This window comes from Mauremys reevesii, linkage group 1 (genome assembly GCF_016161935.1).
Source record: "Mauremys reevesii isolate NIE-2019 linkage group 1, ASM1616193v1, whole genome shotgun sequence".
Classification (NCBI taxonomy): domain Eukaryota; kingdom Metazoa; phylum Chordata; order Testudines; family Geoemydidae; genus Mauremys; species Mauremys reevesii.
In genome coordinates, this window is record NC_052623.1 from 288,389,137 (window position 1) to 288,597,174 (window position 208,038).

General features: G+C 39.8%; 1 protein-coding gene across 8 annotated transcripts; it reads right to left on the minus strand.

The window, feature by feature from the left end:
- Positions 1 to 618: 618 nt before the first annotated feature.
- PTPRQ (protein tyrosine phosphatase receptor type Q) lies at positions 619 to 204,565 on the minus strand. Of its 8 annotated transcripts, none has more exons than XM_039521013.1 (64): positions 204,542 to 204,565; positions 202,007 to 202,114; positions 197,869 to 198,006; positions 197,038 to 197,173; positions 194,128 to 194,382; positions 191,559 to 191,776; positions 184,146 to 184,332; positions 183,722 to 184,006; positions 182,008 to 182,292; positions 179,892 to 180,161; positions 176,667 to 176,927; positions 171,249 to 171,379; positions 170,919 to 171,048; positions 168,765 to 168,915; positions 167,996 to 168,102; positions 167,311 to 167,408; positions 163,204 to 163,369; positions 161,201 to 161,461; positions 151,098 to 151,258; positions 150,060 to 150,171; positions 149,072 to 149,298; positions 146,355 to 146,424; positions 142,858 to 143,057; positions 140,523 to 140,772; positions 136,230 to 136,358; positions 127,766 to 127,912; positions 124,431 to 124,603; positions 122,981 to 123,191; positions 121,072 to 121,221; positions 120,777 to 120,956; positions 119,429 to 119,536; positions 117,545 to 117,826; positions 112,128 to 112,310; positions 111,172 to 111,273; positions 108,629 to 108,749; positions 106,142 to 106,302; positions 104,819 to 104,964; positions 89,938 to 90,106; positions 88,822 to 89,115; positions 88,198 to 88,473; positions 86,058 to 86,209; positions 83,128 to 83,269; positions 74,440 to 74,709; positions 58,468 to 58,800; positions 51,014 to 51,135; positions 47,471 to 47,657; positions 40,769 to 41,013; positions 39,189 to 39,255; positions 38,360 to 38,518; positions 37,377 to 37,599; positions 36,770 to 36,843; positions 34,193 to 34,292; positions 33,170 to 33,298; positions 31,820 to 31,864; positions 24,251 to 24,277; positions 23,489 to 23,570; positions 17,679 to 17,769; positions 16,156 to 16,232; positions 13,008 to 13,142; positions 12,771 to 12,896; positions 10,777 to 10,925; positions 8,256 to 8,391; positions 1,693 to 1,816; positions 619 to 1,416 (listed from the first exon to the last, which is right to left on the minus strand). In XM_039521013.1, the coding sequence occupies exons 2-64, from the start codon at positions 202,058 to 202,060 to the stop codon at positions 1,379 to 1,381; spliced, it is 10,218 nt and encodes a 3,405-aa protein (XP_039376947.1). In that variant the 5' UTR covers positions 202,061 to 202,114; positions 204,542 to 204,565; the 3' UTR covers positions 619 to 1,378. The 8 variants fall into 8 exon arrangements, with proteins under 8 accessions (XP_039376947.1, XP_039376943.1, XP_039376942.1 ...); XM_039521009.1 differs by lacking the exon at positions 204,542 to 204,565 and adding an exon at positions 204,217 to 204,389 and having other exon boundaries at positions 146,358 to 146,424; XM_039521008.1 differs by lacking the exon at positions 204,542 to 204,565 and adding an exon at positions 204,217 to 204,389.
- Positions 204,566 to 208,038: the final 3,473 nt, after the last annotated feature.

Genomic DNA, 208,038 nt, shown 5'->3' on the forward strand with positions numbered 1-208,038 from the left:
GTAGAACATTTATGTTTCCTCACATAATATTAAAAAATGTATCAGTGCAAAGCTATGAGAATGTCAATAAATCACTGAGAACAGGAGTACTTGTGGCACCTTAGAGACTAACAAATTTTTGCGAATACAGACTAACACGGCTGCTACTCTGAAACCTGTAATAAAGCACCGGGCTTCCTAGTAAAATCCAAGTGCATGGTAAGATTATTTTCCTATGGCCCTCTATTTATCAATCTATGCTTTGCTACTCAACTGAGAGCCTCCTGACTCTTCCATTCACTCTTTGGATCTACCCTTGATGATGCAGCAATAGGAGCTGAGGATTTGGGGTTTATTAATCAGTGCTCTCTGGAATTGTGCCAACACAAAATATTGTCAGCCATGTGTTTCAAAGGCTTCAGTGACTTATTTCATGCCAATGTGAAGGCAACAAAGTTTGATTTTATACACCTGAACAATAAAATATTTTAATATTGAATTTCTGAGTATTCCTTATGAAGATAGTGTATAAGATTGTATTCAGGTCATTTGAATGAAGGTATACAGTACATTACTCAAATCAATCTACCATACGTTATAATATGTAATAAATTTAAAACTTTATTTTTTTTTCCCTTTCAGTTTTACAAAAGTAGCAGGAATGTGAGATCCTTTCTTCATTATCAAACATGTGCAATCACTAGCAACATTTAAAAACAACAACCGGGTGATCACAAGTTAGCTTAAATAGCCCCAACTATCCCTGAAGAGCTACTGTGTGCTGTGCAAAAGCTGAATAATCCTCGCAGTGTCAGGGGGTGACTCTTCAGCTGTTCAGGATCATGAGATGATATCCTAGCACTCATAAAACAGCAGTTTTAAAACACAAGAACATACATTTAGGTAAAGATCATTGTGACAGTATTGGAAGTAATCCACAAGAATTGTCAACACCCTAGAGGCCAAACTAACATGACTGAGTCAAAGAATTCAAGCTTTTACTCAAAACCAAACAAAAGAATACATCAAATTCACACTGAATTATGCACGTTAGGAATATGAACATTTTCCTTCACATTTGGCTCATTTTTAATCTTTTACAAGATAACTGGGGAAAAGGGGCATTTGTTGAGAACACACTTTCAATTTAAATACATACTGAGTTATTTATATAACAACAGAACTGCAATATGGGCAAAAGTATTGCTGATCTTCATTGCCTAGTGATTTGCATAAAATAATTTATCACATTTATGAAGGCACATTGATAGAAAAGGAACCATTTCAACATTTAAAAAAATGATTGTTTTTAATTCATTATAAGGGGATTTGTTTTGGCCCCTGCATTTAGAAAAATACTATTTGGTTTTCAAGACCTAATAATCTTTGCTTTAAATATTTACATGGTAGTTTCTTCCCATTCAAGTTCCACATCACCTATAACAGAAACAAATACATTAAATTAAACTGCTTTTTAAATGAACATTAACCAATTACTGATAACTCTTAGTGTGTATTTGAAATAATTTCTGTTGAAAAATGTAAATAGCTTGAGCAATGACTGATACCATAATCTGGGTTAAAGGGCAGCAGAAAGCCATAACTTTGCACTTATCAAGCCTCCAAGTGCTTGTCAAAGTATGCTTATTAGTATGAACAAATCAAAGCACCTGCTAGGAAAAAATAACTTTGGAACAATCTGTATCTACTTACCTTCCATGGCATCCAAAGAGTCCATCTTTTGCAGTGCTGAATAATTTACAAAACATATGGACTGACTGCTTCCCTTGCTTGTCAATAGGTCCAAAACACACTGATGCAAAAAAATATATTGTGCCTGTATGATGTAAAAGTTAGAGGTTCCGTGAATTTATGATGAAAAATTTGCTTTTAATAACAGAATATTTTAAAGCAATTTTGAATAAAAACCTATAGATGTTCTGAAAATAATTCTAGTTTTGCAACTTGTTCCAACCCTTTGATAATGTCTTATGTCTGACCCAATTTTGATAATTATGAATGATCAATTATTAGTCTATAGGCATGTTAATTACTATGATTAGTCAAATATAGAAAATTATTTCAAACATAACTACGCCACACCATTCCCTCAAAGCTAGTTATATATGAAAAAATGTGTTCAGCTTGTTTTTCAACATTTGATTCAGACTGAAGGAGCTGAACCACGTATATCAAGCACTTAAATGAAGAAACTTTCCTCCCTCCTAGCATGCTGAAAGCCAGCAGGGTGCAGTCAAATGCAAAAAATCCACTAAATTCCATTCACTTAATACGTGGCCTGTTCATGACAGAAAAAACAAATCGCTTCTAAAGATAGACGCCTGTTGTAGAGGGCATTTTGAGAACCAGCTTAGAAATAAAAATGTTGACTTTCTTGGCTTTTGTGCATTGGGATAAAACTCTTAATCATTCAAACTGTTTCTAATACATAATGACGGTTTCATTTAGATGGGTATGTCTCTGGAATCAGTAATTCTCAAGCCACAGATAAATGAAACAATAAACTTTCAGAGCTGCTGCAGTATACAGTAGCAATACATATTTTTTGCATATATTGTTTCCTGAAATCCTTATTGACATGATAAGGTGCTTCAAAATACCCATTGTAGTAAAGCCTTTTTTGGGGAAGATATCTTGTTCTGTAATGGATCCATCAGGCAAATATGAGCTGTGACCTGACAGACTGAAGTTACTACAACATAAATTGTTTAAATAGTTTGTATTATTCAGATTTTGAACCCCAAAAGCTGTAAAGTCTGTTGTGCCAGAGCAGCGCCCACTTGTATGCACTGAACATCTTTCTGAAATTCCTATTGGGGCAGGAAAAAGGATGAAGGGGAGCACATGATGTGCCAAAAACCTTTTTGTAGGGTCTTTTCCTGGAAAAAAAAATCATTCATTAGGGACTAGACCGGGGTCAGCAATCTTTCAGATGCGGTGTGCCGAGTCGTCATTTATTCACTTTAATTTAAGGTTTCGCGTGCCAATAATACATTTTAAACCTTTTTAGAAGGTCTCTTTCTATAAGTCTATAATATATAACTAAACTATTGTTGTATCTAAAGTAAATAAAGTTTCTGAATGTTTAAGAAGCTTCATTTAAAATTAAATTAAAATGCAGAGCCCTCCCGAACCGGTGGCCAGTGTGAGTGCCACTGAAAATCAGCTCGTGTGCCGCCTTTGGCACCCGTGCCATAGGTTGCCTACCCTTGGACTAGACTGTGCATTTTACATACAGTAGAGCCTCAGAGTTAAGAACACCAGAGTTACGAACTGATTGGTCAGCCACACACCTCATTTGGAACCGGAAGTATGCAATCAGGAGGTAGCAGAGGGAAAAAAAAGTAAATACAGCACAGTGTTGTGTTAAACCTAAACTACTAAAAAAAAAGGGAAAGTTTAAAAAAAAAGATTTGACAAGGTAAGGAAACTGTTTCTGTGCTTGTTTCATTTAAATTAAATGGATAAAAGTAGAATTTTTCTTCTGAATAGTAAAGTTTCAAAGCTATATTAAGTCAATGTTCAGTTGTAAACTTTTGAAAGAACCACCAAAATGCTTTGTTCAGAGTTACAAACATTTCAGAGTTATGAACAACCTCCATTCTCCATTCGTAATTTTGAGGTTCTACTGCAGGGGTCGGCAACCTCTGGCATGCAGCTCACCAGGGCAGGCACCCTGGCAGGCCGGGCCAGTTTGTTTACCTGCCGCGTCGGAAGATTCGGTGGACCACGGCTCCCACTGGCCAATGGGGGTGGTGGAAGCCGCGGCCAGCACATCCCTCAACCGCACCGCTTCCCGGTGCCCCCATTGGCCTGGGACGGCGAACCGCGGCCAGTGGGAGCCGCGGTCCGCTGAACCTGCCGACGCAGCAGGTAAACAAACTGGCCCGGCCCACCAGGGTGCTTACCCTAGTGAGCTGCGTGCCAGAGGTTGCCAACCCCTGTTCTACTGTATAGCCCAGAGTAAGGGGCTGTGCATAGCTGAAACACCCCTGAGGGGTCCATATGGTGGCATGTAGAGTACAGACGCTGCACACGCAGCTAGCACAGGTATAGATAGCAGTGTAGATGGTGAGCCATGGCTTAGGCAGGTAGTGTAGAGTGCCCTACATTCCTGAACCTTAGGGTATATATCCTGTGCAGCTCTCTACTCACCCAAGCATGGGGACGGCAGGTCTACACTGCTACTTTTAGCAGAGCCTTTCCCTGCCACAGTGAAAGAATCATGGCCTGGTCTAGTCCCTGCCCCTCCCTGGGGACAGTGTCTCATGCACAGCTCTGCACTCTCCCGGCACCTAGAGCTAAGATTCAGGTAGATAGGCTGACAAGGAGGGAGTCCTTACTCCTCTTCCTATTTCCCTGCACAGCTATGTTAGGCTTATTCTTAATCTAGCCTTGTACCAGCGGTTCAAAATTGCAACACAATGGTCTGCAAAAGTAAAACAATTTCAGTGTTATAAATATGGAAAGAAAGGGTGATATTTATTTTATTATATTTTATTCCTACAATTTAAAGAGAGGCTGATTTTTTATTTTTATTTTTTTAATTGCAGGTGGGAGGAAATTGCTTCTGTCTTGGTACCTTCTCTATGCTGACAATTTAAAACCCAAATTAGAGATCGTTCTGAGGTGTTTTATAATGGAAATGTCAGAATAGCCTTGACTGCTAAAACTCTGCTTTGTTTAGGGAAACAATGGATAACCCTCAAAAACTAATAAGATTCATTCTGTTTCGATCAGTCTCAATGGTGACATGGAGTATTGTACCTACTGGTTCTGCAAAACTGTGCTGGAAATGACTTGGATAAGAACAAGCTCTCTGCAATATTATACCGAAGTAACAATGACAATACTTCCTGCCTTTGATCAGGTTGGAAATTAGTATCAAGAGAACAGCCTCTCATGTTACATTTTGGCACTTCCATTTTTGGCCTCTGCCAGAATCTGTAAGCACAGAGGTGAGCAAAAGTGACAAACATACATTTTTAAAATAAGCCTTGACCTTATCTATTGTCTTTTTTATTTGTAATGGTTTGGTTCTGTGAGGTCTCCACTGAATGGCCTCCCACTGAGGCCATTTAGATTATTTGATTTGCAGTGAAGGGTATAAGACTACTGGCTCCAGTGCTCCTCACCACAGTAAAATCCCAGTGATAGGAGTCCTGTTATTTTCTCACCTAGCTACATGTGCTACATTTAAACTTACCTGTGATGGTCCTCACTCTGGGGTTGGTTGGTCAGGGTTAAGGCCTGTGACCTGCAGGGGGGTTGTTGGTAGGGGAGCTTGGGCCCTCCCATTCCACTGGGCTCTGAACCAGGGCCCTGAGGGCTATCAATGATCTGACAGCCAAGGCTGCTTAAGGCTGCCTTCTCTGGGCCTCTTCCCATCTCCCCTCCTGCAACTGTCCCAAAGTCATGATCCGGATTAAGGCAGTGTGAAGGGCGCCCGCTCATCACAAGGCACCTTCTGATGGTGGCGTGCCACATGGCAGCTCTCTTTCTGAGGCACCACCTGCCTCCACCCATAATATGGCCCACCCTCCTGGGCCAGTTCAGGGCTTTCCTCTGCTGAGATAGTCCAAACAAAAAATAAAGGGGATTACCAAAGTCTAGAGTTCATATGGGCAGGGGGAGCAAATGCTTCCCTCTCCAGCTGTCTGTAGCAGGTCCTCCTTTCCCTAAGAGAGGGATCTTTGGGCAATTGTCTTAGGGAGAGATTTCTGCCTTCCCTCCACTCTCATCTGCTGGAGCTGCAGGTTGCAGGCCTGCTCTCTTCCCTGGTCTGCCACTGCCACCAAATGAGCTGTTCCCCTGCCTTTTAACTCTTCCTCCAGTAGGGAAATTTCTGACAAGTGTGGCGGGGAGGGACTGGATGGGCCCAGAGTAGTTCCTTTACCCCTTGTTGCCCAGTGTGGGGTTGTACACCCCATCATACTACCAAACTGACATTTGCTAGTGAACAAACAGAATAGAATGGATATTTTTAACCCCTTACAGCCATCTATTGTTACTAGGGAACTCTACATTTTGATGTCAACCATTAATAAACAGAATAAAGAAGGGAAAAAATCCCAACGATAAACAACCAGACCATGTTTTCCAGGTGACGTTGTACCATAGTCTCAATTTTCAACCTAAGATTCCAAAATCTCAGATTTATATGTTCAACTGCTGGAAAGGACAGACTAACTTTACACATCACCGTCATCTCACTTCTCATATTCTCTGATCCAATATGGGTAGCAGGAATGTTTCCCAAACCGAACAAGCTTCCTTTTGCAGGACATATCTACATAAACACTCACTGCATAGCAAGCTGGAAGGTAAATCTACAGTGCTCCAGCATGCTGCACGCTAACTGCCTATATGGGCTCTTCTGGTGAGCATTAAAAATTCCCTAGTGCTGTGGTCTCCAAAGTGGGGTGCGCGCACCCCAGGGGGTGCACAAGAGGATCCCTGGGGGTGTGTGGCAGGAGGAGCACTTTTTTTTTTTTTTTGCTTTGGCAGAAATGGTAGAGTCGGCACAGCAGGGTGTGCATGCTCAAAATTTTTTTACTGATAGGGGTGCGCGATCAAATAAGTTTGGAGACCACTGCCCTAGCGCACTTTGCTGTATTGCTCTTTCAAACTGTGGCAAGTCAATGGGAACACCTAGTGTACATCAGCAGAGTCCACATGGACAGTTAGTGTGTGGCACACTGGAGCTCTGTAGATTAACATCCCAGCTTGCCATGAATTAAGTATTTGTATGAACATGCCCATAAATAGCTTTGAAACCATCAGGCTGTACTCGGCAGATTGCTGCACGAGACTACATCTCAATATAAAGCATTGATAAGCTTGTAAGTCACCTGTTAGACAAAGAGGTTCAAAGTGATACCACACTCTCTGCTGGCAAGGAAGAGTATGCAATGAACTAGCAACTGGGTCAAGAGTGACTCTTCCAAAGGGTCTGAACCTGCACCCATTGAAGTCTGACCCCAACAACAAGAACACACCCCTTATTAGCTCAGTCTAAGACCTGCAGTTCTTACAGCTAAGCACCCTTAATTATAGTGGTTGAGTTAGATCAAGGATCTCAAACGTTTTCATACTGTGTACTGCATCTTAATACTGATGTTACCTCATAGCCATTTCCTTTTCCATTCGTGGGTGACATCCAGACCCTATTAACGTCAGTGGGAATTTAGCCACCTACTTCAATGGAACCAGAGTTTCACCTCATGATTATATAAGAACCCAGAGGCAACTACAGCAATTGCTTACAGTTTAACTGCTAGAAATAAGCAGGAAGAGTCAGCACTATGTTACAAGCCTGGTCTCCAGGGACTAATGGTGCTTCTCACGCCACATTTAAGAGCCTCTGAATTAGATAATACTATTAGACCTACAGGAATGAATACAAGGATTACACTGAATTGGGGCATTAAGGCCAGCTTTAAATTCCACTAAGGCTCCATGGAAAGCAGCATTAGGGTGACCAGACAGTAAGTGTGAAAAATTGGGACAGGGAGTGGGGGTAATAGGAGCCCATATAAGAAAAAGACCCAAAAATCGGGACTGTCCCTATAAAATTGAGACATCTGGTTACCCTAAGCAGCACGTACCCAGATCTCTAAGCCTAGGATAGTCCTTTTACTAGCAGTTCAATTATTTTTCTCTTAATAACTTATACTCACCTTGCATATGATTGCTAAAAATGTATCTTGTTTTAGGCCCATAGAAGGCCAAACACTTCTCTTACAAATACTGAAGAGTGCATATAACTTAATTCACTTGTGTAATCTTATTTAAGTCAATTTAAAATAAGTCAGTCAATGGGACTATTGATATGGGTAAAGTTAAGCACATGTTTACATTTTTGGAGGATGGAGCCCTATATTTATATAAATTTACTTGTCAGAAAGAGTTAATAAAGCCAAATATAATAAGATATTATTAAGTTTGGGTTTAAAAAAAATTACCTGAACCTTCACCCAAAATTTAAAATAAACCTTTTTACAAAGTCTGAGAAGGTTTGGTTTACTTTTTAAAAACACTACCTTTCATTTTTCCACTCCTTGGCTGGGAGAAGAAGTGTCAAAGACCTCAAGAAAGCCTATTGGTATAATGCTTCCAATCCAACTGGGAGGAGGAAGTACTAGAAAACTTACAATAAGGCTGATTTTCACAAGTTTTGCTGCTCATTTTTGCAGTATTTCAGAGAACAAAATGATTTCTTAACATAGGATGTATATAAATTCTGTATGTCTTACCAGGTTCTGTACCATACACATTCTCTCACTTCTCAGCTCAGCTACAAGTCCATACATGTCCACAAAATCATGATCATTTATATGTTGTGTTAAGTGATCAAGTGCAATATAAACCCCTGTTCTTCCAACTCCAGCACTGTAAAAAATATATACAAAATAAAATATAGTTTATATGCTAATTATTTTAATATATATAATTGCAAATCTTCAGTATAGCAGATCCAGTGGCTGGAAGTTGAATCTAGCCAAATTCACACTGAAAATAAGGCTTACATTTTTAATGGTGAGAGTAATTAACCATTGGAACAATTTTGCAAGGGTAGTCATGAATTCTCCATCATTGACAATTTTAAAATCAAGACTAGATGTCTTTCTAAAAAAATATGCTCTAGGAATAATTTTGGGGCAGTTCTATGACCTATGCTATACAGGAGATCAGACTAAGTGATCACCATGAATTCAAAACCTCGAAAAATAAATTTATCGTGAAAAGAAAATTGGTCGAAAACTAGAACCTTTATCCACCCTCTCACTCTGGTACCTTTATTGATTGGGATAAAATGGAATCTAGATGTGAACTGTGACCTGGCTTTGGTTTTGCAAAGCCAAAGCCTGACTCATGAGGTGCAGCTAAATCAAAACTATCCTATTTAGCAAACTGTAGGAATGGGAAGGAGCCAAAAAGCTTTATATGAATCCCAACAAACTTTGCTGGTTTGAATGCAAGAAAACTGCAATCACAAGGTTCTGCAAAACTGAACCTTGGATTTCTTGGTGCATTTCTATTAAAACTAAACAAAACAAAGAGGAGTTCTATACAGTGAATTATTATACAAGAAAAAACGTTTGAAAAAAGGTGGGAATAGATAACTAGGCTGAAGTGGCAAGTCCAACACTCTTGTGGTTATGGGGTATTCTTCTTAATTAAGGGGTTTGAAAATTAACAGGGTTACCTTAAAATCATTCCCACATTTATAAGCAAGCAGTGCAAAAAATGCTGGGTAGGAGTAGCATGATCACGTTTGCTCACCAAATGTGTGACTGCACTCTATAAAAGCTGCAACATGAGAGAAACTCTGCTAAGAGGTATTATAATAAATGAATCCTGTGGTTATGAGGACATGCGTTGCTGCTGCAAGGTCATAGTGACATAAGCAAGGGAACATCCTTAGTATGGGCTGGGGGCCAAATTCTCTGTCCCCTTTGCAACTCTCTGCAGTACAAAGGGGATGGAATCTGGCCCTATCTCCCATCTGAGGACAACCACCAGCACGGGGGAGTCCTCAGAAGCATAGAGCCAGTGTAGTTGCCTCTTCCACTAGCCTCTAGTGTAGGGGTTGCATTGGGAGCAGGGAAGAGAAGTGGTAGGAAAGCATTATGTTCCAGCAGTGGCCATTTGGTGGATGGTCCCTTAGTGACACTGACAGCTGGAGCCAGTTAGAGAAGTCCCAATGCATTATAGGCTGAACACAGATGAGGGATGGAGCAGAGAATTGAGAACTGAAACCAAATCGCTTAGTGTCCCCTCACACTGAGCACAACAGAGAATCTGGAACAGGGTTCTTAGCCTGAATCACTACTTCAGAATGTGCCCACTGAGTCAGTGGGGACACTGAGATACCATCTTTCCACTGAGAGTGGAAAGAACTGTATAAAATGCAGACCTGCTGACCACCTTACTGAAGAATTAGCCTTGTTCAGATACTGACTCTTTGAAACTATAGTGTAACGGTGTAGAGAATGAAATCAATGGGAGTGATGACAGCTGAACACATCTGAGAACCAGACCACGTATTTAGCTCCCCAACATATAGATTTGGGCATCTATTTTTAGGATCCAATTTTGAAATCTGGCCTTTGAATGTGAAAGGGATTGTAGATACAACCTTCCATTCCAAGTCTCCATTCTTTACTGGTTCCCATATAGTTTCTGTCTTCTGATAATATATCATATGTAGATTTTAAATAAACTTTTCAACACTTCTTCCTTAAAGAAAGCTATAATTATGGTAGAAATCATTAAAAAGTCAACATTTGTCAGGTGTTACCACACGCACATCTCCTATTTTAAGTAAACAGGAAATCTGAAATGAACTTTAATGTGACTGTATGGTAAGAGATATGTATCAGAGAGGTAGCCGTGTTAGCCTGGTTCTGTAAAAGCAGCAAAGAATTCTGTGGCACCTTATAGACTAACAGACGTTTTGCAGCATGAGCTTTCGTGGGTGAATGCCCACTTCGTCGAATGCAACCATGGTAAGAGAATAACTCTTTCACTGACATCATATCAGTTGGATTGCATGGGGTGGAAGGGAAAACACAAACCGGTCTTCTACCTTCAGAAAGAGTTGAGGAACATTGCTTGGAAACTTGCACTGCAGCCAGGGCTAATACTCTGAATAAAAAAGCAGCCTTTTTTCCCCACTGCTTTCAATCTGGCAACTTTTCTGCATACTAATATTTACTTAAATGGTATAACACTTTAAACTGATTTCATGTATGTACTTAATTCTCTGCTTACCTGCAGTGAACAACCATAGGTGTGTTATCATGTGCTCGACTTGCACGGATCAGCTTGACAAAATGGATTAATGGTGCTGTAGTTTCAGGGACTCCATGTTCAGGCCAGGCAGTAAAGTTACACTGACGTACCATCATACAATCCCCATGCTGGGAAGCACAAATTAGATACAAGTTCTGTATTAGAATTTTGAAACAGACCCATATTAGATCTAGAAGTGAACTGTAACACCTAAGTTTCCCTAGCACATTCTTCTCAATAACCTTACCTAAAGAGGAAAGTTTGAGACGTACACTGTTGTCAAATGTACTAGCATCAGGAGATAACTTTTTGTGCATGGGTTTAATGACTGTTGTTTACGGGAAGCTGGCAGTAGTCTGCCCATGGGAAAGTGTTAATGACCTCTGCCAGCAGGAGACTCAACTCTCCCCTTGACTTTACAAGCCAGATGGGACCTGGGTCCAATTTGCAGATTACAAGCTGAAGTGTCTCCAGGTCTTCTAGTAGCCCAATGAGCAAAGCTGGCTGAAACTCAATCAGAGAAGGTGTTCCATCTGACCTTTTCCTATACTGACTTGCTACTGTCATGGCAGTCAGCTGGTCCAAGTCCAATTACTCGTTGGCCAGAAAGCAGGTGGAAATTATATGTGAGCGACTACCCCACTATAGCAGTTATGATAATACATAAAAGCAGGAAGTGACAACCTGACTTCTTAACTACTGTATAACGCATAAGGACAATTTGGATTTATGTTAGTAAAGTAGGATGTGGTGACGGGGATTATGGATGCAAAGTGTACATGTTGACTTGCATGGAAAAAACCTTAAATAAACAAACAATAACTCCATTTGTGGGTTTAAAACAAAGAGCAAAAAAAGACAAAAATACAGGATACTTAATCGGCATATTGATAAATGGCACAATTTAAGGTGTAATGTATTTTAGTGACTGCATACGGAACACGTAGAGAGCATGAATTGTGTTTTCTGAAAGCCTCATATTGGTTAACAGATATGAATTTGTGTTTTGCCAGCGTACATTTCTGGCTGTAAAGCCCCTTTTTACTGTGGCTGCTTCTGTGTTCTAACTACAAAACAAATGTATTGTATCTCACAATCTTGATTTTAAACGTTTCATTGTTCTGTACTATGTACACAATGTATTCCTAGGAGTCTGATAATTGGGATGTTGCTTACTTGTCACCCGTTTCCACTAGTGTTTGCCAAGAAAAGATAATGCATCTTTATGTTTGGACATGGAGGATCACATCCTGGGGACTGGCAGAATTGCACACTATGTATGTCAGTGCTGGAGGTCCAAAGGAGGCATAAGATTGTCTTGGCCACTATATGCAGGACTGATTCCTGAGCCTAAGTGCTCTTCTAGTAGTTACTGGTTGCTAATGGTTCCAAAAGCCTGAAACCACAGCTGTGGATCACGAGAGCATTGGGGCCTTCACGCCACTTCTCCTATGCCAGTACAGAACGTGCCAGTGGTGTTAAGACACCGAGAGCCACTTGTATTGAGGTGAATCTCCTAGGGCTGGTTATGCCAGCTCTATAGTTCACTACTGCTGCTGATGCAGTACAAAGCAGCTGCACTGTTCCAGAGAATCTCACCCTTGGTTGCTTTATCTGGGAGGGATGCATTAGAAGGGATTTTTATCATTCCCAAATTTTTATAACTACTCCTTTCCAGAAAAGATATTGAGATAGTCAGGTAGAAACTTTGACTCCCAGGGGATTAGAGATTCAGTATCCCTGATATTCTACTTCCTATCATCTGGGTTTCACATATCAGTTCCATGCGACAGAAACTGGAGACAATTTTCAAAAAGTTAAAAATATTCAGAAAAAACAGACAATGCAATGTATGCACATTTGGGATTAAAAGAAGAACTTTTAGGGACAGCTGAGTGGGATGGAACACATTTTACATTCACTGGGGATTTAAGAGTGTATTTTTATAAAAGCATTTTTCAGTTTTCCCTTACCCTTTCAATTTTTAGATCCCTGATAGTCCAGTCTATGTGAATATCTTCCACTAATTTGGTAATCACTATATCTCCAAACACAGTCACTGGTTTGTTGTCTTCTGGCCAGTATTGGTGACATCTTACCTGCAGTCAGAGGACACTGCTTATTAACAATGAACATATATAATCCTGACAGAAAGAATATATAATTTACAGTTATTGCATGCATTGTTAACTGATATGCCGGTAACTTACCCGTCCTTTTTCAAAACATTGCGTAAGCATCACGAGCGTTTTTGCTCTAGTCTCCCACACCATTCTCCAGAAATCACCCACTGTTCCTGGTAATGGTCCCTGAGTAGCAATAAACTCATTTGGACACAAGTAGCCCTACAATGAAAACATTTAATATATATGGACATACACAAACAAAAAGTGTGTGTGTGTGTGTGTGTGTGTGTGTATGACTCATAATGATGCCTGCAGCCCTATCACCAGAGGTTGTGAATTTGTCAGATATATAAATTAAACAGGGATAGGCCAGCCAAGTTGTTGCATGGGAAACCTCCAAGGAAAGTCTAAGTGATGTGGATAATTCAGTAGATGAGATTCTTTCCATTGAGTAAGTCTGTTCTCAGCCAATGCCCAAATATGTTAGAGGCCCTGTGCTACTGGAAGTGGCATCTTTTAAAAATATGTTAAATTGAAGTCATGACCACTTACAGTCATTAAAAATATCCCAAGGTTACAGCCTATGGCTGTATTACCTTTACTGCAGAGTTTCACCCATGATCTCGGGCAGCTGTGGCTGGGGGGCTGGGGGCATGGTTGTGCAGCTCTATTAGTGCAAAACTGCTATGGATCCAGAGCTGGTAGGAGCCCACATACGTTGCCTTGTCCTCCAATTGATCAGCCCAGGTTCAGAGGGCCTTTTTCCTGCCAAAGGGTTGGGGGGGACCTCAGCCCTGAAAAGTGATGTTCTAAGTCTCTCTCTGAGAGAGGATCCCCTGAAGTCACCCTGTGGGTTTTTCCATGGAAGGGATGATCTTGGTTTTTGTTTTTGTATATAATTATAAAACGAATTAAAAGCATGAGAACAGTTTTTTCAAGCAGAGATTGCAGTACATGTGCCCCCTGGCTGTCCTTCCACAGGATGGAACCAGTTTTCTTAAAGGGGCCATTGGAGCACGAGGAGCTCTATGCATTAAAAAAATAAATGTCATATTGCAGAGCTGATAGTCCATCATGGAGTTCTGGTAATTAAACAGAACAAACAGTGCAGAAGTTTATTAGCCTCATCAAAACTCCTCAATGGAATTACAGTCCTATAATTCACAGCTGCCTGTTATTTATTTGATATATAATATACATAACAGGTGGCAGTGGGAAACTACACTAATCCTCCCTAGTTGAACAGTGAAGTGAGGAGCTATAACTCAGGGATGCAAAGCTCTGAGTTAATTATTTGCTTTCTCCCTTCATGGGTGAACCAGTAAAAATAAAAGTGGCATTCCAATTCCCACTTATTATATAGTATATATATAGTATATACAGGGTGTTTCTTTCTATATCTATCTATCTACCTACAGCTAAGAGTTCTCCAATGCATGTATTTTTGCTTGCTTCTGACTTATGCAGGCATAATGCTTTTTGTCACCATTGATAGGATATTGCAGCTGCTAAGGCCACCAATTCTCTGAGCTATAACTTTGCCCTTTATAAATCTCTCTCCCTGTCTCTCTGTGTGTGTGTACACACACACACACACACACACACACACACACACACACACACACACACCAAAGCTGTAGCTCTGAGAATTGGTGGCATTGGCAGCTGCAATATCCCATCAACGATGATAAAAGGCATTATGCCTGCATAAGTCAGAAGCAAGCAAAAATGCCTGCATGGGAGAGCTCTTCGCAGTAGCACTTTCCGCAGCCTTTTTGAAGGTGCTGTGTGAGCTTCCCGGCATCAGCTTTTGAGTACTAGCCAGTGAGGGGAAGAGTGAAGACCTGTCCATCCTCCACTCTACTCAGAACACCACCTCAGAGGCCCTGAGCATGGCAAACAGCACTACAGCTGTGTAACAGGATTTGTAACAGGGTGGAATGTCTCTTCTGTTGACCCACCCGATTAGAACACTGTATAAAGCAATGAGTAAATTTTGCTGACTAATAGAAAGGAAGGATAATGTTTAAGACAGTGGGATGGGAGTCAGGACTCAAGAGACCAGTGTTCAATATCCAGCTCTGCTACAGACTTCCTGTATGACCTTGGGCAAGTCTCAGTGCCTCAGTTTCCTGTCTGTAACATGGAGATAATACTATTTTCTTTTACCTACTCTTTGCAGTCTCGTCTATTTATGTGAGAAGACCGGCATGGCACAAATTGCCTCTTATTTTGTTTGTACTGTGTGTAGTGCAATGGGGTTTTGACCTCAGTTGGGGCCACTGTAATAAAAACAATAAATCATTATAATAATCATTGCAACAGGGATAGCTTGATCGTTTTATCAGGATGCACGAGGGGGCATTACCATGGTTCAGGCAAATAAAGGCAGAGGCAGGGAGATCCTGCAGAAAACCCTGAGAAAGAGGTAAGTGTGGGGAGAAATGTTCTGCTATTATTACTTGAGTTACCAATAAAGCCAAACTCCAGGGAAGGCATTATTTAAAGCAGGGTGGGAATGACATCTATTCTATTCTGCAGAAAGATTGGAGGAAAGAGACACTGTGCTCTCTCCCCTCCATCAACAGAGTATTTTAATAACCTATTTTGTCTATGTTCAAACACATCAGCTTATTCAATTGTATTAAAATATTTTGGTAGCAGTTATGTCATTGAACAATATCACAGCTACTGTGTTGTCAGGTGGCATATTTACATTTTTCCTCAACAAAATTAGCATGAAATAATAAGGGCCACCATAAAAAACATGTTATCTATTGTTACAGGAATATTCAGTTCACTGCTATTTATTTTTACATAGCATCTTTTATACAATACTCCAAAATCCTTAACTAAGAAATACAAAATAGCGCCGTATCCGGCACCACTGACATGAATGGGATTTTCACAATTGGCTCCAATGGGAACAGGATGAGATAATTTCCAGAAATGAATTAGCTGACTACACTTGTTTTACTATTAATAAACCCAACCCAACAATAAAACTGAACAAATCAAATTAAATGTTTTAAAGCTAATTATGTTCAATGATACACTTGGACACATGAATTCATAGTGCTAGAAGTGACAGTGTGGCCACAGCAGCTGCAGTGGATGGAAAAAACATTAGAAGCATGTTCTGATATAAAATATATTCCCTTTTAAGTCACTTTGTAAAAGAAAATAAAAATAGAAAAAATGTGATGAGCATTATGAGAGACTTCCAACTTACAGACACATAGCTGGCATTGATGTAATCAGATCCTGGAATACCAGCATCAGCTATCAGCTTTACTCTGTTGTTATTATCTATAGCAGAAATAAAGTCTATTTAATTGAGATGTTTACCTGTAAACTACAGTGACATGCATCAGATGTTGCTATGATGCTGAGAATTCAAAATTAATGTTTACATTAGTTTAGCTAATTTTATTAAATCTACCTTGGCAAAACAGTATAGTAATTGCAACTCCCAAGAACTATTTAACCATCCTGTTTGGTTGTATAATTACTCTCCTTCCTTGCTCTTTTCATTTCAATGCATTTTTCTCATGATGATTATTTCTAATGCAAACGTCTAAGGCCCCAATCCTGCAATCTGAGGTATACAGGCCTGTTGTGCCTTTGACGAGGTGGTGCAATGGTGATGCGGTCTTATGTCTGGATCGGACTACAAGCCTGGGCCTAATCATTTATATTTGTTTGTTCTGTTATATTCTGCTACCACCAGGCCATGTCCTGAGGTCCTTATTGAGCTTTAACTCATTCTTTAGCCAGGCAAACCCCTAAAACAGGAAGTCAGCGTAAGTGAGAACTGAATAAAAATTGAGGAAGGACCTCAGAATTTGGCTCATTATAAGTATATAGAAGTGATGAAAAATAGGAAAGATGTCATGTGTGAAAAAGATTCTGAATAGGTACATGCTGAAATCAGTTATCCATTTCCTGACATTTGCTTCTGCAAACCAGTAAAAAGAAAGGATATTATAAAATGAAAGATTTCTGAAGCACTTCTGACAATGTTATTGGGTAACACGAATATCAGTTCTTAGCAACTGTAAATTAGAGCACAGAATATGTGTTGAACCTGGCAGCAGATAACAGGAACAGCTGTTCTGTAAAGTTAATAGCACAGAATGTAGCTACATTAACAGAGGAATGCCATGCCCCCCATCTCACATCACAGTTAATGCTTAAAATAATAATGGCATTTCTTGTCTTATTAACTGAAAAATGAAGCAGTGTTGAGTACAGAGAGACAGACTCCTGTCTCCTGTGATAAAATCTAGCCTTGGCTTATAAGTTATCATACAGTCACTCTGATCTTCAATGGAACTCTTGCAGCATATTTGCAAGTAGCTGTAAGAAAGCATCACCAGGCTTCCAGGGAAAACAAATGCATAAACATGTGGATTTTACACTTAACTTACTTTTAACTAAGGGGAAAAGTCCAGGAAGAATGTTAAAGAGTTTGCTACTTGGGTTAAATTACAAAGCTAAGAAACTATTCGGGCTACAATTTCTTGCACCTGCATGTTAAAGCTTGTGAGAGCAAGTTGAAAGCCATTTACAAAGAACCCTTACTCAAACAAGTGAACAAAAACAGATTAGTTGATAGTAAACTGTAATATAACATGTACATTATTATAGTAACATATCAGAGAGACCCAATGAAAAATTCAGATACATTCCAAACATACACTGTACTTCTACAGTTAGAGAGTAAAAAAGAGAGACCAGTTAGTAAAGACATACATGGCTTTATGTTTGGAAAGCGATTCTTAGACCTGTTCCAAGGCAGATCAGCATCAGTTGAAGCAAGGTCTTGAAGAAACTTGGGAAGTTCCTGTAAAATAATGTATATTTGTTAGAAAGCCTTTAAATTTGCTTTGTGTTCTCTATTACAAATGGATCAGTAATATAATTTCCCCTCATATGGTCATTCCAGTAAAAGGAAGTTATATGATATGTTACACTTCTAAGGGCAGCTGGAGACACTGCAGAAGCATTTCACCTCACCGTCAACCCTAGCTACATCAACACTGTCAGATGCAGAGCTGCAGAAAACACCGTCAAGTTGAACAATTTAAGCTTACATGAACTTTCACCTTTAAAAGTCTGGATAAAGTCAGACTATCACCTTTTGTGTTTTTTCCTGTCTTTTCATGATGCCATATAATGTGGTAACAATGTCTTATGTGATTCAGCCTTACTTTTGAGTAATGCCTTTTCCTAATTCCTGTAGCTTGGGAGAGCTCTTGCCACAGCATGAGAACCAGTGAGCATTTAATCAAATAGAGACAACTGGCAATTAGTTATTGCTCACTGACCTGTTCCTGAGGGGGTTGGACAGAGTTATTTTGGGTTCAGTAGCAAGTGAATCATAGTTTCATAACTGTTCATGAATTCTATTACTCAGGGGCAAAGATAGATGAATCATTTGAAGGGAAGAACTTATTTAATGAAATTATATTATATATAAAAGCAGAGTTTCCTAGAACCTAAAAGGGTGAAGTGGAAAATATTCCATGAAGTCTGCTATGGGCCATCAAATGGAGACAAAATTTATGTGTGATTATTAATTTACCATGATGATGGGCAATACAGAAAAACCCTTAGACAGACCTAATTTACCCACTTTCTTCTGTTTGCAAATTATCCATAACCAGACTAACTTTCATATTTTTCTTCATTATTTGATTAATGGTTTATATAAGCATATTTCAACCTATGGATTGCTCACAAATGATTAGCTGTACCTATTATTTTAGCGATTTGTTATTGATAATTTGCCATTTGTGCTGTGTAACTGATCAACTCCTTCACTGAATATTATTTCTGCTCCCTGGCTGAATTATCCCCAAAGCCAGAAGAGCTTTCAAGACTGCTGTGCCAACAATCTTATGTCAATTCTTGTCAAATGCAAGTCTGCTTGAGATTTCATGATAGGTTTCCCTTCTGTGAATATTCTTGTGACAAGAATTTCATGTACAGATATTCACAAACAGCAAATAATATAAATCATAAATAATGTCAAAGTGCAATGGTGTTTGTTATTCAAATTATTTTTCACAAATACTCATTTTAAGCATTCACACAGACCTACTTGGTGTCTTCAGTTATCGAGGACAACATAATTTACTGTACTTCATTTTCTTATTAGATTTTATTAATATTTGTAATAAAATATAAGAATTGCCATAATGAAACAAGCCAGCCAACAATAAGCAAACTAGTCCATCTAGTCCAGTATCCTATGTCCAACAATTGTTAAAGTCTGATGCTCAGAGGAGGGTTCAAAACCATCACAGTGTGTCATATGGTGTGCAATTATATTCAATGGGAAATATCATCCTATTTCCAGCTAATGAGAAGTCTATGCCCTGAACCAGCAAGACTGGATGGCCTTTATCATTTTATCCTAGATAGTACAACTGCAGGTGCTGTTCTTCTAGAAAGGAAGGAGGGTCTTATGGTTAAGGCACAGGATTCAGCATTAGGAGACAGAAGTTCTATTCTTAGCAGTGTCATGTTCTTCTTGTGAAATCACACAGGAAGAAATCACTGCAAAGAGCAATTAGGTGCTCATCTTCCATTGAAAGTCAATGTGAGTTGTGTGACTTACTCCCACTTGTGCTTTTGAAAATCTCTCCTTTAATCTCCATAGGCCCATATGCCTCTATACAACTCAGCGATTTTATTCACTCTTTCCACAGAAAAGGTTAGCAATTCACCCTCTACATTTACAAATCTCCTTACATATAATAGTTGACATTACCTCAATGTATGTTAAAGACTTAAACAACATGGTTACCAGACACAAAGTTAATACAAAACTAAAGAAAATGCTGTCACACGTTACAGAACACACATGTTAAGAAAGAGAATGGATTTAGCTATGGTTTCATCCCCTAAATTAATAATGTCTGTTGTAAATCTTGCCCTGGATTAAACCTGTGGCCATTCCCAAAACTGATTCTTTCTTCATAGTCAATAGTGTTTCTCTCTTTTGTAAATAACATTTTAATTTATAAAACAGTAATGCCTTGATCTTGCAACTGGCTACACTTGGGAGGACCCCTGCACCCAGGTAGAGTCCAGTTGATTTCTAGGGGTTGAAATCAGGATGCAATAATGGCAGGAAAGTAAAGCTGGAAATGGACAAGTTATAATTTCCTGTATTCATAAAGGGTAATATTCTCCTCTCTTCACACAAAGCTTCTATAATTGGATTTTGTGTGGGAAAGTAAGCAGGGGTGTTGGGAGGAGGCATTCTCCCAAGGTCTATGGTCGTTTGCAGGAGTTTGGGCCATTATTTCCATGTTAAGTGCATATGAGCCTGACTTTAACTTGCTAATTTGACAGGTTACAGAGTAGCAGCCGTGTTAGTCTGTATCCGCAAAAAAAACCAGGAGTACTTGTTCCATTCTATGCATCCGCTCATGCTAAAATAAATTTGTTAGTCCAGCTCTGTCCACATATCCATTCAAGTGACACCATCACAGGACCTAATCACATCAGACACACCATCACATCTACCAACGTGATATATGCCATCATGTGCCAGCAATGAAGAATAAATGGACACAAATCTGACATCAGGAATCATAACATTCAAAAACCAGTGGGAGAACACTTCAACCTTTCTAACCACTCAGTGACAGACTTGAAGGTAAACAGACTCCAAAGAGAGACTGCTGAACTTGAATTAATATGCAAACTAGATACTATTAACTGTGGTCTAAACAAAGACTGGGAATGGTTGGGTCATTACACCAATTGAATCTATTTTTTTTCCTCCTGCTAAGGATAGCTCATCTCAATTGAGTAGACTCTGCCTGTTGGTATGCATACTTCCACCTTTTCATGTTCTCTGTATCTATAAATATCTCCTGTCTGTGTGTTCCATTCTATAAATAAATTTGTTAGTCTTTTTTTTGCTAATTTGAGTCTGCAGCAGAGAGCCCTCTGCAGTGCAGAGGCGTCCTGTGTTGCTGCTCTAACTATGCCCCCGTGCCTTGATCTGCCCCATCACAGCATTTAACTGGTGCTAATGGCCTTGTGCCAGCTCTCTGCACCAGGATGAATTTCACCCCAACTGATTATTTTAGCACAGGATAAAGATTATTTGGAGTCTCAAATTCAGTGATGATTTGTTACAGAAGGAATGTTTCTCTGTAGGTTTATAAACTTAACAGATAGTTCATTTATGCTGTGTATATTAGATAACTTTTATGGGAGTATGGGGACTTTTGTTGAAATGATATTTGGAGGTAGTTGGAGGTATTCATTAATTGCACTTAGAAAACATATTGTTAAATACTCACCATAACAGCATCAAATGCTACACAAGCCTGATTTTGCATAGGTCTCAGGAGACATGCCAAACCTTTAGAAAACTGAGGAATCAGAAAATGGGTGAAGCTGGCCCACCACCAGTTAGCATGCCTCCTTACAGCCTCCTTGTCTGCACAGTTGACTGATATGCCCTCCACAGGAGCACAACCTGCCCCGAGTGCTGTATGGCCTCAGATAAGCCATCTGGCAGATCTTTGCTACATTTTGGACTTGGGGAAGCTGAAGTACAGTACAAACCCAAGGGGCACATAACAATTTTGAGTATGTCTACACTGCACTCTAAGCCTGGGCTCTGGCTCAGATTTGAGCCCAAGCCTGGCTTCTGTCCACACATAAATCAGCCTGACTTGAATTAAGAAGCACTCAGGACCTGGGTCCTAGGACCATACTAGGGAGTGGATCAGAGCCCAAGTCCTGCTGGGACTTGGGTCCAATTCCTGTCATTTTGCAGTGTATTTGAGTCAGGAGATCTGCATGGTTGGCATGGCTGTGAGACTTAGGTCCAGCAACTATAAGCCCAGATTTACAATGCAGTGTGGATGCTGTGGGCTTGAAACACCGATTTCATAAGCCTAGGTCCCACTAACCTGGGTTTACAATGCAGTGCAGACATAGCCTTTGGTTAACTAAGAGTTCAGTTAATAATTTGGTTAAATTAGGTTTTTGCTACATGTATTTGTCTAAGTTTTAAAAAATGCTCATATGACTACTACTTGATAGAACATTACGGTTTATGTTAGATTTTAAGTCATTTCAATGCTGTAACCTTTAACCCTATAATTGTTGTGAAACTTTAATGCCTAAAAGGTAACATTAGAAACTTTCCAGTGATGAACTTTAAAATGTGAACATGTCATTGCTAAGAAAACTTTTCATCTGCTCAGTCATGCATAATATAATTATAATCGCTCCTGTTCTAGTGAAATAACACTTCTATTCCTGAAAAAAAAAAAGCTTCCTCTGCATTACTGCTCAGAAGAATTTTATGGTGCTTTTTTATTATTATTAAATCCAGTCCAATAAGACTTAAGGAGCATAGCCAAAAAGCTGTAGGAAATACCATTAATCTTTTCACACTTTCGTTGTTGTTCCCTGAGAAACTGAAATATTATAATCTAATAGTATAAAAGTCTATTGTTTGATCCTTCATTTTTATAAATCCAAATAGTAAGCAATTCATGACAAATCTATAAATCCAAAATGGTAAAGTCACTGGAGATTGACAAATTATTTTTGTGATGGCAAATAACTGCACGTGTTAGACATGATGATGATAAAGATTCTGAAATAACAAAAAGAGCAGATAAAGTGTAAAAAGTAATTTAAATGTGATAGCCATAAAAGAGAAGTTACTTAAGAAAACAGTGAAAAGTTTAGTTGAGGTTTAAATGTAGTTTTGAAATTGTATATTTATTATATAGATGTCATGTGGGCTTTGAAAACCAATCATTTTTCAACAGGAGTCAGACGACTTGCAGAGTTACTGGCTCAAATGCTGCTGGCCATAGCCACATGAGCAGTTCCAGTCCCACTGAGGCTCTTCATAAGAGCAAGACAAGTAGGATTTGGTCTATTATTTATAAAGAAATCAAAGTGTATGGCCCAGTAATGCTCCCATTGAAGCCAATGACAAAATTCCCATTGACTTTTATGGGAACATGATCGGGCCCTGAACCTTTTACGAAATAAATGTCAGCTATGTATACTGGGCTTTTATTCTTGGAGCAAATGATGTTGTTTAAAGTGGTTACATATATCTGAATGAAACATATCATATCCTGATCTAAGCATAAACATCTGATAAATATTTTTTTTCAAAATTGAACAATATCGTGATATGTAAAGCAAAAAAAAGAAGAAGCTGTAAACCAAATATTCTCAAACTACGTGACTATTGCTACAATTTTTTAGAATTATCACTTTAATGTCACAATCTAGCTGACTACTGAGGCTGGTGTCATGGCAGGAAGGGCTATAGAAGATCATCTTCTGCTGACATACTAGGTGAATAATTCTGTTCAGGTTGCAATGAAGACTGCACAACCTAAATCAGTGTAACATTACTTTCTAAACAATCAACCTAGTAATTGGGTATTGATTATCAAGGCCAGAATCCTTCTGGCCTTGCATGCTTAAAATGGACATGAAATGTGACACATGAAACGACTGGAGGTCTTGCAATGTTGTGACAACTGCTAGTAACATACCGAAAATTCTTCTTGAAACTTTAGGTTGTTGTCTGTGCAAAGTTCTTCAACATGTTGTAGGAAGGATTTCTTGCTTATTGGCCTAGAAGTAAAGACAGGGGTTAGACACATGTGAAAATTGGGTTTTGGTTTGTTTGTTTTTCGTTTAACTGCTAGCTTATCAAAAGAAATTGTTATCCAGTTTAAAAATAACTGATATTTACAGAGATAAAATAACATTATATAAATCACTGACAGTGTGATTATTTGATTTGTTTAGAGCATTTCAAACTAAGAGCATCTTCTCACTCAATTACTCCTCCTGTTCTAGTTTTTAGCTTTAATGTCCTGTTGAGTGGGATTGTTTATTTTAATAAATGTAGCATTCCAATGCAGAGTTTTGATATTAATGAAGTTTGTAAGATTATCATTGTAGTCTAAAGTACAATAATATCTCTTTGTCGCACAGAAAACATTTTATACATTGCAAGGTTTTAGACGTATAAAATATTGCAGTGACCTCATTCTCATAATGACATGGTTTTTAAACCCCAAGGAGTTTAAATATCCCTGTATTACTTCCCAAGCTAAAACACAGACATGCAGGCTTCACCCCAGAGAGAGAGAAAGCATTTCTCCAGTTACCATGCAATTAGTCATGCTTTTATGATTTATACGCAGCTTGGAGTTTTTTCTAATAAACATAGAAAAAGGAACCACACATTCACACTCAACAAACTAGTGAATTGATAGCCATAATATAAAAATCTTTAATCAACTTACTTGATGGATTTTCTATAACTAAGTAACCTGTAACAGAGATTGTGTTAAATGCAGTAAGTCGTGAATCAGAGAATAGAGTGCATTCTGATAAGGCTTTAGATGCAAAATTTAAATAACTAAAGAATCAGAGCAAAACTAATTTCTTCCATGGATTGGGATAATAATGTATTTTAGATGTATTGGATAACTGTGTTATTGAACTCTTACTTTATGTATTTATAAGTATAGCTGATGCAGTTTCAGCCTATTATTCTCTTCAGATCATTTTACCAATGTTCTGTTGTAAAAATGCTCACTGGCCCAAGAAATCCACACATCAGGTACACTGCTTTACTTACATTGGTCATTCCATTGTTTTGCATTAAGGATATAGTATAAAATGAAATGTGTTAATGTCATTCTTTTAGGGGCAAATTCAGAGACTCACTGTCAAGCCCAAGTAGCACAGATGAGCATTTGGGTGATAAAGGAAACTTGCCTCCCAGACCACATAGTGTCTCTGGGGATGCTCAAGAAGGCTACTCAGTGCACAAAGCCCGTTGTAGCTCCAACATAAGAATGGCTGTACCGGGTCAGACCAAAGGTCCATCTAGCCCAGTATCTGTCTACCGACAGTGGCCAATGCCAGGTGCCCCAGAGGGAGTGAACCTAACAGGCAATGATCAAGTGATCTCTCTCTCCTGCCATCCATCTCCATCCTCTGACAAACAGAGGCTAGGGACACCATTCCTTAGCCATCCTGGCTAATAGCCATTTATGGACTTCACCACCATGAACAACATGTGCCCGTCTTTCAAATCTTTGAGTTTTGTGACTATACAGAAGCTAAATGGATAAAGCCAAAAGGTTTTCAAAAACCGGTGACTAGGTTTCTAACTCCGTATTTAAGCTATATAAGTGGCCTAACTTCAATGGGAGTTTCTGAGTGCTCAGCAAATTTGAAAATCAGGCTACATATTTAGACTCCAAAGGCTGATCGTACAGGGGTATTTCATATTGAGGTACACTGAAGGATCAGGGCCTAAATGTTCTATTTTCTTCTACATAGGTTCTGATACTGCGCTTATCACCGTAGTATGTGAGCACCTTCCATTTAGGGCCCTAATTTCAAGGTACTCAGATTTGCAAATCTTGCCTAAAAATCTCTAGCAATTCAAATTCAAATTGAAAAATGTTGGTTCTTCAAAAATTTACACCTTTAACATTTTTCTCTTTAAAATTGCATATGCTTGGAAATTAAACTAATTAAAATGTATTTAACATATTTACCTCTGGAATGCTTTAAGTCGTGTAAATAATCATATGGCTTTCCTTTAATCATCTTATTAAGAATTTGTTTTTAAGAAGCTGTACTTTAACATTTTTTAGAAAATCGCTGTCTCCTATCCTTTGTAATAAATATATTTTAGAAAAAGAGAAATGGAAATATGAATGAGAAACAAAAACAATATTAAAACAATTACAGAGCCATATACTATTAAAATATCTGCATAACACTAGAGAAGTTAATGTCTAGGCTACACTATATGTGCACTGGCAACATATTTTGTGTTGATATGGTCATTTTTTCAAAACAATGTAAACTGGCTAGTGCGACCAAATTACAGGAAATCTGTATCCAAAATAAGGCTTACAAAGAACTTGATTCTGTCCCATTGAAGTTAAAGGGAAATTTGGAACTGACTTCAGTAGGAGTAGGATTACACCCAAAGTGCCCAACCAGGACTGTTAAGGCAGAGGTACAAATCCAGAATGGGCTGAAAAAGGGAGTGAAGAATGATAAAGCATTGACACCTTTTGCATGACCACAGAACTTCCCTGTGGAGTCTGTTCACAAGTTTCACTAGGTACTTATTGTATTCTGGTCTTACTCTATGGCCAAGCCTGCATTTACTTGGCACACAAACCTTGGCAGCTTCACAGAACTAAAGTTTTTTCAAGGAGAGACTAATCTTAAATAATTACGCCAATGTATTGGGCACAGATGTGCTAGCCTTTGAACATCAGGCATTCCTCTCTCTTTATAATTTTATTGGACAAAATTCTTAGCAGATTCTGCAAAAAATGCTGCTTGCTCTTCCTTTATATTTGAATTCCCCGTCTTCCCCAATGGAATAAAAGTCATGTCCCAATCAACATCCCAATAATTGCTGAGATTCTGTTGTCTTCACTCCCCTGAAACTGCTTGTGTTTAGTAACTTACTGCACTGGTAGTTCTGTCATTTGGGAATTGACATTCAATTTACACATCACATGAGCATCCAGAATATGACACTTAGTGCCTTTGTGGTCAAGATATAGTGAACCCTACAGCCAAGAACACTGAGACAGGACCATCACCAACATCCTTTGCACTCTCATTGGCAGTGCAACAAGGGAAGTCAAGCACTGAATAGGCATGGAGACAAAATGTGCGTCCTTCTAGCTCATGTATGTGTTGCTAACCAGAAGATTTCTATGTTCAGTTCTGGTCATCTGGCACCTTTCACAAGTACTAAATGTTTTTTAAGTAGTTGGGCTAATTGGGTGCCTAAAGTTTGACACTTACCTCCATAATTAGACACCTACATGAAGGGTCTGATTTTCAGAAGTACTAAGCTTTCACAGCTTCCTACAGAGCTAGTGGGGGGATACAGAGGGGCTCAGCACCTGTGAAAATCAGGCTATTTAGTACCCATATGTGGATTTTGATGCGTGATCTGAGGCTTTTGAAACCTTGTTGTATAAGGAGCTTTACAATGAGTGAACTGTGCCATGATGAGTGTTCTCATCCAAAATAGCTCAATGGAGTTTTGCATAGCACAATGATGCTTGGTTGCAAACTTTCAGGGGTTTAAAAATGCAGCTTATTTTTCTCAATATTTCTAAAATTTAACATTGTGATAAGAGGTAACAGTTTTATCTTCTTACAGTATTTTTTAATGTACAAATACTAGTCTGCCAACAGTGCAGCTTCACTCACTTTCCAGTCTTCTGTATGTAACATCATGATGCAAATATCATCAGACCATGAAAAGTACAACTCAGACTGTAAAGTGACAACTTCTCCTATTTCAACAAGATAATTTAACATTTCCATTTAAAGGGGGGAAGTAAAGCATTCTCTACACTCAGATTTTTGAGTTGCTTTAAATCAGATTTTCTTTTTAAACAGTGTATTGTTTCACATATGGGAGTTTTTGAAGTCTATCAAAAATCTGACTCCCACTCAGATTACTTCTGATTTGTGTTGGCAATGGTAACTGAAGACCATATAGTCACACAGACTCAGCTTTCTCTCTGGGTCAATCAGCTGAAATCTATAGGGAATTAAAACTTTGTCCAAATGGAAAACCACAGAAATTAATATGTAGACTAAAGGCTTAACTCATAAGCACCATTGACACTTGCTAGGAATAACTGAGGAACTAATTTTAACAAGTTAATTGAGACCTACATAGGGCTTAACCCTTCATGAGTGATCAAGGGCGATGGGGAGAGGATACCAGGCTCATTCCCTTCAACTGCACAGTGGCCAGGCAACATCTTGGTCCTTGGTACACTAAACTGAGGGAATGTAGCACTGACAGTTGCACTAGAACCTCTATAGGGGGCATGCAGGGGCAATGATAGAACCCTGCCCTCTTCCCCTCAACCCCATCCACAGAAGAGCTGGGCTGGCATGGGGAAAGGGAAAGTGTGCCCCATACCTTTTAAAGGGTATGACAGATGCTGCTGTTGTATGCATGTCCCCCGCATCACAAAGTATTGTATCTGCCTCAGGCACAATGCACCCAGGAGCTGCTGCTAATATGAAGCCCCTCCTGTCTTATGCACACATCACTACAGACAGGAACTTAAAACCATAACCTACTCCTGTCAATCTAAACTGTCTGGGTAAATGTCAGCCAGGTACTTTGTGAGTGGAGAAATGGCCTTTTGTTGCATATTTGTAGTGCCTAGATCAGTGGTCCCCAACCTTTTCGTCTGGCAGGTGCCAGACGAAGGACCGTGGCGGCGGTGGAGCATCCGCCAAATTTCTGCGGCATTTTGGCGGCAACGCCTCTCAATGACATTGCTTGTCGGCGGCAAGCGGCGTCATCGAGAGGCGTCACCGCCGAAATGCCGCAGAAATTCGGTGGCATTTCAGCGGATGCTTGACCGCCGGACAGGATGCGGGCGCATTTAGATGCCCCCACGGGCGCACCGTGTTGGGGACCCCTGGCCTAGATCATTCTGTGTGAGATGTGTGCCAATGTCAGTTGTGGCAGGGTGGCTGCCACACATAAGGTAGCTATCATATGAGGCATTGTTGGGTAGAACATCCTTTGAATGTGCAATGTTCATACAATACTTTCAGTGGATGCCTCAGCAGATCTCATAGCCCTGATGCTCACACTCATCTTACATATGGTTTGCATGGACGGTGGGTGCAGTTAAAATATTTTGTTTTTAATCTTTTTACTGGTAGATAAACAAGATTTTATTAGTTTAAGTAGGTAATCGCTACACGTATAATGGAGAATACTGCCAGAACCAGTAATATTGTATCTACTGGTCAACAAATAAAAGAATTATTTGTAGGCCAGATTCTCTGTTCCTGTGCAGAAATGGAGGAGTAAGGATGGGACAATGGTGGCTTTAAGCTACCCCTGGATCTGCTCTATTCTTGACTGTGCCTCATGGGTACTATAATTTACTCTCAGTTGTAACAGCCCCTCAGGGTCCTTCTGCAACCAAGAATAGTTACAGCACAATATTCTCAGGCCATGTCCTCTCCTTTCCTCAGAAAATGCTTGGCACACCTCTATGCCAGGAGGTGCAAGGGATGGTAGTATTCCCTAAGGCCCATTTTCAGCAGGTTTACAGCCCCTTTACATCACAGACATATGAAGGGACTGTAATAGAAGAGAGAATCTGTCCCTTTAACTGGACTGTAGATCATGACAGTGCTGATTCTGAGAAAATGCTGCATGGTCTGTGTGACAAATTGTAAATGCCATCTTGTTTGTGAAAGCCATTTTGTTCCTTGGGCTCCTCCTGAGAAGCTGGTACAGATAACTTGAACACCATCAACTCTAAATGTCGCTCCACTACAAAATCCATCCACAAGAACAATGAACTCTCTACACAGGAGTTTGGATGGGAGCTGGGGTGGAGTTTCTCAGCCAGGATAAATGACCAAAAGGGTCAGAGATTATATTTAAGTAGGACTTCAAGTGCTTCCAAGAGTAAAATGCCTGTGGTTATGAAATTCCTTTGCTAAGTCTGCATTCCTTGCTTGCCTGCCATGTTGTCCCTGAAGGGGTTAATCAAGAAGTTCAAAGCACCCACAATAAAGTGGAACACTGAGGGAGTGTGTATAAGCAACTGGGGGCTCAGGAGGACTGGGACACTCGTTTTGGGGTCTAAGGCAGCTGGAGTAGAGAGTCCCACTGCCCAAGTAGGGTGTCAGACACAGGGTCTGCTCCTGAGAGACCCAGAGCTATGAACCCATGGGGTTTAAAAGCACATAGGATCTGGAGGTTGGCTCCGCTCACAGCAGATTGGTATCCATCCAGATAAGTGGACTGGGCCAGGTTGTGAGAGGCTGTAATAAACAGGAATTGATATAATCACAGGTATACATGTGCTTGGTGAATCCATTCCATATTTCTACCTAGATAGATGGGCTGGATTTGATTTAAACAATCCTTGATCTGTTCAGTTCTTGCCTGTCTCATATCACCTAAGGGGATTAACATGTCTCCACTACTCTCTCATGTTAGTATATTAGGAATTATTCCCTTCCAGCATGTTTCAAGAATCTGGCACATATGTATCAGGTATTAGTGTGTCTGCGCTAGAGCTAGTCAGGAACTTTTCTGAGGCAACTTGTTTTGCTGAAAAATGCTTATTCGTCTAAACCTAAACTGTTTGTTGAAAAGGGTTGAGGTTTTTTTGTTTGTTATTTGTTTGAAACAACTTTGTTATGAAATGTAACTTAATTAATATTAAAATGTTTTTGAAAAGGCTGAAAATAAAATGAAATACTTTGATCGGCCAAAACCAATTTTTTTTTCAGTTTGTTGGTTCACAAATTTTTTTGAGATTTTGACTTTTTGGCCCAATTCTGGCTGGGAAAAAGTTTTGAAATCTTGGAAATTTTCACAAGATGGGAAAACCACATCCCACCCTGTCCTACTTATTATGTGGACCTGTTCTGCATGTTCTTGACAATCTGAGCCAAATAATCTTCTATGCTAAGATTTGCTGGGCATAGGAGAATGGGTGGGTATGTGGGAAGGTTTTTAGGGTTACAGCTCTCTGATTCTGTGGGCCAACTTATGCCACCCCAGCTCCAAATGATGTATGGTAAACCAGCTGACAACTGGCAGGGCACTGTGTTGTGCAACACACCCCTACACAGAAATGTCGGGGAGGGAAGAGTGGGGATAGGTGGTTGATGCAGGAACTGCTGTACATCAACTAAAATTGCCCCCATGGTGAGGGAATACTTAGCTAGCCAGTTACAGAACACTGTTTTCAGTGCTTCACATGATATAGGATAAGCAGGAAATGATACATATGGACAGATTCCTTCCCCAAACAGGCTCATTTATGCTGCTTAGATGGCGCAAATGATCTAGAATCTGGCAGTAACTTGCTAAGTATTCCCTCACTATTTGAAAAGCTATGGCTAGGCAATTGACTCTGTGCATGTGATAATTCAACCAACTCAGGACAGTGAGGAAGTGCAGAAATAGGAAGTAGTAACCATATTTTGAATGCACAATTCATTTGTGATGGTCTCAGTGTAATCATCATCATGTAGCTAACATGACACCTTTACATTCCATATCACTCTTAATATATCAGATCCAGAAAGTGAAAGTGCTTCAAAATAAAGTAATTGGTAGGGTAACTAAAACTGCGGAATTACTGCTCAGTAAAGTCCTTGCTGTTCATAAATCACTTAACAAACTGCACATAAATATGAAATATTACAATTTTGTAGCCTAACCTGCACAGTTTGATGTTGTATAAATCCAAACTGGCCATAATTTAGACAGAACAGTGGTAAAGTGGAATCCTCCCATGCAACATGGGATTTGACCCCCTGGAATTTTTGTTGAGATCTTAATGGGATGCTTTCTGGTAGCATGGACAATACAACAGCTGAAGGGAAACAAAAGGATTTCTCCTGAATATGCAAATTCTAACTCTCGAAGAAAAGTGTAAGGCCCAGTTTTGAACTCCAATTGCTATATGCACTCTAATTGTGCTGTCTACTTTTTGCATGCCTGCTGCGGTGAGCCTGACATAACTTCTGTTAAAAATTGTTCTCCTTTGTTTTAAAATAGTTGCAGAATTATAGTGTCTTAACATTAATCACTGAGATCAAAGATGACATGTTGACAAATACAATCATTTGTCATTAGCATTACCATATAATAATATATGTTGCTAATACTAATTTCATCTTTATTACCAAGAACACACTTTGGAAAATTATTTACTTTGGACAAAGATCAACAAAGTATAGTAGCACACAAGTTACACAACATTATGGAAATCACACCAGGTCTCTTCAACAGTTCAATAACTTACTGGATGACAAATATCTCCTTGCGTCTAAAGAAAAATGAGGAGTATCTGGAAGTAAAATCCATTAATAATTTAGTACACAAACAAAAATGATACTGTTCTATTTTGCTAGCAATTTTCAAATGTATACGCTGTAGGAAACTTCTCAAATTAATGGACAGGGACATTTATCTGGTTTACAGCTACAAAGGTGCAAAGGGTTGTGTCTGTCTGTTGAATGTGAACATCTCCATTACTGTTAATGGGTATTAGACTATATTATCTAAACAAAATGTGGCAAAATGTCCACACAGGATGCATTGCATTCATTTGCACCAGAGGATTCTCGGTATGTTTGACCATGTGCTGTAACTGGCCACTCTTGAATGCATACATTTGATCAGCTTTACAATGCAATAATCCTTTTTTGCACCATATATATAGCCATAAAACATTCAAAACAAACAGGTCAACAGCTACAGGCTTTCATCTTCAAGCTACCCATAGTCTGCAATAGTAGAGTGCTTAACTCCTAGGGCAAGGTAATCCTAGGCTTCCAATCTTTAAGGAGATTTCTGTCACAGTGCTTCCCATTCTATGTGCTGTGTGACAGAGTAGGGAAAATACAGCCATGTCAATAATATTTATCCATCATTTTGCTAATTCAGTCATAGCCCACTGTTCAGAATTTTCATGATATCTATCTGTGGAATAATGTAGCAATTTCTGACTACCAAAAGGAACACGGTACAGCTTCCCTTCCAAACAATGCATGGGGCAAGAGTCTCTGTCACTGTGAAAACCCAGGAAATCTGGCCAGCTGAGTGCCCTAGGGCTACCACATGCTTCTCCAGAGCCTGGGTGTATGGGTGTGGCCAGAGTGTTTTCATGTTCCAGAGAAACTCAGCTGCAAAATAGGTCCCCTTGTGCTAAAACATTTTCTAAATGTCAATTAAACAATGACTGTGTTGTTACTGATTGAGCTGAAAAAGACACGGTTTAAGGGTTTGGATCTTTTGGGATGTTTATAAGTTTGCAATCCACAGAAAACAGTGAGCCATCAAAATACTGAACAATTTCCCATGTTTAAAAAATTGCAGCTCCTTTTGCCAGCAGAATTAAAGGATGATTTGCACTTAGAGCTTTATCTTATTGTAGCTTAGATCTTTATCTTATTATAAAAGATGTGAAGATTAAATAATATTCTACACGCTAGTCAGAAGTGTCTGGAGGATGGAGGGCACCCTTTGAAAGAGGATCTTAGTGACCTGTGTAAATAAGAACACCACAAACACTTCCAAACAAGCAAAGGTCAGAATGGGGTCATGGCTACAGATCCTTTGGACTACTGCTTTGCCTAAGGAGTATGCTTACCGAGTAAATCTCTCATCCTTCAGTTCCAGGTCTGCCACTGTGATCAACTGATCCAGCTTGAATTTAGTGTCAATAATTTCTGCATCCCGTGGGGAGTAGGTGCCTCCCTCTTTTTGCTTTTGTCGGATTCTAAACCAAAGATCATAACAAAGTTGAGAGTGAATGAAAAAGAATATTCAAATGATTTATTAATTACACATGAATTAGCAGGATAGAAGGATAGATTCAGCCTTTCATAGAACTAGGAGTAGAGAAGCTCTAGAAAAACGATGATACTTCCAGTTTTCATTTTGTAATGAGCATAGCAAAACCAGTAACATTTTACCCATCTCTTTGAACATTTTCGTCAACATGCATTTTAGCCCCATTTTACTGGCAAAATTCTGACAATGGAGAAAGTTTGCCCCAGAAATTATTACTACTTGGACCTGATTTTCCTCTCATTTTCACTAGTGTAAACCAGAAGTAATTCAACTGAATACAATGGAGTTATTCTAGTGTAAAACATATGTGAAAAGGGAATCAAGCTCTTATACTTAACTCCTTTGTAAACTCTTGACCTCCATTTCTTATTTTCCTTCAATGCTGTAGTGAATTAGCAGCGGCAGCATAACACCTATGGCTAGTGAGCGAATGAATGTCATTCATGCAGCAGTTTGCCTCCTTCTTCAACTAGGCATCTATGCATGCTATAGGTTACCTCACCTAGCATCAGATTTTTGATTTCTCAAATACAGGTGTAATTCCAGACTAGCTCCATTCAATCAATGGAGCTACTCTGGAATTTCACCAGTGTCACCGAGAACAGATTTTGACTGGCTGACTTCAAATCAAGCTGCTCACCCTCTGAAGTGGATGATAGTAAGTTTCTATATGATAAAAAATGGTATTAAAATGCAATTTAAGATATCAGGCTGGTTACATATGGTTCTATGTATAGGATTTATTTCTTCTATATGTAAAGACATATTTGCATACAGATTAAAAATAATGTGTAGTATTGTATATACAAAGAAGTCTTACCTTGCAAAAGCATAGATTGCCACCACAAGAAGAATTATGGAAAGTATACACAAAGTAACTGCAAGTATTATTTCTACAGCTCTTTCTGACAGTCCCTCACCTGCAACAGAAAGTGGGCAATACTGGGATTGAATATTTGAAGAACAAATATCTGAAGACTGGATTGTCCTTTGACTACTTTTGCAAAAAAAATGGAAACAATCTGCAAAACCCTGTACAGTGGTGAACCTCTTGGGTCAAAAGGGTATCAGGTCCCATACCAAAGTTTTGGAACAGTAATATAAAATCTGTTTTGTTTCTGGCATTTGCTTATTTATATCACTAATAAAAATACTGTAAAGCAGTAATACTAAACCTTTGGTTCTCTAGCCACATATGCAGTTGTTCACAGATACTCTTTGAGTTTGTCTGCACTAGACTTTACCTCAAGCTAATTGATTGTTAATTAACTTGAGATAATTAATACCTTTGTAAAGGCTAGTGTAGACACTACCAGCATTGGCTGAACCCTCAGGTAAACTACAAATATGAGTAGCCTGGAACAAATGATTGGGGAATGTCCAGAGTAGAGCTGTGTGAATAACAGATTTTTTTGGCTCACTGGCCAGACTGAAAAATAAAAAAAAAAATAAAAAATATTTCAGATCAATGAAATTTGTTCAAAATTTTCAGTGAACCAAAAACTCAGGAAAAAATTGTTCTGTTGAAACTGAAAGAAATGTTTTGTTTCATTTTCAATTGTTTAAATAAAATTGAAGAACATTTTGAAAGGAAAAGTTTTTTTGAAGTAAAAAATTCTAAATGATTTAATTCAGAAATGTTGAAATGAAACATTTCAATTAAAAAAACCTGACAATTAATTTCCAACTTTGACACAAATTCACAAAACGTTAACCGTTGATCCACAGCTGCATTTTTCATCAAAAAAATGTTTTGGCAAAAAATTCCACGCAGCTCTAGTCCAAACTAGCTTTCACAAAGATGTTGACTATCTTGAGTTAGTTGACAATCAATTAATTCAAAGTAAAAAAAAATAAATAAAAAAAAATCTGGTCAAGACAAACCCATACAGAGTTGCTAAGTAAATGAATTAGAGTTGCCAGAATCCTGTCTTGCTCTTCCACAACCCTCTGACAGAGGAGAAACTTTCTTCCTCCTAGCAGCCAGGAAGAGGTTTGGAGCGGGGGAGAGGATGTGGAGGTGGGGTGGCGGTGAGAGAGGGACAAAATGGAATCATAGCAACAAATCACATTGTGTTGCAAAATGGTTTTGATCTGTTGTCACATCAATACATAATGATACCGATTCACAAAGAGGCAATAGGATAATGCAAATGTCACATTGTGATTGTGTCATCTCTCTGTGGCCTTGACGTCTCTATGAAAAAGTGTTTTTGCTTTGTTTTGTTTTTACCAAGCATAAACTAACACATGGTAACAAACATGTTAAAGATCTGGTGTGGACAAGGCAGTTTGTAGTTTTCACACGTGTTAGCACAGGGGTTCTCAAACTGGGGGTCGGGACCCCTTGGGGGTCACGAGGTTATAACATGGAGGGTCACAAGCTGTCAGCCTCCACCCCAAACCCCGCTTTGCATCCAGAATTTATAATGGTGTTAAATATATTAAAAAATGTTTTTAATTTATAAGAGGGGTCGCACTCAGAGGCTTGCTATTTAAAAAGGGTCACCAAAGTTTGAGAATCACTGTGAGTTAGCAGGTGGAGGTAAACCCTAGGATCCCCCCAATTGTTTACTGCCACTGCTAACAGGTGAAAACTACAGACTGCCTTGTTCACACTAAGATTTTACCACAATGGTCACCACGTGTTAGCTAAAACATAGTAACCCCCCCTCACCTTTTTTCCTAGTGTGGATGCATCCTTTGTGGCATAGCTATGACTAATAACTCCCAAACTCTTTCAGATTAGAATAGTGGTATTCACAAAATGGTTGAGAGGAGAATATACACTAAAATCTATTGTGCAGTTTTGTGTAAGTGAGGCACTCCTGCTAAAAACTAATTATTATGCCTGCTTGATCTGGCCAGGCAAGAGCCAGCTGGGATGCCATCATTCCTGTGGAACCTTGGCACAAGGTAGTATTGGCACTGGAAAAGAGATCAGGAAACCCTAGGATTTGGAGAATTTACAGTGCTGTTTTTTCTGATTTCATATCATAGTAAGGGCAACCAGGTCTTGTCCAATTGTGGCACATGCCAGAGGAGCAAGTGGTGCAATTTTTAATAGTGCAAGTACAGTAGGGACTACAATTAACTACAGTATTTGCCTGTAAGGCATTTCATTCTGTGCTTGCCTGGATGGTTTCTTTAAGCCATTCAGGGGGTTTCTGGTACACAGGTATCTAGAAGGGGAAGGGAAGGGTTGCAATTGACTCCTTTCATACTGCCCTATCATGCTGGCCCTTCAGGGTATTTGCTTCAATGACTTTGAATGTCAGAGATTTCTAAGGCAGAAAGCAGCATTTGTAGTTGCTTATTTTTTTTTTTTTTTTTGAGCATTCAGGTTCAGGGAAATAGACCATTCAGGTCGGACACTATTAAATTAAATTCTCCTTACCTAAAGTTTTGACAGGGTCAGAATAGTCTGAATCTGTAAACTGGCCTTTAACATTCGTTGCTCTGAATTTAAATCTGTAAAATAATTAAGTAAAGTCACGAATCAGATATTTACATACACGTTTTAAAATCATTCATTCAGTGAAGAACTAGTAATTATTCTTAATTTTGGGGGAAAATTACATGCAATCAGTATACACCATATAATTTAAGAATCCTAATGTCAGCATGTTAAAAGTATACTGTAGATGCATGAAATGGATAGTATTTATCTTGCACTTAGACTTGCTGAATTCAGGAAGAACAATCTTATGTTACTAAAACAAAAAAAAACTACCTGTCAGTTCTCTCACATTTACAGTCCAGTAAAAAAAAAAAAAAAATTAAGTATATGAAGATTTAAAAGCACTTCATACAGAAAGTCCCATTGTGCCTATGGTTTCTTGTGAAGTCTTGTGAAATCACTTTAGACCTCGCCTTTTCTTAAATGGGCTTTAAAAATATATTACCTTTGCATTTTGTCTGATTGTCACTCATATAAATGCATATTTTTGTTTAAACATTTTTATTGCTCAAACATTGACATAGAACTTGAATCGTATGCTTACAAGTACTGCTTTCTTGGTTTTAGGGGGCCGTTGCAGATTTTATCTTCACTCCCAGGTATCATGCATGTAGTATCAGCACCTATAACATACATATCTTCTTTGCCACTCAGTCCTTCATTTCCTTCTGTACAGGGTGGGTTTGGAAAGCCTTCATTTGTAAAATATGGCCTGGGTTTTTTGAAGTAGGCATCATACCACTTAGTAACATTTCCATCATGCTGAACTATTGTCAGAAGAAATTAATTATAAATCATTTCAATCCTAAATAGATTGCAGTTAAAGAAGGTAAACCAGTGGTTCTATTTTCAGAAGTGCTTAGCACCCAATAGCTCCCACTTAAACACCTCAATAAGTGACCATTTTTCAAAAGTATGAATGGTATACACTAGTCCCATGGGACTACTCATATGAGCAAATTTCATCAGCAAAAGTTCATCAGTTCAGAATCTGACCCGTACTGCACAAAATAAATTTACATGACTCATTCCTGCAGTAAAATAGAAATATTATCATGGCTGCATTCTTCTAACAGCAACAAAATGGCTACAGAAGGAAAAACTGCTAAATGGAACTTTCAGCTATTTTAATTTCAGAGATACTGCATGAGTTATGTGTAAAAGGAAATCATGAACAAAGAAAACAGATAAACCCTGAAAAAGATAATGAAAAATAGTGTATGGGTGACTTCAACCACCAACAGCACTATTTGTCAGCTGAAAAGGGTGAATGCCTTGGGCAGGTTCCCTGAATCTAGTCTACAGCACACAGATAATGCTTCACCTTTGGAGCAAGGAATGGTGGCACAGAGGTATCACATGAATGACTCCTGAGAGTATTACAATTGCTGCAGCAACTGGTCAAATGTCTCCCAACATTAATTCTGCATCACCCAATAAAGGCAATAAGGGAACAGAGTAATACGTCAAATTCAAGAAACTAAAAGGTAAGAACAATTAGCAAAAGAACATCATAGCTTTCTCTACCTCCTGCTTCTGCAACAAGAACTTGTATCTTCTTGATAGGTCCATGATCATCATTATAGTAGCATACTGGCATTCTGATAGTAATGGTTGTAGCAGTAACAAGTAGTGTCCCACTAGTATCAAAAACTGGTGTTGGTTTCTTATTAGGTCTTGGTGGTTCTGTTTTTAAACAAAGACAAGCCAAAATGTTTTGCTTTCTAATTTATTAATTAAAATCACTTAGTTCAAGCATGGAATCCTCTTATTTGGGACATTTTGGTGGACAGCCTAATGTCCTAATTAAGGCCTCAATCCTGCAATGGGGTCCTTGAGAGGGTGAGAGTCTGCCCTCACAGATTTCCCCCTTTGCAGGATCAGAGTCCAAGTGACTGGTTTGACAAAGAAAGAACACTATTAAAAAAAAAATCGGAGCCTCAGTTTTTCTATCTGCAAAATGGGGACAATGATTTTATTTGCTTCGCATGGATGTGGTAAGGTATAAGTACATATGGTTCTATAGTCTATTTCTAAATGTCATGGTGAGACATAACAAAATATTTGTGAAATGGTAAATTCTGATAACCTTTTCCACATTGAGTAGCACTACTGTTTTATTGGTGCTAATTATGGTGTATGGTACAATTCAATATCAGCAAGGTCCTATATAAGTACCAAATACCATTAATCTGTAGCAGAGGCAGGAATAGAACTCAGGCATTCACGGCTCTCAGCCTAATGCTCATTCTTCTAGGCAATGGACAGGAGGGACACACATATATATGCACAAATTTACAGTAATTTCTTTAAAGCTTATAGGGATCTCAGCAAAAAAGCACTTTATTATGCATACCTTTAATATCCATAGTTATTTTTAGTTGGATTTTTGGCCCTGCACCAGCACCATTTATTGCATACACCTTAAAAAGAAATGAACACTTTATTTTATTGAACATTTGTGTTAAACTTAAATCAGCAAAAGCTAAATACACCTCTACCTTGATATAACGCTGTCCTCGGGAGCCAAAAAATCTTACCGTGTTACAAGTGAAACCGCGTTATATCGAACTTGCTTTGATCCGCCGGAGCGCACAGCCCCGCCCCCACCTGGAGCACTGCTTTACTGCATTATATCCAAATTCGTGTTATATTGGGTCGCGTTATATTGAGATAGAGGTGAATATACTTTTTAAAGGAATAATGAATCCTGCAATTTTATATATACATAACATGACAAGACTGAAGGGTTTCAGTGATAACATAAACTTTGAGATTGTCATTCATGTTTTTCATGTGGCCAGAATGCAAGATTGAACTAGACCTTAATTTATGTATATATGGAGCAATATTATTTAAAATATGTATTAAAATTTCCCTACTTATTTATCTCTAGCTCCATTCCCTTGTACTCTTGGGAACACACTATTACACTAACATGTCTCTCTACCTCTAACTCATTCCCTGACTCTCTTTAAATCCAAATTCAAGACTTATCTCATTTTCCTAGCCTTCCATGAAATCCTATTCCCTGAGCCTCTTAGTTTCTCTCCTGTAACATGGTCTTTATATCCCTCTTGACACCTGTCCCTCTGCATATATAGATGCTACCTGTATGATAAATTATGATTGAAATAATTCTATCTGCGTGTAAAGCTTGAAAGCACTCGTGAAGCATTTTGTAGTACTTTTGTATGAAAGACAATATACAAAAATAAATTGGATACTATTATCTGATTCAGTGGACCAAATTCTGCCTTCAGTTATACCTGAGAGTCTCTGGATTTACACCAGTGCAACTGAAAGAAGAATTTGGCCCAATTTGTTTATTCTTCCAACCTCCTTTGATATTGGCAAAACCAGAAATGGAATAGATTTGCACTTAAAAAAAAAATTCCAGAGAGACTCTCTCTAGTACCTTCCTAGGTCATTCTTTGTGCCATTCACTCCACTCATCTCTAAAATCCTAAGGAAAACAACATTTCAGTCCCTGGTATAACATAGTTAAAACAAAGGAGGTGGAGAAACAAATCCAACCTCCGAACAATTATTTCCAGAAGGATTTTTATTCTTATTTCTCCTCCCCTTCTGTCCTAATCCCTGATTGCTTTAATGGTGGGACTACATGCAGTAATCAAGATTCAATACAAAAACAATACAAAACAGAAGAAGACCTTGGGGATCAAAAGACAGAACAAAATTTTGTAGTTGAAAGTGATGTGCCAAAGACTGGCCTGGTGACCTAGGATTTATTCCTACAAGGTACTAGCTGCCACCAGTGAGATGCTAAGTGTCAGTTACTACTGATTTTCCCCATACACTTTATACCCTTGGTTACAATGCCAGGGAACAAAACCATATTCTGGGCTTAGGCCTGCACTCCTTAATTAGGCAAATCTGTTGACATCAAAGACAGAAAATTGTATTAAACCTTACAATGACATTATACGTATGTCCTCCTTTTAGCCCCTCTATCACTGCAGTGACCGATTTATTTGTTTTGTCAATGACACTTAGATTATGAATCTGGACAACAGCAGGGTCATCTTCTTTGTAAATCATGGCTTGATATACTTGAATATTTCCATTTGATTCAGATGGTGGCACAAACGTCACTTGGAATTTTGTTACTTCATCTAGTATCTTCTGAAATGTTACGTTGCTAGGTGGGTCTTTAGGCACTAAAGGAAATATTTCAGAAATTCACTTTGAATTGGAATTTATTACTGTTATTATTTATTTATAGATTAAAATACAGAAAGGTTTCAGAAAAAAATAATCTTTTGGACACCAGGATTATATCACTGCTATTTAATTTGTTTAATTAAAAACTATTATCCCAACCACTAAGTGCCTGTGCAAATATTATAATATTAATCTCACAAATAGCAAACATAATGATTAGAAGCCCACCATAATTAGCATCAGATCATAAGTAACCAGCCTCATCTCTAAATCCACTGCTTCCTGGAAAGCCCCATGGAAAGCATCAGCCTTGAAGTATGCTCTGAATGTAACAAATCCTTTTTTTGTTAGACCAGGGGGAGACGTGTCAGAGTTGGGGATCCCTTTCTAAAAACACTCTGCCAGCATCAACCACCCTCACTACTTTTAAACAAGGGGACTGTTATATCAAGAGCCTCTGCTGCTCACAGCTGACACAGCATTACCCAAGGAGAGGAGCAGTCTTTCCTTTAACTGATGCCCAAACATACAGTACATAGGCCATGTCTACACTACAAAGTTAAGCTGACTTTATGTAAGTCGACATTGAGCCTCTGATTTAAGCAAGTCGATCTTGTGTGTCCACACTACACTCGTGTCGGAAGAGTGCATCCTCACTAGCAGGGCTTGCACGGAGCACTGTACTGTGGGTAGCTATCCCACAGTGCATGTAGCTGAGTGGAATTTTGGGTTGGGCTTGCAATGCCTTATGGGACAAAACATCGGTGCGGATGGTTATGGGAACATGGTATTAGCCTTCCATGATGCACTTACCTCCCTCCCTCTGTCCCTCTTTTCCTGAAAGCAACAGCAAACAAACCAAGCCTTTTTTGTGCTTTTTTTCGTAAGCCTGGGTCACCCGCGTGGATGCCATGGCAAGATAAGCAAGGACCTCGCTCAGCTGCACACTGTTGTTATGAGCATTACAAACACCTCACGCCTTATCCTGCAGTATTTACACAGCTGATACAGGAGCCGCCATGTGAAACAATGTGATACCATGCTAGCAGCCCTGCTGGAAGTCATAGAGCGGAGCATTTTGCAGTTGCTGGTGACAGTCACGCATCACCTTGACACAACTGAGTGCCATTTCTGGGCCTGGGAAACAAGCACTGACTGGTGGCATCATTATGCAGCAGTGGCTGCAGAACTAGAATGCGTAAAGCCACTTTCCAGTAACTGTGTGAAAAGCTTTCCCCACCCCTGAAGTGCAGCAATACTAAAATTAGAGCTGCTCTGACAGTGGAGAAGCAAGTGGCGATAGCTCTGTGGAAGCTTGCAATGCCAGACTGTTACCAGTCAGTGGGGCATCAATTTGGAGTGGGTAAATCTGTTGTAATCCAAGTTTACAGGGCCATTAACAGATTTCTGCTAAGAAGGATAGTGACTCTGGGCAACATGCAGGACATAGTGGATGGTTTTGCTGCGATGGGGTTCCCTAACTGCGGTGGGGCGATAGACGGAACGCATATCCCTATCTTGGCACCAGACCACCTTGCCAAAGAGTATATAAACCAAAAGGGATACTTCTAAATGATGTTGCAAGTGCTGGTGGATCACAGGAGCCATTTCACCGACATCAACGTGGGCTGGTTGGGAAAGTTGCATGCATCTTTAGGAACACAGTCTGTTCAGAAAGCTGCAAGCAGGGATTTTCTTTCCAGACTGCAAAATAACCATTGGTGATGTTGAAATGCCAATCGTGATCCTGGGAGACCCAGCCTACCCCTTGCTCCCATGGCTCATGAAGCCATACACAGGCAGCCTGGACAGCAGTAAGGACCCGTTCAACCATAGGCTGAGCAAGTGGAGAATGGTGGTGGAATGTGCCTTTGGACGTTTAAAAGGTCGCTGGCACAGTTTGCTTACTAGGTTAGACCTCAGTGAAAGCAAAATCCCCATTGTTGTTGCTGCCTGCTGTGTGCTCCATAATATCTGTGAAACAAAGGGAGAAAAGTTTTCTCTGGGGTGGAGGGGTTGAGGCAGATCACCTTGCAGCCAATTTTGAGCAGCCAGACACCAGGGCAATAAGAAGAGCACATTGAGGGGCTCTGCATCTCCGTGAGGCTTTCAAAACCAGTTTCAGCAATGAGCCAGAGTAATATGACACTTATCTGTGGTGTTCCTTACCAAACTGTCCCCTCCCTTGCATTTTCTCCCCTGTAAACTCCACCCCCACCAACCACCATGTGTTGAATGAATAAAGAGCCTTTTCTCCTCAATCCATTAAATTTTATTATGCACACAAATACAGAGACAGCAAAGAAAAGTAAGATAACCTAGGGCAAAAGGCCTGATAACACTGTGGGGGGAGAAACAAGGACAGCTTGCTTACATATGCACTGCAGTAACAAATCAAAGGTGCGGGAATGGGCGCCTTCTGGTCCTTGTACCCTCCCCTGGTGTGGAGTGCAAGGGATACCGAACCCCCGCCTCATAGGACGTTTAGGGGAGGAGGATGTAGAACTGGATGATGATGGCAGCAGGTTCAGCATAGGCTGCAGAGGGACTAGCATTCAGCTACCTTTCTTGAACCTCAACCAGACGCCTCAACATGTCTGATTGCTCCTTCATACCTGCAGAATCTCTTCCTGCATGGCGCACACTTGTTCCCTGCATGTTCTCCTGTCCTCCCTGTCCTTGTCCAGGTTCTCGGACAGTATAATCCTCCATGCTCTGAGCTCCATCTTGTCACTCTCGCAGGCATGCATTAAGTAATTGAACATGTCCTCCCGAGTCTTCTTTTTCCGCCTTCTAATCTGGGAAAGTCTCTGTCCCAGTGCATAGATGGTAGGGTGAGATGAAACCAGATGAGAGGGAGAAAATATCAGGACACATTGCGGGGGGAGGGTCCGCCAGCGGAGAAAAAAAAAAGCCGAGTGCTGCCGGTGGAGCAAAATATCAGGTCAAACACCTAAATATCGGGACGGTCCCTAATAGATGCTGACTCCATGGGTGCTCTGGGGCTGGAGCACCCACGGGGAAAAAATGGTGGGTGCTGAGCACCCACTAGTAGCTCCTCTATCAGCTCCCTCGATGCTCCCCAGTGTTTGCCGCTGGCCGCCCACTGGCAGGCCCCACTGAGCAGCACCTCCTCCTCTCTCCCCACACCTCCTGCCCACCGCAATCAGCTGTTTCGTGGTATGCAGGAGGCTTTGGGAGGGAGAGGGAGGAGCGAGGACATGGTGGTCTGCGGGGGGAGGGGACGGAGCAGGGACAGGAAGAGGCAGGGCGGAGGTGGAGCAGGGGTGGTAAGAGGTGGGAAGGCATGGCCTTGGAGGAAGGGGTGACGTGAGGGCGGGGTCTGGGGCAGAGCCATGAGTCAAGCACCCCCTGGCACATTAGAAAGTCGGCACCTGTGTCCCGGTGTGGAGGATGCGCTGACAGACAAGGTTTCGGCTGAAAGGAATGCAAAGCACAAGGGTAACATTGACAGTCCATACATTGTTTCTGGTGCAAGGTTAATTTTTTACGTAAAAAAGTCAGCCCTCAATACACTTCACTGCAAGCCAGAACGTAATCGCTTGATATTGCAAGGGTCGGTTTGCTGCTGCAGCCCTGGTGAGTAAGGCCACGAGGTATGGAACGAGGGGTCTTATGCTGCTGCTTTTGTGAAGACATCCTTGGGATCACAGATTGGAACTTGAGAAAAAAACCCTTTCTCCTACCAACCTGGATGGTGCTTGAGGACAGGCACCAGTGTAAAGTCCCTCAAATTGTTTGTTTGTTACAAAAGCGGCATCAGGTCGGGGGGAAGGGAGACAAACAGGAACCATCCCCCTCTTATTTTTTCAGTGCTGCTTGCAATACACGGTGATCCCTTCCAACCAGAACCATGAGCCATTTGGGAAAGTGTGGCTGTTTGACCCATATTTCACCAAATGGGGGGCAGATTACTTGTTGAATTGTTTGTGGTTTAAGGGCTAGCATTGAAAACTTCCCCTGTTTCCCCTAGGTGACCCTATGCGATATCACTCTCCTGAGGGTAACAGAGGCAGCAAGGGAGCAGATGCTGCAAGCGTCTGGGTGCAGACCTGGTTCTTATGCTGCAATGCTGTGTGCTGCAATGATGCCAGCAGAGTTAATACTGGAGTAGCACAGGAAAGTATCCCATCTTGGTGGATGAAATAAAGCAGCCCTTCCCAGAAACCTTCGGCAAAGGATTGCAGAGTACCTCCATGAAAGCTTCCTAGAGATCTCCATGGAGGATTCCTGGGCCATCCCCGTGCACATAAACAGTCTTTTTCAGAGAGCACCCTCTGCATAGCTGGAGTGGCCACCGACACCCACTACACCTACTTTTTTGTTTAATAGCATGTAACTCCTACAGTATGATTGGCAATGTGTACTCACTAGAGGTGCCTTCCCCAGCATCACACTCCGCTACCAACTGGTTCTGTGAGGGGATGGGCTCCGGGGTTAAAAACGGTTCTTGGCTGTTGGGGAGAATGGATCCTCCGCTTGCCTGCCTCACATCCTCCTCCTCCTCCTTGTCAACAATGTCCTCCTTGTTGTTGCTATCAGTCGTCTGGGGCTCCTGGGAGGTATCCATGAAGCATTTTGGGGTAGTGGTGGAGTTGCCGCCGAGAATCGCATGCAGCTCCTCATAAAAGTGGCATGTCTGTGGGACAGAACCAGAATGACTGTTCATCTCCCTTGTCTTCTGGTACACTTGCTGAAGCTCTTTTATTTTCATGCAGCACTGCTGTGTGTCTTTGGTGTAGCCCTTCCCCTCCATTCCCCGCACGATCTTGGCACAGATGTCAGCATTTCTTTTGCTGGATCAGAGCTCTGCCTGCAGACTCTTCTCCCCACACAGCAATAAGATCCACCACCTCCCATGTACTCCATGCTGGCCAATTTGCGGCCTTGAGTCTCCATGATCAGCTGTGCTGGTGAGCTCCCCACGTTGAGCAAACAGGTAATAAAAATTCAAATGTTCTCGGGGCTTTAACAGGGGAGTGGCTGTTTCCTGTGTACCTAGCTGACGTGCAGTGGAGTTGAAAGTGCTCTCCATTTGAATTACACAACGCAGTGTCTACACTATCCCCATGTCGACCCATGGATGTTGAATCGAGCACTATGCCTCTCGTGGAGGTGGAGTACAGAAGTTGACTTTACAGGCCACTTAGATTGGTGGAAGGGACTCGGCAGTGTTGACACATTATTAGATTGACTTAACCCAGTTTATGTCGACTTAAGATTGTAGTGTAGACCAGACCTTAGTGTTTTATAGTGAAACCAGCACTTTAAATTCCACCCAGAAATTTACTGGTAGCAGAAGCAGATCTCAGAGCACATTTATCATGCTCTTAGCCCTTTATAAAACACATTTATTCAAGTAGTTCATTCTCAAGGTGCAAAAGCAATGATCATTTTACCAACTGCTCTGTCTAAAAGAAAAGGCTGTACCTCTCTTTCCAGGCACAGATAGAAAAGAAGTTGTTTTGCCTACTCATGCTTCCTGAGCAGCCAGGGATCTAACATGACCTCAAATTGTGAACTCAAGTAACCAAAGGCAAGCACACTCCCTCAGTCAAAGGGTCAGATATAATTTCTGCTTGCTTCCCAGCCCACAGATATCAACTCAGTCTTCTCTGGATTCAGCCTGTCAGCTAGCCCTCCTCCAAGCCTTAAACTCACTCAGATACCACATAAAAAGCTCATTCATGTAGGCGTATTATCACAAAAAAGTAAATCTTTAAGTTAGCCTTTTGATTCTTGCACATAATTGCTAACTGTGCCATGCCTGCTCTACAGTGCACCATTCATTTGATCAGAACACAACAATGTCCAAAATAGGTCCATAAATCAATATAGGTTTCCCTTCATTAGAAAAGAAGAGATTAAGAACTGTGACATTTACAGTACATAAATGATCATAATAAACACAGTATACATGCTTGAGAAAAGAAACAAGGTATTTTTAAAAGTGAGGTTACAGTCAAAAAGTTGACTCTGAAAATTTGGAAATTTAAAGACCTATCTTCATGGTCAATGGCTTGTCTGCTGAGGCAGTCTGTTCCTTAAATCAGAGTATCGCTTTAAAGTGTACAGTATTGCCTTGACATTAGATTGATTTCTGTCCACTACAGCCTCCCTCTGGCCTCCTTGTTTAGCTGTGCATCACTCTTACTCAAATGTTAAACAGGCATAATGATTACTCACCTCTGTAAAGCACTTTGAGATCAATGGATGATATGTGCTAAGAATTAGCAGCATTTATTTTTACTGTCACTTGTTGTCTACAACCACACTTCAATATCAAGGGTAATTTACACAGCTTTATTGTGAGAGCAAAATCTAAAGACGTATTGAAAGTGTAGCTGGTAGTCAGGATTTACATTTTCTTTACTGGATAGGTATCAAGAAAAAAAACAGTGATGTTTAAGTTAAAAACACAAAAACACTCACCTGCCTCAAATGTGGAGACAATTACTGAAGTACTAGACTTGCCTTCACTACGTGCAGCATTTACATCTCCTGTAAAAGCAGTGACTACTACAGAATATCTTGTGAATGATTTTAAATCTGAAATTTCCAGGGTTTTACCCTCATAATTTGTCTTGAGAAATGAAGCTTTATAATCATCACTATCTACCTATAAAATAGATAAATAAATACAATACCACAAAAAGAGTATATTAAATTCACAAGATCATGTTACTCATATAGTGTATTTTATTATAATTACCTACATACACACAGAAATATACAAGGACCCCAATTAGCAAGACTGAATTGCAGCACAAGGGAGTAGGCAGAATAAGAAACACACACCCCACCCCACCCATGTGGAACCACATTATCATTCCCTTCATCACAACTCCAGGCCTGGGGGCAGAGGAAATGGATGGCATGTCAGATGCCCTCCTCCACCAAGCAAGCATGTGGGGAGGGGATGGGTAGAACATTGACCTGGGGAGCTATGCTGGTGGGACGAGGAAATTCAGCTAAACCTAGTAAAGGGCTAAACTAAAGTTACTTCTTCTAGTGAGCAAGAAAGGAGCTCAGAGAGCCACAGTTCTTTCCCAGGGCTCCTTTGAGGGCAGGGCAGCTACACACCCTGTCTTAGCCTGAAAACTCAATCAAGTGACAAATGTGGATGCATTAGCAGGATGGCCAAATCCCACATTTGGATAGTCAGTTCGGCGCATTTAAACAAAAATGCTTCTTCACTTGTATAAGTGCCAATTTTTAAAAGCCCAATCCTGCAAAGCCGTATGTTCCTGATTAAGTTTGCTCATAGAGATCCAGAAGATGGAGTTATCATGAGCCTTGTGTGAAGGGCAGTGCACTGCTCCAGGAGCAGACTTGGGACGGAACTGTGACTCAAAGAGTCACAATTTGGTCCTAGATTTCCTCTTGCTTTGCAGGGAAGCAAATGCACCAGCCCACTGCCTGTGGCAACTTACTTCCCTCTCTGTGCCAGCTCTGCTGACATGTTGAAGGGACAGAGTCAAGGCTCCACCAACTCCTGCCCATGACCATCTGTACAGGAGGGGGAGTAGCAACTCCACAGAAACTGTTCTCCCCTGTGCACTGGGATTTGCAACTTGGGTAGCTTGGGCAGAGAAATAAGAAGACTGCCTTATGCCCCTTTGCTCCCTTGTGTAGGCACAAACTACAGGTCATCATTAGACCCACAAATAGTCCCACTGAAGTCAATGGGACTTCTCATGTGTGTAAATGTACTAATGTGAACAAGTATTTGCTGGATTGTTCCCATAGTTTGTTTCACAAAACTGGCATTGGTACATAAATGCACAAATCTATTTAATTTCATTTAGCTGTGAAATTTTAATTCAACATCATATGAAAAAGTATATACGTGGAAAAGGAAGCTCTTCTAGTAGATAATCAAACAACATTTTATTAAACCCCCTCCTTATGGTCTATTCCCACTATTATAACATTTTTAAATGATGTTTTCATTATTGTTCCTTCAATGTGTAATTTGAAGGAAAATTAGGTAGCTGTACAGTAGTTTTCCCACTGGGTGAAATTTGTATTAAATGCAGCTGCTAAAACATTAGGATCATTCAAGCACACTTTTTATTTGACAGATGTGCCTCTATCCCCACTGAGGGTTAACCTTAACTAAAGTTTCTGATGCACTAAACAGACATTCATTTCCTGGGATGACCATCAAGAGATGAGGTACTTTTTCATATCTCACTATCAGTTACATGGCATTTAAATATTTACAAGAGAGCTGTAAATACAATTGTTTTGATATAGGATCATTAAACTTTTCTTTATTTTTACTCTCCCCAAAAGCCTTATGGTCCAATTTTGTCTCCTTTACTGATTCTGGGTAGTCCTTTACTCCACAAATACTTTCAATTAAAACAAAGAATGAGAAAAAGTATGGTATGATTTATTTTGGGATAAGGTAGCAGAATGATTTTCTCATTTATTGTTCAGTAAAGCCAAAAAAATTAGCAGTTTAAAAAGAAACTTTGACTTTCAATAAATGGATGGAAAGTATTACTTTTTAAAAATTATGATGTGACAGAGAAGGGATCTGAATTTATTATGTCCTGTGAAAATATTTTACAAATCCTTAAGGAGCCTGATCTGAGAACTAAATACTAAAATATATGTAATGTTGTAAAATACAGAATGTTTGTGGAATTTGGAATCTAAATACACAATTTTCCCAGAGGGCCACCAAAATTTATACCAGTATTTTCACTGCAGACAATCTATAACAGTTTTACTGGACTTTAAGTAGCAGTGGACCTGTCTGTATTATGGAGATGACACCTGTAGCTACTGATCATTGATTAGACAGTACTGGATTACAAGTAATCTCTAAAATTAAACCTATAAACTTGAAACATATTCTGAATGTGAACATTTTCTTAAAACCATTTTTGATTACTGACTGAATATTCAAAACAGCATTTTAAATTCCTGCTGAATATTTACCAATACGTTTGAGAAATCCAGTAATTCATTTTAGCTTATTGGGTACCTTATTATAAATTATAGGTATAAGTATCAGATCAATATATCATGGTCTAGGACATGACTGCATCCTGCTCATAATTTAGGAACCACATATTACAAAGGCAGAAGGAAAAACTGTGTGAACAGAACTTGGTGGAATGTTTCACACTAACAAAATATTTGAATTTGGGGGTTTAGTGCTTCTGAAAAAAGGTGAAAGAAATCACGTTGGTGCAATTTTATGACAGTGTGTCATAAGTGACAACAGGGTTTCATAAGTAAAATGTCTTTTCCTTTGTTGAAATCAGAATTGCCAAGAATTGTGCTCCAGCTCTTCTCTAGTCTCTTCTAATGACTTGCTCAAGATTTTGCTGAAGGAAGGAAGAGTTGTTTTCCTTTTAACACTTCCCTTGTTATTGTAAGTCCTGCCATCATGTTGCACTGCTGCTGTGATACATGGTCTACCACCTGCCTAGCGCATTGGGCCAGTTAGAGCAACAGCACTGAACTCAGAAGAAGCAGAAAGGGTAGAAGCACGTGAGCCCCATGTTGCCATTTCTATTTTATTGTGACTCTTGCAATATTTGATGTTTTTCTTAAAGCCCGAACATTGATTACCCAGGAATCTCAGCTTTAATTTGTTAGGTTTATAAACAATATAACACCTTACTATTTTGTCTAAGACTTAAAGGAACGTCTGACCTTTTAACAAAGCTAGTTTCCCTAAAGTTTTACATTAACACACTATCAATATTTTCAATATCAAAGAATTTGCTCATTCTCAAACAAGAAAACCACCATTTTCTCAAACTACATTTTATTTCTTATGTCCTAGATTCCTCCGTGCAAATGAAAATGTATGTTTTGGACATTCTGGCTTTCATTCCTATCCTGTTTATGTGTCTTGCAATTTCTATAAAACATCTATATTCGTGTTATTCCAGATACCATCAAACATCTGTATCAGTATCAACCAATAAGTAAAAATGAGAACTGCCTTACTGAGGTAACGTCTATGAGGTAGAATGTTGGTCCAGTAATAATGTCAGGTTCACTCCAGCTGATGTTAATACTGTGAGGAGATGTAACTACTACAGTTACATTTTCTGGAGGACCATCTGGAGCTATGGAGAAAATGACACATATGTGAATCAAAGCTGAATTAGTTCACAACAAATAACACAGTATCTTGAGTCACCATAAAATAAGATTCACTTACTATTTGAAAATGAAACTTTTGTAACTGTATTATTATATTTGCCAAGCTGTTTAAAGAATTACAAACATTTTTGGTTCTGATTTATAAAGCTTTCTATGGGATTTAGACACATCTTTTATTAAAATTCCATATCCTTAATGGAAGATGTGTCTAAATCGCCTAAACAGTTTTGTAAATCTACACTATAGTCTCTATTACATGGCACATACAATTTCCACATGGGAGATGGACTATGTCTGATGCACCAGAATAAAGAACAACAACAAAAACACTATCACAAGTTTATATGCATGTCAACAGGACTGGAAAATTCTTAACTTTGTATAGACTACTGTTTTATAAAAGGAATGTTTGGTTTCCAGTTTATTTTTATCATTCTTTTTTTCTTAACATATTATGAAATACAAAAAAGTAAAGAGGGGAAAGGAGCTGTAGGACTTCCAGATGGTCACTATTAAAAAATGAATACTTTTCAACAGTTTCCACTTCATGTGGTGGTATGTGTGAACCTTGTTACCTATTATTCTAAAGTAGAGGAAAATTTGGTACTCTTCCTATAACACAGCAATTCTTGGTACTGTGAATATTGAGAAAGAACGGGAAAAATAGGATTTGTGAGTGCAAGAGACACGTAGATTGCCTATAATTTGAGAACTTGGCTACATGGCACCATTTTGTGCCTGCTACAAAAAGAACAGCAAAACTACAATCTATACAAATTTCAGTAAACAGTAAAATAGTAAAGAAGCACTCTCTATCTTTGATTTCTGCATAAAATTGCTTTAATACATTTTTCTCCTTCATGAATCATTAGATCACTACCTACTATCCAGTGGATTACTGCTAGGAAATAAGAAAGTTTGGATGGTAATCAGGTTTGTTTGTTAGTGGGAGGCTGTGGATTGTCTGATCACTTGAGTGGAGTGGGAGGTTTAGACTATGTAGTCAGAGGAGGGTGAGGACAGGAGAGAGAGAATTTAAAGCCAATGTACTCATCTGCAGTAGCTCAGCTTTATCTACTAAAGATGTATATTTTTAACTGAGCTATCACTCATTTTTATTTTAGTTCACTCCATAGTTTTTCCTCAAAGTTTCTTTTGGTGCAAAAAATGCTTGCACTACCCATTGCTGCATTACTAAAAGAGGATTATGCCTTTATCTAGTTTGGTGCATAGTGAAGTCTCTGAAAGAACTGTAAAATGCCATATAAACGTTCAGTTAACAGAACCCTAGAACTGTGAACTTATGAAGATGATTTTCCATTATTTACAGTACTAGCAAGAAATGGAGCATATTTTATCTTTTAAAATTAGCCAAGGAAGCAATTTAAATTTACTAGTTAGATAAAGGAAGGATTGTAGGTAATAAAATTCACTTTTAGCGCAGTTTATATGTAATCCACATATTTTCACTTAAAGTCCAAATGTAATTTACCACATTATCCAGTATAATTTAGAGATGCAGTATCCCCTATTTGATGACAAAATTTTCAATTTGTTAAATGTTTAGATTTCTATCAGGAAACTTTTTATGTATTTTAAGGTATTTACATAAAATGCATCTAAACATCATTACCCATTTAATTTTCACTGTAATCAGAAAATGATCAATTGACACTTACTTAAGAGTAATAAAAAATTAAGTATAGCTACAGACAATAATCTGTAAAATGAAAAAGGAGACTGGATGCTGGAAATGTGTGGTTCAAAAACACTTGGTGTTTTATAATAAACATTAAAAAAAACTGGTTGTCTCAGCGGTAACTGTCACATTCTGATTTAGGATTTTTTGTGAAATGAGTCTAGTCAGTAATGGGTAAGATATCACTATACCCTTTCTCTTATAAATCACAGCAATTTACTCAGTAGAAATGACCTAGTCTTATTCTCTCATTCCCCTATAATCCAATCACTTCCTCTCATAAGCAGTTTTCTCCTGGTTTTCACAATAATGCATTTTCTGTAACTAACAACCATCATTTCCTGATTATCATGCTTCTATCCTGGCACAGGAATGCGGGTCTTATGGAGGTCAGGGTCATCTTTCCCATCCATCTGTGTCCTGATGCTGTGGCAGCAGTTAAGTGTGTTGGCTAGAAGGTAAGTCTGGATAGCCCATCATTTAGCATAATTCTCAAAAACAAGACTGAGTACCCTAACCTTCTCATGGAAGTTCATGCTTGCCAGTTTGGATAAGAACTGCCTTTTTCATTATTATCTTTTAAGAAAAAAAAGCCTCATGTCCAGTTTTATCATATTAAATTGATCTAGATTTCCACCCAAATATTTGGATATTTAGGCATTAGATAGATATAGGGCCCAATCCTTTCCCCATAAAGAGAATAAATGGGACAAAGAATCCCCTGCTCCTTCAAGGCAAAAGTTGTCTGAAGAGGGGGTATACAAGCATGGCAGTATCACTCCCCTCCCTTTGACCCAGAAAAGCAAGAACTCCAGACACTAGAGATTGAGAGGGAAGGTGCTGGGAAGTAGTCAAGGCTCAATTTCCATAGTGGTGATTTCCCTGTATAACGGAATGCTGACCCTGTCAGTATTAAGTTACACCAACTCCCATTGCACACATTTCAAATACCTTGGGTCAGGTACGGGTAGAACAGAATGAACTATCCTGCCATAACAGACGTAGGGTTTGGGGGGCACTTCATAGGTTCTGGCCCTCTACACATATGCCCCAGGCTTTCAGGGATGCCCCAAGAACTGCACCACATCTCAGGACATCCGTGCACATGGAGGCCCTTCAGCTTGCAAAAAATACCAATTCCCAAGTTCCCTAACTACACCACAATGAAGAATTAATTCTGTGGCCTCAGTACCATCATCCATTTCCCACCTAACTTTGGCTCTCCAAAATTATTTTATCAGAGAAAAGATGATATGGACTATAAAATGTAATATTTTGCTTGTTATGAATGCAAAAGTGAAGATCAGAATGAGTGCAGGTGCAAGATAACTAAGTTTCTCTGCTATGGAAAATGTTCCCTTCTCTTCCCCTTATTGTGCCACAACACTGATCTAATGTACTGGTGTTTGTACAAACTTAGATCATGTTGAAAATATTTCATCTTGCAAAACAGAGTTGGCTCTTTGCGCAATCCATCAGCTAAGCAATAACAGTGCCATCAAACTACTTTATGAGACAGTGAGACCATTCCTATGAGGATAATCTACAAAACAGAAGGCTGAATAGTTGATCTGGCTGTGAGAGCTGGATTAATCCTGAGTAATGCACTATGATGTACTCCAATATACCACATTACTGTGATTATGGCTACAAATATGTACACAGGTCCAAGAATTTAAATAGGAATTCCTGCAATTTTAAAGGCAAATAGATTTAGATACATGTTAACTTTGGAGTAAAAGGTACTGTAATGATGGTAATCGTATTGAGATCCTCCATTTAATTACCCACAGTATATTCAGATTATTAAACATTTGTCCATTAGATACTGCTACACTAGGACATATGTTCACAAGATCCACATTTTACTATAACAATGGATAGATAGAAAGAAATTAAATTAAGAATTTAGAATGCATTTTATGTAAATTCCTTTATCAATATTGCATCTCTATAAACTTCGAGAACTAGTAGGTCCAGAGCGTGTGTGTAAATATTGTAAACAGTGCTTGGGTCTGAGAATAATGGCTATCTTTTTTTGTCTGAGTCTGCGAGAAATGAAAATTACTGCAAATCAAATTATGCCCAAAGAAAGATCCTTTGAGTGTTATTTCACAACCAAGGTTACGTTATATTCCTGAAGGACGCACTTAGCAGAGCTATTGCTTGAAAACCAGAAACACTGGGTTAAATTCTGCCCTCAGGTGAGCCCATGCAACTCTAACTGATTTCTATGTGCAAAATCTTCAGCTATTTTACATAGCAGCGAGAAGCCCTTATGCCCCAAAAAGCTGTTTAACCTGGCTGTGCATCAGCAGAATCACCCAGAGAATGCTTGATTCAGTCCAATAAGGAAAGAGGAGGAGATCCACACCTGTTCTGGGGAGACTTTCCCTGTGTAGTCTTATGGTGCAGCCTGAACCCATCTCTTGCTGCTGGTACATGGGGACTACTATTAGCATTATTATATACCTAGCACTGCAGTAACCTTGGCAAAGGAGAGAAAGTGGAACTGGGGAAAGGTTCCTCAAACATTTTTTAAGTACAAAAAATGCTCAGCTGGCAAGAACTGTAAGAGTTGATTGAGGTAGCAGGAGTCAGGTCTCTTCCACAGATCCATGATTGCCAAGGAGGAATCTTAGGTCTGATGGGACATCTCAGCTTCCAGCTGGATAACCATCTTTGACGTGGTCTGTTCATTTTCTCCTCAGATCATTACCATTAAGCCAGGGAAAACTCCAACCCTTGCTAGGATGGCAGAAAGATACTGCTCTTGCTCAGTAACTTCATTGCCCATGTAATCATAGTCTTATATGGCAGTCAGGCTGGATGGGGCCACAGACCCTGTCCTTGGAGTGGGGTAGGGCAGTTATCTAAATGTGGCTTGACCAGCTCAGTGGAGATTCTTCTCCCCCATCAGTATGTGGCTTCTATAACTGCAGAGCACTGGCCAACCACAGCTTTGTACCGAGAAGGGCTAGTGAAAATTTAACAAATTTCTGAAAATTTTCAGGTAGGTTTGTTCAGGGGCAGCTACAGGCACCAGCGCAGCAAGCATGTGCTTGGGGCGGCAAGCCGCGGGGGGCGGCAGACAGGAGGCTTTTGGCGGCATGCCTGCAGGAGGTCCGCCGGTCCTGCGGTTTCGGCGGCAATTCGGTGGCGGGGCTGCCAATGGCGCAGCACTGGTGGACCTCCTGCAGGCATGCTGCCGAATCTGCATGACCAGCGGACCACCCGCAGGCCGAAAGCTGCCTGCCTGCCTGCCATGCGTGGGGTGGCAAAAAACATAGGTCTGCCCCGGGTTTGTTGCTGGATTTTAACCAACTATAGAATTTCCAAATTTTGACTGATTGATTTTGGTGGATTTTTTTCCCTTTGTTTTTCTATTGGCTATAGTGTAGTCCAGCAGCAGTTGTGTGTTTTATTACACTGTTCCACTTTTTGGTTTAAATGAGAATATTAATTATTTGAATGTGCTACACTGACTACATTGTTCTTTTGAAAGTACAAGTATCCAGTTTTTCCAGACAATAGTTTATAAATGGCTATAGCTTTTATTCTATGTATAAGGCATGGCAACATAGTTTACTATAATAATAGGAGACATACCTATCTCCTAGAACTGGAAGGGACCTTGAAAGGTCATTGAGTCCAGCCCCCTGCCTTCACTAGCAGGACCAATTTTTGCCCCAGATGGGAACAGTCCAACAGGTCTTTTCTTCCATCTGTAACTTTCATGATAACTACACTACCTGGAACTGTTTAGCAAGTTAACCCTTTTAAATCATTGCACGCTGCTATTGAGGAAAGCTAAAAGATACTTTCTCTAGTGCTTTTATTTTAAATCCTCTTCCCCACCCCTCAATTTGAAACTAAAAGAGTCCTAAACTCAGCAGCTGTTTTAGGAAACTGGAACTTGCATTTCTCAGCAGGCAGACAGCAGCTGAGATCTATAAGTGAGAAATCTTTTTCAGAGTAGTTAGCTACCAGCAACTTTTCCTATCCAGTTTCTGCAGAAACATAGGTTCTAGGTTTGTTTTTTAAAAAGCTTTAACCTCTTTATCTTGGACTATATCATGCCATCAATTTATAGGCAGAATTTCCCATTAAAATCAATGGTGAGTTCTACTTAAAAATCATTGCAAATTATGGTTCTCTATTTTTGCTGATCTGGTTTCTATGGAAACAGGAGAAGGTATGGGAAACAGAAGCCAACAGCTGAAATATTATAAATATAATATGCCACTGTCATTGCTTTGACCTGTGTGTGTGTGTGTGTGTGTGTGTGTGTAAACACTTGCATATATACTATACAGTGCACACTTAGTCTCTGATCTTGCAAACTTGTTTAACTTGTATACTTGCTTAACTTTACGAATGCAAAGTAGAGGAAGGATGGTGGCTCGGGTGCTTGTCTGAGATGTAGGAGACTTCGATTCATTTCTCTTCTCTCTACAGATTTCCTGTGAAACCTCAAGCAAGTCGCTTAGTCTCTCTGTGCCTCAGTTCCCCATCTATAAAGTGGGGATAACTGGATTTCCTGACTTCAGAGCTGCATAAATTCACTGGTGTATGTGAGGGTGCAGAAGTATTAACTAATGAGCATCATATAAAAGTCCTCTGCATTCAGATACCATGATGATGTTCATGCTATAAAAATATGACTAGAATAGATACAAAGGTGATTGAGCAATCCACTTTCCATGGCCAGTTAAGTACTTGGCACCTCTGCTAAGACTTCTAATTCCGGTATGTTTTGTGATGTAGACCAACCATTAAAAACAGTACTGAAATCAACTCATTTCACATAGAACAAAAAACAGCTATAAAAAATTATACTACTGACCTGAGCTGGACCGAAATCAGTGATCCAGATGTGAAAGGCTACATATCCCAATACCAGTCTTCTAAAACATTCATACCTTGCTCCACCAAAAATACCAGAAAAAAGTTTCTCTGTCTTTTTTTATTAATAATGTTGTTTTATAAGCATAGCTGTCTGCACAAACTAGTTGTATCCTAAAATCTGCAGGTGTATCTTGTACAGCAGCACTTAAGAGCTCTTACATGAAATTTAAAGCATATGATATTGACAAGAAATCTAGCTCCGTTAGCTGGTGGCTGTTCTTTATGCTCCCCTAATAGAGAAAGTGCCATTAGACTGGTGAAACACATTAGACTAGTAAAACAAGTAAAGTTTTAAACTACTGATGGTTTTAAAGCATGTGTGTTTTAACTGACCCCACACCACTTACCTAGAAATGGAAATCGAAACTGCCAAAGTCAGAAATCTGACTTGTGTATTTCAGCAGAAGACTCTGGCTGAGAAATTAAATTGCGATTTTGTAAATAGTAAGATAGCATCTAGCATGGAACAGGCTATTCCATTCTGAATTATTTTAACTATGAATAAGTATTATTTTAAAATAGTAGGGGAAATATATTAAAGCTGCAAAGTTACAACAAATTCTTCTTTGCTTCACCATTGCTATAGCTTTATGAAGAAACATCATAACCTCTGACTACAATGTTTGCATATCCAGCTGGACTCAATTTCAGTATAGAAATATGAGGTATGACAGTCATCCTTACTTACAGCCAGGCAGAGTTTGTGTAGAAATCCAGGGTGAAGTGTTGCCATAACCAGCATTTGTACTAGCAGCAACTTTAAACCTATACCATCTGAATTTTTTTAATTCATGTACTATCTCCTCCATATAGTCATCAACACCAGTTTCATAGGAATATTGATCCTTCTCATATTCAATACATTCATCGTTTTTCCAGTCACTGCAGTGGATGGACCGTAGCTGTGTAGTAATCTTGTAGTTTTGAAAGTAGCCAAGGATAGTATCTGGGGTTCTCCATATCAAAGTCACACTTGTTGATTGAACGTTGGAAAAAGCAACATCCCTGGGAGCACTGGGGACTAGAAATTAAAACACATTTTTAATTTAACATACAGTATCTTAACGTGAATGACAAGTTGTTTTTAACTATGGATAAATTGAAGATAGTTAAAACAAACTATTTTTGATAAGCATGTCTAATGATAGAGGATACAATTTCATATCATCAATTCAGAGTCTGTTCAGTCTCTTGCTAAATATACTACACATTATCAGCCTGATTCTCCCCTGACTTACATTGTTGTAAATAAGGAATAATTCCACCAATATAAATGAAGTCACACACACCAGTGAAAGTGAGAGGAAAACCAGGCCCTATATATACTTACATATGGCACACATATTTAGTATAGCTTTTGGGTTAAAGAAAAATACTTCTGATTGTGGCATGCAAGGGCAGCTAGAAGGAGAGGTAACATTGCTGTTGCTATACTTGCAATCATGCCTCGTCTTGAGGAGAGAATATTAAGCAAAGTTATTTTTGCCCTAACCTCAGCATCTTTTACTGATGTTGCTAACTGGGATTCCTCTCCTCTCACTCTGAAATCTTGAATTGCCTCCCACAGTCTTGGTAATGCATGCAATCCTTGGGCAAAATTTCAAGGCTTCATAAGCATTATGTTTAACTTTCAGTATATAAACACATACAGTATATATATGAATACACACACACACACACACACACACACACACACACACACACACACACACACACACACACAGAGTAGCTCAGTTTTCCAGCATTCAGTGCTGTTCAGTAAACAAGAAATAACAGCAATTAAAAACAAGAATTCAGTAACAAGAAAATGCAATGTAAAAAAGAAGCTCCCAACTTTGTGCGTTTCCTTTTATCTATACACACACATATATGTGAACACCCATGTAGATATATAAATGTGCATGTACACAACAGCATGTCACATTTATATTAAGCCAACAGTGTACTTTTCAGATCTCTCAGACTGGATATGTGACATATAGTTTTGTACAGGATCATATACTCACACACCAAGCTAATATTATCTCAAAGTTTCTCTGTAAGATAATATTACCATTCTCCAGTAGCAGAAACTGCCAAGAGAAACCTCTTCAAAAATCCTTCCATATACCTGACTTACATGTTTTGAAATCTTCAAGGAAAAAACGTTATTGGTAAAACACAAATCCATTATTTATCCTAATACTGATAACTAAGCAGCATGGATACTTAAATAAGGAACAAAAAATCTCAGGATATTCATTCTGGGGAAAAAAATGTTCCCAATGGCTTTTGAAGACCTCTGGGAATATCTGAACCTTTGATTTTGTCTCTAACAGTTCATCTTTTAACCATATGACATTCTAATGTTACAAACCTTTGTCTCCCACATAAATATGAATACTTTGGAATGACTGACTTGTAAGAATGAAATCTTGACAGAATGGACGAGGAGTTGCAGCTCAAGAAAACAAAGGAACGAATACCAGCAAAGTGCAAACAGCAATTGTCTGGCTTTACTGAAAGGACAGGAGACATTTGACATGGATTTAATCAGGCCGCAACTTTATTATTAGATGTCTGGGGCTACCCAGCAGATAAAATTGTACAGTGCAGGTAACCCTATGTTTATTCTGTAATTACCCGGGGGTCTTTTACTAGCTCCCTCCCTTTTTCCATCCTGGTCTCTCCAGTAAATCCATTGCTGGGATCTTACCATCCACACCCCGCTCCCATAAGAGGGTTAAGATGGGCTATAAGAATGAGAGGTTGGGTCCCTGCCGTACCAATCATAGGAGTCCCCAACTGCCCCCATTTGTTCCTTTAATGAACACCTCTTTTTTAAGTCCTTTTCCAAGCCATTTATCTGGTCACTGTATATCTTTCCTATGGAGTACCTGCACTGGACATCCTATGGAGTACCTGCACTGTATATCTTTCCTATGGTGTACCTGCACTGGACACTTAAATAATGAGTTGTGACATATGGCCTACTGCCCTTCATGTCATGCATGAACAAAGCCCTTCCTGCACCCGCTGTGGGGAAGGCAAAAAAACCCACCCATCTGCACCCAAGCCAATATGGTGGTAGGGGGAAAATTCCTTCCCAGACCCCCTAAAAAAGGGGCAGCTAGTGTAATGCCCACAGCAGGTCTTGACCAAACCTGGTATTTTACCACCTAAAGGGCAGAGAGGGTGGGTCCTGCCTCAGCCTGCTCCGTGTAAAAGGGAAGCTTCAGGAGCAGAGCTGCCCCTTTTAAACCCTGCATTCCTAGGGGATGAGTCAGTGACCAGGCTGACCCATTGCAGTAGTTTTCATCTCCCCACATCCCCTACCATAAAGGACTATTCCCTTCATTTGGCCAGCCAGCCAAGTACCCTCTGCTTAAAGTGTGGTGTGGTCATTCAAGCCAACAAGCATATAAACAAAAATCATTTTCTGGCCATGGTAATTTTCTTATTTAATCTTTTAACCTGCATAATTTAGTGCTGTACCATTAATTACTATAGTCAAAATCCTGGCCCCATTGAAGTTAATGGGAGTTTTTCCACAGACTTCAATGGGGGCAAAATTTCATCCTATTTTAGTAATGTGATATAGGTAAGAGCCTTCTCTGAAGCATAGAATCTTCTGAAAGAAACAAAGGCTGTAATCATTATAATACTCCATAGCATCAAAATTAAAGTTCATATTCTTCCCTCTGTTTCTTAGTGAGAAGCAAAGCCGTTTATAGTACATTAAAAACAAATCAGACCGAGAACTACCTATATGGGTTACAGGTGCAATCCTATTTTTTCCCCCTTATGAAAAAAACACAGCAGAAGATTACCAATGTAGGACATTTATGGGAGTACCGCACACTGCATATTGTATACAGCAGGGGTCTTATTATGACCTTTTCTTTATTAGTGTTGAAATTAGGGCTGAGGTGGGCTCAATGAGTGCAATAAAAATACTAATTGCTTCCTAAAATTTTTTTTTTTCAAATGAGTGTCTTATATTTGAAGATAAGTTATTAGTATATATTCAAAACACTGCAAAGAATATTGGTCTGATTTGTTCAATTACTGAAATTATAAAATTAGGAATGGATTCTGGGGGATGGATAAAATAGCTTGAATAAAATAACTAGGTCTCCCTTTGAAACTGAACCCAAATAAAACCTTTCAGGATTGCAAAATTGCTAACTACAAATATTCAAAAATTAGGATCAGGCCCCCAAAATTTGGGGTGTGTGTGTGTGTGTGCGTGCGTGCGTGCGTGCGTGTGTATAGAAAAACTCTAAATATTGCAATATTTGCTACAGAATCATGAGAGTTGACAGAAACTGGGACAGAAACATCTTGGTCCAGTGTCATCTTCTCTATCTACAAGTGACCTCTTATATTTACTGAAAACTATATTAGAGTCTGATCCTGAAAGCACTCCATGGAATAAACCTCCATTTAAATCAGGTCCTTTAATCTCAGCAGGATTAGCAATCTCTGGTGGATTAAGTGCTGCCAATCAAATTGTATGAGTTCCAAGATTTCCTGGGGAGTTCGGATCAATGTATTCTGGGGTTCTCTCACTGGGAGGAGCCCTGTTAACGATGAGATTTTATTAAAGCAGCCAGCCAAAGCCTAAAGAGTCACTTGCCCATAAAATATCTCAAAAATTAAAAGTCCTGATGGAGGAAAGGTATACAAAGATCTGCCTGGGACAAAGGAGACAGAATAAATTAAGGTACAGAAACAGGTTTAATAATAATGGGGCAGATTGGGTGCACAAAGGGGTGGGGGAAATGCTGTAAGGATTCTCGTCCTCTTCCTTCCATGTGGCAGTGGGCCACAATTTCAGTCCCTACATTTCTAATGAGCAGGGGAGAGGCAAAGAGGAAGCTCTGGCCCAGCCTAACCCCCCTATATTCCAGCCAGCAGATCTGACTGGCCTTGCAGAGGAGAGCATGCTGCACCCCCTGAAGGGTTCAGGGTGATGCCATAAAAGCATAATTAAGTCCAATAATGTAGCAGTAATAATGAAAAAGACACTTCATGGTTTGAGTGAACTACAAATTAAATATATTTCCAGGAAGATAATACCCTTGACCTAATAAAACTAGATCAAAATTGTCTCTTTGATGGAATAAATCCTTTCAGATACCCAGGATGATAGGCACCTTAGGTATACACAGTAGTAGATAGATATTTTATACTGTAATACAGTATCTTTCATTTTTATTTCATCTCATTTCCAATTTATTACGGGCCTGTTTCAGTAGAAAATTTGTCTAGTTTCTGCCCTGCAAAATAAAGTGTAAGGCAGCAGAAAACACAGAAAATCAATTTTCTGCCGCAATGCCTAAACAGTTGATTAAAAAGGGATTTAAATGTTAGTTAAAAAGTTTAATTCATTTTAATCTCATCAAATACATTTAAATGGGAAAATCACATATAAATGTCATTGTCGCTTAGAATAAATGAAAAGATGCTGAGTCCTGAGCACATCAAAAAGAGAATGCAGGTACTCGGAGGGCAATTACTAGTGATCAGCAGTGACACTCCATGGTACAGTACCTTCTGCTTTGATGAATTGCACATTCAGCTAGACAACTTCAAGACAACTACACTATTAGGTTACAGATACAAACAGGATTATAGTTACTTTAGCATGAAGAATCAGATTTTCATTCTTCAAGAATGACTAAAATTCCCCAAACTTTTTCTATCCACAGATGGTACTAATTTGAACAAACCATTCCATGCCTCCTAGAGTAATCATACAGCTTGTTTAAATTTTCTAAACATGATTCAACTATGAAGTGATCAATGTTCACAGTAAAATTATTCAGATAACAAATTGCATTATTCAGGAATGATCCTTTATGATCTGATGCTTTCATCGGATATGTAACAAAGGTCTGCATATATATTCCCATAGACATGTTTCTGTTTTAATACACATCTAAATGTAATTGTATTAACCTTCACTGGCCTCCAGAAAGCCACTATATAAATAAAAAGCAAGAAAAGAATGTTAGTTATGGTATACATTGGGACATTAACTGTCCAGAGTTGTGTTCTGACTAGCTGGTTAGATCTTTGATACTAATCTCATGTTTAAATCCCCCAATACATCACAAGCCTCATTATAATGTGTTCAATCTATTCAAGTATTTACCTAAGAAAAATATTCTTTCCTGATTATATTTTTTTCATTATTACACAATAAGGAATATGGAGCAGTCTAAAATATGAAGGGTTTGTTTTCATTCTATGTAGCTTTTGAATTCATAACCATGAAACAGAGGACAGGGGTGCTGGAACAATTTTTTTACTGTGGCTGCTGAGAGCCATTGAACCAAACTGTAAACCCTGTATATAAGGGAAACCACTTTAAGCCAGAGGGTGTGGCAGCACTCCCTGCATCCCTAGTTCCAACAACTACGCCAGAGGAGCTCACTGACTGTGAAGTACTAGTGAACTCAGTATCTGCATTGGTGCAGGGATGAGGAATTTCTAAGTTCATCCTGCAGTGTTTAAAGGTGGCCAAACTTCAAAGCCAAGAACCAAGTCCCTTAAATTCCCTACTCTCACCAGGCTGTGATGCTAATCAGGAGCCCCAAAGCTTATGGACTGCTTTCAGGTTACGCTTTTATTTAAGAACCTAAGTGGAAGCAAATTCCAGATGCAACAAGCACCCGAATGTGAATCAAACATCCACAGAGTGAGGCAGGCAAAGGAACTGGGCTGATGAAATTGGCATATAAAGCTAGGCCAAAATGAAGAGAGAGGGTACATCTACACTACGGGATTATTCCGAATTTACATAAACCGGTTTAGCAAAACAGATTGTATAAAATCGAGTGCGCGCGGCCACACTAAACACATTAAATCGGTGGTGTGCGTCCACGGTCCGAGGCTAGCGTCGATTTCTGGAGCGTTGCACTGTGGGTAGCTATTCCGTAGCTATCCCATAGTTCCCGCAGCCTCCCCCGCCCCTTGGAATTTCTTGGTTGAGATCCCAGTGCCTGATGGGGCAAAAATCATTGTCGTGGGTGGTTCTGGGTAAATGTCGTCAGTCACTCCTTCCTCTGGGAAAGCAACAGCAGACAAGCATTTCGCGCCTTTTTTCCCTGGATTGCCCTGGCAGACGCCATAGCATGGCAATCATGGAGCCTGTTTTGCCTTTTGTGACTGTCACCGTATGTGTACTAGATGCCGCTGACAGAGGCAATTCAGCAGCGCTACACAGCAGCATGCATTTGCTTTTGCATGACAGCAGAGATGGTTATCAGCCATACTGTATCATCTACCATGCCATAAATTGGCAATAAGATGATCATGGTTACCAGTCCTTTTGCACTGCACCATCTGCTGCTGTCATAAGTGCCCCTGGCTGAAATCAGCCGGGGGTGCAAAAGCCAAAATTGGGAATGACTCCCTGAGTCAATCCCTCCTTTTTGGTATCTAAAAATAGAATCAGTCCTGCCTAGAATATGGGGCAAGTGTACTAGAGAACCAGTGTATCATAGAACCAGAGAGCACAGCTGCTCTGTGTCAGATCCTGCAGAAATTATGAGCTGTATGCTATTCACAGGGGGTGCTCCTGCAACAACCCCACCTGTTGATTCCGTTCTCCCCCAGCCTTCCTGGGCTACTGTAGCAGTGTCCCCCCACTTGTGTTATGAAGTAATAAAGAATGCAGGAATAAGACACAGTGACTTGTTAGTGAGAAATGAGTGGAAGGCAGCCTCCAGCCGCTATGATAGTCCAGAAAGGACATTAAGCAGTGTGGGGGAGAGGAGCCCAGCATCCCGCTGCTAGTCCAGGGACAATTGAATCTTTTCTTTACACACGAAGGGCGGGGGCTGATGGAGCTCAACCCCCTGTTGCTATGATGAAGACGGTTACCAGCCATACTGCACCATCTACCAGGAAAAAATCAGGAGCTTTTTACACAGGCGCCCATGGTCGACCTCACTGGATGCTAGTCAGCATGGTTACCAGTCCTTTTGCACTGCACCATGTGCCAAAAGGCTGATGATGACGGTGGATATCAGCCATATTGCACCATCAGCCACCCATGGCGGGGGGGGGGGGAGAGCGAGGATGTTGGTGTTGACTGCTGCAGCATCGCGTCTATCTGCAGCATTCAGTAAAGATAGGGTGACATGTAAAAGAGTCAAGAGAGGATTGTTTTCCCTTTCACTTCTGGGGGGGGGGGAGGGCGTAAATTGCCGAGCTATGCCCTGAACCACCGCGGACACTGTGTTTGACCCTAGAAGCATTTGGATCTCAGCCAAGAATGCAAATGCTTTTCGGAGACTGCAGGAACTGTGGGATTGCTTGAGTCCTCCAGTCCCCGCTCCCTCCCTCCATGAGCGTCCATTTGATTCTTTGGCTTTCCGTTATGCTTGTCACGCAGCAGTGCGCTGAGTCCCTGCTATGGCGTCTGTCTGGAGAATTTTTAAAAATGATTTTAAATTTCGTCTTCTGTAACGGAGCGCTGATAGAACAGATTTGCCTGCCCTTACAGCGATCACATCCGCATGGTCCATGCTGGAGCTCTTTTTTTATTTTGATTTTTAACTGCATCACCACACGTGCTGATCGGAGCTCCACGCTGGGCAAACAGGAAATATTCAAAAGTTTGCGGGGCTTTTCCTGTCTACCTGGCCACTGCATCTGAGTTCAGATTGCTGTCCAAAGCGGTCAGTGGTGCACTGTGGGATACCACACGGAGGCCAATACCGTCGATCTGCGGCCACACTAACCCTAATCTGATATGGTAATTCCGATACTAGCGCTACTCCTCTCGTTAGGGAGGAGTACAGAAATCGATTTAAAGAGCCCTTTATATCGATATAAAGGGCCTCTTAGTGTGGACAGGTGTGGCGTTAAATCGGTTTTACGCTCCTAAAACCGGTTTAAACGAGTAGTGTAGACCAGGCCAGAGACAGGTGAGTTTTGCAGCAAAAATTCTATTAATCATGATGGAGAAGCTGACACAAGAGCAGTAAAGGACAAAAAAAAAGTCCAATCTGCTCGAGAAAGGAAAGAAGATGGGTCTGACTGTAGAGGTTGCTGAAAAGCAATGGCTGCAGCTGCGCAGGACGGGGAAAGAAAAAAAGCAATGTGGTATGCCTAGTTCCTAACTAAATTAATGAAAAGAAATCTGCTTTCAGAACAGCTGCCTTTAGCAGGGAGTTTGCATTAAAAGAATAATGGCAGCCTATAAATCTGCTGCATGGTATTAAGAGAATCAAAAGAAGTGAAGTGAAGAACCTGGAATAGATAAATACTGGAATATAACAAAAAGGGAAATTAAGAAAAGAAATATTTGGAGGATTTTGTATTGATAAAATTATATTTCATGAAGAATTCTTAAGGGCCAAACTGTGATAGTCCTGCTTATATTGAGTAGTACTTTACTCTACAGGTAGCTCTACTGAGATCATTGGGATTACTCATGGTATAAGGTACCATTCAGCATGAGTAAGGCATCACAATCTAGCCCTAAACGATGATATCTTTCTTTTTTTGGACTGGATGCTAATTTGCTGACATAAGAATGTAAAAAATGTTAGCTTTTATTTTTCCCATGATTTTGTCACTGATCTGATATTATGGACAGATTTTTAAGAGTTTAACCCCCACGGCTAGGGTCAGATTTTGAAAAGACCTCAAAACATTTGCTGATAAGCTCTTTTGAAAATCTAGTTTTTGTTTAGCTGCCTAAGTGAGAGCTGAACTCTTAGGAAAATCTGTCCCCAGTTGTGGGTTCGGAGCACTTGAAAATTTAGGCCTACAAGCCTAATAATATTTCCACTGAAGTCAACTGGAATATATCATGGGAGAAGGATCATACCCTTCATTTAATATGCTCACTCAAGAACACAGTATGAAAGGTTTGAGAATTACATACAGAGGAGGAAATGGATTTCCTGAACTGTAAAACACACACAGTGGATTTAGTCCTGTAAAATGCTGATTGCCCTCAATACTCATTTATTTCAATGGGTATTGAGAATACTCATCATTTCAAAGGGTTGGGTCATTATAGTAAGCAGCATACTTTGGACACTTACTTTTAAACAAGTAATGCATGTGACTTGCAAACTTTTTCTAATTTAGCTCTGCACATATTTTGTCACCATTTTTTACGCAGTTAATCCAGCATTAAGGGTTGTGTGTGTGTGTGTATGATTTTTTTTTTAAAGATAAAGCTTCTTTATTTGACTTGTGCTATGGAATTCCCTAGTAAGTAGAAACAGTAGAATTCCCTAAAGAGTAATTGGTATTGTAAAATTCCCTACTGGTTTTGATTTATCTGCTTAAAGGAAAAGAATCAATGACATTTATTTTGACCTTCCATAATAAAGAGAAAATCTAAAGCTGCAGCAGCAAAGAGTTCACCGTGTTTGTTAGGTCAGGTGAACAAGCAACTTAGAACTCATTAACTTTATCTTGTAGTTAGACACACCTGATAATGGGGGAATCTACAAATTAATACATAATATACTGAGCATATGTAAATATGGGAACCAAATGAACTTCTGTAACAGAAGGAGCTCTTCAGAAAACATTGTGTCATGATCTCACTCTGCAATTATTTGAATGCGTTATATTTTAAGTAAATCATGGAAGCTACCAGATTGGCAGCAGTGAATAATTCTTTTTTTCATTATGGGACAAATGCTGATCTTGTTTAAAGTGGTAGGAAGGGACACAGAAGCACCTTTATCTCACATGTGGGTGCTCTACATCAGGCTGACATATCACATAATACCTTTTTCATTCCGCAAGTATCTCAGGATGATGCTAAACAGCAGCTCCTAAAGCTAGACATTTTTAATCAGTAGATCCAAATAATTTACATGCAAGTGTTTTAAAGGAGCTGGCTGAGGAGCTCGTTGGACCATTAATGTTGACTTTCAATACATCTTAGAATACTGGGGAAGTTCCAGGAGACTGGAAGAAAATTAATGATGTGCAAATATTTTAAAAGGGTAAATGGGATGACCTGTGTAATTATAGGCCTGTTAGTCTGACATTGATCCCAGTCAAGATAATGGAGCACCTGATATAGGACCTGATTAAAAAAGAATTAAATGAGGGTAATATAATCAATACCAATCACCATGGGTTTATGGAAACAAGATCCTGTTAAACTAACTTGATTTTTTTATGAGATTACAAGTTTGATAAAGGTAATAGTGTTGATGTAATATACTAAGATTCTGTAAAGCATGAGACTTGGTACCGCATGACATTTTGATTAAAAAACTAGAAAGATATCAAATTAACATGGCACATAAAATGGATTAAAATCTGGCTAACTGATAGGTATCAAAATGTAATTGTAAACAGGATATCATAATTGAATGATATATTTCTAGTTGGGTCTTGCAGGGATCAATTCCTGGCCTTATCCATTTTGATTAATGATCTGAAATAAAACATAAACTCATCACTGATAAAGTTTGAAGGTGACACAAATACTGGGAGAATGGTAAATAATGAAGATGACAGGTCACCGACACAGAGCAATCTAGATTGCTTGGTAAAATGGGCTCATGCAAACAATACGTGTTTTAATATGGCTAAATGTACATGTATAATCTAGGAACAAAGAACATAAGCCAAACTTACAGGATGGGTGACTCTATCCTGGGAAGCAGTGACTGTGAAAAAGACTTGGGGTTGTGATGGATAATCAGCTGAATATGACCTCCCAGTGCAACAATGTGGCCAAAAGGGCTAATGTGAACCTGGGATGCATAAAAATGGGAATCTCAAGTAGGAGCAAAAAGGCTATTTTACCTCTGCATTTGGCATTGGTATGACCACTGCTAGAATACTGTGTCCAGTTCTGGTATCCACACTTCAAGAAGGATGTTGATAAATTGGAGAAGGTTGAGAGAAGAGCCAAGAGAATGATTAAAGAATTAGAAAACATGCCTTATAATGATAGACTCAAGGATTTCAATCTTTTTAGTTTAACAAAAAGAAGGTTAAGGGGTGGTTAAGGTTAAGTCTGCAAGTACCTATGTGGGAAACAAATATTTAATAATGGGCTCTTCAATCTAGCAGATAAAGATTTAACATGATCCAATGGCTGAAAGTTAAAGCTAGATAAATTCAGAATGGAAATAAGGCATATATTTTCAACGGTGACAATAATTAACTTACCCAGGGTGCATGGTGGATTCTCCGACACTGAATTTTTAAATAAAGAGTGGATGTTTTTCTTAAAGATATTCTGTAGGAACTATTTTTGGGGAAGTTCTATTGCCTGTGTTATAAAGGACATCAGATTAGATGATCACAATGGCCCCTTTTGGCCTTTGAAGCTATGAATCTATGAAGAAGAAAGTATAGGATCTCTCAGGGGCAAGGGCTGTCATTTACTATATATGTATGAACAGCACCTAGCACAATGGTATCCAACCTGGTTGAGGACCCTAAGTGCTATCACAATACAAATATTAAATAATACTAGGAGACAGTAAGGAAAATTACACGGTGCACTATAACACTGAAAATAGAGCCTGGCAAACTAACTTGATATCTTTTCTTCATGCTGAAAATGGTATGTTTAATTTAGTGTGCGTGTAAGTAAAAGTTTCAGAGCAGACGAAACAGTGAGAATGGATGAGTAAAATATAAAATTTACAAATGAAACATAATAAGAGTTTCTATTTTTAATCGTTCCATGTTTTGGAATTAAAAATGGTACTTTAATATGCTTAATTTTTATTTGCAATGACTATTACATTTGTCCTAGACTCTAGAGTTTGGTAAACGTGAACAGGTTTAAAATAGAGAAAGTCTTTTAGAGAACATTTTCTTACCATTTAAGGTAGTTTTTGTCCTCTGAAAATTCACCCAACCCTAATGAAATCCCATTATAATATGCATCTTTCCTTGGATATAATCTAAGGATAGTTATTCAGTCCTAAAATCTTGCTATATTATCTTTCATATCCGATATAAATTATTTAAACACAAAGTAATGTAACTATCACAAAGTTCATAGATTTTTTTGTGGGTCATAACATACTCTACCCTGGTACAAGTGGTTTACCATGACAGCAAAGCTAGATTAGACACCAAACACTAATCTCCTCATAAATTTAATCTTCATGATCCATGTTTAGTAATACCCAGATATGAACAAGTTTACGTTAAAAAAAAAAATCAAATAGTCTTTGCAAGAAATGTAAAGGTCAGACACTATGCAATGAGACACTGAACCAAATTTGATTTCACTTTATGTCAAAAATAAATGCATTGTCAGTGACTCAGTGCTGGCTATGTATTCTGTAACTAATCTTAGACCACCATAAATAAGAAGCTGACAACAGCTATAAAACTGTTTCCATTCCATGCCATGAATCTTCGATTCTTAGTAGCCACTCATCAGAAAACAATTCATGTGAACACACAGTTAAGAAGATATTGTCCTACTAATAACCAGTTTGTTGTAAATATGACTAAGTGCTAAAATTTAAACCAAATGTTAAACAACACAAGTCTGAGCTACAGTTATTTTAGAGCAATAATCCATATTTTGTAGTTCTAGAGCCTAGTCCTGCAGCCCTTACTCAGTCAAATCTCCCATTAATAATGCACACGGCATTCCAAAATAAATCAAATTTGGGTTTAAAAAAGAAGTGTCGCCCAGTAAAATTATAGCTAGTGTAAGCCCTGATAGAGTAAAGCAGTTAAGCACATGCTTATATCTATCAGAATTCAACCCAGCATTTAAGATCATGCCTCACTTTAAGCATGTGCTTAAGTCTTATTGACTGCACGAGGACTTGAGCACATGCGTAAAATTAAGAATGTGCTTAAGTGCTTTGCTGAATAAGGGCATGAAGGGGTTGGTAATCACTTCACCCTTGGTCCATCAGAGTCCAGATTAGAAGACTTTCAAGAAAATAATACAAGATGCTATTTCCCAAGGTTTTTCCAAGTGGAAGTTTTTTGAGGGTCTGAGTAGGGTTGAATGGCAAAGGATGGAGGGAAAGAAGTTTAAGTTTACTGTGATGGACTGGAAGTTCCTTTAATTCTCAATTTGATCTACTGAGTTTTTGAATGCATTAATGTTCTACACCTAAAATGTTGGACAGGCACTGTTGTAAATATAACTAATAAAATAAACTTTTTTTCCCAAGAATAAAAATGTGAAAAATGCACTAAAATGGGGGTTGCAAAGCTAAATGAGTTTTCAGTCATGCCCTGTCATTTCAATGAAATAAATACCTAACCCTCACATAACATTACATGGTGCTACATTGAAATCTATAAATTAATTGATTTTTCCCCAATAATACAAAAGATGCAGAGAAAACATTATGCCCAAATAAATGAGAAAAATATCTCAAATTATATCAGTCAAAGAATAAAATAATGGACTACATTCCAATATCCTATCATACATAGGGTTACCAGAGAGCAACTGTGAAAAAACAGGATGGAGGCTGGGGTAATAGGCGCCTGTATAAGAAAAAGTCCCCAAAAATGGGATTGTCCCTTTAAAAACTGAACATCTGGTCACCCTAATCATACACGCTTTTAAAATAAATTCACACTGTTATGATGGGGGAGCACCTCTTAAAGGTTATCATCCAATGGAAGTCAATGGGAATATTTCTATTGACTTCAGCGGGAGTTGGATTGAAACTGTAAATTCTCTAAATATATATTTTCCAAGTGAATTAGGTAACCTTATTCACTGTAGATCAGTTAGCTAACAGCTCTTTATTCTGTTTAGCAATAATTTCTATAGCAATCCCAATGTATCCAATATTTTAATTGTTCATAAAGATCTGTTAAATAGTTTGAACATACAATTTTCAGTTTTTTGGTGGTTTATGGACTGTTCACTTCAAATATTCACTATTCATCATTCATGGCATCATTCACAACTAAGTCATGTGGAAGTGTTGTCTATTATTTGATTGGATAACTGAAATATTTATATGAAAACTCATAACAATTACTGAGAAGTAAATAACAAATAGCAGATATTCTTCCTCAGATACAAATATGCTTCTTTTCATGTGAATACAGCAGTCCTATGCAGTACAGAGATGCCCCCATACATTCATCAGAACAAAATAAAAGGCATGAGAATGTTCACAAACAACATACGAAAAGGTACACAAGCATGGTTGAACTGAACAGTCAAATCAGAATCTGAATGAATCTTCATTAATGCTGTTTAGTCCATATTCTTCCAGCTATAATTCCAATTATCTGCCCTTTCAACACTCAAGTATCATTAAAGGCATCCCATTTTATGAATTCTCACTAATTTTATCGCAAAGAAACAAAAAGTAACCCAACATTTTGTATTTCTTAGATGGAAAATTAAGTAAAAATAGGCATAGCTCCCAGGTCCATACAATAAGAGATCACAGAATAAGAGGAATTTGTTAAACTTCTGGCAAATCAGACTTTAATATATCTCGCCACCAATTTTTGTATTTGCTTTGTGTCTGCCTAAGAATTAGAAAGTCACTTACTAGAAGCTTTTTTGAACTATCAGAGCTGGACAAACTACACTTCACTTCTTTAATATTCAGGCAGAACTTATGCAGATACAAACTGGGTACCAACCCTGTATCCCTCACATGCAAGTGAATAGCCCTATTAACCTCAACTTTATGAAAAATGTTACACTATAATATACTTTCCAATATATCCCCACTAGTACTGTATGCAAGAATTTCTGATATGACATTAACACCATACTTATCTGACTCATCATTATTTATGAAAGACAATTAGATAGTTCCAATTAACAGAGAGAAACTAATAAGTAATATTATGTGTTTTAATGAGTTATTATTTTAGAGATGAGAGAGAAAAACATATTCCAACTGGGAATGAGCTTATATGTTTCTGGATGTATCCAGGCCTTTCAAGGCTGGAGATGCAAATTAAAGATCCCGTTCATGCAAGTAGTGTCACTGAAAAAGTAGCCCCATTATTAAATATATAATAGTAAAAAGAAAGTGTGAAGATAACCTCTTTATTAAAAAGGCACAGGAATTAATTTTCCTAAACTGTCTATATGGTTGCCATCTTTTCCCGTGTTAAAAAGTTCATTTCAACGGTAGCTTAAGATGACAAATATTGGAGGAAGTTAAATGATTTTATTGATTAACAACCTCTGAATGGTAGCCCTTCTAAAGAGTGAATTCACAGTATTGGCTATTTAACATTAAAACAAAGGATGTCACTGGCAGAAATACCACTATCTCATACAAAACCTTCCCAGTAATAATATTCAACAGGTGAGGTCACCAGCAAAAAGATGAAAACATACCCAATCTAGCTATGAGCCAACGCATACTAGGACTGGGTGATACAGTATGAATAAAATAAGAACTCAAACTTAACATGGCAAGAACATAACTCTTCGTTTGTACTTCCAAGTCTCACTGACTTTCTCCATTGGCTATTCCATGATAACCTGTGTCCTTGGGATCACAATCAAGGACATTTCAAGACAGGGTTTGGAGAGCAGGCCCCATTTCTCATCATCTGATCATAGATTTAAACTGTGATTATACTTGACTAGGGAAAGGATTGGGATGCTGTAGTAAATGTAAGAATATCATCACTGATCTAAATATTCAATTGTCATTTAAATTAAAGTAAAATTTTAAATCCAAAAAATTGTCACCTTTTTCTGGAAATGTGCTGGCATTGCATATCTGTTCTTTTCCTTCACCAGCAGATGTTGCAGCTTTTATTTTAAATTGGTAAGAAATATTTGATAGCAGATCTCTGAAAGTATGCACCTTATCAGAAGCAGAAATGTTTGTAGAATTCCTTTCAAATATTATGATGTAATGTGTAATCACTCCATTTGACTTAGAAGGTGGGTCCCAGTGCACTAGAATCGACTGCCAACTTGTTGCAGTACACTGAACATTCTGGACAACATCTGGAGCTTAAAAGATACACATGCACCAAAGGTTAACATTCCAAACAATCAAAAGGGTAATCACATTATAGTATACTCAGAGATGCAGGTATAATGTCTATAATAAGGGTCATGCATTCCAATGCCAGATAATTAATACTGTAATAAGAACACTGGGCAAGAAGTGTTTTAAATGAAGAAATGTCCTTGATTATATTTTATGGAAGCTTTATTTCCAGTAATTATTAACATTACTGAAGCAGTGCTTGAAATGAACAGAGTGATAGTACATTATATTTCCTAAAACTAACTATATGCTCCAACTTCCTTTTCCCTTCTTTCTCCCATCTACACCCACATTTCCCCCATTTTTTCTAATCAGCAGCACAGTGGAACATATACAGTAATTGTGAAACTGATACACTCCAAAAGAAAATTTTACTTACCCTTTAGCTTTCCTTCTCTCATTTACTGTACCCTATGGCTGCTAATCCCTACAGTAGTGTTGTGTCCTGCCCAGGAGTTTTGGGGGAGTCTTCAAAGCTGTCACTCATAGGCAGCAGTTACTTTATTGGTCCCACCCATTTGCTTTCCCCGCAAGATGAATTCTCGTAAAGCTTCCTGGGCAGCTCTTCAAATTTCATAGGTAAAAACAGTATTATATATTTAACATGAAAACAAACAACTGGCTCCAAGTTATGGAACAACTGATTAAATTTTCCCAGGGAAAGTCAGATTGTGGGATGTACTAACTAAGAGAAAAGAATCAACAGAAAAAGGTGGTGTTGTTTTTTTCTCTCTCTAGTGAAGCGATGTCCAGTAATCCATACAGTGGGGAATTGACTAGAATCAATGTCCCAGAAAGAGGGAAACATACTAATTACTACAGGTACAGAGGAAAACGGATCTCTTTAAAAATACATATATTTCTCTCCAGAGTTTGAAGAGTACTCCTTTCAAAAGTAGCAGCTACAGAAGAAAGGAGATCACTTTGTATTTTTGATAAAGGCATAGGGCTGAATCCTTTACCCAGTTAGTGCTGAGTGCACCCGGGTGAGGGAGATGCAAAAGAGATGTTTGTGGCTCCTCAATTCTGGGGCTAGTTCTATACCATCTCAGACCCCACGATAGTTTATAGTAGCATCCATGCAAGGATAAGGGGAATGCGCTGACCAGTACCTGTGTTTCAAGGACTCAGTGGGACTCTATACAAAAGGTTAGCACTTATGGGCTGTAGTATCTTTTTATGTTGCTTGTCTGCAATCCTGATATTGAACAGCTCCATGACACAGGAACATGCTGGAAGAAGCAGGAACTTGATGTGGCCAAGTCCACAAAAGCCAAACTGCAGCATGGAGCAGATGGAGAAAACTGAGACACGAGGACTGGTCTGATAGGAGCAGCTGTGTGGCTGTGACGGATCTGCTCAGAGGAGAGTCACAGAAACGTTAAATTAGATGGCAAGAGCTGATAAAAGGTCAGGCTACTCAATGGGGGAGATTTAAAAAAAAACTTTTTTGCTGAGCATGGGAGAGCTGCAGTGGGGCAGAGGTGCTCCAAAAAGAGTGGGAATAAAATGTAGGTTATTCCAGAATGTGTGTGCCTTATTCCAAATTAGTTTAAATGGAATAGGCTAATTTGGAATATGGCACTCTTATTTCAGAATACGAGTGCCTACACATAGAGTCATTCAGGAAAAGTTAGTCCACTTTAAATTCACACCCTAACTTATTCTACATTAACTTTCATCTGTAGGCTAGCCCTTAGATTCAGTGACCAAAAATGGCTGAAAAGGGGAGGGGCCCAATGAGCCCAGCAGAAAATATGAAGAAAGAGTTTTAAAATTACTTGGTCCCACTCTAAGGGCAATGTGTCATCCAGTGGAGGCAGCCTTCTGAAAGGAGGGAAGTGGGAGAGGCTATGAGGTCACTGATCAAAAGAGACAGCTTTGATGGCTGCTTCTGTAGCTGCTGGACAGGACAAAATACTACTGTAAGGATGGTGGGACAAGCAGCTGCTAAAAATATAGACTGTAACAAATGCTAAACTGTATGATACTATACAGCCTCTAGTTGGCACTGTATGTAAGATACCTTATTTAAACCAACCTCAGCCATACCTGGCAGAGCATTAAATGATCTTATAGTGAACATATCTGGTGTATATAAGCAAGCTCTCTAGCCAGTCCATATTTGATACAGAAATACATGACATGGAGTCAGGAATAAACTAAGAACAGAAACAGAAGGAAAACAGCAACAAAAGTTGTAAACAGAAGGAACAAAGCAATAAAGGTTGCAGACAGAAGGAACAAAGCAACAAAGATTGCAGGATTTCATACACATGCAACTCTTCACTGCTCCAGAGAACTTCAGCTTTGACAAATCTTCACAATGGTCAAACTGGAAACAGTATTTTGCAAGATTTCAAACTGCAAACAAACTCCACAAAGAAACTGGAGACATACAGGTATCTTCTTTAATTTATGCTATGGTGAAGCAAGCAGAACATATCCTTACATCCTTTGAATTTACTTAATACAGTCAAAAACATGACTATGAAAGGGTTCTGGCTATGTTTGATGCATACTTTGTCTCTCAGAGAAACAGTCTGAGCTGGTGAGACCAAAATCAAGAGCAACTTGACAAACTTGAAAAACAAGAAGCTGTTAAAAAATGCAGCACAAGTGCTAAAAGTTATTACCATAAGATCCATAAGGCAAGAAGAGACAACTCCTAGGTTAAAAGGGACAAATTCCAACCTACATGCACATAGTGTAGAAACAGTCATGTCCCAAGAGATGATGCATGTCCAGCCAGAGGCACATGGTGTAATAAATGCATGAAATATGGACATTTTGCAGCTGTTTGCTGCACCAAAGCAGTCAGGGAGTTGACTCATATTACAAAGACTCAAGAGCCATTTCTGGGATCTATCACTTGTGATGACTGAATATTCATAACAAGACTATTGACTTTAAAAGTGACTCAGGAGCTGATGTCACAGTCATCTCATAAGGGACTTACAATCACCATCAACTCCTCCGAGAGCTGAAGTCACCTGACACAGCTCTGACTATCCAGAGAGGTATTCTGTACTGCATGGGCCAGTTCACTACAAAAACAACTTACAAAGACAAAATCTTTGCATTCAGAATGTATTTGATCAAAGGACCACAGACCAATTGCCTTATCAGCCACAACATGGCAGCCATGCTGAGCCTAGTTAGGGAGGTGAAAGAACTCAATGGAATATTTGGTGATACTGGACTGTTGAAAGGAGATGCAGTTGTCCTGGGTCTACCCTCACTTGAAACTGGGGGGTTTCAAGGTGAGGACCCGCATGCCACCATGTCAAAGGTCTCACCCCCACTTTGAGCTTGTGGGTTCAAAGATGGGGACCCGACTTGGTTTCCCTCTAAACTAAAATCCTAGTTTAGATCTAGTAAGCTGCCACCACTCAATCAGGGAATGTGGATTGAGACACAGTCCTTCCCCAAAATCCTAGGGGATTCCAAGAGCCCCAAATCCATGGAGTTCTTACACCCAGGAGAAATAAACCATTCCCCCTGCTTCCTCCCCCCTCCCTTTTCCTAGGAGAGATACCGGGATCTAACTACAGAGGGATACCTCCCCCTTCTCTTTCCCTGAGAATCCACCCAAGGAAAGACCAAACAAGTCCTTAATAGAAAAGAATGTATTAAAGACTAAAAAGAAAATACAGAATTTCTATGAGCCCAAGCTGGACACTCATAGGGAATAACCTTATCAATCTCTGGAGAGAATCCCCCCTCCCCCTTTCTCAGTAAAAAGCAATATCAGCAAACAGGAATAAAGCATTTCCTTTAGCAAACACCCAATTGCAAATATAGAAATCAAATCATAAGACTAATTCGCCTTTCTAATTAATACTCACTATTAATTAGTAGAAACTACTCCAGGAGAACTTGGAGACATGACTGTCTCTCTTAGATTCAAAAAGAGTTCTCTCTAAAAGAACACAGACAAAGGCTTTCCTCCACAGAGATTTGAAATTATCTCGTCTCTGATTGGTCCTTTGGTCAGGTGGTCACCAGGTACTGCATGTTAACCCTTTACAGGTAAAACAGACTTTAACCCTTAACTATCTGTTTATGACAGCAGTATAAAAAAAACCTTGAGACAATGCTCAACCATATAGTGTACATATATCTTACCGGATTCCTCTCCCATTACTCCATAAAGGGGAAACTGAGTTATAGAGAATGGAGAAGACTAGCATAATCAAGAAAACTCTGAGCCAACAACATGTGTGTCTGAATAGTACCAGTTATAAAGAAAAATGGAAAAATACGATCTGTGTGGATCTTAAAAGACTTAATGGAGCAGTTGTAAGAGAAAAATATATCCTCTCAACACTGGATGACTTCCCTCCCCAAAGTGAAAAGAGCTACAGTATTATCTGAGTTTGATGCCTTGAGCAGATTCTGGCAAACTCCTTTAGCCAAAGAAAATGCTAAACTAACATTTATCACACCCTTTGAGAGATTTTGCTTTCAAAGATTACCTTTTGGGATTATCAATGCACCTGAAATTTTCCAAAGAAAGAAGGCAGAACTGTTAACAAATACAAATGGAATTGTAGTCTTAGTGCATGATATTTTTATATATGGGTCTTCCATGGAAGAATACAGTAAAACCCTCAACAAAGTCCTCATCAGTCAGTCTGAACTGAAGCTAAATAAGGAAAAATGCATTTTTGTCTACCCCAAATCGAGCTCTTGGGACAGGCAATAAACAAAGATAGAATCAGTCCTAAAGCCCCAAGAAAGTAAAAGCAATTAATTGAATGCACCAACAAATGTTCCAGAACTGAGACATATACTGGGGATGGTAAATTACCTTGGTTGGTATCCACAAGTCCTTTCTACAGGGATAAAACCACTGAATGAACTGAAGTCCAACATAACTTGGCTATGGGGGCCATAACAAGAAATTGCCTATAAAAAGGTAATAGAAATTATCTCAACAGCTCCAGTTCTCAAGTACTATGATGTGCACAAATCCACAATGGTCAGTGAGGATGCAAGTAGCTATGGCCCTAGGTGGTATATTGTTTCAACAATATGGAATTTAGTGGAAGCCAGCTTCATTTTTCTCTCACACTCACAGAAGCAGAAAACGATATGCACAGATTGAAAAGGAGTGCCTGGCAAGCCTATGGGCATATGAGAATTTTTACAGGTATCTTTGTGGATTAGATTTGTTTATACTGATAACAGACCATAAACTACATGTAACCCTTAACAGTGGGAAAGACTTGGATCAAGCACCACTGAGGTAACAATGTCTATTACTTAGGTTAATGTGATTTAATCCAATTGCTAAATATGCACCTGGAAAAAGTCTTTTAGTAGCAAACAGTCTGTCATAGAGCTCAGCGTTGCATTCAACCACCCATGAGTTCAAAGATGATGTAAAGGTGTGGAGAATGATACAAAGCAGTGTCATAAAAGAGACTACAACAGCTACAAAAAGCAACTTTGACAGACACGCAACTTCAGAATGTTCTAAGTTACACGGAGGTGACTGGCCCACACATTTAAAGGACACTAAGGAAGTGACAAGGGGTTACTTTGCAGTGCATGGACAATTATGCGAGTCAAATGGACTCATGATTAAAGTCAATTGCATCATAATTTCAAACTAAATGAGAGCAGAAATCCTAAACCTCACCCAAAAAGGACATCAAGGATTAACAAAATGCTGTGAACAGGTGAAGCAGTCAGTGTGTTGGCCGGGCATCAGCAAGGACATAAAGAATACTGTATCTGCCTGTGAACACTGCAGAACTAACAGGCCAGCACAACACAAAGGACTTTTAATAACACCACCTGTGCCAGACAGATCTCGGAAGAGACTAGCTGAAAAGTTATGTGAATTCAGAGGACACCATTACCTCATCATCGTGGACTCCTTTTCCAGGTATAAAGAAATAATGTACTTGAAAGACATAACAAGTTGCAGTGTTATCAAGAAACTGAAGTGTACTTTTTGCTCACTTCAGTATTCCAGAACAACTAGTGATAGACAATGGACCACTATTCACTGCAGCAGAATTTAAGTAATTCCAAATGAAATATGATTTTGATCATATTACTAGCATTCCACATTACCCACAAGCAAATGGAGAAGCTGAGAGAGACAAGAAAATCCTACAGCAAGAAGATCCATTCCTTGCTCTTCTGAGTTGCAGATCAACACCAATAGCGGCTACTGATATAGTCCAGCACAGCTCCTGATGGGAAAGCAACTCAGAACTACTGTTCCAGCTCTGGAAAAGAACCTATTTCCAAAGTGGCCAGACATAAAGAGAGTAGCCAAATCAGATAAAAAGGTGAAAAGAGCTTATGAACACTTTTATAATAGACATTTCTCAGGTAGAAAACTGACAGGTCTAGAATCTGGTGACCATGTTCATGTCAAACTGGATGGAGAAAAAGGATGGACAACTCCAGCTATCATAAAGAAAAATAATTCAGTTCCCAGATCATATGTGATTGAGCACGACAGTGGACAGTTCAACAGAAACCATCGACATCTACAGTTTATTCCTCAGAAAGAACAATCAGCAGAGCAAACTCTACAGATGGCTGTTGCAGAACAAGAAGATAACTCAAGTATTCCAATGACCACAGCCAGTCCTGGCAACTCAGATATCAAACTGCTATGCGTCTGGGCCATGTAATTAGAAAACGAGAAACATTTAATAGATTGATACATACTGAAATTCAAAGATAGCATGATAGTGTAAATATTGTAAATGGCAGGAACGTAGAACTTAAAGGAAGTGATCTAAGGCAGTGGTGGGTAACCTGCGGCCCATCAGGGTAATCTAATTGCGGGCCACAAGACATTTGCTGACGTTAACTGTCCGCAGGCATGGCCCCCTGCAGCTCCTAGTGGCTGTAGTTCTCTGTTCCTGGCCAATGGGAGCTGCGAGAAGCGGTGGCCAGCACGTCCCTGTGACCCGTAGCTTTCCAAAGCTCCCATTGGCCGGGAACGGTGAACCACAGCCACTGGGAACTGCGAGGGCCATGCCTGCGGATGGTCAATGTCAGCAAAATGTCTCGCGGCTCACAATCACATTACCGTGATGGGCCACAGATTGCCCACCACTGATCTAAGGGAATGCTAAACTGTATTATATGGTTCAGCCACTAGGTGGCAGAGTGTGTAAAACTTCAGCCATGCCTGGCAGAGCATTAAAAGATCTTTTAGTCAACACATCTGGTGTGTATAAGCAAGCTCTGTAGCCAGTCCAGATCTGGTACAGAAGTACATGTTATAAAATGGCATTCGGAAATTCGGCCTTCTAACTAGTCAAGAGCTGTCTAACACCATGGCTCGGATACCAGCATCAAAGTGAATTTCCAGGGCTGTACAGCCAATGTAGGGGCTTATCCTCCTTTCCAGTGCTAGAATAGAAAAGCAAAAGGAGAAGGAGACCCCTAAATCCTGATGCTCCTTGGCTGTTTGCAGCCACTGTAAACTAGGGCAGCCTGAGGGATGCCCTGAGTTGGCCCAGCAGCAGCAGCCTTGTACAGCAGCTTTGTAAACTATCTTTGCTCAAATGCTCTGAGTTGAGCTCCGTATAGTTTGCTTGCACCCTGAGATCTTGCCCTATAGCTTTAGAGAATTTTCAGTTTTTTAAACAACATGATAAACATTTGTTACTAGTAAAAAATATATTAAATAGCTACTAGTCATTTAAAATAAACTTCCTAGCAGGCTAAATCCTGCCTGTGCTCTCTTCCCCTCTCTTCTCTGCTTTCTTCTCAGTGTCCCTGTTTAGAAAGCAAAAAGGCAGTTTTCTAGCTTCTGTAACTTCAAAGGATGTGTGTCAAGCACAAGATGCAGCTAGTAAGTAGTTAATTAATTAAATAAATTATATTGCATAATTCTTCCAGATGTCAGAAAGACTGAGATATCACAAAGGAAGATGTTTAATTAGTGACTGTCTTTTTTCCCTAAACAAGTTATCAGAAAATGTTAAACATTTGTATTTCTTAAAAAGTAGCTTCTGATTCATTAGCCCTCTCTTTGTCCAGCTGCCTGTGATATTACTGTAACTCAGTTGCTTTCACAGTGATCTAAAATATAACTTTAGTCTCCAAAGTTTGATATTTATCTAATTTTCCTCCTCCTATCTGTGTGCCATTTATAGGAGCCATATATGCCTATCTTCAATCTAGGATATTTCTAATTTCAGACTTCCAACATCGAACTTGAAAAGTAAAGACCTCACCTATCAGGTACAATAGGAATGCGAGTGCATGTTGTGACAATGATATAGTTCTGTGTTCCATTACATTTGGAGAGCAAAGGAAGAATGTTGTTCAGTTATAAAAAGAAATCTGCATAGACAATGCTGCAGTTCATAAAAAAAACCAAAACTGTTTCTAACCTGATTCTTTTGTTGTGAATTGGACAATGTTACTGAACTGATTGCCATTTCCAACTCTTGTAAAAGCAGAGACACTGATAAAATAGGTGCTGAATGGCTCTAATCCAACAAGGTTTGCGTCACTGTGTGAACCTGAAACGTTCTTAGAAGAAAAACACAATTGTTAGCACAAAATCCACATATTTGGACACACTGGGTCTCATACTCCCCACACTGATTTAATGAGAGTTTTGGTACTGCAGTCTTGTCTCTTGCATCCTTCATGTCTCCACATCACACAAAATAGTCCAAGCAGGGTCAAATCCTTTATCGTGCTACTTCAGATGTGCACAAGCCAGATTTTTTTCTGTACGAATGGGGTACCTCTTTCAAGATTCCTCCCCCGCACACACCCCGTCAGAAATAACATTACAAAATATCAGAACAAAAAAATGAGAAAGACACAATGGAGAGCTTCTATAAAATATATCAAATAACAACAAGCAATCACATTTATCTGCCCCTCTGCTTGTTTTTGAGGGTTTAGTTCCTATTCATGTTAGTGAGTGAGCCAAACCATAGAGTAGATATTATTTGATTGATTGAAAACACTGCTTTCCCATTCCCTTCCTTTCCACTCTGTCTCCCTCACTGTGGCTTGTGAAGAAGGTTTGTCAACGGAAGTTATTATAATTACAGTAGTACCACATCAGCAGCCTAACTTCACATATGCATCCTGTGCCAGCCTGGAGAGCTCTTGTCACAAACAAACACCCTCCTCGCCACCTGCACTGCCTCTATTGCTGATAGCACCTCTTCAGATATAGATTCGGTTGAAGGGAAGGATTTCCATATAACAGGTTGATGCCAGCTTGAAGTGTCACTTTGGCTAACTTTTTCATTTTTGCTTGTTTATGGCACAGTGCCCCTCCTGTCCCTCCAGCCTTTGTCCAGCAATTGGAGAGAAAGAGATAGAGGTGATTTCTTCTCCCCTACCTGAGACAAGAGACTATTTTGGGCAACATAGAAACATGCAGGGAGGGAAGAGTATAGGCTATCCCTGGTAACAACTGTTCCTGCAGCACTCAGAGCCATCTCTTCATGGGACTGTAAAAGCAGTAGGGAGAGCTGTTCAGTTCTACTGGGAAAACAAATGCAGATTTTTCAAAATGATGTTTAATTATACAACTTAGCTCTGTAGTGAGGCAGCGTGGCCTCCCACTGAGCCAGAGGGGGGAGGGACCATGCTGTGAACCCTGGTGGGCAGAGCCAGGCTGTGCTTGCCCTTCCCACCAGAAGTCAGAGGAAGGAACAGGAAGTATAAAAAGCAGGTCCTGGCGCTCAGCTGAGCTGCAGCCACCGAAGGAGCCAGATGCCTTTTGCCTGCTCCTGAGCTGCGAGACTGCAGCAGATCCCTGCAGTGCAAAGGAATGGCCAGAGCTGCTGGACCCACCTGCTGACCAAGCCATGGAGCAGGTCCTGGGACTACCATGGGCCTTCTCTCCAGATGAAGCGAAGGACCCCTATGGATCCAGGTACACCCTGAGGAGAGGGAGGAAGTGGCCTTGGGGCCGCCGACCTTAATCTGGCTGTGTTGCTGCCAGAGACCCGGTCAGTGTGTCATGGCTGGATTCTCCGCTGACCCAGAAGCAGACCAGTCTGCCACTGTTAGGGTCTTGGGCTGGGATGCAGTGGAGTTGGGTGGGCCTGCATCCCCCTACCCTTGCCACATCATCCCTGGGGTGGCAGTCTCTCCTCTTTAGGTCAAGAAGCCTGTGTTTGTCAGCCATCTGCTGGAGCTAAGATGTCCAACCCTCTTGCTGCTCGGCCCTGAATACAAACCCGAGCCATAGACTCCTTACGGCCCTGTTCTGACTAAGGGCTTGGCCTGATAACCGTTTGCTGTTTGGCCCTGAGTACAGGTGCGAACTACAGACTCCTTGCTACTCCCACCCTGACTGCGGGCTGGGACCCATAACTGTTTGCTCCTTGTCCCTGCTTGCAGGGTAGAGACCCCAACTGACTACCGCTCTGCCCGGACAGTCAGCCACAGGCTGGCTGTTGCTAATTCCCTAATTGTGGGTGACTCCCAACGACCTAGTGAGGCGGAGTAGCCTCCCACTGACTCAGAGAGGGAGGGACCACTGCTAACCCACTACAAGCTGCAGTCTCCCTCTGCATGAATTGGTCTGCCTGTCCCACTGCTGCACTCCACACAGTCTGCTCACTTGCATATACTACTCTTCTTGTGACAACATGAAGGAAGCTGGTCTCTATCACATTTAACTGTCATGCAGTCTGCCTACTGTTGGATTCTGTCTGGCCTGTCCTCGGATGTGCAATGGAGGAGCTTTCACATGTCCTGCATAATGGCAAGCAAAACAGAAGTCCCTGTGCACAGACGTAGAAACTGATCTTTCCCTATTCTATCAAGACCACATGATGTCCCTCGCAACTCCACAGGATCCTGGGCATTCCTTCATGGGTTGTAGTAGCAGACTGTAAATGGCTTGGGGCAGGAACTGTCTTTTCAATTACACATATGTGCAGGGTCTAGAACAATGGAGCCTGTTTGGGACTGATTACTACAATACAATTCCCTTGCGTGATGAGTGGCCCCATAACAGACATTATATGGCTGAGGGAGGAGGAGTGTGAACCTCCACACAATCCCTCACTGCGGACTGTGTCTTAAGGATATGATTTAGCCCACAATATACATGCATTTCCATAACATCTTTTTTCAGTGTCTTTTATAAAGAAACATTAGGAGGGGAAAGAAAATCACCTCATTTAATTTATGAGTTCATATAATTTTGATTAATGCAGGACATACCTAGGCATATAAAATGCCTTACATATTTTTGGTTTTGAGACATGAGTCAGATAGCCAGAAAAATAAAATATATTTTTTCAAATATTTAAAACACCACTAAATATTATAAACATACCTGATAAAATATGGTATGACTCATGTTTTCTTGAATCTTAAAACTATAGTTCTTAATAGCACCATTTGGCTGAGGACTTGGCCTCCATTTTAGCCACACAGAGTAGGCAGTATAGTTGAAAATAGCCAAATCCTGAGGAGGTGCTAATGGCACTGTGGGAGAAAATGCTCATTAGTTCAAATTTACGATGTTAATTTTAGGCAAATATGAATACTTTGTAGGAGCAAAAGATCATAAAGATTCATTACGCATTCGTGTCTGAGCTTAACCGAACCAATATTGTACTGCTACCGTTTTAACAAAGAGCTCCCAACAACTCCTCAGTCTTGCCCCATTTGCCTATTATAAACTCTATTTACTAAAGATGCATGTTGTTGGAGAAAGTAAGGGTGAGGAACAGGATAATCTATTCATGTTGTCTGTCATTTAAACAAAAGAATATTTTCATAACCAAGGAAGTATGAAAATATTTGGCAAAAAACAGAGTAGATCAGGGGTTCTCAAACTGGGGGTTGGGATCCCTCAGGGGGTCGCAAGGTTATTACATGGGGGTCGCAAGCTGTCAGCCTCCACCCCAAACCCCGCTTTGCCTCCAATATTTATAATGGTGTTAAATATATTAAAAGGTGTTTTTAATTTATAAGGGGGGGTCGCACTCAGAGGCTTACTATGTGAAAGGGGTCACCAGTACAAAAGTTTGAGAACCACTGGAGTAGATGCACTTACAGAATCATAGAAATGTAGGACTGGAAGGGACCTCAGTAGGTCATCTAGTCCAGTCCCCGGCACTGAGGCAGACTAAGTATGACTAGACCATTCCTGATAAGTGTTTGTCTAACCTGTTCTTCAAAACATGCAATCATGGAGATTCCACAACCTCCCTAGGCAATTTACTCCAGTGCTCTAGAGAGTATGAAAGAGACTTATTAGATCACATACTCCATCCCAAAGGGCCACTAGACTATTTACTATAGTCTTATCTAGCACTTCAATCAGTCTAGTTTGAAAGGTACACAATCAAAATATCAGAGGGGTAGCCGTGTTAGTCTGGTTCTGTAGAAGTAGCAAAGAATCCTGTGGCACCTTATAGACTAACAGATGTTTTGCAGCATGAGCTTTCGTGGGTGAATACCCACTTCTTCGGATGCAAGTCACAATCAAAATATCACACTTGTATCCTAAAATATTGTACCTACTATTGTTACTAGTAGCATCTAAGATTACTAGAATTAAGATTAGATCTTTCATATATATATATATATATATATATATATATATATATATATATATATACACACACACACACACACACACACACACACACTTTTCCCCTCTCTACTTTGTGCATTTATATATATAGATATATAGATAGATAGATAGATAGATAGATAGATATAGATATAGATATATATCGAGTAGGATGGCAGTGTGCAATGTAATCTGAAATAGAGCAAGGAGTGAAAAAAAAAACCTGTAAGGGTCTGTAAGTATTTTTAAATAATATTTTCCTTTTGGAGGTGAGGGTAGGGTGGGTTGTTTGTTTTTCCTGAAAATTAATTGACACTTGGTAAATTATGTTGCATTCCAAAGGCAAAAAGTAACTGATCTTCATGTATTCTTATGAGTCCAAAGCTAAAAGTAATCTCTAGGAAAGATAATTTAGCACTATAATGGGTGAATTCTGCCAAAGGCAGGGAAATCTCACATGCTTCCTTTCAATTTTGTGGCAGAATTTTTAAAAGGGGCTCCTATGAGCCGTTGAATGCCACCATTCTTGGGCACCTCAAATTTATTTTCTTGTGTAATTTGAGAAATGAACTAATATGGGCCCATAGTAGTGAGAGGTAAATAGCCTTTGGTCAGAATGTGCCTCCGCTACAGTAAAACCTACAGGAAGACTGTGGACAGAGGCTGAAATCCCAGAATTCCCTCTAAACTCGTCCGCCAGATGTTGCAGGTTTGTCACCCTGCCTCCTACAGAAGCAGTGGTGTGTCTGGCCCCATGCCTCAAGGATTTTAGGGGATCAACCAAGATAGGATCAGCCATGTGGAAGCCCTACATCTCTGCACCAGCTCTGGGGTCCTCTATTTCATACATTTATTTCCAAACAAGCATGATATGATTTTATTTATCACTCACCTGACTCATCTGTGTAAAAGTTAAGCGTGGCATAGGGACCAAGTCCTCTGATAGTTCTTGCAGCAGCAAAAATACTATACAGTGTAAATGGTAAAAGATCTTCTAGAATTATAGAATCATTGGAGGTAGACCAAGAATCATTCCTTTCTGGTCCAAATAACTTTAAATCATAACTTATTATGATACCATTTGGTTGGAGAGGAGGCTCCCAGGACAACATAACTGAGGTAGATGAAAGATTCTTATACGTTCTGATTACAGGTGAAGATTCAGGGACTATAATAAGAAATGAGAAAACAAACGGGGAAAAAAAAACATACAGACCAAAAAACCTAAGTTATCCCACAAAAAGGTGAATTATGGTGGAAAATATCTTTAAATATCAATTAACTTTGTTCTCTTATCAATGCTAACTTATACTTCATGGTCTCAGTGAAGCACTACAATAAATCTGCATTATGGCAGTAATTGTGGGTTGCTTTATTAGTTAATTTGACAAAAAAGAATTAACAGGCGTATCAGTAACATTATTTCATGAGAAAACAACCTAATGATCAAGAATTTTTAGAAGGCTATTTGTTTTTAATAAAATTCTTTAGGAATTAAAAAAAATCCTAAACCTACCATCTTCTTCAGTTTTGATGTGTAGTTTCACAGTGTGCATTTTAGAAGACCCCTTCACTGTTGCCGGAATGATTTTCAGAATATAATCAGTGTACTTCTCCAGCTTATCCAAAAACACGCTTGTATTGTAAGTAATGAGAGACAATATCTCACTGTCTGTTTGTGTATCCCATAAATTTAGTGAAACAAGGAAGAAGACTATACCATTTGGCTGGGATGGTGGAAGCCAGCTTACATTTATAGCAGTTGAAGAAACATTTTGATATGTCAGACTTTCAACAGGGCCATCTGGAACTATGGATTAATAAGCAAAAAATAAATATATCTGTTAGTTTCATATAAATAACAAAAATAAACACTCAAAGTGTTGCTTTTAGACCAACTTAATCTCTAACATTATGCAATCAATATTTTATTACATTATTTTCGTGACTATAAATAAAACAATCTTTTCTTTGATCATCTATGTTTTGATATAAAAAATAACGCATCTTGAATGTATATGTACATAATTATTTGTATTTAATGTTAATTATTAAGGGGAGAAAATCTTTGTGATAGTTTAAGACAGATTTGCTCACTCTTTGTGCCCAGAAAGGAAAAACTGCTTTTGATGCTACACTACAAAGAGAAGAGACTCAGCAGATCAAAATGCCCTTTAGGAAGGGTTAAAGATTAGTTGCTTGATAATTAAGCTTACTCTCAAACTGTCATGAAAACTAGATGGGCCAAAGAGAGGCTAACCTGTAGAGTTTTGTATTGATAATGGTTATCCTGATAGTTAAGGTGGAGAAAATAATGGTGACAGGTTCAAAATGTAACGTGGAGTTAAGAATCTGCTCAATCTATTGACACAAAGAAGTCTCCTTCAGATACTAATGCTAAGGTTCCTGAGAATGATCTATCCCCATTCTAGGCATAGGGAATACCATCAAACCCGTGCAAAGATAAATGCTACAGTATGGTAAACAGTTTTTTAAAATAGCATTCACTGTAGTACTTCTTTTTAACCGTTTCATCCCAAAGAATGCAATAATTTTTAAAAGTTCTAGAACTATTTCATAATGAAAAGCTTGGACGTACATTTGAAAATTTAAAATAGAGATGTTTACATACTATCTTGATCTGTATATACGTGTATTATCTCACTGGTCTTGTTTCCATTTCCAAAGGCAGTGTCTGCAGTTAACCACACAGTATAGTAGCTGCATTTTGCCAAATTGTCTAATACTGCAGACAGAGATTTATTGTCAACACCACTGTCAATGTCTTGGCTGGTGAAATTCTAAGGAAAAGAAAGGAGAAGGATATAATCTTTAATAATTTACAAACAAATTGGTATTTCTTTGTTACTTTCATTTTCTCTATCTATCTATCTATCTAGCCACCTACCCATACAACTCATATTAGACCATTTACTAATCATAAACAGACACTTCAATTCTCTAATGCTCAAGTCAGCCATACTGATTCCTGTTTAATGCAGTCAAATAAATAATTATATCTTTTCTATCTAGTTTCCTATGTAGACATTACACATTTATATGGCTTTCTCTCTTTCTAACTTGGCTTTGTTTACGCACTATTTCTTTTTTAGAAAAAAATATTCTGTAGAGTGAATGTATTTATGCATATCAAGGGGTGGGGGGGAAACAGAAACTGTACCAGCTATAAATTATTGACAAAAAGATACCCCACCAGGACTAGAGTACCCAACTTTCTTCGGTATTAATGTCCAACACTTTACTCAAACTGATAGAGACTGTTACAATAACTGAATTTTACATCACCCACCAGAGGGAACCCATACATTCCTTTGCTTATAGCACTACCAATTTGGAAACAGAAGAGAAAAATTAATTCATTTTTATGTAAGAGCTATTAAATTCAAATAATCTCAATGGGTGAAATCCTCAGTGACTGTAAAGGAAGATGACCCAGAAGAACCAGTGCAATTCTGCAGTGGCCCAGGAATCAGGGACCCTATTTAGGAGACATGCAGCCATGTGGACAGTCAGACTCTGCTTTGCCAGGATTTCCTGTGACTCTGCCTAGTATTCAGGGTTCAGAGACAGATCCCATTCTAGTGGGCCTGTGACTAAGCATATCCACCAGCCACTCTTCCCTACAGAACAGTGAGCATGTGCACCAGTGGCCAGGACTAACACTGCCCTTATATTTTAGAGGCAGCTGTGACGTGTCCTCAGGGGGAAAGGATTCTTCCCAAGCTCCTGTAAAGTGCACAGTCCAGCCATTTGGGCTGCTTCTTAGTTCCAGTATTTGGCCCCACAAGCACTAACAGTTCCTTAAAATCAGAGTTAACTCACTGTGGTTTATGCCTTGTTAAAAAAGTCGGGGGGGGGGGAGAGAGGAAAGAAGTTGTTTCTTTGTTTTTAACAATATATATTTACAGAACTAGCTGACCTACTAAAATGAGATTTTTGTGTGTGTGCGCACACATTTGAGGATGAAACATTATGAAATTGCAAAAAATGGCAGTACCATACATTTCTAAAAGAGGCACTGTCATTCTTTACCAACTTGGGTGCGACCTCTCCTGTGAAGGCTTTTAGTTTTTCAACAAATAATCTTAATGTCTATTACCCCTATGTCATAATACACATATGTTTAATTTAACATTTGACTAATTTCTTTACTTTCATGCTAGTGAAACTATTTTATTTCTGTGAACAACAAAGGGCCAAACTCCCATTGACTTCAATAGGATTTGCCTGTGAATATCTGAAGGCTGAATTTAGCCCAAAGTTATTACAGTGAAACATGAAACATCCTACATTGACAGCACTGGAAACCAAAGTCCTCTTCTGGTACATTGAACAGGTGCAGCACAAATGGAACAATAAAAGTGTCTCTATGCCAGCCCACTAAAACAACTGAACCCTGACTTGCAATTTGTCTATATTAGGAAAAAAGGACGAAGATAGGTCAAAGTTACCCAACAAGTTAGCTAATCCAGACCTAACCAAAACCTTTTCCCAAGTGTAGATGCAAGTTAATGCCTTTTGCCTCAATGTAGCTCAGTAGTTCTCAAACTTTTCACACAGCAAGCCTTTGAGTGTGACCCCCGCCCTTATATATTAAAAACACATTTTTAATATTTAACTCTGTAATAAATGTTGCAGGTGATACAGGGTTTGGGGGTGGAGGCTGACAGTTCACGACCCCCATATAATAACCTCCCAACCCGCTGAGGGGTCATGACCCCCAGTTTGAGAACCCCTGATGTAGCTGATTAAAGTTAATGCTAGTGGGAATAAGAACAGGAGTACTTGTGGCACCTTAGAGACTAACAAATTTATTTGAGCATAAGCTTTCATGGGCTACAGCCCACTTCATTGGATCCATAGAATGGAACATATAGTGAGAAGATATATATACACATACAGAGAACATGAAAAGGTGGGAGTTCTCCTGTTCTTTTTGTGGATACAGACTAACATGGCTGCTACTCTGAAGCTGGTGGGAATCTCACTTTGAACTTATGTAAATGACTATACAAGATTCAGGGCAATGGAGAATCAGGCCCAACGTACTTAAATTAAATTTTCTGATGTCCAACTATAGGAAGATAGTGACTATGAATGAGAGCATCATTCCCTTTGTTTCTGATGCAGGGAATCAGACAAAGGGCAGGAATTAATTCCCTGACTTTTAAAGATAAAATTTCCAAGTTCTGAACAGAGTTTTAACTTCTGGATTTAATAGTTCACCAGCTATAAATCTCATGCAAAGCTTTAAAAATTTACCTTTATATTTTCTCAACAGTCTTCCATTTGGGCATAGAATGCTATCGTTAACTTACCTGAAAACTATAACACTTTGGTGGTTCATTGAAACCCTAATTTGAAGGGAGTGTAATTGTAGCCATGTTCGTCCCAGGATATTAGAGACACAAGGTGGTGAGGTGATCTCTTTTATTAGACCTTCTCTTGGTGAGAGAGACAAGCTTTCAAGCAGTAGAGAGCTCAATGTGGATCGAAAGCTTGTCTCTCTCACCAGCAGAACTTAGTAGTCCAATAAAAGAGATCACCTCACCCACCTTGTCTATCTATTTACAAAAGAGATCATTTAGTCTGGCAGCCAAGGGGCAGATAACTCTAACTCATGATATAACAAAATATTAGAAAAGCATGCACAGATAATGAGCGTGAGGGTGACACAAAGAGCTACTGGGATGCAATTTGCAAAATAATGAAACTTGCACTAATTGTATTCTGGGGATTCATCACTATAGGACATTTTACGATTAATTCTGGCTGCAGATAAGAGCAAACTGCTTAGGACTTCTTGGCAAACTGAAGCTACAGCTGAAAAAAAATTCTTCTTCTGCTTCCTTCCTTAATCAAAACACAAAGAAGTTTTGGAATAGCAAAGTATCAGATTATTAAGAACAGATAAGTGTAAGCAATACACACAGCCAATGAAAGCATTTGCAGAAAACAATAGTCTTCTTGGCCCAGGAAGCATTTCCAGCTACATAATGTCATAGCCAGTGATATACAGACATCTCAGAGCTTCTAATCTTAAGAGAAAGGTTGCATCACTGCTTTGCTAGTATCATTTCTTTCCATTCTCCCTTGCTCTGGGCTTGTCTTCACTGCACTGTTAGTTCCAGTTAGAATACTTGAAGTACTACACTTGCATTAGCCTAGGAGTAACAAGAAGGGTTTCTTCAGGTATGTTAGCAACAAGAAGAAAGTCAAGGAAAGTGTGGGCCCCTTGCTGAATGAGGGAGGGAACCTAGTGACAGAGGATGTGGAGAAAGCTAGTGTACTCAATGCTTTTTTTGCCTCTGTCTTCACAGACAAGGTCAGCTCCCAGACAGCTGCACTCTGCAGCACGGTATGGGGAGGAGGTGACCAGCTCTCTGTGGAGAAAGAAGTGGTTCGGGGCTATTTAGGAAAGCTGGACGAGCACAAGTCCATGGGGCCGGATGCGCTGCATCTGAGGGTGCTAAAGGAGTTGGCCGATGAGATTGCAGAGCCATTGGCCATTATCTTTGAAAAATCATGGCGATCGGGGGAGGTCCCGGATGACTGGAAAAAAGCTAATGTAGTGCCCATCTTTAAAAAAGGGAAGAAGGAAGATCCAGGGAACTACAGGCCAGTCAGTCTCACCTCAGTCCCTGGAAAAATCATGGAACAGGTCCTCAAGGAATCAATTCTGAACCACTTAAAGGAGGGGAAAGTGATCAGGAACTAATTTTAGACCGAGCTGGATGAGCAAGCGTCTTAGAGGGGTCATTAAGAAAAAACAGAAAGCGTACCAGGAGTGGAAAATGGGGGGGATCAGCAAAGAAACCTACCTTATTGAGGTCAGAGGGTGTAGGGAAGCAGTGAGAAAGGCAAAGCGACGGGTGGAGATGGACCTAGCGAAGGGGATTAAAACCAATAGCAAACGGTTTTTTAGCCATATAAATAGGAAGAAAACCAAGAAAGAAGAAGTGGGACTGCTTAAAACTTTAAACAGAGTGGAGATTAGGGATAATCTTGGAATGGCACAATATCTGAACGAATATTTTGCCTCGGTCTTTAATGAGGCTAATGAAGGGCTAAGGAATAGTGATAGAGGGACCGATGGGAATGAAGATATGGGGGTAGACATTACGGTATCTGAGGTAGAAGCCAAACTTGAACAGCTTAACGGAAGTAAATTGGGGGGCCCGGATAATCTTCATCCTAGAATATTAAGGGAATTGGCGAGTGATATTGCTAGCCCGTTAGCGATAATTTTTAATAAATCTCTAAATTCGGGGATTGTACCGTTTGACTGGAGATTAGCGAATGTAGTTCCTATATTCAAGAAGGGGAAAAAAAGTGACCCGGGTAACTACAGGCCTGTTAGTTTAACATCTGTAGTATGCAAAGTCATGGAAAAAATCTTAAAAGAGAGAGTGGTTCCGGAGCATGAGGCCGATGGCAACTGGGATAGATTACAGCATGGATTTACGAAAGGTAGATCGTGCCAAACCAACCTGATCACCTTCGTTGAGAAAGTAACAGATTTTTTAGACAAGGGAAATGCGGTGGATCTAATATATCTGGATTTCAGTAAGGCGTTTGATACGGTACCGCATGAAGAATTACTGGTTAAATTGGAAAAGATGGGGATCAAAATGAAAATCCAGAGGTGGATAAGGAGCTGGTTAAAGGAGAGACTGCACAGGGTCGTATTGAAGGGGGAACTGTCAGGTTGGAGGGGGGTTACCAGTGGAGTTCCTCAAGGTTCGGTTTTGGGTCCAATTTTATTCAATCTATTTATTGCTGACCTGGGAACCAAGAGTAGGAGTGGGCTGATAAAGTTTGCGGATGACACCAAGTTGGGAGGTATTGCCAATTCGGAAAAGGATCAGGATATCCTCCAGGGAGATTTGGATGACCTTGTAAACTGGAGTATTAGAAACAGGATGAAATTCAATAGTGAGAAGTGTAAGGTTATGCATTTAGGGATGACTAACAAGAATTTTAGTTATAAGCTGGGGACGCACCAGTTGGAAGTAACGGAGGAGGAGAAGGACCTAGGAGTCCTGGTTGATCGTAGGATGACTATGAGTAGGCAATGTGATGTGGCGTTAAAAAGCTAATGCGGTCTTGGGATGCATTAGGCGAGGTATTTCTAGTAGGGATAAGGAGGTGCTAGTCCCGTTATATAAGGCGTTGGTGAGACCTCATTTGGAGTATTGTGTGCAGTTTTGGTCTCCCATGTTTAAGAAGGATGAAATCAAACTGGAACGGGTACAAAGAAGGGCCACTAGAATGATCCGAGGAATGGAAGGCCTGTCGTATGAAAGGAGACTTGAGGAGCTCGGTTTGTTTTCCTTAACCAAAAGAAGGATAAGAGGAGATATGATTGCACTCTTTAAATATATCAGAGGGATAAATACCAGGGAAGGAGAGGAATTATTTCAGCTCAGTGCTAATGTGGACACAAGGACAAACGGATATAAATTGTCAGTCAGGAAATTCAGGCTTGAAATTAGACGAAGGTTTCTAACCATCAGGGGAGTGCAATACTGGAACAGCCTACCGAGGGAAACAGTGGGGGCGAAGGACCTCCATGACTTTAAGATTAAGCTAGATAAGTTTATGGAGGAGATGGTATGATAGGATAACGGGCTTAGTCAATAGGTCAATTAAGTGCCACACTGGTAAATAGTACAATGGGTCAATGATATGATATAACCTTTTTCAAGAGGGTCTGGCTGGAGAGTCTTGCCCGCATGCTCGGGGTTCAGCTGACCGCCATATTTGGGGTCGGGAAGGAATTTTCCTCCAGGGAAGATTGGCAGTGGCCCTGGAGGTTTTTCGCCTTCCTCCGAAGCATGGGGCAGGGGTCGCTTGCTAAAGGAGTGGGTGGAGCGGCTTATGTGGCCTGCATCTTGCAGGAGGTCAGACTAGATGATCATAATGGTCCCTTCTGATTTTGAATTCTATGATTCGATGAACAGTCAGCATGGATTCACCAAGGGCAAGTCATGCCTGACTAACCTAATTGCCTTCTATGATGAGATAACCGGCTCTGTGGATGAGGGGAAAGCAGTGGATGTGCTATTTCTGGACTTTAGCAAAGCTTTTGATACAGTCTCCCACAGTATTCTTGCCAGCAAGTTAAAGAAGTATGGGCCGGATGAATGGACGGTAAGGTGGATAGAAAACTGGCTAGATGGTCGGGCTCAATGGGTAGTGATCAATGGTTCCACGTCTAGTTGGCAGCCGGTATCAAGTGGAGTGGCCCCAAGGGTTGGTGCTGGGGCCGGTTTTGTTCAATATCTTCATTAACGATCTGGAGGATGGTGTGGACTGCACCCTTAGCAAATTTGCAGATGACACTAAACTGGGAGGAGTGGTTGATACGCTAGAGGGTAGGGATAGGATACAGAGGGACCTAGACAAATTAGAGGATTGGGCCAAAAGAAATATGATGAGGTTCAACAAGGACAAGTGCAGAGTCCTGCACTTGGGACAGAAGAATCCCATGCACTGCTACAGACTAGGGACCGAATGGCTGGGCAGCAGTTCTGCAGAAAAGGACCTAAGGGTTTACGGTGGACGAAAAGCTGAATATGAATCAACAGTGTGCCCTTGTTGCCAAGAAGGCTAATGGCATTTTGGGTTGTATAAGTAGGGGCATTTCCAGCAGATCGAGGGATGTGATCATTCCCCTCTATTCAGCACTGGTGAGGCCTCATCTGGAGTACTGTGTCCAGTTTTGGGCCCCACACTACAAGAAGGATGTGGATAAATTGGAGAGAGTCCAGCAGAGGGCAACAAAAATGATTAGGGGGCTGGAGCACATGACTTATGAGGAGAGGCTGAGGGAACTGGGATTGTTTAGCCTGCAGAAGAGAAGAATGAGGGGGGATTTGATAGCTGCTTTCAACTACCTGAAAGGGGGTTCCAAAGAGGATGGATCTAGACTGTTCTCAGTGGTAGAAGATGACAGAACAAGGAGTAATGGTCTCAAGTTGAAGAGGGGGAGGTTTAGGTTGGACATTAGGAAAAACGTTTTCACTAGTAGGGTGGTGAAGAAATGGAATGGGTTACCTAGGGAGGTGGTGGAATCTCCTTCCTTAGAGGTTTTTAAGGTCAGGCTTGACAAAGCCCTGGCTGGGATGATTTAGTTGGGTTTGGTCCTGCTTTGAGCAGGGGGTTGGACTAGATGACCTCTTGAGGTCCCTTCCAACCCTGAGATTCTATGATTCTATGATAGGTTGAGGCCACACGGCAAAGGCTAACTCAGCCATCCTCAAGTTACTGTGTGCACATGGTTGCAGTACTGAGTCAAGTAAAGGAGTTTGCCTTCTGGGGGCATATCCTTTAGCTCTTAGCACTGCACTATTCCAAGCCATTCCTTCCAAACTTCCATGATGTATTTCAGGAAACCATTTTTTGTCCCTCCTAGTCATATGAGTTGAAGTGGTGTTCACCTGGCAGCTTACTGCAGCACCTCACTTCCGCACGTGTTGATTGTCTGAATTCTGTTGGAAATCCAAATCTTGAACAATGGGTGGGATCCATGGCTTTTTCTCAACCAGCTCTCCTAGTCCCCATGCTGGGTTTACAGTGGCAGAGGCAGCTGGTGTGAGGCCAGAGATGGCAGCTCCAGGGGCCCAATCCTTCCCCCCTGTCCAGCTCCTAGTTCCCCTGGCTAGGTAGGAGCAGCAGAGGGAGCTGGTCTGTATCAGTGTTCCCACATTGGAAAGATTTCTCTTAAAGTGCATTAATTGCGATGGTGATGCTGGAATAAAACTGTGTTGTTAAGTTCCCCTACCTCTCTAGTGCGGCCAAAGCACTCACAGAAACCAAGGATTCAACAAAGAAAGATTTTATTGAAAATAAATCACACTAGCAGTCCTGCTGCTTTAAGCCAAGTGTCATGCACCCAAGTGGCACTGTGCCATGTCACATATATGGAGGGTGCATAAGGTCATCACTCCACCATTGTTACATGGGGGTGGGGTGATGAAGGTAAACCTGACCATGGAACTGGCGAACCCCCCATCCTGGGGTCACTAGCTGCAGCTTGTGGGATCATGGAGGAGAGTGTGTGGTTGTAGGATGAGGCTGGTGCTGAACCTGGGCTGGTACAGGGGCCAGGTTGTTCTGGCACCTGCTGGCCATAATGCTCAGAAACATGATCATTTGCTTCTGACTCTCCTCACGCTGCTGCTGGGTGTCTTGCTCTTACATGGCATGGTCATGGGTGATGTACTAGGTCATCATGTGCTCTTTTCTTCAGCATCCTCTCAGCTGCACTCCTGCTCCAGCATTTCCCCCTCTGAAGCAAGAAAAGGCAGTGACTCCTTCCACTAAAGTCCTTATGCATCTCCATCAGCAGTCTGTCCCTTGTCTTCCTCCTTCTGCTTTCTGATTCAGTAGCCTGGCACTGACGGTCAATAACCTTCTGCAAGGGTGGGTGATATGTACTTGTGCAGATGGGCCTGTAAAGCAGAGAAACAGTATGTAAACCTTCTGTCCATGGTAAAAAAAAAAAAAAAAGGAAAATATCTTCCCTTTAATTTTGTGCATCGCAGCAAGGTATAAGCTGAAACCTTTATCTCAAAGCCTCCACTCCACTCCATAACCAATACCCTCTCCTTTGCTAACTTCCAAGTTTTCTGACCCTACCAACAATATAAGTGCTTTACATATCCTGGGAACAGTGGTATGGACTGCCTCTAGTTCCAGCTTGAGAGAGTGCACACTACTATATATGAACCCAGCAATTGCTTGCACTCAGTGCCAGTCCTGCCTTCATGGGCATTTGTATGCTTGTATTAATAATGCTTGGTTTGTGCACATACAGCAGTGTGTTTTACAATAAATGTCTGCTAATTTCCCTGCTTGGAATCCAGCTTGGATCCTATGTAGATGCAAGGGGGAGGAGGAATTGGAGACTGGGGTAGGGGTGAGGCATAATGATAGTTGTCACACCCAGCAGGGATGGTAGAGGCACCATTAATGGGTGCCCAGGGGTGTAGTGGGAGTAATGGTGGTTTCCCATGCCCATCAAGGAACGCAGACGCACCAGTAGCTGAAGCGCACCCTCTGAATGCCTGTGGGGGAAGGATGGAGGCTGAGAGGGGGAAGTAGAAATGGTGGTTTCCATGTCTAGAAGGGAAGCTATAATTGGCATTTGCCTGCCCTCTACCACACAACATCCCCCAGTAGAGACTGGTCCTACACAGGCAATGACAGGCCCCTTAACGCCTTTTCTCCCCAACCATAACAACAATGGTGAATTGAGTCCTCACCTGGCTGAGACAACACTGGCTCATCTGCTGTTTCCTCCCTGTCCCATTTCTCTCTGATCTGTTTCTCTGTTTCCTCTCTGGAGTCCTGGGTGAGTTGGAGTGGCTGTGGCATCCACTGGTGACCATCAGCCTCCACCTCACCTAATTTCACTGTGGCAGGCGACAGTCCTGGCTCTGGGTCATCCTAAAGGTCCTCCATTCTCAGTCAACTTCCCCAGGGGCTTTGATCTGTCGAGGGTGTAAGTGGTTCCGTACTTGGGGCACTGGAGAACACCCAGTTGAACTGCTTGTAGTGCAGTGAGCTTGTTGAGGTCTCCCCTGACTTGGAGTTCTGGTCCTTTGCCCAGTGGTACAGAGGCTTCAATTATGTGGATAGAAATGTCTGGATGAATTAGTTAAAATTACATATTCACTTGAAAGTTTTGTGCCTACTCTTGATACTAGTGACCCTCACTAATTATGATAGTGAAAAACATTCTTTTATTTTCCTCTATTTTTAAAATGTGTTTACTTTCCGTATTTAACAGTAGTTCACTATTTCAATGGAGCCATTCAAATGCTTTAGTTAAGCACATGCTTAAGTACTTTACTGGATGTGGGGGCCTGTGGGTATAATTAGCTTCACTGTTCTGTGGATACTCTTTCCCCAGGGCTTGCAAAAAGAGTGTTTACTAGTAACAGCAGCAGCCAAGCTGGAAGGGATACGGAGAGAGAGGAGGCAGGAGAGTTCCTGGAGAAACAGAAAAGAGGGGCAGGGCAGAGGAGTGGGCCTCAGCATGTTTGTTGTTGTTGCTGTCAGGCCCACCCACAAGATCCTTTAAAACATCAGCGAGGAGCAGAAATATCGTCATAATTTTTTTATTAAGGAATTTAAAAAATGCATGATATACTATTTAAAGGAGGCTCTAACAATTGTTTTTTAAAATAATTTAGTTTAAACAAAATCAAGGGAATAGTATGCCCTTTAAAACTTCAGTTCAAATGCATTTAAGTTACTCAAAAAAACCTTTAAATTACTAATATAAATATGGAAAAAGAGGTTTGGTTAGGTCATTCACCTTAAGAGAAAAAAAATTAAACTCAGCTAGAACATCAAGTTTATCTGTAAATAACAAATACATTAAGGCAGAGCTGAACTTTGGACCTGATGAAGCCAACAGCCAAAGGACTCCTAGCTTTCAGAGGAGCTACACATGTAAAGGAGAATCTCAACTTTCATTAAGACAAGCATGGGTCAGATCCTCTGCTGGTGTATACTGGCATAGCTTCACTTCCATCAATGTAGCTCTGTACATTTATGCCATCTGACAATCTGGCTCTGGGTTTCTAGTACTTTTCCTTGTAAGTATAAACTGATCACTAGGATTGAAAGGAACAAGCAGCTGAGCACCATTTCTGCGGTAGGAAACTGAGACCAAAGATTTCCCTATCCCAGCACATACTTATGTAAAACTAACCAGTTAAATTTGAGGTATATTCCAAATAATCATCTCTCTAATCCTCCCTGCAAACCTCAGGTCAGCTCTGTGCATATGTGACACTGGTGTTCAGGAATAGGTAATATTTTGGAAGTAAAAAAAACTGTTTTGCAGGTCTGCCCTAAGAAAGCTATTGCCAGCTCTGATTAAAGAAATACAGAATTTAGTAAAACAGGACAAGCATTCAGTTCATTTCTAAGAACATAGAAAAGAACACACATGAAGTGTTCCCTAACTGGTAAAGGCAGGTAATTGTGAAGGCATAGGATCAATTTTCAAGGTAAAGAAAGGCTCTCCCTAGGTGAAAAGCCCAAGTTAGCTGGGCTTCTAAACTCTCTGGCATAGTTTTTGAATCACTTAAACAAAAAGTATCTTTAGCAAAAGAAAAATGAATACACCATCTTTATCTTCATTGTGGCTTGCTTCTAAATCAATGATCAAATATGGAGATAAGGGCATTACAAACTTTTAGCAATTACCGTTAACCAAAGTAGAACTAAAAAGCTAGAGCTAGTGACAGAACATTGCCCACTTTTTGTAGAGGAGAATCAATAAACAGCTATGTGTACTTGTTTTCAACCACAGAAGAGATGGTTTGTAGAATAAAGTATATGGATAGATTTCTTTTTCTACACAAGGTGCCATGTAAAGAATATATGAAGCAACCAACAAAGTTCCTAAAATTGTAAGATATAGAAATTATATGGTGGAATGACATCTCTCATTGTGTGTTTATGTTTTACTTCTGAATTTTTATTATGTAAAAATTCATGAAAGCTGTTTAAACAGAAATAAAAAGAGATGTACAGAATCTGGACTGGTACTGATCATCATAGAATAAAATGAATTCAGAAAAATGGCTGCATCAAGGTATGCGCTTTTAGCAAACCACGTTAGAAGTTATGATCAGTTAGAAGAATACACTGGGCATGCAGTAAGCACCACTATGAAAAATGAAACGTGGACATGCAAAATGTGCCAAGGAAAAATGTAACTTAGATTAAAAATATTTAGAACCAAATTTTTTCAAGATGAAAAGGTTAAACAGTCCTTCAAAATGAAGACTGTAACTGACATTAAATGCCAATTTGAAGTCTGGGTTTCTCTGAGGTCATAGCTTCACATTGTGCCATCGCCCCATTCACCCTATTCTCAAAGAGAATAAGATACTTATGCATATCCTGGCCTGCTAGCAGGACTAGCAGATAACAGGAGCAGAGGGGATGATTTGATGTGTATGCTTACAGTCATATTTCAGATAGGCATGCAACCATAAACTCAAACCCAACTAATAGGTCTAATTTTACTCCTAACAGACTGTGCGACCAAGGTATTTCCAGCTAACTCACATGCTAATTATTACATTGTGAGTTCCTTGGGGCATGAAATGAGTCTTCTCTATGGCTCCCATTCTGCAATCAGATCTACGTGGGCAGAATCTTACACTCATGCAGAACCCCACCAATTTCAATGGGGCTACACATGAGTGCAAAGATTGGCCAGCACAGAGCAGATTGCAGGAGCAGGGCCTATATTTGCAGAGTGACATGTAAACATATATCTTCAGGAAAATAAATACCTAAATCCAGTAAGCGCTAACTGTAAAATTATGCCACATACATCAGATTTCTTGTTTTGTACTTTGCTGACTTCACAACCTTACATTTCTTCTTTTTCTTCCACAAACACAAAGCTTTTAACTGAAAATTTGTTAAGGAAAATTATATTTTCTTTTATTATATTTGCATATAGTAATATATAATAAAATAAATAAATAACAAATCAATTATAAAAAACAACAAGGAGTCCGGTGGCACCTTAAAGACTAACAGATTTATTTGGGTATAAGCTTTCGTGGGTAAGAAACCTCACTTCTTCAGATGCATTTGAAGAAGTGAGGTTTTTTACCCACAAAAGCTTATGCCCAAATATATCTGTTAGTCTTTAAGGTACCACCAGACTCCTTGTTGTTTTTGTGGATACAGGCTAACGCCTACCCCCGATAAATAAATTCTAGACACTCTTGAATGATATGGATATAAGCAATTAAAAATTCATATCCTGGTTCATGAATAGAGCTACTCAGCACTATGATTATACAAATAACATAAATAAATAAATATGTAATATAGTTAATATTAGGATTGTCAAGTGATTAAAAATTAATAGCGATCAAGTGTGCGATTAAAAAATTAATCCTGATTAATCGCGCTATTAAACAATAGAATAGTATTTATTTAAATATTTTGGATGTTTTTTACATTTTCAAATATATTGATTTCAATTACAACACAGAATACAAAGTGTACAGTGCTCACTTTATATTTATTTTTATTACATATATTTGCACTGTAAAAAACAAAAGAAATAGTATTTTTTTAATTCACCTCATACAAGTACTGTAGTGCAATCTCTTTATCATGAAAGTTAAACTTACAAATGTAGAATTATGTACAAAAAAATGCATTAAAAACAAAACAATGTAAAACTTTAGATCCTACAAGTCCACTCAGTCCTACTTCTTGTTCAGCCAATCACTGACAAACAAATTTGTTTACATTTGCAGAAGATAATGCTGCCTGCTTCTTGTTTACAATATCACCTTAAAGTGAGAACAGGCATTCACATGGCATGGTTGTAGCTGGCGTTGCAAGATATTTATATGCCAGATGTGCTAAAGATTCATATGTCCCTTCATGCTTCAACCACCATTCCAGGCTCTAAAGTTTTACGCGGTTTTGTTTTTGGGTGCAGTTATGTAACAAAAAAAAATTTGTAAGTTTAACTTTCATGATAAAGAGATTGCACTACAGTACTTGTATGAGGTGAATACTATTTCTTTTGTTTATCATTTTTACAGTGCAAATATTTATAATAAAAAATAATATAAAGTAAGCACTGTATACTTTGTATTCTGTGTTGTAATTGAAATAGATATATTTGAAAATGTAGAAAAGCATCAAAAATATTTAATAAATTTCAATTTGTATTCTATTGTTTAACAGTGCGATTAATCATGATTAATTTTTAACTGCGATTAATAGACAGCCCTAGTTAATATATATCATGCATAAAGTTAAGATGAGTATGAGAAGTACCTACACAATAAACCACATCCTAATGCCCAGATTCATAACAGATAAACAAATGCATTTCTTCCATGCTTTAATACAGTACTAACCTCATCTGTCTTCTATGTTTTAAAATAATATGTTATAATTATGTTAGAAAGAAAACATGTTTTCTGCAGAGACATTTACTAAGGAGTAACAGACTATGAGGCAGTATTCTATCCTTCCCTATGGCAACACTATCTTCTGATTTTCACTATTGCACAAAAATACATTAAAAACATATAAGAATGTCATTTCACTAGGCACATATCATTTCACTTTGCAGCCTAGAACACTAGATCATTTATTCTGCATGAAATTTACTCTTTTTTTCTGGTATGCATTAGTCCTCTCATGTTTAATAGCATAAATGCTCCTTGCGATGCACAGGAATTTTGAGATTGCAGGATACCACAAAAATAATTTCAAGGTGAGGGTTAGGCTAATGCACTTATCCCTTTAATAGTATGCTAAAAATCAAAATTATCTGGTGATGAGGTGGGAGTGAAAAAAGAATATGACATTTACTGTACAGTTGGTTTAATCTTTTATGATACATTAAAGATTCAAAGAAAAGTAAATGAATTTTTCTGTACTAAAATCTACAAAAAATGATATAAAAAGAAACCTACCTTCATAAAAATTCCTGAATTATTTTTGTAATAAACTGAATAATATTGTATAATCCCATTAGGCCTTTGAGGAGGGGACCAGATAACCATTATTGATGATGCAGTGAGGTTTCTGTACATGACATCTTTTGGTGGATCACTTGGTGCTGGAATAAGATTAAAATTTAGTTTATGTAACATAAGTTTTTGTGCTTTTCATTACCCAAGATTTAGACTTTATTGACTTGAAAAATGCTATATTAAAGCATAGATCCTGTTTCTGGAGGAGGTGGGAAAGGTACAATTGAACTAATGGCTACCAATACACTTTGAAAGACCTGATTTTCAAAGACATTCATTTTCCAGAGAGTCAAAGACATGCATACATTTACATGCACAAATCCAAATTTATGCACTCAGTGAACCTATGCAACTTGAGATGTGTAAGTGCGTGTACTTACTGTTTTATGCAAATAGAAATCCCAATTCTTGCATGTGCACAAAGCGTTATGCATGCATGCAATCTTCTTAACAAATGTGTTTCATGTGTATACAGAGTTCTTTATACGTGTTTCATTAACTAAAATAAGGTTTTCACACTTTTTACTACCATTAGCATTGCAGAGCCAAACAGCTAGGGAACTGCGAGTCAGATTCTATTCTAGCTCACACCATCATTCACAGAATTATTGACTAAGATACTGATCCTACAAATGACTATGTGCAGAAAAACCCATGTGCTTATTCAGAACCACACTTTGGCCATTGAGGCTCCACAAAGGTGCAGAGAAACATGCACACACTTAATTGAAGGATAGGGACCTAAGTTTCAGTGGCAGAATTGTTATTGTTGGTGACATCAGAGCCAGAAAGGAACTAACTTGAATTTAAAAGCTAAGTGTACAGTGTTGCTTCCTAGAAAAAAGACCTTTCACTCTGACATATATGAAATTCATTGGGATCAAATCAACTTGGAATCCCACAATGCCATGTTTATAAAACTGCTTTCAGACTACAACCACTTTACACTGTGTTTGTGAGAGAGACACACTAAAACGGTCAGGGCTTTCCTTCTTAGGACCTTATTTCACAGCTTGATAGAACAAAAGGCAATAAAACCAAACTCTCCTCTTTTTACTTCATTTCAAAGAGCAATATAAAAAGACTTTTAAATTTAAATGTCTGGCAGGAAAATGTAGTGCTCTGTTTGATGAAGAGAAATTAGACCCCCACTGGAATATCAGCTTTTGCCTAAATTATTTTATACATTTAAATAAGGTTGACACAAACTTATGGATGCAACTATAGATTATTTGTAGAATTTATTACTATACATACACTTACCTCCTTCAGACGTTCTGAAGCTTATAATGCTACTTTTTATGTTTCCATCCCCAAATCTGGTACTTGTTGTTATATAAACTTTGTATTCACTGTTATTTTCTAGGTCTGTGAACATCAGTGATGTTTCTGTTACATTAACACTTCTTTTTGACATTGTATTCCTAAAGAAGAAAATCATTACATATATACATTTTCATGACAAAACTGCAGCATAGTATAATACATTTTACTAAAAATACCACAGAAAACAATATTATCGTATACAGAAACTCATAAAATAGAAATAGAAGTTTCAGCTACTGTAAATCCATTATATTATTCAAAAAATTATCAAAGATGTTGAGTTTAAAAAGGGACTTCTCACAAATCAAACAAGAAACAAGCATTAGCGAAAACTACAGAAATTAATTAGAGCTAGATAGCTAACACAACTGAGACCAACATTTTCTTAAATTCCTATAACTTATAAATATTGTATTTCTTGCAAGAAAACCATTAAAAAGTGATGATTTTTTTTTACTATTAGATCACATTTGAGTTCTTCATTGTGGATTCCTGGCTTCATTTTGTGAGAAAAGTTGCTAAATTTTCTACAGCTAATGTGATATAGTTAGAATATTTAGATAAGTTTTCTTCTACACTTTCAAATGGCCCACATTCACTATCTTTGCCTCTTTACATGGTATTAGGAAGCTCTTGCATTAGTTATATCCACTGGAAAATGTTGCCACTAAGAAAAGTTGTGGTTCAGGAGCTTGTTTGTCATGTCAGCCCTAGTAATTAATTATGACGATTTTATAGCACCTAAAAATGTTCTAAATAATTTAAAAGACAAGGGATGAAATCCTGGCTCCACTGAAGTCAGTGGGAGTTTTCACCCAAGGTCCTTACCTCAAAGAGCTAATGGCAATCTAATTTTAGATGTGAGAGGGTATGTGGGGATAAGACACAGAAGGGAGTAGATGGAGAAGGTAAGGACAAGGGTTATATCAGTGAAGTTCTGTGGTTACTTAATTTAGGCATCTGCAGATCTAGATGGTTCAGTTAACAAGTTATTGAAAATGATTAATAATGATACATTCTGTAGTAATCACAGATATAATAAGTCTTAAGGAAGGATTTTAACAAAGAGGAAGTTCTTTTATCTTTAATATCCTTAGGGCTTTAAACACAGTATGCACCAAAACCATATTCCTTCACATGAGGGAGATCTGTTTGTGCTCCAAGTTCATCCACAGTTCAAAGTTCTCCACAGATGCAGATGACATTAGTTCTTGCCAGTACAGTGGAAGGAGCAGTGGAAAGCCAATTTATACTCTTCTGGAGAGTGGGAATACTTGTGTTCACCTTACTGCTATTTTAAAGCAGAAGTTTATAACTAAGAAAAAAGATAAAAATTAGATACCGCCAGGAGAAACTTTTAGGTCACTTTTAAAAATAAGGAGTACATATTTAGTAGTAATATATCTATAAGAACTCCTCAGCTGTAACACAACACCATTTTGCATACATAATTTACATTGCATGGTTTGCATTTCTGTAGCTACTTGCCCTTATGCATTGGGTAATGGCAATAGAAGGGCACAGCATAAATACAATACATAACTGTAATCAACAATCAAAATAAACAAATCAACATGTGGCAATCCCAAATAAAGACAGTATGTAGGGTTTACAAAAGGAAGCTATGACAAATCTTTAGAAAAAGAAGTGCTCAGAAGAAGAGAGTGAAAAAAAGTTTTAAACTGGGATTTAAAATGACAATAGTCTTTTTTGAAGGAGGAAGAGACAGATTCCAAGAGGCACAAATAAATAAAATAATAATAATAAAAATAATAAATAATAATATAATATCCAGCACTTATAATGAGTGTTATAACAGAGTTGAGAAGAAGACAGATAAGATGGCATAGTAACAAAGTATTGGGAAGTGCTGAAGTAGCAGGAAACGATGTGTACAAAATATCACTCTAGGTGGTACTAATGTCAGAGAGTGGACAGGGACTTCTGCTATCACAACTCCTTGCTTGCTTGGAACACTGAATGGGAGCAGAAACAGCATTTTTCAATGGTTCTTGGCCATCTCCATCTAATCAGGAGGATATTTGTCCATCTTTAGCTGGAAACATCAGCAGACCCCAAAGAATAATATTTGTTGGTGTCTCATTTTATGGTTAATTAGACCCCAAATGGTCCAATTAATATGTGAGGATGGGAGATCACCCAGCTAATTTAAATATAAACTCATTTTGCAAACCCAAGACATTTGAAAAATATTTTAGATGCTTGCAAATCATTTAATTGTACAATTTTCACATACCCCTATTTAGAATGGCATTTGTGTATATGAAAGGCTAGTATTTTGAGTAACTTATTAATATTCACTCTCAAAAATGTATATTCAACAAGGTCTATAAGAAAAATCTTACATTCCTTTTAGATTACAGATTAATATTTATCCTCAGAACTATTTCCAGAAAATCTTACCAGACATAAACTGTGTAATAGAGGATAATTCCATTTGGCTCCAGTGGTTGTTTCCATGACAACTTCACAGTGACACCCGACAACTGTTTTACCGAGAGGGATTGTGGAGGTGAACTAGGAGCTATAAGAGTGAGAGTGCAGAACACAACAACTTGTTAGACAGTTAAGATCTGAGTGACATGGTTAAATGCAGCATCTTTAAATTGGATTTTAATTATTTGTGCTAGGAAGTGAATTATGGAAGCACACAGGTACAGTATCCATATCAAATGGTGTTATAGCCAGGCTTCTTTACTTTTTCAGCCAGATGATAAAGGAAGATTTTTCATGGTAGTGTTAAAACATCTGTTTCTGTGATTCAATGGAAAAAAATATTTCATGAGAAAACAGAGCAATGAGTTTGTCACACTGATTCACCTACTGTCCAAGTATATTATTGTAATTTTTTCCCTTCTAATAAAAGCAAGAGCTTTTTAGGTGTGAATGCATGTAAAATATAACAAAATAGTTCCCCCGAGGAGAAGTGGAGCTGGAAATAATTATATAAAGCATCCAAAAGATGGGAAAATTGATGAGCATAGCATTGAGAGATGAAAAAAATGTGGGATACCATGCAGAGTTAAATCTTTTCACTCCATCAAATAAAGAACACATTCACATATTTAACATGTCATGAAAGAAAATATACATGTATTCAATGGATGAGACAACTGAAATTCATTCTAAGATGAACACCAGGCAGCAGTATAACCACCAAGTACTGAGATAGCATAGCTAAATAAAAACGTTATAATACATTTTGATTTCATTCTAATTAAAATATTTTAAGGTTTATGCAAATGTTGCTGTGATGAAAATGTATTTGTCCGTATGCTTAGTAATAATGATATTTTTCACTAAAGTGTTACGGGGGAAGTAAGACTGTTAATTTTTTTTCTGAACTACCAGATAAAGGTATTGCACTATGCTGTAATGTTAACATTACTTTTGTTGTTCAAATTAAACAAAACAGCTTCATGTACTAAAAATTCAGGTCATGGCTGTGGTCATGCATGTAAATTGAGAACATAAGCATAGCTATTAGCAAATCTGTGAAGCATTCGGTCTGATGCTCTGAACAGTGTGTACTTTGGAGTAAGATACATGTGGCATATTATACATATTTTTGTTGTTCTTCCTTTAATTGCACTGTCTTTCTCAGCCACAGAGGACAACATAAATGTTTTAAACATCTTACTCTCAGTACATTTTGGAAGAAATCTTAATTTTGCCTGAACAAAGGCTTAATAAAGTCCGTGAATGCCTGTATTTACTGGTAATAAATAGTGACAGCTGTATTTAGTGTTTACTTGCTATATTATCCTCGGTAGCCCTACAATAAAAGGTCTATCAAATACTGAATTTCACATGTCTCTGGCATTTCTTGATTCTAAGATAATATATGTCTTTATCTCATAGATCTCCTTATTCAGCTAACAAACTCTTTAGTAAAATACAGAATGAATGTTTGCTCTAAAGAAAAAACATTTTAAACAAATGGCATAAATTTATATGGGGGGAGGGATAGCTCAGTGGTTTGAGCATTGGCCTGCTAAACCCAGGGTTGTGAGTTCAATCCTTGAGGGGGCCACTTAGGGATCTGGGGCAAAAATTGGTCCTGCTAGTGAAGGCAGGGGGCTGGACTAGATGACCTTTCAAGGTCCCTTCCAGTTCTAGGAGATTGGTATATCTCCAATTATTAATTATATAATTGAACTGTTTTTGATGTATTATAGCAACATTTATATTGAGCAATGTAACATGGTATGGATTGTGGATGAGGGCCTCTGGCCACTTTTGGAGTTTTGCAGAGACACACCACCACAGCAGGAACCCCAGGAGGAATTGTGTCTAATGGGATGGAGAGGGAGCATAGATGTTAAATAAATAAAGTGTGGTATACACTTTGATAATTATGGCCACCTTTGCTGGCTAGTATGGAGGGCAGTGCCCTGGCTCTACCTTTGACTCACCCCTCCAGGCTCAATTTGGGTGTCTAGTGCCACTGATTAGGTCTTTTGAGCACTAACACAATACTAATAACTATAACTATAAATTCATCAATTTAGAAGAGCCAAAGACTCCAAGCACAAGAACTATGACTGTTCTAGGTCCACGTGCTGGGAGGCAAAAGGATCGGGGGTCTGTGATTTCTCCATTCGTCCACTTTTACACCCATGCAGAGACAACCTCCAGCTGCCTTACTGCTACCCTTCTGTAATAGTAAAATAGTAAATAGTAAAATAGTAAATAATAAATTAAGGGTTCTTAAAAATGGAAGACACTGGTGAGATACAAGAACAATAACAGTGTTGCTTTCCAAATAGAGAACTTTTGTGATTTGACATAACTTATACTAATAGAGGTATTAAAGAATAAAAATCCATTATAGCTAAATGGAAAGTGCCTATATAAATCAAACATACAAAGATCTCTGAAACAAAGTTTAAGACTTGTCCACTATAAGTGGACAATGATATATTGTAATTTCTTTTCTGACTTACCATCTTCATTAGTCAGTATGTTTAGAGGTGCACTACGAACCCCTTCACCCTTGTTAGTGCTTGCAGACACCTCAACTGTATATTTGGTATATTTCTTTAAACCTAAAGAAAGAAGAATGCAGTAAACTATTTTATAAATTCTGAGGAGGATTTCAGTGAATATTTTTTTTTTTAAAATAGTTAAAAAAACACTAAAGTTAGGCTTCTGAGTACATAAGTAGCAAAAGTGCTGAGCATCTCACAACTCCCACTGACCTCAAGGTTGATATTAGATGTGCCAAATATGTCTTAGAATAATTTTTTAATGATTTTTTCTGAGTCCCACAGCATACAAATGTCTTGTCCAATAACACCTAAGATTGGAGGCCAATTTTCTGCTGGACACAGTCCACATGTGTAAACTTTTAAGTGGAAATTACCCTTTTAAAGTATTTCAGAAACTGGGACATCCGCAAAATCAGATTCATAACTGAAATTAAGTCTCAACTTTAGCCATAATCTGAAGTATTTCAACATCTTCTAGTTTTACAGGAATGTGAAGGCATCTGTTTTTCTTAATATAGAAATCTGCATGTTCACATAATTAAAAAATCATTTTGTTCCATAAAATGGATTATTGTGTTTAAAACTAAAGTGTTAAAATTAAGACCCTGATCCCACAAATACTTACACATTTTATATATTTGAGTAGTCCCACTGAAGTCAGTGAAACTAAATCTGAGAGTGTTTTCAGGATCAAGGTCTTAGTATTCACAATTAGTACTAAATTTAGCATCAGTGGTGGCTATCTTTTTTAAAAGTGCCATCTAATGACTTTGGCATATTGAAGTCAAGGTTGTAAACATTAAGTTTCCAACAAGCATTAAATATTTCCTTCTGACTGGAATTTGTCAACATGAACTATACAACATCAACCAACCAGGACACTATCAAGTTTCAGATTGTTACATACTGACCTGTAATACTTATCGTCAGAAGAGTAGTGTTTATGATTCTTAGCTCAGTTCCATTAATCCTCCTGAGATATACAGTGTACTTCTGTATAATCCCATTGGGAACAGATGGTGGAAAAAATGATAACTCTACTTCTGTAGATGAGATGTTCCTGTAGGTTATGTTTTCTGGTGCACTATCAGGAACTGAAAGAGGAAAATTTAGACTTAAAAAAAGAGTCAAGTCAAAGTTTTGTTTATTAGTTAAGCAATAAAAAAAAATAGTATATTGTAAATATTTGATTTTTTTTACTAAAAGCAATAATTTAATATTTTTACAAGTTGAGCTGCAAGGTCAAAAAGACATGAAAAATGTATCTATAATATATAATGCAATTATCAGTACAATTAGGTTTTTTATGTACAGCCTTTAACAATTTGGTGGAATCCTCTTGACAAATGAGCTAAAGACCTTCTCGCTCACTTCCCCGGTTCCCCCCACCCTGTGATGCTGAGCTTCCTCCCTGACATCTTAGTAGCTATCACCATGAATTTCCAACTTGGCTCTCTCTCAAGAGACTCTTCATTGATGTGCTGCCAATATTTTAACAAATGATTTCCACTAACATTTTTCCGTTTGCCTTTGCTGCTCCACATGCTTGCAAAGAGGTAGGGACTGGGCAATCTTTTAATTTGTTTTCCCATTAAAAACAAAACAAAACATGTTTTCCCAGATCCCAGAACCAGGAAGGGAGGCACCAGCACATGATAACATTGTATAATCATTTTCTGAAACAAAATAAAAATATAAGTTTGGTTATCACTGCACAGCTTTCAGTTTGTGCAGTTTGACAAGGAGAGGGGGTAAATGGGTTTTACAGGAGTTCTGGGTATCCTCCCTCTGAAATATTTTGAAAATACCTGCCACTTGATGCAATCCATTGCATTCAAAATACAAAACTTTTGCTCTTCGGATATATTTGTATGAATCCCAGAGATAAGTCACCTCTGGCTAGGAGGATTTAGTGGTATCCAGAGAGGGAATGAATTCCATCAGAGGCTGGGAAATCATTCTAAACATCCTCCTAGTTTAGTGGTGGAATTTTAATAAGGATCTCTCAAACACAACAATGCTTCAATAGGTCCCAGTTCCCTCCATACTTTCAATCTTAAAATGCCTGCCTTCCCTGTGATACATCCCATCTCTGAAGATCTCATAATGAATGTTTTCGCAGGTTCTCTTCTGCATCCCACCTAGTTCTGGATTCAAACCTATTGTTCTGCATTCACTGCACCCCCACAAAAGGAGGAAAGGAGGACCTGAGGGGCCTGAACAGGTTATAAGGAGTGATCTGAACCTAAAATAAATTTGTTTAGTTTAAAGAATGGGTGAAGGTTTCCAATATTTATTTTTTTAACACACCTATTAATAATACACTTCAAGTATAAGTTTTTCATGCCTGTTGCTAAGTGTACAATACTTCCTTGAACATATTCCTTATCAGATAAAATCCACTGTATGATGCAATGTGTTCAGCTACAAATGGTGGTAAATAGTAAGGGAGAGAATGACCAACTAGAAGGTCTGAGGCAGTTATTTATTACAGATTTATGTCATCATTAAGACTTTGGCATCTAGGTTCCTACTGACTTTTAAAAACAAATGACAGGTTATATTAGCTAACTTTCAGCTAAGTAAGCACAAAGTAGTTTCACTTTGTGAAACTACTAGCTTCACGGCTAGCCAAAAACTCCAAAGGTAATAACAAAATGTTTTTTAAGTACATCAGAAGCAGGAAGCCTGCTAAACAACCAGTGGGGCCCCTTGACGATGAACATACAAAAGGAGCGCTTAAAGATGATAAAGTCATTGCGGAGAAACTAAATGGATTCTTTGCCTCAGTCTTCACGGCTGAGGATGTTAGGGAGATTCCCAAACCTGAGCTGGCTTTTGTAGGTGACAAATCTGAGGAACTGTCACAGATTGAAGTGTCAGTAGAGGAGGTTTTGGAATTAATTGATAAACTCAACATTAACAAGTCACCGGGACCAGATGGCATTCACCCAAGAGTTCTGAAAGAACTCAAATGTGAAGTTGCGGAACTATTAACTAAGGTTTGTAACCTGTCCTTTAAATCGCTTCTACCCAATGACTGGAAGTTAGCTAATGTAACGCCAATATTTAAAAAGGGCTCTAGGGTGATCCCGCAATTACAGACCGGTAAGTCTAACGTCGGTACCGCAAATTAGTTGAAACAATAGTAAAGAATAAAATTGTCAGACACATAGAAAAACATAAACTCTTGAGCAATAGTCAACATGGTTTCTGTAAAGGGAAATCGTGTCTTACTAATCTATTAGAGTTCTTTGAAGGGGTCAACAAACATGTGGACAAGGGGGATCAGTGGACATAGTGTACTTAGATTTCCAGAAAGCCTTTGACAAGGTCCCTCACCAAAGGCTCTTACGTAAATTAAGCTGTCATGGGATAAAAGGAAAGGTCCTTTCATGGATTGAGAACTGGTTAAAGGACAGGGAACAAAGGGTAGGAATTAATGGTAAATTCTCAGAATGGAGAGGGGTAACTAGTGGTGTTCCCCAAGGGTCAGTCCTAGGACCAATCCTATTCAATTTATTCATAAATGATCTGGAGAAAGGGGTAAACAGTGAGGTGGCAAAGTTTGCAGATGATACTAAACTACTCAAGATAGTTAAGACCAAAGCAGATTGTGAAGAACTTCAACAAGATCTCACAAAACTAAGTGATTGGGCAACAAAATGGCAAATGAAATTTAATGTGGATAAATGTAAAGTAATGCACATTGGAAAAAATAACCCCAACTATACATACGACATGATAGGGGCTAATTTAGCTACAACGAGTCAGGAAAAAGATCTTGGAGTTATCGTGGATAGTTCTCTGAAGATGTCCATGCAGTGTGCAGAGGCGGTCAAAAAAGCAAACAGGATGTTAGGAATCATTAAAAAGGGGATAGAGAATAAGACTGAGAATATATTATTGCCCTTATATAAATCCATGGTACGCCCAATCTCGAATACTGTGTACAGATGTGGTCTCTCACCTCAAAAAGATATTCTAGCACTAGATATTCTAGCAAAGGTTCAGAAAAGAGCAACTAAAATGATTAGGGGTTTAGAGAAGGTCTCATATGAGGAAAGATTAAAGAGGCTAGGACTCTTCAGTTTGGAAAAGAGAAGACTAAGGGGGGACATGATAGAGGTATATAAAATCATGAGTGATGTTGAGAAAGTGGATAAGGAAAAGTTATTTACTTCACATAATACAAGAACTAGGGGTCACCAAATGAAATTAATAGGCAGCAGGTTTAAAAAAAAAAAAAGAGTTCTTCTTCACACGCGCACAGTCAACTTGTGGAACTCCCTGAGGAGGAGGAGGTTGTGAAGGAGCTATAACAATGTTTAAAAGGGGGACTGATTCATGGTGGCTAAGTCCATAAATGGCTATTAGCCAGGATGGGTAAGAATGGTGTCCCTAGCCTCTGTTCGTCAGAGGATGGAGATGGATGGCAGGAGAGAGATCATTTGATCATTGCCTGTTAGGTTCACTCCCTCAGGGGCACCTGGCATTGGCCACTGTCGGTAGACAGATACTGGGCTAGATGGACCTTTGGTCTGACCCGGTACGGCCTTTCTTATGTTCTTATGTTCTTACTTTCAGGACATCATATTGTCATCTTTGCCTACCCAAATGGACACAGGCCAAAATTTTCAAATGTGAACGCATAAAGTTAGACTCCAAAATACACACATAGGAACCTCTATCAAAGTGGCTTGCTTTTCAGAGTTGCTGGGTATCTGTATTTCCCACCAACTTCTGTTTCTGTTTCCTCTTTCTCTATCTTGATAAATACGTCACCATGATCTAACTTCCTTCTCTTGCAGTTGCTCCCATTCTATTTCCCTTCTATTTATTTCCAAAATCCTAGAGCATGCTGTTCACTCTCATTGCCTTGACTTCCCCTTCTTCAGATGATCCCTTCCAATCTGGCTTTTGTCCTCCCCATTCCAATACAACTTCCCTTATCAAGGTTACTAATTTCTTATTTATTGGCTCCCCACATACTCTCCTGTTCCTCTGTATCCCTAAGAGATCTGTGCAGTCTCTTCCTCCATGTTTCTCTTTCACTGTGACCTTATCTATTCCCAATCATTCACCCACCGCAGATATACCAATTATTCAAAATCACTCCTCTTCTATACTCCTAACTAGAACCAGTAAAAAAAAATCAGGGGCTATTTTGTTTAAAAATACATTTTTGTGCTCCAAAACTATTCGTGAATGTGACAAATAGTTTCAGCCAAAAAACAAATAGGGAAAAAAATTTAGAAAGTTAAAATGTTTAATTTCAACCATTTGGAAATGTTTTGTTTTAACTTTTGTTTTGAATTGGCTTTTCAAATTCAAATATGGCCAATTTAAAAAATAAAACATTGAAATAAGGGTTTAAAACACTTGTAACAATCAAATCAAAACAGAAAACTAAAAAAATTGTTTGGGGTCGACTAAAATGTTTTGGTTCACTCAAAACTAACTGAAAAACTGAAAAAACTATTTCAAATTGGCCAGAAACATTTTGGTCAATTTGAAACCAAAAAGTTTTGAGTTTTTTGATCTGACAAAAAATATATACAAAAATTGGTGTGAGTTCAAATCAAACCAGATTTTTCTCAGCTCTGCTCCAGACATCCCTCTTGACTGCCATCATTTCCTGCATTTCTAGCTGCCTCTCCAACATATGCTCTTTGATGTCTAATCTCCTAATCACTCTTCTGCCTCTCTTCTCCATGTCTATTGGTATTTCCATTATCCTGCCCATCTCCCAGTCTTGATTTTTCTCTTTCCTTCTCCCTTCCCACCCCTAATATCTAATCTTTCACTACATCCTGTTGAGTCCTTGTTAGTATCTCAAAAATCCACCCTTCTGTCTCAGTACCCACTGCTATAATACCTTTTCCCTGCCCTGAGCAACTTTCATCTTAACTACTGCAACCCTCTCCAGTTTCATTTTACCTCTCCCTTTTCCAAAATATTTCAATAACATCAACTTACTCTCCTGCTGCTTCAACCACGTCACCACCATCTGTCTTTGAATTTTTTCACTGGTTTCTTTTCTCTTACCACATCAAATTCAAATTCTTTGTCTTCAGCAACAATCGTGGCCTTTTGAAATTCCTCCTTTTCTATAAAAATGACATTTTTCCTGCAATACATAACCAGGTCCCATTCTACATCTCTGCTCTCATTACTCTCTTCTCCCCTTCCCACTCCCTACTCAGTCTTTGCACAGGTGAAGCATTTGGCATCAAAACGTGTATTATGGTAAAATGAACTGGCATAAAATGTCACCACAGGCTATCAAATGTGGACAAATTATAGTATTTTTAAGAAATATACTCACCAGTTTCAGAAGTTTTGACAGACAGTGGAAATGATGACTGATTCCCATGGCCAAGTCTAGTGAAAGCCCTTATGGAAATGTTGTAGAGAGTGTATGGTTTCATGCCATTTAAAAAAATACTTGTAGCTGAGGTATTTTTAATAAATAAGTCATTGGCATAATTGTACAGAACTTCATAATGAGTTATGATCCCATTAGGTTGCTCTGGTGGTGACCATCTCAAGTATATTCCTGTTGCAGTTACATCTAATGCCTGTACATTCTGGGGCGGGGAGCCTGGTTCTGTAATACAGAATAAAAGATCTTTGAATTTTTTTAACTGATCATATAATAGAAAAATGTTCCCATAAATGTATATGTTCCTAATATCTCGACATTTCTAGAGTCAGCTACAGCAAGATGTGCCTAGAACCTCCTCCCTGAGCCACACCACAATCCCTTCACCTTCCTCTTTTCCTTCAACTCGCTCCTTAGAACATACTTTGCCACAAAGAGAAACAAGAACAGTGTTGTAAATAATGTTTTTAAACCATGAAAAATTCCAAGATGTGCATTACTAAATATAGCAACCACATGACCTACATCTCTGTAACTTTTGTTCTCCCTCCTCCAACCAGCCCCCCTTGTGTGTTGTCATCTCTCTTGCAATGTTGTAACTTGGGCAATGATCCTGCAGCCATATTCATGTGTGCCTGTGTGGAGTCCCACCAATTTTAGTGGGATTTCATGTGGTGTAATGCTCTGCCCTCATGGTTCAGGGCCATAGACATTAGGTCTAATACTTCTCTCATTTTCATCAGTTTCACGGCAGTTTAATTCCACTGGCTTCAGTGAGCTATACTGTACCACTGGAGAATAGGAAATTACCTTTAATTCCCATTTCCTGATAGTAATCTATATAGTAAAAGTATATAATTTATAGGTCCTCATCAATCCACATTTCTCTCACAGCTGAGGATATTTTGCTGTTGCTTTTAATTATCTTTCCATGCCAGAGAAATCAAGAACTGGGAGTTATTGTATATTGGAATATTCATGCTGGCAGCTGTGGGATCCAGAGTGGTCACCTATTACAACTGGAACCTCTTGAGTCAGAAACTCATAAAGAAGCATTGGAAATCTCCGTGAGACCTCCAGGACAAGAAAGTTCAAGATAAGCTTTGAGATATCTGAACATTTATATGAACTAAACCTCAAAGCCCAACGCTAATAATTGGAAAAGGAAATAAGGGACAAAAGAAATGTATAAATGTGACAATATTCTTTACTGTCACCATTTTTTTGCTGCTCAATAAAACATAATAGTGTTTATTATATCTTATTAAGTTTTATATGTTGCATATACTAGTAGTGACAATTCTTCTATGGAAAAGATGTTTATATCTACTGCTGATTTTGTGCCTTAGTGCAGGCTCACTTATGCCCACTTATATACAGTGCCTTGTGACTACATCATGGTCATCAGCTAGAGGTCCAGACACTGCAAGCAAATGTAGCCACTAAGTTACCCCATAGCTAGACTTGCTTTCTGTGTGACCTTCACACCACAGCACACAAGATTTACACAGTGATCTTCATGGTCATCAATCACCAGCTGTATTAGGTAAACTAAATGGAAGTTAGTCACAGCGTATTTCTTTCCCTTTTCAGGGCTGTGTTTCTGAGTCTGTTCCCATGCTTCCCCTTCAGCAATTATTGTGTCTCCTAGCCAGTGGCTAGATTCTTTCAGAATCATATGGTGGAGTCCCTTCCATCGCATACCAGGACGGCAGGACTCACTGGACTGAAAACACTGACTTTTGGAAATAGATCTCAACGTGTATGTTTTATCATTTGTTTGTGCATGCACCCAGTGCATGCACATCACTGAAACAAGAGACTTACCATCTTCAGGTGTTCTCACAAAAATATCGTTCTCTTCAGACAGAGCACTTTCTCCCACTGTGGTGGAAGCTGCTACTCTCATTTTATAATTTGTGTACTTTTTCAGACCTAGGAAGAGCAAGAAAAAAAAATCCTAACCTCTGATTCTTCTTCAACATCCTCTTTTCCTTTTAAAAAGGAAATGGGCAGTGTTCAAATAGTTTTCATAGCTATATAAGAATTTATGTAACTTAAAATACAACTAATAGCCCATAGAGCCACTATGAGATATTCTAAAACCCACTATCTAAAATAAAATTTATGTTTGAGGCTTCAACTAATCACTCCCATTGACTTCAACAGAAATTGACTAGCTCAGCCTCTGTATATAGCTTTAACAATGTGGAATCCAGTGTGTGTGTGAGCACGTATATATATTTTAGTACTTTGGTTAGTACAAACAGATGTCTGAAAACCCACAATGGGATGCCTTTTCTTCAATTAATATACAAAAAGGTATTTTTTTAAAAGTAGAAAAAGATGATAAATTTCTAACACGTACTGTGTAAAAGTGAAAGTAGTAAAAAGAACTAGCAGCACAGAAACACTGAGCCAAACTAACCCCCTCCCATGTGAAAAGCCAAGGAGGGGATGTTCTATGAGAAAATTCCCATTAGAAATCCCTTGCATAAATTACTAACTACCATCCCGAAGGAGCCAGGATAGTGGGTTTTGCCCTCTATATAAAAGCCACTCCCCAAAATCGGCAGATTCCTCTGGATCCACAAGAAGCTTGGGCCACTGATGCAGAGGCCCTCTCTGCCCCTGCACCAGCTCTGGCCCCCATCCTCCTCCTCAGTTTATAAGCAGAGCAAGTCCATTGGAGCCATATTGCCAGGGAGCTCTCTAGCCATGCCAGCCCCTGGACCTAGCGTTTAGTCATAGAATATCAAGGTTGGAAGGGACCTCAGGAGGTCATCTAGTCCAATTCCCTGCTCAAAGCAGGACCAAATCCCAACTAAACCATCCCAGCCAGGGCTTTGTCAAGCCTGACCTTAAAAACCTCTAACCTTTCTCAGGTAACTTCCATGGACTCAGAGGTGGGCACAATAGGTCTTCTCCCCCAGCCTGCCCACTCCTCTCCTCCAGCCTCATCGTCCCTTCCCCACCTTCTGCAAGGGGAGAGGGGACAGTGTTGCAGAAATGATTGGGGAGGAATGATCTGGACTACCTACCTTTCTAAATAGTCAGTTTGATAAATTTTGCATAATACAGTTGCAACTATTTTTATAAATCAGGGAAATGTAAGGCTGGAAGGGACCTCAACAGGTCCTCTAGTTCACCTCCTCATGCTAAAGCTATCGCATACCTGTTATAAGGAAGCTATTGTTTGTAGTTGTCATGTGAAATGCTCTCTTTGTGTCCAGTTCCATTGCATAAATTGTATAATGAGTGATTTTTCCATTAGGATTTGCTGGAGGATCCCAATACAGCAAAACAGATGATGAACTAATATTTTTATAATAAATATTTTGCACTGAGCTTGGAACTTGAGAAAAAAAACAAGAGTTAACGTGGGTGAAGGAAAGATTAAATCATGGCAAAAACTGGGGTGGAAGGAAGAATACTTTACATGAAATTATTTCGAAGTTATACCATGTTACCTTGTTCACATGTGCTAACAGTGAGAACAGCTGGAGGCCCTTCTCCAATAATGGTGAAAGCAGATACACTGATTGTATATTCTGTGAAAGGTATAAGTCCTTTTATTGTATATGACAGCTGTTCAGATGAAATTATGACATACTGGTTATCTGTTTAAAAGGAAAAAAGCTTTGTTATCCATTTGTAAAATTAACTTATTTTTCAAAAGTTTAAGCTGAAGCAATAATATTTTATTGTAGGCATTCCCACCTCACTTTCATGGCAATTAAAATATAAAAATAATAGGCTACATCATGGCCTATAACTTACATGGAGGGGATACTCTGTACACAGATCTCCCCATGTTTTCACATCCATCCCTACTCCCTAGACCCTGTAGAGGCCTCTCCACACAGTCCGAAGTCCAGGCTTTGGATTGGGTGGACACTCAGTGGACTAAGCTAAACAGTCAGCAGGATAACGGAGGACAGGGAACGCAGATTGTCTCCCCTATAGTCTGTGGATCTTGGGGTCTGTGGCCCCAAGGAGTTTGGGAAGGAGGCGGGGGGGAAATGCTGATATGGAAGCACAAGGCCTCTGTGTAGATGGCCCCAGCCTCCCAGGACCCACAGGAATCTACTAAACTAGAGAGTGGGCCTTGCTTTCTTTTCCACAGAGAGTGAGGAATTTCCTCTTCCTTCTCTCCAGCTAAATGATGTGATTAATCTCAAGAGCATCTACTCCTGGGTCTCCTCAAGGAGATCCCTTCATGTGGGTGTTTTGGTAGGAGGGAATGAGCAGGGCCAATACTATGAAACAAAGCTAAAAGGCCAGGGTTGAATCAGGAGAATATTCAGGATATCGGGGTATAGGCTAAACTCAGTAGCCAGCTGACTGTGCTAGTCAAAATTAGTGTCCCATGGAGGTGTCATTACACTACAGCATTCTGAACATGCACATGAAGGGGTGTCAACAGCCTATCTGAAAATTAGGCCAAGGGTTCTTGAGTTTAGTATCCAAAAATGGAAGCATCCAAAATCAGTGGCCACTTTTGAAAATCTGTCTGCATCTAACTGACAAATATTTTCAAGATAAAATAAGTTACTTATATTTGAATACTGTTTTACACCAGATGCAGACCTGAAGAAGGGCTCTGTGTAAGCTTGAAAGCTTGTCTCTCTTGCCAACAGATGTTGGTCCAATAAAAGATATTACCTCATCCACCTTGTCTCTCTCATATCCTGTGACAACACCGCTAAAAAACACTGCAAACCAGATGCAGGGACTTTAATGGAGCATAAATAAAATCAGAATTTGGCCCTCTGACTGCTGTTAAAAGCTCTCATTGTAAAAATTTGGAGAGGTATTTTAAGCCTGTATCTGTCAACTAAGTCTTGTTTAATGGGCCATAAATATCCATACTTAGTAAAGAAACAATGTTCCATTGATAACGCAGAACAAGTGTATACACTAATGACATCACCATGACATGGGGGGTCATCTCCACCTGTTTGCCACCCCATAGAGCAGAGTTGTAACTTTTTGACCTATTTACCTTCAGTGACATTTGAAAAGCTATTAGTCAAAAGGCTCAGGGAAATCAAGGTCTGTGAAAGGCTTGGAGATATGTTAATCCCCTGCAATCACACCTGCTTTGGCAACTGTAATAACTGATTGTCTATGCAGCTTGGCTGATGGCTCTAGTGTGCTACTTTCACTAGGAAGAAGGTCAGCTGGGTGATAAGGGGCTAGTTCCTGCCTGTGTGGCATTCACAGTTGCTTCAGAAGGTTATTTGGTAGTAAAAAATTTGACTCCAGAAAATGACCCATTAATAATTTGGTTGAACTCTGTGCAAAAGATCATATTTGTGACAGTGACAGGGACCTTTTGAACAATGAGGTAGGTATAAAAATATCTTAAAATTTTACCAGAAACTGAATGTAGTTCTGCTGCTCCATTTATGGTGGGCAAGTTATCACTAGATAGACTAGTAAATGTTACTGAAGAAACTGTTTGTATCATGGGAAACATCTCAGCTGAGCCTTCATATAATCCAGTGGCTGTTTCTACTGCATCCCAAGCGAAAGTAGATTGGATATTTTCATTTAACATGTCTGGATCCACAGAATCCATCGAATGCTAAAAATACAACAAATAAATCACAAACCAAATATGACACTTACCATTAACTCATTTTTCTCACACACACACACACACACACACACACACACACACACACACACAACATATAAATAGTATATAATAGTATGTATATATACACTAGAGAGATTAGATTAATATAAATTATAGGTAGAGCTGGTATCAACAACTACAATTAAGATTGCCTGACACTTCCTGTTATAAAACCTTATTTTCAATAACTTTGATAAACTTTAACTATCTGAGCTGAAATCTTCAATGCTGGGTATCTGACTCAGGCTGATTTTGTTTTTTTAAGTTTCAGCTAAAACAGTTTATTACCTTCCGAAAACAAGATTAAAGGAAAACATGTTGTTTTGCTCATGTTAACAACATTCTTACAACCATTTCATTAAGAAGTTCTAGTGTCCCTCTGCTTTGGAGCAAGGTCTTTAAACTTAGCAGAGGTGTTACTTTGAATGTGCCTTTTGATATACCTAGGAAAATTCACCCAAATCTGGTCAAGTGAAAAGCATTTTAAATATCTTCCTGCTTAGAAGACTTGTTAGAGTTTGCCAGCTAAATTCTCCACAGATTTCATCTGCACTAAGAATACTCCTGCCCAGGACTGTAGGGGGTCACTGTGGCACTAAAATTGAGAGGAGGGGGACTGTCTATCCTGCATTCTCAATGCTCTGCCTGCTGGGCACGGAGAAAAAAGAGGAACAGACTGACTGCAGAAGGATAAGAAATGGGGAGGAGGGAAAGTTAATTGGGTCAATGGCAAAGGATCAAGTACGAAGTAATATTCAGGAGATCTAGATTCAATTCAAGGTTCTGTTGCAGACTTCCCATGTGACTATGTGCAAGTCACTTAATAACAGAACTTGTTGAAAGGCCAGTAAAAAAATTGTGATTTTGGGTTAAAATTTATTGGAAATTATGTGGATTTTTTTCAAAAATAAAAACAAATTCTGACCAGCTCGGTAGCTGATTGAACACCCCCCTCAAATTTTTAAAATAAAAATCTAGCTTTTTATTGCAGTGTGGATATACTCTAAGTGAGGTGAAACTAGAAACTTTAACTCTCAATTAAAAATAGAACAGGAAATAAGGGACAAAGTGAAAGGACTGAAAATTAATCAACAGTAACTAATTTTGTAATTTAAAATAAAACCACACCAACTATCACATGAGCAAGGTAACCAAAACTGAATAGCCAAATAAAAACCCAAATACCTTAACTTTCGCTGTGAGAATTGTGTTTTCCACAGTCACTCCTGTGTCCTGAGCTAACACTTTAACCCTATATTGGGTAATGACTCCATTTGGTTGTTCTGGTTTCCTCCACGCAATTCTTATGAGAGTGGCTTCTACTTCTGCTAGTTGTAAATCAGATACAGCACTTGGAACTAAAACAAACAAAAACCCCTTACATTAAATGTTATCTCCAATACTGAATTTAATTGAACACTGCCAATTGATTTCTAAATGTTACTGTAAACTTTTTAAGCACACTGAACAAAGGCAATCTAAGCATCTATTCAGATTTTAACTGTTTATGAACTGAGTTGTTCCAGTGCAATCAACAAGTTGCATCAAGAAAATTTTATCCCACCGGTTAAATCATAATTTAAAAACATGCAGATAGTTATATGATATGCAGTATCTTAATAGGACTGTATGAACAAGGCCAGATCCTCATCTGGTGTAAATCAGTATATCTCAATTCCAATTGAAGTCATTTGCATTGGGAAGTCAATGGATCTATGCTGATCTACATCAGTTTGAACAAACTTATACAAACTTAGGTGTGAATAAATTAAACATATATACATGCATGAAATGAAAAAGTATTTGGAAAATTATAACTGATGATGGTCCCATTTTGTGTATCACATTTTTATGAGTTTTATTTCCATTTAGCCTTTTAGTATTAATAATGATCTTACAGTGAACGTATATATCATTTAGTCCTTTCCCTGCCATTGCAGGTGCCTTGGGCACTGGGGTACCTCAGTCCCTCGTATTCTCTGCCCGTGACACATAACAGTCTAGTCTCCTGTGGGCTGTAATACTTCAGTCTAATTTCAGTTCTTGGGTTTAGTGTGTGGATGCTGAGTGGTGTGGGTGGCCTGTGATATACAGAAGGTCACACTAGATGATCTGGTGGTCCCTTCTGGCCTTAAATTCTAGAACTTTTTGACTCTTTACATGCAAAATAATGAACATCACACATCAGTGTCTTAACATTCTACAGAATGATTCTCATAGAATTTGAGGCACAAAATCATTCATCCTAAAGTAACATAGATAAAAGGATTGCTAATCCTGATTCATATGAGTAGTCCTTTAACTACAAATGGGACTACTCACATGAGCGATGGTTTGTAGAGTTAGGACCAAAATTATCAATCTGTCATATTATGACACACTTGAGAATATTTGTGTTGCCTAGCACGAATATGAATACCAATTAAACCAGTGTTCAAATTTGACAGATAAGACACTCATTTCTTCTTGCTGAAAAGAATTTAGAATAACCCACTGCTTTTAAACCAAAATTTGAATATTGGAATACTATAATCACCTGCTAGTTTTCCCAGAAGCAACTAAGTAAAATAAATCTAACACATAAATAAAATAAAAGAATATGGGTCAGAGCGAGAGTGCAGTCCAGGAGGAAAACACTGGTCTGGAAGTCAGGACATCTGAATTCTATTCCAGACTCTGCCACTGACCTGCTGTATGAACTTGGGCAAGTCACTTCACTTTTTCTTACTGTTTCCCCTCCTACCCTTTGTCTGTCTTGTGTATTTAGGTCCTGAACCTAGTAGTCACATTGAAATCAATGGGATTCCTTATAGTATACAAAGCTAAGCATGAAGCAGGTGGATAGGAATCTAAGACTGAAACTCTTTGGGACAGGGATTATCTATTACTATGTGTTTATACAGCACCTAGCACAATAGAGACCTGATCATGGCTGGGGCCTGTAGGCACTACTTTCCAGCAAATGTCTCAAACTTCAATAAAAGTTTGAAAGAACTGAGACTTGGAATCAACTACTCCATTAGTCAATGAGGACCAGTGACCAGACCGGAGGACAGAGAACATGGTATCAAACCTTGTAATAAGTGTGAACCGCATCTTAATACAGAAATTGTGATATGAGCTCTCTCTCCTCCCATTCACAGTCACATAACATTACTGTGGCATCTACAGCAATTTCCTACTGGAAATTATTCATGATCTTTAGCTGTGTTTAGTGTGATAAAGATTTTGTCCTTTTTTAATTAAAAAACCCTTAATTCAACTGCCTACCTGTGATTTACATTTTCCCTCCTTCCCCTCTTCCCTCCGCCCTCCCCACATCCAACCTGTTCTGATTCTCTCCACTAGGAATGAGAGGGAGAATCAGCAACATGTAACTATACAAAACTCCACAGAACACAAGAAAGAGTTTTGTGGCTCACTAGTAATTCACAGGCCACAGTTTGGGTAACTCTAGACTAACTAACCCACTAAAGGACTCATCCAATCCATATCATTTGGAATGATATCAAAGGAAGCTAGAATTGTATTTTGAAGAGGAACACTAATCACAGGAGGCAGATCTGAAACTGTCAGAGCATCATGAAAATTGGTGTTGCCACTGCAGGCAGTATTTAAAGGAAGGAATTCACAAGTCTGTTAGTTTTGTTTTAACTAGGAACAAAAATTGAACAGGGCTGAGCAGAGAAAAATGGGCAGGAGGGGACACAGGGAAAGGGAAAGATGGAGGATGGAAAAGGAAGGTGATGGGAGAAGAATGCACATGTGCCTTATCACACCTGCTGAGTTTGGCTAGATGTCTCCTGTACTTATCATGAGCAGCATTTCAACTGTTCTATTTTCAAACCTTTTATATACTGAGATATTTCACTAAAATAAATATAAAGGTATTCTTGGGGTTTTCTTTAAAACACAGTGTTTTAACTAAAGGGTTAATCATCTCCTTACAAAGAAACAATTAATTTTGTTGAAAGTAGTGCAATTATGATGCACATACATCACATTCTTCTTTTTCAAGGTTAGCACAAGCTACTCACAAAACAGTATTTTTTAAAAGAGCTCTACATGAAAATTATCACTATAAATTAACTGTACATGTGGAGTGACATTTGATGTAATTACAGAAATATGTTCTTACCCTACTATTTATTGCCATCTACTGGCCAAACAATGGAGTTGTTCCTTAACTGAATTACCCAGCCCAGAAGTAATATCTTTTTTTTTTCATTCAAAAAACATATTAGTCCCATAATCTTTGAAGGCTTCTGAACTCAAATAAATGTGGTCATAGTGTGTTTTTAATATTTTATGTGCTTGCTAAACATACAAAACTTTTCTGTGTATTCCCTTTCTTTGATTTGTGATTTCTTGCGTATAATCTGAAAGAGGAAGTCAACTAGAAACATATTTATTTTTCATACACAATTTACACAAATGGCTTTGAAGGGAGAATTAAAACCAGTCATCATATGTAGCAGGACAATTAGCTTTGTCTATTTTACTTCTATAACCCTACCTACCTTCTGGAGGAGTGAAAACTGTTAAATTAGATTTAGGCCCCATCCCGGCACTTGTCTCAGCAGCAACATACACATCATAGACTGCAAAAGGTGTTAGATTACTAAATGTGAACTTGAGATCTTTTGTGCTGTTATCTAGAATATAACCTAGAGTGAAACGGGAAAACAGTTTCAGTTTAATACAAACAGTATTGAACATTTCTTCATTTTGAATATAGTTATTTTCCATGACAATGAAAGACAAAAGACAAAACCAATAATGAAGTTATTAACAATAATGAAATTACCATCAGTTTATGATAACTATGACTTATTACAAGTAATATTGCATGCTCCTGGTAAAATATATCATTGCAATACGAGCAAACCCTCTTAACCAGTCTGAATGGAAAATTTCTTTCCTTTTAATTTCTCTTCTACAATTAATCTCTCCAACAATCGTCATGAGGAGGGGGGGCTCTAAAAATTAGTCTTAAAATTATAATTATGTCAAATTAATTATCTCCTAATATAACTATATACACCACTGTAGCGAGGGTTTGTGGCCTCCCCCTGAGACTAATGGGAAGAAGCCACGAACCACCCTCTGGTGGGCAGAGCCAGGCAAGCGATGTCCCCCACTGGAAGCAGAGGGGTGGGACTGGAAGTTTAAAATGCAGGCCCTAGAGCTCAGTTGTGCGAGAGCTGGAGAAGGAAGCAGACATTTCCAGGGCCGCCCAGAGGATTCAGGGGGGCTGGGACAAAGCGGGGGAACTGTGACGCTAGTACTCACCCGGCGGCAGTCCGGGTCTTTGGTGGCATTTCGGCGGCAGGGGGCCCTACAGTCGCTCTGCGTCTTCGGCAGCACTGAAGGGCCCTCTGACGCTGAAATGCCGCCAAACACCCAGACTGCCGCCAGGCCAAGGCTCGTGGAGCCCCTGTGGGGCCCGGGGCAAATTGCCCCACTCGCCCCTCCCCCGGGCAGCCCTGGACATTTCTTCCCCCATGATAGAGCTCTACAGCACTGAGGGCCCAAAGTAGGTGTCGGAACTACAGACTGACCAGTACCTGGAGGAGCTACTGCGACTGCCGCTGGCCGTGTACCCCAAGATGGAGAAACCCCAGGAGACGGAGGTATACCAGGAGGGGTAGTAGTAAGTAGCCCACGAACACCAGACATTAGTCCGGTTGTGTTGCCAGAGTCCAGGTCAGCGTGTTTCAGTAGGATCCCCACTGACCCAGTAGTGGAGTCCTCCACCACTGTCAGGGCCCTGGGCTGGGACCTGGTGAAGTAGGGTGGACCTGGGTCCCCCTACTCCCTGCTGCTGATGCCACCTCTGGGTTGGCAGCCTGCCCACCTTCGGCCAAAGAGCCTGTGTTTGCTTGCTGTCTTCCCTAGCCAGGATTCTTTGGGCTATTGACCACTCATGGCTCTACCCTGCCCCAAGGGCCGGAGCCCCTTTGACCACTTATTGCTCTGCTCTGCCCAGGGGGGTAGAGCCCTGAGACTGGTAATTCCCTATTGAGCTTTGCATTTACAGGCACACTGTCGCAAGGGGACATGGCCTCCCTCCAAGACTGATGGGAGGGATGGCCATGAACCCCTAAATGCACCTACAACTAAGCTAAAAAATCAGCAAAAATATAAAACCAGGTTCACATTATAGATATGTGTGGAGTGGTGGAGAAAATAATCACAGGAAGGATAGTTATAGGTAAGAAATGTTCTATTCTGCCTCATCATCTCTCCAGATATCCTCATTGTGGAGCAATAAAAGATCAGTGAAGGAAGAATATAGAAAGATTTGAATATAACAGCTGATTCTATAAGGGTAATAAACTTTAAAGAAAACTTGACTGATTATATAGGAATCACAGACTGGAGAACCCTTTCTTCAAGTCAAGTACAGCTCACATAGACCTCTCTTTTCTTCTGGACTGTTAAGAATTTGGAATATTACGCTAAGAATTGCTCTAGACTTGGAGCAATTCTATGGATCCCAGGTTCTGTTACACAAATAACAATGATAAATATCAAAAAGTTCAAGTGGGAAGACCATTTCTAAGGGGCACTTTTCGAGCTGTCTGATTCTCTCATAACAGATGCTGGGAGCTCTCCATTCTCTGGTGAGAAATTGTGGCTCAAATACTAAATTAAAATAGTATTTTAAAAGGCAATAATCCAATTCCCTTGTGTTATTGAAGAGTTTCCTTCTAAAATAAAGATAAAATAATCTCATTTCTTAACTAATGTATGTTTGTGCAATATGTATTCAGATGTCTTAGTTGATTTCCCCACTCAATACAACCTATAGATACTAGATCATATTTAAAATGGTTCATTAAATCACCAAACTTTTGGATTATCACTATCTACCCATCTCTGTTAATTCTAATTGCCTTTAATATCAAAGTCCAAAAGTCCAGAATGATATTGAGGACATGTGACAGCTGTAGATGGAAAAGGATAACACAATACAAACTACTTTGAATGTCATGCTCATATGACTGTAATTCCTTTCATTCCAGCTTGTGCAATACTATTGATGCCCTGATTAAGAATATATTACATGTGAGGAAAATGGGTCTTAGTTATCAGGACAGTGAGAATTGGTTTCCAATACTTTTGTAGTAGATAGGCATTTCGCAATCAAGCAACTTAATCATATATTATTGGAAATCATTAGGCATGAAAACCATCGTGTCTGACATTAAGAAGTTGACTAGTACAATATATCTTTTTAGACAGAGGGCTAAATCTTCACTTTACGATCTGCCCAGTGTAAGGCACATGTTAGTGTGCTGCCTGTGACGGAGCAGAGCGGCCCCGCACTGGTACCGCAGGAGTTAATCTTTCCTTCCTAGCAGAGGAAGCCATGCCCCGGAAGCTCTGCTGGGCATGCTCCAACTGGAGAACAGGTATAAAAGCCTGCAGATCAGCTCAGTCGGGGATGACCACTTCAGGAGAAGGACACATGCTGCTAGCTCCTGAAGAGGGAGAGCCTGTGCACCAGGATCCAGCCAAGCCTAGGCACTACCTGAGACCCCAATGGAGGACATCACAGGGGAGAAACAGACCGGAGGACCCCCTGCCACAGATGAACTGGTGTTCACAGTAGGAAGTGACCCAAGGGAACTTTAGAGACAAACAGTGTTAAAGCTATATTGCCACTTGGTGTGTTGTGGGTGGATCTCCGCCGAGCAAGTGGCAAGGAGAGCTTGCCACTACCAGGGCCCTGGGTCAGGGCTCAGTGGAGAGGGTGGGCCCGAGTCCCCCTACTCCCTCACCCCTGAACCATGAAAGATCCTAGAATCCCTGCTTGTAAGAGGGGTTGTATAAACTCTGGCCACTAGGCCACGCTACTCTGCTTGTAAGAGGGGGTTGTATAGACTCTGGCCGCTAGGCCATGCTATCCTGCTCGCAAGAAGGGGGTGTATGGACTCTGGCTGCTAGACTGTGCTACCCCACTCGTGAAGGGGTTGTATAAACGTTGGCCACTAGGCTGCGCTAACCTGCTTGTAAGAGGGGGTTGTATAGACTCTGGCCACTAGGCCGTGCTACCCCACTCGTGAAGGGGGATTGTATCCCACTCATGAGGTAGGGTTGTATGGACTCTGGCCACTAGACCATGCTATCCTGTTCACGGGGGGGTGGGGGTTGTATGGACCCAGGCCGCTAGGCTGCACTACCCCACCAGACAGAGGCAATAGTGGGGAAGAAGGCTGAGAGGCTGTAACCAACCGACCGCGGCGAGGCGGACGCAAGGACTGGAGAGTGGTGAGGCGCTGACACCCCATCCCACCCCTGCCACAAAGGGGCACTGCAGTGCCAGGCCTGCCACACTGCCCCTAAAGCTGCTCAGGAGGGAGATTGTAGCTAGGGTGAGCAGATGTCCCAATTTTATAGGGACAGTCCCAATATTTGGGGCTTTTTCTTATATAGGTATCTATTATCTCCTTGCCCCCTGTCTCAATTTTTCACATTTGCTATCTGGTCACCCTAATTGTAGCTCTGTCAAAATATGCCTCCTGGTCTCTCTCCTGCTCCCAGGAGGAAATACCCTGTACCAAGTGAATGCCTGGTGCTCTGGCACAGATAAGATGGCCAGTACATTAGAGGCACATAGCAAAACTCCATCTAGACCCCTTCCTTTCCCAGCTCTCCCACCCTTTGGTGTCAGGCAAGACATAATGCTAGCAAAGCCTGTGCAAGGGACAGGGGGACCTAGATCCCATAATTCCCCATGTGCAGCCAAGAAGGCAAGACCAATATGTGGGCCTATGTGATAAATACCTTCCCAGCCTACATCTACAGAAATCTGAAGCCTAACTGTGAATTTCAGGCACAGAGACTGATATATAGCTTTGTTTATTTCAGTTCAATGGGGATAGTACAAGCTGAGCAACTGCATGAGTTTTGACATTCAGCATGGGTATATGCAGACTGGCCTCTATGGGTCTCACTAGAATGCCCTTATTTTGCCAAATCCTATTTTTAAAATTTCAGATAATTTCTTAGTTACTCCAATATACTTGTTAGTAATTTTTAGTCCTGTACCTTTATCACTGATTGGAACAGAGTGAATTTTTAGTGGACTGTCTGAGGAAAAGGGACACAATGCTGCTTAACAAATATAAGCACTAACACCCCCTCCCTCTCGATCTCCATCTCAGTGGCAGGACATTTGATTGAACTAGCAAGGGAAAGACAACCCAGGAGGTCCTGGGAAGGGAGGGTCAGGCTCAACTGCTCTGGAACCTTCCCTACCTCTGACCAGAATACAAGTGGTGATCATGCTTGGATGGGAAGCAGGGACAAGAGAGGAGAGATTTGCCTCCATGTGCTACCCATTGGCTAGGATGTAGGGAGAGGAGAGAGCAGACTGGCTCTCATGGGCCCCCTCACTGTATATCAATCCATCATGGGCAGGCAGCTCTGTGACAGAGTACTGGGAATCAGCACCTGAACCAGTAGCACTCTGGTCATTGTTTAACCAGTTAGGTCCCTGGGGAGGGCCTGACTAAGGAGAGAAGTTCCTGACTACTAGATCAGATTGGGGCTGGGTAACTAATGAGCTAATTAACACTAACAAGGAGACTGGATAAAAGAGCACAGAAAGAAAGAGGGGATGGAGGCAGGCTAGTAGGCTCTGACAAAAGGGTGTTCTCTGGGAGGAGAAACCTCTTCCCCCACCCTGCTTTGGAGAAGGGGTAGTACAGCTAGGTAATGTAAATAGTATGAGTGCACTACTACCTAAAAGGTGGTGGAGTGAAATACTATAAATAAACTGCACTGTGGTATCTTCAAAAAAGTAAAGCCGCTGAGCAGTCTGTGTAAAGCAAAGAGGATGGGAACAATGACACTCAGTCACAAACAGCTACTCTGCTGTGGTTGCTGCCTCACCCTCTCTGACCTATAACTGAGGTCTAGTTTGAAGCATGCGCTGAAGATGCTGTGTGGGTTTGATCAAGTGGCAGTTCTGGAGATTAGGAATAAATTTTCCCCTGGGTTAGAACTGACAAGGTGTCTGGTGGGGTTTTTTCTCCATCACCAGTATCCTGGAGGCACAGTTTTAGGTTAATACGGAGTAAAGACAGAATTTAAACATGCAAGTTTAATAAGTGGAGTTTGTAGTTTTGTTCCAGCTTGAGACAGGTAGCCAATGTGAGTAAGAGGCTCCAGGGAGCCAGGTCCAAGAAGTACATGTGAGTAAGAGACCTGGGAGGTGGCTTCTGGACCCTGTTATCGTTGAGGAAGAAAGGCAGCCTTATTTCTTTGCAGACTTTATGTGCACCCTCATTCCCCTTCATGAGCTGGAGGACAAGAGTGCTCAGAGGAGGGCTAAATACTAGAGAATAGCCTGAAGGAAACAAACTGTAAACACTGGTTATGGAGCCTGGAGGTCATTTACCACTACCCTGAACCCAAATAAATGACTGGTATTTTTCAGTGAGGGTGGGGGCACCAATCACCTCATCTCACAACTCATTCAATTTAATAATTTTAGCCTTATCCCTTAAAATCCATTCCTTTGTCTGTGTTTTGTTCTCCTGCAAGTTCTGATTTAATTGACAGTGTAATATACTGCCTCTCTAAAAGAGTGAAATAGATAAGATTGTGTATCTTCCTGTTTTCAGGTGTATCTAGCATCCATTGCTCTATGTACATATACTGATAATGATGGAGTGTACTTCCCACACAAGGCAGAGCAGGTTGTTAGGACAATTAGCTGGTTGGGCTGCACCAGTGCGGGAGAGCCAGGGACAGAAAGGCTAACTGTTGACGCAGAACTGGGCAGAGGCAGGCTGAGCTTGTATAAAACCAGAAAGCTGAGAACACCGGGGGCTGCAGATGAAGTAGGCTGCAGTCACTTCCTGGGGGAAGTAAGGCAGTGTTTGAGGCTACAGAGCCTGCAAAGAAGTCAAAGAGAGAAGTAGCCTACAGCTATTCCCTGAGAGGAGGGAGTTTAAGCTGATAAATCCAGGGGGTGGGCAGAGGGTAGAGCAGGCAGGAGCTTGGGGAAATAGCACCGGGGTCTGGGAGCAAACAGCTCATAGTTGCTAGACATAGGCCTAGTCTACACTGTGGGGTGAGGGTCGATCTAAGTTAAGCAACTTCGGCTACATGAATAATGTAGCTGAAGTCGATGTATTTAGACCTACTCACTGCAGTGTCTTCACTGCGGTGAGGCGACTGCTGCTGCTCCTCCGTTGACTCCACCTGCACCTCTCACGGCAGTGGAGTACAGGAGACAAAGGGAGAGCGCTCGGGGGTAGATTTATCGCATCTAGACTAGACGCAATAAATCAACCCCCGCTGTATCGATCTCCGCCTGCCAATCCAGCGAGTAGTGTAGACATATCCATAAAGTCCTTGGATTGGAGCCCAAAGTAGTGGGTGGGCCCAGGTCCCCCACCAGCTGCTGGGAAAGTGGCACAGGGCCTGGCCCTGGACTGGAAGCAGCAAGAGGATAGCTGATCCAGCAGGACTTTGGTACCCTGGAAGAGGAGGACTGTACAATGACCTGACTGGAGGCTGAGCCATGAAGAGGGAGCACTGTGAGTCCTGGCAATCAAGGAGGGGCCACCGTGTGAGGAAAGGGGTATTAGACTGGATGAGAGCTGATTTGCCAGACACAACCATAAGGAGCAATAAAGAATCCTGTGGCACCTTATAGACTAACAGACGTTCTGCAGCATGAGCTTTCGTGGGTGAATACCCACTTCTTCAGATGCAAGTGGTGGAAATTTCCAGGGGCAGGTTTATATATGCAAGCAAGAAGCAAGTTAGAGATAACGAGGTTAGTTCAATCAGGGAGGATGAGGCCCTGTTCTAGCAGTTGAGGTGTGAAAACCAAGGGAGGAGAAACTGGTTCTGTAATTGGCAAGCCATTCACAGTCTTTGTTTAATCCTGAGCTGATGGTGTCAAATTTGCAGATGAACTGGAGCTCAGCAGTTTCTCTTTGAAGTCTGGTCCTGAAGTTTTTTTGCTGCAGGATGGCCACCTTAAGATCTGCTATTGTGTGGCCAGGGAGGTTGAAGTGTTCTCCTACAGGTTTTTGTATATTGCCATTCCTAATATCTGATTTGTGTCCATTTATCCTTTTCCTTAGAGACTGTCCAGTTTGGCCGATGTACATAGCAGAGGGGCATTGCTGGCATATGATGGCATATATTATATTGGTGGACGTGCAGGTGAATGGTAACATTGGTAACACCATCACAGGACCTAACCAGATCAGCCACACCATCACCGGTTCATTCACCTGCACGTCCACCAATATAATATATGCCATCATATGCCAGCAATGCCCTCTGGCTATGTACATCACAAACTGACAGTCTCCTAAGGAAAAGGAAATGGACACAAATCAGAATATAGGGAATGGCAAATACACAAAAAACAGAGAACACACTCACCTCCTCCTCCACACAGCACAAGATCTTAAGGTGCAGATCCTGCAGCAAAAAAAAAACAAAAAGACTTCACTTCAAACAAAGACTGTGAATGGCTTGCCAATTACAGAACCAGTTTCTCCTCCCTTGGTTTTCACACCTCAACTGCTAGAACAGGGCCTCATCCTCCCTGATTGAACTAACCTCGTTATCTCTAACTTGCTTCTTGCTTGCATATATAAACCTGCCCCTGGAAATTTCCACCACTTGCATCTGAAGAAGTGGGTATTCACCCACGAAAGCTCATGCTGCAGAACGTCTGTTAGTCTATAAGGTGCCACAGGATTCTTTATTGCTTTTACAGATCCAGACTAACACGGCTACCCCTCTGATACTTGAAACCATAAGGAGGCAGCCTAGCAATGAGTGAACCCCACGACAAACATCGTTTTCACTGAGAAGTTATCAGAGAATTATTACCAAGCCTAATTTCATAAAAGGAAAGATTTGTGTTCAACTATCCATTTTTAGAATGCTAGGTGATGTAATCATTGAAAGAAAATTAGCCTAACAATGATAGAGACTTACCAGACGGTCCATATAACTCAACTCTGTAACTAAACTTTCCTGTTACTATGGTTGGTGGTTCCCAAGACACTGAGAAGGACTTTCCGGTAATGTTGCCTTTGGCAAAATTCTGGGGTGGATCTTCTGGAACTAAAACAACATTGGGAAAAATGTATACACATATAATTCATATTAGGGTTTCCCAGAAGCATCATATAATATTCATATTAAATATAAAATAGGATCAGAAAAAGACATTAAAAACATCATGTAAATTGGAAAAGTAGGACTTATATTAATATGAAATTTTCTTTCTGATTTAAATTTACTTCCTTTTAATTAAAGGGGGGGGGAGTAGTTGGTAATTTATCTTGCAAGAGAGCTACAAATCTGCAATTGAACCTGAAAAGGGAGAAATCGAGACTCCATTAAGTCAAATAGGAATGTCGCAATTGCTATTGATTTTACAGTGAAAGGCACTCAGATTCTACGGTGATAGATAGTTTGATCAACAGGTTGGCAGTCTCTCTCTTTTCATACTCCAGGTCTCCTAAAACTAATTTGATGACCTTCAATACTGCCCAAAGCTCCAATCTTGCAAACACCAGCACATGAACAATGTTATTCATGTACTGCCATAACAATATCCCAGCCACTTTGCTGTTTGTGTACAGCTCAAACACCTCCGTTTTTTGGAACAAACCTGAGGTAAAAATGGTATTATTCAAAGCAATGTCAATCATAGAAACAAAAAGACAACTCTCTCCTATTGAGCTAGTTGTCAAAATAAGAACAGCTGCCAATGAAAGAAAAGAGAGCTCCTGTCAATCCTGAGGAATCTCTTAGGTGCTACTCAGTGAAAATAACCAAGAATGATAAAGTAATCTTGCCAACTCTAATGGTATCAGCTACACTCACACGTTATTCTTAAATGTCAGGGTTTACAAGGAATCAAGAGACGCTGCAATTCTTTTTCAGGGCCAAATCCTGTCACATAACTCATAGAAGTAATATTTGATTCCACTTGATCCCATCCCCAGTGACAAAATATGCAAGTGCTGAATTTTGCACAAGACATCTGGTAATAATTTTTAATTATAATGCAGTCATGTCCAAAAATTTTAAACCCATAAATGAGTCGCAAAACAAAAAAGGAAATGGATTCTCAAATAGCACTGTACGCAAGAAGAGCCCTGTCACTGCGAAGGATGGGGAAGGGGTTCAGCAGAGCTGGGATGATTCAACTAGGAGGGGACTTGAATGGTTTCAGCAGCTGGGAATGAGTCTAAGGCGGGATACTTGTCATTAAGAGTCATGTGGTCACCTTTGCCTCTGTGGCCACAGGCGATCCTGTGGCAGCAAATAAGGTAGTTTCACAGTGCATGTCGGAGAGGAGCAGGATTTAGAAGAGGCATGTAGGGATGACTGAAAGAATAGCGCAGAGCCAGAGGATTCACAGCGCTCCAGCCTGCTGCATGTCACAGGAAGCTACTTAGGCTGCAGATTCCTCACCCTCAAACCAGACTTCTCTGCAGAGCCTACCCCAGCTACTCAGCATTTGATCCTAAAAGAAAGCAGGAGAGTTTGGCAGTTGACAGGTAGTTTGGGTGGCATCACGTGCTAAGGTGGGAGGGTCAAGGCACTGGAGAAGGAGGTGGGGATTTCAGTAGCTTGAGGGAGGTGGCGTTAGATTGCTTGATGCTGGGGAATGTGAAAAAGTTCTGGCAACTTTGAGGGTAACCATGAGTCAGTTGTGGGGTGTGGGAGGGTTTCAATGTCTGGATGAGAGGGCCAGGCTCTTTGCAATCAGTGCAAAGCAGCACTCCTAAACCAAAATCCCTTGCAAAAAAATTAATGGTATATCCAGGCACTTGCATGTATAAACATTGTTTTTTAAATACCCAGATTGAAGTTATAATATTGGATTTGCACTATAATCTGCATAGTTCAATACAAGCTTTAGCTTTCTTGTATTTGGAAAAATTTTAAATGTTTGTACAAATTTCTATTAAAGCTAAATCAAACATCAGAGAAGAAAAATCATGAGGAAAAAAGTTCATTTATCTATAATGTCCCCAGGAAAAACCCACAATCAGCATTCACTTCAGCCTGGAAACAAAATCCTGGCATGCCTTACACATGCATGTAAGGCCCCACAGCAGCATTTTTGGATGCATAGGAGAGTAAAACCAACAGAGACCCTGTGTCCTAAGAATCCTCAACTTGTGTGCCACACTGGGCCTCTGAAGCTCAGTGAGGATTAAGTAATTTGGGCTGGCCCTAGATGTGGTCAGTGGACCTGTGCACAACAGAGATCCACTAGCCAAACTCTGCTTAGGGGAGCAGAATGCCATCTACTAGTTCCTCCTCCACAGGGCCGGCTCCAGGCACCAGCGCAGCAAGCAGGTGCTTGGGGCGGCCAACGCAAAGGGGTGGCACGTCTGGGTCTTCGGCAGCAATTTGGCGGCGGGTCCCAGAAGGACCCACCGCCGAAGAATGAAGCAGTGGCGGCAGTACAGCAGCTGCCGAAAAGCCACTGATTGTGGCTTTTTTTTAAAAAAAATTTCGCCCCTTGGGGCAGCAAAAATGCTGGAGCCAGCCCTGCTCCTCCAGACCTTACAGTAACAGCTTCAATCAAGTTGCACAGACATCCTGGATCAGCTGGGACTAAGGATTCTGTCCTTTCACCCCTGATATTCTTTTGCAGAGCAAAGCCCTTTTACTTGAGCTTTGCTTACGGCCAATACAAAAATTGGACGACAGCTCTGAATCAGACTAGGAACTACACAGAACTTTATTTATCCCAGTCAGAACTATATATTTAGGGTTCTTTATCTGTAACAAAACCATTCAAATACAGAATCATAGAATACCAGGGTTGGAAGGGACCTCAGGAGGTCATCTAGTCCAACCCCCTGCTCAAAGCAGGACCAGTCCCCAGACAGATTTTTGCTCCATATCCCTAAATGCCAAACCCCCCCGCCAAGGATTGAACTCACAACCCTGGGTTTAGCAGGCCAATGCTCAAACCACTGAGCTATAAAACCAAGTGGGGTTTAGCACGCTTAGCCAAAAGCCAGCCCCTCCCCGCACCTTAAGAACACCTGTCCCCATCCTCTCTCAATCCTATACAATATTAGGAAAGAGTCAGACCTCTTTTCATCTGAAAATTAGTATGAATTCTGACATAGGAAAGAAGAGCCCAGAATTGCCAAACAGTGCTAGATAAAAGATTGCTGCACTGTCCAACTGATGAACAGTCTTCGGCAACGTGCCAGTTAGCAGGCAATCTTGGTTTCCAACCCTGGCCCCGTGGTGACAGATCACTTGCAATGTATTGAAAGTCCTGGGATTCAATGGCTGGCTCTAGGACTGCCTTTCAAGCTGTGGATCCTGACAGGGGAACATTGGGAAAGGTGTTTCTCTCTCTTCCACACTGTTTCTCTATAGCTGCAGGGAAATATGATTGATTGGCTGCAGGAAGTTGTGGACCCTCCTGAACTACAGGAGTGCAGAAGTAGTGGCAGAACTTATGTGAGAACTAAGAATTAGATTTTGAGCTTTGGGCCTGCCTGGGACATGCTGAACACCTCCTCAGAGGTGCTGAGTCTCCTCGTTGGAATCCCAGCACTCAGTGTGATGCAGATGAAAAACAGGACAAATTACACCCAGCTCTCAGAAGTGGTGAGGAGAGAGCTTTACCAGGGATGCTAAGCAGGGTTTGGCTCAGGTACTGATGGCTCTTTACCACTTCTTAACATGAGCTTATTTACACATTTGTATTTCATCCTGGCAACAAGCATCATAGCACACAGACCCATGCACACTATTACACTGTCCACCCTTTGAAATACTAAGTCTGCCATCTTTACCCATCTTTTCCTAGTCCAAGTTCTCCTATAGCTTCATGCCATGAATTACACATCTGTCGTGCTTTGTGCTATCCTCAGGTTTTCATAGAATTAAGAACCTACAGTATTTCCCTTCTTTTAGATAATCATACTTTGCTTTACTCTATTTCCCACAGAAACTCAACTCCCATCTACACTCTTTTCTACATTATATTATATACTGTATGTACACATTCTATTGCTCTCATCTGGTGCAACTGATTAAGTATACCAGGAACTATAAAACAAAGAATGTATGTATTGAAACACAGCCTGAGAGCTAGCTGAAGACAGAATCACAGTCTAAAGCATCCTGCAATATAACCTGGAATCCCTTTGGTTTATATTTTAAAATAAATCTCAGAATTTAACATGTTGATTTTTCTCTGTAGTTAAAAGTTTTTTCTCTGAAAGCAAAACATACCTGCTTCTGGTGTCCTGACAATTGTGCTGTCAATATAACCTGCTTCAGTGGTAACGGCAGAGACTTCAAAAAGATAAGTGGTGTATGGTCTAAGATGAGTCACAACAAAACTAATAGGTTCATTCCAGACAGAGCTCATTTGACTAGGTGCTACTGTACTTAGTGTAAACATAGCCCGTGAAGGAAATGTAGATTTGCCAAAAGTAGTTGAAGGGGTGGTAGTACTCCACAAAAATGATTCACTGTTTTCCTAGAAAGATTAAATATGAACCATGAAAAGCTAAACCTATCACTTAGCCATTTTGCATCAATCACTGCTGAACTATAGGTCTTTGCAATATAATACCTCTTTATATAGCTATAAAATGTGGATTTTTAAAAATATTAACTTGTAGGATAAAAGTTACCTACAAACCCTAAGGCCAAAAATCAATGAAAGCCTTCAGCTTGCATTCAAGAGAAAAATTGAATGCAAAAAGGCTGTAACTCGAGAAAGCTCAAACAATTTGATTCTCACACCAAAAAAGTAATCTGAAAAAGCTGATAAAAATAAACTAAAATTTAAAAACTGTCATGCCAGATCAACAATGGTAAATGTGTAGACACAAAAATTACAAACACTGCATCTTTAAAACAAAATAGTTGAAAATTAGTTTTTCTTTCACTTGTCACCACGTAAATGCAGGTTATCGTCTTCCTCCTGATGGCATCATTAACAGCGCAGGGGATGCAGCTCATTCCACTCCTTCAGGCCTGATTCTACATCACAAATTAACAAATACTAACAGTATCAAATATGGCTGAATAGAACCAAAACTCTGGTGTTGATGAAACATTGCCAGATTTGGTTTCCAGTATTCAACCATTCTGTTCCATGAGTCTCCCAGTAACTGGCACAAATTAGTAATGTTCTACTATACTGTAAATCCAAATAGAGCTGATCCGGCTAGCTAAGGTTGAACCTGATCAGCAGCTATATAAGAGAATGCCAAGAAAAACCTAGATGCTGCAATAAATGGTGCTAGGGATTTAGTAGGTGGCACTCTTCCTTCTGAAATGGTACCAAACAGGGCCGGCTCCAGACCCCAGCGCGCCAAGCGCGTGCTTGGGGTGGCATGCCGCGGGGGGCTCTCTGCCTGTTGCCGGGTGGGCGGCAGGCGGCTCCGGTGGACCTCCCGCAGGCATGCCTGTGGAGGGTCCGCTGGTCCCGCGGCTCCAGTGGACCTCCCGCAGGCATGCCTGCGGATGCTCAACTGGAGCCGCAGGACCAGCGGACCCTCCGCAGGCATGCCTGCGGGAGGTCCACTGGAGCCGCAGGACCGGCGACCGCCAGAGCGCCCCCCGTGGCGTGCCGCCGTGCTTGGGGTGGCGAAATTCCTAGAGTCGCCCCTGGTACCAAACTAACTCATTTTGATGTTAGGAGGCTCTGTAATGCTGGAAATCCTCATTCAGATAAAATATGAACCGAAGGTCCTGACAATATGGAGTCATTATAAATGGCACTTCTCACAAGATCAAGGTATTATTCCAGCATCCTAGGCAAATTCCAACTCAGGCCATGTGGAGTCCTTGAAGTCACAGGGACTTTACCCAGACTAGATCTCTATTGGAAAATGGAATTTCTGACCCACCGGAAATTCCAAAATTTAGACATGTTTTCATTCCAAATCAAAACAAAAAGTTTGAAACATTAAATTTTTTGTGTAACTGAAAATCCAAAAGATTTCAATTTGGAAATTTAGAAACATTTCAATAAATGTCAAAAAATGCATTTAGACTTTATCATTTTGTTTCAACTTATATATGTATGTTTCAGTAATGATTAATCATTTTATATACATATGTTGAAATGAAATAAATATTGAAATTGTTTAGATTTTCATTTTGTTTAGCTAATGTTTAAAAGTTTAATTTTGACTTGAGAATAAATAAAATAAATGTATATTTAATAATAATAATAATAAAAATAAAGTCAAAATTAAACTTTTAAACCTCTAAACAAAATGAGAATCCAAACAATTTCAATATTTTTATATCAAAGATTTCATCAGAATCAACAAGTTTCTGTGAATCATTTTAATTTTGACTAAACTGCATTTTTCACTTGAAAACTGTTCTGTCAGAAAAAATTTGACCAGCTCTAGCTCAGACAAAGATCTGTCTGTACCCAGTACATCAGTTTGTAGAACCTAGACCTACAACCAATTATAAAATTAGAAACGGACCTGAACCATATCCCACAGGCCCCCAGATTTTGGGGGTGTTCAAAATACAAATGTGGAACCACATTTCATCACTTGAGTCCATCTCTAATTAAATTGTTTTTAACACTTACATTACATTCTGGTAGCCTCCCAGACAGAATGTCCTCCACTTTAACAGAAACATCTTTCACTACAATTCCACTTCTTGCATGTTTCACACTAATCTTGAAACTGGTTATCTTTCCATTTGGTTGCTGAGGCAGAAACCATATCAGGTTTACAGCTGAATAATTGAAGGCCTCAACTGTGAGATTCACCACTTTACCTGGAGCTAAAAAACAAAACCAAACCAGTAATGCATACAATTCTTTGTAGCAGTATGTGAATTTCAGAAGTAACATTTCTAATCTGAAATGACTTTCAAAATTCAATTAATACTTCTTTATTCCTCTTTCTTCCTGATTCCTGCGTTATGGCTGCTTTCTCTATTTCTTGCTTCCAGGCATTAAAATCATTCATCACCACAGTATCTCAGAGGCAATTTTCAAATTTTAAAAGTTGTATTGCTCTCTCCAATATGGTGGTTGGTTATTTTTCTTTTTAAAATATAAATTTGTACTAGTGCTCTCATAAAAACATTTTTGTAAATGGTTATTAAGGAAGGATCGTCCCTATTAGCAAAATATTGAATATATTTCCTCTGTCCCTTTAGGGGTATATCTACATAAAAGAGTTGGGCTTGTGCTACGGTGCTAAAAAGAGCTGTGTAGACGTTGCAGCTTGGTCTGGAGCTCAGACTCTGAAACCCACCCCTTCCCTAGGTTGCCAAGCCTGAGCTCCAGCCCAAACCACTATGTTGACACAGCTATTTTTAGTACCATACTACAAGCCTGAGTCTGCTAATCCAGGCTCTGGGAGTCGCTGCCACTCACTCTGTAGACATAACCTAAAAGATTCTTCCAGTCCAATGAATTTCAAAGGACTGGAAAAAGATACTTCCATATTGTTTCTATTTCTAGCTTTCAAATGATAAACCTTTACAGTAGGCAACAGAGTCAGCCTCTCTTTCTCAATCTCTCCTATTGGAGCTGTTCCACTTTGTATAAATAATTCAACATTCTTTGGGCCACACAGAGATTGACTCTATTGTCCAGTGGTTAGGTCACTCACCTGAAATCTGGGACACCTGGGCTTCCTCCCTACACCAATGAATAATTATTTATACAAAGTGGAACAGCTCCAACAGGAGAGCTTGACAACAGAATAACCTATTGGTTATGGCCCTCCCCCAGGATGTGGGAGAAGTGGGGTCAACTCTCTTTTCTGGATCAGGGAGAGCATGGACTTGAATTGGGTCTCCCAGCGATCTTGTATCTTAGGTGAGTGTCCTAACCACGAAACCTTCTCAACAAAAGTTATATTGAAACTGCTACTTTCACAGCAAAAGTTTCCAGTATGACTTTGATGAATCAGCATTTTCTAATTGAAAAACTGTTTTTTCTGGGGAAAAAACCCAAATCCAGCAATTGCTTCTGCAACTGAGATCTGGCAAACTGCTGCAACTGAATGAACTGGTTTGAGAGGTTTGGGGATGTGTGTCTTTTGGGGGGATGGGTAAGTGTGCGGTATAACCAGTCAAATGGAAAATCAGTGCTCTGAAGCAGAAGGTAGTTTTTAAAACTGTGATTTCATCCCTCCTGATGAATTATCCTTATAAAATTACTTTAATTTAAATTTTAAAATAGATTAATCTAAACTAGTAAATTGAACCATTCTACTTCAGAGAATAATAATGAAAAATACTGATTGGGAAACCTCAACATTTTGGTAAATTAAAAACGGTTCCCTTAATATTTGAATTTATACTACATTTTCTGTATTTGTTTGATTAATCATTTCCCAATACAGGATGGTATGTTACCAAGAAATAATTTTCTTTGCATCAATAACAGTTTGATGTGTCCATTGGGTCAGCAAATCAGTTCGCACTATAAGGAAATGGAATATTGCATATCCTTATCTAGACTCAAACAGGACCTCAAAAGGTTCAAGTTCTTGAGTGAGTCAAGTAAACATCCAGAAGTACAGAGGCCATACCTAAGGTTCAGATCCAGATTGCATAAACTAAAAATATTGCTATATTGTGTTGAAAAATGAATTTAAATAAATATATGCATATTCAACATTATAGAAAATCTCCCATAACTAATAAGAGACAGGTCCTCCAAGCCTCCTGCTTAAGTGCTTTGTTGAATAGGGGCTTTATTTCTGGATTTTCTTTCTACCTCTCCATACTACTCCTTTCCAGACAATGTCTCCTGTCGTGATTAGTATTCATGAATCAAAAACTTGCAACAGCAAGTCTTTAACTATTCAAACAATTTATATCCAAAATAAACTTTCATATTTTAGGTATAAAAAAATAACAAGTTTATTATCCTCTTGGTGGTGGTAATTATGATGTTTTTTTAACTCTCAGAGCTGAAATACTTAAAAAGAGAACCAAAATTACAAATGCAGTTGCTTGATAAAAAGCTTTCTTTTCTTCATCATTTCAGCTAGAACTATACTGAGGATTTCTATTTTAAATGAATCATATGTAAGTAGAATTGTGCAAACAATTTCTGAGAAGCAGTAATGCCTTTATAGGGCAAAATGGTGTATCTTTGGCGTCTGTTCAACTTAAATACAGTATGCTAATTACAATACTATGTTTGCATGCAATTATTTGCAAAAGGAAAAGCAGCAGTTTTGTACAGCTCCATTTAGAAAGTTCTCATTTATGGGGGGCTTTCCTAGATGATAATTTATCTCAGAACATTTAAATGTTCCATTCTTAAGAATCAAACCACAAAGTGCTGAGCATCTTTCACTGACTTCAGTGGGTGCTGGGGTACTCAGCACTCAGTATGCTGAAAACTCCTGCTGAAATTAATGGGAATTCCATGCACAGAGTGAAATTCACCCTTTGCAAAGGACTAGCAAAAGGCGTACCACCACTTAAATCGCACCTAAGCTCTCAAAATGAGCCTTGTGCTAGCTCTCGGCACAGAGATGAATTTCTACCAGAGTGTTTGTAGGATAAGGACCACATAATATAAATTAATAACAATCATAGACTTAGAATGTTATGAAAAATTAGTAAAATGTCAGATGTTCTCAGTCAGATTCTAATTTCAGCTTTTGGTGTCAGCATTAAGAGGCAAACACAGTAAGAAACAGTGTGTATTATATTTGTGAGAAGCTGGGCTTGGTGCAAGGGGGCTATTCCTGACTCTACTGCAGTGGGCAATAGCTGGTGGGTTTATTTAGTATCTGATCAGCTATCCCTGTCTTGATTTCCTGCAACCCATCTGCATAGGGAGGTGTGTGGAGCCCTTGCAGAGCTGGTATTCACAGCACATAATGAACGGGGACCGCATGCACCAGGGCACCCTAAATCCTGCCTCTGCCAGGCATGGCAAAATGGCACCATTTCCACTGCACGTGAGGCCCTTTGTAGCCAGAATGAAAGGATCAGGATTTGCTCCTCAATGTATCTGAATTTTTTATTCTATTACTTTAAAAGAAAAATTCAGAGACGATTTATAAGAATAAATTGGATTGATGGAAGCTTTACTGAAATTACCACTTTCTGCAGTTTGAAAGAGAAAAGGATCACTAAATACTCCAATGCCAGCACTGTTCTCAGCAGCAACCTACAATAAACCGAAACAGTCACATTAGAGAGTTCACATAATATATAGTGTCAATAGCCATGCATATATATGGTATAAGCTGTACATGTTGAATGACAATTATACAAATGAATTTTCCTTTTTTCAGCTGCAATTGTTTAATTTACACTGAACTTTTAATGGATAAATATTAAATACAATAATTCTCAACCAATGACATTCACTCAAAAAAGGCTCTTTACACATTCATGTACATTTTCTCTTTAGAAGTATATGGATCTCCCAGCAGTTCTCATGCAACAGTATGGACTCACCATCTGAATGGCTGACAAGACTGCAACTTTATTATAACAAATATGAAAAATCTCTAAGCTAGCTGACAAAATTGCTGGCAAGAGTAAATGAAGAACACTCAGTGTGCCCATAACACCTACTTCTGTTGGGGAACGCCAACAGATTTGTTGTCTCCCCACAACAAATCCCAAACCCAAAATTGGGTCACCAGAATGTTTCAAAGGGTCATGCGGCAGTTCCTGTGGCTCCTGTCCCCCGGGGCTGGCTGGGTTCACCTCCCTGCTCCAGGCACTGCAACCTCTGGTCCAAGCCCCACTCAGGTATAGCCCAGTCATCATGATGATGGGAGTACGGGCAGGCCAAATTTGAGTGAGTGGCACTGCAACCCCATGAGCCAGGTCACAAGTCCAATCACACAAATTTGGTCCAGTCAGGTGGGCAGGGCCAAACCTGAGCAGTACTGCAAATCCAGAGGTTGCAACGCCCAGAGCATAGAGCCAAGCCCAGCCAGCCCCACAGCACAGGAGCTGCAGGAACCACCACTGTGGGGTGAGTGCGGGCAGGACCCAAGCCCCCTAGTGGGGGAGGATCTGATCAAAACCACCTCAAGACCTCCACCCCCAGACTATTTACTGGGTCACAACAGGCCATAAACATTTACAAATGGGTCCTGAGCCCAAAAAGGTTGAGAATCACTGAAGTAGAAGATAGGACCATTAAAGCTCAGGGCGAAGAAAAAAATAGCATTTTGCAATTTTCCTAGGAAAGTTACATGTAGGAAGTAGGAAATGGAATGTGCAAGAATTTTAATAATTATAATGAATAGACCAGATTAAAATTATTATGCTATTTGGAATTTTATATTGAAACTCCACCCCTACCTGCTCAACTTTGTCAGGGCAGTTTTCCCTGGTTAGGGCCTAAGCAAATGGTATATTCTCTATTAGTAGCTGAACTTTTGCTTTTCTGTACCACACATATACTGACTTTTATCCATATGGTCATCAGTACCAAGATTCACACAAGGAGCTTTCACACAATGCTAGGCATAATTAAATAAGCCATATTTCAATTTTTTACTGTATAATGTGCGAGTACAAATTCTGAAAGGAAATTTGTGCACTGTGTTACTCACAACCTGAAATTATAAGACTTTTATACAGCCCTGGGTCTGTGTGAAATTGCAGCACATGGAGGCATACAAGCCTAACTTCTTATTTGCTCAAAAAAGCCTCCTCACAAAAATGAGCATTTTCCTCTTGCCACAAATGTTGGCAAGGGAATTGTATATAATTTCTGGCCATTTCACCTCTAGTCATTCATTATTTAGAAGTTAAAGAAGATTTTTTGAAAACATATATCAAAATCAAAAGAATGCACGATCTCAATATACTCAGCTTGCATATACTGTACCTATGGAAATGCATTTATTGATTATCAGCACAAATCCAGAAAGCAAGCACACAATTTTAACAGCAAGGAAATAGAAGAGTAATGAAGTTAACTTCCATTTTGGAATATATCACAAAGTAAATCATTATGGCTGAAAGAAATTAGGGTAAAGTTTTCAAAAGAACCCAACTGACTTAGCAGCTTGAGTCCCAGTGAAATTCAGTGCCTAAGTCACTATTGAAAATGGGACTTCTCTCCGTCAGAGAAATTTTGACAGAGCCATATTCCATCAGGTCAATTTTGCCAGAATATTGTTTTGAAAGACAACTGGAAAAAATCAAGTGCCAACAATGTCACATTACAACATTTTCAGAAGGAAGCATTTCAATTTTTCATTTTGAAATATTTTATTTTATATTATGTACATTCTATATTTATCATAATACAATGTTTAAAGTAAAAATGGAAAGTATATGTTTTGATTTTTGTCAAAACAAAACATTTTCATCAACCTAAAACCATTTTTATTTTTAATTTTCCTCTGCAGAGAATTCAGAAGTTTTGTGGGTTGTTCTGATTCAGAACAAAGCCAGAATTTTAAACCTCAAAATCCTTACAAAACAGAATTTCTGTCCTCCACACAGCTCTTCTCCCACTTTTGATATTTTTGAACATTTACCTCTGAGTTACTGTTCCACATAATATGTTATGTCAAACAGGATGTTAAAAGAAGAAATCACATTTTAGTGCACTTTGAGATGATAATTATTTTAACAGTTGCTGTAATTAAAGAGAAGTACTGTGGTAAATAAAAAGAACTGGACAGTGTGTTTTACTACACAACTTAACAAGTAATTAGTAGGCTGGTTAGGAAAGTACTATATGAGCCTAAAATAGTTTCATATTCTTTTACTTTAATCTCAGATATTGTATAATACACCCAGAATTCAAAGTACAAAAGCTATGTCATTAATATTGTTACCTTAATTTCATAAGTTGTTCCAGGGTTAAGATTGGTGAGAAGAACTTCCAAACTATCTGGTTTTGTTGTTACTTGGGTATAAGTTGTTTGCATCCATGGGCAGACCTCCTTATATTTAACAATATAGGATATAATCCTCCCATTTGGATGTGGTGGTACATTCCAAGAGAGCAGAATTCCTGCAGATCCTACTTTTTCACCGGCAAGGAACACTGGGGGTCCTGGATCTGCAAAAAGAACATTCTTCAACTAAATTATCAGATAACAATTCATATATCTTCACAATTAATGCATACAAATAAAAGCATTTTTCAGCACAGACTTCTGAAGTGCCTAAAGACTAATGTGCTCATAAATATGAAGCTTTTTTCTCCCTAGAACAGTATTTCAAAAGCTGATTAAATGCTTTTTTGGAACACCAGGAACATTCTTTTATAAGAATGTAAAAAATGGAATGCTCAAAATCTTCACAGACAAAATAGAGTTTGATGCCAGATATTTTTCCAGTTTTAAGCGATATTTTTATAGCTTGCTCAGTTTCAGGATTCTTCACCTAAAACTACATAGAAATGTGTGCCACTGTTTTAGGAAATGTGTTTGCTACTAGTATACTTTTTAAAATAAATCATATCAAATGAAGATGTCTATATGTATAGTTTGAAATGTGTAAAATACATAATATACAAATAAGAGCAAATACTTCCATAACTATCCATTAAGATTAATAAAACTTTTAATCATAACCAGATTCTCCTTAAAAACAACTTTTAGAGGAACTTCAATTTTCTTCTAGACCACTCAGATATACATGATGATGGTTTAAAGACAACAAATAACTGTCTAATATTTTCATGCAAAAATAGCACTACCAGGTTCAAACTCATTACTGACTGTAGCCTATAAAGAAATATTATATATATTTTAAGCAGCAAATCAAGCAATTATTTACCAGGAATGGGCAAAATGTGATAAGTCATAATTAACTCACAGGTTACGTTAGTTGTCACTGTTCTACTGACTGGTGAACTGTATGCTGAAGAAGAAACTGAAGAAACTGTCACATTATATGTTGTTCCAGGAGTAACGCTAGAAAAATCAGCCTAAAATATCAAATTAATCCATATAAGACTTTTGCCAAGATAAGTACAAACAGATAATACAATTTTAAACATTATATAAGGTGACATGATATAATACACATTACAGCAATAAAAACACTACATCACATATGTTTGCTGCAATATAGCATTTTGTAATTGTATTTAAGTTACCTACTATAAGACTTGAATAACATACAATATTAAAAAACAACAAAATTAACAGTAAAAAAAAATTCTGTAAAAAAAAATTGTCTATCATAGGGTACCATCATGGTAATATTTAAGTGCATGTGAAGCATTGGAAAGTCCTGCTCTTCTGAGCGAAGAAATAAAAAAATATTATAAAGATCCCTGAAAAACTTTCAAGTTTCCAACATCTATCTATCTTATCTTTTGAAATAAACATCACGCCTTAATAGTAAGCATTTATACAAAATACCTGTGTCTCTGCAGTTCCAATGAAAAACAAAAGCAAAAGAACCAGAAACGTCATTATTATTATTATATTTTTTCAGACAGTAGAATCAAAAAGTGCTCCTACTTCTTTTTGATGGCTTAACAGGGAAATGTTGCCTGCATTAATGATTTAAGGCTAGATCTGCCTGGCAAGTACACAATTAATGAGCCTGTATTACTCAATAGCTCTGCCCTTCCTTTGTTAAACTATTCATGAACTCTTGGATGACTGGCTGTAGCTTTATAGTAGATGTAAAAAAAAAAAAAGTATTATAACCGTTGTTGAGGTAACAAACCACAGATGTTGAAATTTCCTCTCACAAATTTGCATTAGAACTTTTGTATTCTAATCTATGTTAAAAAGCTAAAGAAGCAAGCTTCATGGTTGGTCAATTCTGCAAAGAATTTTCCCATCAGCACAGTGCATAAACAAAAGTTGGCCATTCAAGTACTACAATAAAAACACATACCCGATACTCCCCACCTCCAAGTTCTAGGATAGTAACAAAGCCGTGACCAGGAATAAGATCCACATGAAACCTTTCCACACGTCCATAAGGCAGTCTCCAATTCAGTGAGAAGGAATGTGACGAAACATTGAAGGCTTTAAGACCCTCTGGCTTTGCAGGTTCTGAAAGTGAATTACAAATTAAGAACAGATTAACACAAACAAGGCTATATGTGAAGGTAATTTCAACAAAATTACATTACTGGTTACAACAGATAATAAAGATTATCCATCCCTGTCATCGGAGGTTTTTAAGACAAACATTAGGTGTGCTCTGAGATATCTACTGGATCAAGGATGGTCTAGATACACTTGGTCCTGCCTCAGGGGACTGGACTAGGTGATCTATGGAGGTCCCTTTCAGCCCTACATTTCTCTGATTCTATAAAGATGTCCATCTAGAGTTATATCTGGTTTACTCACTACATAAGGGCCTGATCCTGCCCTCACTGCAGTCAATGGCAGAACACCTGCTGAATTCAGTGAGAGCATGATTAGGGTCTATCATTTTATGAAAATCATTAAAGAACTCAAAGGGCCCAATCCTACAGTACTCACCAAGCAAAACTCTCATTGACTTTAGTGGGATATGGCCCAAAATCACCAAACAGCTTCTTGTCCCAGTTCATTGTTAAAATATCTGAATGGCACATTAATAAGGCCCTGTTTCAGCACTCAATCTCTATTCAGGAAGCACTAATGCATGTGCTTAACTTTATATGTGTGCTTAAGTCCCAACAATAACGTCAACGTTAAATTCAAGCCAGTTCTACATGGCTTCCTGAACAAGGATGAATGTAAGCATGTGTTTAAATGCTTTGCTGAATTGGGGGCAAAGGGCTCATCCAGCAAAGTTGCTTAATCTTACACATGCTGACAATGGATAGATAGTGAAGTAATTTAAATAGAGAACATATTTACCTAGTCCCTCTGCATGATCAGACTGTTTAAATGTCTCTGCTGGAATGAACCCTAAAAGGAGCACTGTCACTGGAGCTCTGAAATAGCCATATTTTACATTTTGTTCTGCTTCTTATCATAAAGTTAATATTTCTTTACAACTCTTCAAATACTGAGGAGTCAAATAACGGCACGCAGTTCTGTTTGTTTCAGTTAAGCCCCCAAAATCTGGATGCTTAATTCAAACGTATCTTCTCCCTACATCCCCTCTTCTTTTACTGCACCTGGGCCTCCCTCTCCACTCCCTTTTTGACATCTCATTTCACCTTCACTCCCTTCCTTCTTTTCCTCCCTCTGTCTTATATTTAAATCATTCTTTGCTCCCCTTCAGACTCAAAGTTGAATCAGTCAGTTTTCTGTAGCAGGTCATTAAGAGTCATCCTCCTACTTGATAAGAGAAGTGCTCTTGCCCATGTGCATCCCTCTGCATTTCTCCTCCGCTCCTTTCTGTAATCTTGGAGTATCCTCAACTGAAAGATCTCCTTTGCACAGGTCACAGAGCAAGTCCACTCATTAGCACCTTCACAAATGTGCCACTACCCTAGCACTCATTCTGCTGAATCACTCATTCATACATAATGTTATTTCACAGCTCGATTAGAGCAATTCCCCCATTCCAGGCCTCCCAGTATCGCTCATATCAAATGGAGGTCAAAATGCTGCAGACAGAGAGCTCCGAACCATTTTCCCAAAACTGACATGTTGAATGCTGGGCAGATGCATACAGTGGACAGCGGAACTCTCCCCTTTCCAGGTCATGCAGTAGTTGCAGAGCCACTTCACGGAGGCTATTCCAGTTTTGTCAGCAGACATTTTACACACTTCCAACTAATGTAGTGGACAGGAGGATCTACTGCAGGGGTAGGCAACCTATGGCACGCGTGCCTAAGGCGGCACGCGAGCTGATTTTTAGTGGCACTCTCACTGCCCAGGTCCTGGCCACCAGTCTGGGGGGCTCTGCATTTTAATTTAATTTTAAATGAAGCTTCTTAAACATTTTAAAAACCTTATTTACTTTACATACAACAGTAGTTTAGTTATATATTATAGACTTATAGAAAGAGGCCTTCTAAAAACGTTAAAATGTATTACTGGAACGCGAGACCTTAAATTAGAGTGAATAAATAAAAACTTGGCACACCACTTCTGAAAGGTTGCCGACCCCTGATCTACCGCATGGCAAATCCTGTCTTTTCCCCCTAAACTCCTACTCCCTGCACACTGATGCAAAGAGAAGTCAGGACCTAGGCTCCCTCATACAGAGGGAATGCACTCTTTACCTGCCCTCCTGTACCACACATACACACAACCTGCCTCTTCTCCTTTCTCTTGCAAAACAAAACTGCAATGGTCAAACTCCAGAGGACCTGTGCATGGCCATGGAGCAGGGGGGTTGATTTGCCCTTGAATGAATAACTCCCTATACGTCAATATAACCTATTGGCCTACTTTCCCCACTCCTTAAGTACCCCTAAGTTAACCAATGGGTCCAAAGTCCAGGCATCTATCTTTGCTTGGGATTCATAGCTGTGAACTCTCTCTTGGAGCTAGAATGGGGGACACGCAGGTTCAGTTCCTCCTTCTGCCTAATGTAGAGCTGTGATTTGAACTTCAGTTTCCTACCTCTAAGATGAGTGCCCTGACAAGTGGGCTATAGAATCAATCTCAAGTTCTCTCTGGTCCAATGCATATTTAATTATTTGTACATAGTGCAATGGCTTCAAAAGGAATGAGTGTGAGTGCTCCACCTCACTATCCCACAGTCCAATGGTTAGAGCATTCACCTGAGGGGTGGAAACCCCAAATTCAAATCTCTGCCCTGTATTAGGTGTGCTCTGAGATATCTACTGGATCATGCCCTTCAGGCAAAGAAGGTGGGGGAATGCATTGTTTGAGTACAGGGCTGCCCAGAGGATTCAGGGGGCCTGGGGCAAAGCAATATCGGGGGCTCCTTCCAAAAAAAAAGTTGCAATACTATAGAATGCTATATTCTTGTGGGGGGGCCCACTTGCCCTCCCCCCCCGCCGGGGCAGCCCTGCTTGAGTATCCTGCTGGTGTTTAAGTGTGAGATATGCAATCAGGTGCCTAAATTGAGGCAGCTGTGTGTATGACCACTGTCAAAAACTTAGGCCTGTAAGGATTTTAGGCACTTCCAGGATTCAGTAGCAGCTAAGCATGGGTTTAGAAGATCTCAGCGATGCCTAATGTGGCAGTTGGATGCCAAAGTCCTTTTGTTTATCTGGCTCATGAGTAACTTTCCACATAAAAGTGGTCTCTTTGAATGCAGTGGGACTACTCGCATGCCTAAAAGATACTCACATGCCTAAGGGTTTGCAGAATTGGGGCTTCTGTTTGGAAAAACAATAAGCCATGTCATCATCCTAACCTAAACCTCCTATGGATTAATGTAAAAAAGTCATTGGTCCATAAAAGCTATTAAATACTTTTCTGACTATGCACAGATTGAACCTTACAAGAAATATAACTAGCAAATGGTTATACTGAACAGAAACAGAACTCTGAGACCACATATGACATGTATGTTAATCAGATTTGTGGGCAGAAACTTTCATATAAGTAAGAGACACTTTCTAGGCCATTACTAGTGCCCTGAAAGAGCAGGGAAAATAGGCCAGTAGGTTAAGCCAATGGAGAAAAGAGAGGCAAGCAAAGGTGAATTTGTTAACACAATCTGTAATAATTTTCTGTGATCAGTGTTGATTTTCCTTCAAGAAAGGAAAATCAACACATCAGATAATTCTTCAAGGTACACTACAATTAAAAACCTGTGGCTGGCCCATGCCAGCTGACTCAGGCTCACAGGGCTCGGCCTAAGGGCTATTTAACTGTGATGTAGACGATGAGGCTCAGGCTGGGGCACAGGCTCTAGGACCCTGTGAAGTGGGAGGGTGCCAGAAATCAGGCTGCAGTCCGAGCCCAAATATCTACACTGCAATTAAATAGCCCTTTAGCCAGACCACCTGCCCCCTTGCAAGCCTAAGTCAGCTGGCACAGGCCAGCTGCAGGTGTCTAATTGCAGCATAGACATACCCTTAGGCTGCTCTCTGATCAACGTGCTGTCTTCTGTGAACCCCATTCTTAGTGTCTAACTCTTCCTATGCACTGTATAGGGAGCCTAGGCCTTCTAACTCAAGGCTACGGATTTCACTGGGTGACAAGTCACCTAAAAGTTAGGTACTGCATCAGAGATGCCATGCCTAAGTCCCTTTGTGTATCTAGGCTACACATGTTTAAGTGTTTGCAGGATCAGGGCTGTCAAATACTTTCTACCTTCCCCTTTTACCATTGGGAGGCTTCCATCACATCATATTATATCTGGCTAAAAAACTGGGACAATTTATGTATTGCTGTGCAAATGGAGAAAACAGTTAGGAGTAATTAATTATAAGAGTAATTAATTATACCTAAGAGTAATCAAATCAAAATTAGGAGTATATCAAATAAATCAGAAGTATCTTGAAATTGTGAATTTTGAAAATTCCTGTGTCAGTTCTCTGATCACAATCTAGCTTGTTACAGCCAAAGAGATAAAGAATGAGACAGTTACTATATCCTGTCATCAGCTGTCAGGTGAATAATTACTGTGAGACACGATTGCCTTGTAGCTGACCCTCTGAATACAAATGTCTCCCATCTATGCACAAGAATTGCATAAAGGCCTTATGTTCTTTTCAACAAATGTTTGATTTTAGTGCTTTAATACTCAAAAATTAAAATGGAATATCATTTCAGTGCTGCATATGGAAGTTTATCAGATGGTTGCATTAGAATCAGTTACAGTAAAATTAATATCAAATTCATTCCCAATGATTATTCCAAACTACTGGTAAAGAATGAAAACAGAGATTACAACCTGTTGTGTAAAAAACAAAGTATCCTTCCCCCCAAAAGACCAAAAATAGCAAAATGGAAAGCCTGATTTGGACATGAGTGAAACCACAAAGGTTCTATTGTTTCTGGTTATCACACAAACAATATGAAGCTGTAAGGTACTCCTCTTTATTGGACTAAATAAAAATACAATGGACACGCTTTTGAAAATCATCTTCTTTTCATTAGTGCCTGGAAAACTGAGAAATGCGGGCAACAGATACTCTGTAGTGTGTTAATTCAGCGCTCACAATTAAATGAAGACTACACAGAACGAAAGGCGACCTGAGAGGGGAAAAAAATCAGGAATATGTCTGGACTGGAACTTCTCTCCTATCCCACTAATTTCAGTGGGATAACGCACAGTGCATAAAATTAAGCATGGCCCTAAGGGTGCAGGGTCAGGACACAGTGTGTTAGAAAATCAAATCACAGATTAAAATTTGTATTTTTCAAAACCTACAAAAAGTAACATACCTGATCCGCTCAGGGAGTCTCTATGAGTGCTATGGGACACCAGCCCACAGGTGACAGGGTACTGGGGTGCCACATGCTCAGAGGCAAGTGTTCTCAAGCACAAGGCCCTTCAGGCACTAGCCCTCAGTGGGTTCCCATAAACCAGGGGTCGGCAACCTTTCAGAAGTGGTGTGCCGAGTCATTTATTCACTCTAATTTAAGGTTTCACGTGCCAGTAATACATTTTTAATGTTTTTAGAAAGTCTCTTTCTATAAGTCTACAATATATAACTAAACTATTGTTGTATGTAAAGTAAATAAGGTTTTTAAAATGTTTAAGAAGCTTCCTTTAAAATTAAATTAAAATTCAGAGCCCCCCAGACCGGTGGCCAGCACCTGGGCAGTGTGAGTGCCACTGAAAATCAGCTCATGTGCTGCCTTCGGTACGCATGCCATAGGTTGCCTACCCCTACCATAAACACTCTCATTGGCTGATGAATGCTGTATTAGAGCTGCCAGAAATAAACAATGCAATTATAGTGGGGCAAAACTTAAAAGACAAACATAAGATCATAAAAAACATAAGAACGGCCATACTGGGTCAGACCAAAGGTCCATCTAGCCCAGTATCCTGTCTTCCAACAGTGGCCAATGCAGGTGCACCAGCGGGAATGAACAGAACAGGTAATCATCAAGTGATTCATCCCCTGTCACCCATTCCCAGCTTCTGGCAAACAGAGGCTAGAGACACCATCCCTGCCCATCCTGGCTAATAGCCATTGATGGACCTAGCCTCCATCAATTTATCTAATTCTTTTTTTAACCCTGTTATAGTATTGGCTTTCCTCTGGCAAGGAGTTCCACAGGTTGACTATGCGTTCTGTGAAAAAAATACTCACTTTTGTTTGTTTTAAACCTACTGCCTATTAATTTATTTGGTGGCCCCTAGTTCTTGTGTTGTGAGAAGGAGTAAATAACACTTGCTTATTTACTTTCTCCACACCAGTCGTGATTTTATAGACCTCAATCATATCTCCCCTTAGTCATCTCTTTTCCAAGCTGAAAAGTCCTGGTCTTATTAATCTCTCCTCATACAGCAGCCATTCCATACCCCTAATTATTTTTGTTGCCCTTTTCTGAACTTTTACAATTCCAATATATCTTTGTTGAGATGGGATGACCACATATGCATGCAGTATTCAAGATGTTGACATACCATGGATTTATATAGAGGCAATATGATATTTTCTGTCTTATTAGCAACACAAAAGTTTCCAATTCAGCCCCTAAGTAGGGTGACCACCCGTCCCTAATTGGGCGCAACAGTCCTGAAATGCAGAGTTCAAGTCCCGGCCCCAGGATGAATGACTCCAGGACAGCATTTGTCCAGGTTCCCTGCAGCACTGCTCTGCGCCAGCCTGAGGCTCAAGGGCAGAGCCAGCCTCTTCCCAATGGGGAGGAGAGGTGTGAGGTGGGCCTTAGCCCCTCTTCACCACAAGGCTCCGCCCCTGCTCCTCCTTTTCCTCCCCAAGGCCCCACTCCTGGCCAGGCCTGAAGCCAGAGGCAGGCCGTGGTAAGTGCCGTCCATGGAGCCTGGACTGCTGTGGGGAGTCTTGGACCCTCCACCTGTCCTGAGCAGCTCACCCCAGGAGGTGGGGACATGGGCCAGAGGCTGCTCTCGGGCACCCTGGCCCCCTTCCCAAGGCAGGTGGAAGGTCCAGGGCTCCCCACTGTGGCGTGGGCTTCCTGGGCAGCTCTTAACACTGCCCAGCTCCAACTTCTGGCCGGCCAGAGGGTGGGGCCTCAGAGGGAAGAGGAGGAGCAGAGGACAGGGCCACAGAAGGGGGACACTGCATGTGTCCATTTTTGCATTTTGAAAAGGTGGTCACCCTACCCCTAAGGGCAGTCCACTACTGGAGCCTGAAGATGGGGCTCCTAAGGCCTCGTGCCAGGGATACTCACTCCAGGCCAGCCCTCTCCTGGATGCCCTCATGCCCCTGGCCTGCAAATCCCCCAGCCAGAGTCCAATCCTTTTATCTGGCACATGTAGTCTCATTATGGCCTGTAAGCCACTCCTGGCTATCTATGAACCATTGCCATGGCCTCCTGGCCAGCAATATGTTGCTTCTCAACCTCACCCTCTGCCCTTCAGACCCAGGTATTACACTGCATGGCCTTCTCTCCCCAGCCAGTTCCCCTCTGACTCAGCCTATTGTCACTACTTTTTGCTATTACTCCCAGGATGGAGAATTATCCTTTCTATTGATGCTAAACAAACACAGAGTATTTGCTTTTTTGTGGGGGAGCGTCTAAATTCCAAACCCATTTCTTTAAACTGGTATCTTAGCACAACTATTATTTGTTCATATAGTTCATATACAGGGTCTGCCATTTTAGCACTAAACATTACTTTGATTTGATTTTATCCTTAATAGCTCTCAGATAGCCTTGCCTGACAAGTGCTATATAAATGCAAATCACATGGTATTGTCATAAGATGAGAAATCAAATTATCATGATTTGTGAAATCTCATTATGGTACAGTAGCACATAATGAAAGCAGTTTTCACAGTGCCAGTGTTTTTGTTTTGTTTTTTTCATATTTACAGATGAACTGAGCATCTTCCTGACTAGTGGCATGTTCTGAAGTACAAAAAGGGCATTTCTTTTTCGTTTGTTTGGATATATTTGATTTGAATTAAAGAAACCTCTTTAAGGCCATTATCTTTCTCTGCAATCTGTGATAAATTGACAGGTTCTTGTAGGAACATTAAAGATCTTTATTTTCTGAGTATTTATGTGGAAAGCTCTTAAATAAGGTGTGTGCAGTATTTCTTTTACTAAAGCCCAGCTTAAAATGAGAGATGCCCCAACTGGATTGATTAAAATAAAAAAACATTTAAAGTAGCAGGCTGTTGGATATTAACCCTTTACAAACACAATGATCCTATAACATCTGAACTGTCCAGGAGAGGGCTGGAAAGAGCAGAACACATGTTTTGCAGGAAATTCAAGACTGGGAGTGTGCTGAGGTAACCCTGCAGGTAGTAATCACGGCTGCTCAAAGCCAGAGTGTGGCTGGTGTGTTGCCAACAGGCTGCTGGGGTCAGAGTTGTTGGATCAAGATTATAGCTATACACAAACACTCAGGGTATAACCTGCTTGCTACTTGTGAGCAGCCCAGGTTGGGAGCTACAACAGCAAAGCATTGTGAGGCACACAAGGTTGCAGGGCAGGTGGTGACACAAGAAAGAACATAAGAACATAAGAAAGGCCGTACCGGGTCAGACCAAAGGTCCATCTAGCCTAGTATCTGTCTACCGACAGTGGCCAATGCCAGGTGCCCCAGAGGGAGTGAATCTAACAGGCAATGATCAAGTGATCTCTCTCCTGCCATCCATCTCCATCCTCTGACGAACAGAGGCTAGGGACACCATTCTTACCCATTCTGGCTAATAGCCATTTATGGACTTAGCCACCATGAATTTATCCAGTTCCCTTTTAAACATTGTTATAGTCCTAGCCTTCAAAACCTTCTCAGGTAAGGAGTTCCACAAGTTGACTGTGCGCTACGTGAAGAAGAACTTCCTTTTGTTTTAAACCTGATGCCTATTAATTTCATTTGGTGACCCCTAGTTCTTGTATTATGGGAATAAGTAAATAACTTTTCCTTATCCACTTTCTCAACATCACTCATGATTTTATATACCTCTATCATGTCCCCCCTTAGTCTTCTCTTTTCCAAGCTGAAGAGTCCTAGCCTCTTTAATCTTTCCTCGTATGGAACCCTCTCTAAACCCCTAATCATTTTAGTTGCCCTTTTCTGAACCTTTTCTAGTGCCAATATATCTTTTTTGAGGTGAGGTGACCACATCTGTACGCAGTATTCAAGATGTGGGCGTACCATGGATTTATATAAGGGCAATAATATATTCTCAGTCTTATTCTCTATCCCCTTTTTAATGATTCCTAACATCCTGTTTGCTTTTCTGACCGCCTCTGCACACTGCGTGGACATCTTCAGAGAACTATCCACGATGACGCCAAGATCTTTTTCCTGACTCGTTGTAGCTAAATTAGCCCCCATCATGTTGTATGTATAGTTGGGGTTATTTTTTCCAATGTGCATTACTTTACATTTATCCACATTAAATTTCATTTGCCATTTTGTTGCCCAATCACTTAGTTTTGTGAGATCTTTTTGAAGTTCTTCACAATCTGCTTTGGTCTTAACTATCTTGAGAAGTTTAGTATCATCTGCAAACTTGGCCACCTCACTGTTTACCCCTTTCTCCAGATCATTTATGAATAAATTGAATAGGATTGGTCCGAGGACTGACCCTTGGGGAACACCACTAGTTACCCCTCTCCATTCTGAGAATTTACCATTAATTCCTACCCTTTGTTCCCTGTCCTTTAACCAGTTCTCAATCCATGAAAGGACCTTCCCTTTTATCCCATGACAGCTTAATTTACGTAAGAGCCTTTGGTGAGGGACCTTGTCAAAGGCTTTCTGGAAATCCAAGTACACTATGTCCACCGGATCCCCCTTGTCCACATGTTTGTTGACCCCTTCAGAGAATTCTAATAGATTAGTAAGACACGATTTCCCTTTACAGAAACCATGTTGACTATTGCTCAAGAGTTTATGTTTTTCTATGTGTCTGACAATTTTATTTCTCACTGGTCTGAATTATACCCAGAATGTGATGCCTATCCACTTGCAAGAATGAAGAGAAAGAGAGAAAATGTACAAACCTGTTACAATTTCAATGAATGTGATAGCTCCTTCAACATGGCCTCTGACTCTTTGTAATGTGAAATTATAAATGCTGCCAGCAGTCAGACCTGTAACTGTGTAGTCATTCAGCACTGCCAAAATACTATATTCTTTCCTGAATGTACTGTTTGATACAGATACTGTATAATGGGTGAAGTTGGTCCTGGTAGGATTCCACATGAGTGTAGCAGAGGAAGTATTTGCCTTTTTTAACGTTAGACCACATATCCCAGCTGGTTCTACATTTATAAAGAAAAAAGATAAAAGATAGATATATATTATATAAATAACTTAAAGTAGACTTCATCATATTCAACTAAAAGTTACATCAACTTGCAAAAATAAGGAGTTTTAATGTGAATGTTTTGAGGTTTCCTAATATTATGAAATATAAAGCTTTTAAGGAGATTTTCTGGTCACGGATGCAGTATAGCCAGTGCAGTTCTGCTACCTGGAGAAAGAAGGCTGGATTTGGGAAGCAAGTACAGTGGATATGCACCCTATGTATATAATGCAGCCTATGTGATTCCAGACTTATCAGGATTCCAGACCTAGCAGAGCTCTTATTAGAAAAACACAGCTAGTCAGAGTTGCAGAAATATGAGAATTGAGCCCTTCATAAACAACATTAATGATTCTATTCACAGAAATGTAAAGTTTACAAAAATATTATGGACAATACTATTTTATAAGTGAGGACTTAAGTCACTAAATTTTTCATACATTCACTCAAAAGTCAACCCATCAAACTATCCAGGCTCAATGATAAAAGTTACTAAAAAAAGACTTTTTGTAAAAATGACATTAATTTTTAATTAATAACCAGTAATTAATAGTGTTTTCTTTAACATATGTGACCTTTTACAATTTGAAGGAAAATGTTTCTCAGGTTTCCCTAAAGGTGCACATTACAGAAATGTTCATTAAGCTTGCATGCAGACTCCTGAAATCTTGTTAACTAATGAAACATTTTCCTGTGAAAATTGGCAGGGCTTACTATTAAGAGCAAGGAAACGCCTATTCACAGTTAAATCTTTGCCCAGACACATATTGGATTTACCCTCGATACTCATGAGAATATTTGGCCAAAGATGGACTTCTCAAATAGGGGAAGATGCTTACTCCCTCTGCCTGGGATGCATTTTGCATCAATAAGAATCTGCAGATCTGGGGCTGGCTATCCTGTGAGTAACTGGCTGAGTAGGTTCACTGTGCTTGCAGAACAAGCTCACTAAATCACTCAAAGGTTAAGGAGTTTGGGACCAAATAAACCATAGGAAACCACAAAATAAGAGGAGGGAAGGGCTGAGAGGTGTGTGTATGAGTTTGGTGGTTGATTTATTTTTTCCAGAATCTGACATAAATCTATTTCTCCATGACTCCTCCCCAAAAATCCCCGACTCTTTCCATGCTATTCTCTGGTAGCACTACTGCCAATGCAATGGACTTCTTCAACTTGGTGTTTACTTTTTGTATCTGCTGAGCATTTGGAGCACAATTTGTCTACTCTGTCATGCTTTCTAGCACAGTCAAGCACAAGAGTATCTTCTCATGAGTATGCTGCAGCCTCTGTACAAGAGCAATCCTCCAGTTTAGTATCTCTATTTTGCAGGAATTTTAAGAAATGCTGAAACACTTGAAAGTAAAGTGTAAGATCATATTAAAAGCATCAGGATCTGTTCTTGGAACACTCTGTGGAGATGGCACAGCTAGAGCTGGAAATTTGTTGCTTCATGTAGCTACATCTCTTCCTTTAATGCTGTATCTGTAATTGAACCCACATCTCTTGAGTTTTAACCCAGTGTACTAGACATAAGACCTTCCTCTGGATTACCAGCGCAACTAGGAGCTGAATGTAGCCCATAGCCTTCACTTTACCCGCACTATTCTTTTGTAACCACATATATTCATTATAACTAGCCTATTTATTTTGCCACTTTAAAAGAAACCAACTTAGAAAAACTATAAGGTGTTTTCTCACTTGTGGTGACTTTTTTCTCCACAGCCATGCTGGAATCCAAGCCTTTAACTGTCTTTAATTGAAACAAGTAGTCCATTCCAGGGGTCAGATTTTTCACTACAGCTCTGCTGCCATAAACAGTTGTTGTACGTAGCGTTTCACTGTTCGTTATCAAACAATAGGAAAGCTACAGAAGAAAAATACATTTTAATATCAAACTCTTTCACCTCACAGTAGTAATGTTCAGGGATGCCAGCTAATTGCTCATAGTGAAAATGTATTATAATAGCCAGATATTGCAATGACAGAAAATCTTTCAGAAATTAATACTAAAGTTCACAAGTTTTGTAACACTTTCCACAAAAATCTGTAATAAATTAGGGTAATTAAAAGAGGCAGCCTGGACTAGTGGACCCAGCACCCTGCTGGGAGTCAGGAGCCCTGGATTCTAGTCCCAGCTCAGCCACTGACCTACTCTGCTTCACTGGGCACTTACCTCACTTCTCTGTGCTTTTAGTTCCCCTCTCGCTCTTGTCACTTTAGTTTGTAAGTGCTTCAGGGCAGGACTGTCTATCAGTGTGTGTTTATACAGTGCCTAGCACAATGGGTACGTCTACATGGCACACAAAGTCCTAGCTCTGACTCAGGTTTGAGCCCAAGCCCCTTTTCCACCCACCCACAAATCAGTCTGACTTGAGTCAGCAAGAAGTCAGAATCCAGGTCCAAGGACCCTGCTACAGGGGCAGGTCAGAGCTCAAATTCCACCGTGACTCAGGTCCAAGCCCTGTCATCTTGCAATGTGGACACAGGTCAAGCTGCAGACCTGAATCAGAAGGTCTGCATAGTTCAGTATGGAGGCGTTAGCACAGCTGTGAGACCCAAGACCAGCAATTGTAAACCTAGATTTACAATGTAGTAAGGAGATTCAAGCATGGGCTTAGAAACACTGAATCCACAAGCCCAGGGCTTAGTGTGCAGCGTAGATATCCCCTATGAGGCCCTAATCTCAGCAGAGACCTCTAAGGGTATGTCTACACTGCAATGTAAGCCCAGAGTTAGTGGGACTCGAGTCAGCTGACCCATGTTAGACGCTCAAGTCCAGGATTTCCCATCTTGTATTTTAACCCTAGGATAAGAATTTTCTGACCTCCAGCCCAGCAGGATCCTGGGACCTTTGGTCCGAATACTGGGTTAGTGTAGATGCAGGGAGGTTAGCTTTGAGCCTGGGCTCAAGCACGGGCTGACACTGCAGTGTAGACGTATCCTAAGAGCAATCTTAATACAAATAATAATAATAAAAGACTTTAAAGTACATCCTCTGCCCCATTTTAATCTGCATTTGAAGCAGCAAAAATACTTGTGTGGGGAAGCTGAAGTCAACAGAAAACAAGTTATTTTCATCATTATAAAACTAAGGCTTCTCTCCAGTTAACCTCCCTCCATCACTCTATATTTAAAGAAGGAAATATCTAAGATCCAGACCCCTATCCATTCCAAATGGGGCCAACACAGAGTTTTATTAGGAAGGGGGGGGGGCAGGATTTGTCCAGATCACCGCCATCTGCAGAAGCAGCAGAGAGGAATTGGCCCTCATACACCACAGATCCACAGATCTCTGCATAAATTTAGGAAGATTTGCTGAAACCCAGGGCTATTTGCATTGAGGTCCTATGCGTCTGCACCATCTCCAGAGCCACCTGCCCCCCTCCAGTAGTAGAGCAGCTTCACAAACTCTAAATTCACTATTTAACAAAAGAGAAGAAATGAAAACCCTGCTTTATAGCAGTATTTCCAAAGGGCGGGGTGTCCCCCCCACATGCAAGGACTGGCTCATAGGGTGGGGCGGTGCTGGGAGATGTACAAATTAAGAGAGGCAGGCCTTTAATAACATGTGGTGGGTTTCAGGGGGGCCATGAATGAGTTCATTTTACAGAAGTGGGACTCAGCATTCATAAGTTTGGGGACCATTGCCTTATATGCTGGAGTGGCAAATTCCATTATCTTCAAAGAGTTTATTAAACAGCTGTGGAAGGAATTTGAAATGTCTTAACCTTTCTACTTCTCTTTCCATTTTATTTTCATGTTTCTTACTAATTTATTGGTATTTATACTACAGCAGTGCACACAAGCCCCTGTCAGGATTGGGGACCTGTCGTGTATAGGCACCAAATAAGATGAGGTCCCTACCCCAAAGTGCTTTCTGGTTATCTGTAACATTACAGAATAATTCCCTTAAACAAACAGTTTAATTTAAATTTATGAAACTACAGTATATTATTTTATCATAGGGGTTTTTAAATAACTTAAAAGAGTAATGGCTAAACGGTTCGCTCAACACCTTGGCAGCAGTGTAGAGTGATGTAGTTGACTCAGTGGCTGGCATGACTTTAGGAGATTCATTTCCCAGGCAGATGGAGCTCAGTAATGGCTGACAGGTGAGGTACTTGTGCTCTAAAGGAAAGTAACAGTACTCTCTAATAGCAAACCCCAGCTAGCTGAGTCACAGAGCAGTATTGACCCCAGTTTTGAAGGAGACCACCTACCAGCCATTTGGATTAGAGTGACGATGTAAAGAATAAGAACTACCTAATGAGTAAAAGAGCAGGCCAGGAATTAATGACTAGGATCAGGCATATAGGTTTACTTTGAGCTGGGGCCAAGTACTTCAGAGCTCTTGGTGTGCCTGGACCAAAAGAAAAAAATCATATAATATTCTTTAAAACTGGGATTTTCAAAGGAGCCTAAGGGAATTAGACACCCAACTCCATTCATTGGTATGCTTCAGCAGCTCTATCCTACTCCAAAGCCGCATAACTGCTGTCTATCACCACAGAGGGATAGTACCATTGCACTGGATCATACCAACAAATGGGATTTGGCCACATAACTCCCACAGGCTTCTTTGAAAACCCCGATGTAAATTCCTAGGCAGTTTCAAGGTCTGTGAGACCAGTCCTGCCCTAGTCCCTTCCATGGGCATTGAAAGCCCTGAATACAATGAAACTCTGCAGCACAGGAGAGCAAGTGTTAAGAAGTACATGAAGGAAGTCTGAAAACACATGTGCTACAGAGCTGTGCTCTATAAGAGCCCCTTATGCTTTAGCATGCATGGTTTTTGAGAGGCAAGAGCTGGGCCAGGGGAAAGGAAAGGTAGACCCACAACTGTACAGATCCACCAGCTGCTTCCCCCCAGGACAGGTGGGCTCGGGGGTGAAGAGAAGTATCACAGGAGTGAGAGAGACCTGAAAGCACAGTAGTACAGCCAGGAAGGGGATTCCATCCCCTCAAACCCTTGTGTATCTCCCCAGCACAGTGCCTGTTTCTTTGGGCTTAACTCCAAGGAGAATGTTGTTTACTCATGTGAATTACAGAGAGTGGCAAAATATTATATAATACATATTATATAGATATTTATATATGAAATATATTTTATATATATATATATGAAACAAGAAGAAAGCACATTTTAAGTATTATCTTCACTCTACAAACTATTATACGTGTCACGGAAAGATGGTGAGCTGGGATGATTAATTTTAAATGATTAGTAAAATGATCCCAATTATGCGAGTACACTTTGCTAAGTAACCAGTCTACTGAAGTCTTTCTCATTAAAGTTTTACACAAGCTCATTTATTCAGGAAAAACATTGTCTAACATGGCTGCCTCCTCTATGATTAGTCAAACAATACTGTGTCACAGAGATTAATATTAGTGATTACAGTTTTTTTCCATAAGATTTGGTAAATACATCCTTGCCAAACACAAACAAAATTTCAAAAGCACATCTCAGCTAGCACAGAAAATCAAAGAGAACTTATTTAAAAAATGAGTAAAATACTCTGGGATGCATGAATGAATTGTGCTGTGGCTGGGATCACTGGCCACTCTCAGTAAATCAGATTGATGGTGAACATTGTAATCCAAAAAACTGCTATAATAAGAAAACTCAGATTATAGGACATCAATGTCACAGGTCAAACCTGAAACCTTAGTGCAAATATAGAGAAAATTACAATTTCTAATATCAGAGGGCACAAACTTCTATTTTTAGAAAAACTTCTATTTTTATAAGAACTGAAAAGGATTTAAAAGGCAGCATTAGTTTTTACACATTATTTATCTCACCTGAAACATTTCAAAGCCTCCTCTTGGCAGTTTCCAAGACAAATATACGGTATTCTCTTCTTGTCCAAAAACCTGTAAATCTGAGGGTGGATCAGGATCTGAGGCAAAGATAGACAGAGATATATAATATAATATCAGAATATTCTAGACAAGTTTAAAGGAGAATGAGTTTTATAGACATTTTTTAAAGAAATATTTTACATTTCATACTAAATATGAAAATAAAGTTTACATTTCATAGCTTAGAAGAATGAAGGATAGACTGTATTCATTCCTACATGTTAACAATATATAATGTTGTTGCTTGAGGTACAGTGTTATAAAATAACTAGGAAATTAGAAAAAAAAATTGGTTTAGGGAGATGAAAGTATTGCAAAATTCTGTAGAAAAAGCAATTTTATTTACATCATTTTATTCTAATTATTCACACCATTTATCTAACTACATGTAGTTTCCCTTAATAACACAGAAGCAAATTATTTGTTGCTCAATATTTTCATTTATTTCATATTTACAGATCTTTAGGTTGAAAAGGTAAGAATGTTATACATGTGTATGAATTTAATCATAACATTTTTAAGATTCCTGGATTAAATAAAAATATGTTTCAACCAAGACTCTAAAAAAAGAACAGCCCTTACTATCTGCAGCCCTGACAAGTTAAATAAATAAGCATGAACTTACAAGTACTAATCTTGAGAGTGGTAGGATGGCTTTTCTTTAATCCATTGGTAGTCAAAATACTAATTAAGAAGTCAGTCCCCGGAGAAAGACTGTCAAATCTGAACATTCTACATATTTAAGAAAAACATGGTTATATTTTTAAGAATTTGAAAAACAAATATATATTACTGTACATCATTCACAGATTAATTAATATTACATGGACCTAATGCAAAAGTTATATGCATATGCTGCCAGCCATTGAGATCGCTTTTATATGATGCAAGTTAAATTCCTTACAGGAATCATGTTCAGATCCTGCAGTCACTCTATATGCAACATTCAGGTAGCATTAATTCATTTCAGACAGAGATGGATCTGAGATGATAAATTTTGGGCCAGATTATGACATGACCATAGGCTGGTGGGTGGCTGTTCAGACCCAGGGTTTTACTTTGGGCTTATCTAGGTATAAAGCCCATTAGATTTGTTTATTTCTTTAAAAAAAAAGTAATTCATAAAAGAGGAAGAGGAAGATGTTTGTTGATCAAGATTAGGATTTTTTTTCTGTACGTAAGCACACATTAACATTAGTGTGTAGGGTTGGACTAGATGACCTCTCGAGGTCCCTTCCAGCCCTACATTTCTATATTCTATGATTTTTAAATTTACCTGTCAAACAATGGATATTACATATAAATAATAATTCAGCAGAGTCTCTTTAAATATGCAATGTGACATCTGGTTATATATATTTATTTGATTGTGCAGTAAAATATCATCCTCGTACCTTACACTGGAAGATAATATTTCCTCTTTGCAGAAGCTTTTGCTGATAATTGAAATAATGTATCCATCAAATATATTTTGTGCTGATGGCCAGTTAACAGTTATTGATTCTGAGTCTTTACTGTGATTCATATATTTAACCGGGCTTGGAACTGTGTCAACAAAGAAATCAATGTTTAAATAGCCTATTCTATCATAGGGCTAACAGCACCAATTATCCCCAGCCCAAAAAAACCCCATCACACCTAGAAAAGTTTGTATAGACCCTAAAATATACTTATCACAGGGACACACGGTGTCATACATACAGGGCTTGATTCTCCACTGTATCAGACCTCTGAGCAAAACTAATAGGGAACTGGTCACAGCTCCCTGATTTACAGCCACATGGCCCCCGTACAAATTAAAGCTGCAGGAGGGGCAGCTTTAATTTACATAACTGACACAAGGTCCCTCAAGGACTTCACAGTAGTGGGGAATTGGCATGCTCCCTCTGTCTCCACTCTCAGGAGTAGCAGGAAGGATAGAAAAAGAGACATACAGGCCAGGAACAGAAGTGGAAGGGGTCAGGAGGTGGGGTTGTGAATAGGAACAGAGGGGGAAGTGTGGTGGATAAGAGGAGAGGAGTACAGGACAAGAGCCAGCTTGGGCTGGACAAGAGCAGAGGGGCAGAGAGCACAGTAGGGTCAATAACCGCTAGAGCACACTCCCTTCTAGAACCTGGAATTGAACCCAGGTACCCGGTAAGTCTCTATATTCCTTGATTCAGCCCCACATGTTATGAGATGGTCTTTAGTTATCTTACCACAAAACAAAAATTTTTTTTTTGGTATCAGCACACAGCTGAGCCTACTACACCCTACAATCCCTGGGGGAGAAAGGCAGTAGCAGCTGCTGAGCTAACTGACTAAAAAAAACTTAACTGGGGATGGTACTAGATATTGACAGTATAATCACTTGATGGCGATATTTGAACACAGTACCATTGGCAGTGTCTTCAGAGAAGCTGCCTAAGTACGTTATGAATGCAAATGGGTGATGGAGTAAGGGGAGTAGGGTGACCAGACGTCCCGGTTTATAGGGACAGTCACGATTTTGGGGTCTTTTTCTTATATAGGCTCCTATTACCCCCCATCCCCTGTCCCGATTTTTCACACTTGCTGTCTGGTCACCCTAAAGGGGAGAGAGAACCTTCTGAAACTGAAAGAGTCCTGTGGATTGAAAATAATTCCAGAAGGAGAGAAAGTTGCAAACAAACCTGGGTTCAAGTGATAAAGGGCCTTAACTGAGAGCAGGAGGTAGCTATAAGGAAACAGAATCTAGCTGTGTAACAGAAAGAAAAAAATCATGGCAGCAGAGAGATAGACAGCAGAAAGTGTGATTAAAATCAAAGGGCCATGACATAAGATTTATGAAGCTGAGGTGGGAAATATATATGCTTCTGAGAACTAGAGTGCCTGACTGAAAGGAAGACCAACCTACTCTGGTGGAAACTAACCAGATATGGATAGCACCGAAGAATACTGACATGATTGGAAAAGAAAGGAAAACAGAAAACACAACTGATGTAAAGTCCAATGAGACTTCAATATTGCAGGAAAGAGAAAAACATTACACAGATATTTCATAACCCAAAACTGAAGGTGGAGAAAAACATATATAGATCTACTAATTCATTCCTGGTGTAAATGGACGCAACTCCAAAGGGATGCCAATGGGAATTGCACCCATGTACAGGAATCAGTTGGGTCCACAATACACAAAGTTACCCAAATTCAACAACTGAGCAAGCTGGACTAGAGATTAAAGAGAGAAATTCTAAGGCAAATTATTTTGCTTGCTTTCTCTAATGACTAGCAACACTTGCCAAGCACTATGCAATATCAGTAACGAGAGTGGACATCTGGCAACATAATTCTTAAGATAACATTAGCAGGACTATGGCACAGTATAACCATACCCAAATATGCTTTTCAGAGCAGGGAAACAGCCAAAGAAAAGAGCCAAGAAGATAACAATGAAGGAAAACTTGGAAGAAATTTTGAAGATGGTTGAATTAACTACCTAAGACAAAAAAGTTTCAAGCAACTGCAGGAGAATACAAGTAATATTGGTAGAGGCAAACGTATACTGAATTACAACAGTAAGGTCTCACCTGTCTCTATTTCTTTTATTACAAGAAGGCTGTCTTTGAAACCTTCTTTTTCTGTTCGAATTGTAAAGTTGTACAGCATTCCAGGAATAAGATTGGAAAACAATGCCATTTCTTGCATGACTTTTTGGACCTACAAATCAAACGTTATAGCTTACGTATTTCTATGGAACTGCTTCAAGATTTTTTAAGTAATAGTAAATTGTTTATTTGAAGCATGTCTGTGTTTTGAATGGGTTAATATCTGTTAGCATCAGATACAATTTATTAGACTAAAAGCGGTGCAACAGTAACTTTCTTGACTATACACAATTAATGTTCTTAAAAACATACCATGATAGTGCCTCCACAATTTGTACATGTGACTTCATACAGCTGAAAATTTCCATCAGCACGATCCCAAACAATTTGTATTGAAGTATCTGTAACTTTACCTTCATGTACATTTAGTGGAGCTGCCAGACCTAAAAAAAAAAACCAAACCACATAAAACATCTAAATGCAATGATGGGCCCTTATCCATCAGTTCTGCACGCATAAATGCCATTGAAGTCAATGGGATACATGCAAGTGAAGGACAGCAGGATGAGACCGTATACTGTGAGTATTTTCAGATCCCCATAGAGACCAGTAAAAGTCTGGAACAGAAACAGATGGCAGGATAGGATCCAAGCTCACATAAGGCCTCAACTGGAGTATTATGTCCAGTTCTGGGCACCACATTTCTGGAAAGACATGGCCAAACTGAACAAAGTCCAGAGAACAACAACAAATATGATTAAAGGTCTAGAAAACATGACTTATGAGGGAAGATTGAAAAACTGGGTTTGTTTAGTCTGGAGAAGAGAAGACTAAGGGGGGACATGATCATAGAATCATAGACTGTAAGGTCATAAGGGACCATTATGATCATCTAGTCTGCCCTCCTGCACAATTCAGACAATAGAATCTCACCCACCCACTCCTGTATCAAACCTGTGTCTAAACCATGATTTGAGGACTTCAATGGCTCAAAGACTTCAAGGTGCAGAGAATCCTCCAGCAAGTGACCTGTGCTCCACACTGCAGAGGAAGGCAAAAAAACCCCAGGGCTTCTGCCAATCTGCCCTGGAGGAAAATTCCTTCCCGACCCCAAACATGGCAATCAGCTAAACCTTGAGCATGTGGGCAAGACTCACCAGCCAGACTCCCAGGAAAGAATTCTCAGATCCCACCCCATCTAACATCCCATCACAAGCCATTGGGCATATATACCGCTAGTAGTCAAAGATGAATTAATTGCCAAAATCAGGCTATCCCATTATACCATACCCTCCCTAAACTTATCAGCTTAGTCTTGAAGCCAGATATGTCTTTTGCCCCACTACTCGCCTTGGAAGTCTGTTCCAGAACTCCACTCCTCTAATGGTTAGAACCCTTCATCTAATTTCAAGTCTAAACTTCCTAGTGTCCAGTTTATATCCATTTGTTCTTGTGTCCACACTGGTACTAAGCTTAGGGCAGGTCTACACTACGGGGGGAAATCGATATAAGATACGCAACTTCAGCTACGTGAATAACGTAGCTGAAGTCGAAGTATCTTATATCGAATTACTTACCGTCCTCACGGCGCGGGATTGACATCCGCGGCTCCCCATGTCGACTCCGCTACCGCCGTTCACGTTGGTGGAGTTACGGAGTCGACATGAGCGCGTTCGGGGATCAATATATCGCGTCTAGATGAGACGTGATATATCGATCCCTGAGAAATCGATTGCTACCCGCCAATACGGCGGGTAGTGAAGACGTACCCTTAAATAATTCCTCTCCCTCCCTGATATTTATCCCTCTGATATATTTATAAAGAGCAATCATATCTCCCCTCAGCCTTCTTTTGGTTAGGCTAAACAAGCCAAGCTCTTTCAGTCTCCTTTTATAAGACAGGTTTTCCATTCCTCGGATCATCCTAGTAGCCCTTCTCTGTACCTGTTCCAGTTTGAATTCATCCTTCTTCTGGGAAACACAAACCAACCCAAACCACCACAACAAATCCCCAACAAGCACCAAGACACTGCTAGAAAACTGCACACTCCCTTCAGTAGCCTGTGTGTTCCTCTGCCTGCCTCTCTTAGTCTTCCCCCAAACTTCCCTATTTACAGCTCTGTTTGCTGGCTCCTGTGCTTCCAGTCCTACACTTCTATGATTCTATAACAAACACACACAGAAGCAAAAATTCAAAAAAAGAAAAATAGGGAAAGAATGTGAGCTAATATTCGTCAAAATTCAAAGAAAAATCAGTTGCTATTGATGAATTTGCCTATCTGAAAACCATATTGGATCTGATTATGCATTTCCCTCTTGTGGCAGAGCTGGCATTTCTGAGCAAGCTAGTAAAAACTTTTTTGCGATCCACTCCCCCAAAATGTAACTAATCCCTCTCCACTAGTATCACACCACCATGCCCAAGGCTAACCTAAATATTGTGAAATGGGTTAGCAAGATGATACTATGGGCTACACCAAGCTTAACTAACTCATTTCCTATAAAAAGATGTGTATGAATGGGTAAGAGTGCTCTTTAGGTCTCTGTCTCCTGTTGCAAAGGTGGAACTAAGCTTGCTTTTCCATGCAACCCCAGCAATCAGCTTATCTCGTTTATATTTGTTTACATGTCAATGCCATTTTTGCAAGGAAAAGTAATAGAACCTTTGTTTTAATTAAAAGTTTATACAGTAACTCCTCGCTTAACGTTGTAGATATGTTCCTGAAAAATGCAACTTTAAGCAAAACGATGTTAAGTGAATCCAATTTCCCCATAAGAATTAATGTAATTAGGGGGGTTAGGTTCCAGGGAAATTTTTTTCACCAGACAAAAGACTATATATATAAACACACACACACCCTATAAGTTTTAAACAAACAATTTAATACTGGTACACAGTGATGATGATTGGTTGAGGTGGTGAAGTCAGAGGGTGGGATATTTCCCAGGGAATGCCTTACTGATAAATGATGAACTAGCACTTGGCTGAGCCCTCAATGGTTAACTCATTTTTGTTAATGTAGCCTCACACTCTACAAGGCAGCACAAATCGAGGGAGGGGAGACAGCATGGCAGACAGAGATAGAGACACACACCGTGTGTGTGAGACAGAGATACGCATTGCTTCTTTAAGTACGCTGACCCCACTCTAAGTACACTGCCTTTTTAATCAGATCAGCAAGCTGAGATGGCAGCTGCTGCCAGGAAGCTCCCTCAGTCCTGAGCCCTGTCGTGTCTCTCTCCTGCACTATGGAAGATGGGGTAAGCAGGGTACAGGAGCAGGGGGGAGGGGGACACCCTGACATTAGCCTCCTTCTTCCCCCGCCCCCACACAGCAAGCAGGAGGCTCCGGGGAGCAATTCCAAGGCAGAGGGCAGAAGCAGCACATGGCAGTGGAGGGAGGGATAGCTGAACTGCCGGCAATTGACAGCCTGCCTGGCGGCTGCCACACAAGAAACTTAGGGGAACGGGGAGTTGATGGGGGAACTGATGGGGGACTGCTGGTCCACCCTGGTTCAAAGCCCCCACCAGCTAGCTGCAATGGGATGCTCTTCCTGCAAGCAGTGGACAAAGCAGGCAGCTACCAAAAGACGTTATAAGGGAGCATTGCGCAACTTTAAATGAGCATGTTCCCTAATTGATCAGCAACATAACAATGAAACAACATTAACTGGGATGACTTTAAGTGAGGAGTTACTGTATTTTTCTAATTTTTTCATTAAATTTGTGGGGCTCAAAGGCCAACTCAGCTGGAGAGAGAAGTGCAGGATCAAGACCTCAGGTACACAAGCTCCCATGGCTTGTGTGTCAAAAAGCATAGCCCTTCAAATTCTAACACAAAATTCTATGCACATGCTAAAATCTTCTACTTGACATGTTTTCATTTTGACATAGAACACAAAAATGGTCCCACACATGAGATCCCTAAAGGTTCTGCAAAGTTAAAACAGTAGGTATGACGTCAAGAAATGTGTGTGGATTACATATGCTCCACTGGAAAAATAATATCACTACAGACAACTGTCAGTAAGTTGACAGCAATTCATGCTTCAGTAAAAGCATAAATATTTCACTAGATCAGTAAGCATACAAGGGCCTCTGAACATGGTGGGGCTATGTGGCCCTCATCTCAGACTATGTTAAGGGTTAACCATATATTTCCATATATCATTACCTTAATACAGAGGTTGTTATGTGTGTTGGAGTTCAGCATCACGTATGCAGTACATTGTCCCCAAAATAGTATCCCTTATTTTTTGATTATATCTCTTCAGTGATTGTGTTTCTAGCCACACTTACTTCTATTTACAACAAAACATGTTTTTCCTCAAAAACAAATGGTAAAACTTCCACAGCTCATTTCTGTAATAAATATTTGCACATCGGAGCTCTTTCCACATGGCCCTAAAGCGTTCTCACTGGTTAATCATGGAGCTAATAAAAAGCATTGGGGGGCAGGGCGGTATTATGGTAACACTAAATGAGTGTAATATTTGTTTAAAACCATTAAGTGTCTGTCTAAGTAGCCAAATTTTTACAAGGGAAGGATGAACAAGGAGCCAAAGTATCTGTAGCTGCATGCAATGGCCAGTTCTCTGCCTTGCAGTAGGGGTGGAAAAGGGTGTAGAAGGCTCCTCAGAGTAATAAACTGAAGAAGCCTCTGTGACTTCATAGCCTTGAGAGGTGAGGTTTTTTTCCTTCTGCCTCCAACTATCTGCCCAATACCCAGCCGACTTACTCAGGCTGGACTCTGCCATGAGGATTTGGCCCAAAGTCAATTCATATTTTAAGGTCTGGGTCCTGGGAGGGGATGAGTAGAACTGGTTTAAAAAATGGTAAAGATGTTTAATAGAAAATTCAGAAATCATTTTTATCCTGTAGGTTTTAAAAAGGAACATTTTTTTCATTCATTCAAAATTTTCTGCAATGATTTTTATCCAGTTTTCAGTCACAAAAATTTTCTGTTTTGAATATTTTCATATTTTTGTGAGGTTCCCCTGTCTCTCTTTTCCTCTATCCTCTCTTTTTTCCTTCTACCATTTTGCCACTGAAAAATAGTGTATGATGTAGGGGGTTGAAAAATGGAAACAATTAAAAGCAGAAAAATGAAAAAACAAAACATTTTTGGGTTTTGGAGTTTCATTGGGGGAAAAAATGGAAAATTTCAAAACAACAAAAAAATTTCACCATAAAAATTATTTTTAGAAAAAGCATATTTGTAGTGGGGGAGGGGGAAGTCATTCCAAGAATTCCAACCAGCTTTAGTGGTGAGTGTCTCCTATGAAGTGGTTAGCTTAATTCTCATTGACGTTAGCACCTTGCAGCATTGATATGTAAACACTATTACACATCCCCTACCATACCTTGAGATGCATCCGTAAGCACAGACCTATTGATATCAGGACACAGAAAAAGCTCTGTTGATATTCATCTGATTGACTAAATAGGAATGGTCAAAACATCAATATCTTATTTTTCCCACAAGGCCAACAACAAATTTAATATTGTTTTAATTCTTGAGTTACATGCTAATTATTAGTAGAGATATGGTACAAAAAAGCATCTAAATGAGTACAAAGACTTAAAATATCACCAAAGCAAATGTATAGTTATAGCATTCTTTATAAAACATCTAGTGGTATCTATACCGAGTAGAGGAGCTCTTGGCCTTCAAAAGAGATTTAAAGTTGTAATTTAGGATCATACACTACTAAAATTTAAATTACTTACATGTTTTTACACCAGGTACGTGATATATGGAGCTTAACATGTTTCCACTTACTGTAGAAACATAGAAATCATATTCTGTGCCTGGGATCAAGTTTTCAATTGTTACTTTATTATCATTCTTTAAAGCCAGCATAGCATTAGGTCCTCCTTTGCTTGTAACATATATACCATCAAATACTCCAACATCAGGCATTTGAAGAAATAAAACCACAGAATTACTAGAAATGTCATAAGGGACAATAATCTGAACTGGTTTGGGCTCTGGAACAAGAAAAAATAGAGCAAATGTTAGATCAGTTAACAAAAAGCTGAATGAAAATACAGTAACTCCTTGCTTAACGTTGTAGTTATGTTCCTGAAAAATGCGACTTTAAGCAAAACGAAGTTAAGCGAATCCAGTTTCCCCATAACGATTAACGTAAATGGGGGGGTTAGGTTCCAGGGAAATATATGCGCCATATATACTCGATCATAAGCCAGTTCGTTTATAAGCCGACTGCAAGATGGATAAGTAAAAATGAAATTTTTATGACCCATTCATAAGCCGACCCTATAATTCAGGGGTCGGCAAACTTTGGCTCCCAGGCCATCAGGATAAGCCACTGGCAGGCTGAGACAGTTTGTTTACCTCGAGCGTTTGCGGGCACAGAGGTAAACCTAAGTAAACAAAGTGTCCCGGCCCGCCAGCGGCTTACCCTGACGGTCCGAGACATCAACTGGTGTGGAAATTTTGCGTGGGGGGCCGGGGTCAAGGAGAGAGAAGCTGGTAGTCAGAGTCATAAGCCAACCCCCTTCTCTGATGCTTCCCTTTTTTACTAAAAAAATTCAGCTTATGAATGAGTATTATATATATAGATACACACACACACACACAGTATAAGTTTTAAACAAACTATTTAATACTGTACATAGCAATGATGATTGTGAAGCTTAGTTGAGGAGGTGAAGTCAGAGGGTTGAAGAGGGTGGGATATTTCCCAGGGAATGCCTTACTGATAAATGATGAACTAGCACTGGGCTGAGCCCTCAACGGTTAACTCATTTTTGTTAATGTAGCCTCACACTCTACAAGGCAGCACAAATCGAGGGAGGGGAGACAGCATGGCAGACAGAGATAGAGACACACACCATGTGTGTGAAAGAGAGATACTCATTGCTTCTTTAAGTACGCTGACTCCACTCTAAGTACACTGCCTTTTTAAGTAGATCAGCAAGCCGGGACGGCAGCTGCTGCCAGGAAGCTCCCTCAGTCCTGAGCCCTGTCGTGTGTCTCCCTTGCACTATGGAAGATGGGGTAAGTGGGGTGCAGGACAGGGGCGGCTCTAGGTATTTTGCCGCCCCAAGCACGGCAGGCAGGCTGCCTTCGGCGGCTCGCCTGCGGGAGGTCCCCGGTCCCGTGGATTCGGCAGCACGCCTGTGGGAGGTCCACCGAAGCCGTGGGACCAGCGGACCCTTCTCAGGCATGCCACCGAAGGCAACCTGCCTGCCGCCCTCGCGGCGACCGGCAGAGCGCCCCCCATGGCTTGCCGCTCCAGGCACGCGCTTGGCGTGCTGCTGCCTGGAGCCGCCCCTGGTGCAGGAGCAGGGGGGAGGTGGACACCCTGACATTAGCCCCCTTCTTCCCCCGTCCCCACACAGCAAGCAGGAGGCTCCGGGGAGCAACTCCAAGGTAGAGGGCAGGAGCAGCACATGGCAGTGGTGGGGAGGGACAGCTGAACTGCCGGCAATTGATAGCCTGCAGGGCGGCTGCCACACAGGGAACTTAGGGGAGCAGGGAGCTGATGGGGGGCTGCCGGTCCACCCTGGTTCCAAGCCCCCACCAGCTAGCTCCAACGGGCTGCTCTTTCTGCAAGCAGTGGACAAAGCAGGCAACTGCCAAAAAACGTTATAAGGGAGCATTGCACAACTTTAAACAAGCATGTTTTCTAATTGATCAGCAACATAACAACGAAACATTAACCAGGACGACTTTAAGTGAGGAGTTACTGTAATACAATAAATCTGAAGTAGGTTTTCTGAGAAATATGTTCATATGGCATAAAGTAATAGCTATCATAATAAGATACAGTATCACTGAGAAATAAATAAACAACAACGAGCTCTCATATAGCATTTTTCATCACTGGATCTCAAAACACTTTATAAAGGAGGTCAATCACAACAGTTTAGTCTACAGAAGATGTCATATTAATTTCCTTTTAATTCATAATTCCAGTAAGCAGAAAGTACCAGTATTTGAAACAAATTTAGAGAAATGAACTTATGGATTGTAAAATAAAGAGAGTAAATTCAGTCACAGAAGAAGTGCCAAGTAAGCCTACATTTGACTACTAAGCGATCTTTATATCTTAGCATTCTTGCTCCACAGCTGGTGCTAGCAGCTGTGAAAAGTACGTTCTGTAATTTCCTGGCCTCTTAACTGGAATGAGGTATTGGACACCATGCTATGCCCAAAAAATGACAAAATCTACCAAAAAATACTGTAATCAGTTATATTTAGTGTGATGTTGTCATTTTTCAGCTGTCTATATTATACAGCCCTATCCCCCTACACAAACACACACATATTAAGTGTGAACCTTCCACATTCCTTACATACTTGCTAAAAATCTATATTGTACCAGGACCTTCTCTATCTCCCAGGAGACTAAGTATAACAGAGGAGATCCTTAGATAAACAATGTGCAGTTTTTACCTCTAATAAATTATGTGCACCATATTTCTACTTACTAGCCTTTAATTCTTTTCCCTTATCCATTTACATCTCTGTCAACATACTCTTGCTGTAGCAGCCTACATAACTCCTGGCATTTTACTTGGATTAACAGCCTTTCCAATAACAGACCAATATACAGATTATCTAAACCGAACCATTCTTGTATTCAGTCACCCCATTTCAAATCCACAACACACCCAATCTCTTTTCACAGTGGGAATAAAATGTCCTACCTGGTCCCCATCTCTCTCACACAACTGCATTCTGTGCTGCCATTGCACATCTAAACATGGTAATGATATAATGATGTACCATTCGCATTGACTTGCGCTATGTAATTCTGATGCTCTTAACTTAAAGACTGTGCCTCTGACAGTTTACGTAATGTGTTAAATCTCTCAATTTAGGCCCAGGATTGCCAGGCAAGACTACCCAATCTGCCAAATCATTTATGCTAAACAACAATAATAATAATAAAAAATGTTAATCTTTATAAAATTTTGTCTTACTTAGGGTACATTGAATAGTCTTCAATTCACTCATATTTCCATTATTCACAGTTGCCACTGCTATTTCATAAGTCATGCCGGGAACTAGATGATTAATCTTAAATCTATCTGTGGTGTTTACTAAAAACTTTACAGTTTCATCCACATCTGTAGTAGGTTTCACTTGAATGTAGGATCCAAGGCCCTCTTGTGGTACCTTCCAGTGGAGAATTACACTGTCTTCTTGCACATCCTCGGGATGAATAACAACATTGCTAGGTGGACTGACAGCTTAAATAAAGACGAAAAGTTACAGTGTATAAATACAGGTCAAAAGTATTGTCAATTTAGTAACCCTTCCTAATGCAATCCTTTGATTTTATGTTTTCTTTTGTGATACTTGGATAAGACACATACATAACCATAGCAAGAGAAACCTCTAAATTTGTACAGTGCTTTAATCAAAAGAGAGGTTATATCAGATTGTACACTCACCTTCTGTAGTTAATGATTTTTAAATTGCATTCTTTCGCATAAACTGCAGTTTATTGTATTTCTCTGTGGTTTTATATTGCAGGATGTGGTGGGCAGGTGGAAACATTAAGGACAAGGCTTAAGGAAGTGGGAAAGATGGGAAGGGGAAGTTGTGCTATCCAGAATGTGTGAAAGGATGAACAATACTGTGCTCTTTGTTTCTGTGCTGTTGAGTCTCCACATAAATGGAGGGGGGAGGGATAGCTCAGTGGTTTGAGCATTGGCCTGCTAAACCCAGGGTTGTGAGTTCAATCCTTGAGGAGGCCACTTAGGGATCTGGGGCAAAAATTGGTCCTGCTAGTGAAGGCAGGGGGCTGGACTCGATGACCTTTCAAGGTCCCTTCCAGTTCTAGGAGATTGGCATATCTCCAATTATTACCTTTATTACCTAAATATAGAAAATGGATGGTTTAATGGTGACTGGTATCTGAAAAGGTATTATTTATTAATAGTATTTTATTAAAATTGCTCCAGTCATCCTTTGTGGCCACCTTTACTCACAATCAGTAGTTCCCTATTCTGCAAGTAGTCCCTTCCAGTCCAGTGGAAATAGTCACAGAGTAAAGCACTAAACACTGTGAATGAGGGTATCAAAATCTGACCATTAGTATAATCATTGATTACCTTCATGAAAGTCAAATGAGATATTTCTGGGGGGATGGGAATTCCCCCTCAGCTGGGACCCTGTTCTGTTCCCCATACTCTCTCCCCTCTCCTGCTCCTACAGGAACCCCAGGTCTCCCTCGATCCAGGAGTCTCCCCCTCTCTTACCAACAGAGCGCATAAGCCAGTGCTGCCAGGAATCAAGTTCTCAGCAGACTCTCCGGCACTGCGCCGAACAGACTCCCAATATGCCAGGTTGCAACAACATTTGACCTGACCATCCCTCTGTCTTGACAGAGGGGTGACCTAGCCAAATTTGAGTGGCATTGTGATCCTGTGCACCAGGTCACAGTGGCACTCACTGAAATTTGGCTCTCCAGCCCCTCCAAGGACTGTCTGGGTCAAATTTCAACTGCACTGCAACCGCACAGCCAGAGAACAGAATCATAGAAGTGATGTCATAGAGTGACGTTCTGGACTGCTTCAGAAGTAGCTGTCCTGATTTAGTAAGGGATCGCTGCTTAAAAGTGGTTGAGTCATGGCCCCCTTGTTCCACAGCCTATGGAACTTTGAGCAAGTGTCAAGTGCAAATTGCAAAAAACCCTCCTAATTTGTGCACTGCTCAGCTCACATTTAATTTACCACATTTGCTTAAACTTCACATTCATCATGTTTTTATGTTTGAAGCTACACTGGGGTACATGGGGATTTAGCCATTTTATTATCATTAAATATATGAGCTGGGTAAATAAATATATATAAACCATTATGAAATTTATTTAGCTTTATTAACACAAGCCACTGGGAAAAAAAGATGATAGATACACTCCCCATCTGGAAAATTAATGAATGATAGAGGCAATTTAGAGAAAGAGAATTTGCCTGGCTTGCCTCCAAACATGTACCAGTAAATCACTACTTATATAGTACCAATTAACAGTAACTTTGTGCTTTCTATTTTCAATTTAAATGGAAAAGATATATATATATATGTAATTACCTGTTGTAATTAATATAGGCTTCTCACTGCAGCTTAGAGATCCCCTTTCTGCTACATTCTGTAAATATATCTTGTACTGATGATACGGCTTGATGTTTCTAATTACCGTTGAAGTGGTGCTTTTCTGAACTGGTAATTTCTCCGATGTGTTCACTTCAGTGTCCAAAATAGTGACAAGATAGTGATGAAAAGATGCATTGGAGGAGTTCTGTGGAGGGTCCCACTGTAAATAGATTTCTGTTGATGATACATGTGTAGCCTCTAAACTGTGAGAATGTAATGGCCCTGATGACAAAATTAAAAAAGGAAAATAAGAAAATAGCTTCTGGCAATGTTTTAGTTATTATTTATTAAAGATATAACCAGATAGGCAGGGGTGGGAAGTGGGTGGAGTCTCACCACCTCAAACGCACAAGTCGGCAAACCTGAGCCAGTACAGAGGAGAGAGTAAAATCCACTAGGTATAGGGCTGGTACACCTTACTTCCCTATGGAGCAATATGGTTCGTGCTCTGCTCCTAGGGAAATGCAATCATGCCCTACTCCTTATTCATGATGGTTTGCCAGATGCTAATCCAGCCCATAGCATCTATCCTTCTTTAATCTCTACAGATCCTAACATCACAGAGATAGGAACTTGAAGGATTTCCCCCTGCAATCAGTTTTCACAGATCAGACCAAAAGTCTTTCAGTTTGGAATAATCCCAGATGATATGCAGTTGATTCCCTATATAACGGCATCCTCTCCTTCTAGCAGCTTAATTATCTCCATTGTTTCATATACCCAATTTTTACACCTAAAATGTTTATATCTTTAAAAAACCATTTGACTTTACATTTTGGAACAAAAAATATAAATTCATACTTTTTTGTCTATACTACTTTAAAAAAGAAGGTACAAAAAGATTGGATTCAGACAGAAATTAAGTTGTAAAATATGTTCCTCTACTACTTGTATCATTCTTTGGCAGACTGAGTGGTTTTGAAGTTTTGTTTGGGTCTCTGAAGTAATTTATTCTTAATGAGATTTCTCTTTGACTCACCTTTGATTTAAAGGAATTAATCACCTTTATCCAGTGTTTGCTAGTGTTCACTGGGTGTGTTCAGTTAGATTTTGGTACAACAGTAGATAACTGGGTTATACATTTGTCTCTATTCCATTTAGCTTTCTCCATTGGGTCAAAAATAACTATAGTGTATTTCAAATTGTGAAATTTGTCTTTACCTTCGCTACATAGATATGGATATAGCGATATTTCGAAAAGAAGTCTTTTCCTTGAGAATTAGAACCTGTGCAATTTTATTAAATCATGGTGGTTAAATGGGTGCCTTTTCACTTTTTACTGACAGCCTGGCCCCTACCCTTTTGACCTCAATGGACGTTCTAGGTGCAGAATGATGACGGGATTGAAGTTTTGAAATATTTTTTAAATCAGAAGTTAAATCCCTGACCTTACAGCTAGTCACATTTTAGCCTGTTTCCTACTTAAGCCCTATGTAAACTCCTCAATCCTTTCAATAGTGCATTTTAGCTATGGATTAGGATCAAGATTTTGAACACTCTAAAATCTGGCAGTGTTCATATCCAAGATTTCAGTTCAGCCCATCTCTAATTTTAGCATCTCCATGAACACAAAACATAGTGTCTTAAAAGAAAAAAATATGAAAAAGTGAATGATTGAGTGGTTATTATTCCTGTATATTTTGTAACTTACTTGTCTCTACCATCAGAACTGGACTTAAGTTAGTTTGTGCCCCTCTGGGGCTCCTTGCTGATAGTAAAACCCTATAGAGGCGACCAGGAGACAATTGCACAATTGTTGTGTGTGTTGTATTTAGAGGCAAGCGCTCAAAATGTTGTTCTGAATCATCCAAATAGTATTTAATTATAAGTTCAAATCCTGATTTAAGCCAGTCATTCAAATCACTCCAGACAAACACAGCTTCAGTTGTTTTGATGTCTTGCACGTTAAACACAAAGTTTTCTGGTACAGAAGGTACTGAAAAAGAACACCAAAAATTTAGAATAACTGGTAAATATAAAGGCTGATTTTTCTAAAAGTAACATCATTAATGTAGTTTTATGGGGGGAAAAAACACCTTCAGATAAATGTAAAAGACTGAAAGAAATATAATTACATTCATATTCGCAAATATATGGCAAAGATATATAGCAGAAAAATCCTGTGAAGAAATAGTTTGGACCAGTTGGATTTTGCTGAAAAGCATAGCAGTCAGTTTCATTCTCTAGTATCAAGGACAAGGACGAGATCTCAGCTTTTCCAAGATAAGGAGATCCATCTGTCCACAAAAAGTGACCTTCTTCCTGCAATAAACAAAAAAACAGGAAATATTTTTTTAAAGTTACGCCGCTGAATTATTACCATTCATCTTTTCTACAATATAGCTGACGTATCTTGAACAGTTGTTATTTACATCTTGTACTTATTTGCACAAATTATTTATGTGGGACATTTTGAATTATTAAACTATATAACCCTAACTATGGTGCTGCCACCACTCCACCATAACTATGATGGAAAACATCTTGCTACAAATTATATGTTATGATAAAAGCTACATGAGGCTAATGCAGAGGGATCAATAATTTTAAAAAATCCTCTAATAATCCTAGTAATATTTATGAAGCAACTTAAAAAGTGTTGTATAGCACAGTAAAAAAAATAATGGTGATCACCTGCTCATAGTTAGTTTTGCTGAAAAAGTTGCATCTCATTCCTGGAAATGATGCTGGGTAGTCAATCATTCGAACAAATTCAGGAAAAAAAATTTATCCTCCAGGCTTGCCTACTGTAAACAAGACTTTGAGGACATTTAAAGCAAATGAAATTGTTTTTCTGGGGCCAATAATGTTCTCAGTTCATATCACAACATGATACTGTTGTTTTCATTGCAATGCTCAATGTTTCCATTTTGCCATGGTTTAAAGCAGGAGTCAGCAACCTCTGGCAAGCGGCTCACCAGGGTAAGCACCCTGGCGGGCCGGGCCAGTTTGTTTACCTGCTGTGTCCGCAGGTTCAGCGGATCACGGCTCCCACTGGCCGTGGTTCGCTGCTCCAGGCCAATGGAGGCTGCGGGAAGTGGCGCGGGCAGAGGGATGTGCTGGCCATGGCTTCCCACGCCCCCATTGGCCTGGAATGGTGAACCGCAGCCAGTGGGAGCCACAATTGGCCGAACCTGCGGACGCGGCAGGTAAACAAACCAGCCCGGCTCGCCAGGGTGCTTACCCTGGTGAGCCACGTGCCAGAGGTTGCCGATTCCTGGTTTAAAGGGTTAGAGGAAGATTTTCAAAAGTACATATGACAGAGCTAAAGCTCAATGACTTGTGCCTTCGAAAATTTCCCCCACAATGTTAAAATACAACAACTGAAATTAACACATCAAGTAAAAACACATGGGAAACTTTACATGGAAACCTATACCTGATTTTCATCTTATTCTAGTGAAAGCTGTGATGTAAACAAAGATGAGTTCAGGTTGTTTTGGCTGAGGACCTATATGCAGGGTTTGAAGTATGTGATATATTAAAAATGGATATAGCTTGTTACCGGTGTCCCAATACAAATTGGTTCAGCCTCTAGTAAAAGACTCCCTATATCTAATAAGCATCCAAAGATTGGATTTTGATAGCTTGTAATATATAATTATAGTTTACTCACATTAACGATTCTGGGTGGGTCCAGGGGCCATGTAACAGCCAGGGCCGGCTCTAGTTTTTTTGCCGCCCCAAGCAAAAAAAACAAAAAACAAAAAACAAAAAAAACCCAAAAACTTCCAATACCGAATTGTCGAAGCAAAAAAAAAAAAAAAACCCTCCAAAGCCGCCCCTGGAACTATGCCACCCCAAGCACATGCTTGGTTTGCTGGTGCCTATAGCTGGCCCTGGTAACAGCATCTTGGACTAAGTTGAGGCAGCCACACTCTGCACTGTGGTTTCACCCTGAACATGTCTCCAACACTGGGGCTTGTAAGCGGAACTTCAGAAGACAGCCAACGAGCCTGGGATTGTCTTCTGAGGTTCTTATATCAGGGGAATTGTCCTCCAGCCAGAATCAGGGCTTTCAGAGCCTCTTTATCTGGCATACACGAGCTAGAGCGGGGGAGAGAATCTCCCCTTAAGTGCCCCAATCTTAATTCTGTATTACAGCTACTTCTAAGGTATCTATTGCCATGATATCCTGCCATCATCCAGTACACTCACTGATGTCTGTAAAGTTTTAAATGCAACTTAATGTCAGGAAAGGACTACCGAAAATTGAAAGCAAAAAGCAAACAGAAAGAAAAAATAATAATTGCTAATAGTATAGCCAACTCTTGTGATTTTATTGCAAGTCTCCCAATAAGAGGCATTTTTCTTAAAGCTTCTGGAATCCTCTGATTAAGTGAGAATCTCAGCTTTGATTTTTTTAAACAGGTTTCTAGCCTTTAGGGTTTTAGAGAAAAAATGGAAAATGTATCCTAAAGGTGCAAAAACCAAGAGGCAAATAAAAAGAATCCAAAATGTTTTTTTTTCATCTTTTTATTTTAGGGGGACTAACTCATGATTTTTAAACATTTGAGGTTGGCAATACTGTAAATACTGTAAATACAAAAATCAACTTTTTCTAAATTAACCAGAGTTCATATGACAAACTAATTGCACTAGTAACACACAAAAATCTGCATACTGTTTGTACAGTGTAAAGTATCTGGGAAGAAAGTTCACTAAGGTGCTTGAAAATCAAGCAGGTTCATTATTATCTCCTGCCATTTTGAAAAGAAATTATTCATCTGGTTCATTAAACTGACCAGACTCCCACAAACGGAGAAATGCTTATAAAGATAATATAAACAGCTGGTTAACTTTCAAATTCCAAACTGATAATTAATTCTTTCCTTGTGTAAACAGAGTTGATGAAGTAAAATTCAAATACTTCTTCACAATATGTAGTAGATATGGAAATAACATTTACAGTATTTGTCTTGTGGAATACCTTTGTCTTTTATGGCACTTTTAAAATATGACATTCTACCTATAATATCAAGGTAACTTCAATTAACTTCACCATTCTAAGAAAAATTTTACTTCTTTGTACAGTTATATATGTAAAACAGAAAATAACATTACATGAAGAACACTTCATTAATGCACATTAAAGTTGCATATTCAAATATAAAGACACTAGACAGTGACGTTAGTTTTGCACAGTAACATTAACTCATCCACATTGCTCATTATTATTATCATTTATGGAATGACAATGTGCGTGGTGCTGCACAGACAAAAGGCAACATACCTGCCTAAGGAATTTATGATTTTTACTGTATTTTATTTACATATATATTTGGTCACCTAATGTGAATGATATTGACCCGCACAGTGAAGCACTTGAGATCTACTGATGAAAGCACTATATAAGAGTTAGGTATAATTATTATTATTATGAGTAATAGTAATTTAAAATTGTATACACAAGAGAATTAATGTTACTATGAGAACCTTACCTTTCCTTACTTTTCTGTGTTTAAATATGTAACATCAACATTGCACTAATGTTTTTTGCTTTGGGGCCCAAATCTTCTCACCCAGCACAGGTTTTTATTGTTCTCAATTTGCATGTTATCTTGCTCTGACATTGTTTGTGCACATCTACTACATTATTCAACAATGATCGCCAAAAAGAAATTCTGTGTCTATCAGGGACGGCTCCAGGCACCAGCTAAGGAAGCAGGTGCTTGGAGCGGCCAATATCAAGGGGCGGTACGTCCGGGTCTTCGGCGGCAATTCGGCGGTGGGTCCCTCAGTCCCTGTTGGAAGGAAGGACCTGCCGCCGAATTGCCACCGAAGAGTGGAGCAGCGCGATTGCGATGCCACGACTTTTTTTTTTTTTTTTTGCTGCTTGAGGCAGCAGAAAACCTGGTGCCGGCCCTGGTGTCTATAAAATGGTTTTCAGTTAAAAATAAAAACTATTTAGGTGCTATTTTATTATTAGATTTTTATAGATAATGTTTTAAAACAATAAATAAAGAATACAAAGTATTTTGACTCTGTAAATAAAAACAGATCCAAGACTCTTCCCAATTAAGTCCAAAACTAGTTTTCCTATTCTTAAATAAATACAACATGCCTCAAACCAGAGAAGAAAACAAATCAAAAACCCCAGAACTCCTCCAAATCTTCTTATTTTTACACAAAGCAAGCTTCGGCCCAGCCAACACACACTGGGTCCCAACCCTCTGGCAAAATGGTCTTCTACAAAAGCTATGTTCTTTAGCTTCCTGCAGGAAATCACTTCCAACCCGGCACCCCAGTAACCTTCTCTCAAGGGGGGTTCCACACTTCAGAAGGAGGAAGTAAGTAATTTAATACTATCTGGTCACCCTAACAAGGCCTGCTATAAAAGGGAGAGTTCAGAGAAGGAAAGGGTGGCAGAAAGGCCTGGGACAACAAAGGAGTGACAGCCCTGCACCAGGCTGCCTCCACAAACACAGCCAAGACACTGAAGCAGACTGCTAAGAACTTCCCTGACCGAGGGCAAGCTAAGGAGGGCCAGTCAGGAACAACAGAGACCTCTCAAAAGCCCAGACCAGGAGCCCGTGACAGGGGGACAGGGAAATAATTTTACACAGTGTCCAGCTCCTACCTCCTCCCTCTCTTGGTCTATCCACATACCCACATTGCAGAGCCCCAGCCTTGCTTGAGACCTTGCAGGGTGTTACCTATCAGCTCTGTGTTCTTGGGAAACCAGGGCACAGTCCCCAGCCTGACTGACTCAAGAAAGACCTTCCCTCCTCCTTCCCCCCCTCCCAGCCTCTGCTTGAACCGAAGCCGATCAGAAGAAAGACTTACAAAAAGTAATGAAAAGGCAGGGAGAGACATATCTAAACCCCTCTGGACAAAGGTGACAGGATTAAGGAAACTCCCCTAACCTCATTTGCATCGGAGATGGGACAGGAAGGCATCCCTATTAGCATACAGAATGGAGAACAGAGATTCCAAGGCAAGAATTGCACTGAACTCTGGAACCAGAAAAGCAGGGAAGCAGTGCATGATGGGGAATCTCTGTTCAAGATGTTAATGAACCCACACCTGCACACACCCAGCTCAGTAGTTATCAGACCAATTCTAGTAATAAATCCTTTATTGTCATCCAAAATACTGAAGCCACCTAATTGCATTGTGAGCTCCCTTGAAGGAACACCGCCCATACCCAGGAATAATCCGTTCCTATTGTCTAGCCTGAACAAAACAACTTTGGTATAATCCCTTGAGCCATCAGTTTACCCACAAACAAATCGAGTGTTCTCCCTTGAACCATTGTTCTTTCCTTACAAAAACCCCTACCCACGCTCAAGCAAGTGCTCTGATGCCTGATGCTCTGATCCAAAATCTGTATCAGTTCCATTGGGACTTCATCTTCTCCTGACTAATCGTGCTGGGGGTTGGAGGCTCTGCCTGTCTCCAGCACTCCCAGCTACCACCACCACCAGGGACCCCCGATTGATTCAAGCTCCACCGAGTGGTGAGAACCCAGCTCTCGCTCTTGCTCTCTCTCTCTCTAGGTATAGCCTTCTGACTCTGACTTGTGTGATCAGTTATAGTTTTCTAAACCTGACTTTTATAATCAAATTCAAGTTAGATTTAATATTATAACTGTTCTGTTTGTTTGGCTCCCCTATGGTTATTACCTGGCAATAAATAACTTTCATGGTTAAGCTGGTTGCTTCTCTCTCCCCCTCATGGGTGTTTTTTTGGCTTCCTCATTTGCTCTGCAGCAACGCTCCTCATACCTAAGCTAAAGATCCCTGCAGCGCCCAAATATCCTGTGGGGTTTACTCATCAAGTGGGTTACTACCAGAACAATTTTAATGTAAAAGTGGGTATAGGGGACATGCATATGAGGGTGGCAGATTGAAAGTGCTGCTCAACCCAGCCTGCTCAGGCGTACTCTATTCCGTGCGGTATCCATGGCATATGAGGGTGACAGCTGAGAAGTGCTGCTCGACCCAGCCTACTGAGTCCAGGGACATATCAGGGGTCAACTTGGGAGTTCTGATTAACCTGGTCCTCTCAGACGCGCTCTGTTCATGTGTGTGTTCATCTGATTCTGGGGCTGGAAGAGCCCAGCTTTGGGGAACCTATGTCCTGCAGGATAGCTCCATTGGGAGGGGTTGCAGAAGGGAGAAGTAGAGCTCCATATGAGAACACAAGTGATCCAAGCAGTACATTGATAGAAGTACAGAACCCCTCCCCGAGAAGAGTAACCCTAATAAATGAGTGTACCCCAGAGTTACGGGCAAATCTAGTAACAAGGGTCAGTGGAAGTAGGGGAATGATATCACAAAGGCAACATTACCAAATGTACTTACCTCCCATTCTCTCTATCCGTGGTGATGTATCGGGTTATAGGCCCTCAAGACAACGAATCAAACCTTGTTTTGACCAGGTGGAATTGCCTGGATAAATTTCATTTCTTTCCAAACGCTGGGCTAAAAAATTAATAGTTTTTCTCCCTGCCTCACAAATCTAATGGGGTATTTCCTAACTAAGGAGTGCAAGCATGTGAGTTCAACAAGACTACTCGTGTACCTAAATTTAGGTACATGTTTAAGTAGCTTCCTGAATAAGGCCTAAAACACCAGTTTACCTCCACACAAATGCACATCGTTAAATATTCCTGTTTTCTTTTTTGGACTTCGAGGGCCTTAAAGTTCTGGTTGCTTCTGAAGCAAAGCACTGTGGGCAAGATTTTAATTTACACTATGGTCTCATTACATATGCTGGCAGTGTAAAGGAGACTTAAAGTGGGAGTAAAAAGAAACAGAGAGAGTTATAAAGGACCTTAGTGTTAATGAGAATCTAGACCTGTCATTTAATATAACTAGACAGCATTATTAACTTTACTGAACATATCTATAGATCACTGACTCAAATCCCGAAGTCCTGTCCTGCACATTCTGGGCTTACTGTAAAATCTAGGATGGGTTCTTGGAGTACAATGTCTTCCTGAGTAACTCCCTATATCCTGGTCACGAATCTGGGGAGATCTTCCCATGACATTATAGACCTGATCCTACATGCACATAGGCAAATCTCTTTTTGATTCCAAAGGGGCTTAGGCATCTATAAGGAGTACAGGGTTAGGTCTCAGCTCTGGCAAGAAATAGCACACCTAGAGGGGTAAAACAGGGTCTTGTCTGTATACAGAGAAATAAACCAGTTCCAAAAGATTACACATAAGCAACTCTTTGTTTTTCTAAGTTTCATGCACTGCCCTAGATGATTATTTTTAATAAAATCATTTGTAGCATCTTTTAAAATGATGAATAATTAATTTACTTGTAAATACTTGCAATTTATTTGCAGAATAGGCAATATCCTACTAATCACCACTCAAAGTAATAACCAATGTGAATGAGTGTTTTTATTTAAAAATCAACCTACTATAGTAAGTTTTAAATCTATAGAAATTTGATTATACATATTAAAGTTCTCCTGATAAAGAAAAATCTATTTTAATAGGGAAATAACAAAAGATCAAACATATATACCTTCATGTCATTAAGACCTGTCCATAACATGATTATTTGATTGACTGTCTGGAGGTAAGAAGATATAAATATATGTTCCTCTTCATTCTGTATGTCAACAAGGTGTGCCCCTATTGAAGACAATTCACAGATTTGTTGTGCCATACTCCATGGCTTGCTTGATTTGCTCATTTTATAGCAGCTGCCTTTGAATGCCAGCCATCCTTGTGAACACAGACCTACGGGTGAACAAATACATTATTTCCAAAAAGTTCTCTACCAGTAATGATGATGTTCCATTTAATAACTCTTAAACAAGTCTATAGAGTATGATGACATTTAATTAAAATTAACAATATTGCCAACCTCAGTCATTCAAGAATCATGAATTAGCCACCCCATAGCATAAGACTGCCATACATTTAAAAAAAAAAAAGTTTTGCCTTCTTTTTTATTTGCCTCCTGGTTCTGAGACTTTAGAGTGCATTCACATCATGTTTTCTAGCTTTTGTCCATAACCATGACGATTAGAAACATTTTTTAATGTGAAAGCTGAGATTTTCTTGCAATCTCAGGATTCCAGCAACTGGGGCTTTAAGAAAAACCACCAAATATTATAAGACTCATAATAAATTGGGGGAGGTGAGGTATCAACACTGAAAATATGTACTATCCTTATTTCTTAAATTTTCTACAACTAATAGGAATATTACAACTTTTTATCAGTTATTCAGTAACGTGATTGAAATTAAAATTGAATTTGTTCAGTTAAAATAAGAAAAAGGGCTTGTGTTATTAGACTTCTCCAGGAAAGATATTCATTGGTTTCTAAAGATACATATTTAAAAGTTTAAAAAAATGCTAGCATGTATTTATTCTATACAGTGTATTACTTTTGGACTTATGTTTATTTAAACATATTTCATTTTTTCTTTTGTGCTGCTAAATAAAAGTTTTTAAAGATTTTAGATAGTTAACACCAGATTATTAAATAAAAGGAATGGTGCTAGATAATCAAATAATAGCTCCTATAGAGTCCTGTTTCATTCAAAGCATGCCTGACAAAATACTCATGTCCACTACATAGCTAGGTTAGCCATGCATGCATGTGCAATGCAACCTACATCCTCTCCGAATGCTGGCATAAAGTGCTACAAGTTTTTAGCAAACAACATGTCAGAAACCATATTGCATAATTCCACAGCAAATAGCTGACCTATTAGGCCAAAGAGCCTCAAAGCACTTGGCAAAATTGGGTAAGCATGGGTAGTTCAATATTTCAACAGATTTAAGTCAATTTGCATGAGAGGCACTGTGCTCTAATCACAGATTAAGGATGTGTTTCCAGGTCTGCCACAAGCTTCCTATGACTTCTTCTGCAAGTCACTTTCTGATCTTCCTTTATGCCCATCTAGAAAAATGTACCTTCGCATATTCATAGACTGTGGGGGGCATTGTGAGATATGCAGGAGGAATTGTCATTTCATCAAATTATGGTGGTTTTATCCAACTTTCAGAAAGTACCCCTGGCTAGGTTGGAGGCTGACAAAAGAAATATTCTTGGTCACCATGTTTTTCTCTCCTGCAGTTTCAATGACAGAGAACCAAATCTAATTTTCAAATAATGGCAATTCCTTAAAAGCGTTATTATTCCTGCACTTAACATAGGTCTTGCATGACCCAACAACAAAATCTACCCACGTTTCAAAAACTGCGATTGTGTTGAATTTGTTGTAGATATTTAAGTCTTTGGTTCAAGCACTGCAAACTGATCCATATGGATGGACCCTCAATATCCATGCAAAGCCCCACTGAAGTCAATGGGATCATATGGACACAGGAGATTCACCTGTGCAGATCACCTTACAAGATCAGTACTTTAGATTGTAAGGTTATTAGGTTCTTCAGCATGCATATGCTATGACGAGACTAATGCCCCTCCAGGATATTAGCGTATCATAATATTATTGCAGACACCTGCTAGACAGTACAGCTGAGTGAATAATTCACAACAAATAATTTAGTATGTGAACATAGCCTCATTTTCTTCTTTAGGAATATCCATAAACAGATCACAATTTCCTCGAATTTATTCAATTAACTTTTTTCAACAAGTTTTTTAAGTCGATGGATTGATCACAGGTTCTTCAAATCTAACATCTCAATATCTGAAATTCAAACTAGGTTGCTTTGTTGAAATTGGTCAAATCAGTCACAAGGTATTGTTTCTGTTCTTTGACTGGATGAGCAAATACTTGCACGTGCAAATTTAAAATGTTGTTTCCATAAATACTCATCAGTGTGACTTTGAAATATGCTTTCTACAAACATCTGTGGTATTAAAACTCTATTTCTCCTAGTTTTTTGGAAAGCAAAAACAAAAGGGATTTAAGAATGGCTAAAATTCATTTAAAATCCTGCGAAATGCTGAGTGCCTTCTGCTCCCACTATTGTCAATGGATGCAACTACAGGGACTCAGGACTTCTCAGTACTGCTAAGTACTTATATATTTTTTTAATTTTCTCTTAAAGTAAAGTAATCAGTGTCATTTTTCTAATCTTTGTGATCATGATAAACTAGAGTATATACCTGTTTCAACTTGAATATCCATTGCTTGAAACACATTTATAAATTCAAGGTGCAGCTGTTTAAATTCAAACGTAAAAGTATACAAAGTTGCAGGTATCAAATGATCCCACTCAGAAAAGACATCATTTTGTTGTATAATCCGCAAAGTGTTATTCAGTGAAACTGAAACTGAAAATTCACTGGCTAACATACTCCAGTTAAAAGATATCGTAGTACTTGTCACAAGTGTTTTGATGTTGTTGCCTGAAATTCCACCTAACAGAGAAAAGACATTTAGATTATATTAATCAATTATTGTAAAGGTATAAGTACTATATATATATATATATATATTAATTTTTATGTACTGTATAAGAAGCAAGTGTATTTCAGGAAGAGATGAGGGACACACTACAATTAAAACAAAAATGTATTTCCTGTTTAGCTGCAACTTAGAAACGATTTCAGTGTGCAATTCCATGCATCCTTGCTCTGGTTGATTTTAATAGTATGTAAATATAAAATTTAAATAATCACTGTATTCAGTAGAAAGAAATGCAAATAAACTTAGAAAGCTTATAAATAAAAGTGTAAGTGTAAAGGTGTAAATTCTGTAATGCAGCTTGGTTCAATGTTCATTAATAACGTATGTTGGCCAAGTGCACAAACATAGTAGCAGCACAATCCTGAGAAATGCTGAGCCTCCTGTATGCTGCTGAGTGCCCTCTGCTCCCACTATTGTCAATGGATGCCACTACAGGGACTCAGGACTTCACAGGTTTAGGCCACAGATCTAAATTTAAATCCTGATTCTGGTCTTTCATTTCCAGGTTGGAAAGATGTTGGAATGTCTTAGAGGTAAGGCTTTAGAGAGAGACTTTTCAAAGCACCTAAGGGATTTAGGAGCACAACTCCCATTGATTTTTATGATTTTAAAAATCAATGGGAGTTGTGCTCCTAAATTCTTTAGGACCTTTTCAAAATCTCCCTCTTAAACTCAAGAGGTTGCAATCTATTCTTGCTACTACTGCTGCTGCTAAAGCCCCAAATGACATATATGGATGGTGACCATAACCTATTATGAAACTGAAATTAAAGCCATGAGTGCTAGTTAATCGAACAATGATACTACTGCTTAGACCATGGTTTCTTTTCGGGTTCACTAGGGAGACAGTCACAAAGAAAATCAGACAAACGTTCCATGGGGTTGAGGGCCTCATGATTAGAGCTGAGTAAATTTTTTTGGACAAATAGTTGATCCACCATGCAGCTTCAGGCTGACCAAAACTATTTGTATATTCAGGCCAAATGTTTCAGCCAAGGGAAAAAAAATTTTTTTTTTAAAGTCAAAATGTTGTTTTGACAATTTTGAACTGAAATGTTTTGACTTTTGATTTTGAAATGATGTTTTGTTTCAAAATTTAGCTTGCTTTATTTTTAAAAAGAGCAAAATACAACCAAAATCTAAACAAACAAAAAATTTTCACCAAAAATTTTCTTTTGGGTTTAACAAACCATTTAATTCAACCTGAAATGATTTTTTCCACTCGTTTTTAATTTCAGCAAGAAAAATAAAAAATGTCCTTTACAGGTTGACTCAAAAAAAATTTTCATTTAAACTGAAAAAATCAATGATCTGTTCAGATAATTCATGATACCTTAATAATTCTTTGCAATTAGGGTGAAATTCAACCCAGGCAGAGTCACCACTTACTACCCATTTTGTGGTTTAAATGAAGTTAACTATTGCCATAATACTTCATACAGGCCCTCTGCACTAGGGTGAATTACACCCCTAGAAAACCTACTTTCCTCCCAAGGTCTCCAAGAGCTTTATAAATATGAAGTAATCAAGATTCACAAAATCTCTATGAAATAGTTAAGTATTATTGTATCCATTTTACAAATGATAAACTGAGGTACAGAAAGATGAACTGACTTGAACAAGGTCTCAAAGGAAATACAGCCTATGCATGCAGCTGCACTGAAGAAAAAACCCAGCAGCAGCCAGGCAGTCTGGGTCAACTGAGGGCTCTGAGACCCGGTTAGGGCGAAGGATCACAAAGCCCAGGCTCCAGCCCAAACAGGATCATCTACACTGCTATTTTTAGCTCCATGGTGTGAGCCTGAGTTGACCCAGGCTCTAGACTTGTTGCCTCTGGGGTTTCGTTTGTTTGTGTATTTTGGGGGTTGTTTGTTTGTTTGCAGTGTAGATCTACCTAAGGGTCAGATTTGCTTCCCAAATCTGGCACCTTGCACCACTCAGGCAGCATACAGACTGGAATCTGTAGCTGGCCTCTGAGAATTCCCCCGATGCTATTATCTGGCATAATACCACAAGCAGTTCCCTGCTGAATTCCCCTGCCTCCCTATCCCTAACACACATACTCCTGTGCTAAAAATCTCGCCCAATAAGTCTGGTCTCTAATTCTTCATTCTAACCACTACCCCACAATCATCTTCTCCTCTTCTCCATTCTAGATGAAGGGTTGTCAACATAAAAACAAACAAACAAACCCAAGTACAATATTTAATTTCAATTTTTACTGTTAATATATTACACCCTTAAACTGGTCTAAAATGGCAAGACTATCAATAACTTTGCTGTTGGCCCACTTTATAATTCATTTCTCCCAGGGAAGTACATCTCAGCCACAAGTAAAAAAAATTAAATAAAATAAAATAATAAAAATCACAAGAGCATTGTTTTTGCACCCTGTTGGTTAACTTGCTCATTACAATACCCAACAAGTTATTGTGAAGATGGTCTTCCTTTAAATCAGGGGTGAAATCCTGACCCCACCGAAGTTCATTGAAAAACTTCCATTGACTGTAATGAGTCCAGGAACTCATTCCCTATCTTTTTATTTTATCTTCAATAACAAATTGATTATAAAAATGCCAAAAGGTATTTTATGTTCTATTACTTACGTGTCTTAAATGACTTTACACTTAAAATTGCCCCATTCTTTATTGACTCTATTGTGACATCATATTTTTTTCCTTCTTCTAGCAGAATTATGGAATTGAGAGGTTTTCGCACAACTGAAGAAATGTTTTCTACAATCTGAAATTTAAAAGAATGTCTTGATGTAATGAGTAATGAACGTAATACAAAAGAGAATTAATAAAAATCATCTCTAGTGTAAATGGTGTACCTGCATTTTAAAAAAGGATATTAATCAAATATAGCAGCACGTCAAACTATTTCCTTTCAATTCAACTATTGAATATTTAACAAATATTTATAACAAAAATATTTATGATTGTTTGAGTCTTTAAAGCCCAACCTTGTATTGGGGGGAAGGCAGGGAGGAAAGGATGACTTGTGTTCTGCCCAGATGGGAGCTCCAGAAGGCATGTACGAAATAATGCCTCCTAGACTGAGCACCAGGAAGTATAGCAACTGTACCTTTTTAGGAGAGCTTAGCGTCAAATGGCAGCATTAGCCTCACAGAGCCCTTGACTCAGCAAAGCACTTATGCACTTGCTTAATTTTAAGCAAATGCTTAAGTCTATTCCTATTCAGCAAAGCACTTAAAGTACATGCTTGAGTCCCATTGGCTTCAATGGAGCTCCATGTGGACACATGAGGTCAATTGCAGAATTGGGGATTAATTTTTCTAAACTTTCACTTAATCAATTAAACTATGTCACATTAATCTCTTTTATTAAAAAACAAAGGCCATTTTCTACTGGCACATAACATTTAAATAAACAGACAACTATTTACAGCTCAGAATTATGAAATACATAGTTTACTTTTTCATGGAAGTCATCTGTAAGCTTATATGTTACAACATAAAAATCTGGATTTTCTCCTTTCGGGAACTCAGACCACGCCACCGAAACTGCTCTAGTGGATTTTTTCACTTGGTCACAATCTAGACTCTTTGAAATCTGCAATACAAAAGTACACAAAATGTATTTCAACAGAACATTCAGTAGAAGAAAAGCAAATTTGAGGAAATGATTAAACTCTGTCTATAGTTACTTGTTCTGTTTACATACTGCCATTTACCATTGGATTCTACCCAGACCAAAACTGCCTGCCCAACTGCTAAGTCCTTAGAAGCTCCATAATATTCATAGGTTCTGTCTTCCCTTCATCTCAGATGTCGCTAAGTAATATCAGCTGTGGCCCAAACCCACTCCATTGTCAGGAATGCAGTCTGTGATTCCAGTATGGCAATCATCATCATAGGAATTCAGGCAGGGAATGCACTCACAGAATGCTCCCTAAGGCCTGGTCTACATGACGAGAGTAGGTCGAATTTAGCCACGTTTGGTTGATTTTATAATGAAGGCGTCTACACAACCAACCCCGTTCCACTGACCTAAAGGGCTCTTTAAATCGACTGCTGTACTCCTTCCCGACGAGGGGAGCAGCGCTAACATTGACCTTCCTGGGTTGAATTTGGGGTACTGTACATGCAGTGCTGTGCAATTCGATGGTATTGGCCTCTGGGAGCTATCCCAGGGTGCTACAATGTGACCGTTCCGAACAGCACTTTCAACTCTGATGCACTAGCCAGGTACACAGGAAAAGCACCGGGAACTTTTGAAGTTCATTTCCTGTTTGATCAGTGTGGCAAGCTCAGTGGAACAGGTGACCACGCAGTCCCAGAATTGCAAATGAGCTGCAGTATGGAGCAAATGGGATACACTGGATCTGACTGTTGTATGGGGAGAAGAATCGGTGCAGGCAGAACTCTGATCCAGCAGAAGAAATGCTGATATATATGCTAAAAATCACACCGGGCATGGTGGACAGAGGCTACACCAGGGACACACAGCAGTGCCACGTGAAAATGAAAGCGCTCAGGCAAGCCTACCAAAAAACAAAGGAGGCAAATGGTTTCTCCAGGTCAGAGCCCCAGACATGCCACTTCTATGATCAGCTCCATAGCATTCTAGGGGGGACCCAGTACCCCAACACTCTCCGTGGACACCTGCAAGGCGGCAGCCTCACGCAACACGGATGAGGATTTTGTGGATGAGGAGGAGGAGGAGGAGAACACGCAGCAGGCAAGCGGAGAATCTGTTCTCCCCGACAGCCAGGACCTTTTCATCACCCCGGAACCAATACCCTCTCAGGGCGTATTGTTCCCAGACCCTGAAGGCGGAGAAGGCCCCTCTGGTGCATGCACATTTGTAATGACATTACGGGGTTAAAAGCAATTGTGTTTAATGTTTGATTTGCCCTGAACAATTGGGATGCATTCACGGCCAGTACAGCTACTGGAAAAGTCTGTTAACATGTCTGGGGATGGAGCAGGAATCCTCCAGGGGCATCTCCATGAAGCTGTCCTGGAGGTACTCTGAAAGCCTTTGCAGAAGGTTTCTGGGGAGGGCTGCCTTATTTTGTCCTCCATGGCAGGACACTTTACCACGCCAAGGCAGTAGCAAGTGGTCTGGAATCACTGCAGCACAAAGCATGGCAGCGAATGGTCCTAGGTTTCGGTCACATTCATGCAATATTTGGTCTTTATCTTTCTGGTCAGCCTCAGGAGAGTGAGATCATTGATGGTCACCTGATTGAAATAGGGGAAGTTTTGTAAGGGAAGAGTAATCCCCTCTGTTTGAGTACATTGGTACTCATCCAGGGAATAATTTTTAAAGGCACTGCACATTATGAGGATGAGCAGAGAGCTCCTTCATGAAGCTTAGATGGGAGATTGGGAGAGTTTCCTGGAGCCAAAATTCCACTCCGAAACAGCAAGTGTTGAGAGGGAAAGAAGGAAGGCAGCACTGCTTAAATTAGGAAAATTGTCCTCAACAGAAATGTGTAAAGCTGGGCAAAAAGTGAAAAAAAATGTATTTGAAATATTCTATGAAAATAATCAAATCAAAGAATATTATTCTGCCGGCTGTAATAATGAGGGAAAAGTTTACTGCTGTCTCCGAACCAGCAATGTGGAGTAGTAGGGTTAATATCCCTCTGCCTAGGACAGTGCTGAGAAGAGAGATCCAGTTCCTTTTAAGTTTTGCTGGGTTTGTTTAAATATGATCCTTGGGACCTGAGCGCCAAACCTCCCAGATTGCCTGGCTCCCACGCTCAGAACATAGTACAGAGTTTACTTTATCCTTAGTAAGCAGCCCAGCCTCTGCACACCTAGAATCAGGAACAGAAATGTACATGAAGTGGGGAACTAGATTACCTCTGCTGATCTTCTCACCCACCCTACCTGTGCAGAGCTGTTCTTACGATGGAAACTGAATTATTTTAAGATGCAAATATTTTACTCCTATTATTATAATGATACATTTGTTCTTACAGGACTTTGGTTACACTCATTCAGGAAAACAGGGCCCTGCTGATTTGGGGTCTGACCTGGAACCAAAAACACAGGGGCTGGTTTAGTATTTGGAGATACAAATCTGAACCATATGTCTGAAATTCTAAGGAGTTTGGGCCTGAGCTGCCAGTCTCTGTATTAGATATAATACAGATTAGGGTTATTTAAAGATTTCAGCACTTTACCTGTTTATATTTCCATTAACCTTGAATGGAATACTAGAAACAAAAACCCAAAATGTAGCTCAAAAAAGTCATAGCCTGAACTACTAGCAACCATGCTATTCCACAATAAAAGCTAAATCTAAAATTTCTGATTGTATTATGTGATGTTATACTGCAAAGTCATGCATTGTAGTAAAAACTGACAAAAAATAAAAAGGATAAGTTTTCCATATAGCTTTGCCCTTTGTGAATACAGTACTCAGTTTGCTGTTTTAGAGTCATTTGTTATGTCTAATGCCAAATTGACATAATAATAATAATAATAATAACTATTATTATTAGTTAGCAAACATGACTATGTAAATCTTCTAAGATCTTAATAATAATTCACATTCAAAAGTATAGTTTACATTTCACAAGAATGGTGCAAGCCTCTTCCTGGGAGTCAAGGAACCCACATTACACTGACATATGTGCCATAAACAATAGGGTTCACTGATAAGTTAGATATGATCAGGAAAAGAATAATAGGCTTTAAAATTATACTTGTACAGCAAGCTGGAGAACTGCAGAATTTTACACTGAAAATAATGTAGTGAAAGTTCTTCATTCTGAACAGAAGAAAATCGGCTTTGAAATGTAACAAGCAATTCATATTTGCTTTCCATTCCAACTTTTGCTCTTGTTTTTGATCAGGGGAGGGAGAGATAGCTCAGTGGTTTGAGCATTGGCCTGCTAAATCCAGAATTGTGAGTTCAATCCTTGAGGAAGCCATTTAGGGATCTGGGGCAAAAATCAGTACTTAGTCCTGCTAGTGAAGGCACAGGGCTGGACTTGATGATCTTTCAAGGTCCCTTCCAGTTCTAGGAGATAGGCATATCTCCATTATTATAATAATGTACATTTGCTCATTACAGTTGTAGGAAGCCACCATGCAAAACAGAGCACAGCATCTGACAATATCAATTATAATGGAAAACCTACCAAAAATCACTTAATTCTTCAAATTTACAAATGTATTCAGATATTCTGCCATGCACAACATGTGATCATAAAGGACAAAAGAGACTTCAGCTTTTAATTTTCCTCCTACTTCTTTTTCCAAAAACTATTTTCAAGATTTTGAATCTCATTTAGGGCCTTATCCGAAGTCCACTGAAGTCAATGGGAGCCTTTAAACTGACAACAAAGGGTTTAGGCACAAGTCCTTTCACTCCATTTTCATCACCTACCTACCTATCATAGGACACAATCATGTTTCCACTAAACTAAAAGGTAAACTTTCATTGACTTCAACAGCAGCAGGGTTGGAACCACAGAGTGGTTACTATATATTACAATTTATTGTGATGGTTAGAATGACAAAAAAAGAGCCTCACCAGTAACCATAACTTTGTACACTTCAATTAAAACATCAAAGAAGAAAAAATTTCTTACCTGAAGTATATATTCTAACAGCAGCAGCAGCAGAAGAAGATTCGTTTTGTCCATATGGAAAGAAAGTTTTATAATCCCAGTGTCTATTATGTGTCTGAATCTTAACAGCTTCAAAACAAAATTATGTTGGAATATTTTAAGATAAAATGAGGAGGAAATTAAGATAATGAACATGCATGTTAACACTTCATATTGATATAACTGAAATTCAATACTATTCTAGATTTACACTCCTTCACTATGGGACTGGCTCTTCTAGCCTGATTAACTCAATGACAGACTCTTGTAGACTTCAGTGAGCTCTGGCTCAGTCTCCTCCTTCTTACACAGCAAAATTCTCAACTTCAAAATGATGTTTATCCTTTGCCTAAATAATGATTACAGGACCAGACATTATATAGGAGACATCCAGGACCAGCTGTGGTTTGTTTCACTCCCACAAGGGTAATTTTAATGAGTCTACATGTATAAGCAGGATTTGACCCCAGATTTAGGGCCTGATCCAAACCCCAGTGAAGTCAGTGGAACTCTTTGCCAGAGGATGTTGTGAAAGCCAAGACTATAACAGAGTTAAAAAAAGAACTCGATAAATTCATGGAGGATGGGTCCACCAATGGCTATTAGCCAGGACTGGCAAGGATGGTGTCCCTAGCCTCGGTTTTGCCAGAAACTGGGAATGGGCAATAGAGGATGGATCACTGATGATTACCTGTTCTTTTCATTCCCTCTAAAGCACCCAGACAGGATACTGGGCTAGACAGACCTTTGGTCTGACTCAGTATGGCTGTTCTTATATATACTTTGCTGGCTTCAGTGGGCTTGGATCATGCCCATAATGCATACTTCTTGTAAGTTACTTTTAAACTGTTGTTTGTTAGAAGTACTGCACTGAACTCACCTGCACATTCTATCAAGATAGGCAATATTTTGACTCTTAAGTATGCATCATCAAATACAAAGTGCACATTAATGGGTGTTTTTACAAAGATGTCCAACAGCACCAAAATGAATACAATTAACTACTAGATGACTATATAAAATTACAGTAAATAATGTGAAATAACTGAAAATCACAAGAGATGATACACATTTGTGTGTGGGTGTATGTACATAGTTCACTATGTACATACATAGTAATTTAGACAAGTATGAATAGAAAATTCTATTATAAAAATGTAGCAAATATGCTTCCGAATTCACACACATTAATCCATCATGCTTATTCGAAAGCATTTAATTCCGCAAGCATCATTGTGTCAGCATCAAAAAGCTTAAGTGTGCCCAAAATCTTAGCAACCAAGATGGAAACTGGCAAGACAATCCTTCATTACTGCAGTTCTCAAACACTATGAATTTTAAAACATTCACCCCCTAAAAGTGACCTTCACTCAGGCACCAGTCCAGGAGCCATTTAGGTAGATACATGATTTGAAACTGGAGCAGTCCCTGAAATCAATCAGTGATGGTGTGATGAAGGTTATTACTCTGGGGCAGGCACAGATTCTGCTACCCTTAGCAGTAACTTACTCTGCCAACGCAACTCTGCCAGCTGCAGCCCTTCGGGAGCGGGTCCTACATGAGTTAATAGCTAGGGCCGGATTCTCCTGCCTTTCCTCAGCCTGGCAAGGTGTTACTCCGCCAGCCGCTATTACTCACACTGAGGAAAGGCAGCAGAATCTGGTCGCAGTCGTTGACTCATGTAGGACGAGATGCTAAAGCCCTTGAGGGGCAGACCCGGAGTTTGGAAGGAGGAAGGACACTGGGACTAGGAGATCTGTTCTTACAGACCCTCCGCCCTCTGCAAACATCCTCGGGACTGGGTGTCTAAACTCCTCCCCCTGGGGACCCTCCAGGGCGCCCTGTCCCTACCCAGCTCCCCGCTCCACGCCCGCCGGCCGGGGCTGGGCAGCAGGGGGCGCTGGGCACAGCGCTGAGCCCCGGGGCCCGGCTCCTCCACCGGCTGCACTTGGGCGAGGCTGCCAGACACGTGGGGAGGCCCCGAGCCGGCAGGGAGCTGAGGGCGGGGAAGGACTAAGAGCCTGGCTGGCCGGGCCCCAGCAGCGCCGGGCACAGGCGCGGCTCCCGGCCCTGCCCTCTTCGCTCCCCGGGGCTGGGCCCCGTTCACAGGCAGCCCGGCTCCGCGCTCCGAGGAGCAGCAAGAGGGAGCCGCTGCCCAGGCCCGCAGCGAGCTGGGCGCGGGCGGGACCCACCTGCTCTCCGGGCCGGCCGCAGAGTCCCGCTCCCCCCCCCCCATTTGTTCTGGTCCTTTTCCCTTTGTTGGGCTGCTGAGGGGAGATCTCCATGGAGACGTGGGGAGCGGGCGAGCAACAGGCTGTGCTCAGCTTCGGGGAGTGGCGGGAGCCTCAGCCAAGCCGTGCCGGGGGGGCGGGTGAGTGAGCTGCTCTAGCACCGGACGCTTCTGCCCCAAGAAGGAGCAACCAGGAGACCCCCCCCCCCCGCTCCTCCATCCAAGTGCCAGGCTGCGCCGGTCTGGAGCCCGAGCTCGGACAGGTGCTACCCGCGCCATCCACTCACCTCCGCCCATTTCCTCTCACCAGCCTGGCTCCTGCGCTAGTGAGTCTGAACAGCGCTGGCTCCCAGCTGCGGGCTGGGAGCCCTGGGGCTAGAATGGAAGCCGAGGGGTTTTTTAATGCCCATTTAGGGAGGAGTTTTCCCTTTGGGGAGTAAGAAGCTTTGCACGAGGGTTCCACATTCCTTCCCCCCCCCCCAACATTTTAGACGCACCCTGCCCCTGGGCTTGGCTTCTCTACCCCATGTTACTGCCGCGGAACGGGGTTGTGAAGAACCAAGTGCGCCGACAGGATGCTGGTCGCAACTTTGCATCAGCATAGACCAGGGTACCCCGTATTCCACAGAGTATCAGCTGATCGGTGCTTCCCCTCCCCTCGCATAACCTTCAAAGAGCTCACTGCAAGAGAGTTAACTTCTATTTTAGCCAATATGCTGCAAAATCGTAGAAATTCTCCGCTAAGGGGAAATGAACCTTTTATGGCTAAATGCTTTATTAGTGCAGGATTAATATGTTGGTATGAAAAGAAAAAAAGGCTGGACTAGAGACTGTGCCAGGGAATTATAACCTAAATGTGTGTGCCAAGAAACTATTCTGTTTCCTAGTGCGGAAACTAGCACTAAGACTCACATTCGCTACTAGTAGCTGCAATGTAATTTGGCATTTTTGTTAATTTATTGTATTACTTATCAGTAATATGATTTACAGTCATCTGAAATACAGTACATTTCTGACTGCTGTGAATTCAAGAGAGCAAACAGAATGGATGTTATTTATGTTTTCTTTACTTGGAAATAAAAATAACTCCAGTCCAACACTGTTGTTGTTTTTTTTGGGCGGGGGGAGGGTCTCTTTTTTTTTTTTTAAGTATAACACCACAAATGTCAAAGGTGTAAACTGTTTAAAATATTACATTAACTGCTTTTAAGAAATACTTTTATATAAAATGTATTCTAGATCTCCAAAGAGTATATTTCTGTGAAAATCATCAGTAACAGAGAGAATCAGAATAACTATCCTACCATATACTTTCAGTTAGTGAGATTCAAGATAAAAAAATTTGAAAATTATTTTTTATATAAATTTAGTTGTCATGAAGGGTACTAGACTGAAATCATTTAGGAATTCCATTTATCCACAGAACAGATTCAACATGAACACTGATGCAAGCTTCCTGCATTGTCTTAACAGTGTATATTACCTACAAGCCAGAGAGATCATCTCTAGAGGTGAAATTATAATTGGGGCCCTATTCAGTGCCAATTTAAATCACTGACAAAATTCTCATTGCCTTTCAAGGAGCAGAACTGGGATCTGATTTTCCATACCTATTCAGTTCTTCGCCTCTCTGCTGAGGCTGCTAGCAGGGCTACCAATGCAAACATCAATAAACAAATAATAGGGCTGGGACCACTAACTCCTAACACAAAGGCCACTGAAAAGCCCATCAGAGAGTAATGACTTTTGATGACCAGCAGCCTTGGCTGGATTTGAACCAGTGTTCTAAAAAAGAAAATCTCCTCCTGTGCTGAGATATCCAGCACCCCAGTCTTCCAAAAATAAAAAGTTTTTAAATGGTAGTTAATTCTGTTAAAAAAAACCATTGAAATTAAGTCTTAGTTGCATAATGGATAATATATAAACTAAAAAATTGAATATGCTAACCACTAGATCGGGGTCAGCGACCTATGGCACACGTGCCAAAGGCACCACACAAGATGATTTTGAGTGGCACTCACAGTGCCCAGGTCCTGGCCACTGGTCCTGGGGCCTTTGCTGCCATCCTGGGGTCCCAGCCACCAGTGCCCTGCCACCCGGGGTCCCGTCCACCAGCCCTGCTGCCGGACCCGGGTCCCAGCCACCAGTCCTAGGGGCTCTCTTGCCATCCTGGGGTCTGGCCTTGGCTCGGGGCTCTGCAGCCGCCCCCAGCTGTGGCCCACTGGCCCCAGCCTGGGGCAGTGTGGGGTGTAGACAGGGGCAAGAGGGGGCACAGCTCAGAACCCTCACCTTAAAATTGTTCAGATTGCACAGGGCATTGCAAAAAATGGAAACCCGTTTACAGATGGGAAATATATAAAAAGTTTTTCTCAGTAATTTAGAGGTTTTGTTCAATGATTTGCCAAATAAATATGCGTATCTAGAATAGAAGAACCGCCCGTCTCTGCCAGAACAATTGAGGGACGCATAAGCGAAATGGCAGAAAACATTAACGAAAATGTCATATTAGATTCCTAGAGCTGCCCCTGCACATAGGTGATGCACAGGTGCACCTGTGTTTCCACAAGCACAGCTCCTATGTGGGGCTTTAGTACTGCAGAAGCCCTTATACCAGTAAATTACACCCAATAACTTTTCCTCTTCAGAATGGCATTCTGAATGCCTATTATTCAGTGCACTACAAAGTCATTTACAGATGAAGTAAAATTATTTTTAAAAAATACATCTTGGACCAGCTCCTGCTCCACTGAAGAAGACGTTTGCTGCAGATTTTCAATGAGGGTCTGATCCAACTCCCATTGGCTTCAGTAGTTGGAACAAACCCTGAAATCAGGAAAAAGTCTTTTAATATGTTGTCCCAGTTGCATATCTTCATGAGACTAATTAAAAATCTTTAAATGTCTGTACATCTAGTGTAACATAAGACTCTAGGTTAAAGCTGATGTTTATAGAAATATGTGAGTTACTTAAAAGACGTGATGTATTTTTGACTAGTTACATTGATATTGATTCATTGTAATTCAAGTGATTTTTGAAAATATGTTTATTGATAACTCTTTAATTACAAATAAGTGCTAAGTGTTACAAAAACATTTTGTATACAAATATAATATATCATTTACCATTTCAATCAAAACCCATCAAGTGTTCCATGATTAAATCTTTTGTATCATATTTAAACTTGTGGCATTATTTGGCAAACACTAAATGCATTAATAAGTATTGGCCCAACTCCCTGTAGATATAAAAATAAGATTCCTATCTCTATATGCCAAAGCGCTTGAAGACATTTTCTTTTTTGAATATTTGTCCTTCCAATATATTGCACTGTTATACAAACTTTGAGTATAGGCTAACAAATGAAAGTAAGTTATAGTTATAATTATGGTCATGAACTGGTACAGCACTAGCCAGGCACATTTTGGTTCTAGGTCCCAGTACATAATAGCTCCCATTGGCTGGGAAAGGTGAACTGCAGCCACTGGGAGCTGCGGGCTGCCATGCCTGCAGACGGTCAATGTAAACCAACTGTCCCGCGGCCCACCAATGGATTACTTTGACGGGCCACAGGTTGCCCACCACTGGTCTATACACTCATTAAAACTCTAGGTGAAAACCTGGCCCCACTGAAGTCAACATACGTTTTACCATTGAATTCACTGGGGTCAGGATTTCACCCATAATATTTTATACGTTGCTGCCACATTCATTGTCTCAACTGGCTAAAGTGATTGGTTCCTGTTTCTGACTATTTATGGTATCTGCTTTCCCTACACAGAATAAA

Bases quoted from the DNA above. Each gene is read 5' to 3' on its own strand.
- PTPRQ (XM_039521008.1), bottom strand. From the start codon at position 204,309: ATGGAGATCTCCCCTCAGCAGCCCAACAAAGGGAAAAGGACCAGAACA. The intron at 194,383-197,037 runs GTAAGTAATAGA...TTTCTCTGTTAG, and splicing joins TGTAAAGTCATTTAAGACAC to GTGGAATTTCAGGCAACAAC. The intron at 184,333-191,558 runs GTATATATGTTT...TGTTTATTGCAG, and splicing joins CAGGTCTTAATGACATGAAG to GAAGAAGGTCACTTTTTGTG.